Consider the following 249,925-nt stretch of genomic DNA (forward strand, 5'->3'; position numbering starts at 1 on the left):
CGTCCGCCAGTCCTGCTGGAGAGGGAGCAACTCGGAGCGATTACTCTGAGCAGCATACGTGGGAATGAATTACAATGTGATATATTTCACTGGTCTGAAAAAGTCACAAAATTTGTTGCTTTTTAGAAAAGAGTCGCCTGAAAACACGCGAGACAGTCGCTAAATTGGCAACAATCAGGAAGTGAACACAGCTGCGTTAATTGCTGTTTTAAACGTGTTAAATATTATAATCGCAAAATATAATGCATCAATTTTGACAACACAAATACATTTAAAGGTTTTAACAGACTTTGTGTTGTCGAGGACGTGACACAGACAAAATAATTTGGCTGTGAAAGGAGCAGTGGATTTCTTGCCAAGGACACTTAAATGGCCAGAGATGGCTCACACACACACACACACACACACGCACACACAAACATTTGGAAAATACATTCATTGAACACACGTGCCTCCCGAGCAGCATTGCTCTCTCAGCGGCATTAATGCATAGAGAAGTGAGCCCTGCAACATGGGAATACAGTGACACACACACACACACACACACGCACACTGTACACTGATGTGGATGGATCACCTGCTTCAGATGAGATTGTTTGCTACATGCTTCTATTCCATTCATGCTCCAGCGCTCATCTTGCCACTATCTCACGTTGATATATGTGTGTGTGTGTGTGTGAATGTGTGTGTGCTTAAGACTGCATGTGTTTGTGTGTATACCTGTGTGTGTGTCCGGCGTCTCACCACAGCGCACTGCTCAACGTGGGACCTTTTAATTAAAGGAGAAGTTTCATTATCAGCTCCATTAGTCAATGCCTTGCTGGTGTCAACACACACACGTACACACATACGCTGAAGGAGTACTGTTAGCTGGGCTGGTATAATATTTAACCTGATGTTCTGTTTCAGGATGAGAGTGTAATTTATTATCCGTCGTAATGGGAAGTGACCCCATTTCCAGTCAAATGAGAGAGGCGGGGGTGAGCTGTTATTATGTGTCGTCATGTCGTCATTTTCATTGTAATGCATGTCACAGGCCACACTGCACTGCTCTAATGCACACAAAGAAACACTCCCTGTGCAGTGGAGGATAATGTCCCTGTCATATAATCTTCTATTAAACAATTTATAATGATTTTCAGGGAGCAATGACCCCTTTAAATATCATCATGAAGCAGGGAAAGTGCTTAGATCCTATAAAAGATCAATAATACACTGTAAAAAATTGTCTGTTATGCAATGTTGCTTTGAAATGATCTAATCGGGAACATTTACTCGTAGTGGTAGAAGTATCATGCAGAAACATGTTTATATAATATATTTATTATTATGACAGAAGCTTTAAAGCAAAAGCAAGTTTTTACAGTTGAAGTTGAGGCGGAGTTGTTAAATTCGGAAAATCAGTGACACCTTAACCATGCTTGTTTTTTCCGACCAATAGTACACACCTAAAAAGTATTCAAAATAAACTGAAGATACTGAAATATTTCAAAATAAAAGCCGAAAATAATTAAATAATCAAATGTTTTTGCATTAAAAACTACTTTAATTCGTCATGAATTGATTTTGATCTTGAGCTTATTTAAGTTTATGATTTAATTTAATTTTATATAGGGTCTTTGTATGTTTTGGTTAGGGATGCTCCAAAACCGGGCGGTATCGGAGCATAAGTATTCAAACTTGTACTCGTAAAACTATGACGAGTACCGCACCTGAATACCACTTCACGGCTTGATGTTAGCCTCCTGTTAGTTAAGCAGGTTGAGTGTTAAAATGTCAGCAACAGTTGCAGTTGCGTCATTATGTCTATTAACCTTGTTACAGTCAGAAAGTTAAAAACATCTGATGAAAATTAAACATGTTTTTAAAGTTATTATGAGAACTGTAATACTATTGTTAAGTACTCATGTTGGTTCTCGGTATCGGCAAGTACCCAAATGTAAGTACTTGTACTACCTGGTATTGGTGCATCCCTAGTTTGGTATTGAAAAACCTTAATTTGTTAAGTTACTTAAGCTGTAAGATAATTGCAATTGAGGTACAAAATGCAGTATTTCCATCTGAAATGTATCAAGGTAGAAGTAGAAAGTAGGTTAGCAATATATGGTTCAAATAAAGTACCTTTAATTTGAAAGTTCACCACCGTACTTTAATAGTTACATTCCACCACTATGATTCAGTATCTCAGTGAATCTGTCATTGTTGAAGTTCCACTTAAATGTTGGGACACAAGGCCTCCACTTTTTGCTCTGCTTAAAAAAACTGCAACCTTGTGCATTTTAAATCATTTTGATAAATCTGTGAAAGTCCATGAAAGCTCTGAAAGCTGTGTCTCTTTGTTATTCACATAGTTGACACTTCAGATAAAAGCTAGCGGAGAACGAGGATGCTTGTACTTCCACAAGGTAGCTTGTGTTAGCGTTAGCATAACTTGCTATATTGTTTATTTTACTGAACATCATGCTGTTTTGAAGAAGACTTGATGCTAGCAAATGAGACCTTAATCTCAGTAGGAAAATGTTAAGTCAAACTGTTAAGGCTAATTTTCTCATTGACTTCTAGTTTGAAGTCTAATTTCCCCCTGCTGGCTGAAAAAAGACAGTTTAAGACACATTAGCACTGCCTTAACTTCATATACAAAGAGGCTCTGTCCACTTTTCATACAATCTTTGCACCTGGCAGAGGTAATTTAGAGAGTGGAGTTTGTGATTGATTGGCTTTTCTCTGGCAGAAAGTTTCTTGTACGAATTGTACAAACTTTAAAATAACCTATTAGATAATTCTGCACTGCAGTGAATACTTCACAGAATGGATTTCAGTCCAATACGAGACTTGAATACCAAGTAATAACACCTACTCTCGCTAAATGATTGACAGAGCGAAATTAAAACAGATTCCGGAACACAAGAGACGACTCAACTTCTGTGTCGATGACTCACTCTTTAACGCAGGATACACTTTATCTCCTCTGTACGATGGTAATGACGCCTTTTTTCTTTCTGTTGACAACAGCATCTGGTTTATGTTGATGGGTAACAGCAACACAATGACAAAGATCACAGTCGTGAATCTGGAATAATGGAGAGGGGGTTGTTCTAGAGGGCAACAAGTGGGAGCTCTCTCCAGTTTGGCGACTGGGCGGTGAAGCCCTGTAAGTGGCACGCTGATTGATATGATGAGGATGCAATTAGCCCAAAGCAGCATTAGAGGAGCCTCTTATCATGCTAAGCACCACTTGCAGTTGGTGTGTGTGTTTGAGAGAGAGAAGCCTGTATGAAAGAGTCGTGTATAGACTAGGTTTTGATATTTGATAAATCAATCATAAAGATTGAACCCTGGGATGTTCTGATGTGTGTGTACGTGTGTGTCAGATACCCTCAAACACACAAATATTTATTCACACACACGGATGTGAACACCTTCTGTTTCCTGACAGTGTTTGTGCTTTCTTCTTCCCCCCAGATGAAAGAGAAGACGTTCAGAAGAAGACTTTCACAAAATGGGTAAACTCACAGTTGGCTAAGGTAAGACAGCTTCCTGCTTCCTCACCATCATCCACTTTATCCTCTATTCCCTGCACTTCCTACAGCGTCTACCTGAACTTTTCCACTTCTTTTATATGCTGTATATTTGGTAGTATATTTACGATCACTACACATTTTGTGAACAGGGATAAAAAAGACATCTCTTGAATAGGGCATATACCATGTCTATGTCCACTTACAGGGGGTTTAGGGATAGGTTTAGGGTAAGGGCTATTCCATTTGTTGTCCTACCATACCTGCTCTTGCAATTGAATTGCCGCTAGATCAGGATTTTGTTTTCATATTGAATAAGACAACACTGACTACAAGCGCAACACTTACTTATCCAAAGTGCTTTTATTGCCGAAAACCTAATGGTCTCAACCTAAAGTCCTGCGCTTTGTATGTCCACCATGCCACCTAAATCCTACCCCAAACCCATCTACCACCCTATATCCTCCCCGCTTTATATCCCTTGATTCTGCATCAATTTTGAATCTGAAAGCTATTACAAATTCCAGGATCTGAAAATTCAGGCTTGAGAAGTTGCAACAACTCATCTCATTTCTTTCCAATTCATTCCCTATCTCCAGTAACTCAATTCTGTAAACGTGTGGAGAAGGAGCCAAGAGATCAGATCAAAATGCTATAACGATAAAGCATAGAGGAAAGACAAACGGATGTTCAAACAGGACATAGTGTTGGAGTGAAAGTATGGCGATCAAACCAAACCAAAGGTTGTCCTGGTCTCGTCATGCTCCACCCTTCCACCATGTAAATTATGCCAGTAGTGTTTCAGTAATCGTTCACATCCAGAGAAAAAGCACAGAGAACATTACGTCCTTGGTACCAACTTCCAGCTTTTGATGTTACTTTATGCAGATGAAATTCTTGTATATTTTCGAGAATATTAGAATTTTCCTGACAAGCAAGCTAAACAAATTCTGTAGAAGCTTAAATAGTTTGCATCTTTGCTGTGTTTCATGTGGGTTTCAATTGAATCTCACTTTCCAACTGCCAACTTTTGATGTTACTTTATGCAGACAATATTCTTGTATTTTTTCAAGAATATTTTCTCCAACTATACCAAGCAAAATGAAACAAAATCTGTTGGAGCTTAATGGTCTGTGTCCACTAACGGCACTTTTTGCTCTGGCAGCACCGACAGCCTCAATCTCAGAGTGCTTCTCTCCTGCGCGTACTGTTGCTAGGTTACGAAAGTTGTCTGGCGGCACTTCCGCTTCCCTTGGCTGTGGCCGTTAAGTCTGTTTTAATTGCTCCACTCCAGCACCACTGGACCTGGAAATTGTACCCTCGAAAAAACGAAAGGATTAGCTTCTCCTCCGCCATTGTTGACAAAGTTGAGATCAGAAGTCCCGCCCCTTCTTGATTTTTATTTTGGTCTTTAAGGGAGAAGTGACATTGATGAGCGTGGCGGTGTTCCAAATGTTGAACTATTCTGTTAACTATTCATCTTAGAGCACTGTGAGTGCTGTGCAAAAAACGCAGTTAGTGGACACAGGCCCTTAAATATTTTGCTTTCTTGGAGACTCACCTCTTCTCTGTGTGTTGGTTTAAATGGCGGAGGCCTCCTTTCTTTGAAAATGCCGTCTTAATGGAAAAGTAATCCAGGAAGAGGGGTCTGTTTTGAGATGCTGTTTTCCCTCCTCTGCCTTTCATGCACAGAGACTGAAAGTTTGAGCCTCTTCTGTCCACTTTAGTTTCTCTCTCTGTCCGAATGGTCCTCCCCTCCCCTCCATTCTCGTGTCATTTATTTCCCAAAAAAATTGCGAACAGGAAGAAAGGATTTGTTGTTGTTATTTCTTAAACGCTGCCAGCATCTCCCACCTCCTTTCATCTCGGGCTGTTTTCTCTTCGTCTCTCCGAGTCACGGACAATTTTTTCGAGGCATTTCCTTTTTTTTACGGCTGTGATTCAGACACGCACAAACAAACAAAGGTTATTCCCGCCACGTCTTTTCTCTCAGGAGAGTCGCTTCAGTAAAGCTCGGATGAAGAAAAACCCAGAGGCGGGAGAGTGTTTCACATTTTACAGGTTTTCTCTTGTGATCGTACACGTTGCTTTTGGGAATATTTGAAGAGCACATGGGCTGTATTTTCCTTAAAAGCACTTTGTTATTTCTCTTTCATGCAGCCGGATTGTTGTCTGCTGCACTTTGTTGTCCCCTGATTCAGTTATTCGCCTCCCCACGGGGACTGAATCACTTGTTTAGAATTTATTTCTAATTACACATCAGTTTGTGTGTGTTTGTTTGTGCGCTGTGTGTATTTTGCGCATGCCAACACATCACTTCTATTCCCATTTTCAAAGTTGATTACAAGGGCAATAGAGGTGTGCCGTTGCCATGGCAATCGAGACTTAGGTGAGCGTGTGTGTGTGCATACAGTGTGTGTGCGCAGGTCGTTGCTCATTTGTGTGTGTAGAGCTATTGAAACAGAGTCTGATCCGAGCCAGGTGAATAAAGTCAGACTGGATGGAGAGATCATTTATTCTCTCCTTCCCTTCTCCTTTCCTCTCCTCTCTGACCTCTACTTTTCTTCTTTTCCTCCTCGTTCTCTCTCACCTCCTCTCCTATTTCCTGTCCTCTCTTCCCTTCATGTCTCTATCCTTTCCCTTCCCTTTTCCTCCTTTTCTTTCCTATTCTTCTGCTTCCCTCTTGTTTCGTCTCCCATTTTCTCTCCTCTCTTTTCTTCATGTTTCTTTCCTTTCTAGTCCTCTCCTTTCCTCTCCTCTCCTTTCTTTTTCTGTTTTCCTCTCCTGTCTCTACCTTTCTCTCTTATCTGTCATCTCCTGTCCTCTCACGTCCTATTCTGTCCTTCCCTCTCTCCTTACGTCCTTTTCTTAACCGTCCTGTCCTTTCCTGTCCTCATCTGCCCTTTCCTTTTCTCTTCTTTTACGTCCTTGTCTGTCCTTTCCTTTCATCTTCTGCCCTTTCCTTACTTTCCTTTTCTCTCCAGTCCTTTCCTTTTCTGTCCTCTCCCGTCCTCTCATCTTCTTTACTTTCCTCATGTCCTTTTCCATCCTCTCCTGCCATACCTTTCTCTCTCCTCTGTCCTCCTCTGTCCTCTTACATCCTATTCTGTCCTTCCCTGTCTCCTCACATCCTTTTCTAAATTCTACTGTCCTCTCCTCCTCATCTGCCCTCTTCTTTACTTTCCTTTTCTCTTCTGTCCTTTCTTTTTCTGTCCTGTCTCCTCCTGTCCTTTCTCTTTGTCTCCCCTGCCTCCACGTCCTTTTCCCTCTCTCCTGTCCTCTCCTGCCCTCGTCTACCCTTTTCTTTCCTTTTCTTTTCTCTCCCGTCCTCTCATCATCATCCTTTCTTGTCCTGTTCCATCCCCTATTTTCTACCTCTCTCTCTCCCCTGTCCTATCCTGTCCTCATCTGCCCTTTCCTTTGGTCTCCTGTCCTTTCTTTTTCTCTCCCGTCCTTTAACGTGTTCTGCACCTTCCTTTTCCTCTCCTGTCCTTTCCCATCCACTCCTGCTTTCTCCCTTTCTCCCTTTCTCCCTCCCCTGTCCTCCCCTGTCCTTTCTTGTCTTCCCACATTCTCCTTTGTCCTCTCCTGTCTCCTCACGTTCTTTTATTAACATCTCCCCACTTCTATCCTTCCATGCCCTTTCCTGTCCTGTCCTATCCTTTATTTGTCTTTCCTGCCTTTTTCTGTCCTTTCCCATCCTCTCTTCTTTTTTCCTTTCCTGTCCTTTCCAGTCCTCTCCTTTTTTACTTTTCTCTCTCCGTCCTCTAGCATCCTATTTTGTCCTTTCCTTTCTCCTCACGTCTTCTCTTCTGTCCTTCCCTGTTTTCTGCTTTCCTTTCCTTTCCTTTCCTTTCCTATCCTCCCTTGTCCTTTCCTCCTCCGTTTCCTGTCAGGTCCTTTCCTCCCCTCTTCCCTCCTGTCCACCCACCCTGCCTGATCCCCTCTAACCATGACTAAGAGAGGAAAGAAGAAGGGAGAAAATTTTGAGCTTGTAGGCGAGGAGATAGATAGGAGTAGGGGATGGAGATAGGCAGGAGAGGAAGAGAGAGAGATCCCCTCATCCATCCAGACTCACCGAAGCATAATGAATACCCCATCCTAGATAGATGAGTCTCTCCCACACACATACACGCACACAGGCCTCGGGAGAGTCACAGATAGTGAGACAGCAGATGGGGGGGAAAGTAAGATTATAGGAGTGCAGAAAATGAAAGGCGATAGGGAAGGAGACAAGGATTCGGAGGATGACAAAGGGAGGAAATGAGTGAGAGGAAAACAAAAGTTCAGACAGGGACGGGAGGGGAGCGCGCCCGGGTTACGGCAGGAGATGGACGGTTTGGTTAACGGCAGGCGCGAGAAATATGGAGAAAAAAGCCGGCAGCGAGGCAGCTTCGTGTCTGATTTTAGTGTGATTTGCTACTCAGCAAACCATAAAAAGAGGCACTTCAGGAATATATGAGGGTCTGTCACCAGGGAAGGAAATTTCTTTTTCTTGTTTACCGACCACAGCTGGTACTTCATTCAAGGGTATAAGCAGCCGATACCAATCCTGTGCGACACACACTTCAGCTGTAATTTACTTTTCTGCCGCTTTGATTTTTATCAATCCTGTCGTATCCATTTACATTTAAGTAAGATGATTCCTACATTTCCCAGAATACCATTGAAGAAACCCCCGTGTTCGGGTTGCTGCCCGTAAGCCAGCTATCTTCGGGCTTTGTTGTCCCAAGAAGTTAGCCATTCACCATATCCACACGGCGGCCATTTTCCTCTGATGTCATGCTTAAGCTGAAGCGCTGAAATAATGCATTATGAAGAAATCTATCATAGCTACCATTAGCAAACGACGCTACAGCTAAAATAACCGTTACATGAGACATTCCAAGTAACCATAATGTTAGCTAGCTTATTGTAATGTTAGGTATGTTAGCTAGCTTAATATGGGCATCAAGCCGTATTCGTAGTTATAAACAACATATAGATGACCCATTAGCTACTGTTCGACAACAGCTAGCATTAGCATTCAACCACTTCCTAGTTACCAATTGCAAAGTGTTACCTAGCTAACAGTGATGTTAGCCAGATAAAAGATATGTAACTAGCTAAAGGTGATGCTAGCTAGAAGGTGGTGTAATGCTAACATTGGCTGTTAGCACCTAGCTGCCCACAAATGGGTCGTTTCGACTTAAAATATGGACCAGATATCCCCTCCATTTTCCCCCACTGAGTTTTTTTAATTGCTGATTGTAAACTTAGCTTAACGCCCTAAGCGTGAGTAGCAATCAAAATGGCTGCTGTGTGAATATTATGAATGGTACTTTTTTAAGGTACTTTTTTTGGCCTTTGCTTTTATTTGATAGGACAGTGGATAGAGTCTTAGCTTAACTAGCTTAACTGCTAAGCTAAACCGGCACCCCATAAATAGTACATTTCAGCTAACCTGTTCACCTTTCAGGACACTAGAACACATATACTACTAATGAGTCCACAGTTGGTTTAAAACAAGACTTTTAACAAACAAATACATTATACGTCTTGTAAATGGGGATCTTCATCAGGAAGTTTGTCTGTTGTGTTGTCTCTTAAAATCAGGTGTTGCTGGCCCTTTCACAAGGTTGCATGACATGCTTACAGGATTGAGTGAGAGCATAGCTCAAAGCTAAATTCTATAAATCACGACTTGTTTTACCCATGTGGACAAGGACATCTCCTATCAGCAGGAGTCATGTGCACAAAATCAGATGTCAATGCACACAGCTAATTTAGGCCTAGAGGGGAACTACTGAATGGAACACAATCTAATTTTATACCATAGTACCTACTTACCGAATGGGTCTGTTAATATATCATGTGGTTGGTTCTCTGGGTTTATTTAAGCCCTTGGTCTATTGGAAGATTTTGTAATTCTGCGTTTCTGTGTGTTATATTTCACTTTTTGGTGCCAATTGGTAAAAAGAAAGTCCTTTTCTAAAATAAACATTTGGTGAATGATTATTTATTTTCCCCCCAAAAGGTTTAAAATGGACAAATGATACGCCTCAGACGGCCCGAAATGGGGGGAAATAGAAGCCAAAGAAAAGGGAGGACCGCATTCGTCCAGTGCCTGGTGTTAATTTCACACCCTGGCTGTCACTGTTTGCTCAGGTCCTCGAAAACAGCAGAATAACTTTGATAGTCGAGGAGAGAAGAGAGAGCAGGAGAGGACAATGAAGGGAAGGAAAGAAAAAGAAAGGAGGAGTGAAATGAGATGAGGAGAGAATGAGCGCAGAGTTCTCAGAGGTGAGGAGGGCATCAATTTCTTGTTTTAGTATTCAGGGATGCCTCGTTATGCTGATGATAACACCATAATTCTGTTGAATAATTCTCCCCATAGCTGTAATGATAGAGAGAGATAATGAAATAGCACTTTCAGAAAATGTTTTAGAGCAGAACTAATTGCACAGTCCCTCTTATGGTTGTGAGGATCATGAGTCATTATCTACATTTAGTAGTGAGCCTGCACTGCATTGCTGTTGTTTTGGCATCAGCTGTGTTAGTTTTGGGCCTTTTAAGAAGCATAAACACTTGTGCTGATGGGCTACATGAATATTTGTGTTGGTTGCAAGATTGAGCTCTTTATGTGCGTGTCATCACACTTTAATCATGACAAAAAAGGGGTCAGAGACGTCAAATCCATACAGTTAACTTATATATTTGACTTGAAATATGCCTTTTAAAGATATACTATCCACATAATGTTAAAGGATTACTTTTACATTTATTGGCTTTCCTGCCTGGAATTTGATTTACAGATTGATACCTATCTTTAGCTAGCGGCGGGTAGCGGTTAGCTTAGCTTAGCATAAAGTCTAGCTTAGCATAAAGACTTCCAACGAGCAAAACTTGCAAGTGTTATCCAATTAGAGACAGAATTGAATCAGGACAAAAGAATAACGGGTGCAGCCAACAAAGATTTTAATTATCGACTACTTTACTGATAGTTTTCTTATTCTTACTATTTATTCTATTAAATGTCTATAAAAATGTGAATTTTTTTGGAGGCTGGAAGCGGCAAATGTTTGACATTTTTGCTTGAAATTTGATGGCATAGTTAGCAATAACTCTTCTTTCCATTGGCTAATTGATAAATGGACAAATCACTGCTTGTTTATCAGTTAGTTGTATGGATATACATCAAATATATGAGAACAACCCATCTGGGTACTCTGCCCAAAAGTCACAGCCCCGCCCCTTTTGGTTGAAAGCAGTCCCTCTAAGTGTGCGTTCACACCGAACGTGAATAGACGCGAATCTGCGGCGAGATTCCATACAAAGTCAATGCAATGGCGCGAGTAGACGCAAATTCATGTGAATTCACGCAAGTTGAAAAAATTGAACTTCCTCGGCGAATTCGCGTCACGTGGTGTAGCAAAAGCCTATCAACATTGAGATTCTCCTGACGACGTTGGTAACCATGGAGATAAGCCCTGCTTCCTCTCCTCCATTCCGGAAGCGAATATAAGAATACAGTAAAGTTTTTAATGTTATTAATCCAATGACCAGTCAAGCAAACTATTCCGATCAACCATCAGCACCGTGACATTAAAAATATCTAAAGTTATAGGTGTACATGAGTGTCTGCCTTCAACAAACTTGATGAACATCCCCATCGTGTGACTGGAGGTGTCATAAACTGATATCACCTTAACTGTGTATATTTAAACCCTGTTACCTGTTTAATATGTGCAAGCTAATGTATGTGAATGCCTTAAGAATCTGGTTACAGAGGCAGACTACAGCTCTGCTGTTGATAACCGAGTGATCGCTGGTTTAGGGATACCAGTTAATTTGAAAACCAGTAGGGAGTACAACACCAGGCCCCACAGTGTACCACTTTCATGCTCTTTCATATAAAAAGGTCCAAGTTAGATTCAGCATGCATACAATAGAGCTAAGGATCCTGTATGCAAGAGAGAGCGGTAGAGTTGTCAGGTTGTAGGAGAGTTTCTTTTAGGGTTCTGAACAAGTCTAAATTAAGCTGTGCAGATTATAAACTGTCACTGAGGTACAGCAGCTGAGTGACCCTTTTCTAAGTCAAAACTAATCTACACCTGCTTGCTGAGCTTAGTCTGTCTGCTCAAAGGTGCATATTTGCGACGTAGTGTGTATTTAAAGATCATTGTTAGGATTTTAGAATCAGCCGAGCTCGCTGTATTAACTTTAAAAAGGTGTTTTTTGGTGTGTCTGATTGGCTCATGTAGCAACCTTTTAATGCTGTCTCCCCGCACACTGTGTTTCTGATCGGCTTTTGCCAAACTGCTGTGCAGAACAAAAAAGCAGCATTTACTTCACAATCAAACGTGCTCTGTAGTTTAAATCACGCACCTGTGCTCGGCTTTGTTTCCACTTTTCTCCCGGTCACGCATGGGAAGGTTCAATTTATGCAAACGCCACAAACAACAGCCAGGTTTATTAAGTTGTTGACTTCATTTCGTCAGCGGCGGTGTTTGTGTTGGTTCATGCTTTTTAAAGTGGAACCTGGTTGATTAAATGCAGCATTTAGTCTGTAAAAAGGAAAACAACAGTTAGCTAACATGCTTGTTTCGCACATCAGAAGGTGAAAGCTTTTCTCATTCTGCTTCTGAGCGATTGAGTCCTCTATGAACACATGTGAAAGATCTCTAATATCCAACTTTGGCTGCTAAATACAGAGGGTTAGCTGCTCCGGAGAGTTTCATTATCATCAAGGGAAAGTGCGGTCCAGAATAGGAACGAGGCACCAGGGTGGTATTACAGTCAACTACACTAACATAAGTGTTATTCTCGTCAGACCTGTGATCACTGTAGAAAAGAGCTCAGTCACAGTCACTGCTACACTTTGATCTTAACATCTGAACATGATCACACGGCATGTAAACCCATATTTGAATACACACGAGTGAGAATCATATCATGTAGAAGTTGTTCTCTTGGTCAAATCACCTGTGCTGAAGAATGCAGACCCATCACATCATCATTTGCTCTGTTGGTCCATGTGAACACTTGTGATGCAGCCTACGAGTGTTAACTCAAACAGGAACTCTAAATCTAAATGCTAATGTAAGCTGCACTGTAGGGAATGTGTGGAGCTTAAAAGTCAATGTAGCAATAGAAATCTTCTGATGTTGTCAGTCATCACTTTGTAGCTGTGTCTCAATTCAGGGGCTACATCCATTCGAAGGACGTGGTCTACGTAGGATGCGTCCTTTGTTGACCACGTCCTTTGAAGACCGCCAAGGCTGAACTGAAATGAGACGGTCTGGTCTACGGAGCATTTCCTGTTTGCATCACCAGCCTTAACCTTGCATCACGAAGCGTCGCTCCAGTCGCCTAGCAACAGGTAGCTAGCTGGCTAACTAGCTATCATAACTTAGCCTTTTGAAGATAATTTAAAGTATCAAGGCCCCATTCGTGACTTAACGTTAGAATCACTAGCTATTTGATTGAGCTGAAACCAAAAGCTTTTACATTTAGAAGTGTATGCCTGTGCCATCTCTTTTGAATTAGTGCAAAATCCTTAGTGGCTGGGGAAAACAGGGATGCATTTGTTGGCTAGGATTTGCTAATTTGCACCAAACACAAGCTGTGTCCCAATCCAGGGGCTGCCTCCTCTGAAGGGTGTATTTAAAGGCCGATTGCCTCACAGCAGCGCTTCGACGGCTGTCCCATTCCGAAGGTTCATTCAGATGTGGCCAACAAATGTGTCCTCCTTTTCCCGGGCCACGAAGGATCCATTGGATGCATCCTTTGTGGCCCAACGTATATACTGCGCTTTTTTACGCGCCAATTCAAACGAGACGGCGGACTCTCAAGCGGCTGAGGAATAAAGTTTAAATGTAAATGTTTTTGGTTGCAACTTAAACAAATGCTAGCGATACAAATAATAAAACACAAAAAGGGCCATGATAATTTATATTATCTTTAAAATATAGGTTAAGTTACGTGACGTTACTTATCCTAGCTAGTTAGCCTGCTAGCTACCTGTTGCTAGTCGTCTGAAGCAACGCTTTGTGATGCAAGGGTAAGGGCGCATGACGTTAACAGGAAATACTCCATAGACTAGACTGTCTCATTTCAGTTCGGCCTTGGTGGCACATCCTTCCTAGACCGCATCCTTTGAAGGATGCAGCCCCTGAATTGAGACAAAGCTTACATGTCCAACTGTCCTTGGGACATAGGATCCCCAAATTGCTCCCGAAGCCATAGCCATTGGTGTGTGACTGAGGTAAATGGTTAGCTGATTGGAGATTGGCACTCACACTGGCATAGCAGCCTCTGTCACCAGTGCGTGAATGTGTGTATGAAAGGGTGAATGGGACATGTAAAGCGCTTTGAGGGATCCCACAAGGCTGTTGTCGACCATCAGACAGCAACTTTTAAAGCTTTTCTTACTGACTAATTTTTGAGCCAGGAAACATCTAGAAAAACAAGACACCAGCTTAAACTTCCTTGCTTCTTGAGGTCCATATATACTGTATGATAATATAAACATTTCACCTCGAGGTGTTTGTGTTGGACAGCAGAGCACAGGACTGTTTGTTTCTCTCCTTGCAAACAGCTTTTCAAATCAATTAGCCTCTCTGCGCTCGCATAAACAAAAACCTTCTATTTGTTTTAATCGGCTCAGAAATGAAGAGAATAAGACCCCCTGAGGGTACAATTTTGAGCTTTTTGTATTGGATGACATTTTCTTTTTAGCAGGAAATCTGCGTGAAATCTTGTGATTTGGTCATGAGTCACCTAATCTAGAGAAAAACGTACAGAGTGGCGACGAGGGCGTCTGAATCTGTTGCATTCTCTTGTAAAGGAGACACACTAGACACCATATTATATGTGTCAGCTTAAAGTGATGCAGAATCTGTCTGGAAAGGAGAATAAGCAGCATCCTTGACTGGAAAATCACTGTTTATGTGTGTTTTTTTGGTGTAGCTCATAGAGAGAGACTCTGAGATATGAATTAAATAGATACATTTCACAGCTTCCTGTCTGTGAAATTGCTGATAGCAGTGAGCAGTGCAGCTCGGCTCTGTAGAGCATCTCAGTTTACATGTTGCCAGAAGAAACTTTAAGCCGTCTTCTTTGTTTTCTTTGTCTTATTATGCCCGGATGGTTGTTCTGTATAGACGCATTATGTAAGATTAGATAAACATGCCTGTTTGTATGTAGATAAATGCTGCTGATGGTTTAAATTAGTAGGGACATAATAAGCAAACAGAGCATCATTTAGGCTGGAGAGAGTCATTATGATTGCTGCAAATGAGCTGAGGACCATTCACTTTAATTGTGTTGCCATCTACTTGGAGCTTCACAGAGCGACATGGTTCTTTCTGCAGGGAGATCAGGGGGCTGGATGGGTCAAAAACAGAGGAGTATCTCTTTATGTATGTCTCATAATGGATGTTTAGTTTGCAAAAGTTGTATGTTTATTATTACCAACTTGATCATTTTATTTTGAAAGTCTATCCAGATGCTACATATTTATTATTACCAACTTGATCACTTTATTTTGAAAGTCTATCCAGCTGTTACGTATTTATTATTACCAACTTGATCACTTTATTTTGAAAGTCTATCCAGATGTTACGTATTTATTATTACCAACTTGATCACTTTATTTTGAAAGTCTATCCAGATGTTACGTATTTATTATTGCCAACTTGATCACTTTATTTTGAAAGTCTATCCAGATGCTACATATTTATTATTACCAACTTGATCACTTTATTTTGAAAGTCTATCCAGCTGTTACGTATTTATTATTGCCAACTTGATCACTTTATTTTGAAAGTCTATCCAGATTTTACGTATTTATTATTACCAACTTGATCACTTTATTCTGAAAGTCCATCCAGATGTTACATATTTATTATTGCCAACTTGATCACTTTATTTTGAAAGTCCATCCAGATGTTACATATTTATTATTGCCAACTTTATTTTGAAAGTATATCCAGATGTTACATATTTATTATTTCCAACTTGATCACTTTATTTTGAAAGTCTATCCAGATGTTACGTATTTATTATTACCAACTTGATCACTTTATTTTGATAGTCTAACCAGATTTTACGTATTTTTTATTGCTAACTAGATCCCTTTATTTTGAAAGTCTGACTGGACTGGCATATTTATAAATGCTACATTGACCTCTTTGTTTTGAAAGTTAACTGTTAGTTGCACATTTTTTATTGAGAACTTAACCACTTTATTTTGAAAGTCCAACCAGATGTAACAGAACTATTATTGCCATCTTGATCGCTTTATTTTGAAAGTCTAACCGGACTGACATACAGTATTTATTAATGCTACACTGACCTCCGTATTTTAAAAGTTAACTGGTAGTTGCACATTTATTATTGCTAACTTGACCACTTTATTTTGATAGTCTAAGTGAGTATTCCATATTTATTATTTCTCAGCTTTTATTTGAAACTTTAAGCGGCCATTGCAGATTTGTGTTTGCTATCTTGACAGCATTATTTTGAAAGTCTATGAGGCTATTGTATATTCAGTGTCGCTACCTTGATCGCTTTATTTTGAAAGTCTAACCAGATGTTGTACCTTTTAAATTGCCAACTTGACCGCTTTATTTTGACTAACCAGATGTTACACATGTATTATTGCCAACTTAACTGCTTTATTTTGAAAGTCTAACTGGACATTTCACATTTATTCATGCTACCATTGACCTCTATATTTTGAGAGTAAACTGGTAGTTGCACATTTGTTATTGTTAACTGACCCGTTTTATTTTGAAAGTCTTTGCTGACAGTGTATTTTCATTATTGCTACATTGACCGCTATATTTTGAAAGGCTAACTTGACCCACTTCACTTTGAAAGTTTAAGTGGATGCTACGCTAACGTGAAGCTTTACTTTGAAAGTCTAAGCTGACAGAGCGGTTCCTACTGAGTCATATTTAGAAGCGAAGGGACACTGATGAAGCTTTGACTCGTTTTTACCTCAGAGACAAACCATTTTAAACACTCCTAGCTTCAGGCTGGCTGTTGTGTGTTAGCTTGTGACAGCTTAATTAAACATGACGTTGGATTCATTATAAATGGACTTAAAGGGCCGAAGAATTCGGACTAAAACTTCCCATTATTCTGTAATTTATTCCGATGATGCCAACATGATGAGTCAGTCCAGTCAGAAAACATAGCTGCTACTCTGAGCAGCCATCCATCTGCCAGCTCCTGCCAGGAAAAAACCAAGACGTTACCATCAAACGTGTCACGTCGACAGCTCTCTTCAGTCTGGGTATCGCTGAGATAAGTGGTCTGTAGGCGGAGGGAACAAAATTTGCACAGAGTGATCCTTTTCAGGCGGCTGTTTACCCAATCTCGAAAATGCAAGGTTGTCCTCCCGTCCTCGGATCAGATTGTGCGCGTTCTGTACCATCTTTTGTGTCATCTGACCTGTTAGAAAATTCAATTACAGAAGCTGACACCTTTAAAACAAGCCCGCTTTTGATTTGTTTTCATAGCTGATGGAGGGTTTGTGGGTGACGCGGGGGGGTGGAGGGCGAATGCGAGATGAAGGCAGGGTGTCGGATCAGGACAGTTTTCTTATTTAGCTGGTGTCTAAACAGTCGGGATGAGATGATGGGTGTGTATGATACATGTGTGTTTGATTTAACTAAAATTTCCCCCTTGGCAACCAGCTTTTATTTTGAAATTTAGTCTTTTTTCCCTTTTTCTGAGGCTTATTTTGTGAGCATCTAATCTTACACACAGACAAAAGGAAGATCTTTAACAACTTCCTGTTTGTATCTGCCTGTACCCACTTCCTGTATGACTCTAAATCCTCATATTGTGAGGTAAACCGATCCAGATAGAAGCTCTGAACACATTTGTGTGCAGGAGTTTGCCGGGCTCCCGCCGAGTGTGGGTGATGACTGTCAGGACTCCGCAAAAAGCAGCTGTACTTACCGGGGCCTAAGCTGTAATCTACAGTCGAGCTGATAATCACGCGTCCTCGCCTACAGCAGCACTAGAAATAAACCGCGACAGACAACTTTACACTTTGCCCTGCGAGTGCAAAAGACGCGGGGGAACAAAGTTGATCCGGTTTTCACACAGACTTTAAATTAACAGCTCACCTGGTAGCATCGCCTGATTCAGACTTTAGCTCAGTAATGAGCGACGTTCACCTTTAAAAGGGGAGGAAAGTGTTCCAAGTTTGGAGGATACAGAGTGAATCACCTTTGTATGTCCATGATGTATTTGTGTGAAATCCAACCCTGGTTTGTGTCTGAAGGAGATTAAAAGATGCACAAGGCTGTGACTTCACACTTATTTGTGTGCAGATGTAAAGAACCGGCTGCCCCCACGTTACCCCCCAAAAACTACAGGATCAGTGTTTTGTTACATCAAGACGGATTTATTTCATCTTTTCTTATTATGTTTGATTTATTTTCTTTAAATCACAGCGGCAAGTTGTATAGTGAGCCAGTGTTGTACTCGACTTGGACTCGAGCATTGACTGTATTCATACTCGGAAGATGGAGAGGAGGACTCTGGCTTATTTATCGATAAGGATTGTTTTAATGCGCGTTCACATCCCGTCTCGTTCAGCGACACTTCCTGCCAGGATGCCTGAAGAGGCGCTGCAAAATGTGCGTTTGGCTTTCAAAGATTTTACAGCAAACGCAACCAAGTGCAGTGCAACATGTCTGATACGCAAAAGAAGCATCAAATAGAAGACTGTGCTAAAGTGGAGAACTGAAGCCTATCTCAGACTCGTCCTTGAGGACTCTGACTTGTACTTGGACTCAGGTAGTAGGGACTCCACTTGGACTTCGATTCGAGGCTCGACTCAGACTAAGGTTCGGTGACTTGACTACAACACCGTGTTGAGCTATAGTACACATTTAACAACTGCACAACTAGATTATTTGGCTAGTTAAACATCAACTTTGTGTCCTGCTTTAAATTAAGCAGTGTGCTATACCAGTTAGCATTCAAGAGAGGATGTTTTTTTACTCTTGTACCTGGAGGGAATTATTATTAACTGAGATTAACTCCTTTTTTTTTGCATGTTGGAACACTGGTGTCCGTCAAGACCAGCCTGAAAATACCACAGTTTTGGTATGCATGCTGCTTTTTCAAAGTGTAATTAATTTTGTCATTTTGCTCGTAAGAACCGCAAAATAAAGTCACAGTTTGAATGTTGGGTATGTTTTTTTTTAAAGAGCAAAAACTCCTAATTTAGAGAGTGTGACATGTTTTAATGTTTACTCCAGCAGCAGTCTTTTGTTCTGAACAAAGACAAGAACAGCTTGGTGGGAATCACTCAACAGCCTCAAGTGTACAACCTAAGGAACATAAACAATTTCGACTGAGGATCCAAAGAAATATGTCGCATAGCAAAAAGGGTTGTAGTGAATATGAATACATTTTTCCTTTTAAGGAATGAGTAAACATTCTGTGGTTTTGTTGTCGCTTATGTTAGAACTGTCTGTGCAGTGTGATCAGGAGTTGTCAATTATGAAAGCAGCATGACTTTCATTTAGACTTGTTGGGCCATGCAGGACAAAGAAAGGAAACCGAAGACTTACAGTTAGAGACCATCTTAAAAGTGCATTCCTCACACTGTCACCTGACCACTTCCTTTTTCATTGTCATAATTATTATGCCCACTAGAGGGCTTTGATACTTTGACACACATAAACAAATTGTTTCGGGGCAGTTACTTCCAGAAAACCTTTCCCAATAAGACCTCCTTTCCTATTTCTACAATTAATTTTTACCCGGTCCCTAAAAAGGAGCACCATTTTTGGACTGAATAAAAGGTGCTACGATGTTGCTATTAAATATAATTCGTCAGAAGATATTATAAGTATGAGGAAGCAAACAGTTTAAGAAAAACAAACAATACAGTCTATCCATCCATCCATTATCTATACTGCTTATCCTGTTCAGGGTCGCGGGGCCTGGTGCCTATCCCAACTGTCATTGGACGAGAGGCGGGGTACACCCTGATCGCCGATCAATCACAGGGCTGACGCAGAGAGACAGACAACCTTTCACGCTCACATTCACACCCACAGGCAATTTAGAGTCACCACTGAAGCTAACGAGCATGTCTTTAGACTGTGGGAGGAAGCTGGAGTACCCGGAGAACATGCAAACTCCACACAGAAAGGCCCACAACGTCCGAACCGGGGCTCGAACTAGGAACCTTCTAGCTGTGAGGCAACAGCGCTAACCACTGCACCACCATGTACCATGAAATTGTTGCATGGTGGGTCATTTTAGTGAGGGATTTGGGGCCGATGATTATAATTTCAGATTTGTCACCATCGAGTCGGAGGAAGTTGGCTTGCATCCATGTTTTTGTTTGAGTGAGGCAGTTGGTCAGAGTGGAGCGGGTTGCTGTGGTGATGGAGATTTGGACGTCGGCGGCGTAGCCGTGGAAATGGAGACCATGTTTGCGTATGATGTTACCGAGGGTGAGGATGTAGAGGATGAACAGGAGAGGACCAAGCATCGAACCCTGGGGGACGCCTTGCGACAGAGGATCGATGGAGGAGGTGGAGGAGAGGAGGGGTTGTTGGTGACTTTGAGGAGGGCTGTTTCTGTGCTAATCATGTAGTAGCCTCGTGTTTTACAGTGGTGAGACTTCAGATGCCCAAGATAATTTTGTTTTCATTCTCTGTCGGGCGAGGTCAGAGGTCAGGGGCGTTCATTGCAACTGTTCCTTTAGATCCTCTTGTTATGTGATGCCTGATAAAACATGCTGCCATCTGCTTCGTTCAGGCAACCAAACAGCCACAAAAACATCAATAATAAAAGATCCTACTCAGTCTAGATTTGCTGCAGAATCCATTAAACATACACGTTTGCCACCTCGCCTCTGTGCGTACACTCTCGATGATTCCTCACTTATGAGCACCAGTTCCTCAGGTTGAAGTAGTCCCTCTGAGAGCCGTAATTACAGGAGCATCAATTCAGAACACCTGAAGAACTGTTTCATTGTTAGAGAGTGCCGGAAAGATGAATAAATGGACAAGAGAGAGAGTTTTAATGGGTGTGAGTGGGCAGAAGGAGTGTGTTCTTCTTTGTGTGTTTTCTCCTTCTCACTTGTAGTAATTGTAAAAGTGCGTATACTTATTTTTTGTGCCTTTGTTTCCCCCCCGTTATTTTATCTGTCTATATCTGTGGTTTCTTCACTTATCACCTACACCCACTCGCTCTCCACACGCCATTCAAATAATGCATCTACTCCCAACACACACACACACGCTGCCCGGGTGTGGAAAATGACTCAATAACGGCGAGTCTCGGGACAATGCCGAGAGGCGTAGGTCGAGAGCAGAGAGGGACGGAAAGAGAGAAAGATGAGCAGAGGGAGGACAATAAGAAGAGAATGAGATGTGAGAGGGAGACACTGAGTGTAAAATATAAGACATGGAGAGAGCTGAAAATGAGAGAAAATGAGACACTGATAGGAACAGGTTGTGTCCCACAAGATTGATAACGGAATTTCTTTATTATAGCAAAGTGATTTTTTCCCTTTTCCCACTTTTATTCTGATATTGTTCCGTTTTTTCTGCACAGTTCTGGGTCATTTCTACTTTCTTTTCTGTCTCGCTGCCTGTGCTAATACATTTTAGATGCAGAGACAGGGGCTTCTACATGGCAGCCGTTGGTGTAATAATGCATGATGGATGCGATAATAATGCAGGAAAGGTTCATGACGTCGCTGATGGTGAAGCATGAAAAAATAACGCGTTTTTCTGTCTTACTTACCGTCTGTGTCCTTGCCCCGTACCTGTCTTCACCCATTCCTCCTGCGCTTTCTCATAATTACTCACCTCAGTGGGCATTTTCTCCAATTTCAAATAATATCATCGCACCGCTTAGCATGCTAAATCAAGTGTTGCCGAAAAAATTAGTCCAGATTAGCTGATCTTAAATCTGTTATGACACCCCTAATAAACCGTGAGCATGTGAAGGTCATTCCTAATATCCAAGTTAAATCGGAGTAATTGACCAGTTTGGAGTTAAGAGCTGTACCTGAGGAGGCTGCTAAGGTAGAAAGGTGTGAAAAATAATTGGAAAAATGTTGCACAAATGAGAAGTATATTTCTACAGAGATGTTTGGTTAAATCAGTCATGCAGGGCAGTGATTCAAAACAAGGTTACTTAAAACGCAGTGTTGCCTAAATGGACAGTTTATGCTACCTGTAATATTTTTATTTTGAGTTAATCTGATGATAATTGAGCAGTATCATTGGACTTTTTCTTGTCACTGCAATCTGGCATAACTGCTTGTACTTCTGAAATTGCTAACGGGTATGTGGAAAAATTGTGGAGTACAAAAAGTATCAATTTAGATATCATAGATATCTTAACATCACGTGTTACAACTAAGAGTGTGTGAAAAGTAGTTAACAAGGGAGCTGAGAAGTTGAAACTTAAAGGAAGCTAATAGTTAGCTAAAAGTAACAAAGATAAAGTCTAAATAGTTTGCTGAAATGAGTGAATACACACTCCAAATAGTTAGATAAAAGTAATGTTAGAATAGTTCAAATGGTTAGCTTAAACAAATAAAAAGTCATTTAGCTTAAAGATAGTGGATACACAGTCCGAATACTTGGCTAAAAGTAACGAATAAACACTCCAAATAGTTAGCTTAACAGTCCAAATAGTTAGCTTAAGATAGTGAATAAACGGTCCAAATAGTTAGCTAAAGTAACGAATGAACAGTCCGAATAGTTAGCTAAAGTAACAAATGAACAGTCCGAATTGTTAGCTAAAGTAAAGAATAAACACTCCAAATAGTTAGCTTAAGATAGTAAATAAACAGTCCAAATAGTTAGCTAAAAGTAACAAATGAACAGTCCAAATAGTTAGCTTAAGATAGTAAATAAACAGTCCAAATAGTTAGCTTAAGATAGCAAATAAACAGTCCAAATAGTTAGCTAAAAGTAACAAATGAACAGTCCAAATAGTTAGCTAAAGTAACGAATAAACTCTCTAAATAGTTAGCTTAAGATAGTAAATAAACAGTCCAAATAGTTAGCTAAAGTAACGAATAAACAGTCCAAATAGTTAGCTAAAAGTAACAAATGAACAGTCGGAATCGTTAGCCAAAGTAACGAACAAACACTCCAAATATTTGGAGTGTTTATTCACAATCTTAAGCTAACTATTTATTTTGTGTTTCTGTTTTTGAGTAAATCTTCATGAACTTGTAATATTTACTTGTAATTAATTGAAATTAAGAGGATTGATTTGTTTTATCTTCTGGAAGCAAAGTTTACTGCAGCTGCTGCAGCTGTCAAATCCTTTTTTTATGTACTGTAGTAGCACCTCAACTCGTTATTTTCCCAGCCTGCAGCTTTTTCCAACATGAAGCAACTGCTAGCTTGTAATCCTTGACTTATCAGCACTGATAAAGGACGACCTCCTGGGTATTAACTGCTATCTTCACATTTAACGCAGGGATGGGTTTTGATTACTCAAGAGATGTCTCCCTACACTTCCAGCAGCTCTAATGTTGTTTGGGCCAATGAAGAGCAGAGTCTCTGTGATGGGGGCTGAGCTTTTGACCTTTACATGGAGCAAGTAAATTAACCTAGTATCACTTCCTGGAGTTGTTGTCAGTATAGCGCTGCAGCGAGATGCCTATACGTGGTATAAACCGGGAATTTTAAGCATTAATGAACAATATATTTCATGTTATTAATAATTGTATGTGTCTCTGTGTTTTAGACAAGGAAACCACCCGTGGATGATCTGTTCTCCGACCTGTGCGATGGTCGACGCCTGCTGGAGCTGCTGGAGGGGCTGTCGGGACATGAGCTGGTATGATCACACACACACACACACACACACACATAAATAAAATCTGTGAAACAAGACAGATGCCACACTAATGCCAGAGTCAGCAGAAGAGGAGAGTGTGAAGAAAAGGATCCAGTGCAGATGGCTGACACATTTCCATGTGCTTGTAAGGGAAACAGGTCTGCAGCAGTCCGTAGGCACGGTTAGGCCTGATTGTGACGCGATATAATCCTATTATTTGTATTCTGCACTTGCACATATGGAGCTGTTATTTTTCTGAGCTGATCTAAATCATGAAAATCTCCTAAACCAACACTGCGAAATTAATTTACAGCCATGCAACATGTGTTTCTTGGCTGCACCATGTATGTTTCCAGCATTTGTTAGTGGGAGTTAAAATTCACAGGAAAGCTTTTCTTCTCCTTATCTCTTATAGTCCTTATGTATTTGCACAAATAACAAGGACATGCAGCAGACGAGTTATAGTGAAGCATATGTACACGAAGTGTAGACACTGCTGTTTGCAAGCCAAATTGCCCCTCAGGGACATAAAAGCTTTACTTTTCTCTCAACAAGGCATACACGGACAACAGACGAGCATAAACAGAAGAGGGTAGGGAGATGGGAACACATGAAAAGAAAATGCCATAGTCGTGTCCCTAAAGGGTACAGTACCAGAGAGAGAAATTGTAAAATGTGTACAACCCTATATTTGAAATAGCACGGTCTTGGTCTTTAGGTAGAATATAATAAAATATCCAACTGTAAAGCAGGAAATTAAGATCAAGTCACAGTCTTCAACCTTTTATCAAAACTAAAGCATGCATACAAATAGTTTTTGAGGCATTCCCACATGCATTGTAACATACAGAACACTCCCATTCGTTAGATATGTTAAAGTACAACTTAGTTTTTAGTCCCACATGTTGAATTTGTTGTAAAATCTAAGCGCCATGTGTTGCAAGAGTGTGTAAAGGCAGTTACAGTTTGCTAAAACTTTTGAATTAAAAGCTTTTTAAACACTTTCTTATTAGCTAAGGGTCACAGACTTTCTCCTCTCGCCGATCGTCCTCTACTCTGCTAATCTGGAACAGATCGGCTGCAGGAGCCGTATTCGGCAACAGAGCTGCCAACAAATAACAAACACTTGGATGTAAATCAGCATCATAAGAACTAACTATAATGACAGAAATGTGTTTGAGAAAAATGTATTTGCCGTGTATTTTGTTATTTTAGTTTAACTCATGTCCCATCTGTTAACATGGAGGAGGCGGTCTTAAGCTAAAAGTAATGAACAGTTGACACTGTTAGCTAAAAGTAATAAACAGCTGAAACTGTTATCTAAAAGTAATGTTAAACAGTTGAAATAGCTAGCTAAAAATAAATATTATGCTAACAGATAAACTTGATATAGTTAGCTCACAGTCAATAGTTAGCTTAAAATAAGGTAAAAGATAAACAATTGCGATAGTTAGCTATAGCAAGTAGTTAGCTTAAAATAGGCTTAAATATTACGAGTTAAGATAGTTAGCTAAAATTAATGAACAGTGGAAACTGTTAGCTAAAAGTACTAAACCATTGCAATTGTTAGCTTAAAGTAATGGATTAACCAATTAAATTGTTAGCTAAAAGTAATGAACAGTTGAAACTGTTTGCTACAGGTACTGGATTAACAAATGAAACGGCTATCTATAAATAATGTTTATACAGTTGAAATAGCTAGCTAAAAGTAATTAGTATGCTAACAGACAAACTTGATATAGTTGGCTCACAGTCAATAGTTAGATAAAGTAATAGATAAACAATTAAAAGTTAGCCATAGCAAGTAGTTAGCTTAAAGTAGGCTAATATATTATCTGTTAAACTAGTTGGCTAAACATAATGGCTAAAAAATTGAAATTGTTCGTGGCATAGAGTATAACGGATAAATGGTGAAATGCTAAATGCACTGGATAAAAAATAAAGTAAACAAACTACAAAACAACAAAATAGTAGCTAATGAATAAGCTGTTGAAAATGTTCATGATAAGCTTCTGCTACTCCAGGCGGTGGTAATAGCTATTCAATCTTAACTCGTCTGTAGGGGTGTATGGGGTCACATCAGGCATAACAGGTTGGAAACTAATCATATGTACTGTTTATAATGTTATTTGTCCGCACCACCAGCTCTGCTGCTCATCTCAACGGCAGATAACAGTTTATCTAGCGTGTTAATTGCACTCCTCATTAGTAAAACTAGCCATTGCCATTTGGAGTCTGTCCACTTGACTGATCCTGCCGAGTTGTTACCATGCAAAACTTCCCTGGCATCTCTCCCACATCCCACATGGCTTGAACGCAGCATTAACCTCAGCTTAACCCGGAACTAATCATATTCCTGACCTTAACGCTAAATATCATCATTTAAAGAGATGAAAACTGGGGGAAAAAATGCCAAGTGCTAAGATTAAAAAGAGCAGGAACACACACTCGCACACACACACACACCAGCTCACAGTCTTAATCAAACTTCTGCTTCCACCTTGTTTTTCTTCTCCCCTCCAGCTCTCTTCACATCCTCCACCTCCTCTGTTTGATGGGATCCCTCCCTCTTTTCCTTTCTTTTCTATTTATCTGTTTTTCTCTATTATTCTTCCCTTCAATCTCGCCACCACCTTTCCTCCCTCCCCGTCTCTCCCCTCTTCAATCTGATGGAGACATTATCATCCTTGTCCTTTGTTTGATACTATCTCCTTATTATAATGGCATGCACACACACAAACAACTTTTATTGTAATGTGGCTGTTTGTAGCGCTCATGGATGCCCCTGAGCAAGGTCTGTTTATGCCTCAATAATCTCGTCTGTCTGGCGTTTGTGTGTGTGTTTGTGTTTGTGTGTGTGTTTAGGTGAGGTTGGAGAGAGGATTCACGCGCGTTCACTCGCTCAACAATGTCAACCGTGCGCTTCAGATCCTGCAGAAGAACAATGTAAGTACACTTTACCTGAACACAAACCTTTACCAAGATGTGATTAGAGTTAAATATAATGTGGATTCATTTATATACAATTTGAAAATCAGAGATTAGACTCAGGAAACAGTGACCTGCATACATTAAATAATTGTCTTTATCTCCTCTCTAACTTTGTTTCCGTATGTGTTTAACCTTGTCTATTTAAGGACCCATTATTTTCCTGTTGAAGAAAAACATATAACCATTTTTTACATATCCCCTCTTTTGTGCGTCTGTCTCTTTTTTGTGTACGTATCTTAAGCCAATTTTTCTCTTTCTCCTCTTCAGTACAGTTGTCCTTCCTTCTATACATACAAAGCGGATATTTAAGTCAAGATGTCGGCGTATACATTTGGTTTTTACTTGATAAAAAGCGTTTTAAAACACCTTTGCAGAGAGGACTTTGAAAAGTTTTTCTCACATAAGGTGAGGGAAGTAAAAGCTAGAGCAGTGACCTGGGGGCGGGGCTAAATCTGAGGGGTCTCAAGAAGAAGTCAGAAATAGACATTATGATAATGACAAAAATATATCTGCTTCTTATTTCCTTAATTCATACTAGTTAAGTACTAGTTTCTACTTCTGGTGCTAAGCCAGTTAGCCAGGCGTGCTAACTTTTGCAGCTTGCTTTACCGGACAACACAGTTAAATTAATTCCCCCCATTTTTATGCGCGTTTGGTTAAAACACACCGCCTTCAAAGTCTTAAAGGCCCCCCCCATGTGCTACAAGACATATCAGGGACAACATAAGCAGTCATCTCCATGGTTGGGCCTGTCTGCTTTTCAACTGCAGTGTACCAGGGACAGGCTGAACAACACGTTTTCAGATTGGCAGGGTTTGTGATGTCACAAACCTAAGGAGCCAATCACGTTAATGGACGCGCTGGCGCTCGCATATCATATGTGTAACCGATCGCTACTGAGTACTAACGTTAACGTCACTACTACTAATTACTACATTTCAAGCGAGCTAAGTTTCAACAAGTTGCCACTAAACGATGGCAGAGACGTGTTTTGTTTTCACGACGGAGGGGGTGGTTAGAAATTTGCACAGTGGGCGGGGCCTATGCAGATTTAGGAATGTTTAATGAGGGAGGAGGAGGAGATGCCTTAGGAGGATTTTTACAAGATAATTAAACGTATTTGCGTGAAAAAACATATCAGACGCAATTTATTATTTCAAGCAGAGCTTTTTATATGTCTTAAAACATGACTGCAGCCGGCCTTTAAACTACAGGAGACACGATGAGGCCGATGATCACTCCTTTTTCTGTGAGCGTGTACAGAGCCTGAAGCAGAAAGCCTGGGTTAACAGAGAAGGTTCACAATCACCTTCATGACACCTGTTATCACCGACCGAGTTACCTAGCTACAGGAATGAATTGCTTGTATTTTGAGACAGATTAGACGCACAATTGACTAACCATGACAGGCCTGCCGTGCCACGGTGCGGCAACTAATGGCCTTGTTCAGTCAACAAGTGATCCCTTCAAATAAATTGCTGTGTTTAAAAGCCACTGATTCTGTAACCCGTGAGGTATAAATGCATTCTGTAAAATACACCAATAATGGGATCTGTGTGCCTGTGTGTGTCCCTCCTCCAGGTTGAATTGGTGAATATCGGAGCGGCAGACATCGTTGATGGCAATCACAAACTGATTCTCGGGCTCATCTGGAGCATCATTCTCCACTGGCAGGTGTGTGCTGGATGCGAATGCCTGTGTGAGTGTGTGAGGAGGCTCTGTGCGGCTACTCTGGAGGCAATACGAGTTTCGATACCACAGCGATACCTCTGATATTGAATTTTTTTCTTGGATATCAAAAAGCTTTTCATTTACTCTGCTTTGTAATTACATTTCACTCAATCGAGCCCAGTCAGAGTGCAACACAAAGTTTTACAGTGGAGATAAACAAACTATAATCAATAACAGTACAGCGCTCATACTGGTGAGGGGATCACAAATCCAGCGTTCACACCAGGAAGCATCACTTTAATGCCTCTTCTCTGCGACGCACAAACTGAATCAGCTTCGCCGCTGACAGCTCATATACATTGCTGCGGCCTTTTTCTTCCAGAAGTGTCCACTCAGAGCTGCAATGATCCATTTAGCTGCGCAATAAAAGAACAAAAATGCCGCCTTCTGTGTTTCTATTAGAGATATTTGGAGCGTACACTGCTTGCTGGATCGTAGCTGTGAAGGTGAAGGTCGCCGTCACGTTGCAGGAGTCCAGACAACTATAATGATAGAGGGAAATTAAAGGCGGAGGTAAACATCGATGCCTCAAAGCTTAAAGCTCTACTTCATACTGGACTCTGTTCAGAACATGTAAAGTCAGTTGTTTCAATAGATTACAATACATTTTAATTGCATTTCATTCCTCATTAAGTCGCGTAGAAGCTAATGTCTCAATCACGCTAGTTTTGGCATAGGCTTAATGACGCGATTAATGGCAAAACACACGACTATAATGAGGTGTGCGCGCCTGTCACAGGCAGCAACGCCCTTGAGGTTACGGTCTGCTTGTGTGTGGGCACGTATGCCAGCCTGCGAATGTGTGTGGCGCTCGATCAGTGCGTAGGTGTGTGTGTGTCATTGTGAGTAGTCTTTGTCAAAGCGGCCCTCCAATTAAAGTGGAAATGCATGCAGTGACCTACTCCCAAATGAGTCCCTTTTTCACCCGGCAGGCCACATTCAACCAGGAATCGCTAACAAACCCGCGCGCGTGTGTTTGAGTCCTCCTTGCTGGGAATTCACCCCCGACGCCAAATTACACCGAACTCTATTAATAGGTTTAGTCGCACAGTGTGTGTCTGTGACTCTTTCATACTCTTGTCTGTTTGTCGGCTTAAAGTGTCGTTTTTTGTGTGTGTGTGTGTGATTCTGTCCACTCGCCGCTGAGAGCTCTGCTAACACTCGTCGCCTCGCTGCACGAGTGCAGAAAGCGTGGAGAGCGAGTCAAAGGAGGAGAGTCAAGTGGTGTAGGAAAGTAGGAGCAGACAGAAGGGGGGAAAGAGGAGTTGAGGGAAACAAAAAACACCTTTTTTTTTAAATGTATGTTTCTGTGAGTGCGTATGTGCGAGGGTAAGATATGCATAAGTAATGCGCAACCGGGCAGTGAAAAGTATAATGTCTCTTCCTCTCTCCGTCTCTCTCTTCCCCCTGAGCCTTGTACAAGTGCTCCAAAACTGTCACTCAAACCTGCCAAAAACTCAGCCTGTGAGGATGCAACCGCATCCACACGCAGGCGCGCGCACGGACACGCGTGTGTGCGCACAAGTGTCCTTTGACCGAGCGCTTCCTGCCGCGTGGAGCTACCTGTTGTGTGTGTGTGAAAATGCAAAGTATCCACTGACAGGCCGTGTCAAATTTTTTTTTTGCTAGAAAGCAGGCAGACATTTTAAAAATGTCTCTTTATGGTAATGCTACATCGCCAGGAATCATATTAGCATGGATTTCAATATCTGTCCACCATGGGAGTTCTTTAAAAAGCGTCCTGTGTGTGTATGAGTTTAAGAGCGAGAGAGAGAGAGAGAGTGGTTATGGGTGTGTTTGATGGTAACTGCTAACCGTAGCTAACTGTGCTTGTCTCTTCTCTCTGGGTTGATATTGGCTTTAAACAGGCACTTTTATGTGTGTTTTGCAGCCTATTCTATTTCAAAAGACTATAAGGCCTCTGTGCTGAAGCTTCTAAGAGCTGGATTTACCTCACATGGAAATTTTGCACGTTTGCGCTAAACAAAATGCATCCCAGGCTGTCGGCGATGTCTGTTGGACAAATAAATAAAGCCCCGATGAAGGTGTGAGATAAAACATTGGAGGAGCAACACAGTTAATGGGTAACACGAATGTTCTTGCCAATCTTTTCCACAGTTGTTGAAACATTTCACTTTGTAATCTATGAAAAAGACCAGCATGTTGGTATTTCACTGGAAAAGTACAAACTTTCCCCTGATGTTGAACCCTTTCTAATTGGACCGTTAATGTTTCCTGTCAACTGTCAACTTAAACACAGAACAAAAAGCTCCAGATTTCCATGTGATTTTATGGTGTATATTCATGCTCTTCAGAAGATGACCCTATAACCCGGAGACACACCTTGAACGGAACAGAGGATGGACCCTTTTCATTTAAAAGATGAATGTACACAACGCTTCCTTCTGTTGTTTTAACCCCAGCTATACTCTGTATTTCCGTGTGCAGGTAAAGGATGTGATGAAGGATGTGATGGCGGGCCTACAGCAGACCAACAGCGAGAAGATTCTGCTGAGTTGGGTTCGTCAGAACACGCGCCAGTATCCTCAGGTCTGTTCTTTTACTCCACACTCACTCTTATCCACAATCCTCGGGCGTTCACACTGCTGCACTGTTTGTTTTCTCTACAGCAGGCTCTCTTATGTGTTCAGAAAACTCCATAAACAATGTTTGTCTCATAAATTGACCTTGTTAATGCAGAGCCACTGTGGCTCCATTTAAAAATTATAGCTTCAAGTCTAATGAGTGAAATCTGAAGTGACATCCCCGGTATGGATTGTTTATAAATCTGTCAAAGACCGTATGTTTATTGGATAGTTGTCTGTCAATCTGCCTGACTGAATATCTCAAACCGCTAATGAACAGATTTTCATGAAATTTGGTGGACGGATCGGCTTTGAGCCAGCGAATAATGGATTGGGTATTGGTGGCAATCCAGATCTGGGATTAGTGCCATGAGATGATTATCATTTTATAGCCTAAGAATGAAACAAAGAGACAGAGAGACTTGAGCCTTCGTCCAAAAAATATGTTTTCACAGGGAAAAAGGAATCTAATTAACTTTCAAATTTTATTTGAGGTGAGGTTTTGTAGTATTTGTGGAGGTTTGTGCCATCTAGTTTTTCTCAAGAACACTCAAAACTCATATATGCCATTTTTTTTGTAAAGCATATGGCTTTGAATGGTTTATTTATTGCATTTTTTCCCGCCCAAATTGTGTAATTGTTATTAAAACCTGATTGTATTGTCTTATAACCACTGATAACTGACCCTGAATTACGTTCGTTATGTGTGTGTAACATTGACTTGTTGGTGGTGGTTCAAACATTGTGTCTGCTTTAATGTATCTTCAAATATTAGCATGTCCAGCTAACTTGCCTTATAAATGACAGTAACATGGGGTTACTTCCACGGCCAAGGAGCATCTTATTACCTAAATAGAGATAGAATTATTCTGAAAGTTTGGTATATCCACTGTAAGGCAGTGTTGGGTAAGGAGGGGTAGCATTTTAACTTTAAGTTAAGGACCTTTAAGTGGTCATATTGTACTGAATTTAAAATATTCATGATAAATAAGTTACTTAAATTGAGCTCTCTAAAGAAAAAACTGACTGCACTATGCTACAATTTGGAGGGAACTTTTATTCTGGCTAGCCAAACCAATTTGAGACACAAGGGGTGGACAAAATGTCAAAAAACAATGTTCAATTAAAATTGTAGAGACATTTTATCATAGTTTAACATCTAATAGGGAAGAAAAGAGTGTTTATTTGAAATAAGCTTATAAAATAACTGAAATATACAGTAAAAAACAGAAAATACTCCGCCCAACACCCCTTGCTTTGGCAGGCATTTGGTTCATTCCAGGGTGGTGGAGCCATTTAACACTAATTATTGCATCAGCCAAACCTTTAGCCAAATGAAGGCCAGACTTCATCCAGACCTGCAGCAAGGTAAAGGTTTAACTTATGCAACATAAAGACAGCAGAACTTTAGCATTGACAGACAAATTGATCTAAATGTGGACTTCTTTATCCAGCAATCATTTATGCCCAAAAAATGGCTAATATGCTTAATGCACGATGTATTTTGTTTGTTCTTGAAGTATTTGAGTAGCCTGTCACTGAATGTAAACCTATATGAGTGAAAAAGTCAAATTAAACTAAATTAAGAAGGTTGGAGAGGACTTAGCTTGGCTATGTTTAAGCTAACTTGAAAGCTAAAGCTAGCAGCTCTGTCCTATTGGATTTAGTAACTCATAGTTAATCGTCTGTAATCCTTTTCCCTTCATGGTAAACTGAAATTAAGAACTATAAAGCATGTATGTATCATTATCATATGTAGGACATTTTTCAGGGTTCTTTTAAAGAAGTTTTCAGTGAGTTTTCAACCACAGTCTCTGGCTAATGTTAGCTAGCTACAGCAATTAAACCTGATTAGCCAAAGTGTTAATTTCAGCTCTAAAAGTCAACAGTTATGCCTAACAAAGGGTCTATTTTATTCAGTTGTGTGTGACAAAGAAGGCTTGGAAATTCTGTCAAATTTTGGAGATAAAATGTTTTCATTAAAACTGCTTAGCTGCCATGCTAGCTTGAAAGCAACAGCAGCTAAAGGGAACAGGGCTAGGTGAAGTAGCTCTCGGTACTTTCTGAGCTCAAGGCCGCCTTGTATTACATTTTCAGCCATATTAGTCCGTCGCTCCATGTATTAAAAGCTCAGACTTACAGTTTTAGAAGAAAAAGATGTCTACAATCTAATATATGTGTATGAAAATGGAGGCTACTGTTGGGGTGATAGTGTTTCAACAGTTGGTGTCACACTGCATTCACAGGTCAGTACTTTAATATCCATTATCTCTGTCCTCAGGTCAATGTGGTTAACTTCTCCAGTAGCTGGAATGATGGATTGGCCTTCAATGCCCTCATCCACAGCCACAGGTACTGTGAAACTGATATTGTGTGTGTGTGTGGTAGCCGAGAGAAAAATAGTAAGAAATGAAGCATTAAGCACAGAGGAAGAGTGGATAGACAAGGGAAAGTCAAGGAGGAACAGATGGAGACTCTGTGCCAGATTTATTTAGCTGCCAAAAATGTGGTCTTGTTAACACATTTTATTTAATAGATATACCTGGAGGTGGAAATTGCCCACATTAGAAATGAAAAGGAATAAAAGGAAATGGACTGAATATATCAGGTAGTGCCAGCCAGCTATTAGTCATTTCACTGCAACAGAAAGTCAAGTAGGGGAAGAACGTTGGAATATTACAGATATGATAATAAAAGCTGTTGTCACTGCTGTGACTCACTTCCAAAACACTTCTTCTTCTCGCTAGGACACTAGTGCACTCTGGGTCACCTTTCTTTCTACGCAGTCACACATGCAAACCATTGGGGCTGGTAGCTGGAGAGGTGCCGTGTGATTTCATGGGCACCGTCAAGCACTGTTCTACTTCTTCTTCTACGACTACTTCATCTTCTACTACTTCCTCTACTTCTACTTTTGCCACTTCTTCCTCCACTACTACTTCTTCTACTTCTATTTCTTCTTCTTCTTCTTCCACTACTTCCACTTCTACTACTCCTTCTTCTACTTCTTCTACTTCTTCTACTTCTACTACTTCTTCTACTTCGTCCACTTCTACTTCTACTACTTCTTCTACTACTTCTACTTCTTCTTCTTCTACTTCTACAACTTCTTCTACTTCTTCTTCTTCTTCTACTTCTACTACTTCTTCTTCTTCTTCTACTACTTCTACTACTTCTTCTACTACTTCTACTTCTTCTTCTTTTACTTCTACTTCTTCTTCTTTTACTTCTACTACTTCTTCTTCTATTACTTCTTCTACTACTTCTTCTTCTATTACGTCTTCTACTTCTTCTTCTTCTTCTACTACTTCTACTACTTCTACTACTTCTACTACTACTTCTTCTACTACTATTACTTCTTCTTCTACTTCTACTACTTCTACTACTTCTTCTACTACTATTACTACTTCTACTTCTACTTCTACTACTTCTTCTACTTCTACTACTTCTACTACTACTTCTTCTACTACTTCTTCTACTTCTTCTACTACTTCTACTACTTCTACTACTTTTACTACTTCTTCTACTACTTCTACTACTTTTACTACTTCTTCTTCTACTTCTACTGCTACTACTACTTCTTCTACTTCTACTACTACTTCTTCTACTTCTACTGCTTCTTCTTCTACTTCTTCTTCTACTACTTCTACTACTTCCTTTTCTACTTATTCTACTTCTACTACTTCTATTACTTCTTCTTCTACTTCTACTTCCACTTCTACTACTACTTCCTCTACTTCTACTTCTACTACTTCTACTACTTCTTCTTCTACTTTTACTACTTCTTCTTCTACTTCTACTACTTCTTTTACACTTCTATTACTTCTTCCACTACTTCATCTACTTCTACTTCTACATCTTCTACTTGTACTTGTACTTCTACTACTTCCTCTACTTCTACTTCTACTACTACTTTTTCTACTTCTACTACTTCTTCTTCATCTACTTCTTCTACTACTACTAGTAGCATCATTTCATACCCAGTGCAGCGAATTAGAAATATTATACAGAAAAGCTGTCTTAAATGAAAACATTAACAAATGAATGAAAGAATAAATAAGTAAAAGCTGGATAAATAGCTGGACGAACGACTAACCTGCCTCAGTGCCTGCCCTGCACAGTTTGGATCTCAGACCTGAAATCCTCCAAATTAAAACATGGTTAGCCATCATGAACATCTGTTAGCAGGGTCCTTACAGGAATACAGAGCGGGAGATCAGACGCACCAAAGCCATCACCCTGCAGATCATTCGCTCTGCTGGTCCATGCCAACAATGTCATGTGTGCTGACCTGCAGATGTCACAGAGCAAATGTTTAAGTCGACTAACATACAACATCTGATGCTGTTTTGTTTGGTCTACTTTCCCTGTTTACTGAGGAGGGAGTTGTTGTTTGAGTAGAGTGTGTGCAGGGCAGCTGAGGGCATGGTTGCTGACATAAAGGAGTTCCATAAATATATCTGAGTGCATCAGCTGAAGTGAGTTAATTGCAGCGTATTTCATTTTTAAGAAAATTAATTTATAGGATTTATATTAAAAGCATTAAACTTTTTTATTGCTACACTGTCAGCTCTTTCACTTTGGGGGATTCTCTTTGTCGCCTTTTCCTTAATATGCAGATTTGCATTGAGCAGCTCAACCAGACAGTTAATCTGTTAATACTTGGGGTGTTTCCTATATTTGGGTAATTAAAATACAGAAACAGTGGGGACGTGATCCCTGCCAATTTCTCGTTTGCCTCTGCAGGCCTGAGCTTTTTGATTGGAGCTCGGTGGAGAAGAAGACGTCTGCGATCGACAGACTGGAACACGCCTTTAATAAGGCAGAGCAACACCTGGGGATAGAGAGACTGCTGGACCCTGAGGGTAACTAACACGCACACGCACACACACACCGGTAATTGCAGAGAAGAATATTCGAGGTGAGTTACAGCTCCCATCGTATTTCACGCCTTCCAATCATGCGCCCTAATTGGCACAGTTGAAGATGATGTGTCACGCTGTGATTGGGTGTTGCCGCGGTGATAAGCGTGGTCACCTTGACTTGATCAGGGATGCAAAAAACGCCCCAAAAAAATGTATATTCACCAAGAATTCGTCGACAAGTTTGGCATCCATCACTGCCAGCGTTGCTGCTGACCTCAGACCAGTTTACAGACTCTTAATCAAAGCTGTCAGGCAGGGAAAAAAGGCAGACCTGGGTCAGAGTTTAGAACAACACTGCCTTTGGTGGGTTGCGCTCTGTGATAAATGGTGTTTTTTTTTGCAAAGGCTTGATTTACTACAAATATCAGAGAACTGCCAGAGACATTGCCTCTTTGAAAATAGCTGGAGAGATCAATAGAGAGATGTGTGTTGGTAAAGTGGGAGATCGATGGAAGAGAAGGGGCCACAGTCCTCAAAGTTTTCAATCCAAACTTACTTGATGTTTTATTTATAGTGCGATTGTCATACATCGTGTCATACATAGAAATATAGACATTTCAACCACCTGCTATCCCACACCCGCTCTCTCAAACATCGACAACAGAGCCGTCTCACATTTATTTCTTCAATTCTTTTCTTTAAGAGTTTGAATCTCTAGCACATGGGCGCCTTTCAGAGTGGGGGTGCAGACTAAGAAAGATACATGAGTGGTCAGGGGTCTGGGGGTACCTCACCTAACCTCTTGGATTAAGTCAACAGCTACCTGCGCTATTCTAGATTAGTTAGATAATGTGCTAGAGATGCACCATATTGGATGTTTTGCCAATATCTGATATGCCGATATTTTCCTCACCTTTTTGCTGATTGCCGATTTCAATACCGATATATTAGGCACATGTTTTTTTCCACCACATTGCAGGGAACATCACGTCTCCACTGTAGTGGGATTGATATCATGCCATATCAACTGCCATACTGCAAACATCCCTGCTTCACGCTTGATGGAAGAGGCGTGGTGCAGGTAGTGCGCACGCATATCGCACCGAGTTAATGTCGTAGCATTACATCAAGCTTTTATAGGGAATCATCGAGTATTTAGTCAGAATTAAAGCTTTGTTTTATTGGCGGAAAATATCGGCAGAAAATATCGGCAGAAAAATGACATATCTGTCGATGCCTTTATCTGCAGATGCCGATAATATCGTGCATCCCTATTATATGCGTTTACTCTCCTCCACAACATCCCAAATAACACAATCAACAGGGCTATAATGCCAAATATTAATAGCCACCTTACACTTGGCAGAGCTGACTCTTAATTCGGCTTCTTCGTCCCATCTCCACAGCCGAGAGCAGCAGAGAAACCTCGCCCCCCACAGTTCTAGATGAGCAGACCCAGCAGTGTTTGAGCGGTGGCTGTTTGGCTGTGGAGGTCCATTATATTGGACCAGCAAGCTAATGTGACGTGGCCGGGCTGGCTGACGTTGTTGACTATATCTGTGAAGGTTCTCAGGTCAGGGTAATTCTAAGCTTAATCCAAAAGGCAACTGGGCTACACATCTATTAGCTAATGCTAATGCTAATCACCTACAGAGGCTTATATTTCTAGCTCAGTCAGTTTAATACTTCAGTTCAGAATTTCGGCAACAATAAAATCTTACTTTTAGCTAATTTAGAGTCAGTGGGCCGAGCAGGTTCATTCGACATACGCCACCCTGTTCTGCTTTCAGTCCACTATGGCAGTGAAGCTAACCGTTGTCAGTCAAGACTCCTGTGCAGATCGACGGACTGTGATTGACAGCTCAAGCACGTCGAGGCAAACGATTGGCTAAGTTCATTTTCAAGAAGACGAAAAGTGGGGCGACAAACCCAGACCTTTGCCCCCCCTCTAAATGAATAATGTGGATGCGTTTGCTCCACTTGCTCCATTGCTCTGTCGCCTATAGATGCTGCTATTACCAGGGAGTTGACTTGGGTTGTTCTACTACAATTTGTCCAGTGCTTACCCATCCACGGCAGCAGAGGAACCCCCCCCCCCCGCCTCCTGTTGCGCGTGATGCGTTCAGGCTTTAAGTCAGCACGATAGGGTAATCCCGTTCAGCCCTCTTGAGCCTTAAAACACATCACGGCAGATAAACTCTTATTGATCCAACAATAAACAATCACCAGTTCGCAGCAAGTGGGGGTGAATATTTCTCATTGTTATGCTGTGCGTCAAGATACTATTAGCCCCCCACCTGGGAGTTTCCTACATTTCTAAGGGCTGTGAAAGGACGTGTTAGAAGACGAGCTGTAATATATGGATCGGGGCGTTGGATACTTTAATGTGCACTCCCTGTGATGTGAGCAGCAGTTTGACGCTAGGCGCCAAACCACGACGGATTGGACCAATCATGGACTTAAAGCACGCTTCTTTTTTCTTTTATGTCACTCTCTTTCTTCCTTTAGTGTCGTTACTTCCTAGGGTGTTTAGAAGAGCTGTAAACAAATTGTCGGGTTTTTTTTGCTTCCAAACAAGCTCAAGTTTTTTCTTTTGAGTCCCCTTTTGTCTTTCTCCACTCCACTTTCTCCTCCTTGCTTTGTTCCTCTGCGCTCCAGCCTAGCCAGGAATCAAACCGTCTCAAACTCTATCTCTTGGAAGCCGTATTCTTCACGTAGCCTTTGAAGGCATCGGCACATGGCGGAATATTAGTCAGACATGTTCCCTGCCGCCGAGCTGCGACCGCACGGTTTTATCCGACCTACCGGGGGTCGCAGTAACTCGGAGAAGTCATGAACGGAATAATAGAGTTTGTTTTTGTCTGAAGGTAAATATCACTTTGAAAACAAAATATTTTCTCGGGAACAATTTGAGAAGCCATTTCAATCCAGACTAATGACATTTCCAGAGTGTGTTTACAGAAGCAGGTGTAATCACTGCGAGACAGGGACACACACACAAGCAGAGGCGTTCGGGTGTTCAGCAAGCAACAGGCAAGCAAATACAAAGACACTAAACACACTGTAGCATTCTTGTATATGAAGTACATTGAAGTCTGCAAACATTTGAGAGTGTACAGGCATTGATTCCCCGGTTACCAGGGAGGACAGACTCAAGAGGCAGCCGCAGGGTTCTCAGTCTCCCCGCTTGTGCCCACCTATGGCTGTCTAAATCCCCCGAGAGCCCCTGTTTCAAGGTAAATGTAAGGGTCATCCTCTTTACAGCCCTCCTAGGTGTAGTACAAATCTGTCACACTGATATGAATCAACTAGGCGGCAGTATTGAGATCGGTTTGTTTGCCAGCATTTGGGTCAAACTCAGCCAGCCGAATCAGCACGTACAGGGGGAGGGTGGAGGAGTTCCAGAGCTTGCAACTTGTTCCCGAGCTGCTTGGCCTCGCCGTTTGAGAACAGTTGGTGGCGTTTGGTTTGGGGCTTACAGCTCTTAACCAGGACCCAAGGCTCTGGGAGGGATGGAGTCGAGCAAACTTGGATGTAGGGTTTTTGCTCCGAGGCCGAGCCGCACTTCTTCCCCCAAAGTAGAAAGGCCTGCAGAGGGAATGATCGCACCTCCGGAATCACGGAATGGTGGCGTTGTCGCCATGGGATACGGCTGAATAACCTGAAGGGCAGGGCCTCTGTTGTCCATGAGGGAGAGTTGTTTTCACTGTGCTCTGGCTACAGTTAATTCCATGATTTAAGTCGTAATCTCGATGATCTGAGTTATGTTCTCTTTGGCGGCACCTATGGCGATAAACGGTTATTGCGGGAGCACACTTCCCAGATATTCTACTTGTTCACAGGCCAGTGTCTTTGCCACTTGGTTATGTCCTTGTTTACCCTGGTTAAAGTCTTGTAGCCAACCTGCTAGCCTACGACACGGTTCACAGACAACCCCGTTAAGCTAGCAGGAATCAAGGAGGTAGGAGGTAGAGGGGAAAATCATGTTGTTACGAGAATGCCTGGGTGTTTGTCTCCTGGCGTGTCCAGGGCAAGTCCATTCTCTAACACACATAGAAAAGAATAGGCTGGCTGGCTGGCAGTGGGTGGTGTGGGGCTTACCTCCGGTCAGCAACAGGGGCTCAAACCGAGAGCTCCCCACGAGCGGCCAGCCCAGGCGGCATCAGTAGGCGTCGGGTCTCAATCCTTATCGTGCTTCAACGCGATACCCAGCAAACTTAGTGCACCTGAGCAGCTGGGTTAATTGATAAGCCCCGCCCACTACCAGCCAGCAAGGGGTTTAAGTCAAGATTAAATATACTCGATGATTTTCAGTGAAGGGACAGCGAAATTGTAGGCTTAACGATGAGGCCTATCAGAGTCAGAGGAAGAATGTGTTAGCCCTGTTCCTGTGCGTTACGCTCGGTACGAGAGCTGCTGTCCTTTCTCCTTTAGTTGTTCCCATCACGTTATCGTCCATGTGTTTCTGTTATCGCTTTGCTATCTTTGCCTGTACACTCTTTTGGCTTTTAAATGCGCTTTTTTGAATATATTAAAATTGAAATGGTTTGGAAAGTCTGTTTCTTTTCTCCCTTGGAGCGCCCGTGACCTTGACCTCTGCGTGAGGGTTTGTTCTGCTGCAGCTCTCTGGTCACATACGCTTGCCAACAACACACGAGCTCAGAAGCCAGAACAGCTCGAGGAAAGCGAGAGAGGAGACTCTCAAATGTTGACTCTAAATTCGCTTGACTTCAGTATGCCTCCATACGCACACAATCGCATGAACATACATTACACTAAAACGCACAGAGCCTCATTAGCATGCACACGCGTGTCGCCGTGGTGGAGTGATTGAAATGGAGATCGTGGGATGAGAACAAGCGGGTGGACTAAACAAGCGCGGGTTGTGTACACACACACACACGCCCAGACGCACACTTGCAGATGGTGCCATTATTTATGGAGCTGTTTGTCTTCCTCAGACAAACAATAACATCCTCCGATTTCTCTGTGATGCTGATAAATCAGTATTCCTCAGCCAAAAATATGACTCCGGCTTCATCTCTCTCTCTCTCTCTCTCTCTCTCTCTCTCTCGCACATTTCTTTTACTTTGTGTCTGGATACTTTTCGATTGTCATCTCTTCCTCCGCCTCCTGTTCATTATTCCTGCACTCTAACGTTACCGCAACCACCAGTTCATTAGCTCTCCCTGCGTCTGCCTCCCTTTCCTCCCCCCTCTCTCTATCTGCGTCTCAGTCTCTTATAGTGTTCATTTATCTGCGCCGTCTCGGCCCCGCTGTGATCCGTCTCTATTAGTTTTGCCCCGGGCTGACTGGCCGGGGCCACAGGCTCTCTTGGCCGCCCATTCCTGGAATCGCCGCTCTCTCTCTCTCCTCCACCTGCAGGAAAAGTTTGCTCTGACTTAATTTAGCTGGAAGATTCGGCGCAGACAGGCAGGCTGACACACACTGATGCTATGGGAAATAAAAGGCAGCCTGAACAGTGGCCTACAGTTATTCATGAGCACAAAGAAAAATGAGTCAAATCTGTTTTTGCAGATGAAAGCAGTCGACTGCATCACCCTGCAGCCTCTGGGATGCTTCACGTAGCTGGATTCATGTAAAGCTCCAACTCATTAAATTCACTTCCTCAAGTTTTCATTTGTTAGGGTTTTAACTTTTCATTATTTACACTGCTGATTATTTGGGCAATTATTTTTTTAATTAAGCTAATAATCTCGCAGATTTTCATTTAAAGGGCCAGCTCGCTCTGTGCCGATCCGCTTCTCCAATGGGCATGGAAATCATCCGCCAGACTATGTAGGAGGCCAGGGAGCTCGCTAAACTGCACTTCCTCAATCTAGGACACCCGCCTCTTATGTCATGTCTCGTTCAGAATCGTCAGGTTTGAAATGCAGCGCAATGCACGCTGGGTGTTGTAGGAATGTAGAATGGGTGAAACCACGAGCTGTTTGTACAACTTTCTCCACAGCTATGGCGCGGATTTCAAATATTATTGCTTCTTTTGATTACAGAGAACACCAGCTTTGACTGACAGCGGCTTTTTCCAGGGGTGAACTGCTCCTTTAAATCACTATCTATCGCCGAATGAGGTAACACAATGGCGATTGAGCCTATGGCCCACTGATGAAAGCCTTTGCATTTACAGAATAACAGACTCTGGCTGTGTTCGAAATGCCGTACTATACACTATATACTGCACCCTGCATTTGGCAATAGTATGTATAATGGATTCATTTTCCCCTTCTGCTGGAACGCTGCTGCTGTCCGTCATTTCAACTGCTGTTGTGACGTTCCATCGCTTTGCATTGTGGGATACAGCAGGCGAGGTAGACTGGTCCGATGCATACTAGAGACTACATACTACATTTTGGCCAAATAAGTATGTACTGCTAGTGTGGTATGGCGCCCAGTTAGTGACGTGTTTTCCATCAGCCAGCAGTGGTTGGTCTGCCAGAGAGGGTCGGCGGAGCTAAGCGGCTGCTTTTCCGCTCTCTGCAAGTGTTGCGAGTAAACAGTAATCTACTATGGCTGAACAAACAAAGAAAAGATGGATGACTACAGATACAACTTCAACAAGAAGTGAAAATCCAAAGAAAAAGAAACAAACTCGACGCTCAGATGAAGCAAACAGTCTAAAAAGGAAAGCGACCGTCAGAGAGGAAAATAAAGAGTTACAACCGGAGCCAACCGTGGACGTCACACATGCAACACTGTCTGGATATCTGGGAAGTGTGCTCTCGCAATTACCGTTCATCACCACAGGTGCCGCCAAAGAACAAAACTGAAATATTTGAGATTACCTCTTTAAACAACTTTTAATTCAATATAACTTGTCAAAAAATACTGAAAATTTCCCCTAAAAATGTTCTGAAGTAGGATTCAACGTCTTCAGATATCTTGTTTTGTTCAGTTCTTATAAAGTTCAGGACTTTTCATGTATTCATCCCCCTCACTGTTTCTCCCCAGATGTGGCCGTGCCTCACCCGGACAAGAAGAGCGTCATCATGTATGTGACGTCGCTCTTCCAGGTGCTGCCCCAGAGTGTTTCCATGGAAGCCATCCAGGAGGTGGAGACGCTGCCGCGGTCGGCCGCCGCCGCCGCCAGCATGGCGAGGGTGACGACCGAGGAGCACTACCAGATCCAGACCCAGCAGCGCTTCTCCCAACAGGTCAGACACACACAAGCGTCGTAACACGCCTCCCGCCTGTGTCAGATGGTGACATCTTATTTTACTGCTATCATGAAGCCTAAGTGGTGTAATGATGCAGTAAGATTTCCCATGAGCCTTTGCTGTGCATGCATTGTGTCCAGCGCTCAGCTATGTACACTCACTTGGTCTTTCCAGCTACTTTTCCACACTCACTATTCATTGCTTTGTTGTCGAGGCAGCGCCCACACTAAACAATAACCCTCAAGTAGACTCTATAGTATTACATATTATACATCTAAATGACTGCAGCTGTTCGCTCCCTGCATATTATCAGCTCCAGAACAGGATTATCTATCCCAGTTACAAAATGAGATCGTCCTTAGCGTCCTGCCAACCTGCCACTTTAGCAAGATTGCTAAGTGGGCTTGTGAAAGTCCCAGCAGGACCCTCCCTCTCTCTGCCGAAGCCTTTTAGCGGAACTAAAGGGGGGATGGAAGGAAGCGAAGGGGATGATCTGCGCTCGCAAATGACCTCCGAGTCGACTCAAATCAGCGCAGTATGCCTGCAACATCAAGATCAATCACAGAACATCTTCAGAGGTTTGAGAGCTGATTTGATAACGAAGGGTCGGGCAGCAGCACTTAATTTCCACATCCAAAAGATCTAACTTTAGTTCTGCAAAATATTAAGACGCTAACCAGCAGCCACAAAAGCACTGTTTGACTTTAACACAGCTGTTTACTTTTTAATGATAAATAGCGCAATTAGCAGTTTGAGAGCACATTTACTTCTCAGTGGTACACAAAGTAAAGAGGTGTCCTGGAGGAAGCAGCGGTGAGCAGATTATCACAACTACTTTAATTACACGGCGTGATTAAGAGGAGGAACCGCAGCGAATTCAAGGCGGAGAAATATGATTATTAGCTTCGGCTCAGAGAGCTGAAAATGAGGATGCTTACGCCAACAGACGATAACCTCTCAGCTTTACAGCCCCTGAGTTTGTATCAGACGGGAAATATATCAGAGCAATCTTCTGCTGTTGTCGTTAAAACCTTTCTCCTTGTAATTGACACAAAAGTTTGATATGTTTTTGTAATAATAGATTTGGGAAATGACACTGACACATTAAAAGAGCTGTGACCTTTAACCTGTTCAAGTTTTAAAACTGGGAAACGGACAGATTAACTTTAATGTGTCATACTATCCATCCGTTATCTATCAGTTTCCTGTTTTGCAAAGCGGAAGTAAACAATAGCTCACCAATCGCAAAAAGCTGCTTCTTTAGCCATTTCAACTGCCGCGGTGACGTTCCACCGCTTTGCATTGTGGGATACAGTAGGCAAGGTAGCCTGTCCTATGCACACTGGAGATTCTTTCCGAATCAGTACGACATCCGGGTGTATTTGACTGCACATTTTGTCTGCATACTACACTTTGGCCAAATCAGTACGTACTGCTAGTACAGTCTGGCATTTCGAACACAGCGAAAGAGACTGACAACCTTTCACGCTCACACCTACGGGCAATTTTAGAGTCACCAATGAAGCGAGCACGTCTTTGGACTGTGGGAGGAAGCCGGAGTATCGGGAGGCACTTGGAGAACATGCAACTGGGGTTCGAACTAGGGACAGACCAATTATTATTATTTTTTTAATTTTAATCTTTTTATTTAATTTAATTTATTTTTTTAATCCGACGGCCGATAAGAGATCAATTTAAATCTGGGTTATTTTGGCTCTGATGCATATGCTTAAAGGCATTTAAACAAAGTTAAGTGTTGGAGTTTGTATTATTCAAAATTTTGACGCCAATATTTTCACTTTTACTGCAAATGAATATCGGCTCCAAATATCGGTTATCAGCCTTCTTGACTACTAATAATCGGTATCAGTATCGGCCCTGAAAAAACCATATCGGTCTATCTCTAGTTCGAACTAGGGACCCTCTAGCTGTGAGGCGACAGCGCTAACCACTGCAGCCCTGTATTATACTAGTCCAAACAAAAAAAAATATAATATAATATAAATATTTACATATGTGATTTAAAGGTAGCGTAATGTAGTTAATAGAATATTGTTAGAAGTATAAGTTTATGAATCATGCAGGCGGTGAATTAACAGTTTAAAGCTAACAATGCTAACGTAGCCACCATATGCAACTGTGCTGCTTCAGCTGAAATAAAGTATAAACATAGAATATCGTCATTAAAATACATTTTGCTGTACGGTAATATTTGCATATGTTTATTTCCTCTCTTACTTATTTTGCTTGTTCCAAGGCATGCTGGGAGATGAAGTCTCTTATCTCGTTCTCTCAGTCCTCAGCTGAAATTTATGAGCGTCGGAATGAAAATCGAGCGCTAAATTGAGACAGAAATTCTGAATGAAAGAGCCGTAAAAAAAAAAGAGTCTGAGAGCACAAATGAGATCTAGCAGCGCTGACCTTTAGAGCCGAGTTAAGCTGAGGTCAGTGTCATGCTATCGCGCCAAATCGCAGCAGGATGGAGAGAGCTTCCTGGAGTAATGGCTGGTAATATTATTATCTCACTCAGTTTAATGGCCACATCAACCCCTCCCTCCATCAGCGCTCTGTCTGAGAGCGGAGAGAAACTGCCGGCCTTCGTCTACTGGGAATCAGACCGACTGAAAGAGAGAGGCAGAAGTGGAAAATAAAGGTGTGTAAAAGATAAGAGGGCAAGGAGAGGAAGTGAAAGGAGGTGTGAGGATGTATGAAGATGTACAGGAAAGGTGGAGAGGACGGGAATGAAGAGTGAGACGGAGCAGACAAATAGGGAGTGCGAGGAACGAGTCAGATGGCAATAAAACGAGAGACGGGAGGAGGAAAAAAGAGTAACTGACAGCGGCTATTATCTACCTCCTCCCTCATCTGTCATCATCAGAGCCGGGCTGTCACCACCTCCTTACATCAACACCATACCAACACCACCTGGGACCCACGGAGGGAGACGCTTTGAGGGGAAAAAAGCAGGAAACGGCAAAGTTTAAGACAAAGTTTTACTGTAACATCTGTGTGTCTTGTCGCCCGGCGCTCGGAGAAGGTGAAAACAAAACGCTAAGAACCATTTGATTCAAGGGTTCTGACTGCCTGCTCTTTACAGCGAGGAAAATCCTCCTCGACAGACAGAAAGGGGCAAACAGCGAGGGGTAAAACACAAGCAGAGGACAGGCACTGACAGGTGAGAGGAGGAAGGAGAAGAAAAGAGAGGCGAAGAGGGGAAATTGATGGCTGGGGAGAAAGAGCAGAGACGGGGAGAGATTAAACTTTTACGATGTCTGTGGTGGAATGGTCGACTTGGTTTTAGCGATGCGGAGGCGGTCGGGAAAGGCAGCTTGGGAATGTCAAACAAGCAGGAGGATCAGTCGTCAATTAAAAGTTATTTGGCCTTCCAAAATAAGAGCTCTGCTTTTGAAATGTGGCACCTGTACAGCTCAAGTGCTGGTATTTTAAAGGTGTTCTAGTTTTGCTTTTGCGAGAGGACAGTCAAAATATTACAAGCAAAATTAAAGGAGCAGTTCACCCCCCGGAAAAAGCCGCTGTCAGTCAAAGCTGGTGTTCTCTGTAATCCATAGAAGCAATAATATTTGAAATTGGCGCCATAGTTGTACAAACAGCTCGTGGTTTCGCCCATTCTACATTCCTACAACACCCAGCATGCATTGTGCTCCTCCCTCTGAAAGGAAAGCGGTACAGAATCCGAAACACGACGAGAATATACCGGTGGATCGTCTAAAAAATCTTCAGGTCTGCAGTCTACATTTCAAACCTGACGATTTTGAACGAGACATGACATCAGAAGCGGGTGTCCTAGATTGAGGAAGTGTAGTTTAGTGAGCTCCCTGGCCTAACCCTGGCCAGACTAACGCGCCATCTGGCGGAGGTTATCCAGGGCCCATTAGAGAAGCAGATATGGTCCTCAAAGTCCACTTTTTTTCTACCATAACGGCATTAGCTCCCCATAATAGCATGATGGGACTAAGGTTGAAAATAAGCGAACTGGCCCTTTAAGTGCGCGTGATGGTCTGTATTTGCGGCGGGGTTTCGGCTGCTGTAATAGCCTCAGATTTCTTTAGAAACCTTCAGCACTCACAACAGTGTCGTTCCACCATAGGCCGCTTCCTGTTTCAGCACGACGCTGACAAAGTTTGATTTGGCTTCATCACGCACGGGCAGTTTTTCAATGAGCGAACCAATTGAGTCATTAAAGTAAAAACATGTTTAATACATGTGGAAAATAATGGCTGTGCTCCGACTTGCACTTTAGCTTCTACTTTCTGTTGTTGGTGACTCATCCTCAGACTAATGAAGTATTTATGTAATTGTCTTTGAGTAGACCACGTTAAGTGTTAATGCACACGAGGAAGCAGCGCTGAGAGGCAGAAGCACACTCCGTTTGTGGATTCCGAACCACGCCGTCGCTGCACAGCCGACTGTGAACCGTATCCACCAGGCTTCATTTAAAACTGTGTGTTTGCCGCAAACTTAATGATTCATTAGCGACTCATTGCCGTTTTTAATAAGCCAGCTTTTTAAGATTTCATCATGCATGTTAAACATTTGGAAAGGTTGAAGATTATCACTCCATTATGAATGATGAATAATGTATTACTCGTAGCAGTGAGGGAGTGTGTCGGTGCGCAGCACACCTTCACTTTTTTTATACTTTCTCACTGCTGCTTAAAAGCTGCAGCTCTGTACCCTCAAGTGACCCCAGACCAAATGTGAACGTGAACTTAAAGTTAAATATACTTAAGTTTGTTAGCTTAGCTTAGCATAAAGAAAGGATACAGAGAAACGGATAGCATGGCTCTGTTCAGCTCTTTTATAGCTCACAAATCAACACATATCTCGTATGTTTAATCTAAACATAAATGTAATAAACAAGTCAATTACAACACATTGGTTTCACAGGAAGCCCATATAAGGAGAGGAAGTCATTGCTTAACACAATGAGATACAACTTATTATACAACAGGTAGCTCCGACCAAGTGATTTGATTGGACAAGAGGCATTCCATGAGTGCTGATATAGAGTTCAACATCAGGGGGACTTTTCACTCTGTGTATCACTCCGCCTCAGCCAGGTGTTCTGAATACTGTATACTGTATACTACAGACTTCATACTGCGTTTGGCGTTAGTCTGTAATATAGAGTTCAAATTTATTTTACGTTACGGCAGGCGCCAGTTTCCGGTTTTGGAATTCGGAAGTAAACAACAGCCCGTCGACCGCAAACAGCTGCTTCTTAAGCTATAGCGCCCCCTTCTGCTCTTCGGGAACGCTGCAACCGTCTGCCATTTCAACTGCCGCTGTGACGTTCCAGCGCTTTGCATTGTGGGATACAGCAGGAGAGGCAAACTGGTACCTCTGAATCACACAGTAGACTCTTATTTCACTGGTTGATGATAAATTAAAACAGATAAATGTACACGATAAAAACAACCGATCTGTTGTAACCTGTAGACACAGAGTGCAGCGGAATGTTTGGGTTGCTTGGCAACAGCAGTCTAGTTTCAGTTAAGATGTTGAACTAGTTGAGTTGGTGGAGCAAAAAAACTAATCTGTTGTTGATTATTACTGTTTACTCCTATTTGTCGCTTGTATAACTTGTATAAAGGCACTCGAGGCCGTGCTGTTATACTGAATATCAGCACGGCTGTGATCACAGCCGTGCTGATATTCAGTATAACCTCCCTCTCATGTGATATTGCTTAAATAACCTTTTAAAACTGTTGGTAGACATTTTTAACCTTTGTTCACAGCCTGTCTTGCTGTGTTCAAGCTAAGCTAAGCTAATCACCTCCCAGCTCTAGCTCCATAGTTATCATACAGCATTTTAGTCCTCTTATCTAAGTCTGTTTCCCAGTATGTTGAATCCTTAGTTTAAGACTTATTTTTTCATCAAGGTAGCCAGAAAATGTGCTTGATTTAGTAGCTGTTTAAAAGTCCAACTACTTTCTCATTTTTGACAATAATCTGAAGAATAAAATGCTCTGTATATTTCTGTCAGTGTTCTTATTTTAAACCCCTCATGACATCGAAGGGAACCAAAGACCAGGCCGTCGTTTACTCGCCAATAAACGACACACGACGGTCGATCGCTGAGCTCTGCAGCCTCACAGAGCCGCTACTCGTCTGGCATCAGCATTCGGCTTCACCCTCGCTCACATTTTTCTTCCAAACAGGCCCAGCGATCTCTTTGCCTGGGGAGAAAACAACGAGTAAGACTGGTGACTTTGAATCACCAGCAGGGCAGAGAGAGGAGCTGTTGGGTGTGGATGATGTGGAGCCGCTCAGCTTTGATTCAGCGCTTCTGTCTTCTGCATAACACGTCTACCTCTGTCTCTCTCTCTCTCATGTCGGCTTTATGTGTCGCAGAGTTTCCATCCAACTTGATGATATCTATATTAGTGTATTATAGCACCGTAATGCTTAAATTATAGCATTTCTATGACTTTAAACTCAAAACCTTGATGTTCTGTGTCACCACGACCTTCCTAACCTGCATTAGAAGCCTCGTAACATTTAGCTTATTTTCAGCGTCTCTTCTTTTATCTTCAGAGAGCATTAAACAAGGCAACACTTGTAACATTTGCCGAAATGAAAGTAAATTACTACTCGCCCTAAAATACATTTCCGAGACTCTCCATTTGTCTCGTGAATGTGTTTTTCGACACTCTGGTAATGGAAATGCGGCTAATCTGTATTTCTAAAGTTCAACTAAAATTAGCTTGACATTTGGATGGAAACAGAGCTTTATGTGTGATTATTCATGTTTCTTTTTTCCCTCTTCTTCTCTCTCCCTGTGCTCCTTCTCTCGCTTCCTCTTCCTCTGCACGGCTCTCGCTCTATCGCCCCCTCTCTTTCCTGTCTTCTCCTCCCAACACATGTCTCCCCTCCCTCTCTCTCTCTATCTCTATCTTCCTCTGTCCCGCCCTGTCTCTCCATCTCTCTCTCAGATCACAGTGAGTGTGGCTCAGGGCCGAGTGCGGAGCCCCTCCCCTCAGCCTCGCTATAAAAGCTATGCCTACACCCAGGCTGCATATGTCAAGTCGCCCGAGCAAAAGAGGAGGCGTTTTACTGATCAGGTCCGTGTCTCGCAAAGCTAACGCTCCACGCAGACTGTCCGTGTGTCGGTGCATGTGTTGGCTGCCCGTGTTTGTCTGTCAGCGGGGAAAACTGTCCGTCATACCAAGTCTTCAAAAGAATACAAGAAGCGTGTTCGCTGATTGAAAAGTGAACTTGTTAAGTCGGACATTTCTTCCATTGTGTGTTGATTTTATTCATGGTTTGAAACGTGTTGTATTGTGCTTTTCATGTGTCATATTCATGTGAATAATTCATGCTTCAGAGGTGAGACTAACTTTGCTAATGGGGTCTTTTTTCCAGCAGTGATACAGACAGGAATCAGACTGCACAGCTACACCCCAGACTCAGTTGGCCTAGCTTAGCATAAACACAGTTTCTGCAAATCAATGACTGTATAAAAAGATGGACGACGCGTCTACGAAATTGAAGCCACAATACTCCCCGTGATAGGCGCTGTCATCTTGCGATGGTGACGTCATTCGGAGCCCGAGCTGCGCTGTAGAGATCGGCGGGCGGAGCCACGTGTTGGTCGGAAGTTAACGTTCACACATATGGAAACTTCAGTGACTGTGGTGATTGTTTGAGGGCACTTTCACAAGCACAGCATTTAATTGAACTCAACCCCTAGTGTGGTTTGGTTGGGCGGTTGTGAAAGTAATCAGATTCTGGTGGGGGCCAAAACAAAGCAGAGCGAGAACATAATCCGACCCAGTTGCAGGAAGTGAACCAAAACGCAGCGGATTAAAAGCGGCCTGCGCCGGGCGTTTGTTGAGATGTACACAGATAAGCGACAGGTGTAACATGAGTCGAGGAGGACTGACTTGGATGAAGTGTTTTCAAACTCCAGGTGTGTCGATTTCCGTGTTTACATTCTCCAATGCCATATGTCCGACCAATGAAAGACTTCTGCGAATACAGTTCTGCTCCTTCATACAGGCCCCTCAGCAAATTCATTTTGTTATTTGTTCCGCCTTAATTTGTGCACTGTGAACCAGACTAATTGGAAAACGAGCCAAAGGTTTTCACTCTGATTCGGACGAGCCAAACGGACTATAGTTGTGAAATCGCCCTCGGTTACGTCTCCTCTCGCCGCTCCTCCTCTACTCTGCTAATCCGGAACAGATCGGCTGCAGGAGCCGGATTGGTCAACAGAGCTGTCAATCATCCTTTTTACAGCATCAAATAGCTAATTAAAAATGAACACTTGGATGTAAATCAGCATGATAAGAATGATGTTTTTATAGTTTGACTCATGTCCCATCTGTTAACATGGAGGAGGCGCGCTTTATGAGCTATACTGCAGCCAGTCAGCAGGGGGCGATAGAGAGGGTCTGGCTTCACTTTTAAGGGTGTCCATCTTTTAATACAGTCGATTCTCAAATACCACGACAATCACTAAAGCTTATTTAAAATGAGCTTTACACTGTTTGTATCTCATTGTTCTTGTTAGCTAAATCAGTGCTACCGCTAGCGAGCTAATCTCTAACATGTTTACTACTATTACTTATTTACTTGTTACAATGTTTGCATTCAAGGTTGATTATTGAGACTTTTATTTTGGTCTTTAATATCTGATATTTCTCTCTATATCAGAGCCTCATATTTAGCATACAGACATGAGATGGTATCAGTCTGACTAAACTAAACAGCAGCACCCAGGTTCCCCCCCGTCTCGCACCTTTTTTGATGTGTCCTTTCTCTTCCAAAACACGACATTTCCAAACGTTCAGATGCGTTTTCAAAGCCGTCACCGGCGCTGCGCGACTTAAATCTGCCCCCTAATTTGCTCCGACTCCGATGGAAAAGTATTCAGAGACTGTGTCAAATATTAAACGTATCAGCGGGGTTGCTCGTCTCGACTTGGCTGGCACCTAAAAGGGCCCCCGCAAGAAGAGAAGATCATTTGTCAGATAAGCTTTAGTGGAGCACACGCACGGGATGTAAAGCAGATCCTAGCATGAAGAACAAAGTTTCCCTCTCCAGGAAATGAGATTGTCTTCAGATTGCATCAGAAAAGCATGTTGTATGGCTCATAAAGGTTTTTAGTTTTAAATATAGAACAAAAAGACTTAATTCTGAGTCTCCACCGAACACGTTTGTGAAACAAAACAGGCATAAAGAGAGAGCAGCGCTGACTGAGGCTGGACGGTTATCAGCGCCGCGGAAAGGGCCCTGTGTATCTTTTCAGGACCTTATTACCGGGGAGAAGAATAGCGAGAGGAGGAGCGTGGAGCAGAGATAAAAAGAGAGAAGTTGTTAGTGTCTAGATCAGTAGCGGGCGCACAAAGAGAGATACGGCGAGAGAGAGGAAGAGAGAGACAGAGGACAAGTTGTTAAGGTTGGACAAAGGCCAGAGCTGCTTGTCGGTGGCGGTAATGGCAAACACTAACAGGCCGCTCCTCGTCTCTCTCTGTCTCCTGTCTCCCACCTCTCTCTCGCGCTGCCGGCTTTTATTCCCCACTCACCTCCTCAAACTTCCCCCGCTCCTTTCTCCGTGTCTCCCTTCTACTTCACCTCACCCGTTCCTTCCCCCTAATCTCCTCCCGTCATCTCCCATCCATCCCTTCCCTCTACAGTTCCTAACTCCCGGACAGGAGGAGCTGCAGCGGGGCCTCAGTCCTCTGCCTCCAGGCTCCACCAGCCTTGAGAGCTACCAGGCTGCGCTGGAAGAGGTACGGCAACGTGTTGCTTTTAAAGACGTGTCATATTACGTGTACTTTTGAGTCTTCTTCTATTAAAGCTCCTGGTAGTAGTCTGTATTTCCCCTAACACATCCCATCCTTCTAATAAGTATTGTGTGAATCCAAGGAGCTGAAAATCGTCCCTAACAAATGTACTATTTCTTCTTGTTCAACTAATGTGTGATAAAAACTGCTGTGGACAGTCGCTTAAGGAATTACTGCGCCTCGACTTTAATCACACTCTTTGAATCTAAAGGTGTTGACATGGTTGCTGTCGGCTGAAGACGGACTCCAGGGCCAGCCACCAATCTCCGACAACGTGGAGGAGGTGAAGGAGCAGTTCCACACACATGAGGTAAGATAATAAAGTCCTCGTTTAACAACGGGCACGATACAGCCTCTGGGGACAACGGTGAACACGACGGGCGTGTCCGGGTTAGCCAGCAGTTAACGATAAACGACTGAGTCCAGTTAGCCCCATGTCAGCAAAATAAACGGCGCCATTTCTTGGTTCTTTAAATCCCCCCGAGGAGCGCCCGTTCATCTGTTTCTGGTGAGTTCAGTTTCACTGTAAAGAGTAAGTTAAGCCGCTTTCCTACTGGTCAAAAAACCCGCTAACACACGGCTTTTTTGCTTAGTGGGAAAGGCTACAATCAGTATTCAGACCCGGGTCAAATGACTCTGCAATAGACCCGTGTTATTATCGCCTCAGCTCTGATCGACACGCTAATCTCCGCCCCTTTCCGGCACGATGCTCCGTCGGTAACTTCTGCGACTCCTCGTCATCTTAGGTACAAATTCCGCCCGTCTCCGTCCGAGCGGCGCTCAAACATCGTTCCAAATTTGTCGCGCTGAGTTTGCTAAACAGACTGAATGAGTAATAGATACAATAAAGACCTAAACCACCGTAACATCTTCACTGTTTAATAACCCTGTTTCAGACACGTTTGTGACGTCAGACGTTGACGCAGCAGAAAAGCGACCGACAGGAGTATACTTCACTGGCAATGGGAAACGAGACAATCGGCATTTATTAGCGGGTCTTTCCGGGTTGGAACAACCTGCGTCAACGCACAAATTTTGGTGGGAAAGGGGTATAAATAGTCAATTACACAGAGGCTGCACTCTGGCTAACTACTGCGGGACGAACCCGGAAAAAGAAACCGTTGTTCTTTTGATTTACTTTATTTCAGTTTGCTGAAATTTCAACATCATGATGCAGATTTGTAAAAAGTCAAAATGAAGCTTTGTCAGGTCTGTCCTCAAGAGGAGGAGAAGAAAACGACTTTAAAACGCTCGTTTGTTGAATGGAGGTCGGATCGGTTGTTTGTGATGCATTCGAGGAAGTCGGGGAATCTAAACCCTGAACGGCTTTCATGACACAGCGTCAAGTTGTATGTTTGATCTAGAGCAGATTGTTAGCTGTTAGCATGCAGATGACGATTTTTCCTGCATACACCGCAGCCTGCTGATACGTGATTGGCCAATATACCCGCCTACAGTTTCGACATTTCTATGTAGAACATGTAGATAGAGATTAAACGAGGGTTCGCAAACAGAGAATCAGTTTCATCCGACACTTAAACGTCTGCTGTGTCTTTAAAATCACGTCCTGCCAACAAATAAACAATGAGTGTTCATGTTGGTGAGACACATTTGAGATTGCTGCCAAAGCACGAACACCTCTGTAATATAAAGAGGGCTATAATAAGTAACACTATTAGAAGAATTCATTTTATATATATTTTTTCCATAACAGAGCATCATGTTAGGCAGCATCGCCACAGGAACGAGACTATAATGAGGTGTTAAATGAAGCTATATAATGAGATGTTAAATATTTTGAGCAGTCATAACACAACAGCAATAACGTTCCCCTGCCAGTAGCTGTAAACAAAAAGTAGAGCAAATGTTCCCCCCCCCTCTTCAACTCGGGTCTGCAGAGACAAAACCGAGCCCAGAAAACAACAAAGAATTTATAGCAATTGCAGCCATTACTCCACAACAACGCACCATCTCCAGTAACGAGGAGAGCCGCGCAGTTAGAGACAAGAATGAGCCTCTTTCAGCTGCGGCGAGGGCCGGGGCCGGGGACGGCTGCGGTAATGAGAGTAAAGAGGCCCATCATCAAAAAACTATCTGCGCTGTTTGTTGGTAAAAGGCAGCAAACATTTAAAAGAATAAAGCAACAACAATTTATAATCTGAAATAGTTAGACGAGGCTCTTTCAAGCGCTGAGTTTAGCTGCTGCAGCACTGAGCAGCTGTGTTTTAAAGCTACTGTAAGTGTTGAATTAACCCTGATGGATGAAGACTTACAGGACCACCGGCTCACAATCGACTTTTATGCTCGCGAAATTAAATTAACCCCGACCATTCTGCTGCGCGAGACCCCGAGAAGGATCATACAAGTGCTCGAGGGAAAACGGATTAGGAACTAAAGCTCGAGGTGGGAATGTGTTTGGAGAAGCATTTAAAGCGAATGGCGGCGGGGTGAGGGGCAATTAGGCAGAATGAGTTTTGAAATGTTTCTGCCTCTCTGCAGGGGTACATGGTGGAGCTGACCACCCACCAGGGCAGCGTGGGGCGGGTCCTCCGGGCCGGCGCCGCCCTGCTGGGGGAGGCGAACCTGAGCGAGGATGAAGACTCGGAGGTCCGGGAGCAGATGAACCTCCTGAACTCTCGATGGGAGCACCTGAGAGTGGCGAGCATGGAGAGGCAGAGCAGGTAGATACTCTTTGTCTTGGTCGCTCTGCGCCTTTGATGCTGAAATGTCTCGGGATCAGAGCTTTGGTGAAATGCAAAACTAATGACATGCCAACTTGCCCTCAGCTGTACTTTGTCTTTATTTCTAGCATGCTAACACACTCAACTGTTATATAATCATTTAACTCGCTAAACATTAGCATTTCCGCATTGTAACTGCTAGGATGTAGCCTCCGCGGTGTTAGCATGTAAATCAATCCAGATAGAATAATCCCATGTACAAAAGTGTGTCTATGTCCAGAGTGTGGCAGCCCTTATAATACTTCACCGCAGTTACCATGGTAACTTATTTTCACTCGAATCGAATACATGTATTTGAAGCGTAATTTTTGACACACGTGTGCCGCTCCAGTGTTATTCAATGCTGCAAACACCACCAGCTGCGTCGGCTGCGCGGGCGTGATACGCGAGTGATTTCCTGCTGCGCCGTTCCTTGCACGCCACAAGTCTATTTTTCCCCGTTGCTGCGCGTCAGTGAAGCGTAGAAAGACATTGACTGCTCTGTAGGTACATGCCACCCACACCCACAGAATCCATGTGATGTCTTCATTTTGCCCAACTTCGACTTCAGTTTCCTTTTTGAAGTTAGACACGCACGTTCGTCTGACGCCACAGTGTCGGTGTAGATTCCCCGTAACTTTCGCGGTGCTGTTAGCTTTTTGCCACGAGGCTCATTTGCATAGAAAGTGGCTCAAATGTTTGCATATAGTGTAATATGTTTGCTCTGCAGCTCAGTTTGGGGTGCATTTAACCCTCTGCGTGTGCTTCGAAAAATTGGGCGGAATCTTTTTTGTCGTATTTATTTATATTTTTAATGTTTAAGGTTTCAAAGGCTGATGCAAACACACAGAAACAAAGACAGTTATAAAAATGAGGAGGCGTACCATACTTCCACTTTTGATGTCTGGATCATAGACTGTATAAAAAGATGGACGACATGTCACCTCCCTAAAAGTGAAGCCAACATGCAGTCATCGGTCTGCATATAGACGAGGACAGCATACTCATCATAAATTCTTCTTTGGTGGTCAAACAGTGATGGAGAAACCTCCCCTCAGATCTTACTTGTTGCCTACTCCTGGAATTGAAGGTGATACCATAGCTAAGTGACGGCATGGTTTAGCTTGAGCCCTCCTCCGCATATGAAGTGATGTTTGCCCTTCCAAATATATGAACATGTAAAGATTGAAAGGGCTCACTAAAAGAGTTTGACAGACCGCATTCTTCCAATGAGAGATGCAGAAACACTAAATCACATCTAATAAACTTTACAGAAAAGCGGAGGCCAAGATGATTTCACATGCTTTTTTCTATCATAATTTAAGCCCGTGAACAAAGTTTCATCTCTTTCAAACAATGAATGAAGGTCCCCACAGTAGCCAACATTCATGGATACAAAGAACCGAGGCCTTTCTAATTACAGTGAATCCGATGATAACTGACACCGAGCCAAATTTAATTAACTGTTCAGCTATCTCCTTTGATAATCTTGTGATTCAGGCACAAAGCTCTGCACGCATGGCCTCGACTACCAAATACCACTTAGACCAGACAGCGAGGGTCTGCTGTAGTGCAGGGGTGAGTGTGAGAGCAGGACGGGTGGCTTTTAGCATTTCTACCAATTAGATCAGCAGCAGTCGGCGCTCGGGGCAGCGGCGTGTTTAACCAGACCTTCTGCTCTCTGAACTGTTCTTCGGCGAGGCTCGGGTTTTGATCATGGCTAACCCCCGCAGCATCGTCATGCGCTGACAGCTCATTGAACTCTCCCTCGCTTGCAGACTCCACGAGGTCTTGATGGACCTGCAGCACCAGCAGCTGCAGCAGCTCACGAACTGGCTGGACGCGACGGAGGCGCGGATCAAGAGGATGGGGGCTCAGCCGCTGGGTCCCGACCTGGAGGACGTCAAGCACCAAGTGGAAGAGCACAAGGTGGGCATGGGCCCTGTCTTTCTAACTTATTTAAACTCATCCAGATTAACATGATGTCGAAAGAGAAGCATCATTTATTCAGGTGACAACAATGCTATTTAAACACAATAGTGTGTGAAAAAATCCCACCAAGGAAATGTTATGAAAAATGTGCAATTTGTTTGAGGTGAGAATGCATAATCACACCAGTGACAGGAAGCTGATACAGCCTCCTGTTATTACTGCACCTCATGTGTTCTGTTTGATTTCATGCAGGTAGGAGAAGCCTGAGACAGTGTGGCAATATTCATTTATTTTAAAGAGGGGGTATTATGTTGTTTCACATTTAAGGACATATTTATAACGTTACAATGTTGGATGTCCAGACTCAACGTGGGTGAAGTTTCAAATCTGTAGGTAAAAGTATGTTGGAGTAATCCCCTGCTAAAACAGTCTCAGGCTGCTGTGAACACTAGGTTTCAGACAGACTCCTCCAGACGCTTCACTTTGTGATGTCACAAAGTGGAGGAACTCCACAAAGCAGAACTTCCTGCCCCACATCAGCGTTTACTTTTCCAAACGACAAGAGCTCCAGACATTCATTTCAAATCCAAAAAGTGGAGACCATTTGTAACACAGGCACAGTGTTCAGAGTTCTGCCCCTCGGCGGGCTTCAGAGAGCCGGCCAATCAGAAGAAAGCGGGCTTGTCGGGTCGGGGTTTCTTAAAGGGCCAGAGCTGACTGAGTCGTTTCAGGCAAAGGCTGAATGAGGGCCTGCACAGAGCACCAGTGTGAGAAATGAGTGTGAGTTTTTTTTAACTGTGATACCTGTGGAGTACCTTGGCATAATTTACAGATTGAAATATGAAGCTTGAAATAAGAATAATACCCCACCTTAAAACACTCTAAACTCAAACCACAGAAAATTATGGTGTATGTTCTGCACTTTGATTGTGCTTATTTACCTCTACAGAAAAAGCGCTTGCCTCCAGGTCCCCCTTTCCAAGAGTCACAGGAAGGTCGCCAGTCGGGAGCAATTTAGGCATCAATATCAGAGGTTTTTTAAACTGTAAATTATGCTAGGCTACTCCACAGGTATCACAGAGTGAAATATGAAGCTTGAAATTAGCATAATACCCGCCCCTTTAAGGTATATATTAGGTAATCCAACTCCATGATTTCTTCCTGGTATTAAGACTAGCTCACACTTCCCTGATGCCAAACCTCTCTAAAGCTCTATCCAACAAGTTAGCGCGCTAATTTAATAGCTCTGTATGTTTTTAAGGAAGGTACTTTGCTCACGCATCAGCTGCTACCACTTGGGTTATAGATGTTTTACCTTAAAGGGGGGGTATTATGCTAATTTCAAGCTTCATATTTCAGCCTGTGATACCTGTAGAGTAGCTTAGCATAATAAAAAAAACAGCTAATTTCTCTCACACTGGTGCTCTGTGCAAGCCTGAAACAACTCAGTCAGCTCTGCCCCTTAAAGAAACCCCGCCCCTACAAGCCCACGTTCTTCTGATTGGCCAGCTCTGTGACATCACAAAGTGCAGCGTGTAGAAAAAACTGTGTGAAATCTAGCCTCCACAGCAGCCTGCAGGGAATACTCCAACATACTTTTATTGAAACTTCACCCACGTTTAGTCTGGACGTCCAACATTTGTCTTATAATGTGAAACAGCGTGATACCCCCTCTTTTAAATAACTTTCAATCTCAACTGAAGCCCAGTTGTTGTGAAAAATGAATTACCTCTCTCAACAGAGATATCATGGTCTCCGGTGTGCTCAGGTTTAAGCTCCACTCTGCTGCCAATTTGACTCCATCTGTTCATTTGGCAGTTTTAAAGATGCCTGACAATGAAGATCAACCGAACTGTTGTCTCAGGTTTCACTTCCTGCTCACATTAGGAGGCTCTGTTTGACAGGATTCAACAAGAGGAGGAGAAACAATTAGCCAGCGTCACTTAAAAAGTTCACGGAGCGCCGATGATGAGATGTGTTGACGGAAGGTTCGGTCGTGTTTTCTGCCGCATCAAAGATGGGAACCGAACGGTCGGCCAAATTACGCCAATCACAAAGCTGCGTCATTTTACCTCGAACACAGCGTGCTGTCAATCATCTCAAATCACAGCTCTAACAAAGAGAGAAACAGTACGCTCTGGTACAATTTGTTGTTCTTGCAGCCGGTTCCCCTGATGCACTCGACGATCTAATTTTGGCTGTGATTGCAGCCAGGGTAGAAATTATTTTAAAAAAGTGCAAGCTCACAGAGAAGCTTTGGAAATCCTGTTTCCAGCAGGTACGACCAGATTTTACACACTTTCTTCAGTCCTTATCGATGCAGACTGAAGTAGAAAAACCTCTGTAGCGATTTCGACGTCCTCGTGGGTTTGATATAAATGTACAGCCATGAGCTGAAACCTGTGAGTAAGCATATATTCCTCCCACTCCTCTTAGTGTTATCTTGAAATACGGTTTACATCGCTGATAGCAACGAGGGTTTGATGGGCGGTGAGAGCTAGCATAGAGGGGCGCGGCTCTGTGACGCCAGCGCTAACTGTCGAGCCTCCCCGAGGTGTCGTCGACCTGACGAAACGCTAATGAAGGGCAAACAGTGTGCTAGCTAAAATAGTGTAAATTCTCCCTCTCAAAGACGGGGCCAGAGGGGGTGTACCGCCCACCTCTGATTGACAGGCGTTAACGTTCTTTTTTTTATACATTTCATTACGTAGCTTCGTCTCAAACGGTCGCCTCTACGTCGCTATCGGCTGGCACAGTCCAGGGCTGATTTAAAACCATGGATGCCGTGTTTGAGCCATTTTCCAACCCTGAAATTCCGCTCTTTTTACAGCTCAAAAAACATGTTTAAGTGTGCAGGTTCTATGTGAAAGGATAAATGAGTGTCGAGGGGTTGGAGAGAATTAAAAAGGCTGACGTTTTAATGTTTAAATTACGTTCCTGTAAGAAAAGTACCCCATCAAATGTGTCCAGAGAAAGTAGGAAGTTATAAACGACTGGAGCAAGGAAGTAACTTCCTGTGTATCTCTAAAGTGTTCCTGCTGTGCCTTGTTTATATGTGTCTGTTTGTGTGTTGCAGCTCCTGCAGGAGGACCTGGAGCTGGAGCAGGTGAGGGTGAACTCTCTCACCCACATGGTGGTGGTGGTGGACGAGAGCAGCGGGGACAGCGCCACCGCCGCTTTGGAGAGCAAACTGCAGGTACGGACACGCACAACTTCCTCCAGACGTTCCATCAGTCGGCTTCTTTCTCACTCTAAAATCGCTGATCACACCGAGCTCCTTGTGGGTTAATTCACTTCCCCTCCCCCTCCTCCTCTCCCTCTCCCTCCCTCTCTCTGTGTGAGTGGACTCGGCACACTCCGGTTGTTTCCCCGGGAAAATAGATTGAACTGGAGATAGTTCTGTCTTTGCTGTTGTGCAGTAATTAGACCTTGCCAGCGAGATGTGCTTGTGCTTGTGCGTGCGCTGCAGCTTTCCGCTGATTTTGTTTACTCTACAAGTTATCATCGCACACGCTCTGCTTCCTGTTTGTACGCTTAATTCTCCACGCTTGTCTTAATCCCTGATGTATGGGTCTTAGTTCCTCTTGTTAACTCCCGAAGAATATTCTATCTAATACGCCGGCCTTAATTGCAGCTCGCTGCCCCGCGTCCTTATCGCACTATCACCGTCTTACGTTGCGGGAGGGTATCTCACTCTGTAATTGATTAGGATGCCTGATAAAGACGTCGGCCAGCACCTGAACCACCATGAAGCCTCCTCACGCTGCCTCTCCGAGCTTCTTACAACCGTCAGGTTTCTAAATAGTCTGTGATTTATGAAGATAAACAGTAGGAAGCTCTGATTCTTCAGGCTGGTGTAGATAATCTAATGCAGGAGAGGAGGGTGATGGAAACGAGATGATTTGTCTATAAATGTTGCGCACCGCCATCTGTGTTCATTGCATTGTTTTTAATGTAGCAGCGAACTACGCAAGTCTTTATTTCCTGGTTTGTGTACAAGGGACTCCCATGCCCACACACATCTGCGACAGCGAAGACCCGCCTTGATGAGAGGACTGACAGACTGCATTTAAACACATAATATAAACACAACAGACTGGGAGCGCTGTGAGGCAGGGCAAGGGCATTTTTTGTCATTGTTAAAATTGAGAGGGACACTTATTGCGCGGCTGTACGGTGGTGCAGTGGTTAGCGCTGTTGCCTCACAGCTAGAGGGTCACCGGTTCAATCCCCAGTTTGGGCAAGGTGGGCCTTTCTGTGCGGAGTTTGCATGTTCTCCTCGTGCATGCGTGGGTTTCCTCCAGGGTCTTCCTCCCACAGTCCAAAGATATGCTTGTTAGGTTAATTGGTGTGAGTGCCAGTCCAGGGTGTACCCCGCCCTTCGCCCAATGACAGCTGGGATAGGCTCCAGCCCCCCGCGACTCTGAACAGGATAAGCGGTGTAGATAATGGATGGATGGACTAGTTGATTTGCTTTGGCGTTACAGAGCGCCTCACGTTTTTGAGGAAACGCCCCGAGCGCCTCGAGTTGAAAAAACTTCAACTCAAAGCAGAAATGAGTCCGACGTCATGGGCCTTTTTTCTCATCGTCCAATCGGATGAAAGGAGAGGCGGGCCTTCTGTCAGTTTACATTATAACGGTTAGGTTAATGACAGCTAATGATTCGGTGGTTGCCTTAACAACAGTAGAAAAAGCTGCTCTTTTTTTTACTCAAAAGACATTTTAATTTTGACATCACCACAGAACACCCGCACACGTATGTGAACATGCTAATTGTGTTTTTGCATTTGTACTATAATTTGTAGTCAAATAACACAGACAGCACATATGTTGAAAATGATTAAGTTCACATTATCATTTGAATGAAGCCCCCTGTATGCTTCTGGAGATTTCTCCACCTCAATTGATTTATAAATTTTAATTTTCAAATGTTTCTGATTTAATATATTACAGCCCGAGGCCCCGTTAACACACAAGGAGCCTCATTTACCTTCATTAGACTTTAAAAAACACGATTTAATAAAACCTGTGATGCAGACTCGCAGCGCTGAGAGGGGGCGAGCACGAGCACAGAGGGAGGGAGGGAGCGGGTGGTCACGGATTTGCATGATCATGAAGCCTGATGCTCCTCTACAAATGACTGGAGTCTGCTAACAGACAGACAGAAAGATCTGTGTGATTAAACGTCTGTGTCCTCCCGCTGCGTTATTATAAACTATGACTATCCTGCTCGTGTCGTTCACATGTGGAGACGTACTTTATACTTTTAAGTAACTGTGTGTGGAAATACGGACAGATCGCGCCCTTATTGAGCCGGGTACATGAGAAACACACAGATCTGTGTCACATCTGCTCTGAGGATTTTATTAAATTACTAGTGCTAAAGGAGCGATTCTCCACCCCTCCTCTCCACAGTTTAGCAGTGCATAGTTTGCAGTCGGCCCTCCTTTTATTTTCATTGTTTACTCTGAAATATCTCCAAACTCTGCCTACCTGCTCAGCTAACGTGATGCTAACGCCAAGCCGCAAAGTGGTATTGGGCGCAGCTGTATCGCCGTAGTTTTACGAGTACGAGTATCCGCCCCGATATCCGATACCCGATTAAATTGAGTTTATTTTAAGCGTGTGCAAACTACCAACAAAGACAGTGAGTTCTTCATTCAAAAATATGTCTTTTAATAAACTTTGCAGCTGATTTGGATACAAAAGATGAGTAAAAAAAATAAGTGTTTGTCCAATTTAAAACCAGCAGACAGATAAACTGCTGATTTTTAAATGCATCAAATCAAGTCCAGCGCGCCCTCTCTTCAAATGCTCGCTCATTACCGACCTGTGATAAGCAAAGTCCTCTTTACAAATCCTGCAGGCGATCCTTTTCGTTGCAGCGCTGAGGGTGAAAAGTTTCAGGACGCGATGGCGTCGCTTCGGTGCCGCTATGTTTTGTTTAGCCCAGTGGTTCTCAACTGGTGGGTCGGGACCCAAAAGTGGGTCGCGGAACTGCTTTCAGTGGGTCGCGGATGTGTGATTGGAAAAATAAAAAGTTGTGGCAAAAAGTCGATGCTGCGCTTTTATTTTGAAGGACTTAGGTTTCCTATGGCGTGTGTGCAGTAGTAGCCTAGTTTAGTCACACTTCATGTATTCACTGATTGGGTAAACCCAGCTATAGTCACATTCCTGAAACTTGTTGAGCCCGACAGTGGTTGCATTTATGTGGCAGTTTTTAGCATATTTCTGTAGAGGGAATATTTATGCCACCTCTTATGCACTGCGACCGTTTTGGTTGACTATTATACTGTTGTGTTTTGTGAAGTTGACATACTGATGTTGCGTTGGTCTCAGGTAAAACGGCACCATTTTTCTGTAAATAAATGTAAGCGGTTGAAAAAAATCGACCCAACTTTTTTGGGTCGCCATTTATCACTAAGAAGGTGGTGGTGGGTCCTGAGGCGAGACCAGTTGAGAACCACTGGTGTAGCCTACCTGTCGCTTCCCGGTCGCTTGTAAGCATGCGCAGATCTCAGCAGAGATAGTAAGGATGCGAGATGCCTCACTCCTCGGCAAACTCGGCTGCAGGAAACGATGTTATGTCTGCAAACACGCGCAATGACGTAACCCGCTAATTATCGACAATTAAATCCGTCGGGAACTAATTATGTCACAGATACAATGCTAGCTGCACTCAATCTTTCTTTCATGGAGGAGGGTAAAAGGACTCTGTTCACTCGGGACTCGGCCTCCATGTATATTAAATGTAATGTGTGTAGATTCCATTTCCAAGCATGTACGTTGCTATGTGTCCGGCTTCAGGGTCCGCGATCCCCGTAATCCCTCCATGCATGAGCAGAACACCAAACAGAAGATATCACCGTCAGGCTGCAGCCCGGGTTACAGATGAAGCTCCCACACGCCGAGCTGCATATGATACGGTGGAGAGATGGTGTCTGACGCTAGGAGAAAAAAGTCGGGACTATTTTATCTCCAAGTTCAATCTGTTGACTTCGGGGAGAGCGCGAGTGAACATGTTGAGGTAGATGTGGATAGAGCCGGTGATGCACGAGGAGAGGAAATGAAGGAATTTAAGATAATTGGATGCGACTGAAACTCCTCCTTGGGGAGAAAAGGTTTGAGGAGCTGTGGATAAAAGTAAGCTGCTCTGTACTGGAAGCAGATTAGCCCAAAATGAGAATCTCTCCTCCCCAACTCTTCCAAAAGAAAAGAACTTGCATGAATATATTAATGCAGCTCTGTCATATTAAGCAATTCCAATGCAGACCATGCAAAGCGTAATCTCACTTAACATCATTAGAAGCCGAATGCAGCTGTGTTTTTCGGGCTTGTGCTGGCGCCGCGTCCTGCAGTGCAGCTTATTGCGAAATAAAAGTTAAGAGAGATAAATAGATGAGAGGGAACATCGTGTGCAGGAATGTAAGAATGCAAATAGAAGGTGCCGTCCCCGGTTTCTCCCCGCTGTTCAACTGTCGCTTGATTAATTACAGGCCATTCATCTTAAGATTAACCTGCTGAGACTCCCTCTCCTCGTCCGTCTCTCTCTCCCTCTCTTTTTTCCCCCCGCATCTCATTGTCTTTTCATTTCCTCTCAGCCCTCCCTCCGTCTCTCTGATGACTCTGTTCAGTGGACACACTGAGGGTTTTTGTCTTTGCCGGTTAAATGAAACGGAAGAGTGTCTCTCCCATTTTGCTCGGCTAACAGCCGGCTGCCAATACGCCGATAGAATGGAGACAAGAAAAATCAAGTTTTACAGCTCACAGACTCTTTATGTGTCGGCGCTCGCAAGTGAGAGAACTGTAATGACAAACCAAATATGGACAGGAGAGAGAGTCATGGAGACTGGCTGCTATCTGCAGCTGAATATCAATATATGAAATACATGTTTTAGAAGCTGGAGCGGTGGTTCAATCCCTGCCTCATCCAATAAGATACTGATCCCTAAATTGCTCCCAGTTGGCGACCTTCCACGGGTCAATTGCAGGTAGATAAGCGCCATTAAAGTGCAGGACATACACCATCATTTTCTGTGGTTTCAACGCCCTTGAAATGCCCCTCAGGTACTTTAGCGTGCTTAAAGGGCGGGTATGATGCTCATTTCAAGCTTCATATTTCACTCTGTGACACCTGTGTGAGTAGCTTAGCATAATTTACGGTTAACAACTCTCCTCATTTTTCTCACACCGGTGCTCTGCGCTTGCCCTCACACAGCCTCTGCCTGAAATGACTCAGTCGGCTCTGTCCCTTTAAGAAGCCCCGCCCCTACAAGCCCGCTTTCTTCTGAGAATGGTGTTCTTATGTTGTACAGGAAAAGCTGACACATTAACAGTGATCTGAGATTGAAGCATCAATGACACAAGGTTCGGTAATAAGTCTAACTGGACTACGTCCACAACTTAACTGAAACTGGACTGTCGTTGCCAAGCAACCCAAACATTCCGCCTGCACTCTGTAACTGTGTCCCATCCACAGGCTGCAGCCTTCGAAGGAGGCGGTCCACGGAGGATGCTCCATTCATAGCCTGAGTAGACCGTTAGAGCCGAACTGAAATGACACGGTCTGGTCTTCCAAACACCGCTCCTGTCGCCTAGCAACAGGTAGCTAGCAGGCTAACTAGCTAGCATAACTAACGTTGATTAAGTTATTATCTTAAAGAGAATTTGTTTCAAGGGCCCTTTTCGTTTTCTTAAACATGTGTAACACTGGTTTCAGCTCAGTCGAATAGCCAAACATTTTAACATTTTAAAGAATAATTTTAATTAATGAATTTGCGCTCAATGCATCTTGTTGGACCTGGGAAATGGAGGACGCATTTGTCGGCCGCATCTGAAGGAGCCTTCGCATTGGGACAGCCTTCGAAGCGCTTCTGTGGCGCAATCGGCCTTCAAATACGGCCTTCGAAAGCTGCAGCCCCTGGATTGGGACACAGCTTGTGTCTACAGGTTAATACGGATCAGCTGTTTTTTATCATGTAGATTTGTTTTAATTTCTCATCAACCAGTGGAATAAGAGTCCCTTAAGCCCTTAAGGTCCGGGTCATTGTCCTTATTAGACTTGTGCAGTCAGAGGACTTCATTCACTTGGACTGAAAATAGAGATATTTAGTTCCTGTCATCACCGGATTTCATGGCCGTCAACAATCATGATCAGGCCCGTCCCTCTGGGAGAGACGGCACCACGAATCAAACTGCATTTTTGGCAGCTTAAAAAATTTCAAGTGGCAAGTGAAGACGTGAAACCATCAGGCTCTGAGGCGACGTGATGAAGATGTTCCAGTGACTCAAGAGGAAATAATTCATAAAGAATATTTTGTGCTAATGTATGATTTATATATGTGTGTGTGTGTGTGCAGGTGCTCGGTGACCGCTGGGCAGCCATTTGTCGATGGACGGAGGAGCGCTGGATTCTGCTTCAGGAGATTTTACTGAAATGGCAGCACTTCACTAATGAACAGGTATGTGCAGCTGCGTGGAGCCGAGGCAGGATCGCAGCTGTATTTGCTGCAGCTATAATGACATTAGATCATCCAGATGTGTCTTCTCCCACATTGTGAAAGCTTAAATTTTACGCTGAGAGAGACTAAAAAATTCGTGGAAGAAAGGTCACAGCAAGAGGTGATTTGGTGCTAAACTGTTTGAAACTTGATTTAAGTTGCAGAGTGCTAAAGCTGAATATTAGCTTCTGTTAAATTCTGTTCCAAAGGGGGACTGTAAGGTGTGCCATCATCAGGGTGAAGTATTTAGTCCTCTAATACAACTCAAATACCTGCAAAACTACAGACATACCCATCAGCCTCAGCTGTGCTTATTGTTCAGCAAATGTTAGCATGCTATCAAGCTACACGGCGATGTTTTTAAAGCTAGCTAGAGTAGCTAGCATGAATGGAGAGTCTTAATCCACATTTCCTGTGAAGTGAAGCTGAACAAGACATTTTTCATTTATAGTTGTAGCGACTTGAAAGTCGCGAGTAGCCCCGCCCCTAAATCCTCCCTTGCTGTACGGTCTATCTGACTCTAAATGAGAGCATAATTCTCTAAATGTACATCATGCTGTGTGGAAGAAGACTTGAAACTAGAGATTAAGACCATAAACTCGTTGGGAAAATGTTTACTGAGGGAATAAATCAGGAGAGAAGTAGGACTTCCCTTTGCAACCAGTGGAGTCGCCCCCTGCTGGACATTAGACAGAATGCAGGTATAAGGCAGTTTTGTGTCAGTTCAGCTTCTCAGACACTGAGGCTTCTTCTGCTCCTCTGCTGTTAATGATAGCTCATGCTAACTTGATCTTGAATGCATTATGGGAAAACACAGCATCATCAGTGTTGGCTACTGAGCTGGTTAGTATGTAGTTAGTTTTGCAGGTAAATAAAGTGTATTGCACAAATATGTTTAGCCTGATGATGGTGATGGATGGAAAGTCAGACGTAGGCTGATTGTAAACACCTGTTAAGTCACGATCTATCGCCGTATGAGGTAACACCATGGCGACTGAGCCTATGGCCCACTGATGAAAGCCTTTGCATTTGCAGTATTACAGAGTCACAAGCGGTGCCCAGTTAGTGACACGTTTTCCAGCAGTGGTTGGTCTGCCAGAGAGGGTAGGCGGAGCTAAGCGGCTGTTTCTCCTCTCTCTGCAAGTGTTGCGAGTAAACAGTAATCTACTATGGCTGAACAAACAAAGAAAAGATTCATGACGACAGATACAACTTCAAAAATAAGTGGAAATACAAAGAAAAAGAAACAAACTCGACGCTCAGATGAAGCAAACAGTCTAAAAAGGAAAGCGACCGTCAGCGAGGAAAATCAAGAGTTACAACCGGAGCCAACCGTGGACGTCACACATGCGACACTGTCTGGATATCTGAGTAGTGTGCTCCCACAATTACCGTTTATCGCCACAGGTGCCGCCAAAGACAACAAACTGAAATCTTTGATATTATAACTTTAAAACTAATCCTATATTTATGTCTTGTGTTTAATTTAAACAGAGAAAGCAGCATTGAATAATTGTGTAAACCAGCTGCGACAACATACATATATTTGAGCTATTAATTAGACCCTCCTTTTGATGACTTTAATATTAGAAATGACTCATATTTTCTCCGTCCTTTTATCAGCGTGTTTGCAGGTGATATGTTCAGCCGCAGCAAACTTTGTAAAGGAAATTAAAAGAAGGAAATTAAAGGGAAATGTCAGGATTTGCTCGTGTTCTGCCGTTTAATAACCGAGGACAGTGAAATCACAACATGAGATTATACACGATTAACTGATCAGTCTTCATCAAAAACTCCAAACTGGATATTTATATTTAGATTATAACTGAGCTAAATGTGCCCAAAATGCTGACTGTAAGGTTCAGCAGGGTCCATCTGATGAATTGTGATTACTCAGCAGCCCTCGTAAGTACAGACTCATCATGAAGTAATCTCTCCACTGTCTCTTATAACGAGGAATCATCGGCTGCGATGGCTTCCAGACATCCATAAGAACCAAATTTAATTTGATTAATTATTCAAAACATCAGGAAACGCATTGGATTCAATTCTGCCCGTTCTCTGGCTAAATGCTCGCTCAAGCAGCGCCGCGGGCTCTGGATGTAAATGAAGCGTCCGCGCGCTGATAGCAGCCGTGTTCCCGCTGTAATCCCGAGCGGAGCGAGAGATGCTGTCACAGACAATAGAGCTGAGGAGGAAGCTGCAGTCAGGAGCTGTCTGTCGCAGCAGGAGGCCGCGGCTCCAAGTGCACCTCCTTCCACATGATGAGATCGCTCTCTCATCTCCTCTCTCCTCATTTCCCCTCGTCTTCTCTTTTCTCTCCCGTCTTTCACTTTCCTCCTTTACCCCTTTCCTTGTCCCCTTATCCTTTACTCTCTCCTCCTTTCCTCCCTTATCCTGTTTACTTTTCTTTTCTTGTCTTTCCTTCTTATTTCCTTTTTTATTTCCCTCCTCTTTCCTTTTCTCTTCCACTCCCCCTTTCCTTCTTTCCTTGTCTCCTCTCCTTTATCCTCCTTTTTTGAACTCTTCCCCTCTCCTCTTCTCCCCCTCTCCTTCTCTTTTCTCTCCTATCTTTCACTTTCCTCCTGTACCCCACTCATTGTCCCCTATCCTTAACTCTCTCCTCCTTTCCTTCCTTATCTCCTCCTCCCTTTTCTTTTCTTTTCTTGTCTTTCCTTTACTCTTATTTCCTTTTTTATTTTCCTTTTCTTTTCCACCCCCCCTTTCCTTCTTTCCTTCAATAATCTGTTCTTGTCTCCTTTCCTTTATCCTCTTCTTTCTTTTCTCATTCCCTTTCTCTCTCTTTTTTGTGCTTCTTTATCCTTTTCCTCCTTAAATTTTCTTGATATATGTCTCCTCTTAACCCCTCTCCTTGTCCCCTATCTTCTCCTCTTCCATCCTTCCCTCCCTTATCTCCTCCTCCCTTTTGTTGTCTTTCCTTTCCTCTCATTTAATTGATCTTTTCCTCCTCTTTCCCTTTCTTTTCCACTCCCCATTTCCATATTTCCTCTCAACTTCTGTCCCTCCTTTCTCCTCCTCCTTTTCTTTATACTTCTTTGTCCTTTTCCTTCTTTCATTTTCTTCCTCCTCCTTTTCTTTCCCATCCTCTCCTTCTGTCCTCATTCAATTCTCTCCTTTCCTCATTTCCTTCCCTTCCCTCTGCTCTTATCTCTTCTCTTCCTCACCTTTTCCTTTCATACTCTCCCTGCTATTTCTTCTTGTTTCTGTGCTTCCTTATCCTCTTCTTTCCCTTCCTTCTCTTCTCCTCCTTTTCCTCTTTCCCTTATCTCCTAACCTTTTCCTCTCTCTCCTTGTTTCCTCTCCTCTCTTCAGTGTTTATTTGACTCCTGGCTGACTCAGAAGGAGGAGCTGGTTCGCTCCATCAAGACCTCCAACCTGAAGGACCAGGCAGAGATGGTGGCCTGCCTGCGCCGTCTCGCTGTGAGTTCCCCTGCAACACATCTACACTCCTCTCCTTTTTAACTCAGCAGGAATAAACTGACTTGTTTGTTCCTCCAGACGGTGAAGGCCGACCTGGAGGTGAAGCGTCCCACCATGGACAAGCTGTGCTCCATGAGTCAGGACCTGCTGTCCAGCGTTAAGAACAAAGAGGTGGCCAGCAAACTGGAGGCCAGACTGGACAGCTTCGCCCAGCGCTGGGACCGACTGATCCAGAGTCTGGAGATGAGCAGCTCCCAGGTACACGACCGCACACTCTCTGTTCTGCTTTATACACTACACCAGGTAACTGTATTTGTTATACGTACAGTGTTATATGCACTTATAGGAAAAACAAGCAGTCATAACCGTGGCTGCTTTTAAACTGCAGAGTACCACGGACAGGCTGAACAACACGTTTTCAGATTGTCAGGGTTTGTGATGTCACAAACTTAAGGAGCCAATCCCGTTAATGGACGGGGTGACACTATGCATATCATTATGTGCAACCTATGGCAACTCACTACTGACTACTAACGTTAACGCTACTGCTACTAATTACTGAATATTAAGCTAGCCAAGTTTCAATAAGTTGCCACTAAACGATGGCAGAGACGTGTTTTGTTTTCAGCTTTTACAAAAGGAGAAATGTTTTTAAAAAAGGGGGCAGGGCATATGTAGAATCAGGAATTTGAGGGAGAAGGAGGCGGTGCCTTATTTTGCAGAAAAAACATATCAGACACAGTTTATTATTTCACGCAGAGCTTTTTATGTCTTAAAACATGACTGGTCTTTAAAGGCCGGCGTATCCCATATTGTGTTCGTCGGTTTCATGTTTACTTCACGTGCCAGTTTTTGTGTTTCTCTCCGCTGTTTTCGTCTCTTTTCTCTTCCCCCTCTGTAAACAGAGTCACGGCGGATTGATACGATTACAGTTAGTCCTCCAGGTTGTGCGATTAGAGCCAAATCCCTAGCAACAGTCTGTTCTTCATAGCAACGGTCTTATCGAGAAATAGCAGACCTCGGAATGTCGTAATTAACCAATCAGAATCAAGTGTTTAACACAGCTGTGTATTAAATTAAGCTAATAGAAACCAGAATCAAACCAAAGCAAATACATAGAGATGTTTATCCATTTTCACACATTATATTCCCAGACAACAAAAGGTTTATGTTCCAACAGTGGAACTGAACTTGTAGTAGGAAAGGGTAAAGTTCAGCTCGTCCAAAAATACCTGCTTTTAGCCTTTAGCTTTCGATCTGGCCACGTCAGAGTCTGTCAGCTTCGGTCCGCTGAGCTGAGAGTCACGGTTGTTTCTCAGTCCTGGCAGCCAGCTGATTGCTCTTCATTTCACTCGCTCAGTGTCCCGGCTCTTAATCAGTTTGTGATTAGGTGGCAGAATGAAAACCAGCAGGAAGTTGCAACTCGGGGACCAAGATTAAACAAGAAACCGCTGATTTAAGAATAGAAGCAGAACGTTTGGATTAAAGTCAAAAGCTCTCGTGAATGAGTCTTTTCTCGTCTTCTTCTTCTCCTAAATAAACCCGTCTGTTTGCTCCTCGCTGGTTTACAAACCTGGATTTGACAGCTCCACAAACAACTCAGGTTTTTCTGTCAAAATGAAATTCTTGGACGATCCTGAGGTCATATTTCTGCTTCTGTAAAAACGTCGGTGTGATGAAACCGAGCCCTGGTAGCTGCAAGCGTTTGGCCTGAGGGACGGAGGAAACGCACGGATCGGCTGGGCGACAGAGGTCGTTGAACAGAGAGGTTTATGTCGCACAGAAATGGAGAATATTGAAGAAGGAGGGATGGAATTAGAGCAGAAATGTGTTGCCTTCATGCACCGTCCTGTGCAAACAGAAAGGAGGTGCTTTCAATCAGCAGCGGCGTACAATTATCGCTCCTCATGATCAAATGTTGGATTGTTAAATTGTCACTTTCCCCCGCTGTTCTCTCATCTCCTTGTGTAACTACTCAGTCAAATCCGCTCCCTCTTTATCTCTGCGTTTCAAAAGTGCTTTTAAAAAGTGACGCGCTAACTGACAAGTGATAAGATAAAGATAAAAGGCTTATGCGGTTTCTGAATTTCCCTGATAAAGATTCTGCACTGTCATGTTGCCTTTATTCTTTAAGCCCTCTGGAGAGCCTCGAACTGATCGTTGAGTAAATTACTAGAATTATTTATATTGTAGGTTTGGAAGGAAACATCAATGCCCTGAAGTGTTCCTTCTCAGGCTGCTCTTTCTGTACTCAAAAGCTCAAAGGCTGCAACTTAAATACATGGTGCTAACTTTTGGGAGATTATTTCCTTTCTTAATATAGATGTTTATTCCTAAAACCTATTGTTAAAAGTGTCAAACCTTTCCTTTTATAATGCCTCAGAGGCCAAGAGCATCAAAAATGGAATAACGTGCTGTTGATAAACAACTTTTCTTCAGTTTTAATGACTTTTGTTAAAACTAGTGACAGACAATTTTAGAAAATCACCAAAGACTTTGTAGTTAAATATTTTGAGGTGCTATTAATAGATTTATGTCTTCTTTAGGAGCAAATGGGAGAGCTGTTTTTGGTTCTTCAATTGTGATATCTAGAAAATAAGAGAATGTAGGCGTTAAACAATGTTTTGACAGCTCTGATAGACAAGACAAGAGTCCTGCTCTCTGTCGGGGGTTCCATTCTGCGATAACCTGCTTACTATACATTATCTCGCTTATTACACGGGTATTTACTTATGAAATCAATTATTTGACACTATATATTGATTTGGAAATTATTTTATTAATTTAAAAATAATTATTTACCATTTTACGTTTAGAAATAGTCCACTCACAGTGACAGCTGCGTCCATAGCAACTTTGTAGCCTTCTTAAAATGAGCTAACTTAGTTAATTTTACTCACATTAAAGTGAGCTAAGCTAGCTGTTTTTACTCACATTAAAATGAGCTAAGCTAGCTGTTATTACTCACATTAAAATGAGCTAAGCTAGCTGTTATTACTCACATTAAAATGAGCTAAGCTAGCTGTTATTACTCACATTAAAATGAGCTAAGCTAGCTGTTATTACTCAAATTAAATGAAAACCTTTCTACTGATGGTTAAGCACGCTGCTGTATCCTGTACTGTGTGCCGTCTTCAGTCTTGCAGTTCTCTCTTTCATAGCCTTCCGTTTCTGCATCGTTCATCCTTAATTGCTTTCTGTCCGCTCTTTTTTTCTTTTCTTTTTCCGTCTTTAACAGACCGACGTCAAATTTACCGGAGTCCTTTCAGAGGATTGATATGATTACAGTTAGTCCTCCGGATTGTGTGTTTAGAGCCGCATTCCTAGCAACGGTCTGTTCTTCATAGCAACAGTCTGTTATCGAGACATAGCAGACCTCAGAATGCCGTAATTAGCCAATCAGAATCAACTGTTTAACATATACAGCAGACGAATGTTCATTAGTTTGAAACCATCCGTTATAGTGATGTTTCAGGAAAATTCAGGAAACAAAAAAAATCAACTTGATGTCACTTTTAATTTGATGCAATGGCTGGTGATTACTTATATTCTTTATATTAATCCAATGCTCAGAGGCATCTTTGTCTCTGTCTGCCCTTTCAGTATAGTTCAACCACTGAACAGCATTTTGTTCTCTGTGCAAAACATTTTTAGGACTTTATTTCCGCTAACCCTTCATACAGAATAACCTCTATTTTTAAAGGAGACTAAAAGCATGAAAGGCCATTCAAAAGTGCAGAGTGGTCGTTCCAGCCATTAGATTGTAGTGAATACAGCTGTTGTGGCGGCCTAAAGTTTTTAACAGTAGTGTGTACTTATACTGCAAGTACGAGGTGCGCGTTGGACTCCTGTTAGACCAAGTTAACCCAACTTTCTTGTTCACACACAAAAATGAAGTCGCCTGTCTCAGAGGCAGGAAAACACAGAATTTTTACCTGTACTGACGCTCTTTAAAACAGCATAAAAGAGCATATGACAAATTAAAGCAGGGCAAGGTAAGGTGAAGTTCACACAACAAATAAACTACAAAGATGTGCTTCAGCGGCTCTTGCATCATCTTTCTCTCACTCCGCCCGTCCCTCTCTCTCAATTACTTGTCCATTATAATCAGTCGGATAATTAGCAGATTGACCTCCGCAGGCACTCTCCACCACTTCAGCTGTACACACACACACACGCAGGTTTCCATGGCAGCACGGCTCTTCCAGTTGCTGTACTCGCCGCTCAACCGTCATTAGGCTCTCGCACACACAAACACACTTTTACGACAACAAAACTGCGAATAATGCTCAGAATTAAAATAACCACATGCCCTCGTATAAACCTGCGCGTAAAGGTGTCATTTTTCTCCCGCCCGCTCTCTCGTTTGTGAAGTTACAACCTGTCAGAGTCCCAGAAATCCCACACCGCTACTTAGCACACACACACACAGCTGGAGTCGACACCTTACACTCGCCCTGTGTCATATTTTTGTTGCGATAATGTGTGATTGATGCGACTGATCTTTGACTCACCGCTTCTCAAGGACACTGCTGCACTCTTGAGTGTGTGTGTGTGTGTGTTTGAGCCGGCACTCAGACAGATGTGAGAGTGTGTTAAGTGGTGATTTGGGATCTGTATGATTTTGACAGATCCTTGTAAACGGATACAAACACCTGCTGTCGCACGCAGCTCGTTTGAATGTATTTGTGTGTGTGTGTGTGCAGCTCTCGTCGGCCGTCAGCCTGGCCCAGCAGTCCGAGCTGACCCACTCTGTCACTACGACCGTTACCAAGGTGACGACGAGGGAGAAGGTGTCGGCCCTGCGCCAGACCCGCGAGTCGCCGCCGCCGCAGAAGAAGAGACAAGTCGTGGTGGATTCTGAACTCAGGAAAAGGTGCGTGTGTTACTTTGAATTATAATCCGTGTTACAACATCAAAACCGAATGTTCTAACTTGTGTGAAATGTTCAGTTACATGCACCCTTTTCTGCTGTCTTATCTCAGCAGGTAGGTGATGAAACGGAGTCTGATAATTAGCGTCTGTGGTGTGATAACAGAAGAGGCCTGAAATTAAGCCTTTGATAGGAGTGAAGTAGGAGTTTCTGAAAGTCCTGTCGCAACTCGTAGCGAGTGATGAAACCTTAGAAGATCCGTTCATGCAGTCGTGGAAAGTCACTACTTCAGTACTTCTGTGGCTTCCTCCCACAGTCCAGAGACGTGCGAGTTAGCTTAACTTGTCACTCTTTAATTGCCGTCTCTGCGCACGCCGAGAGAAAAAGTGGTAAAGGCGATGGATGGATGTTTCCAGCACATTTTATTTGTTTTAATTCAGTCTCTTAAAAGCCCCCTGACTTAATCAAGTGTAGCATTAAGTATTAGGAGTAAGTGCTTTTCCACCACTGCTGTTATGCTAGTTTTAAGCGATTACATAGATGACTTTAGAAGTGTTTTTTAGCCGACTTCAAAGTTCTTTCACTGTTCAGTACAATATTTCACGTAATGTGATTCATATGTAGATTTAGTTTGTGTGTCATTATTATGATGCTGTGTGTGTGCAGGTATGTTTCATTTTAATTGCTGGACAACATCTGGCACAATATACATGGGATATAAACGTCTATGAGATCAACTGATGTTGCTATAAGACAGCCACAGACTGTATAAAAAGATGGCCGGCGTGACAGCTCCCTAAAAGTGAAGCCAAACCCTCTCTATCGCCCCCTGCTGACTGGCTGCAGTATAGGTCATAAAGCCCGCCTCCTCCATGTTAACAGATGGGATATGAGTCAAACCATAAAATCAAAATACACGTCAAATAAATGTTTCTCAAACATGGTTTCTGTCATTATAGCTAGTTGTTATCATGCTGATTTACGTCCAATTTTTCTGACAGGTTTATGTTTAATTAATTACTTGATGGTGTAAAAAGGATGATTGACAGCTCTGTTGACAAATATGGCTCCTGCAGCCGATCTGTTCCTGATTAGCAGAGTAGAGGAGGAACCGCGAGAGGAGTCGTAACTAAAACAATCAGTCATTGAAGTTTCTGTGAACGTCTGCTTCAGACCAACACAAGAAGCTGTTCTGATGTCAAACACGCTGACGTGCGGGACCTTTGCTGTGTTTTTTTGTGGTAATTTAAGTGTGTTTTGGTTAGCGGAAGTGGCTACGGCGGCTCCACCCGCCGATCTCTACTGCGCAGTTCTGGCTACAAATGACGTCATCATCGCATGATGGCAGCGGCCGTCACGGGGGCTATTTTGCCTTCAATTTAATACAATGAGAGCAGATGGTGGCGCGTCGTCCATCTGTATATACAGTCATTGCTTTAGACAAAGGAAATAAAGCAATTAATAATTAAGTTTAATAGATGGTAAATGGACTGTACTTTAATATTCCAGTTTTCTTGTCTTCCAACCACTCAAAGTGCTCTTCCATTCACACACTGATTGCAGAGGCTGCTATGCCAATCTCCAATCAGGATCACCTTCATAGAAAGCAATAGGGATCAATTTGGGGTTCAGTATCCTGCCCAAGGACGCTTTGACATGTGACATTAGCAGTCAGGGATCGAACCCTCAACTTTCCCATTGAGAGACGACCGACCTTGCCACAGCTGCCCGAAGATATGAAAGCAACTCCTCACGGTTCTAGACCCTGATTGGCTGACAGCCTGGCTAATGTGAGATAACGAGGCGACTTTCCGTATGTGCCTGATTGGAGGTCATTACTGTAAGAAGGGAGCCAATCAAGTCCAGTTATGTCGACTGCAATTAATCACAGACGTCATTTGCAACAAATTAAAAAAATCTTTTGAGCTGAAAAACATCAGAAGAAAAAGTCGTTAAAATTGTGTGTGTGTCGGCAGATTCGACGTGGACTTCACGGAGGTCCACAGCTACATGACCCGCGGCGAGGCCATCCTTCAAAGCCCCGAGTTCTCCGTGTCACGGAAGGAGGGCAGCATCCAGGAGCTGCATGACAAAGTGCAGGTGAAAACACTATCTCTGTGTGTGTGTGTGTGTGTGTGTGTGTGTGTGTGAGGCGCCCCGCTGAGCTTAATCTGCTGAGGCCCGTGATGCTGAAATAACAAGGTTCCAGCACACAGTCGGGTTAGAAATGAATTTTACCTTCCATGTAGCAATCATACCTGAGAGCACATCCTGAGCTGTGATTATGCCGACAGGACGACACTGATGTGGACGACGTGCGGCAAAGTGTCCATAATGGAGCGTCCCAACTTTAATGCAGCAGCTCCCTGTGCATGCTAACAGACTGAATGCGTCCTCTGCAGGAGGCATCGTACAAGGAGGAGGAAGCTAACTGATGTAGCAGCTTCTGAAGCAAATATATGGCAACAACTAAAGGACAAATTAATACGCCCGCCAGGGTTCCCGTCGTGTCCTTGAAACTTCCAAAGTTCCGGACACATGGGTGAAATTACGGTCAAATATTTGTATTTATTTAGCTTAAAAACAATTGATAGGCAGGCTCTATCAAGGGCGTAGAGTTGGGTAATGTTGCACGTTCAACCTGCGGAGGAGTCGAGCATGAGACAGCGATCACTCTGGAGTCCTTGTTTACAGAAAGAGACAGTCTACAGTTCAGTTCAAACTCTCTCTCTCTCCCCCTGAGGGAGTGCAGTTCGTTATACTAATATTAATTAATATATATGAATCAGGATGTATTTCACTGTAATCCCTGATGAGAAATTCAGGCCTCTATGGCTGCGGAGCGCTGTCATCACAGCACTTGTGGCATCAATGAGAGCGGCTGCTCACTCGTCCTCGCCGGATATTGTTTGGCCAAAATGTATTGGCTCAGCAGTTAAATCGGTGACCGTATACAGAGGCCTCGATGCGGCGGCCCCGGCTTCAACTCCCGCGCCCTCGACCCTTTGCCGCGTGCAGGCTTAAACCTGCCAAAGATAATGCCGACATTTTCTAAGAACAAAAGTTCAGCATTAAAAACCATTTTAGACTTTTCACTTAGTCCTTGTTCCTCACACAGACGACTGCTACTCGCTGCAGCTTTAAATTAGAGGCAGCAAACAATTTACAAACCGCACACCCACTCATTGAGTTAGACGCACTTCTGAATAGATAATACATAAAGAGCTCGCTATGCACCGAGGTATGGGTGCTCATAACAAACAATTTAAGCTGTAGATAATAAGCCCAACACATACTGGTTACAAATGTACAAACAAATGATTAAATATAAAGTTAAAGCTCTGCAACGCCATAAACGATGCATCGGGCTTTTAAGCAGTTTGTGAACAAGATCTGAAACTCACAAGTGATGTGTGCACAAACTGATGAGTCTCTAAATCGTCTCTGATCTTTGTCGCCTCCTCGAGCTTTGCCGTCAGTCGGCCTCTCTGCAGCAGTTTATATAAGAAGCAGCATTAAAGGCTTCCAGACGACACATTAGAGAGCTCAGGCGAAAGGTGTTGGAGGATATTTAACTCCTAATTGATTCGCTAAGACTAACTGATACTTTTGGATTAGTGCAGGGTGGAAAGTGGTTGTATTAAAGGAGCAGTTCGCCCCTGGAAAAAGCAGCTGTCAGTCAAAGCTGGTGTTCTCTGTAATCCATAGAATATTTGAAATTGGCGCCATAGCTGTGGATAAAGTCGTATAAACAGCTTGTGGTTTCGACCATTCTACATTCCTACAACACCCAGCATGCATTGCGCCCCTCCCTCACCGTTGCTCTGCAGGCAACGGCTCAGAGCGGGACAGAATCCGAAACACAACGAGAATATACAGGTGGATCGTCTAACAAATCTTCAGGGGCGTTAGCTCCCCATAATAGCATGATAGGACTGAGGTTGAAAATCGGCGAGCTGGCCCTTTAAGTCGCTTGATTATTCATCGGTGTGTTTTGGGTGCAACTTGAAACCAAGCAGAGCGTCATCTCTCATTCCCCTTTAAAGCCAGGTGTGCCTTCACCAGGTAGCAGACTGGTGTCAGAAAGGCCGCGAAGTTGCTTACCTAGCCTTTATTGGCTTAAGGCCTCTTTTTTTATTGGTGCTCAATCTGTCCCTGACTATGATTTAGCTGGCCAATCAGAAGAAAGTGGGCTTCTAGGGGGCGGGGTTTCTTAAAGGGACAGAGCTGACTGAGGCGTTTCCGGGTTCCGAGCTCCAGTGTGAGAAATATGATGAGTTTTTGGAAATGTTTTAACCTGTGGAGTAGCTTAGCATAAGTTACAGAGTGAAACATAAAGCTTGAAATTAGCATAATACCCCCCCTTTAATGATATAAACTTTTAAATGAGAAATAACCTTTCCCTTTGACACAGCATAAACCGTTTGCTGCTGTAAACATCCCAAAATCTAAAAGCATCAGTGACCCATCTGGCTCCCTGAAACCTCTCCGGTGTCGGCCCGGACCCGCTCGGGTCGTCCTAAATGTCGCCGCAGAATGAGATCAGAGGTGGATGAAAGCTACACGACTTCTGATTCCGTCTGAGTAATACTTGCTGGAATTGGACATTGATTTTTAGGGTTTTTAATCTTTCTTTGCAATAAATAATAATTCTCCTGCTGTCTGCCTGTCGCTCTTTATGTCTTTGTGCTTCTCCTCGTCTGTCTCTTGTCCTTAAACTTCCTATCTCTCACTCTGCCCGCTCTCTCTCTCTCTCTCTCTCTCTCTCTCTCTCTCTGCTGTAGGCGATAGAACGAGAGCGACCAGAGAAGTACCGGAAGCTTCAGGAGGCAACGCGCACGGCGCAGACCCTGGTCGAGCAGGGTAACACACACGCGCGCTCACACACACACACACACACACACGTTCATTCACATGCATACAAACACATGCACGCACACCCTGTCTGTCCCCATGGCAACGCCTCCACCTGTCCCACCCTCTCTCCCTGTCTCCATAGAAACACTGTGTGAGAGAGGAAGAGACAGAAAGAGAGATGTTTCTCTTGTCTGTCCTCTCCTCTGTCCTTGTGCGATTGTTGGTCTGAAAGCAGAGAAACACTCCATTTATACTTTGTTCCTCGCTGCTGCTGCCCCGACCGCAAAGCACACACGCCGGAACATCGCTGAACTCTCTCAACAGGGCTCTGTGTGTGTGTGCAGTGAAGGAGAGAAGAAACTGTGGCTTTTGTGTCAAATAACCCAACAAACGCACGTTTCCTCTTGAGTATATTTTAATGTTACTTTAAAAGACACCTTAATTTTGTGAAATAATGCGGTTAAACCTGGAAGAATCTTTATACAACTTGTATAGCTGCAAAAACTTCATCAAAAGTGCCTTTAAAAGGAATATTTAAACATGTCAGAAATACGCTCTTTTAGATCAGAGGAACGAGACAACCCTTCAGATGGGACCATTAAAGGGGCTATATGTCACTTTCAGAAAATCCTCATTCCTAGCGACACAGTTGAGGGAACAGCAGTCAACCTCCTTGTATGCGCTCGCATGGGCACTTGCACAAGCACTCGCACGGGCACTCGCACGCATGAACGAGCATCCGGGGAACTCATCAACTCTTTTTATTTTCACTGATGAGACGAAGTTAATGTCATGTTAGCTGGTGAAGTTATTTGTCAAGCTAGACTGACATACACACTCAGATAGTATTTTGGTTGTCATAACATTAGCAAGCATGCTAAGGTTAGCCAACTAGCTCTAAAATAAATACACTGCATGACTCCGGCGTTGTGCTTCGTAACCAAACGGCAAATTACGTCGGCGAACCAGCAAAGCATCACAAGCATTAGCTAACATTATCCAGGCAGAGCAGGGCGGTTGGAGAGAGCTGGGGTGAAGCGCTTTTGCTGTGAGAGAAAATGCTGCACACAGGTTTTGTTCCTATGACAACAGTAAGTCGTGGGTCCGTTTGGACCCCCAAAAGCAGTCGAAGGTCTCCATGATTCGCATGCCCTGCCGATGTTGACTCTAGTTCCCCTCCGACGTCGGTCACTTCCTGTTTGGTCAGACGGGCTTCACTCGATAAAACTTTTTAAAGTTTTTTTATTCTTGTTCCCTTCACACATATAAAAAATGATATTGGATTGATGAATACATGCAAAATCTGACATTTAGCCCCTTTAAATTTGAAGCCAAAGATAACTGCTGGCTAGGTTAGCGTAACATAAACCCTGCAAAAATGGGAAAACAGCTAGCCTTGCTTTGTCCACCACATAACCACCTGTAAAACAGAGACCTTGTGCCTTTGGACGGAGCCAGGCAGACCTTTTCACCATGCTTCCACCCATTATGCTAAGCTAATTAGCTGCTTACTGACATGGCAGTCTGTATTTCTACTGCAGCTAAGGCTAACCTCCTGTCTCTTGTGCAGAGCTAGCTTTAACCAGTAAGACAGCAAACAAGTATCCTTATGAGATGCCTCTAACAGCATTAAGCTAGTGCGATTGTATTCTCTGCTAACTGTAATGGAAAACAGCACGAGCCACATTCTTGACGTGTAAATGTAAATGGGACATAATTGAGCTGCGATTACAGGAAGGAAGAATCAATCTTGAGCCTGTTTGCATCCAAAATGAGATGCGGGAGCCGGGATCGCTGACTTTTCCAGGTCCAATTATCGTCCAGCCAATGGGGTTGCAGGAGCATGAATCCATCTCTGTACAACTTTAGCATTGATTTCTATCTCCTGGAAGCTCGTGCAGGTTTTCATTTCCCGGGCATTGGACTCTTACGTGCACTTTGAATCGGCCATTTGCATCAAAAATCACGTCAGTTAGCTGAGTGTGAATGCACAGTGTGTGTGTGTTATATGTGCAGAATACTGATGGCTCGCCTCACCTCTCCTACAGACGACATTCACCCGGCTTTCTTTTCAGTATTTATGCCCGTCCCCTACAGAGAGACGAGTCTCGCCCGTGTGAACTGTGATGCATGTATCACTGCTGATATGTGTGTGTGTGACAGCCCCCTCTCTCTCTGTCTGTCTGCCCCCCTCCTGCAGAGGGGAGTCGTGCTGATGACATTGCCCAGGCGGCGGAGCAGCTGAACCAGCGCTGGGTGGGATTCTGCGCCCTGTTGGCGGAGAGGCTGGCGTGGCTGGCGTACCAGGCGAAGGTACAAAATCATTTTTGTTTTTGCCACAGTGCAGATCGCCGTCAATGCAGCAGCAGTAAGACGCATTAAAAACAAAGGAGTAACAACGAGGCAGGAGGGAACATGTGCAATAATAAGGTCCGAGTAGGTAGTTATGAGGGGCATTTAGGTGGGGAAAGGCCCTGTCTCTCATGCCCGATGGAAGGAGCTCAAGGTCAGCTGTGATACCACACGGAGACACATTAACAGTGTCCCAGTCCAGGGGCTGCATCCTTCGAAGGATGTATTTCAATCGGCGCGTCTCGTTGGTCTTTGAGGTGTTGAGATGCAGTTTATTGGCAGAGATCACAGTCGCATCATCTGCAAAATTTCACCATGGTGTTGGAAGTGCATGAAGGGACACAGTCGTGTGTGAAGAGAGAGTAGAGGAGGGCACTCAACACGCAACCTTGTGGTGCGGCAGTACTATGTGGAATGAGCCATATTGCATAACTGCTACTTTTATATAGGTTCTTTAGGTTGTTTAAGCGTTTTTCTACACTTTCCTTCATGTATTAAAGGAGCAGTTCGCCCCTGGAAAAAGCAGCTGTCAGTCAAAGCTGCTGTTCTCTGTAATCCATAGAAGTGGTAACATTTGAAATTGGCGCCATAGCGCTGGAGAAAGTTGCACAAAAAACTTGTGGTTTCTCCCATTCTACATTCCTACAACACCCAGCATGCATTGCGCCCCTCCCTCTGAAAAGAACGACCCATTTTTTGTCTACTTTTATGGCATTAGCTCCTTATAACAGCATGATAGAGGTTGAATATCAGTGAACTGGCCCTTTAAACATCATTATGTAAAATTGTTCATATTTCATGCCTAGTTTGGCTCGTATAACCATGTTGTTGTTTCATTCTGTACTTGAACCATATGGTGCACCATGCTGCCTCTGAAGGGGCCCGGGGGATCGTACAAACCAGCTCTTTTAAAATGTATAGACAACAAACAAACAAAATTGCAATCCAGGTACAGAGTGAGAATTTCAATGTGATGTGACTCACTCTCTGGTACCGGTTTGGTCATCCTGCAATTTAGGCAAGAGTTTGCGAAACAACACAGATGCTGCGTGGGCGTTTGCTCGTCTCTTGGTAGGACTTGAACAGAAGCCTTTTTTTCATCACCTTTACTCAATGTGTGTGTTTGTGTGTGTGTGTGCCCTGCAGGTCTTGGCTTTCTACAGCTTGTACGAGCAGTGCGAGCTGGCCGTGGACACCAGCGAGAACTGGCTCAAAGTCCAGGCACCTCCGGCGTCCGAACCAGAACCGCTCAAAGTGCAACTTGACCGATGCCGGGTAAGCGGGGATGCATTTTTTATGTGTCCAAGCTTTCACCGGGGCGATGTGACGTTCACTGCTCGTGTTTGTGGAAATCCTTCTGCTGCTTTGTTTCATTTTCAGTCATAATTTTGTCTTTAAAGTGTTTATGTGGCTTGTTGTGTCTCTTTTCATGCATCATGTGTGTCACAGCTCTGTTCTGTAAGTATTCTTCTGCTACTTATTCATTCATTCCCAAACACACTCAATTATACCCAAGCTTTCACAACACATTCCCACTCACTACACCCTCTTCCTACACATTTACACTCGCGTGGAGGCTCCGTCACATCGAGTGCCGTCACAAACCCTACATAGAAATGTAGAATCTGTAGGCTGGGACGTGGATCTTCTGGTTTCCGTTTGAACTACGCTTATAGTCCAAGTAATATTGACCAATCACATATCAGCAGGCTGCGGCGTATGCAGGACAAACAGTCCGTGTGGAGAGCAAAAGCAAAAGGCTGAACTTAATGACATCCCGGCTCCCATCAGCGTCATCTGACAACGACTTAGCTCTTAATAATCTCCATAAACAGACATCTGCATGCTAACAGCTAACAATCTGTTCTCGATAAAAAATTAAACTTGAGATACATTCCCTTGACGCTGTGTCACGAAACACGCTCAGCGTTCAGATTTCCCAACTTTCTTGAATGCATCAGAAACGATAAACGGTAAACAATGCAGCACGCGGAAAAGGAAGTCGTTTATCGCTAACCGCCCGCTACATGCCCGGGCATGTTCACCGCTGTCCCCCAGAGGCTATATCGTCATCGGACTGTAGCCGATGGGATCCGAGATTGGTATTAGTATGACATGAAACCATGGTTACACACGTGTCATTTCTCTGCCAGAGAGAGGGGAGTTCGTCTCAAAGCTCGGCGCTGTATGTAATCCCTTCAGTGTGACGTCAAACAACGGAGTGCGAGTGGGAAGGGTCCGGTTTGAAGCAGGCCCTCGGACCAACTCTTAACAAAATTATGCTACCATTGACGTGTTAAATTAGCAAGTAGCTTAGCAGAAGCATGGATGGAAGCTAGCCTGGCTCCATCCAGATTTGTCGTTGGTGTACATCACATTTTAGAAAGTTTGGAAGGAACCAGACTGGCTGTTTTCCCTTGTTTCCAGTTGTCGTGCTCAGCTAGGCTAAGCTAATCCGTTCCTGGGACTAGCTTCTAACAGACCTAAGGTATCAATCTGTTTCTATTGCTAAGAGAGTGGTTAGAAAGTGATTAATAGGGATGGTAGCATAGAGGGAGAGACTCGTGCGTTATTGTCAGATATTGTGCTGCCTTTGTAGCCATAACCGCTGATGCACAACACCATCAAATAAACACTCCTTAGCACTCATTAACCTGCCGGAAAATCAGCATGTTTGTCAGCAGGTTTAGTGTGAAAGTAATCCAAAGTGACTTGTTGGGTGCGCTGCAAAAAGGAGCCGCTAAAAAGGTAATTGAGAAAACTTTTAACAGTGGCAATTTGGCAATTTGTGGGGAGGGGAGAAGGTGTGCCCGCCGTGTCAGACATCGAAAAACCCCCTGCTACAAACCAAATGTGCCTTTTTAGATGAGTGGGCGGCTTAAAGAGCCGGAGTATCAAACAGCAGAAAAACACACACAGGTTGGCTTTGATAGCATCTAAAGAACCGGAGAGGAGAAGTGACGGGCGGCTCGGGATAAACAAACTCCTGAACGGCGAGATGAGAAAACGAGGGGTATAATTAAAGTGAAAGTAAGGACAGGAGACGGAGAGGAAGGGAGAGAGACGAGAAATGCCGCAGACATGGAGGGATGAGGAAATGGCAGCTTTTAATATAACAAAGAAATCAGAAATTAGATTTTTATTCTGCTGCACACAAACAAGACATTAATGGAAAACACACACTTTCAATCTTTACATTAAACAGGAAGAGAAAATAAAACTTTTAACGCGACCTTCCCAGCGGCTAATCATCCCGCCAACTGTTACTTTATGAAAATATATTCTGTCTCACTTCTAAACGCTTGTGTTTGCTCACATTACTCATGAATAAGGAGCGTGTCTCTGCGCTTCAGGCTGCGGCGTCAACTCACGCTCTGTTGCAGGCGGATAAGGCAGTCACAGCTGTGACCCCGGGACAGTTCAGGGAATATTAACCTGCTCTATCCTGGACTGAATGATGTATGAGGTTTAACACGGATCACTTGTGGGATAAGTCTGGTGACATTTTTTTTTTATTGCTAATTAATCTCATAAAAAGACCAAAACCAACATGATTTAATATTCTTCAGTCTCACAAACGTCCTGCTGCCAGAGATGCTAAACACATCCGCTGCTATATATAGTCCCAAATAAATGCATAGCCACATTTAAAGACATATTATAAGACGACCCCCCCTTTTAAGACATATTAAAGTTGTAATCTTGAGATCTCAGTTTTGTGCTCTTTGGCGACACCTGTGGCGATAAACTGTAATTGCGGGGGCACACTTCCTTTTTAGACTGTTTGCTTCATCTGAGCGTCGAGTTTGTTTCCTTTTCTTTGGATTTTCACTTCTTGTTGAAGTTGTATCTGTAGTCATCCATCTTTTCTTTGTTTGTTCAGCCATAGTAGATTACTGTTTACTCAGAGCGCTCGCAGAGAGCGGAAAAGCAGCCGCTTAGCTCCGCCTACCCTCTCTGGCAGACCAACCACTGCTGGCTGATGGAAAACGTGTCACTAACTGGGCGCTGCTTGTGATTTTTTTCCGTGAATGTCACAGACAATCCATAAAAATACTTTATACTGCAAATGCAAAGGCTAACAGACATTTATTTAAATGAAAATCTTCTAGATTATTACTTTAAATTTAATAAAATTCCTTAAGAAATTTTAATAAATCATTAACCATCAAAGTGAAGTGAGGTCTGTTTATGGAGCAGTCTTGAAACAGCTGGATGACAGCTCTGGTAATGGGCACACCATCGTTCCGTCTTCTGTCAATCTCTTAAAAGCTGTCGCGCTGATTTTCTCTGTTAGCATCCGTTAGCATTTTTAATACCAGCAGTACAGCAACCTGTTTTTCCAGGCTGGGGAGGGCAGCTTCTTAACCAAGGTGCGAGGGCCGGGCTAAGCACGGTGCTAGCACAGGAGGACGGCCCGCTATGGTGGCCCGTGTTCTTTTTGGGCTTGACATTTTTGGACATTACACTCTGACAACAATTCTCTTACAATTTACATCACAACTCCACCTCAGATGTTAACTTGGCCTATTTTTAATCCATTTCTTCCAGACGATCACCGTGTCTTCCCATCTTTCATCCCCCTAGCACTCAGTGTTTGAACTAGTTGGCGCTTTATATTTAACATAAAGATGAGAAAAGCATTGGGACAGAACAAAATGCTACACGCGTATAGAAGATAGACTTTCCCCTTATAATTAGGCTCCATGTTCAGGCAATCATGAGTTGTTTTGTCTGTAAGCTGATGGACCTCAAAGGTGAACTGAAAGTTGATTGATCTGTAATAACATCTGTTTAGCTCTGATGAAGCTACACGATATCGCTTGTTTACATGGCTCGCATCCAGACGACCCATGCAGCTTACTCGTTTTAATCAGGCCCGCTCTCCCAGTCTCTCACTGTCAGTCGTACCTCCACTCTGCGTCGACGTTATCTGCGCCTACAGCTGCTTGATTTGTGTGGATTAAGTCGCTTTAAATCGCACACGTCAGTCTTTGATTAACCTCTAGAGCGCTACCTTTGTCGTCAAACAGCTCGGTTCACACGACGTTCTGTGGAGGTTGACAGAACCAAAAGAGGCCTATATATAGCATCCACTTAGAGAGTGACTTGCAGGTTGGAGACCCCAGTCAATCAATGTTGTCAATCAACGAAATTCTTATGCATCCGACGGACCACACGCTTATAATTATGAGCCTGTTAGGCATCAAAGAGAGCAGGATCAGGCCAGGGTGAGGAGATAACAGCCACAGGAGAGACATTGAGCTGTAGTGCGACGAGAACCAGTGGAGAACTGTGATGTGTGACAGGCGTTATCGAGCGATGTCTAACGCTGTGCTCACATCACAACATTGTAAAGTTTTAGGCGATGGAAAGTGGTGGGAAAGGTTAAAGGTCAAATGACCCTGCAGTAGACCCGGGTAATTATCGCCTCGGCTCCGATCCGCTATGATGGGAACACAAAACCTGCGTCGACATGCTAATCTCCGCCCCCTTTCCAGGGCGATGCTATGGCACCCCTCCTTGTCATCTGAGCTACAAATTCTGCCCCGTCTCCGTCCGAGCAGCCCTCGAACATCGTTCCAAATTTGTCGCATCAGAGTTTGATAAACAGACTGAATGAGAAATGGATACATTAAAGACCAACCACTGTAACATCCTCACTGTTTACTAACTCTGTCTCTGGTGCACGTCAGACGGTGACGCAGCAGAAAAAAGAACAAAAGGAATATACTCCACTGGCAATATACGCACCATTTGATTGGTTTAAATCCTCTCTCTGGCCGCACTCAGTTCATCCAACTCAAAACTTCCAAATCCCAGTCATTTCCAGTCACTACCGGTGTTCCCCAGGGTTCTGTCCTGGGGCCCTTCTGTTAATCATCTATCTACAGTGTAAATTTGTGTTAATTTTATCATTTTTGCCTTGTAAGGTGACTTTGAGTCTTTTGAAAAGTGCCTTTAAATACAATGCATTATTATTTTTAATGGGGAAAGAGACGATTAGCATTTATTAGCGTGTCTTCCCAGGTCTGAAAAACACGCGTCAATGCACACATTTTTGAGGGAAAGGGGTAAGAGAGGGAGAGAGAGCGGTGACAGTTGAAGCTAGACTTGCCGCAAGAATTGAAGAAAAAAAAAAAGAACTGGTGAAATGCAATGTTACACTACTGAAATAATATCTACACAATACAGTACGACCGCTTAGACTCACTACCGCCTACTTCTGCATGTTGAGCTAAGGCAGAGTCAGACACTGCGAGTCCCTCTTGTTTCATAACATGACGCCATGTTGGAAAACAAGCCACTGCAACCTGCAAGTTGCTTTTTAAGACTGCAACCAAGCACCTCAGCATTTATCTGTCCGGACATTGTAACACAAGTTGCTTGGTCAACTGGCTTGACATCAACAGACTACTTTTGGTTTGGAACATTATTGAACCAAATGTTTGAGATTGCAGAAACATTTATTGTGCTGCACACTCTTCCTCTCTCCTCTTCCTCTGCTCATGAAGCAGTGATTTTTCTCCGCTCTCTCTCTGTACAGTCGCAACTTCAGGAAGAAGTAGTTTCAGTTTTGCTGAGCTAGTCCAATTTCCTGCTTGGCTTCCTATTCATTAACAGTTGGAGTGTATTTAAACATTTCTGTAAAATAGAACTGAATAAGCATCTGGCGAATGGAGTGATTAACACACCATTCTTTTACACGCATCACTTTTTACTGAACTCGTCTGGACATATGGAATAGTGTTCTCCCCGCCCCCCCTACAAAATCTCTGTGTGACCCTTTCTCCCCCTCCGTGTCCCTGCAGGAGGAGGTGGCTCGCCTGGCCGCCCTGCAGCCTCAGGTGGACCTCCTGGAGAAGCGCTTGGAGGCGCTGAAGGAGGAGAAGGAAGGGGAGGAGGACCCATCGGCCTTCCTGGACGCCGACATCAGCGCCTTCAAAGAGCACTACAACCAGGTCCTGGAGGATCTGAGGGCGAGAGAGCGGCAGCTCCAACTGGGTGAGAGAGCAGAGATGCTGATTCACTGCAGAGGGTTTGACCTCTTGCTCTGCACCTTGTGACACCTGCCTTTGTTTAGGTGCCCTCAATTTCACTAGCTGATGTGTGAGGCTTAAAAGAGCAAACTCTGCATTTCTGCATAAATATTTTGTGGAGAGTTTTCGAAACATGGAGGTTATATTCAGCGATTTTGACATTCTAAATATTTATGACACTGCACCAGCTCGACTTTTTAAGTTGAGATAAAATAAGGCTTCGGTGAGGTCCATCTGCAAGTCAATAAAACATGAACTCCAGCGTTTTGAACGACCAACTTTCACAGCCAAATTAATTGATTTCAGAGGCATCACGATGTCAAAGCTTTCATGTTGAGCTCAGCTTTCGTGAAGAGGAAATCTCCCTGACGGTGCTGAACTTTGAGCAAACCTGAAAGATGTACAAAATACCAAAGAAAAAAACACATCTTATTAGCTGTGAGGAACTAGCTTGTGTTATTCAGACTGCTCAGTAATCAAGTTTTTGCTGACAGTGCTAAAAAAGGTACAAATGGGAATAAATGCCAGTTAGCATGCTCACTAGCTTAGAGAGCTATTGTTACCAGTATTTTTACTAGCCGTGTTAGCTAGCAAGCTTGTGTTTAGCTTGACTGCCATGTTAGTTTGCTAACTAACCGTATGAGAAATCACAATGAGATCAAACACCACCTGTTTATTTAGGACACACACATTCATTCTGGTGTGACCAAGCTTTCAAGCTCTCTCGGATTACATGCTACCCGACGTCTCATTACTGCCCCCATTGGAGTCTTCATTTTTCAGGGTTGACTACTCCACAGCGTTGCTTATATTGATACAAAAAGGGGAACAAATATGTCTCTTGATTGATTAAGTCATTGTTTTGTTGGCGAACAACCTTTTTATCTCTCTGAACGCCAGTTAGCTGACACGTAATAGTCAGTTAGCATGCTCACTAGCTTGGAGAGCTACTGTTACCAGGATTTTTGCTAGCCAGCGTTAGCCTTGTAAGTTTGTGTTTAGCTTGACTGCCGTGTTAGTTTGCTAACGAGCCTTTTGTGAAAACACAATGAGATTATTTAGGACACACACATACATTTTACTGTCACCTTCTGGTGTGACCAGGCCTTTAACTTCTCTCTGATTACATGCTATCCGACGTATCGTTACTGCCCCATTGGAGTCTTTATTTGTTAGGGTTGAAAACTCAGTTAGTATGCTCACTAGCTTCAGAAAACTTTAGTTACCATGATTTTTGCTGATCAACGTTTGACTAGCCTTATGAGAAATCACAATGAGATCAATCACTTGTCTCTTTAGGACACAAATTAATTTCACTGAATCACTTTTGTTCACAAAACCGATGCAGTTCAGTGTTTTCAACATTTAGCGTCCTCAGCGTCTCAGCTCTCAGTTGAAAAAAGTTCAACTTTAGGAACACCACCACGCTCATCAATGTCATTTTCCCTCACCGACCAATCAAAACCAAGAAGGGGCGGGACTTCTGATATCAACTTTGTCAACAACAATGGCGGAGGAGGAGCTAATCCCCTCACTTTTTTGCGGGTACAATTTCCAGGTGTAGAGATGCTGCTAATGCCAGGACACGACTCCTTTCAATCGTGTTTGTGTTTTCTTAATAATAAATAAGCAAATATGAAGCATACAGAGCGATTTAAAACAGACTTCAGTGCCGCCAGACAACTTTGTTGCCTAGCAACAGTGAGCGCCGGTGAGAAGGGCTCTCAAATTGCAAAAAAAGCCGTTAGTGGACACAGACCCTAAGCCGTTCGCTTTAACAGCAACAGTAGTTTACCAACTAGCTGTGAGCGGTTGCAACATCACCAAGCACTTCTTGTTTTGCTCGGCCGCATGCATAAATCTCTATGAGTCATTCTCTCACAAACCATGTTAGCAGACTTAGCACACTAAGACCATCTTTGTCACTGTCTTTGTGCTCCACGTGACAATCACCAACAGAAAACCTTCTTTCTGCTTGCTTCCATTAGCCTGCTAGATGATTATCAACTAGACAGCGAGCAAAAGTTCCACCTATAATACAGCATTCTTCAAAACAACAATGGCGTCATGATCCATCAGTGAGGACACACTCCATTCAAGGCCGTTTTAGGTCACTTCAGCACAGGTTACTTGAGGAATATCAGTCTGACTGAGACATGAAGTTTAATACCAAGTGTTTTTCCTTTGTTGGCACGTCCTTGAATCTTTGAGTGACAAAGACTGCAGACTAACAGACACTGGAGATGTTCAACTATGAGCATGTTGACTTTTATGACCTTCATTCCAATCCGAACTCAAGCATTTCTGTTAGGCGTAGCAACGGTAACCAAGGGGGGGCGGGGCGTAGCGAAGGGTCATGTAAGGATACCGTAGTCGTAGGTTTCTGCTCCTCACTTTAAGTCCCGTCATTTGTATTCATAGTGAGCTCCTTGTTTTGATTATGAATCCTGCAGGACTCGTACTTTATGTTCATGTCATGAGATTGCTGTCAAGTTTCTTTTCCTCACATTTTCAAAACAAAGAAATAAGCTCATCAATTTCCCAGCGCTCTTAATCCCGCTCTTAGGAGGATTTAAGTGCTCTGACAGCCGGCTGAAGCCCACACACTGCATCTTACAAACGTGCACACGCACATGTGTGTTGTGGTTGTCTATCTATCCACATCACGCAAACACATCTGCAGCCTCGAGTGTCGTCTCTTTGTGGCGGTAATTGGCGTGCAGAGGAAGCGGTACTGTACTCATCGATGCATCTACCCACACTGAGCATGTGTGTGTTTGATACGGCGCTGCGTCGTACTGGAGAATGTCGCTTAATAAATCACCCTGGCAGAAAACAACACTTATCACGCAGCGCTGCCGATATCATAGATGTAACTTTACGCGCTGAAACACTCAGTGTCTGCAGTAGCGCTAATTGACAGCAGGTCGCACGGCCAGTCCTTTAAATGGAGGACCTGCTGCAGCAAACATCCACCTTGTTAACGCATCCTTGGGGCGAGAGACTGAACGTCTGCCAGCCCCGCTTCTGAATTAATGCCTGCACGGTGTTTAGAGAGGGCGAGAGACGGGAGGATTTCCATATATGGAGATCAGTGAGGAAGTATTAGATTACATTTAACGCATACACATACTTGAGGGTGGGGCCGAAGTCCTGATGTACCTGGCATATTATGTGCATTTTCATGAAGCTTAGTGGAGTGGCGCAACACAAAGCACAGTGTCAGCATTAGTGGATGGGAAACGGCTAGCTGAGTGCTGCTTATTAATGTGTTCCCTTAAAAGAAATGGAAACTAGTGAGGAGCTCGTAGGTCATGTGCTTTATTGAATTTGATTGGATGCAAAAGTAGGAACTCTAAAATATAGTCCTGAATACCTGCAAGGTATGGGCAGGTGCTATTGCTGTCACTTAGCACTACACATGTCACAAAATAAATTACATTCACTTTCTTTGAAACATTAACAAATATATATTTGTTTGTGGCTTGAATACAAATGATACAAAGCGTAGATAATGTTGAATCTTATCGTTCTATAAAGGTCTAAAGGGATCAGATTTCTGACGTCACACAACAATGGCCGCACTCATAGAGAGGCACGTCGTTAATGGTGAACTATCAACTGAAAAGCAACATAATATATATTTGCCTGCATGTAATTGAAATAACAACAACTATCATATAGCAACACATGTTCTGACATTTTTTTATAAGAAATGTCACCAGTGTGATAAGGTAGCTGGTTACTGTAAATAATCTCTGACAGTTATCTTCTCTCCACAAAAGATAATTTTTTGGGCATTTTGCCTTTATCATACAGGACAGCTGAAGAGAGACAGGAAATGAGGGGGAGGACAGAGTAGGGGAAGACGTGCACCAAATGCATCGTCAGACCGGGAGTCGAACCCGCAATCAGTGCGTCGAGGACTGTAGCCTCTGCAGCCTTTGTGAGCTATACTGCAGCCAGGCAGCAGGGGGCGATAGAGAGGGTCTGGCTTCACTTTTAGGGAGCCGTCATGTCATCCATCTTTTTATACAGTCTGTGGCTCAGACGCTTCCCCTGGGATACAAAATAATTGCAGTTACAAAACTCTCCTATAAAAGAAATCAAGGATGATGTCATTGAGCGGCTCCATAAGAGCTGTGAGTTTCCTCCTTTGAATAACAGCGCTAACATTACACGTCACTGAGCCAATTCTGTATCTGGTTTACAAGTCGAGTGACTCAGACTCTTGTGTGAACAAACACTCAGCATGCACCCATGTGGTTACACCTTTCCACCTGTCTTCATGGTGAGCAGCCGGCAAGAGTGTCAGTGAGTCACTTAGTCCCATTTGTAGCGCCACTCTCACCGCGTGCATGCGCGCGCGTGAAGACGCTCTCAGCGGCTTTCTCAGCGAAAACGACAATGAAACTTAATGAGATTGAAAAGGAAGCAGAAAGCTGCAGCCATCAAGAGGAGAGAAACTAAACTCAGACAGACGCTGTGACAAAACAAGAGCAGATAGCTATTTATATCAATGAGGGAGAGAGTGATGGAAGGAAATGAGGAAACAAAAAAAATGTAGCCAGTGAGAAAATGACCCGGGGGGGGGGTGAAAGACTTCTCGAGAGTGGGAAGAGAAGGAAGGAAAGACAGCCGAACAGACAAACTTCTTCACTCACTCAGACAGCTTCTCCCCTCGTGCCACACACCGCGCTTTTCTCACCCACGCCACACACACATTCAGCTACTCGCTCCACATGTGGGTAAAGGCGGATTCCTGTGCCTCATTCAAGTACAGCTGAGAGGCACATGGAAAAGAATTTCCCTGAAAGAAACGCAGCACTTATTTAAATGCTGCTTTCTTCCTTTTTCTGCCTCTGCATTCATCTCAGGTCAGGTCAGGAGATTCCATTTAGTCACTTCAGTTCAAGTCAGGTTGGGTGTATTAGCTTTAATGGAAGAGAGTCTAGTATGAGTCTAGGAATTTAATATATCATAGAAATATAAAAGTCATAAGTTGCGTTAAATACAAGAGTATTTGACACGGATAAAACTTCTTGAAAAATATCTGATATAGAATATAATATATGCTGTTCATGTTATATCAAACAAACTAAACTTACAAAGTACATCACGACGTCAAACAGCAACATGCAAAAAACAATATTGCAATGCTAGCAGCTGTGTAAGCCTGTACTTCAGGGTACTAACACAATGCAAGCTTGTTAACATTTAGCGTGTTTAATGTTTACCATGATAACCAGCTTATTTTAGTCAGTATTTAGTGTGTTGTTCTGCAGGTTTTCATTCTTAAACAAATGATGTGGAACTTTAACATTTGGACCCGATTTTGGAACCTTGTAACATATATTAAATTGGTGGATCAACCATCATTGCAATCACTAGAGCTATGCTGCTAGCTTGGCTAAAATAGGAATAGAACAAGATGGGTTTAAAACATGGCGGTTAGAAATGACCCGATAAATTAAGAGAGAGCAAAATTAGCAAAACTGATGTAAAGGTGCACTTAAGCTAACGTCAGCGTACTCACAAGCTAATAGCGACAATGCAAGCGTGTTTATGTTTAACCAGCTTATTTAAGTGTGTAATATACCAACATTTTCTCTGTATCACTTAACACAAACTACATAGGCTTGAGTGTTGTTAGTTTTGAAGGTATTTGTTCACACAACCATCATCGCCACAACCATAGCTTTGGTAAAACAGGGGAAAAAAACATGGCGGCAGTTACAGGGAGCCAAATAAGCAAAAATCTGATCCAGTTGTGCGATGGAAGTTTGATTTGAGAAGTTGTATCAAAGAGACTGAACTTAAAGAAAGCCCAAGAGCCACCACTTTTGAATCAAAGAGGCTAAAACAGCTCTATATAGTGCTTTAATTTAGCCATATATAAAAGTCTCACCGCTGAGGTAGCCTGTCTAAAGCTATTGATTTAGCCAGGTTAATGCATTACTATAATGTAGGTAGGTATAATAGGTAGGTAATATAAGGTGAACAAACCATATCTGTATGCACCTGTTCAGAAACATATGAAGGACACTCACAACAAAATGTGTATCGTCTGAGTTGGCTGCTTTGACAGAATATTGTGCGGCATAACAAGGTCATTGGGCTTTATTGGAAGGTACAACTGTGTGTTGTCAGCCCAAAAATTTAACTAGGTGCTTTGAAGGTGAAAAATATTACACAGAGTAAGCACGTATAGGGAAAATAAAAGGACCCAGAATTGAGCCTTGAGGCACTCCAAACCGATAATAGTACAAACAGAAGGTGGAAAACAGAATACATTTCAGCTAAAGAGGGCTTTTATTCCTCGATAGATTTCTTTTGAATTGGACATAAAGTTAGAAAAAATACAGACAGGCAGATAATAAAACAATAAAATAACATTAAAGACAAACTTACTCGCAAATGTTTCAGCAGATCTCCTCCCAATGGAAGAAAGATCTATATTTATGAAAATAGATGTACAGGATGGTATTTATCTTTATGTTCGGAAAGTTTAAGTGTAATTCAGAGTTTTAAGTCTTTGCTCTTTGTAGTGCTACAACAGAATTGATCCCCTGACAGCCTCTCTGACACCTCTATCTGTCTCTCCCTTTCCGTCTCCAGTTTTGGAGAGCCTGCCCCCGGCTCGTTACAAGGAAACCATATCAACTCTGTTGGCATGGTTACAACAGTGCGAGGCCAAGCTGGCCATCCCATCCACGGCCGTCACAGAGTATCCTATTATGGAACAGAGGCTGAAGGACGTTCAGGTAAACACACACCTCCACAGTATAGTCTGCAGATGACTGATATATTCCTGGTTTAATATCTGGGGTTTGTGCGTGTTCAGAAGTAATAAAAGTTGAGGTTATGGGCTGTCAGAGCCACATAAATATTTGAAAAATCTTTATGCTTTTGATACGAGATGCGATTAGAATCTGGCTTCCTGCTCACACAGAATGAAGGGGTTGTAAAAGTAATGTACGACCGGCTATTGAGCGTGTCAAACGTACATGTTTACACTTATCCCCATTGAGGTTTGAGGGTTTATATTGTGTGGCAGCTGAATTACAACCTCATTCATAACATGTATCAAAGTGATTGTTTTTGATACTGAAACCAAACAGAATAGGAGCTTTGAGAGTGACTCACACCAGTGCTGTGGTTAGTGGCTCTCTTAATTAGTTGGAGCATTAATCATCAGTTATTGCTCTGAACCACAGACTCTGGAAATAGCTACGAGCCCACTTCTTCCTGTTGCGGTTGCCAACCATCTCTATGATGTTAAGCTAAAGTTAGCTTACGGTAGCATCCACTGGTAAAAAGCCAGCATTTAGGATGTCAATCTTTTTTCTCCATCTGTGATAACAGACACGTCAGGGACACGTTAGGAACACATGGAGATCATTAAAAGACAACTGAGGCTATTTTAGACAGGGTTCCCACGCGTCCTGGAAAACCTGGAAAACCTGGAAAATGATTGACCAATTTTCCAGTCATGGAAAACATATGGAAAATAAGAAAATAAAAGGTCAAATGTCCTGGAAACGGTTACGTTTTCCATGAAAATTATTAATCCTGCCCCTGCCCTGTGAGCGAATGCAAACAGGTTAAAAGTTACGCGCATGCATGTCTGTTGTCACCTTTTTCTGGGCAACATTAGGGCACAGCGCTTCTCTGCTTCTAGCCGGCGCAGCGCCCAACGTGACGCTACCAGCCAATCAAATTTGCATTTCCGCTTAGAGCAGTTTTGCAACCCAGTGCTTCCAATTGACTTGAATAGAATCAGACCCCGTTAAGGACTTAGCGTCTAGAGACAAAACTAGCGACTGTATGTTGAAAAGTGTCGCTAGTATTGGTCCGCGAGTGTGAGGTTTTTCTCTCCCGCGGCCACAGGCTCCTCTCTGTCCTCCGTCGAGTGACAGGCAGAGGAGCCGAGGAGGGTTATAGTGGGCGTGTCGTTCAGAACACTTCCAAAGAATAAGGGGGACAGGGGAATGTATTAGTGTATGACGTGATAACTTGTCTCTGTAGCGGCTGAAAATGTCCTGGAAGAGTCCTGGAAAATAATTTCAGGGAAAGAGTGGGAACCCTGTTTAGAGACTGACCAACAGAGACGTGTCTTCGGTCTTTCAGCCTAGGTCCCGCCCACGAGATTCAGCTAAATCGCAAGCAAGACTTTTGGGTGCGCCGCATTTGGCTCCGATATGCCACTAAAATACAACAGAAGAAAACCAGTCAAATCAAAGGCTAATGTAGCTAGCTTCGGCGTGCTAGTAGCTAGCTTCGGAAGCTACTGACCAGCCTAGTCAGTGGCTGATCCAATGGGTTGCGATGTTAGACGCATGACTTGCCGCTGGCTCATCATTGGCCAGATCAGTAGCTGGCTTCGGCGAGGATATAGCCCCCGTCTGCCTCGCATATGCTTCCAATAATTACACTTTAATTGATACTTTACCGCTCTTATATTTTAATCTTCACCTGCTTTCATCACCCCTCTCTGATTTTAACGCTTCAACTGATTTCAGCACTTAAACTGATACTTTAATCTCTTTCAGTCCCCAAGTGCATCCTCCTCCAACGCAGATGAAGCAACAGTTGACATTGTTTAAAAGCCTTATCTGAAGACTATCTGAGCTTACCAGTTAACTCATCGGGGCTTTGTAGGGTGGGTTAGAGGTGTGTGTAAAGGCGGCTCACGATGTGGTATGAATCACAGGTAATTATGCTGTAATGTGGGTATACTAAAATCCCATCATCCACTTGGAGGCTCCGGTGATTCAGCTGATAGTTGGAATAGCTCTGTATCCCTGTGTACGCTCTTGACACTAACACTGCTGCTCACATCTATTTACAAATTCCCATAAAAAGCCAAAATGGATGTGGCTCTACAATCCTGCGGGGCCGTGTAACACTGTAATCAGTTTTTACTACGAGTAGTAAACTTATATCGCCACCGGCGATGCCAAACTGCCAAAGCAGCACTCTTTTTAAAGGCTGCTCTTTCCGCCGCTCTCCGAGGTAGCAGACAGAGGATAAAGACGGGAGAGAAAACAGATGACATGCCCCATTAAGCAGGAGTCTGATTCATACACACAACCTACTGAGGAAATTGCGTGAATGTGATACACAAGGAGATCCCCAAATCACCGCTGTAAACATAGAGTCCCTGTAGAACGAGTCAGCAAGGCAGAAAGAGAAGAGGTCCTTTTAAAGCAGGTTTGCGTGAGACGGTTAATAGAAACTCAGAGAGGTAATACATGTAATTAAATCCTTTTTAAATGTGACTTTAAAACAGAAAGCATCAATAAATACGCATAGTACATAATTATAGGTTATGGGCAGCCAGGGACGGCTCGAGGCAGAGGCGAAAAAGGCGGTCGCCTAGGGCAACAGGTTTTGAATGTAGCTTCAGGTACAATGTAAGATATAAGCTCCAGATCCTTCACTCTAAAACTTTCTCTCTGCTCTACTTGATGTACATATGTTGTCCGTTCTGTTTTATTAGCTCGCCCTGCTCGTCTAATCCCTCAGCGTTTTGTGTGATGCAGACAGAGGGCAGCATCGTGAAATGGAGGGAATGAGAGACGAGAGATGATGAGAGGTGCAGCACAACATTTGTTTTGTGGGCAATAAAAGTAGGCAATATTTAAAAAAGTATGTTATGCTATTTGAAGCGTGGGACGTCAAATCCCCCCAAAAAAGGCACAGTTAGGCTGGAGATATACTCGCTTTTTAACCTCACGTACACAACAGTCTGCGTCATGAACGTAATTCTTCACACGCTTGTCTGTGCAGCACGCGTGTTACTGGAGGAGACCTCTAGAGGGCACAGCAGAGCACTCAGGCCGTATGCAACTACCGTATGTGCGGGATGTAAACGACAGACATGGCGACACTCGAGGTTACTGTTGTGAACCGCCCCCACTCTGTTTATCCGACATGTTCCTCCGTGCACAGACGCGACAGTCCCGGGCTTTTGCAGGTTTCCACGTCGACTTCTTAAATGCAACTGTCGCAGCTGTTTTGACGGCCATGTTTGTCCCTGCGCAGTGACAACGACACATCGTACAGATGTGGATAATTGTTGACTTCTTTTATCAGCTTGTCTTCAGAACTTTCTGCCATCGTTGTCCCTGCTGCTGTGTCGACCCCGTCACATCCCCCTCTGCCTCCACACTGCCCCTACTGGTCATGTGCACCCCGTGATCATGCACACACAAACGTGGCGTTAAAAGCAAGTACATCTCCGGCCTTACCTGTCTCTCTAAACAGTAATTCTTATCATATGTCCAGGGAGGTTGACAGTAGGAGGCATTGTGTAGCAGTTAGGGGCCTTGACAAAAGATACAAGCTGAGCGCATTTCAATTTCAGTGGAATCGGCCGACTTGGTGACGCCCGACTCGCATCTGCTTAACATGCAGAGAGCGGGCCGGAGCTGGTCTGCTGTCGGCGTGCGTCTGCGTGCGCGTTTGTTTGTCCTCAGCTCTGCAATTATGAGGGGCGGGTGAGCCGAATCCCAGTGGAGCGAATCAGTGTCTCTGTTTATCACAATATCTACCTGCGGGTGCACGCGCTCAGAAAAAAGTGTGTCTGTTAGGTGAACACGAACACACACACACTCGTCTTTTTTAGTGTCAGTTTGAATCTGTCGTCAAACGACTACAAGGTCTTTTGTTCTTTTTTGTTGTTTTAGAAAGGTTGATTTTTATCTTGAACTTAAGTCAAGGTCACACCACAGAGGAACGTGTGTGTGTGCGTGCGTGTGTGTGTGTGTGTGTGTGTGTGTGTGGTGGAACTTGATAATGGTCTCGCAGCATCGCAGGGAGATCAAGCCTTGTAGCCCGAGATTAATTAAAGTCGATTGTAGATAATAATTAGGAATTCTTTCTGCATACTGATAAGCCGTCATTAATTTTGTTTCCCCTCCTGTCGCCAACGGAGACGTCCATGCGTGTGCGTGAGTACACGTGTGTGTGTGAAGATGACTGTATCGCCTCTCTCTCTGCTTACTTTCCTCATCAGAGTAACGAGCGCTCCTGTCAGGTGGGAAGTTTGAATCCTGAAGCCGAGATCAGAAACGGCCCCGATTGGTTCAGATCGCTGACAGCTCGCAGAGACATTTATATCATCATCAGCTGCTGGTAGAAGTTATTAAAGACGTGATTGCAGGATTCAATCACCAACCTTAATTTGGGTGTCATTACATCTTGTGATTAATTTGTGGTTTTGTGATAGAGATGTCGCGGGAAATGAGCGGGGGTGGGCTGCGGAGAGAGTAGAGTGAGGATTGTAATTAACTTCTCAAAGACCAAGACGTTTTTATTGTAGAGAAAAGCCAAAAAATCAGTTTAAATCACAATTAAAGGGCCAGTTTGGCAATTTTCAACCTCAGTCCTATCATGCTATTACGGGGAGCTATCTGCTTCTCCAACGGGCCCTGGAAAACCTCCACCAGACTACGTAAAACGCGTCATCTGACGGAGGCCAGGGAGCTCGCTAAATTACACTTCCTCAATCTAGGACGCCCGCCTCCGATGTCATGTCTCGTTCCAAATCGTCAGGTTTGAAATGTAGACTGCAGACCTGAAGATTTTTTAGACCATCCACCGTTAAATTCTCGTCGTGTTTCGGATTCTGTCCCGCTCTGAGACATTGCCTGCAGCAAAAACGGTACTATTTCACTCCAGCGTCTCTCGCTGGGCCCTTCCTTTCAGAGGGAGGGGAGCAATGCACCCTGGGTGTTGTAGGAATGTAGAATGGGCGAAACCACGAGCTGTTCGTACAACTTTCTCCACAGCTATGGCGCCGATTTCAACAGCCGAGGTAGCATTCACACCTAAAGTCCGTTAGTTTGATCTGAATCAAAGACCAAATTGTTGTGATGCGCGGGGAAACTGCTCTCTGATTGGTCAGAATTTCCACGTGGTAAAACTCCCTGAAGTGACCAAAGCGAGAGAGCACGCTGATCAATCACACTCAACATGATGTTGGAGTTTTTCCTTTTAAACGACATCGCTCCACAGGTCGATCACTTCCATCTCCTTTAGTTTTTCACTGAACAGTTTGAATACCTCCGTGTTCTTGTGCTCGTTTGGTCAGCCCATATTACTATATCCTCCCCCACGTCTGTCCTCTGCTCATTTCGCTGCGTGTCTCTGCACATGTCAGCACCCGTAAACATCCTACAATGCACAGTTTGATGGTTTGTTTCCTGTATTTGGTCCTGCTTTAAGTCCGTTTACCTTCTCACCTGAATCAAACCAAGCCGTGGTTCGTTTGGAAACGGACCGAGACCCGTCTTTTCTAGCGGACCATGGTCTGGTTGTTTGGTCCGCACCAGAGTTTGATTAACACTGAGGGGACAAAGGGTTCGGTTCAGTCAGACTAAAAAAGGCAGGTGTTTATCCGCCCTTAGAGTGGCTTCTTCCAGGGGCGAACTGCTCCTTTAAGAAGCTAAAAACACTGAATGCTTCTGACTTATGCAAGAAAAAAAAGACCCTAAGATGTTAATTGTTTAACAGGATCGCTGCCTTTTAATTTCCTGCCGATTGACAAGTTATATAGATTACTGAAATCACTATCTGCTGAAATTAAAAGGATCAAAATCCAATCATGTCTGCTGTTTCGGTTTGCTGTGAGTGTAGCAGTGCTGCCCCTTTACCTCAGCCTGTTAGAAGATGCTTCCAGTGAAACGTTAGCTGTATAGATATTCAAACAAGTTACATATGTAACTTAGGTTCTATGAATTCTTGATGACCATCAGATGCTGTATTTAACAGTAAAACAGAGCAATCAGTGAAAGTCCGTTGGAAAGACAGAGGAACTTGAATTGACTGTCTTTACTTAACTATAAAAAATATTTTTTAAACATATATTTCAATCTTTTTTTAGAGGCCATTTGTAACAGTTAGAAAGTGAGAATTGATGACATTGTCCTGTCGATGTGGGCCCAAGATTTTAAAGTAACGGCGCTCACTTCTCTCAGACTGGTGAAACTGGTTCGACTCTGGATAAAATCATTTGACAGAAGGACGGAGGAAATAACCTCAACTCTGATCAAAAAGAGCCCCTAATGCCTCCCTGCTCGGGATTCACTGTTGCAGCAGAGGGATTGTGGGTAATCCACGGTAACTGACGGATGTCCTGTCCGGGGGCCGTGCTTGAACTAAGCTAAGCTAAGCCTCTGAGCTACCTGGGTGTGAACGAGGCTTTCTTCTCCCCCCACCTAAAGTTCAGCAGGGACTCTCTCACCTCCCCGCTTGTGATTCATCCTGTGCAGCCGAATCAAACGGCGCGAGGAGCAGTCATAACCTCACCAGCTCGATACTGCGTTAAACAACACAATGAACCACACGTCTCTTTCCCTCTCTCCGCCCTGCAGGCCCTCCAGGTGGCTCTGGATGAACATCAGGGAGAGGTGGACTACCTGACCTCGACTGTGGAGCAGGTCTTCCAGAAAGCCCCGCCAGACATCAGCCAGAAGTAAGACGTGAGAATTATTAAGTTAAAGCAAAACAATGAGACAAGAAGGTGGTTTGATGGCGATCCCAGCATGTGGTTCCAAACTGGTACCGGGAATCAACTGGGAACTGGGAATCATTGCAATGAATGCACAGAAAGTGGTCTAAACAGGAAGTCTGCAGTGCTACTGCATCACTGATCCATAGGCGCGCAGCCAGAATTTAGAACAGGAAGTGTTCTGGTTTCCCTTTGTAGCACGTTTGTAGTCTGAGTAGTTCTGACCAATCACGTGTCAGCAGGCTGTGACATGTAGTCCGTGTGGAGAGCAACGTAATGCATCCCAGCTCCTATTAGCGCCATCTGACGACGATTTCCCTTCCTGTTAATCTCTATAAACCGACATCTGCACGCTAACAGCTAACAAGCTGTTCTAGATCTAAAATTCAACTTGAGACAAATTTGCTTGACACTGTGTCAGGGAAGGCGTTCAGTGCTTAGACTCAATCTCGGATCGGCTATAGTCTGAAGACGCTGCAGCCTCTGGGGACAGCGGTGAACATGCCGAGGTGTGTAGCCAGCGGTTAGCAACAAACGACTTCCAGTGCACTTACAGAAAAAGAACCCGTTTTTCTTGTGATTTACTTTAATTAACGGGTCTAAAATTTGCAGAAATTTCAACATCATGATCACATTAGTAAAAAGTCCAAATGAAGCTTTGTCAGGTCTGTCCTCGAGAGGAGAAAACTACGTTTAAAACGCTCGTTTGTTGAACGGAGGTTGGATCGATCGTTTCTGATGCATTCGAGGAAGTCGGGAAATCTGAACGCTGAAGGGCTTCGGTGACACAGCGTCAAAGGAATTTAACTCAAGTTGAATTTTTGATGTAGAGGGGATTGTTAGCTGTTAGCGTTCAGATGTCGAAGCGAAATTGTCGTCAGATAGCCGCTGATGGAGCCGGGACGTCATTACGGTGGATTACGTTCCGCCTGCTTTTGCTCTCCTCACGGACTGTTTTTCCGACACAACTCGAGGGTCGAATTTCGTTTCACTTTTGATCTAAACACGCGGTCGCTTCTCAACTTGTTAACTGGACTGTAAACAAAGTGGCTGCGCATCTTGTGTCGAAGTCATGTATCGCTAACCGCTAGCTAAACCGGAATGTTCCCCGTTATCCCCGTTAAGGAATCATGTGATGTCACGTATTGAGTTCCTGTGATTTGTTGAAGGTATCGCGCTGAGATGGACGCCATCATGGCTCGTTGGAGACGAATCGGCACCACCCTGACAGACAACGCTCAGAGAATCCAGGAGCTCATGGCCAAGCTGCTGCAGTTTGAGGTGAGACTCAACACTATATGTCTATTTGAGCGTCAAAGTAATAAAAGATTTTACTTTCAACACCTGCTCTCGTCTCTCTGCCAGAATGATGTGAAGACTTTAAAGAAGTGGATGGCAGACGTGGACGTGTTCCTGAACGAGGAGTGGCCGGCGCTGGGAGACTCTGAAGCGCTGGAGAAACAGCTGGAGCAGTGCACGGTGAGGAAAGCACACACCCTGAGTGTTTACACTGAGGGTGCGTTATGTCTTTGTATTTACATCCATCCTGCTCTCTGATTGGCCAGGCTCTGGTGAACGACATCCACACCATCCAGCCCAGCGTCAACGGCATCAACGAAGTGGGCCTGTACCTGAAGAAAGAGGCCGAGCCGCCGTTTGCCGTCTACATCCAGAAGGAGCTGGACGAGCTCAACGGCCAATGGGAGATGGTCTGCAAACAGGTGCGTAACCTTCATTCCTCCATGAGTCTGCGTAACGCTTGGTGCCGTTGGTTTACGTCCGACTCTCCTCCGTCCAGGCCTACGCCAAGAAGTCGGCTCTGAAAGGCGGCCTGGATAAAACCATGGCTCTGAGGAAGGAGATGCAGGAGATGCAGGAGTGGATCAACCAGGCCGAGGAAGACTACCTGGAGAGAGACTTCACGTACAAGACGCCTGAAGAGCTGCGCAAGGCCGTGGAGGAGCTCAAGGTGAGTGTAGAGCAGGCGTGTGTGCGATCTGTTAACATGGAGGAGGCGGGCTTTATGAGCTGTACTGCAGCCAGGCAGCAGGGGGCGATAGAGAGGGTTTGGCTTCAGAGATAAATAGAAACCTGTGCTTGTCTTTCCTCCTGAATATGAAGCCTTGTGGAGCTCTGTTCGGTTTCCCTCACATCTGGATGATCACGATCTCAGCCCTCTCTGTATTCATGACCCAGTCTGTGCAGCCGCTGCAGATGTTCTTCCTCTTTTCTCCGTCACCGGTTTTGATCCCGGTTAATTCCAGGTCGATAACGCCCCCGTCTGCCCGCCCGACTCTCCTTTCATTGTCGGAGTTTAACTGAATGCGCTCTCTTCCCTTTCATTCGTCTTTATCTTCTTTCCTCGCTCGCAGCTTTGTGTGTCTTCTTCTTCAAACCAGCCCTCCACTCTCATCCTCAATTTTCTATCAAACCCGCATCGATCCCCCTTCTCACCGCTGCACTTTTCATAACTTTAATGTGATGTGTTTGTGATGTAAATTTATGGCATCATTTGCTCTCCGTATAAACCCAAAAGCCTTGGCAGCACCTCTCCCCTCCTCCCCGTGGAGAAAAGTTTACTCGAGAGTCAAGTTGAAAATTAAAAATTGATTTCACTCTGCTTGCTCTTGCTAATCCCCCTCCTACTCTTCCTCCCTCCTTTCACCTCCTCTTCCTCTCCTCCACTCTTCCTCTTTCTGCTCCCAGCTTAAAGGGAACTCCATTCAGGAAGCGGTTCACTCGTTTATTCTCCTAATCCCTCCCTCCCTCCCTCTGTCGTTTGGGAAAGTATTAGCTACACTCCTTCATTCATTGATTCGCTGGCTTACTTGTTCGCTCCGTCTCTCTGTCTCTTCACACTCGGTGGCTTTGTCAACAGAAGATACATTGATTCATTTGTTCGGGCATCCATCCCTCCATCCATTAAGCCCCCTCTCTCTCTCTCTCTCTCTCCCTCTCTCCCTTCCTTCTCTCCCTGCTCTTTATCGTTCACCGTCTTTTCTCTCGCTGTTCTGACGACTTACATTTATTGATATGTCAAGGCCTGTTGATGCACAGAAAGTAGATCCACTGCACTTGAAGACCTTAACGCACAGTTTGTATTGACAACTGTTTTCAGCTGTTCTTCGGCATCAACATATAAACGGCATGGAACAGGCATGTCATACACCAACAGGGTCTTCATTCAATCCACACAATCACACCCCTTCTCCTTTTCCAAATTACTTCCACTCTGTGATACCTGTGGAGTAGCTGCTAGTTAGTAACAAACTAACTAGTAGTAACTTAGCATCTTGTGTCGACATGAATATATTTGGCCATATCAGAGCTGAAAATAACACCCTGTTGCTCGCTTACAAAACAGCAACAAAGAACAGCAACCTGAACGCCCTCATCCAGGTCTGCACTCCCCCCCGCCCACGACGCTCTGCCAGCAGTGGCGGCTGGCCAATAGAGGGCGCTAGGGCGCCGCCCTCCTTAGTGGAGAGTGTGTTTTTATTTTTATTTATTTTATTTTAAAAAACTAATATTAACAAAATTACTTATTTAAATATATAATATATATATTTATATATACAAAAAAATATACATTAATTAATGTTCATTGGAAATGTGGGAAACAAGCATTAGCCTAGAGAGTCTAGCAGAGATGAGTAGCCAATCAGGGACTGTTGCTTATTCACCTGTGTCTGATCGCACTTGAAGCTGTTGTGTTGGCTCTTCCTGACTTCGTTCCCTCACTGTCTTGGTCGTTGCTTGTGTTGCACTGACTCTCAGATGTACGTCACTTTGGACAAGCTTTACATTTGTTGTTTAGCACACTTCACTTCCTAGTAATCCGAGCAGAGTCGAGCTTCACAGAGCTGCTTGCGTGGATGTAGTTCGAGCCTCACATCATTACCATTAAACTGACCGCTGGACAAACTGTGTTCTGGAGCGGCTACACAGAAACAGCCGTAAGCTAGCGCTCTGTAGAAATGTTTGTTTGTATGAGTCAGCTGAACTCCTTTCTCCTCTCGTCCCTGCATGTTTATGAGGCAGTCTCAGAAGCCCAGGATAATTGACGCTCCTTCACTCGAGTTGAAGTATTTTCAACAGGCGTCTTCGAGGCAGTTCTTTCTGCCCGGGGCAAATTTAATCGCAGCTTTCCGTTTACATAGTTTGCTGCTTCTTAACTTTGTTTAACGCGACAAACATCACTCTTTAACATCTCTCCTTCTCCATCAGAGGGCGCAGGAGGAAGTCCACTCCAAGGAGCTAAAGGTCAAACTCCTGACTGACAGCGTCAACAGCTTCATCGCCAAGGCGCCGCCGACCGCCCATGATGCCCTGCGCTCCGAACTGGACGTGCTGACGGCCAACTACCAGCGCCTGTGCAGCCGGCTGGATGGGAAGTGTAAAACTCTGGAGGTACAAACTTTCTCTTCACTAAAGCCGAGGCTGCTGCACTCGCATACATCAGCTCTGGAGGGCACTTCTTTGCTGTGTGTGTGGGTAAAGATGAGTGTGTGAGAGGCTGTGTATTATAGATGAGCTGAGGTGAAGCGAGGTTAGCCGAGCAGAAGCGTTTCAGGCTCTTTTTTCGCACGTTAGATGTTCACTCGTTAGATTGTTTGCTCTATAAGAACAAGTTAATGAAGACTGATTCCTGTAGAGCAGCGAAGTTCAGGGTCCCAAATCTGCTTTGAGCTCGTCTCATGAAAAGCTGCTGAGCTTCCTGTCCGTGTGTAACGATCTGTGCAGCAACTTCTAGGACAATAAAACGTGTTATTTACTTCAGAGAAGCTGAAGCCACGACTGCAAATATTGTGAGACTAAACTTGTTAAAATAAACTTTACAGGAGAGAGAGAGAAACTGACTCTCCTGAAGAGAAAAATCAACTGACAGCGCTGTCGGCTCGGGACTCACCCTGAGAGAGGCTGCAGGGTTCCAAATGTTTTCACTGGATGAATCTGAGTTACGTTTCAGGCTCATTCAGCAGTAAATCACGTCACTGTGTCAATCGCTGTCCAATCAAAATCAAGCAGGGGCGGGACTTCAACTCAACTTTGTCAACAACAATGGCCGAGGAGAAGCTAATCCTCTCGTTTTTTCGAGGGTACACTTTCCAGGTGTAGAGCTGCTGCTAACGCCAGGACATGTTTTCTTTGTAAGATTTCCATGAACAAAAGCAAACATTAAGCATACAGAGCGGTTTAAAACACTCCCGAAGGACCGCCAGATAACTTTCGTAACCTAGCAACAGGTAGCGCCGGTGAGAAGCGCTCTGAAATTGAGGCTGTGGGCACTGCCAGCGCAAAAAGCACAATAGTCGACACACAGGCTCATTAGAGGACAACGTCACTTGGACTTTTCACTCTGTGTATCACTCCGCCTCAGCCACATAAATAACATTACAATCAATCAACTACAATTAAGCAGACTCAGCTGATCCGTGGTGACATGTAGACACACGCTGTGTCCTTACCAGGGGCTGCAGCCTTCGGAGGCCGTATTTGAACGCTGATTGTTTCACAGCAGCACGTCGAAGGTTGTCCCAATTCGAAGGCTCCTTCAGATGCAGCCGACAAATGCATCCTCCATTTCCCGGGCCGCGAAGGATCCGTCGGGTGCATCCTTAGCGGCCCACCGTATCCCAAGATGCATTGCGCGGCAATTCAAACGAAGTGGCGGACTTTTAAACGGCCGAGGAATACATTAAAATTAAAATGTAAACGTTTTTGGTTTCAACTCAGTCGAACAGCTAGAGTTACACACGTTCAAGAAAACGAAAGGGCCCTTGAAACAAATTATTTTTAAATTAATTGGCTTATGCGACGTTAGTTATGCTAGCTAGTTAGCCCGCTAGCTACCTGTTGCTAGGCGTCAGGAGCCACATTTGGGGACGCAAGGGTTAATCAGACCGTCTCATTTCAGTTCGGCTCTAACGGTCTACGCAGGCTTTGAATGGAGCATCCTGCGTGGACCGCCTCCTTCGAAGGCTGCAGCCCCTGGATTGTGACAGTTACAGAGTGCAGGCGGAATGTTTGGGTTGCTTGGCAACGACAGTCCAGTTTCAGTTAAGTTGCGGAAGTAGTCGAGTTAGAGGAGCAAAGATTAATCTGTTGTTGATTGTTACTGTTTACAACAATTGCTTGTTGAACTGTTGTATAAAATCACACTGGAGGTCGTGCTGTTATCCTGAATATCAGCACGGCTGTGATTTGCTTGTAGGGACTTGGCAACCCGCCTGCCTTAATAGAGGGTGTTATAAGTAGTTTGCTTGGACACTTGATTTCATCTCATCTACAGTCTGCTTTCAGCCTCATTAAAAGGGCTCAGTCGAGTGTAATACAACTTTCTTCTCCGGCCATTCAGTCCGTAATAGAGGTGGAGAGATCTGTGTGTTCTCCTCCAGCATCTCACACACACACACAAACTGCAGCTTTTGTGCCCTCTGTGATGTTTATTGACCAGCGTCTGAGCTGAAACGCTGTCTGACATTCAGACTCGGCCCTGTGTGCAGAAGGAGCAGATATAGCCTTAACTTCACTTTTTTATCGAGGAGTTATTTTCGCCTCGTCGGGACATATTTGGGCAGCAACAGGGAAAGAAAGGGAAGCAGCGTTTGGCATTTTGAAAAGTTGTTTTTGCAAAATGCTCTACGCTATAAACGACATGCTGCAGCCAATTTATTGCCTCCTGATGCATCTGTGCGTACATGTGTGTGTTTTTGCAGGAGGTGTGGGCGTGCTGGTGCGAGCTGCTCTCCTACCTGGAGCAGGAGAACGCCTTCCTGGACCAGCTGGAGCAGAAACTGGACGAGACGGACAGCCTGCAAGGAGGAGCGGAGGAGCTGCAGGAGGCGCTGGATGTGAGTATTTTGTCCTCTCTAGATAGTTAGGAGTTGGCAGACTGTTATTGTGTGCAGAAAGATCAGGTTTCTGCACATGCTCAGTTTAGCTTTCTTGGCAGCTCAATGGACGCCGTGTCCAGCTTGAGCTGATCTGAACACCTGCTGGAGACCGCAGAGGAAGCTGTGTACAAAAACCCAGACTGACTGGAGTTAAGTCTCCTCTTGTGTCCGGGTTCCGCTTTCAGATATCAGCCGTCTGTGACTGTTTACCGATCGTACTGGAGCTGTGTTGAGTCACCGAAACCTGTCCTGCTGCTTCACGTAAAAACCTTTCCACAGCCAAGATTAGAGGAGGCTTTTATTGTGAAGGGAAATGTAATGATTAGCTGTGTCCCAATCCAGGCGCTGCATCCTTCAGAGGACGTATTTGAAGGCTGATTGGGTCACAGAGGCACGTGTCCCATTTCAAAGACTCCTTCGGGTGCGGCCAACAAATGTGTCCTCCTTTTCCCGGGCCACGGAGGATGCACTCGATGGATCCTTTGTGGCCCGAGAAAAAAACGTACATTTGGTTTCAACTGAATGGAAAAGCTAGCGGTACAAGGTTAAGTTACGTGACGTTAGTTATGCTAGCTAGTTAGCCTGCTAGCTACCTGTTGCTAGGCGACAGGAGCCACCTTTGCTGACGCAAGGTTTTGGATCAAACTACACACAAGGATATGCACATTAAAATGTAAACCCTTACAGTGAGTGACAAACCCACACGGAAAACTAACGGCGGGATCAGCTGGTGACGCAAACAGGAAGTCCTCCTTTGAAGGCTGCAGCCCCTGAACGGAGCCACTTTTGTAACAAGACGTTTCAAAACATTTTTACATTTACCCTGAGAGACACAGTGATACCAGACGTGATTGACTTACGCTGTCAAAATAAAATATCAGTGATTATAAAAAGGAGAATAAAAAATGGCACCAAATGAGTCGGAGAATTGCAAAAAATGGGGGAAATTACAGCCAAGGAAAGAAGTTATTTTAGGTTTGATTTTAGAGGAGTGGAGACGGATTATCCAGAGGATCTGATGAAGGAAATAATCACTTTATTTATGCAGCACCTTTAAAAACAGATGTTTCCCAGGGGCTTTGACAGGCGAAGCAAAGGCAGGAACGATCGGTCGGGAAGATCGCGGATTACAGATCATTGAACAGAGAGAAGTCTACAAAAGAGAAGAACAAAATGTCAACAAGAATAAATGCAAATAAAAGTGATAAAACGCCTCGAGCGGCAGTTAAAGCAATCATCAGAGGGAAGAAAAACAGATATTTGGCAGTAAGACGAATAAAAGATGCATAAATAAGGCGTTCTCTGAGGATGCTGATGTCATGCATGAAAGGCCTCACACACATAAGAAAATTAGAGACGTCACGAGGAAGTAGAGGGAAGGCTTAAACCTCATTAGATGTTCCATGCAGGGACTTGTTGTGATTAAGCCACACAGAAAGCTTTAAGCCTCCACAGCAGCATACAGTCTGTTTATGTTGGTTTAGGATGACACAAAAAAAGTGCCCACTTATCTGAGTTTCACTACGTGGACGCTCCGCCGACGCAGCCGCACGGACCTTTCCAGAATGTGCGAAAAGCCGCTGAGCACCGAGCTAAGACAAACGAGGGCTAATTGACCCCTTTTAGCCTTTACGTGTCATCACTTAGCGCACTAATGCTGCATAATTTTCAATTTGCGTCTCCCACTTCAAAATGAGTCAGTTTGTTTGCCCCAAAAAAAAAAAGAAACCACCACGAGGCGTGTTTTGAAGCTGGAACGTGTCGTGTGTGTTTTGCGGACAGGGTCTTGAGGTTCTCCTGCGGCACCCAGAGGACAACAGGAACCAGATCCGGGAGCTGGCGCAGACGCTGATGGACGGAGGCGTCCTGGATGAGCTGATACAGCAGAAGCTGGACGCCTTCAACACGAGATGGGATGAGCTGATGGCGAGGGTAAGACACCTCCACACTCCCTTTAAAATCAGGATATCTGAGCCCTGTGATTGACGACGATTTTTAGCACCTTTCTGCTGCTTGCATTTCTTTACATATACATGATTACAACAGTCTGACAAGTCAAACGCAGTGTTGGTCAAACTGTATTCGCTTGTATAATCTCAGTTTTGTCCTCTAAACGTCAGCTTAATTGTAGGATGGTAACAGAAAAGCGCTACATGTGAGAGACATGTCAGTTTCAGGGTCGCCATGGCAGCAAGCTACCCCAGACGTCCCTCTCCTCAGCAACACTTTCCAGCTCGTCCTGGAGGATCCCGAGGCGTTCCCAGGCCAGACGGGATAAACAGTATAATCCCTCTAGCGAGCTCTGGGTCTGCCCCCGGGGTTTCCTTTCAGATGGAACGTGCCCGGAAAACCTCGCCCAGGAGGCATACTAATGAGATGCCTGAACCACCTCAACTGGCTCCTTTCAATGCGAAGGAGTGGCGGCTCTACTCCGAGCTCCCTCTGAGCTCCTTATCATATCTCTAATGCTGCGTTCACATCGATTCAGGCAGACGGACAACACCTATTGCAAAAAAGCATCAGGCTGAGCCCAGCCAGCCTGCGGGGGTAACTCATTTAGACAGTAGCTCAGGGGGGTAGACGGTAGCTCGGTCTGTAGGGACTTGGCTTGGGATCACCGGTTCAAGTCCAGGTATGGACAAAGTGTGGGATTGCGCTGGTGGCTGGAGAGGAGCCAGCTCCTTTCCTGGGCTCCGACGAGGCGTCCCTGAGCAAGGCACCGAATCCCCCACCGCTCAGGGCGCATGTCCATGTGCAGCCACCTCACTCTGACAACTCTCCATTAGTGCATGTCCATGGAGTTCTGCTTTTGCCTGTGTGTATTACAGGCCTGTGTGTGGAGCATGATGAATTTCCCCTCTGGAATGATAAAATTTCGCTTTTTTCTTCTTCTATTTCTTCTTCTACTTGTATTTCTACTACATCTTCTTCTTCTTCTTCTTCTACTTCTACTTCTACTTCTACTACAACTTCCTCTACTACTACTTTTTCTTCTTCTTCTACTTCTTCTACTACTTGTACTTCTACTACGTGTACTTGTACTTATTCTTCTCCTACTACTACTACTACTACTTCTTCTACTACTACTACTACTACTTCTTCTTCTACTACTACTACTACTACTACTTGTACTTCTACTACTACTACTTCTTCTTCTACTACTTGTACTTCTACTACTACTTCTTCTTTTTCTACTACTTGTACTTCTACTACTTCTTCTACTACTACTACTACTACTACTACTTCTTCTACTACTTGTACTTCTACTACTTCTTCTTCTACTACTACTACTACTTGTACTTCTACTACTACTACTTCTTCTTCTACTACTTGTACTTCTACTACTTCTTCTTCTACTACTACTACTACTACTACTTGTACTTCTACTACTACTACTTCTTCTTCTACTACTTGTACTTCTACTACTTCTTCTTCTACTACTACTACTACTTCTTCTTCTACTACTTGTACTTCTACTACTTCTTCTACTACTACTACTACTACTACTACTACTACTACTACTACTACTTCTTCTTCTTCTTCTTCTTCTTCTACTACTTCTTCCTCTAGTCCAGTACAATGCCCGCAATACTGCTGACGCTGCACCGACCTGTCTGTCAGTCTCATGTACTTTACCCTCACTCATGAACAAGACCCCGAGCTACATCAGCTCCGTCTCTCGTATACTGCGTCTATTCAATATTGCATTCTGCTGTATTGGTTTCAGAAGTTGTAGCAGAGGTCACAATGTGTGACTTTGGTCCTAAATTTCTGGCACCAAACAGTTCAGCGTGCTGTTTTGATTGGCATGCAATATTTTTATCATATTTCTGCACACAGCATGAGTGCTGGCAACTGCAAGATAAACACACAGAGTCGCTGAGCCACAAACACTTCTTTCCCTGGGTTAGATTTGATCATGTTTCTGTCATGAGTTTTGTTCGGGTCAGGTTAACAAGCGTTTTCCGTCTCCATTCTCTGCACCCAGCCCGATGATCGACGACCGGCCCGAGCACTGCAGAGCAGGAAATCTCAATCCAAACTCCTCGTCTGTCACTCTGCCCGGCAGCTTTGTTCAGCACACCCCGTATCTGCTTCCAAAAACAGCTTGAAGTCCCATCACTTCTGAGAGTCGCTCATTACCCAACATGCTCTCTGTCTCTCTCTCTTCTAAAGTCCTGTCTGTGTGCACCTGCAGACTCGATGGACTTTGAATCTGCTCTTTTATTTTGAAGGCTGGACCGTAAGGAAATGCAGCCTTCCTTTAATCCTCCCTTCCTCGTCTCTCCTTCCTCCCTTCCTTCCTCCATTTCACACCTTTCCTTTCCTCCTATTTCATCTTCCTTTCCACCCTCTCCTCAATTTCATCCTCCTAATCGTCCCATTTTCCCCGTCTTTCTTCCTCTCCGTCCCCTGCTTCTTCTGCCTTTTCATCTTCAATGTCCCCCTCCCTCTCCTCCACCCCTGTGCTCTCTTGTCCTCCCTTTGGCCCTCGTCTTCTCCCCCCCCCCCCCCTCCTCCCTCTCCTCTTCCACTCCAAATATCTTCCTTCCCTCGCTCCTGGCCATCATCAGCCACCGTCAACGGCGATGCATCCTCTCGTGGTGATCCTCGGTGACAGATTACAGTAGACACACTTTCGCTCGTGCACGCACTCGGAGACGCGCGCGCGCTGCCTGCTGGGTTGATCCTCCCTCACAATGGAACCAGATTAATGTTCTCCTTGCAGCCTGATAAGCCTCCTTTTGTTTGTCTACCCATCAGAGACAGTGTGTGTGTGTGCGTCTTCTCAGAAAGCATCACAGAAGCTGCTGTCCTTTCTTTCTGCGTGTATGCCAGCATGTACGCATGTGGGGTGAGGCCGGGCGGCTCCGAGCCCCGTTTGTTTGTCATCCATTAAAAGGGACGAGGAGCTCGCTGACAGGACGCGGCTGTGTGTGAGCGTCTCAGGGAAGACAGATGGAGCAGCAGCAGCACACAGACCAAAGTGTTGCCTTAATGTTTCTCCCTCTTCTGACCCGAGGGGAATCCTTTTTTCTTTTTTAAATAGTCTTTTTCTGACTTGATCAGTGCTGCTTGAAGAACACCGTCAAATCTCAAGGATGGCCACTTTTACAGGCGGCCATTTTTCAGCCTTCTGGGGACTTTAGAGGAAAACCAGATGTTCAGTTTAAAGGATCAGTCTGCCAGCTGATTGGTTGGCCTTATAAGGCTTTAAATAAGTTGTATTAAAACACAAGGTTTTGAAGAAATTAGCTAGAAGGTTCGAAAGAAGCGGGCCTTCCTGTGTGGAGTCTGCACGCTCTCCCCGTGCACATGTGGGTTTCCTACAGGTGCTTCAGCTTCCTCCCGCCGTCCAAAGACATGCTCGTCAGGCTCATCGAAACGCCCGTAGGTGTGAGTGTGAGCGTGAAAGTCTGTCTGACTCTGTAGCCGCTTTCCCACTGGTCAAAAAACCTGCTAACACTCGGCTTTTTTGCTTAGTGGGAAAGGCTACAAGCAGCATTCAGACTCGGGTAATTATCGCCTCGGCTCCGATCAGCAAAGATGCAAACACGCTAATCTCCACCCCCTCTCCGGTGTGATAGAGTTTGATAAACAGACTGACTGAGTAATAGATGCAATAAAAACCTAACCTCTGCAATATCTTCACTGTTTACTAACCATGTTTAGGCACGTTTTTAAGACGGTGACGCAGCAGAAAAGGGACACAACAGGAGGATACTTCACTGGCAATGGGAAACGAGACAATCGGCATTTATTAGCGAGTCTTCCCGGGTCTGAAAAACACGCGTCAACTCGTTAATTTTAGGTGGGAAAGGAGTAAAAGTGTCAGCCCTGTGATTAAGTGACGATCAGTCCGGGGTGTAACCCCGCCTCTCGCCCAGCCCTGAACAATATAAGCGATACAGATAATGATGGGTGGGTGACTTTCAATAGGCACACATTCGGCTACTTTCAAATAGCTTGAGGTTCGACGCGCTGCTGCTCATGCTGCAGACAGTGCTGAGAGTATTGTGAACAAGAGCGCTGGCGCTCGCTCCTCTGGTCAAACTACAGGATGACATGTTTTTGAAATCGCCTCACGACATTTGTTTAAAGAGCTTTTATCTGTTTATGAAACGCACTGAAATAAATACTAAGCCCTCTACATGAGCCATATCAGCCTTTTTTTTTTTTACTTTTAACGGCAAAGATTCACAGCGAGCGATGTTTAAAGGAAGCAGGATGAGATTTATTTTCTTAAATAACACAGACACATAAAGGCAAAGAGATGAGGTACCACTTTGTCCACAGGGGGCGCCAAAATCACCACAAACGGAAACAAACAGTAGCTTTAAGTTTCTCTCTGTCCTCTGCTTCTGCTTCTGTCCAGGGCTCTGATATAAGACAAGTTAAAAGGACCAATAAGCAGCAGTAACACTAAGTCACTATCTACCGCAATAACTTTTCTTTACCACTAGGTGGCGCCAAAGAGAGCGAAACTGAGAACTTTCACATCAAAGTTTGCACTTTTTAAAAGTTTGTCTCATCTTTTATTTCATGCATAAAAAGTTTCCACTAGTTTAAAAGCAAAACCCAACCTCAGGAATAACAACGATAACACTGCTGTCTCTGTGCACACGGCCCTGCAGCTGAATGGAATGCAGCCATTAATAGTAAAATGAATAGTGCTGCTATTTTTCCTCTGAAATATGGAAACGTCTGGCACCACATTTGTTAGACCTCGAGGAATTTAGCTTGTTTACAAAAACCCTCCGCAGGGTACCTTTTCCGAAAAGGTCAGCATCATCAAATTAACATACGAGTGTGCAAACTCTGCTGCTGCTATTTACAGCCTGAGCGAGCAGCAGACGATCTTCTCTAACTTATATATTCAAGACTGAGAAAAAACAAATCTTATCTGCGTCCTTCTTATCCGCGGAAGAGTATTAAAAGTGCATGAGCCGCACAGCAGATAGTTAACTTCCCGAGCCGAGTTCTGACGAGTGCAGGGGTCCCCGGCAAAAGTCTGTAATCTCGTTATATCGATGTCCCCACTTTGAAACTCGTGTGCAGATAAAGCCGAGGCGTGCAAGAAAAAAGGAAGAGCTGCCTCCCTGCGCTCCGCCCGACGGCGTCTCCCACACGAGGCGGCGACGGCCTATCTCTCTCGTTCACAACCGCTGCGTGCCGGAGCGCGCGTCTGCGTGTGTGTGTGTGTGAGAGAAATAAGTAATAAGGGGAAACTGAGTGTTTAATAAGAATATGTATTCATGAGGCGACAATTGCCGGGGAAATGGATTACATCGCCGCGGGGAAGGTTGTTATCAATGTTTGTCTAAATATTTAATCCCACTCAACTTCTCGTTTCATACATTATCAAGGAAGACACAGAAATGCGCTGATAACACGCGGAGCATTACCGCATGTGTGTGTGTGAGACGAGGGTTAGGCAGGCTCAGGGCTATACTTAGAGACATTATCCGTCTGTATGGGATTAGCATGCTCACCTGTAACCACATCTACACTCTTGCTCTCTCTCACACACACACGAGCTCACACAGGCCTGTGATGTAACTAATTGGTGTGTTTGTTAGTTAATCTCGGGGAGGGGGGAGAGAGAGGGAACACTTCAGTCGCTGCCAGGCGCTTTCACTCACAAGATCGGCGAGCGGTGCTGATGCGGCCGGTCGCTCCGAGACGACATGAGGGAGAAACCACGGAGTCCGGCCTTCACGAGGGTACAGGGAGAGTGTGTGTGTGTGTGTGTGTGTGTGTGCGGGGGGGTGTTGTGTTTTGTGTATGACCTCATGCTTCATTGTAGCAACGTATAGCAAATGAACAGCTCTTATTTTTGCAGCATAATCGATTGTGATGTCCAACTCTCACGCTGACCTGCAGCAAGACGGCTTGACGGTGCTTTTTAAGGAACAAGGGGTCAAAGAGTTCAAACTGGAAGGAGCTCTTGTAACTCTGTTTCAACATTTACCTTAATTTAAAGGAGCAGCTCGCCCCTTGAGAAAGCTACCGTCAGTCAAAGCTGGTGTTCTCTGTAATCGATAGAAGCAAAAATATTTGAAGTTGGCGCCATAGCTGTGGAGAAAGTCGTACAAACAGCTCGTGGTTTCGCCCGTTCTACATTCCTACAACACCCAGCGTGCATTGCGGCCCTCCCTCTGAAAGGAACGGCACGAACGGAGAGCAAAAGCAGGCATCATCTGGCAACGATTTAGCTTCTTATTGATCTCTATAAACAGACATCTGCATGCTAAAAGCTAACAATCTCAAGAGACAAATTCCCTTGATGCTGTTTCACGAAAGCAGCTCAGCGTTTGGATTTCCCCGACTTTCTCGAATGCAGCAGAAACGATTGACCCGACCTCGGTTCAACAAACGAGTAGTTTTTCATCTCCTCTTGAGGACAGACCTGACAAAGCTTCATTTTTACTTTTGATGTTGAATTTGCGGCAAAGGCAAGACGCCTTAATTAAAGTAAATCACAGGAAAATGTTTCTTCTTCGGGTTCATGCAGCAGTTGTTAGTCAGTGAAACTGAGACTCATCAGAAACAGATGAACGGGCGCTCCTTCGGGGGATTTAATGAACCAAGAAATGACGGAGTTTATTTTGCTGACTCATCTGAACACGCCGTCACTTCCCAAGCTGGTGACTGGACTGGATGTCAGGAAATCTGTGAACTTTGACCCTCTAAAATCTGCATCAAACACGTCATACCAGGTGCTCTAAGTTGCTTCTTTTGAGTACAATGTGTGAACCTTTAGTCCTCTTAGCTAACTCGCTAACAAGCTCTTAACCTCTTCAATCTATTCAAATATAAGCTCGCTCGTCTTTGATTTCCCTCCTCTTTCTGCGGCCTTCAGTTCCTCCGGAGGACATTAAAAAAAAAACCTCACAAATATCTCGTTTCATCTTTTAAAAGCCTCATGAGTATTTACGGCAGCAGGCAGCGTACGAGGGGAGAAAAAGGCTCTCACCACCTGACTGTTGCTGGATTTCTGCATGAGTCAGAGTCCCATTTTTGACTCATCTTTTGGCGTAATTTCAGCCTCTGAAGTGTATTAGGCTGTGTGTGTAGAGGTGGCGATGTAATTCAGCCGAGGCTTTTTATACTCTGGCTGCAAAGTCTCCGAGTAAACAAGATAACGGGTGTAAATATGTGAATGAAATATCCCGAGCTCCCCCGAGGACTCTTTACACTCACATCTTATCTGGATCTCACGGGTGCCTTATCCGGAGATTATTCAAGTTATTGTTTATGGGATGTTGCTTTTATATACCTGGATGCATGTAAGCATCCACTCCCGCGTTTATACTCTGCTTTATGTGCTTTTTGACGAGGTGTGTTTCCTGCTTCCTCAGGCGGCGCTCAGGCAGAAGGAGCTGGAGAAGAGCGTCCAGTGGGCGCAGGAGAATGACAAGAGTCTGCGGCAGATCCAGGACTCGCTCGCCAACACCGACCGCCACCTCACCGCCTACCTGGCCGACCACATCGACGCCCAGCAGATCCCGCAGGAGGCTCAGGTAATGAGTAGTGTTTTTAAAGGGGGCGTTTTATGCTAATTTCAAGCTTCATATTTCACTCTGTGATACCTGTGGAGTAGCTTAGCATCATTTACAGTTAAAAAACACCAGACTTTTCTCACACTGGTGCTCTGTGCAGGCCCTCATACAGCCTCTGCCTCCGCCCCTGGAAAAAGCCGCTGTCAGTCAAAGTTGGTGTTCTTTGTAATCGATAGAAGCAATAATATTTGAAATTGGCACCATAGCTGTGGAGAAAGTTGTAAACACAGCTCGTGGTTTCGCCCATTCTACATTCCTACAACACCCAGCATGCATTGCTCCCCTCCATCTGAAAGGAACAGCCCAGCGAGAGACGCTGGAGTGAAATACTACTACAGAATCCGAAATACGACGACAATACAGCAGTGGATCGTCTAAAAAAGCTTCAGGTCTGCAGTCGACATTTCAAACCTAACGATTTTGAATGAGACATGACATCGGAGGCGGGCGTCCTAGATTGAGGAAGTGTCGTTTAGCAATCTCCCTGGCCCCTCCCGGGCCCATTGGAGAAGTGGATAGCATCCTCCATAATACTATTAGCTCCCCATAATAGCATGATAGGACTGAGGTTGAAAATCGGCAAACTGGTCCCTTAAGAAACCACGCCCCTGCAAGCCTGCTTTCTTCTGATTGGCCAGCTCTCTGTGACATCACAAAGTGCAGCGTGTAGAAAAAACTGTGTGAAACCTGGCGTTCAAAGCAGCCTGAGCTGAGAAGCCTGGGGATTTCTCCAACATACTTTTACCTACAGATTTGAAACTTCACCCACGTTTTGTCTGGACATCCAACATTGTAACATTATGTCTTAAAATGTGAAACAGCATAATACCCTCTCTTTAAGGAATGACAGAATCAGACGTGGGCCTTGAACTAAACTTTTCCCATTGTCATATTAAGCTAATTTATCGGATGATAAATTATTCCACTGAGACCTTTTCAGCTCTGAAATACACTCATAATCCCAAACAAGTAGAAAACTAATGGGTTTATTTGTGCATTTCTTTGCTTCACAACAAAAACAATTATTTTATATTCGCTAATCCTCCTTTTACAGAGAAACTGAACTTTAAACATTCCTGGAGATTTGTCTCAGTTATGGTGGATAAATGAAATATTAAATCAACAAAAGGTCAAAAGAAAATAACAAACAGTTCTATTAGAAGTAGAGAAATAGGTTAGACCTGTTAATGTGGGGTTTCTGCAACTACAGCTGATGGGTGGAAGTAACAAATTACAAATACTTTTTGAGTATTTACTTAATTTAAGTCAGTAATTTTAATAAATGAAGGAAGTAGTTTGCTACATTTGTACATCCATCCGTTACGGAGTAAAAAATGTATCTACGGAAATTGCGAGCTAGAAAGAAAAACTGACTCGGACTAGACAGACACAAACAGCAGTGCTGGTTGATTTTCACTGAGTTCACAGTGAAGAAGGAGGGCTGAGCTGCATAACGTCAGTGAGCCATGAACAGGACAGAAGACAGTTCAGAGGAAGCACCACCTTTGACACAGACTGAAGGAAGTTTGTTTAACCAGAAGCAGCCGTTAGATCGCTCTCTTAAAAGTCACCAGACTCCATTAACAACAACGGTAATTTTACCTCACAGAAAACGGGACTTGCTGGTCTACCGCTGCCTCGTTACACGTCCTTACACACGTTAGTTCAGAACCGAACGAACCCTTTAAAACACCACACAATAACACAAACAAATAGAGGTAGCAGTAGACCATCAGCAACTTCCCGTGTTCTGCGAGGTAAAATCGCTGATTTTGTCAATGGAGTCTGGTGGCTGCGAAGAGAGCTGCTGTCTCATAGTTTAATTTTGACACCAAAACATGTAAACATAGGGCCAAGGTTTGAAAATAACAAAGTTTCATTTTAGTTCACTTGCATAGGATGCATGTCTAAGGTAACCATGGCAACATGTCTTTATCATAAAAATCAGTGGGGTGGGAAAGTAACTAAGTAACTTTAACTTTGAGTACTTAATTGTCAGGTGTCTCTAAATTCATCTGTCATCACATGGTGTTCCACCCAGGTTTATGTAGCAACTTCCACATTCAGTGCTGAGCCGACACAGGTGCACTGATGTTAAAGAGAGAACACATAACTGCTTGATGTAATGCGCCATAAGCACAAGGTTATATAGGAAGAGGTGTTTGTACAGCGTGTTTATAGCTGTTCTGAGCAGCCACGCTGGAAGGCCGGCAGTCATTCAGCGTGATTTAATATAAATACACAGATAACTGCACATGCTCAGATCTGCTCCCTGAAGACATTCAAAGTGTTGCAGACCCAGCTTACTTTCTGCACACAGCTGGAGAGTGGCGGTTGGAAGAGAAGGTCACAGGTCACGCAGACGGATGACAAATGTGTGTCATGTTTAAAGCAGCATTCACGTTTTGTTGCATCGAGCATAATAAAGATAACTTTGTCCTTTTGAACAATGATGACTCTTTGCCACGGCTGCTAACGTTAGCATTTCTAGTTGGCTATCATCCGTGTTGTCCGAGCCTGACCTGTGATCTGACCTTTGACCTCCTGAGCAAACGCAGCTGGAGCACTCGCTCAGCCTTTCTCTTCCATCATGACCAGCGCTTTCTAATCACAGGCGGGTTTTCCGTATGACACATGATGTTGAACCCACATAAAACGTGCACCCGAACCCGTCCGGGTTTCAGGGTTCCGGTGGACCCGTGAAGACCTCCAATCTGGGGCTATAGCCTTTTCCCACTGGTCAAAAAAACAGCTAACAGTCGCTAACACACGGCTTTTTTGCTTCGTGGGCATTCAGACCCAGGTCTAGACCCGGGTTATTATCACTTTGGCTCCGATCGGCATTGATGGGAACACAAAACCCATGTCGACACGCTAATCCCCGCCCCCTTTCCGGCGCGATGCTATGCTCCGTCGGTAACATCTGCGACTCCTCGTCATCTCAGTTACAAATTCCGCCCGTCGCCGTCCGAGCAGCGCTCGAAAATCGTTCAAAATCTGTCTGCGGCGACTTTGATGAACGAGTAATAGATACAATAAAGATCGTAACACTGTTTACTAACCCTGTCTCCGGCACGTTTGTGACGTCAGACGGTGACAGAAAAGAGACCGACAGGAGTATACTTCACTGGCAATGGGGAAAGAGACAACCGGCGTCTGAAAAACCGGCGTCAACACGCTAATTTCATTAGGAAAGAGGTGTATTTGTCCACCTGATAAGCAGCTTTTATGGAGTAAACTGACGCCTTACACCGGTGTAACAAGACTCTGATTGAACAATTTGACTTCAGCTGGATCCGGTTGGTTCTGACCTGGCCTGACTAACATTTGGGAACAAACCCACCATCACCTGAGTAAGACTGACTACACCCCATAATGATCACACTGTGTCAGGCTGCATTAACATGCTTTAAACTCTTTCTATTTTTAGGTCAGATTTGTGTTAAATTAAAAGCAAAGCACCGGCTTTTCAAAATAAAAGTTCCAGCTAAGCAGCTGTAATTGCAGGTTTTTAGTCGACTCATGAAATCCTGTCGAGCCGTCGGCCTCGTCAGATTGACTTATTAACGGAGACAGCTGCTTTGACAGGTAGAGAGAGAAGAGAGCGACAGGAGAGGGGAAGTACACTTCAGAATGTGTGTGTGCGTTTGTGTGTGTGAAGAGAGAGAGAGAGAGAGAGAGAGAGAGAGAGAGGAGAGGGGGGCGCATGCTCTTCTTCTCTCTGTGGTCCTAATTAAGCCTGGAGCAGCTTTGGACACCATCGGCAGTCGCACACACACACATGCTGCGTCTGTCTTTTCTTCCTCTGACGTCTAATTCCCTCACACATCCTCGTCCCTTTTTCTTCTTCTCTGACACACACACACACACACACACACACCTTCCATACTAAACTATAAGTAATTAAATCACGGCTCATAATGACGTGAGCGAGAGTGCGTGTGTGTGATTGAGGGAGAGAGAGAGAAACGTCATCCTTTGCGCTGGTGGTCGTCGGCACACGTGAAGGTAATCTCTCCACTCGACACACACACACACGCAGGATGATGAGCGAATGATTGGATTAGAGTGGTGTGGATGAGCATGTGTGATTACAGGCCACTTGGTATTTAAAAAGAGAGAGGGGTCACAGAGACCAAGTGTGTGAGAGAGGTGGAGACGCCTTCTCCTCTCTCCTTAACGCCTCCTGCCCCCTTGTGGTCAGCAGGAGCAGGTACACTATACATTTAATGGCTCTAGTTTTACTCATCCACATTTATACTTACAGATAGTTTTTGGCGTTTTGTTTGTCTTACAGAAAATCCAGACGGAGCTGAGCGGCCATGAGGCCACGCTGGAGGACATGAGGAAGAAGAACCAGGACAAAGACCCGTCCAACAGGGTCATGGGACAGATTGACGTCACACAGGTGCGCTCTCACACCTGCACGTTACAAACACAGACAGACCACTTGAAAAAGTTGTAGAAGGAGCTGTGAGATTTTAGCTCTGCAGCCCGCTCCTCATTTCTCCTCCAGGCTACAAGCTCCAGGCTACATTAGCAGCTACTAGCATGACACACCGGACCCTCCCAGCTGAGCCGTCCTGTGCTGCAGTTTAGACTCGTGCAAATTATAAATACAGACCAACGCACAGAAAGATGACTTTAAAATTTTGCAAGTTAATGTGTAGAGAAGATTTGATATAGGACTCCACTGTGAGTGTGATCTCCTGCCAACGAGCCGATCCGAGCAGGTGGATGCGCCTCTGCAGGCTGCACTTAAGACTTTGTTGTTGTTTCTGTCTTGTTTATTTACATCACTTCCTCACTCTTCCAGCAGCCGTGATGTGTGTGTGCTATAGCTGGATTCAGGGGCTGCATCCTTCGAAGGACGCGCTCTACGGAGGATGCATCATTCGTAGCCTGTTTGGACGCTAAGGCCGAACTGAAATGAGTCCGCTTATCCGTGGCAGCAGGCTCAGCAAGGTGACCCAAGTGTCCCTCTCCCAGCTCCTCCTGGGGGATCCCGAGGCGTTCCCCAGGCCAGACTCGATATATAATCCCTCCAGCGAGCTCTGGGGCTAACCCGGGGTCTCCTCTCAGTTGGACATGCCCGGAATACCTCCAAAGAGAGGCGCGCAGGATGCATCGTAATCAGATGCCCGAACCGCCTCAGCTGGCTTCTCCCCATCCGCCCTTAACCTTGCATCACCAAATGCAGTTCCTCTTGCCTAGCAACAGGTAGCTGGCAGGCTAACTAGCTTACATAGCCCCTTTTTGTTTAGCTACTCGACTGAGTTGAAACCAAAAACTTTTTCATTCCTCGACCGTTTAGGAGGCCGCCGTCTTGTTTGAAGTGCCGCGCGATAAATCTCAGGGAGGCCTTTTCCCGGGCCGGGAAGGATCCGTTGGGCGCTTCCTTCGCGGCTCGGGAAAAGGAGGACGCATTTGGTGGCCACTTCTGAAGAAGCCTCTGCAATGGGACAGCTTTCGACATGCCAATTGGCCTTCAAATACGCCCGTTGAACCGGGACACGGCTGATGTTTGTGCCTCTCTCACAGAAAATGCTGACGGACGTGTGGACAAAGTTCCGCCTCTTCCAGAAGCCGGTGAACTTCGACGCTCGGCTGGCCGAGTGCGAGCGCATCCTCGCTGGGGTCAAAAACCAGGTGGGGCTGCTGGACATCGGCAGCGTGGAGCAGGACGTGGTGCAGTCGCAGCTGGAGCAGTGCATGGTGGGTAATTGCGCCACGGCGGGCGGATCCAGATGGATTGATCGGATGTTAAGCCACCCCGCTGTGTGTGTGTGTGTGTCTAACAGAAGCTGTACAAGGTGCTGAGTGAGGTGAAAGGCGAGGTGGAGACGGTGATAAAGACAGGCAGACAGATCGTTCAGAAGCAGCAGACGGAGCAGCCCAAAGAGCTGGACGACAGAGTGACCGCGCTCAAGCTGCTCTACAACCAGCTGGGATCACAGGTCAGAGCACACTCACACAGGTACACACACATGATCATCAAAGTCAGATCTAGACGCAGGTTTGTCCCTTTGTTTGAAGGTAACTGAGAGTAAACTGGAGCTGGAGAAGAGTCTGAAGTTGTCCAGGAAGCTGCGGAAGGAGCTGAACGGGCTGACGGAGTGGCTCGCTGCAACCGACGCAGAGCTGACCAGGCGCTCTGCCGTGGACGGGATGCCCAGCGACCTTGAGGCAGAGGTGGCGTGGGCACAGGTAATGACACACACACACATTGGAACACGAACACATAAAGCAGAACACAATCATTAACGATCATTTGTACCCGGCAGTCCATCCACGCAGAGACGGAGAAGCGCCAGCCGCAGCTGCAGGCCGTGGTGGACCTCGCCGAGGCCCTGAAGGCGGTGCTGCGGGGCCACGGCGGCCTGGTGGACGACAAAGTCAGCCTGCTGCGCTGCAACTGGATCGCAGTCACATCCAGAGCGGAAGAATGGCTCAACCTGCTGCTGGTCAGACGGAGAAGCAGAATTTCAAACACCTCACGATGCTCATCTGTCTTATTAGTTCTAAATTTACACCAAACTCCCTAAAAATAGCTGATTAGTGTCGCTGTTTGCTGAACGTCTTCCTCTTCCTCTCTCAGGACTACCAGCGGCAGATGCAGAAGTTGGACGGAGAGATAGAGGAAGTGAACGGATGGATCGACGGAGCGGAGAAAAAGATGGACGAGATAGACAGCCAGGGACCCAACGACACTGAGCTTAAGGTTGTTATGCTTGTCTTTATGTATGTTGTGTTTCAGCCGATCTAATCTGTTTGTAGATGAGGTAAGAGGGAGGTCGAATGTGCTGTTAGAGCTGTCCTGTTGTTCGCTGTGAGACAGAGTGACACGCTTATCTTTTGTTAGTGACCTCTGTGGGGCAGTGAGTGTTCTTCTACACTGTTTTTAAATACAGCGACAAACATTTATATTAAGTTGCATAAATTAAATGCAAAATATTAACTTTTCCTACACAAAACATTTTTTATGCAGTCTTTCTTTTATAAGAACACTAACTGAGTTGAGATAAGATTAAAGTATCTTTTGTTACATTTTCTTTTTTTTTTAAAGCAGCTGTGAGAAACTTTTGGTTTGTTGATTTTGGCGCCCCCTGTGGACAAATCTGTACCTCTTATCTCTTTGCTAATTTTATCCTGTACGTGCTTAAAGGAGCAGTTCGCCCATGGAAAAAGCCTCTGTCAGTCAAAGCTCGTGTTCTCTGTAATCAATAGAAGCAATAATATTCAAAATTGGTGCCATAGCTGTGGAGAAAGTTGTACAAACAGCTCATGGTTTCGCCCATTCTACATTCCTACAACACCCAGCGTGCATTGCGCCCCTCCCTCTGAAAGGAACGGCCCAGAGAGAGACACTGGAGTGTAGTTTAGCGAGCTCCCCGCCATATGACGCTTTTGCGTAGTCTGGTGGAGGTTTTCCAGGGCCCACTGGAGAAGCAGATAGGCACAGAGCGAAATCGCATTTTTTCCCCAACATAATGGCGTTAGTTCCTCATCATAGCATGGCAGGACTGAGGTTGAAAATCGGCGAACTGGCCCTTTAAGTGGTGGTTTTTATATCTCATCCTCCTTCCTTTAACAGTCATACGAATCACTCACTTTAAATTTTAACCCTGGAAAATGTAAACAAAGGCAGTGTGCAGTTAATTGCTTCATCTGACACCTACACCCCCGCTTTCAACATTAATCAGTCTTGTCGCTGATGGTCTGGTTTGCTTTTGTAGCTCATATAGAGTCATCAGAATTAATTTCAGTCTGTTTCATAACCAGCGAAAAACTCCTCACAGGAGCTTTAATTAAACTTTAAATCAATTTTCCTCATATATAAACACATGAATACTGATTTGTAAGCTAGGGGAAGACCACAATAGTTTATTTATCATATATAATATATATCTTATGGTGAGATTTTTATTTAAATACAGATTTATAGTAATAAAAAAACAAAAAAGATAAAGCAACATGAGCAACTGGAATGCAGCTCTTTTTTTTAATCTATAAAAACTTCTTAAATTGGCCTCTGACTTTGTTACGCCTAAAAAAACAAATGACTCCGAGGTGTTACCTCTTGAAAATACACCAAAAAATCTTAATACTGGAAAAAGTTTTCAATTTTAATTTGTCAATTGACAAAATGTAGTGGTATATTACATTTACGATATTCAGTTGATTTTAGGTGCAAATCATCATGACCTCCTTCTGCCGTCATTCACTCATTACTGTGAATTTTGTTCAGCAATATGAAAAATTATTTGTTTGCAATGTTTTACCTCCTCTTCTATAATTTTTTAATTTTACCCGAAACACATTCATGATTTATTTTTCTCCTCGCTCTGCCCAGAATTTCAAAGCAGCATCTCACAAACCCAGAATGAACTTCAATCAATCTTAAAGAAGCTTTTTAAATCTGATGCAACTTCCATGCCTTAGGAAATTCACCTGACTTACTGTGTGCCTGCATGTGTGTGTGTGTGTGTGTGTCCTGCAGGTGTTGCGCGCGGAGCTGGAGCTGACGCGGGGTAAGGTGGAGGAGGTGCGAGCTCTGGCTCAGGAGCTCATGTCCACCAGGGGGGAGAACTGCCAGGCGCAGGTGGGACCCAAAGTGGAGCAGCTCAACCAGAGATTTGACACCATCGCTCAGCGCATCACCTCCGGACTGGTAGGACAAATATACTCTCTGATTACGCCCCAACAGCCTGATAAGATTTATGAATATTTCAGTGGTTGTTTATTTTAAGTAGAATATTCTTTCGTCTATCTCGCTAAATACTTTAATCTAACTTTCCACATAAATATTCCTCAAGAACTCCCTAAATGTTCTTCAAACTCTCACTAAATAGACTCCAAACTCTCCTAAATTTACTTCAAAGTCGGACTAAATCAACCTCAAACTCGCTCGCTAAGTGTACTTTAAACCCTCATTTAGCAGACTTCAAACTCTCACACTAAATTACCCTCAAACTCACTAAATCTGCGCCTACCTCTCTGGCTAAATTTGCTTTCTCTTGCCCACTAATGATCCTCCTGTCCTCCTGTCCTGTGTGTCTGGTAGACGGCAGCGTCAGCAAAGGAGCTGGAGCAGTACCACAGCGAAGCGCAGATCTGGCTGGAGCTCCTGGAGGAGGAAGTGAAGCAGGGGGAGAACCTGAAAGAGGAGGACTTCCAGGAGGACAAGGTCTAACACACACACACATACAAGGATAGTGACAGCTTTCATTCATATTCTATATGCACATGTAAACATTGTGTGTGTTGCGCAGGACTGTGAAGAAGGTGCAGTGAAGGAGTTACTGTTGAAAGGAGAGAATCTACAGAAGAGGGCGCCGGATCAGAACAAGAGGGAGCAGATCAGAGTGAAACACAACCAGCTCAACAGCAAGTACAACACCGTCAAGGTAACACACACACACACATTATAGGAATGAAACCAGAATGAATTTAAATCCTCAGCAGCCTGCCAAAGCATGAATAAAGTGCAGCTTTAATGTCCCAATATATTCAACATAATTGATGTCACTATGATATCATCAGAAATCCCACAACCAACCAACCAGCCCTTCCTGAAGTGTTCCATATTTTCATTGCGGCTTACTCCCTGAATGGCTTTTCTTGCAAATAAGCTAGATGTTAAATTTGATACCACTCGGAATCAGTTGGTTAGCTTAGCTTAGCATACATACTTGGAGCAGGGAGAAACAGCTAGCTTGCCTCTGTCCAAAGCTCCTTGAAAGCTCCCTGATGTCGTCAAAAGTCCCACAACCAAACAACCAGCCCTTCCTGAACTGTTCCATATTTTGATTGCGGCTTACTCCCTGAATGGCTTTTCTTGCAAATAAGCTAGATGTTAAATTTGATACCACTCGGAATCAGTTGGTTAGCTTAGCTTAGCTTAAATGCTTGGAGCAGGGGGAAACAGCTAGCTTGCTTAATTTACCCTGGGTGGCCAGTGGGAAGGTAGGTCATCAGTGTAAACGTGTGTGTTTACCCTGGTAATAGCGGCAAAATCCGTGTCGTGGCAGAATGGTACACCGGTGTCGGTATTGAAACCGGCATACCGCCCACCTCTACTACTTCCCCCTTTGTCCATTCTTAATGCTAAGCTAACCAGCTTCTTGCTTTAGCTTTGTATTTAATAGACAAATAGGAGTGGCATCTCTATGTCCAAGACAAACCCGTCTGTGTGTGTGCAGGACCTGCGCGTGCTGAGGAACAGGAAGGCGTTGGCCATCGCTCCCCAGTGGTACCAGTACAGGAGGAAGTCACATGACCTGCTGGCCTGGCTGGACGACATCCAACGCAGCGTGGACCAACTGCCCGACCCGCCTGAAGGAGAGAGGGTCAAGGTGACAACACACACACTCACAAAAAAAACACAGGCATCTATTCATACACACATAATCCTTTTTTTCCTCCTTTGTTCAGGAATGTGTCTCTCTCTTCCTCATCATCAAGCTCTTCATGTTTTTTTCTCATTCTTCTTTTTCCTGGTGCATCACATCAGCGGAAAAATCTTTCCTTATCTTTTCTCCCGCTTTTGGACAAAGGGTTTGGTGTCGAGGCTTTTGCAGAGAACACAATAGTTCCAGGAAATCATCTTCATATCTATTTAAAGAAATAATCGCAGATCAATTCTTGTCTCCAGGAGAAGACTTCAGCTACTCTTAAAAAAAAGTTCGACTCGGAGTAAGACTGGGCTGTGTGCAGCATCAATTAATCCATTACAGGTTATTTTTGAGACTCAACTATAATAATTATATTTTTATAGCCTATAAAAACTGATACCTTCTGAATCTGCACACTGTAGTTTAATGTATGCTCCACTGAGTTTTATCACTTTACAATACAACAGCTAAAACATGATTTGTTTATACATTTAAGTAATTTATTAACGTTTTAGGGCCATTGGAAAAATGACCGGAGAAGAGTAATATTCCCAGAAAAAAAAACTCAAATTCCGAGATTAAAGTGGTAAATTTGCCAGAAAAAAAAATCGCACATTTTTGAGAAAATAACGTACGCAAACACAAATTTACGATAAATAAATAAATAATAAAGTCGTAAATTTGCACGGATAAACTGATGAATCCCCTCTGGACACCCACCCAAGCGCGTAATGCACTTCGTCAGCTACAATCTTGGGGTCGTCGTTTCTTGTATACGCGTCCATCCATACAACAAAATGACTGAAACCACTGATTTAAAGTAGTTTTGTGTATTATAACGCAAGGTTTGTTTACTTTTAGTATCCGTCATGAGCGCGTAGGGTAACTTTAATGTGTGACCTTAACCCCCGGGGGCAAACGGGGAGCATAGAACTGGTGCTTTTGCAGCAAAGGGTCGCTCAATCTTTCTCTGCTATGAAGTCTGCGTCTTGCGTGCAGATAAAAGAGGCTATAGACGTTATAATGTCGTAAATTTGCTCCTTATTTTCTGGCAAATTTACCACTTTTTCTTGGAATATTTCTCTTCTCCTCCGGCTCCTTTTTTTTTTTTTTTTTTTTTTTTTTTTTTACAATGGCCCAAATACGCCCTTGTAATCATCACATATTAACATTACAAAGGAAATTAACCAACACAGTGCCCTTTAAATTCTCAGAGAAAATAAAATAACACTAATAATTATGAGAGACAAACAAGAAAGGGTTCTTAACTTTGACAAAAACAAAAATCTGCTTGTATACATGCTAACAGGTGCAGCACCTTTGAATGTGAAAAGGTTTGACGGTGAAACCCTGGACTCCACCTGTTGTTCTGCCCCCACCCTGACTCTCCATGTGTGTCTTTCACTTTCAGATGATCACTATGACATTTCGCTAAGCGGACGCCTCAGACTCGCCTGTCATTGCCGCAGCTGAGATTCCTCACTGCCTGTCTGTCTGCTCATCTGTCTGCCCTTCTGTCTCTGCTTCTTTTTTCACCCTTACTACCCACTTCAAACATTCACTCCTCTGTACTTCTTTAAAAGACTGTACTTTGTCTCAATGTAAATAAAGTCTCAAGGCAGCGTGCGCCTCCTAATTAAAGCACCGCTCTCTTATTTTATAGAATACAATCTGAATACTTTGTGTATGTTTGACTTTGACAAACATGAGGCCGTGTCCTGACTGTGTTGTGTTTATGTTGGAGTGTGTGCGATTGTTTTTATTATGTAATAATTGTCCCTGTGTGAATGTGTATTATTCAAGTACATCCACATGCCTCTCTGTGCTTACCCCATCCCTGGGCTTAGCCAATAGCAAGTGACTTCCTGGTTGATTTCGTCCAATAGGAAATTGGCTCAGAGTTCGACAAGAAGAAGGAGGAGCTTAAGGAGGTGCAGGGCTTAGCCAATCAGCTCTCAGAAGCTGGAGCCGCCAGTCTAGTGGAGCCGCGCCAACTCCATCTCAACAAGCGCTGGGTTGAGGTGGAGGGCAAGTTCATGCCCTTCAAAAGACAATGTGTGAGTTTCAGTAGGCACGACTTCTATATCTACAGTACTAACAGAATACTATACTAATACCTCTACGCACTAATACTGTCTAAACCACAAAAAAACCAGTGTGTGTGACTTTCTAAGTAGGTATAACAATTATTTTTTACTAACTTTTAGCATGAATTTGTATAAATTGGGGTTAAAAATATCAGACAAATTAAACAAAAATAAAGTCAGGTTTCAATTACCAACACACCTATTTGGTCTCTTTGCCGAGTTGGATGAGAACATTGATACCACTGTCATGTCTGAGCGTTAAATATAAAGCCTAGAGCAAGCAGACAGTTTAGCTTAGCTTAGCTTAGCATAGAGACTGAAAGCAGGGGAAAAAGGAATGAAAAATACATCCACTAGTCTTCTGCTAGCAAAATAGTTAACTTACTCTACAAAATAGTTATCTAACTCCACACTTTACAAATAGTTAGCAAACTCTACACGCTACAAAATTGTTAGCTAACGCTATACAAAATAGTTGGCTAACTCTACACTCTACAGAATAGTTAGCTAACTCTACACTCTACATTATAGTTAGCTAACTCTACACTCTAGAAAATAGTTAGCTAACTCTACACTCGACAGAATAGTTAGCTAACTTTACACTCCACAGAATAGTTAGCTAACTCTGCTCTACAGAATTGTTATCTAACTCTACTCTATACAAAATTGTTAGCTAACTCTTCACTCTACAGAATTGTTAGCTAGCTCTACACTCTACAAAATAGTTAGGTAACGCTAATGCTAATTCTGAATCAAACTGCTAGAGTCAACATCTTGTTGGTGAATATTCAGACTTTGGATGGTGCTAATTTGAGCCATAGTTAGCATACAGACATCAGATTGGAGTTAATCTTCTCGTCTAAATTCTGGCAAGAAAGCAAATAAGAAAAATGTTGTTAAATACACTGAAATTAAGTCAGTTATAGAAGACAATTCTCTATATTTAGCCATTACAGTAATTGTCTTGCATGTAAGTAAGTCTTATTGTCAAGAAATCCCATGAAAAGAACAAAACTGAAACTATGTTCATGTTTTAATAGCCTGGCCTGTTTGTGGCTCTTAGCTCAATATCCCATTGGTTCCTAGAATATATGTATGATACAGTTCATTCTCCTAAAACAGTTGATCACTGTAGATCTGACCCACACGCTACTAGAACAGTAGGAAAAAAGGGCATTTATTGGGGACCATTTTCAGCTGTGGATTAATCCGCATTTGCTGCTCTAGTATTTTGGATTTGTTGACAATAAGAGATCCTTAAATACAATAAAGCTTTAGTGTTATGTAAAGGCTTCTTAGTGTAGTTTCAGGAAGAATAAGATCCCACTGAGAATACTCTGAAGGCTTTTTTTGTGTTTCTTTGCTGCATTCTCATCCTCATGTCTTATGTGTACATGTGATGAAAGCTCACATGTTCGAATCTCATTGGTTGCTCTGTCTGGCTCTGTGTCACCGCATGCCACCCCTGCCAAACAATCACATTACACACTTGCAGTTCCCTGACCTGCCAGCCACTGAAGATGTATGTACCCTTTCCACCAATCACATGAGCCCCCCCCTCCTCTTGCACTCACACCACATGGTATCAACTGCAGAACTTGGACAAATACACATCTGAACTGTCAGATTTCAAACTCCAAGTAATGCATTTCTTCAGGCGCGATGAGAAATAATTTAGCAACATTTTCCTCTCAACCAAACACTCGCTCTGCTTCATTGTGGTACAGTAAACCTGGGAGCTGCCCAGGCCTCCGAGCTGCTCCACTCAAGCTGTTTGGGCACTTCAGTGCATTGCTCAAGGACTCTTAAGCAGTAATTGGTGCACTTGATTTCCCATACTCTCCACACTGGCGAGGGTCTGTAATCACAGATGTGGTACAACTTTATAACACAGCACCAAAACTTAAGCAACTTGCATTCTCTTATTATATTATTCTGTATAATATCAGGTAATCGTTTATGTAAGGGATAATGTATAGTGAGCAGGTTGTTATTGCAGCATGGAACGCTGACCGGGTTCATAGAGGGGTCTTGTCTCACCCTGAAGGGGTAACAACCTGCTCACTGCACATTATCCAGCTTACTACATGGCTACATATGAAATCAATTATTTGACACAATATATTGATTTGGAAATGATTTTATTGATTTAAAAATAATTATCTTTATTGTTTTCTGTTTAAAAATAGTCTCACAGTGAGAGCTGCATCCAGAGCAGCTGTTAACTATGTAGCCTTCTTGCAATGATCTATCCTAGCTGTTTTTACTCACATTCAAAGGAGCTAAGCTAGCTGTTTTTACTCAAATTAAAATGAGCTAAGCTAGCTGTTATTACACACATTCAAAAGAGCTAAGCTTGCTGTTTTTACTCACATTCAAATGAGCTAAGCTAGCTGTTTTTACTCACATTCAAAAGAGCTAAGCTAGCTGTTTTTACTCACATTCAAAAGAGCTAAGCTTGCTGTTTTTACTCACATTCAAAAGAGCTAAGCTTGCTGTTTTTACTCACATTCAAATGAGCTAAGCTAGCTGTTTTTACTCAAATTAAAATGAGCTAAGCTAGCTGTTTTTACTCTTATTCAAAAGAGCTAACCTAGCTGTTTTTACTCGCATTCAAATGAGCTAAGCTAGCTTTTTTACTCTTAATCAAATGAGCTGAGCTAGCTGTTTTTACTCAAATTAAAATGAGCTAACCTAGCTTTTATTACTCATATTCAAATGAGCTAAGCTAGCTGTTTTTACTCGCATTCAAATGAGCTAAGCTAGCTGTTTTTACTCGCATTCAAATGAGCTAAGCTAGCTCACTTTAAAATCAGCTAAGCTAGCTGTTTTTACTTTACTTTACTAAATTTTCTTTTCCATTCACCGCCCTTCAACTTCAACCTTCTTTTTCTCCCACTGTAAACAAGACTTCTTTTGGCGGATTGATATGATTACAGTTAACCCTCCGGAATGGTGATTAGAGCCGCATCCCTACGGTCTGTTCTTCTTAACAACGGTCTGTTATTGAGAAATAATAGACCTCGGAATGCCGTAATAACCAATCAGAGTCAGTAGTAGAAGAACTAAAACAGCAAGTTACTTTTGCTATTAAGATTGGAGTGCACAGCTGGATTGGCAACAGGAAAGCAGGAAAACTCCACTTTGCCACACCTCGCTGAACGCGAGCATCGAAATAGAGCCATTACTCATTCCCATCTCCTCTCAGTGCCTGAGCAGCAGTGCGTCATTGAGAAATTACTGCTACTTTAATATCAATAATTTCTATATAAAGCCGATACAGTACAGATGTGTATTCAGTCCAAGGTGGAGAAGAGTGGAGCAGATCGTGAGAGTGGGAGACACAAGCCGTTCTCTATTCCTTCCTGGTTTGGATTTATTTGGTCTGCAGTCATAAATCTATTTTAAAAAGTTCTGTATCTGTAAGAGTGACGACATTCGTATCCTCCCAAAGAAGTCCACCTACACTCACTCAGTTTTAAGATGCTGAGGAAGAGTGTGTGTTTCCTGGCAGGAGCTGCACGTTAGTCAGTCTAGACAAAGACGAGAATAGATGTTCAGACCAAACTTCCTGTTGAAGGTCTAAACCTGGGAGCTAAGTCCAAAATTTAACACCGTACCAGGCTGTGTTATTTTGTCACTGCCAAGTTGGTGCTTTTTCTTAGCTGCCTCCGTCTCTCATCACCGAGATCTGCTCTACTCCTCAAATCACAAACACATGCACACAATGACAACAGGCTCCAAACGTAAAAGACAATGTGTGAGAAGGTCGAACTATGTGTGTGTGTGTGTACACTAAAAGCTGGTATTAAATGCGGCCTCTGATATTTATGCGATTTATCAAGTGAGAGATAATAACGCGTGGGTCTGTCACACTGGGTTGTGAGCGCATTAAGTCCCAAATCATTCATCCCCGTGCAACCGTGACTCTAAATCATTTAAACCATGAGCACAATCTTTCCCAAACTTTCAACTTGACCTTAAAGTTCACATATTTATTTAAAGAAACAGTATTCACTCAATTCACACACTCTAAATATAAAGTATGTATGTCACTGTTGAGTCGTGTCAAAAAGTGTCACTTTGAATACAAGTAATGGTCATAGAAAAGGTTCATTTAATAAGGTTTAAAGAGTATAATCAGCCAAAAGTTCTTTAAAGCTACTGTGTGGAACTTGTGTTGATTTTGGCGCCCCCTGTGGACAAAGCCGAACCTTTGATCTCCTTGCTGATTTTAACCTGTACATGCTTAAGTGGTGGTTTTTAACAAACAATACAGTCATATGTATCACTCACTTTACATTTCTGCCTTGGAAAATGTAAACAAAGGCATCGTCTGACACCTACCTCCCACCAGCAGTTTCAGGCATTAAAAATAACTATATATAAATAATCAATCTTGTTGCTGATGGTCTGGTTTGCTTGTGTAGGTCATATAGAGTCATCAGAATTAATTTCAGTCTGTTTCATAACCAGAGAAAATTTCCACACAGGAGCTTTAAAGTATGAAAAGTACTAATTCTGCAGCAGAGCTGCAGTGGATCATTATTATTGATGCATTTACCTGTAGACAGAACTTTACTGTTGCAGTCTGCAGCTTGAGGTGGAAGTAAATTTAACTTCTCTGCCTTGTGCTGAATAATTATCATGGATCATATTTTAAGAACTAATTGTAAAGTCTTCATTAGCAAGTAATCAGCCAGTAACTAGCACTTCAAATTAACCTCATTTGTTTTACCAAAACAGGCTTTGCCTATTTATAAGTGTGATAATACTGTATATAGGCAGAGACACGGTTGCCTGGTGAGAGTGTGTACATATGTGTATATTTCTCATTCTAAATGACAGCAAAAATGGTGTTTACCCCATTAAAACCCAGCGTGACAGACCTCTCTGTCTTAATGGTCATTGCTAATAGTAAACAGAGACTGGGGCATTAAAACTTCTGCCCCTTCGTTTCACTTCATAACAAACTTCCTGTCATGAATGTACTGCAGTGCAAAATACAGTTAAACAGGCCGTGCGCAGAATTTACACACCAGTTTGCTCCTCGTGATCGTTGCTATCGGGAACACAACCTTGATGATGTCATAGTGATGTCATACAGGTTGTCTTAGCTTAGGGATAGAGATTACAAATTTAAGAAGCCCCTGCTTTACCAACTCGGGATTGAGTTTGAAAGATGAGGATGTTAAACAGACAGGGATGGCTTAACTAATTTGATGCATTATGGGAAATGTAGGTTTTAGATGCCTTACTCACACTAGTTACCATAAATGAGGAAATCTTGGTCACTGCTGCTTTAATTTTGACTATTAATTTTTTCTGGGGTTTGAGTTTGAAAGATGAGGGAGTTAAACAGACATGGATGGTTTAACTAGATTGATGCATTATGGGAAATGTAGGCTTTAAAAGCCTTACTCACACTAGTGACCATAAATGAGGAAATCTTGGTCTCTCTTGCTTTAAATTTCACCATTCATTTTTTCTGGGGTTTGAGTTTGAAAGATAAGGGTGCTAAACAGACATGGATAGCTTAACTAAATAAATGCATTATGGGAAATGTAGGTTCTAGATGCATTACACATGCTAGGACTCAAAAGTAAGAAATTCTTCATATTTGTTGCTTTAAATTTGATCGTTCTTTTTCAAAATATCCCCCAATACATTTATGGAAGTGTAGTACTAAATCACATGTGTATACTTTAATGCTTCATAAATAGCTAATGCATGTAGGCATTCACCAGGCCGAGCAGTTGCATCCCTGCAAAGGCTTTCCAGTCATCAGCTCGCGAGTGAGTCAGCTCGTGCACCCCATCCCACCCCGGTTACAAACATTATTCCTGACACACCAGGCCAACTCGGAGCTGACTTGTTAGCTTAAGGCCAGCAGCAATCATTAACTTCCCGCAAGGCTGCGAATAATGCTAATGCGTGCCATTTATTTCAACTTAATTAAAAAGTGTCATTGAACGGGTTGACGCGACGACCGCGCAGGTGACAGGAGCATAGCAATGAGGTGAAGCGAACGGTGCTAATATCCCAGCATCTCTGCTCGAGCGGTAGAGGCGGCTTCGTTTCGCCGTGCTGAGTCGGCGTATTGTGTGTGTGTGTATCGTGGTCAGGGGACATGCAAAATTCATCTCATTTTTAAGAGCGGAGTCGAAATTCAAGGCTGAAATAAATTAAAAGTGAAGCTTGAATATGATCACGGTTTGCAGGAGGGATTAATTATGTATCTGGACTCAGTTAGAGATGAAGCATCCTTGAAACAATCTGGGGCTTCATTTATCAAAGCATTAAATATACAACATATAGGTGTTTTTTTCTACATTGCTTTGGTTCAGGCATATCTATAGAACTGATGTGGAGTCTCAGATTGGTCAGCTTCCCCTTAAACAGAGCCCAGACGACTTAACAAGCATGATATAACACACTGTTTTCCATGTCATGTCACGTAATCTCTGCTTATATCTGATCTAAACTCCTTCTTTGTGAACATATATGTGTGTCCAGGACTACCTTACAGAGCTGCAGGCGCTGCTGCGCTCAGTGTCAGAGACGGACTTCAAGCTGAACTCTCCTGAATACTGGCCCGCAGCGTTTTATAACCTGCCTCAGCAAGAGCACTGCCTGAAGGTCAGCACTGCCGGAGAGTTTATTGAGCAAAAGCAAAAGAAAGTTTCAGCGCTAAAGTTTTTTTTTTTTGCTCCTCTCTTGCACACGCAGGAGGTGAAGGCGAGCATCGAGCAGCTCCGAGGCCCAGTGGAGGGAGCGTTGGCCCGCAGAGAGGAGATGGTGTCCGGGGCTCGGCCTGTGGAGGCTCAGAGGATCCAGGAGACGGCCGCGCTCCTCGGCACCAACTGGGACAAGCTGAACAAACTCCACCAGGACAGACTGAAGTAAGACGGAGGTGGAGGGAGAGCGTCCCCATATATAATCTATCTATATGTGTACAGGAGGCATTGATATTGAGTCACCGTGTTGCACGCAGTTGAATGAAAATCCGTGTTTGTGTGCACATCAAGGCGCTGGCAGGACTGCAACTCCAAGTGGCAGAAGTTTGTCTCGGATCAGAAGGAGCTGGAGGAGTGGCTGACTGACGCCGAGAGCAGTTTGAAACTGGCCGAGAGTGAGCCAGCAGCACACAGACAGCACCTCAGGGTAACTCACACACACACACACCAGAGACACACATATAAAAACAGGTTTGCACGCACAAAAGCTGCTGAGTGTATTCCAGCTCCGGATGAGTCAAACCGCATCCCCAGTGTCCGCTAACTCCGCTGAAGTGCCCCTGAGCAAGTCCAAACTGCTTCTGTTGTCTAACTTGGATTCCTGTTTATGTTTCAGCCTTACATAAAAAGGCAGATTCCTCGTCACAGTCTGATGACGTGACCTTAAAAAGATGTGACATGTTATGGCCCGAGACCTCAGATCAAGACGGAATCTGGCATTCGTGACATCAATTTGTGCCATCATGATTAATTTATGCTCTGTTTGATGTGAGACATCAAATTATCGTCTCCTGGTGAGCTTATTAGCTAAATACATATAAAGGTGGGATCATAAAGTATTAAGTATATGAAGTCTAGTTGTCTCCTCTGCTATAGTAATGTAAGACGTCCTTTCATTCATTAGACAATTATTAATTTAACAGAATCAATTTGATTATCAGTTCCTCGTGTACGTCACCGAAACAAGACAGTACAAGTGTACAGGCCATGGTAGCAGCTGTATGAGGCTGCACAGAGACACAGAGGTGCTTCTGATAAATTCAAATTCAAATTCAAAATGTTTAATCGTGTGAAATTCTTTAGCTTGGATGCTCAATTTAAAAGGGTAATACATATAAAAGACATATAAATTTATAACAAAATAAAAGAAGCAGTACTAAAAAATAAAAATGCACATGTAGAGCTAAATATTTACATCTTAGACATAATATATACAAGGCAGAAATATAAAAATAAAAAGGAGGAAATTGCACAAGGAGGTTTGATTAATGCTCAACGTACGTGCAAGCTAACATGCTCAATATGCATGCTAACATGCTCAATATACATGCATGCTAACATGTTGAACATACATGCATGCTAACATGCTCAATATACATGCATGCTAACATGTTGAACATACATGCATGCTAACATGTTGAACATACACGCATGCTAACATGCTCAACATACACGCATGCTAACATGCTCAACATACATGCATGCTAACATGCTCAATATACATGCATGCTAACATGGTCAACATATATGCATGCTAACATGCTCAATATACATGCATGCTAACATGTTGAACATACATGCATGCTAACATGCTCAATGTACATGCGTGCTAACATGTTTAACATACATGCATGCTAACATGCTCAATATACATGCATGCTAACATGGTCAACATATATGCATGCTAACATGGTCAACATACATGCATGCTAACATGCTCAATATACATGCATGCTAACATGTTGAACATACATGCATGCTAACATGCTCAATATACATGCATGCTAACATGTTGAACATACATGCATGCTAACATGCTCAATATACATGCATGCTAACATGCTCAACATACATGCATGCTAACATGCTCAATATACATGCATGCTAACATGTTGAACATACATGCATGCTAACATGTTCTATATACACGCATGCTAACATGCTCAATATACATGCATGCTAACATGCTCAATGTACATGCATGCTAACACGTTCAATATACACACATGCTAACATGCTCAATATACACGCTTGCTAACATGCTCAATATACATACATGCTCAATATACAGTACATGCATGCTTACATGCTCAATGTACATGCATGCTAGCATGCTCAACATATATGCACGCTAACATGCTCAGCATATATGCATGCTAACATGCTCAATATACATGCTAGTATATCAAGCATGTAATCATACTATTTTTGCACAGTACACAGTGTAAAGCTGCAGCTAATGGGACTGTCAGTATGAGGATTTAGTGCTTTTATTTGTCTTGGATATTTTGGGCTTTTGCACTGTTGGTCAGGCAAAGTAAGGAATGAGTAGCCGTCACCGTATGTTCTGATATTCTTCATGCCATATAATAAATCAAGATCCTAACCTGTGCAGAAATCGATAATGAGTTGCATCCCTCGTGGTTTTATACTTTGATTCCACCACTAAACTGTTTCTGGGATTATATCAGTCTGTTATCTAACACGTAACAAGCTCAACTACACATTAAAAGCTGACATTAATGAAAGTACACTTTACATACAAATAACTATGTATGAGATCTTGAGTGGGTTCCCTCTGGGTACTCTGGCTTCCTCCCACAGCCCAAAGACATGCTCGTTAGGTTCAGTGGTGACTCCAAATTCCCCGTAGGTGTGAGCGTGAAAGGTTGTCTGTGTGTACGTGTCAGCCCTGTGATTGACTGGCAATCAGCCCAGGGTGTACCCGGCCTCTCGCCCAATGATAGATAATGGAAAATCACCTGATATATCTTTACATGACATCCTGGTATGACCTCACATGAGTTACATGAGCTTCATCTGAAACCAACACACACGCTGGCACACAGATGGCAGCCGTCAAGAGGGAAACTCTGACAGAGCAGCCTCGATACAAACAGAACTCTTTCCTTTTTTAGCTCTTATGTAAGATTATTATGTCACCAATTTTGACATTTCGATGTTACATCAACCCCAAAATCTGAAAGGGAGGGATTATTAGAAAGTGTAGCACAATGGGCGTTTACTTCACTCAGATTACGGCGAACAGCGTTCGAGGAATCACTCCTTACAGTATCAATGTTCCAACAGATGTTTGACTGAGTCGACTCTTAGCTCCGGTTGCTGTGGTTAAACTGATTCACTCAGCCTTGCATGTGAAGCACTCTTATGTGTGTGGGTAAGTGTGTGTGTGTGTTTGCATCACCAGACATGCCCGGTCCACTTTGAGCTGCTGTGATCAGCTTTCAGTGTCCACCTGCACAGACAGGGGAGCAGTGTCCAAGTGCCACTCAAGTGTGTGTGTTTGTGCGTGGGTTTGTATGAAACCATGAGGACCATCTGCTACCTCCGATCACAAGCTGCCACCTGAACCGCGCCCAATCTTTGGCCACAGCGTACACACACACAGGCACTCAGACATATTGGCTTGAGTGGTATTAAAGCACTTGTGGGGACGCTGCTTTGACCTACATTAACTTTCTGTTGACTTGCCGCAACCCTGAATGCTCGTGTATCCCTTTAAATCAACTTTTGCCTCCTCAAACTAACTGATTAAACAAGCTAATCCCCCCACCTTTGTGTGTGTGTGCGCAGGACCTGACGGAGGCCATACCTCTGGAGGAGGTGGTGATGGGCCGAGTGAATTCTGCAGGAGAGGACATCAGCCAGCTGAGCACGCCAGACGACGCCTTGCGGCTCCGAACGCAGCTCAAATTACTCAACACTCGCTGGGCGAACGTCTGCCAGCAGCTCAACGAGCGCAAGAGGAGGTGTGTGTGTGATAGACGGATAATCCATGTTTGTCTTTCTTTCAAATGCCCCTGAACGCCAGAGGTGGGAGTAATGAGTTACAAGTGCTCACGTCGCTTTTTCGTGTAAGACAGGAATTTAACTTTTTACGTAAGTATGTTTAAAATGAAGTAAAGTGATTCGCTACATTTGTACATCCATCCATTACTGAGTAAAATATTTATAAACGGATACTGCGAGCTAGAAAGGAAAACTGACTTTGACCAGACGCCAATCAAATGCATCGCGTCAAAAACAGGCCAATCAGATCGAATCGAATTATTACCGAGTCCGAAGCGAAGGAGAGCTGGGCTGCATTACGTGAGTGAGCCATGAACGGGACAGAAGAGAGTTCAGAGGAAACGCCACCTTTGACACAGACTGAAAGAAGTTGTTTGTTTCACCAGAAGCAGCCGTTGGATCGCTCTCTTTAAAGCCACCAGACTCCATTTGCAAAAAAAGTCATTTTACCTCACAGAACATGGGACTCGCTCGTCTACCTCTGCCTCGTTACACGTCGTAACACACGTTAGTTCAGAACCGAACGAACCCTTTAAAACACGACACAATAACACAAACAAATAGAGGCAGCGGTAGACCATCAGCAGCTCCCGTGTTCTGCGAAGTAAAATCGCTGTTTTTGTCAATGGAGTCTGGTGGCTGTGAAGAGAGCTGCTGGTTCTGGTTAAACACATTTTGACAGCAAAACATGTAAACACAGGGCCCAGGTTTGAAAGCAACAAAGATTCATTTTATGTCATTTGCATATGCATGTGTAAGGTAACCATGGCAACATGTGTTTCTTATAAAGATCAGCGGGGAGGGAAAGTAACTAAGTAACTTTTACTATGAGTACTTTTTAAGTGAGCTACATGCACATTTTCACTGAACACTTTCTTAATCCACGGCTCATTCTCTCGCTCCAGTGCTCTCAGGTGTCACAATTAGAGTTCGGACTTCCTCCTTTATTGAATCGTATGTTTGAATATATTTGGTGTCTAATCCAAGATACCATCCCCCCCTCCTCTTGCAGGTCGTCAGAGGCGCGTACAGCGGCCGCCGCTCTGCAGGAGGACATGGGCTCCATGCTGGGCTGGCTGGACAGAGCGGAGGGCGTCCTGGCCATCCCCCTGCAGCCTGCAGAGCCGCAGCACATCAGAGACACTCTGGGCAAAGTCCAGGTAGCATCAAGTCTGAACGCAGCCGTTGCAATGCTGTGTGCGTGCGTGTGTTTGTGTACCTGTGTGGGCGTGTAATTACATTTAGCTGCGATCAGTGTAAATGAGATCCAGTTCTTTATGATTACACTCAGCTTTGAAACAACATTTGCATGTGATTACATGCGAGTGTGTGGGTTTGTTTAATTTAGTTTAGAGAGTATTATGGGCTTGAATGAGATGCTATAATGTTTCATTCTGAAATTCAACCTTGAACACACTCTATTGTTTGTGTCCTACATAGAGCTGCTTCAGTGATCTCTTATTAAATCCACCCTGCATGCATGTGTGTATCTCAGGCACGTGTGGAGGAGCTTCCTGCCAAGAGGGCGGCGATGGATGATCTGAACTCCAGACAAAAACAGACAACGCTTCCCGCCGACAGACAAAAAGACATCAGGATCATCAACGCTCGCTGGGCTCAGGTCAGCGGCTACCACTGTGAGCGCTCGAGCTAACAGTACGCCGGCGTTTTGTAAACAGGCGTTCACGGTCACTCATCCAAACAAAGCTACACCGGGCTATGAAATCAGGCCGTCTACAACCTGATGTTTTGTGCTGATGGGGGTAAACAGCAGTCATGACTGGCGGTGGGGCTCCAGGCAGACAAAGGAGAGTGCAGAGAGGATAAAAATAGAGCTCTGTCTGTTTTTAGTCAAGTAATTACAGTATTATCCCACTGATATAAACATAGCAGCTATCACAAAACCATTACAATGTGTATACATAAGCTTGCATCTTCCCAGTGGGACTGTTCAGCAACATTTACCTTTCGCCTTTTGATGAAAGCCTTTGCATTTGCAGTCTCACAGGCTGGCTGTCTGGTGCGTCTTTCAAGTAACAAATCCCAAGCAGCGCCCAGTTAGTGACGCGTTTTCCATCAGCCAGCAGTGGTTGGTCTGCCAGAGAGGGTAGGCGGAGCTAAGCGGCTGCTTTTCCACTCTCTGCATGCGTTGCGAATAAACAGTAATCTACTATGGCTGAACAAACAAACAAAAAGATCGATGACGACAGATACGACTTCAAAAATAAGTGAAAATCTAAAGAAAAAGAAACAAACTCGACGCTCAGATGAAGACAAACGAGGAAGCGAGGAAAATCAAGAGTTACAACCGTGGACCACACTGTCTGGATATCTGGGATGTGTGCTCCTGCAGTTACCGTTTATCGCCATAGGTGCCGCCAAAGAGAACAAACTGAGATCTGCCACTTTAAACCTGAAAGATTCAAGCCATTGAGAGTCCTCCCTGTGAGCACCCACCGGGATTTCAACGTTGAAATTTGGTTGAACACAGGTCTAAGACCTCATTTCAACCTTTTTTATTTATAATTATCTTTAATATATACATTTATTATAGCAATGTAAGGGTGACGCAACATTTTGCAGCGGCGGGTTAAATCCCGGTCGACACAAAGACGTAATTTCTCCAGCAGTGCTTTATTGGCTGTGTGATGTTAACGAGGAGGTTTGGCTGTGCGGCTCTGACGACAAAGGCAGAACGACTCCTGAATGCTGATGTGGTTCATTCATACCTGATGGAAAATCACACCCTTAGGAGACTTAGGTATTCCATGGTGATGAGTGCTGGGATTGAATGTTATCTACCCATGCAGGCAAAAACACATTTTGTTGATGCACTGCTCACTTATCCAATCATTTTAGCCGCTATGTGACTTGAAAATTGCCAATGTCAATGTGCGATGAATATTAAGTATAAACGTTTCATCAACGTCTTCAAACAGTCGGTGTAAAAACTCTAAAAACTTTAAAGTGTTCCTGAATAAATCCCATCCCTTTGTTTTGTTTAGGTGTCCAGGGATCTGCCCGAGCGTCAGCTGGAGATCGAGGGTCTCCTGAGGGAGCTGGAGAAGCTTCAGGGTCAGCTGGACGGCCTGTCAGGCTGGGCGGTGAACACCAGAGCCAAGCTGGAGCAGAGCCCCGAAGAGCCTCCACCCAGGGTAAGACACACACAGACACCCGTACATAAATACCTGTACCATGTAGAAGCGTTTATGCTGCATGTGTTTGTTTCTCCAGCTCATTGAGGAAGTGCAAGCGAAGCAGCCAGAGGTGGAGTTTGTTTTGGAGCGAGCAGATCAGCTGTACAAGGAGAGTCCGCCCAGCCAGCCTGACAAAGTGAGGAAACCTTATTTAATGATTTACTAACACAAAGGAAGCAACAGCATTGTTGCAGCAACTGTTGTTTCATTAAGCATCTTGTTGCTTGTTTCTTCACACTCCTAAATCAATTTGATCAACTGCTCAAATGTCTTTTTGTAATTAAAAAGGGATGATATGTTTTCAGTGTTAATTAGGCTCCAGTGATGTATGTGCGTATTTCCTCTTTCATCTCACCCACAAGTTCAAACATCTCATAACATCCACATTATGTGCTTCATCGATAAACGTCAGATCAAACACGACGAAGCCGGTTCTACTGAGATTTCCGGGATCCCCACTTGCCGTGTCAAAATAAAAACACTGCCTCACGCTGTGTGTGTGTGTGTGACAGGTGAAATACGTCAAGCTGAGAGAAGACTGGATTGTGATCCTGGAGCTGGTGCGGCAGCATAAGGAGAGGATGGCTGCTCTGCTAGTGGCCAAGAAAGCCAGTAAGTATTCATTTAATTCAGACTGTGTTTAAATATTTTCTTTAAACAATCCATATTTTATTCATTAGTTTAAGTGATATTAAGAAAATAACACATTTTCTACCAGTTAAAGAGGGGGTAGCATGCTGTTTCACATTTTAAGACATATATATAATGTTACAATGTTGGATGTCCAGACTAAACGTGGGTGTTTCAAATCTGTAGGTGAAAGTATGTTGGAGTAATCCCCAGGCTGCTGTGAACAGCAGGTTTTACACAGTTTTTTCTACACACTGCACTTTGTGACATCACCAGGCTTTAAAGAGCTGGCCAATCAGAAGAAAGTGGGCTTGTAGGGGCGGGGTTTCTTAAAGGGACAGAGCTGACAGAGTCCTTTCAGGCAGAGGCTGAATGAGGGCCTGCAATGAGGAGTATTTTTAGCTGTAAATTATGCTAAGCTACTCCACAGGTATCACAGAGGGAAATATGAAGCTTTAAATTAGCATAATACCCCCCCTTTAAAGTTACAAAATCCCTCATTTGTAACAGGTTATTTATAATTCTAGATGTTTTTTTCTGGCGTCATCACAATACTCACTCACTGGAAAGTATCTCGACACTTTAGAGCTGAGTTGAAGACAGATTTCCCCTTTATGGACGACACAGGACATGTAACAGAGGGTTGAAAACTTAAGGCCACAATGTCATGATAGCTAATGAATAGACAATGTGACTATTACGCCTTAAAGGGGGGTATTATGCAAGCTTCATATTTCACTCTGTGATACCTGTGGAGTAGCTTAGCATAATTTACAGTTAAAAAAGCTAATTTTTCTCATTCAGCTCTGTCTCTTTAAGAAGCCCCGCCCCTACAAGCCTGCTTCTTCTGAGCTGAGAAGCCTGGGGATTACTCCAACATACTTTTACCTACAGATTTGAAACTTCACATTTAGTCTGAACATCAAACATTGTAACATTATATATATGTCTTAAAATGTGAAACAGCGTAATACCCCCTCTTTAAAGAGACCTGTTGAACTGGTAAAATAACTGTATAGAGGTAAATAATTTTGTCACAATCATCCTCACATTTCCAAAATGTTAACAACTACAAGCCACACTTACATAGTCTTCTGTCAGCTCCAGTTTGCTAATAATCATTAGCTAGTAGCATTGATAACGCTAACTGAGCTTATACAAAGATAGCTCTTTCTGGAAGCCTTCCCTTTCAAAGGCTACAAGCATTGAAGAAGCTAGCATGAAAGTTAGCATTTATGACAGTTCCTTGCTTTGCCTACTGCATTAGTGAAGAGTGCAGAATCACTCTGGATATTAATAAAGTCAGAATATATGAAAACCCTGCTGTCTGCCATCAAATTATAGCAGACACTAAATATATGCCAGGTGTCTAATGTTAGTGCAGAGACTCATTATATTAAATGCCTGCAGGCTACTCGCAAAACTTCTCTCATAAAAAACGTCAATATAGGATTTAATAATGAATAAGTTTAACTTATGAGCTTCAGGGATCATAAAGATAAACTCTGCAGACCTATTTGTGACTTTTACTTTGAAATATTAAAAGCATGAAAACGTGATGCATTTTTATAAACACTTTATGAGCATCTCGTCCTGGAAGATGAAGTTAGACATGGACTTGCAGATCATGTTTTGTTCGGGGTTGAATTCTCCGAGCACACAAGTATCAACAATGGAGAGGCACGGTCTATAACTGGACACAATTAAGTGGTTCAAACATTTTGTGTTTGTGTGTCCCAGATGAAACCCTGACAGGAAGTTCCCAGCCTGAATCCGCAGCGCTGGCCCAGTTCAACAAGTCCTGGGCCGAGCTCACCGACTGGCTGACCATGCTGGATAACATGGTGCAGAACAAGCACGTGGTGGTGGCCGACCTGGAGGACATCAATGAAAACATCGGCATTTTGAAGGTCAGGACCTAGAACTAGATTTACAGCACCACAAACAAACTGTTACGAGCACTTAATTTATTCGTGTGTTTGTTTTTCAGGCGTCTCTGCAGGAGCTGGACCAGAGGCGCCCCCTCCTGGAGAGACAGGTCACAGCAGCGCAGAACCTGAAGAACAAAACCAGCAACCAGGACACCCGCAATGCAATCACTGAGCGCAGTATGTTACACCCTCACATACACACAGATTAACCGCAATAATGCCATGTGAACAATGGTAAAAGACTGGCAGGGTTTGTGATGTCACAAACCTAAGGAGCCAATCCCGTTAATGGACGGGGTGACGCTATGCATATCATTATGTGCAACCACTTTGGCAATGTGCGAGCCAGCTGTAACCGTCATCGTAATTTTTGCAAACTCACTACTGACTGCTAACGTTAACGTGCTACTACTAATTACAACATTTTTAGCTAGCAATACATTACTAGCTGACTGATAATGTAGTCGCACCATTGCGTTTCTAACGGTAACGTTGTGACAAGTTAGAGAGCGCTACATAAAATACATTCTGATTCGACCACTTGTATGCGACCCTGTCCTATCGGTTTGAACATGTATGGCTGTATTACCCCTATAGTATTACCACTTGCAATCGTGTAGCGTACAGAAGCTAACGTAGCAAAATAGAAACATTAAAACAAGCATTCAGCTCTCTGAGTTCGATGGGCGGAGTCAAAGACAAGTAGGCGGGGACTATGCAGATTTGGGAATTTTTCATGAGGGGGAAGGAGGAGATGCCTCGGGAGGGTTTTTACAAGGTGGTTAAACATATCAGACACAATGTATTATTTCAAGCAGAGCATTTTATATGTTAATGCTCTCTGCAGCAATAAGACAAATCTACCCACAAATGATCAGTCAAACAAGGTGCCACTAAATGCGACCTGTAGTACACCAGCCCTTACCTGCATTCTATTTACATATGTCAGATGGCAGCTCTTGCCCTACTTAAAGGGTGCAGCAAAATATGCATAGCCTACATACAATGCAGCACAGGTGGAAGCAGGTTGAAACTAACAGGTTAACTGAGCAAGTTGTTGCTGCTTTGTCTTGTTTTATGCTGAGTGAATAGCTTCAGTAAAAGATCTTTTTAGCCTAATGCGTCTTTTTAATTATTAATCTTAAGTACAAAAGAAGTTGTCACTCTCTGGCTCCCCCCCCCCCGTGTGTGTGTGTGTGTTGCTGATTTCTTTTTCCCAGGTGTTACATTTTCCTCTGTCGCAGTTTGTATCATTCTGTTCTTCCCTTATTCTTTACAGATCTATATGTCTTTATTTTTCTTCTCGTTAACAAATCCCTCACGTGTAGCCAAACGAACAGTGAATGCATCGTACTAACAGGCATTGTGAGTGTCTCAGAGCCTTATTTATCTTCTTCCTCTGTGCCATAGAGCTCTATTGTTGTCCAAAAACTATTAAAAACACATTAATGAGTCAGGCTGTTGCACAGGGGACACGTTCCTTTATTACCATCAACACCCACATACACACACATGTCCTGCCGCTGGAAATAAACCCCCAGAAATACCTTTGTTGAAACACAAAAAAGAGACACATGCAGTTTTGTTGTGTTTTTCTTTCTGTCTTCGTAGTCGACCGGCTTCAGACTCACTGGGAAGACTCTCAGACCAAACTCTCCGACAGGACGAAGCAGCTCCACAACATGCTGCAGGACTCCATTGATTGGCTGGACGCCAGGAAGGGAGTGGATCACCTCATCAAGCAGGCCAGTGAGAGGTTGGAGTCCTGGCAGGAGATCACGTACACCGTCGAAGCTCTGAAGAGGCAAAACGCTGAACTGAAGGTTGGGCTGGACGTCCACCAACTGGCTGCATGAATATCCCCGTGTATAAATTAGCTCTTGCATTACTTATAGTTTAACACACACATCATTGTATCATGCAGCATGTGAGATTCATAAACAGATGGGTAAAAATATGACATTTTTTCTACTGGTGATGAGTCAAACGACATTTAGACTGAGAGTGAATCATCCCATTTTACAATCGCTTCAACGCCTATCAACGTCCTTTCTTTTCTCCTGCTTTCCCTCCTCAGCTCTTTTTAAGGGAGCTCCAGCAGTGGCAGGGCCAGGTGGACCAAACCAACGCACTGGCCGACAAACTGCTCACGCTGTACGCCAACGACGATACGCACAAGGTCAGCCAGGTCAACAACAACATGGTGGCCACCTGGACACACATCAGCAAGCGGTAATTACACGATTCTACAACCTCTTTGAGCACAAGAGAAAAACACTTTCACACTGTTCTTCGTGCCCATCTGAAGCACTGATTGCTTATGAATGGAGTGTGTGGAACTCAGTGAAGGAGCTCAGTTCATAATGCATTATTGGACTGAATGGAGTGCCCCAAGGTTCTTAACTCGGCCCACTTTTTTTTTCTCTTTACATGAACTATCTAGCCTCAAATAGAACTTACACTCATTATTATGCGGATGATGTTCTTTTATATATCTTTAAACACAATTAGTAACAGTCTGTCTTTAAGATTTTGAAGTCTTAGCTTATCCAACCCAATCATTGTGTCATTTGTTTGCCATAGAAATGAACAACAATTAAGACAACAGATGTTGTTTTTCGTCATTATCCATCCGTCCCTTAATTATCTATACCACCTATCCTGTTCAGGGTCGCATGGGAGGCTGGAGCCTATCCCAGCTATCATTGGGTGAGAGGCGGGGATACACCCTGGACTGGTCGCCAGTCAATCACAGGGCTGATACATTCACACCTACAGGCAATTTAGAGTGCCAATGAACCTAATGAGCATGTCTCTGGACTGTGGGAGGAAGCCGGAGTACCAGGAGGGAACTGCATGTACAGGGAGAACATGCAAACTCCACAGAGGAAGGCCTAATTATGCCAAACCGGGATTCGAAATAGGAAGCTTCAAGCTGTGAGGCAACAGCGCTAACCACTGCACTACCAGCCACAAGTTATTATCCTTAACATTTTAGTCCTAGTTTATTTAAAGACACCCATAGTAACTATAGTAACAGCCAATTAATATTTAATACTACCGGTTCCAAAATTCTAACAGAAGAGCAGCTGGCGAAATCTGTGGTGACGATGCATTAGATTTTCTGTCACCCCCGTTTTTTTAGTGAAATTGATGAATGTTATAAACCAAGTAACCTCCACATAACAGCCTTTTTTCTGTGGTGACATATATCTTGTATTTGGCTGCAGCGTTTCAGACAGAGAGGCGGCTCTGGAGGCGGCCATGAAGCTGCTTCAGCAGTTCTACCTCGACCTGGAGAAGTTCCTCAACTGGCTGACGGAGGCCGAGACCACGTGCAACGTTCTGATCGACGCCACCAACAAGGAGCGACTGCAGGAGCAGCCGGCAGCCAGGAACCTGCTCGCGCAGTGGAAGGTAGGATACGTACACGGTCACGGAGGTTATGATGGAGATTTGGAGGTGGTGGTGAAGTAGTAGAAAACCCCTGTAGGCTCCTTTCCTCTTTTATGTCTGACCTATTAAAGAGGCATTTCCTCGTACTGTGTGTGTGTGTTTTACCATTATTCTTAGAGTTGTAGCTCCACAGCTACTGGTTTTACAACTCTTTATTAGCTATTTCCATCCATGCCTTACAGTTTTTACACCTGATGCTATTTTGATCTTTAATGGAGCAAAGCGAGGGATCCATTTCTGTTTTTATGTGGCTGCTTGTAAGGATTTCTTCAGACCTGAAGGAAGGTCAGCTGAGGAAAGAGGAAAGAAACCTCACCGTCAGAACAAGCTGTCAAAGTCCCGCCCACTCTGTTTGATTGACAAGTGACAGAAGAGAGCTCGAGATCACACGTCCAGTACCCGACCCAGACATTAAGACACTCTTCCCTGACTCTCTGCCCCGGCTGGTATGACAGGAATGCTGACACGGCAGCATCGAGAGATTTCATTGGCCCGCCGGTGCCTGGCAGACAAATGCAAAAAAACTAAAATCCCCCCTACTGCATTGTGGGTGTTGAAGGGAAGGCACTGTTCTGCGAGAGAACATATTTTGACCCTCGGCCGTCACCCTGCTCCCACACACAGATTCGGGTGGAACGGCGTGTGCACACTCACTCACACACACACATACATGCATACTACAAAGGAAGTACACATGCAGCATTTTGGATATGAATCCTCACACACACACTGTTACAAATTCATACACTTCCTTTCCACACACACGGCACAACAGCAGCACTGTATGCAGAGCTGTGATAGTCTTCTGTGTCCAATTATAATGGCGGACAGCGACGCGGCGTAGCATCCAGAGAGCGCACACACACGGCGCGGCACGCAGATAACGATTAATTGGAAAATAAGCGCGCTCATCGTTTTATGCGCCCTTTCAAGTCCTCTCTCCCTCTTCTCCTCTTTCTCACCCCCTCTGAGTTTCCAACTCGCTGTGACTCACACTCCTCTCTTTATGGGTAACAAACTCTCCCTCCGTCCCTCCCTCTTCCTCTTCCTCTTCATCTCTAAATCTCCCACTTTGTCACACATTTAAACTGAGAGCGCTCTTATGCACTCACATTGGGAGTTAATCTCAAGGGAATAGAAGAAGGGGAAGATGCTTCTTCTTCTGCATGACGTCTAGTTTTGGGGATTCCAGAGGAAAGTTTTGAGGATGCTGCGCAGGAAGGTCTACCATGTTCAGGTTGTGCTGTTCTTTTACAACTAAGCATTGTAATCCTAATTATTGAGTTTCAATGTTAAAGATGCTAACAATTGAAGGTGCAAACTTGTGTTTTTTAAATTCAATTTATTTAAATCTACTCTTTGTGCACAAAAAGGGGTATTTTGTTGATTTTAAACAAAGCTGGTTTCACACTCTTAAGTCCTGCCCCAAAGGATTATTGGCAACATCGACACTCGACTCAATTCCTACAATTTAGAGCCTTTGACACACCTGAAAACACAATGGGCAGAAGAATTAGACTGAGCATGTGTGGCAATCCACGTTAGATAAGATACACTCCTCTTTGATTTGCTTAAAGCATCGCTTTAAGATCGTGCATTGATTGCATTGGTCTAAAGCGAGGCTGGCCAAATTTACACCAGCTGCCGATCCTTACATTTTATTTTTTTGGGGGCAAACTATATTTACATTTTTCTCTGGCGTGCGAGAAATATACATAGAACCTCTTGCCAGTATAGCAATATTTGTTGCGGTACCACAGGATCGTCAGCTAGCCTTTGCCAAGCTCCTGGCTCGGACTACTTACCGTATTATCTGGAATATAAGACGCAGTTTGTTTTAAGGGCTATCCCAGAGGGAAAACAGTTTTCTACAGCTATTTATTAATAAAAATGTGTATACAAGTTACACTATTTCAATTAATTTTAATTTGAAACACATTAAACACACACAAACTTAAAGCCTATCATCTGTTTTCGCCATGTCAAGTTTGCAATCCCGCTAGCTACCGGTGAGCTGGTTGAGCTCAGCCTACGGTAACGTTTGTTGTTGTGAGGATGTCCAGAGTCCTAGCAAATATTTGTAAAACACTAAAATGTCACGGTTTTCAACATTCACGACCAAATTGTCCCGGTTTTCACCACAATTAAAATACTTGTTTTCAGCGCTTACGTAGGCGTTTATCATGTTCTGTCCCACTTATTATTACCTAACCCCTTAATCCCACGTCTGAATTCAAAACGGATTTGTCTGTATGTCGAGTGTGAGATGTGCGTGACAGTCTGTGCATACAGTTGATCGGGCAGCGAAAGTGTGCACAGGTTAGGCTATTTGTCAGGTGATTTCAACTGTTTACAAGAGCACAGAGTTTTGCTCGTAAAGCGCACCAGATTGATGCATTTGACGCAGCACCCCCTCCCAGAAAATAGTTCCAACGTCCAGAGGATAGGGGCTACACTGGCGGTCATGACGATGTCCAGGACGACGCGTTAGTTAGCTTACCTCTTTCTGCATTTTATACTGGTGTATTGGTCGGAGCGGTATCATGGACACAGCCCACTTTTAAGATGAAAAAAAACGTGTCTCATATACTGAATTTTACGGTAATGGAAAGACAGGCTCCCTCCAACTTTCAATCTATAGATTAGAGATCTCATGCGTCATCTGACCCTAGAAAAAATTCAGTATGCTGCGAAAGGCTGTGCCCTCAAGTTTTACACCGTTTGGCAACCAGCTCTGAATCAGGTGGAAAAGATGGATGCCTGGGACATCTCAAATGCAGAGATATAACCCCTCCTCCTTTATTTAATTTTTCATATTTATTTAATCTCTAAGTTTAATCTGCAATCTATCAAACTGTATTTCAAACTGTCTTTTGAAAACTTCAGAAACCGATTAAATTAAAGCTGATTCCGCTCCTCAAGTGGCACTCGAGGTCAGCTAAAGGACAAATACAGTATATTCACCAAAGTGCGATAAAAGTAAAGCAAGAAACCATCAATTTTAAAATGAAGACATCAAAGTTTGAGTCCGTGCGGAGATACAGAGCTGGGACTGATTCGCAGCGCTCAAAGGGAGCAGAGAACATTTAGATCACAGGAAAAACTGCGGGGAACTTTGGAGAACTACGTTTAATACAAGAGACAGTCGAACACTCCACCTCCACTGTTCTTTCTATTTGTTCTATTCCTGTGTCTGCAATGACCCATTTTCCCCTCAGGTATCATTAAAATTTCATGTCGTCTAATTTATCTTGAGTGTAACGGCTGTTTTTTTTTTTCTCTCTTCAAGGACATTTTGAGAATTTTTAAAGCTTCAGTCAAACATGATGCTGTTTAAAGGCCAAAACATGAAACTCAGTCTGATATCACACAACAGGTTGTTTCATGGATCATAGTGAACTTACAAACGTGAGATGACGGGAGCTGAGAATGGTGAAATATTAGTAAGGGATCGTGTAAAGTGAGTAGGTTGTTCTCCCAGAATGGAACCCCCAACGGCTGAGCAGGACCCTAACCCCTGAGCTCACCCTGACTACACATTACCTCACTTATTACACAGCTTTTTAATTATGAAATCAATTATTTGACACAATATATGGATTTGGAAATGATTTTATTAATTTAAAAATGATTATCTTTCCATTTTCCGTTTAAAAATAGTCCGTTACACTCACAGTGAGAGCTGCGTCCATAGCAACGGTTTACTCTGTAGCATTCTTAAAATGAGCTAATCTAGCTGTTATTATTCACATTAAAATAAGCTAACCCAGCTAATTTTACTCACATTAAAATGAGCTAAGCTAGCTGTTATTACTCACATTAAAATGAGCTAACCCAGCTAATTTTACTCACATTAAAATGAGCTAAGCTAGCTGTTATTACTCACATTAAAATGAGCTAAGCTAGCTGTTATTATTCACATTAAAATAAGCTAACCTAGCTGTTATTTCTCACATTGAAATTTGCTAACCCAGCTAATTTTACTCACATTAAAATGAGCTAAGCTAGCTGTTATTTCTCACATTAAAATGAGCATACCTAGCTAATTTTACTCACATTAAAATTAGCTAACCTAGCTGTTTTACTCACATTACAATAAGCTAACCTAGCTGTTATTTCTCACATTAAAATTAGCTAACCCAGCTGTTATTACTCACATTAAAATTAGCTAACCTAGCTAATTTTACTCACATTACAATAAGCTAACCTAGCTGTTTTTCCCCTTTTTTCCATAAAATTTACTTTACTTCTTTTGACGGTTTGACATGATCAAAGTTAGTCCTCCGTATTGTGTGATTAGAGCCACATCCCTAGCAACGGTCTGTTCTTCTTAACAACGGTCTGTTTTCGAGAAATAACAGACCTCGGAATGCCCTAATTAAGCAATCAGAATCAAGTATTTCACACGTCTCGTGTAATAATGTGTTTTAGTGTTAGCTTCTAGCTTACTTAAGTGAAATGTTAAGGAAACAGGTTTCCTTACTGAGGTATTATTCCACCATATGTAGGACACTTTGGCTTTTAATGAACTTACAGATGCAGCAGTGATCGATGACACATTGGTGTTCTTTTGCGCCATTCCCAAACAGGAAGTGCTTCTTCCCTTTTCACATTACAAGATTGTTATTTTTAAATACTTTGTTCCTTTCAGGAACACTAAGTTGTGGATTTAAGTGATTGTTTTTCTGTTGGAAATATGTAAACATGTGGGACCACCGCTGTCAAAGTAACCAGTTGATTCCGGTCTGAATAGCACATTTTGACATTTCAATTCCACAAAAGGTTCCATCAGCGATACATTAAGGCCTGCATTATGGCTCAATCCTGCTGCTTTCTGCTTTTAGAGAGTAAATCACTCGCTCACATCCTGATCCCATTACTGAGCACTCGAGCAATGAAAAAAGTGAATTCCTGAAAGATGGCTGCTATTACCCAGAAAATGAAGTGTGTGCTCCGACAGACTTTACTGCTCCTGCTTTTTTCCCACTGACTCTTTCCGTGTGCGATTGTGTTTGTTTGTGTGCCTCCAGGACCTCCAGGCGGAGATTGACAACCACACAGAGCTGTATCACTCCCTGGATGAGAACGGCCAGAGGATTGTGACCTCGCTCGGGGACTCTGAGGATGGCGCGCTGCTCCAGAGGCGCCTGGACAACATGAGCCAGCGCTGGAACGACCTGCGCAACAAGACCATGAGCATGAGGTGAGAAGAGAGGAGGATACCTGTCTTTGTTCAAGGATACAACCGAGTTTGCATTCAGTAAAGGAAACAAAAAATGGCTGTGTTCAAAGGGCCCACCTGGACTCGGAGATGGCCCCGTGGAAGAGGCTCCACATGTCGCTGCAGGAGCTGCTGAACTGGCTGAGAATCAAAAGACAACAGCTGGAGCAGGAGCCGCCTGTAGGGGGCGACGTCCCCGCCGTGCAGACGCAGCTGGACACACACCGGGTAGGAGGAAACAGTCACACAATATGTGGGACACAGACAGACACACTGCTTGTCTCTGCAGCATTTTTGTGGAGAATTTCACCATTCCACTGATTCTGGAGCCGTCAAAGATGTTTGTGTCCAAGCTATGTGGCTATTATTGTTTCCTTAGCTTAAGCAGAAGCATAATTTTAGCCCCCATAATTTCTCTTATAATCACAGACATGAACTGGTTGAACTGCGTTGCTATTCATCCTGCCTGAAAGGTCAGAGTAGCTGAGAGTCACACTAAAAGCGAACACTTTTACCTTCGGCTCAATGCCACAGCAATAAGCAACCAATAAAAAGAGCCGCTTTGACACTTTCACATTAAAAGTTTGGTGGTTTCATAGACGCAGCAGCCATTTATGTGTGAGGCAGACTTCCTGTCTCTCCCGCTCTAACATTATGCAAATCAAAGGCTCCGAATAAATGGAAAGCATGGTCGCACAGGTTAAATGAAAAGCCCATTATGTGCGCCGTTTTATGCAAAAAAGACGAGACGATTGCTTCGGCTGATTTGGTCATTTCATGTCTAAAACTACAATGATTGTGCAAAGTGGTGAGTTCCTGCAGATATTCATTAGGAGAGGCTTTTAGTCAAATCATTTCACAATGAATATAGGCATGTTTTAATAGCCTCTCTGAGGCACAGACATGTGGCTGTCGCAGAGGCAGTGTGTTATTATACACATGCAGGAAATACAAGTCATAGAGAGGAGGGATAACAGTGTCTTTGTTGTTTTAAACTGCAAACTTTAAACTTGCTTTTGCTTTAAAAGTAACACTCCCGTGTCCGTTACCAATGGTGACCACTGGTAGTCAACAGCAACAGCATTCTGCTTCTTGTGAATGAGTTTTACTGAGCTCACAGTGACGATGAGTTTCATAGCCACACATGCAGGTGGCTTCTGTGAATGGTACTATTTTTCTTATTATCAATTTCCTCACTCCTCAAGAACATTTTCGTGTCAAATAAAGAATGAATTGTTGTTAAAGGGGGGTATTATGCAAATTTCAAACTTCATATTTCACTCTGTGATACCTGTATAGTAGCTTAGCATAATTTACAGTTAAAAACTGAAACGACTCAGTCAGCTCAGTCCATTTAAGAAACCCCGCCCCTACAAGCCTGCTTTCTTCTGATTGGCCAGCTCTCTGTGATGTCACAAAGTGCAGCGTGTAGAAAAACTGTATGAAACCTATAGACTGTATAAAAAGATGGCCGACATGATAGCCCCCTTGAAGTGAAGCCAAACCCTCTCTATCGCCCCCTGCTGACTGGCTGCAGTATAGCTCAGTAAGCCCGCCTCCTCCATGTTAACAGATGGGACATGAGTCAAACTATAAAATCAAAAAACACACGCCAAATAAATGTTTCTCAAACATGGTTTCTGTCATTATAGTTAGTTCTTAGCCTGCTGATTTATGTCCAAGTGTTAATTTTTCTGACAATTTTATTTTTAATTAGTTATTTGATGCTGTCAAAAGGATGATTGACAGCTCTGTTGACAAATCTATATCTGTGAATGTTAACCTCAGACCAACACAAGAAGCTGTTCTGCTGTCATCCATCTATATATACAGTCATTGGTGAAACCTGGCATTCGCAGCTGCCTGCAGACTGAGCTGAGACGCCTGGGGATTACTCTAACATACTTTTACCTACAGATTTGAAACTTCACCAACGTTTAGTCTGGACATCCAACACTGTAACATTATATATAAGTCCTAAAATGTGAAACAGCATAATACCCCCTCTTTAAACGGAGATAAAAGTCAAGAGTCACTGTAGCCCAGAGCCATCTTATAACAAGATGAATCCAGACATGTAGCAGGATGTTAATATTGCTATAAGCTGCTTTACAGGCTGTGAGGCATATGACAATGGGAATATAGATGCACACAAATAAGCATCCAATACAACAGCTTCTCTCGTCCTGAGCATGAAACAAAACTGTCACTCTAAGTGTTTTTTACAGCCAATGAAGGCCCCAACGTCTCTTTACACACTGACCGGATCTGGACCGGCAGGAATGAGAGCAACTGAAACAAATATTGTGGTAACAGAATCAAAGTGATTAAAGCCGGTGCTTTTAAGCGTTCCTGTTTGCGCGTGTGTTCACAGGGCTTCAAGAGGGACCTGAGAGCTAAAGAGCCGGTTGTGACCAAGGCTCTGGACGATGTGGGAGTGTTCCTGTCGGAGCTGCCCAGAGAAACTCCATCACCTGAGCACAGAGGTAATTCTTCATACAGGCTCTCCTCCGAGGGGACGGACATGGTCAGGATTGTACGCATTTTGTGGCTCTTTCAGGTTAGGTTGCTATAACAACACACCTTGCACTTTTCTTTTAAATGCAGAAAGCTGAATGTAAATGCAGGAAATAGCTCATTAATTAGCAACATTCTCTGCTACAACAGCGCTGTGATCCGGCCAAACACTTGAAGTCCCTCGTTAAAGTGAAATATGAACCGAATTAAACAAACCAGTCGCCTGTTTGGACTGTTTGTCTCTGACTCACACATTCGGACCCCTAGTAACAGCCTGGTAACAACCACACATGGAGGTGCACGCACCCTCCTGCAGCACCTCCTGCACCATGGCAGCAGCCCGGTTACCAAGCTCATAGAAAGCAGCTGAACTTAAACTGTGGCCCATTAAAACCCATTCAGCCGCCAACTCAAACGCGCTCGGGGAACCGCCGAAATAAAGGGTGAACTCCAGCTGCTAATCACTGCCGCACCGAAGGAAACGAGCACTTACTTCCTCTCCGAGAGTAATTCCGTCTCAGCGATAACACGCTCCTCTCGGGAGCGGCTGAGGACGTCTTGAAAAAGCCGAATTGACGGGTTGCTTTTTTGAGTGTGTGACATTTTGTTTGTTTCAAATTCAGCTGGCTTCCCCGCAAACAGCCTGAGTGGTTTGACATATAAGTGAAACAGTCTCTCAGGAGCTGCTCTTCATTGTTGAAGTTATTGCTTCGGCTTTTTGTTTTCTTTATGAGAGGAAACAGGCTTTTAAACTCAAACGGCCTTGTCTTGAAATGAGCAATTAAAGTTGTTCATTTCATATAAGCTCATCCCTAAAGATCTGTTTTAGTGATTCATATGATCACACGTCATAAGAAAAAATAAGTAAATTAACATACATATGTCTGGCCATGTCTTAATGATTAGTTGTAGTCGCCACTTGAACAGTTTAAAACAAAATGTTATGACTATAACTGCTGTTCCCTGAAGTAGAGGAACGGGGTACAACACATTTAGTACAGGATATCACGCTTTACTATAGCTGTGTCCCAATCCACGGGCTGCAGCCTTCGAAGGAGGCGGTCCACGCAGGATGCTCCATTCATGAAACGAGACGGTCTGGTCTGCGGAGCATTTCCTGTTTGCGTCACCAGCTGTTCCCGCCCTTACCCTTGCGTCACCAAATGCCGCTCCTGTCGCCTAGCAACAGGTAGCTAGCAGGCTAACTCGCTAGCAAAACTAATGTTGAGTAAGTTAACCAATTATTTGTTTCAAGGCCCTTTCGTTTTTATAAACATGTGTAACGCTAGCTATTCGACTGAGTTGAAACCTTAAACGTTTATTCCTCGGCCGCGCAAGAGTCCCAAATTGCGTTTGAATTGGCGTGCAATGCATCTCGAGATACGTTGGGCTGCGAAGGATGCACCCGATGGATCTTCGTGGCCCAGGAAACAGAGGACGCATTTGTCGGCCGCATCTGAAGGAGGCTTCGAATTGGGACAGCCTTCGACGCGCAAATGGCTTTTAAATATGGCCGTCGAAGGCTGCAGCCCCTGGATTGGGACACAGCTTATGTGTTCGACTGAAAGGGAACAAAATGTTATGAATGTAACTTCTGTTCCCTGAAGGAGAGGAACGAGGTACTATCAATCAGGCTCGCAAACCGACTGAATCGACTGAAAGGGAACAGTATCATCTGCAAAAAGACTGATTTCACCATCATACATAGAATCGCATTTATATAATCTGTGAACAGGACAAGGTCCCTAGTTTAACATATAGTCTTTCCATCACCCTCAGACATCAGCCCCGAGGAGCGAGCCCAGAACGTCGGGCGAGTCCTGCGCAAAGAAGCCGATGACGTGATAACCAAGTGGGACCAGCTCAACGCCGACTCGGCCGCCTGGCAGAAGAGGCTAGAGCTGGCTCTAGATCGGCTGATGGAGCTCCAGGAGGCGGAGGACCTGCTGGACGGGCAGCTGAGGCAGGCCGAGATGGTGAAGGACGCGTGGGAACCCGTTGGGGACCTGCTGAACGACTCGCTGCCGGAGCACATCGAAAGAGTCAAGGTCAGACTTTAAATGTAGCACGTCAATATACTTAAGTATTGTAGCCTTAAAGTTACACTGGTTCAGATGGTGGAGAAGACGGTCCCTCATGTTGGATGTATCCTACTTAAGCCTGTCACTGTTTTAGATCCACCAGCAGGCATTAAACAAGCAGGAAAAGTAGGTTTACATGATGGATGCATCTGTTTCTCACTGTTAGAACAGTTGAGGTGAGACACATGACTGAACCGAGGGCTAACAACAGCCTGTCTGTGTTTCCCATCTGTGTCCGCACCGCTCTAAACAATGCAGCATAACAAACAACCTGTGTGTGTGTGTGTGGTGCAGGAGTTCCAGGACGAGATCGCTCCAATTAAGGATGACGTAACACACATGAACCAGTTGGCGTCCACTTTCGGCCCACCCGACATCCAGCTGTCACCTAACAACCTGGAACGAATCGAGGATCTCAACACGCGCTGGAGGCTGCTGCAGGTACTCGTGCACACACACACTTATTCAGGTTTGGAAATATATGTGCAGAAGCTGAATCTAAAAGATGCACATAAACTCATTCGCACACCACAAACAGATACATCAATGTACTGATTTTGGCGACACTTTAAATGGCAGGCTGGTGGAGAAAAATCTGTGCGCATGAACCTACAAAAGGTTGTGTGTCTGTGTGTCGCTGTGAGTCTTTTGAAAGCTGTAATAAGGGACAGAAAACACACAAATACATGCACAGGCGCACACACAAACACACCCCATGTGTGGGTGATCAGAGGCAGCACAGGGTGTGCCTCTATCAGTCTCAATAAGCCCAGTGGCAGCCATGCTGGAAGTCAGACAGTGATTGTTACCGGGGGTGACAGATATAGCCAATCAGCTGCCAGAGAGATGCGGCTTACACCGAGGAGTCCCGGGCGGAGACGGGCGCCGCTGTGACACCACGGTGACGGGACCAGACGGCCAGTCTCTCTGAAGTTAGCACCTGACCAGATGCTTACACAGCCAACGCAAACACACACATACACGCACCTTTGTGTTGTGGTGAAGGTGAGGGCAGCGGAGGGAGAAAGAAAGATGAGATTTGTCGTTATATAAGAGACGAAAACTTAAATTGGCCCTTATTTATCAAACTTTTGCACTTGACCTATAAGGCTCTAAAAATAGAGGATTCTGTGAGCAATACGAGTCATTTATCAAGTAAATTACACTCACTGACAGTGAAGTGTGAAGCCTGATATATACTTGCATTGAGTCTACTCTGTAGGTATTGCATAGCCACAGACTCTACACCTGAAAGCCTGTAAATGTAACTTCACAGGCTTTGATTGGTTCTGTTGGTAATTTCATGCAGACACTGTGGAGAACATTTTCGACAGCAGGAACTAGGAACCTTTTGAGGAACTGTGCGTTTCGATCGTCTAAATTCATTTCCGAGGTAATTGATTTAACCCCTGAAAAGTCCCTGCTCGGGGGGGTAGTACTTTCCAAAGGTCTGAGAACTTTCAGGGCGGGGCCTGCAGTGCTGATTGTTTCTGATTGGTCGAGTACTCGCAGCGTTTTATTTCACCCGCCATGTTTAAAAGACTGTTAAAAACTTTCAGTGAATCAATTTGCAATGCAATAAAGCACGATCAAAAACAGCACACGCTGAATATCCTCCATGCTAACAGGCTAACTGTAGTGTCACACAAATGATGATACCAGCCTGTTCGTCAAGTTTTATGGCGTCATCTTTGTTGAATGGCCTTCATCTTCTTCTACTGCCACCTACTGGACTGGCGTTGTAGTGCAGTTACTTTTATTGCTTCATACAGCATTGGCCTGATTAGCATAATCTTCCCGGGACTTTAGGCCGACAACAATGGGCCACAGGAACCATTTAGATCCTTGAAGAGATGTTCCTGGAACTAAAAGTTCCTGCTACCTTTGGTCGAAAAGCACCTCATGTTGCAGTCATTTTGGTATAAGTAGTTGTTCAGATGTATTAACTCCAACTCCAGCATAAGTCAGTCTCAGTTGCCATCGTTTAAATTGGAAAAAATTGGATTGCCAGGGTGAAGGTGTAACTGCAGGACGGTGCAGACATACAGTTCAAATGCCCTTTGCCCTTATTGATCGGACAGATTAAAGGGGGGGTATTATGCTAATTTCAAGCTTCCATATTTCGCTCTGTGATACCTGTTGAGTAGCTTAGCATAATTTACAGTTTAAAAACCTCCTCTTTTTTCTCACACTGGTGCTCTGTGCGGGCCCTCGTACAGCCTCTGCCCGAAACGACTCAGTTGCGCTCTGTCCGCTCTGACGTCACAAAGTGCAACGTGTAGAAAAACAGTCTGAAACCTGGCGTTCACAGCAGCCTGGGGATTACTCCAACATACTTTTACCTACAGATTTGAAGCATCACCCACGCTTGGCCTGGACGTCCAACATTGTAACATTATATATGTTTTTAACAGCATAATACCCCCTCTTTAAGAGAGACAGGATCTATCGGGAGGAGTGAGTAGGGATGGCATGCACCAAAGGGCTCAGGGCTGACTTTGACTCTGTCTATGGGACACCTGCTCCAGCGACGAGCTAAACCCAGCGTCCCTATGCCTTTCTGTTTACACTGATATGCCTGAGCTGACATACAACGGTAAGCAGAGAATCGAGCGTTTCATTTGGACGGAAACGAGGATTCAACTGCCAGTTTTTTTAAAAGTCACTCTCCGTTGCAGGTGGTTCATTGGGAGCAGAATGTTTGCCCGGGAATTTTGGCAACGCTTTAAATGGCAGGCTGGCGGAGAGAAATCTGTGTGTGTGCGTCCAACGTGTGCTTTCATGTTTTCTGCTTTACTTAATGTGGCTTAAATTTGAGGTGAGTGTTTGGGAATTAGTTTTATGTGTGTGCGTGTGTGTGTGTTACCTGCAGGTCATTTTTGTAGCTCCGCAGTGTTTTTTCAGGGGACTAAAAGGTCGAAGCTGATTGGTCGGCGCGGGCGCATAGTGCACTCTGAGTAATTGCGACAAATTCCTCCTCAACAATCCCGCTCCTCTCGTTTGTTGTAATTGTGATTAGGTTACCGTGGCTACAGGGAAGAGCAACTCGGGCAGAAACGGATTGGGTGAGGTGCATTCGAAGGTAATTCCATCGTTTGGTTTCATGTCACATCGAAGCCACACAAAAAAGATGGTCCCCACTTTGACTGTCATACCTTCATCTTCATCTGTTCTCCATCTCACACCATGACGCACACTCCCCTGACAGTGTGTCATCAGAGGCCCTTTCCTTTAGGACGGTAATCAGCCAATCTGTCCACTCAGACTGGATAATAACCCATCTCAGTCCCTCAGCTTCGAGATCAAACAAAAGTTGAGGCTCCTTTAAGCCTCCAGTGATTCACTTTTTAACTTCCTGGAACAAAAATCTGTCACTAATCAGCGTCTGCCAAAGCTCCGCATGCCGGCCGGAGCTGCATGCGTTGCCTGGGAACATTGGATCGTCGGGCATCGCGTCAGGAAGCATCCGCGCTTCTAGACGCACAGCGGCTCCTCCGGGGACGCTCGGGGTGCAGCTAGCTGGCATGACTGAAATCATGCCTGTGACTGCGTCAGCTGGCTTTTTTATGTGATTTAAACATCAGAGGGTTTTAAGGAAGAGTCCTCAATAATGCTGTCAAGTGTTCACCCTAGCTTAGGCTGCAGAATTCAAGCAGCAGCTGTGTGATAAACAGAGCTAGAGATGCATTTATCCGATAAATAATGGATGTGGGCTCACTGAGCAGCAGCCCAGAAGTGATTTGGGGCATTCTGACCTTTATTTGCCATCCTTCAAAGGGTGTGTGAGCATCCAATCGAGTGCTGACAAATAGCAGTTTTCATCTTCAAATGGCATTAATTTAACTAAGCTCAAACCAACATGAGTGATGGTGTGCCCGCCCATTCTTATCCCGGAGATTTCTTGTAGTTGTTTGAAGGCTAGTTAACCACATCTGATGGAAATAGACGCGCGCAGCCCTCTCGTCGAGCTCTAAAGGAAGGACTCTCTGTCAGTATACATGTCCTTCACTTTCCTTGAGACTTCTTGGCGGAGGATCCAAGGCGCTGAGTGTGAAGTCAATCAGACGAGCAGTTCTCGCCAACGCTGCAAGCCGAACTTCTGGGGGCCAAGCAATGACACGTTCTCCAAAAACTGGCTCGCACCCAGGCAACAATGCAAGCAGCAACACCGGCCCAAAGTGACTGCAGTGTTGAGTCTGATGAGCGGTTCACGACAATGCTGCAAAGAGAGAGCACTCGTTTTTCTTTAATGAAGGTAGTCCAGCAGTGCATGAGGGTCATCACGTGGGGCTCAAGAAAAACAATGATTTTTTGGGGGGGGCTTTTTGGCTTTATTATTTAGGACAGCTGAAGAAAGGGACAGGGAATGTGGGGAGTAGAGAGTGGGGGATGACATGCACGCTGTCTGATAAGTCTTTTAAGCACATAAAGGCCTGTGTCCACTAACAGCAATTTTTGCACTGGCAGCGCCCACAACCTCCAAGTTCAGAGCGTTCTCACCGGTGCTTACTGTTGCTAGGTTACTAAAGTTGTCTAGCGGCCCTTCCGCTTCCCTCGGTAGTGACCGTTAAGTCTGTTTTAAATCACTCAGTATGCTTAATGTTTACTTTTATTAGAGGAAACTTTGCCAAGCGAACATAAAAACTATGGAAAGGAATCATGTCCTGGCGTTAGCAGCAGCTCTACACCTGGAAATTGTGCCCTCGAAAAAATGAAAGGATTCCACTCCGCCATTGTTGTTGACATCAGAAGTCCCGCCCCTTCTTGATTTTGATTGGCCGTTGAGAGAGAAGTGACATTGACGAGTGTAGCTGTTTTCAAAAGTTGAACTATTTTCAACTGAGAGCGCAGTGACAAAAAACAGCTGACGCCGAGGACGTTTTTGCGCTACAAACGCTGAACTGCGTTGGTTTTGTTTGGAAAATAGGCGCTGACAGTGCAAAACAAAACGCCGTTAGTGGACACAGGCCCTTAACCTGTAACTCAAACTGGACTCTCTGGATAGTACATCATCTAACTGGCACCTGCGCTAACCCAGAACAGTTCAGAGTCTTCCTCAAGGGACTTTGATGTGTGAAAGGAGCCATGAATCCAACTTTACAATTATTGGAGAATGCATTCGATCATCTGAGCTTTATATTTGACAAGTGTATATTTGATTAGTTGCTACCCTGGTTTCTAAGTGTTTTATTGACTGGTTATTGTCCAGTTTTCTATATGTAGCCTGCTGTATTTGCAGGTTTGTTTTCATGACAAGTTACTTTGAGTCTCTTTTGTATTTTGATCCGTCCTTCAAATAAAGTCAAAACATCAAAGTTAAATATAGAATTTAAAGCCACTTACATTAACATAAAGTGTATGCTATAGTAAAATCCGAGCCAACAACAACCAGCCAAGAAAGCAGGTGTTTAAATTTGGATCAATGACAAGCTAAGTGTTTGCAGTTTAGATGGGAATCTGTGAGGCGGGAGACAAGTGTGTATTACCCCGCTGGGCTTAGCTCCACCTCCCGTGTGTGTACCTACAGGGCCGCGCTGATTTGGCACAATTATCTCGACTCCATCTAGATCGACAGCTCATTCAGAGCTGAAGGAGACTCGCAGGAGACTGCATCCTCTCTAATTCCTCCACTACAAATTCAATTATCGCTCCCATGCTTGTCTGTGTGCCTCTCCCCTCCCTTTCCTTTCTCCCTTCTTCTGCCCATTCTCACTGCAATTTCTTTGCAACAGAACATTATGTGACACATACACCCTCAAAAAATCACCCCATCTTCCTATCATCACGTTATAAAGCTATTCATTTTTTCTTTGAGGAAGTATTAGAGCTGAAAATGTTCTCTTGGCCTTAAAAGTATTGATTTCTGTGAGCAACTTACTCGGCAATCTGTCATTTAATTTAATAATCATTAAAGCTCCTGTGAGGAACTTTCAGTTTGTGTTGATTTTGGCGCCCCCTGTGGTGGTGTGATTTTGTCCTGTACGTGCTTAAGCGGTGGTTTTAAACAAAAAATCTCACCGTGCTTTCTTTAACAGTCATGTATATCACTCACTCTAAATTGTTGCCCTGGAAAATGTAAACAAAGGCAGCATGCAGTTAATCGCTTTGTCTGACACCTACCCCCCCGTTTCAGGCATTAAAAATAACTATAAAGAAATAATCAATCTTGTCGCTGATGGTCTGGTTTGCTTTTGTAGCTCATATAGAGTCATCAGAATAAATTTCAGTCCGTTTTATAACCAGTGAAAAACTCCTCACAGGAGCTTTAAAGTGCTGCCCTTCAATTCCAAACTACATGTTCTTAAATTGAGTTTAAGACCAGAAATTGACCTTTTGGTATATGTTTAATCATACGATAAATATTATAATAATATTCTAAAAAATTTAGGTAAATTGCATTTAACTGCAGTCTGTGCCAGAAAGAAATAGCCAACTTAACAGCTAAAGCAAGGCAGCTAATAGTGATCGCTAGCTAGTAAGATAGCCATGGTCAGCCTTAGCTAAAGCTACAATTAAATATACTCCTTTATTTTCCTGCAATTTTTTTATTAGCGGTTATTTGGAGTTGAATAATATGCATTTTGATAAACAGACATATTGGGAATTCATTTTGAGGCGGTAGCTGAATACACTCAGAGGTAAAACATCTAAAGGCTAACTAGCTATAATAAATATTATGGCAAAAAATACATAAATAAATAACAAAATTATAACTTCAATTAAAACAGCCAGTTTTTTATTAGCACTAAGTTGCCAAAAAGAAGCAGCCAACGTAGCAGCCAAAGCAAGACAGCTAATAGTGATAGCTAGCTAGTAAGATAGCCACTATAACCTTTAGCTAAAGCTACAGTTAAATACACTCCATTATTTTCCCGCTATTTTTTATTAGCAGTTATTTGTAACTGAAAAACATCCGTTTTGATAAACCGACATCTTGATAATTAATTTGCAGACAGTAGCTAAATACAGTCAACAGCTAAAGGCTAACTAGCTAACCGTAGCTTTAGCTCACTTAGTGCCATCTTAGCCTTTGACTCCAGTGGAATTCAGGCAATTTGGTGAAGTTAAGCTGCCTTTAAATCACATATTAAATTGTATATTCTTTTTTGTAATGATTTCAATATAAACGTCATGTTATTTATTAAGCTGAACAGAGATACGTTGATTTTCTAAGGCTATCAATATACAAAATCAAAGTGAAGACTGTTTTTATCAACAAGAGGGCTGAAAGAAATCTCTCTCTATCTCTCTATCTGTATCTGTCTGTATCCCTATCTTAATGCATTGTTTTCCTTCCTCCTCCATCAGATCTCCGTCACAGAGCATCTCAAGCAGCTGACAGACGCTCACAGGGACTTTGTCCTCCTGCACGGTGAGTCAAACAGATACAAATGTGCGCCGCATGCATCAGACTGTTGACAGTTGACAAGATACTCAAGAGGTTGAGTGCGTGCGAGAAAGAGATAAGACAAAATGTGTTAGACAAAATGAGGCGCCCACCTCCTGACAGCATCTCACTCAGCCGCCGCTCGATAAGTGACGTGTTAGCGAGGGAGAGAGTGACACGGCGCTCGGCTGTCAACGGGTCACTGAATAAGCGAGCAGTAAGACTGTCACTCATTTGGCTGCTCGATGAGCCCACGACGGTGTATCGATCTGTTTATGTAACTTGTTTTTCTAGTTTTATCACTGAATTCCAATATGACCAACGCTTAACTCAATACTGAGGCGCTCGACCATATCACATATGGATTTAAAGCCCCGCATCGATGGTTGCATTCAATGACTTAGCTTTGCTCAGGATGGTTGCTCAAGCTACTTAAGTATCAGAATCTAGCTTAAAAATCAATTCAATTGCTGTTTAAAGACATGATGATTATTTTATGATACAGCAATCGTAGCTTAGCAACTAATTTGACAGACATAAAAAGCTGTGTCCCAATTCAGGGGCTGCATCCTTCAAAGGACGTATTTCAAGGCCGATTGCATCACAGCGGCGGAAACTTCAAATTATCTTTAAAAAATAAGGTCAACTTATGTTGGCTAGTTAGCCAGCTAGCTACCTGTTGCTAGGCGACAGTAGCAGCATTTCAGTTCCGCTCTAAGCAGGCTGCATCCTTAGTAGCCTGCGTCCTTCGAAGGATGTAGACCCTGAATTGAGACACAGCAGTCCACACTGCAGCCGCCAAATTTACACTTCCATTACGTCACGTAAACAAACCATATTGGAGACCGGAGGGGCGTACTATGAAGGACGATTGGAGGGTACTTTCAAGGTTACTGATTTTTCCTGAATGTCAGTGAATGTGTCAGATGGCAGCAAAGTTATGTAAGATGCTTCACTTTGTTAAGAAAGCTAACAAGCTCTGTTGAGCAGGGAAAGAATACCAAGAAACATTTTCTCACCGGACGCTCCGAGCTCCTTGGCAATCTTCCTCCAGCCAGCTGCCACTTTATTCAGATTTTTGTAGTGAAATGAGGAGGTATCGTACAGGTAACTACTCATTTGAACTTCATGAATTAGCTGCTCCTCCTTCTCGTCCATGCGAGTGACAGGACTAAAAATAGAAACAGGGCGTCAGCCGCGTCGATCATAGCCTCGCAGCCTGATTTTGACGCTCACTCGCGTCCGATCAGTGAGGAGACGGCGTAAAAGGCGTTACACTGTACTTATATGTACTTACCATCATTGTGGGCTTGGTGCCTTGTCTTAAAAGGTCGTTTGTCGGCCACATTTAGATGTTTTTATTGCTAATAATTGTACAATTCAATCTGATAATTATTCATATGTTTAGTTGGAGTTTGCCGACAAAGTTCTTTTAGCAAAGCAGCTTTCAGAAGCAGTTCCTAACGCTCCTCTTTCTTAAATTATTTTCACTTATATTTAAGAATCACAAATGTTACAGCAGACTGTAAAATGCAGTAAAAGTGTTGTTTCTAAGAAGTGCAGAATGCATTAAACATTCCCGATGAATTATGTATAACAGCGAAACACTATGAAGATGATTTTTGTCATTAAAGTACGTCCACCTGGAGCCACTCATCAAACTGCGAGCTGCTTTTTCCTCATCAATTCTCTTTAGCTTAATTACAGCTCATCTGCAGAGTAATTAAAAGAGCACAGATAACAAAAGATCACAACATCGCTCGCGCGCTCACGCTGGTGATTAAAATTGAAAGACCCACAGGGGGGTTGTGAGAACAAACTGAGGGAAGAAGGAAACAAAAAGTGAAAGTGACACTTGGGAGGCAAATGAACGAATGTTAAACGGCAGCGAAAGTCGAACAGAATCTACAGAATCGTACCCCTCGTAGGTGAGAGACGACACTATTCACTCATATGTAATTGTTCCATCCAGCGTGATAATGGAGCTCTCATCAAGCGGGCAGGACACACAGAGATGGTGTTCTAATAAAGACGATGATGATGTTTGATAATGAGAGCACGCTTTTTATATCCTACTACGCTGATGTACGCCGCGTGTGCCCTGGCAGCCGTCCCACGATGCATCGCTCTGTTTTCTAACTGCGGCAAATTTCACCCGCGGGGCACAATAACGCTTATACAGCGTGTAGCTCCAGCCAAGCCGCCTGATTGGTCGGAGGCGCATTCCAACTGTGCTGACAATTCCCACGAAAGCACAGGCCCCGCTTTAATGGTTTGCGTGCCAACTCTTGTGGGCATAATAAGCGAGATAATTAGCAATATTTCTCCTTTTTCTGCTGTTTTTCATTATATTAGTTTGAAGAGAGCTTTTTATTACACGTGAGGTTTTAGTTACTGCTGCGTGCTTGTGTTGGACTTACAGGATCCTGCAGTAAAATGTGTGTGTGAAAAGTTAAACAGCCTGCAGACAGTTTGAACTGTTGTGACCCTTGTTTCTCTGTCTCAGCAGGATCTGTAGAGAGCCCCTTCGAGCAGGGCATCTCCCCAAACAACGTGCCCTACTACATAAAGTAAGTACTGACCTCTGAGCCGCGCGCAGCACATCTCCGCTCTGCTGTTTGCATAACAGGTCGTCTAGACTTAACACCGGCTGACTGTCTGGTTGATTTGTCATTTGAGTGTACTAACCTTGTAACAAAAAAAGTGGAGTGTGCCGTGCATCAACACTAAAGCTACTAAAGCTTAAAAAGTGCAGACAAAAAGTCGCCTTGATAACCCTCCAGCAGTCAGGATTCCTCCTGCGCTGAGCATGAAACATTTACCGGCTCTAAGATGCAGCGCTTGGAGCTCTGTTACAGCCGTGACCTACATCGTGGTGTCAAAATTAAAACCACGACACAACCCATTAGTTACTCGTGTTTTCAGCTTTATCGCCTTCATCTGGGAGGTTCTGTTCCCCGACGTGCTTTGTATATAAGGAGGCAGATATTTGGGTTAACCACAGTCAACAGTTGCGCCCTTCAACAGATGAAGATGAATGTGGAGGTTATTCAGAGCCAAACCCCATAGACTGTATAAAAAGATGGACGACATGACAGCTCCCTAAAAGTGAAGCCAAACCCTCTCTATCGCCCCCTGCTGACTGGCTGCAGTGTAGCTCAGAAAGCCCGCCTCCTCCATGTTAACAGATGGGACATGAGTCAAACTATAAAATTAAAATACACACCAAATAAATGTTTCTCAAACATGGTTTCTGTCAATATAGTTAGTTCTTATCATGCTGATTTACGTCCAAGTTATCTGATGCTGTAAAAAGGATGATTGACAGCTCTGTTGACAAATACAGCTCCTCCAGCCGATCTGTTCCCGATTAGCAGAATAGAGGAGGAACAGCGAAAGGTGACGTAACTAAAACAATCACAACAGTCATTGAAGTTTACATATCTGTGAACGTCAGAAAAGAATGTTCAGAAAAGAACATCAATGTACTGCTTCTGTCCAGCCTCCTCAGTCTGGATGTAATGACTAGCGATATGCAGGTGGCCCTTCTTACAATTGGCCCAGTTTAGGCAGACGGCATTACAACCACTAGAAATGTTTGCTGTATTAAGAATGTGGTTGTTTTGTTTACTTAGCATGCAGCGCAATCCAAGTGCATGAAGACGGGATAGCTGAAACATTTGGTGCATAAAGCCGGGTCTTCAGGAGATGCTAATTTAAAGTGTCATATTTCACTCTGTGATACCTGTGGAGTAGCTTAGCATAATTTAAAGTACACTGGTGCTCTGTGCAGGCCTTCATACAGCCTCTGCCTGAAATGACTCTACAAACCCACCTTCTTCTGATTGGCCAGCTCTCTGTGACCTCACAAAGTGAAGCGTCTAGAAAAAACTGCCTGAAACCTGGCGTTCACAGCAGAATGCAGACTGAGCTGAGACGCCTGGGGATTACTCCAACATACTTTTACCTACAGATTTGAAACTACCCACGTTTAGTCTGGACATCCAACATTGTAACATGATATATATGTCTTAAAATGTGAAACAGCATAAAACCCACTCTTTAAGCTTCCACTGATGCTGCGTGTGCACTCTCTCTGTTAGAAAGCAGATTCCCAGAGAGGCCTGTGTTAGAGCATGCAAAATACGCCTACAGGTGAAAAGTTTGATTTATTGAAGAAAGTCAGATCCAACTTTTACTCAGCTGCTAACACACAAACTGGAACACCTGAACCACTAGGAATTTATTGACCAAAATTCCAATAGTGTAAGTCGCTCTAAAAAGTATGATAGGGACCTTTTTCCTGAACTCATCATATAGCAGTTGGTGTACTTAGACAAGTAAGAATGTTCTGTCTGAACCCGTCCAAACATCCTGTTTCAGAAGGGTCACATTGTGTGAGTTAGCTGCAGCTAAAATAATGTTTCATCCTGATTCATACAATGTGTTCACCTGTCTGTTAGCTTTGTTGTTCGGCTAGCTATGAGCTAATACTCATCCATGTAGTCGACCACCTGTAGTTAGTAAGTTTTCATTGGTCGTCTGCTTCTGTTAAACATATCCGTGGTGTTACCAGCTGAGCCTAACTTCTTAAAGGAGCAAATCACCCCCTGGAAAAAGCCACAACGCTGGTGTTCTCTGTAATTGATAGAGGAAATAATATTTGAAATTGGCGCCATAGCTCTGTAGAAAGTTGACATTCCTACAACACCCAGCGTGCATTGCGCCCCTCCCTCTGAAAGGAACGGCCCAGCGAGAGACGCTGGAGTGAAATACTACAAAAGAATCCGAAATACGTCGAATATACCGGAGGATCGTCTAAATAATCTTCAGGTCTTCAGTCTACATTTCAAACCTGACGATTTTGAACGACATCGGAGGCGGGCGTCCTACATTGAGGAAGTGTAGTTTAGCGAGCTCCCTGGCCTCGACCCTGAATCGTGTTACGTAGTCTGGCGGAGGTTTTCCATGGCCCATTGGAGAAGCGGATAGCGTCCTCCAAAGGCACAGAGCTACCATAATGGCATTAGCTCCCCATAATAGCATGATAGCACTGAGGTTGAAAATCGGCAAACTGGCCCTTTAATAAAGGTGGCCTTGTGGGTTATGTAGTGTTTGTGATGGAGATGGACTGTTTCCATTGAGTAGTGGGTCTATTCTGTGTATTAAATAATGTTTTCCATTGGTTAAGTTACAGTCGGCAGAAAAGCTCAGGGTCAAGTATGTCAGTTTTATAAAGGGCAGAGTAAGGAGTGAAAAAAGAACCTCTTTTTATGCAACGTTATTACAACCACGGTCTCATGACCGTTTCTCTAAAGAAACCAGCAGCCTCCAAAGTTCAGGGGACAAAAGCCGGAGAGGGAGGCTGTTATATGTTCTGATTTTGCTCATTTGTTCTAATGGCAAAAAAATATCTGCCTAGACAATTTAATTTATATAAATATGTGACAATTTATGTTTTGAACAAAGGACTAGCAGCCGTTTAGGAACATTTTTAGTCAGGCGCAGCCCTGTAGTCTTTAGTGTAACATGTAATACATCATCCTTTATTTATCTGCCATTGAGCCAACCATCCTTTCATTCTTAGAGTATGTTAAACGTGACGATGGGACAGTTTCACTTTCAGACCCAGAACAGTGTCGACCAGCAGGCCAGCTTTACGTTTAAATGACCCTGAATCAGACCGGGACGTACCTCAGTGTAAGCAGCAGAATTCATCGTCACACTTTATGTTCTGTATTTCTGCAAGCCAGTTGAAATTATGATGCGTTAGTTACCCCCGTGTGTTCGAGATTAGTTCTTTCACTTTAGTCTCTGCCTTTTCCCCACTGCTGACGACGACACAAACGATCTTCACGAGGCAAAAAAAACAGATTAAAACTTGTATAACGATATTTCTCCAAACTGCCAGCTATCCCAGATGTTTAATAAGCCCTTTGTTGTGTGCTGTTTCCAAAAGGCTGCACGCTTAGACAAAAATGAAGACATTACTTACTCGTGTCTGGAAACGTGCTTGTCGAGCAGTTGAGTCCCTGGTCAGGCCGCAGTGTTTACTACTCATCAGCACATAGCAGAAGTTTCGGAGGTGGAGTGTGTTAGCGGCACAGTAGTAAGCACAGTCTTGCGACTTCTGCCTCGGCACTGCAGGGAGCGCAAACAGTCGTCTGACTGTTGGTGAGTCGGTACAGCAAAGGAAGTCAATATGAGACAGTTAGGTACACTTAAGATTTTTGGATCCACATGAAACTATCCTTCTTATCTGCCTACATTTTATGTTTTTGGGAGCTGTAAGACGGTGTGATAAATCTTTCGCCCCCTTCAACCCTGGCTACAACTTCCTTATGCGTTCGTGCTGAAGCAAAGAGATGCAAAGTGTCATACAATGTAGAGGAAATAAAGCCAGACAATGTCTCTCTTACATATAATAAAGTTGAACTCGTTAGCAAAAAAACGCACCCTTGCTCACTCCAATACACTCAGCGGTTCTGCTGCTACGGCTTAAGTTGTTCAAGTAGCATACAACAGCTAATGTTAGCTAGCTTTAGCAATTTTGGTTAGATGTTCTCTCTGTAATTGTGACAGAGCTGACACAGTTCACTAAATCTTCTCTACTTGGACTTATGTTACATTACAAATAAGTATTAGCATTAAGGCTAACTCGCACCAGCATATAAAGTATTTTAAATTGTAGCTAACAGAGGTAGCTAGCTAGCTAGCTTGGCGAGATTGTTCCCTTCTTTAATAACTACCTATCAGAAATGAAGTCAGGGAAGTAAATGGCAGCATATAAATATAAGACACCCAGAGAGCTACTGGTTCCAACGCATTAGCATGTTTCTAGTGTGTTAGCTGTTAGCTTAGCAGCTACAGTAGTTCTTGAACGAGCCATGTGAGCAGTGAAACATGTCCATGTGCCCTGGCCTCAATCCTGTGGTTGCTACATTGTTACTGTAGCCACAACAACAGCTGTACAGCAAAGTTACATAGGCTTAGCTCTTTATCTCACATTCCACACTCATTGGTCAGAATAGCCCCGCAGACTGCGATTGGTCGGCCTTACTTCCTGCTTCTTGTACAGAGAGCTCATACAGTAGGTTGAAGCGGCTTGGTAATCAGCAACTAGCAGTGTGGTGTGTTTGAGTTAACTCTTAATGACAGAGTGGGAGTGAGAATGCATGTAACCGGCGCTACATGCTTGTTTGCTCTCAAGAGATTTTGAGTCGTTTGCTGTGGAACTAACTGTGAATGAGAGCAACCCATTCATCTGAGAGAAAGAGAGAGGAGGAGAGGAGGAGGGAGGGAAAGAGAAGTGACAGATTCTCCTCTCCACATGCAGAGATAAAGCTGGACCTGACCTGATGACCGAGACCCTGTGAGTGCCAGCTGACCACACACACACAAACTCACTCACACAACTGTACACAGCATGCACACATAGTGGATTTGTGTGGAACTTGGTAGAGGAACACACACAAACAAATTTACATGATGTGGCCAATAGTATGTGGACACCCAAGCTTTACACTCTGACTGTTTAGACGTGTAATTCCAAAGTTAACAGCTTCTACTGTCCATCTGTAATAATCGCATGCTGGCTACTTTGTACTTTTTTCCATTTTCTTCCGATTATTCGGGGTCGGGTCGCCATGGCAGCAGGCGAAGCAAAGTCACCCAAATGTCCCTCTCCACAGCAATGTTCCTCCTGGGGGATCCCGAGGCGTTCCCTCTGGGTCTACCCTGGGGTCCCTCACAGTTGTATGTTCCCTCCACATGGAGGCGCCCAGGAGGCATCCTAATCAGTTCTCTGAACCACCCCAACTGGCTTCTGTCGATGCGAAGAAGTAGGAGCTCTACTCTGAGCTTCCTCAGATCTCTGAGCTAAGCCTTTTGGAGGCTGCTTGTATCCGCGACCTCATTATTTCAGTCACTACCCGAAGCTCATGATCGTAGGTGAGGGTTGGAACGTAGATCGACTGGTCAATGGAAATCTTTGCCTTCAGGCTCTACTCCCTCTGTTACAACACCAGCATTACTGCTGATGCTGCACCAACCTGCCTGTCAATCTCGCAATCCATTTTACCCTCCCTGGTGGATAACACCCCAGGATACTTGAGGCAGAGACTCAACCCACCATTTTCCGGCAGAGACACATTGCCTCCTCATCCCAACTGCTTCACACTGGGCTGCAAACTCGCCCAATGCCTGCTGGAGGTCCCAGCTTAGCATGTAGCACTTTTGTACTCCATCGATCAATGTCACACATACTGTAAAGGTCAATTAACCCTGATGATGTCATCAGGATATCCAAATTTGGTCTTGGAGATTTAAACGAGAAAAACGTGTTTAATCTGGAGGTGAGGAGTTCGAAGGATGAGGCTAAGAAATATGTTTGAGTTGCGTTATGGGAAATGTAGGAGCTACCGAGTTTGATATGTACTCGGGACTGAAATCCGAGATATCTCAGCCTTTGTTGCGTAAACTTTGACCATACCTTATTTCATCTTGTCTTGCGAGTCTCCAGGCTTTATGGCCTCAGGCTTCCACCACTGCCTGGCAGACTCCAGAGCATGGCTCGCAGGCTTTTTTCTCATTGGTCCCAATGGTGTTTTACTGGGTAGAGGTCCGGGCTTTCACTCTTCCAAACCGTACTGTTGGTGAATTGATAAGATAGACTCTGTAGTTGTGAATTTATTGGACGTAAGGGGCCCAAATGATGGACAAAAGGCTCCAAACCCAATGTTTGGTGTCCGCATACTTTAGGCCAGATGGTTCACACACTGCCGCAACCCAGTGTACAACACACCCACTACACTCACCAAACAACACACCCACACTGTGTCTCATGCATACAAACACGCTATCAAACACATTCAGGGCACAGCGCGACAACATATGGCCGGCCAACTGCTTCTTGTGCGTGTAAACTTTGTTTCTCCAGAGATGATTTCCTCCAACCTGCATCATCCGCTTTGTTTCCCCGAACAAACCCCCCCCCCCAACCCTGCGAGGGTGTGTTTGATTTGCCTCACTACAAGCGAGCCCCCCCTCCCCACGGGTGGTGTCCTCAGTTTAAATCCATAACCACCTACACAAACACAGTCAGCCGCAACAAAAAAAAGACGTCTGACAGCTTAAAATCAGTAATCGGGAATTGTTTGATGTGTTGAATCCAGCGCTCTCCGTCCTCTTCCTTGGCCTCAATCTCTCATTGTCTATGAGCTACAAACACACACACCTACACACACTCAGGTATAAAGGCACACTGTTGTGGTGGGATAAAATAACAGTTGAGACTTGCCTATAAATTACAGGCTGTTCTCCTCTCTTTGCTGGTGCAACATAGCCTACATTTCTCAAGCCTTGAACACTGATTCCCAAAGCAAAGAGACCCCCCTCCTCCTCCTCCTCCTCCTCCTCTTCCTCCCCTCTCTCTCTTTCTTCCTGTCTCTCCTGTGGGCCTTGTAAAAGAAATAAGCACCTTTTTCTCTCTCCTTCTCCACCTCCTTTCCCCTTTTTGTCTCTCCCTATTTTCCTGTCTTTCTTCCTTTCTGTCCCCTCCTTCTCATCCATGGCCTTGAATGTGGGAGACTGTCTTGAAAAGCAAAAGAGCCCATCTCCCCCTCTCTCTCTCTCGCTCTAACTCTCCCTCTCTCTCTCGTCAGGGAGGTGAAAAACCTCCTCGGATGGTGTCGAGGCTCCTTTGCTTTAGAAACAGCGGGATGGGGGGAAGGGAGGCAGAGGCAGGGAGCCTGAGCTCCGCCTCGTCTAGCTGAGTTTCATCAAGTTTCCCAGAAACAGACGGTACTAGACAGGAAATACTCTTTCAAAATAAAAGCGTTAATTATTTTGGTTTATTCCGTTTTTTGTTCGTTTTTTATTTAAAAAACATGTTTAGTCATATAACGTGTCATTTAATTGACATAATAAGTTAGTAGAGCATATTCATTAATAAATATAGTACAAATCAAACTGTCACACTTGGCGAACCTAAAGTTTTTTTAGGGCTTCTCCTTGTTGTTGTTGATAATCCAACCTTGATGTCAGTTTATGTTTTAAATTAACTTTGACAAAGGGGTAAACACACCTGCTTTATGAAGGATATATGTTGGTTTATTCGTGGCTGTTAATAAAGCATTTTCTTTTGGCTATATGGCAAGAAGTATATGCTGTAAAACAACATGCTAGGTGAACGCAAACAATACATTGTTGTTGAATAGAAATAGTATTCCTGCCGTTATAATACTATGGCAGTGTAGAGAGGCAGGCTACACGTATACCCCATTCCTGCAGGTTTTTCAGACCCGGGAAGACCCGCTAATAAATTGTCTCGTTTCCCATTGCCAGTGAAGTATACTCCTGTCTGTCTCTTTTCTGCTGCGTCACCATCTGATGTCACAAACGCCCCGTAAACAGTGAAGGTGTTACGGTGGTTAGGTCTGTATTGTATCTATTACTCATTCAGTCTGTTTATCAAACTCGACGGCAACAAAATTTGGAACGATGTTCGAGCGCTGCTCGGATGGAGACGGGTGGAATTTGCGACGGAAAGGGGGCGGAGATTAGCGTGTCGACACGGGTTTTGTGTTCCCATCATTGCCGAGCCGAGGCAATAATTACCCGGGTCTACTGCAGAGTCATTTGACCCGGGTCTGAATGCCTATTATAACCTTCCCCACTAAGCAAAAAAGCCGGGTGTTAGCGGGTGTTAGTGGGGTTTTTTGACCAGTGGGTAAGGGGCTTTAGAGAAAGAGGGTTAATAGTTAAAAACATACTGATATAACGAATAAAGCCCATGTTAATGTTGTAAATTAAACCTGTGCTTTTCCCGCTAGGAAATTTCCTGAAAAGAGTCTTTGAAAAACTTGTTGTTGTTATTTTTGATTGACTGTAAAATGATGCAAGTAGCCTACTGTTGTCATTTAATTCAAGGCAGTCCTTTTTTCCCCTGCCAATTCCTAGAAAGATGCTAAGCTAAGCAGGTGTAGAGTTAACAGTATTGTTAGTGCTGCTAAACAGGTTTATCTAAATCAGGCTAAACTACTAAAGTAAAATTCAGCTAGTGAGCTAGCTAAACACGCGCAAAGAAACGAGTTAGCGTATGTTCCCAGTATTTGTAGTTTATGAGCTTTTTATTCCTTGAAGAAAGACAAATATATTTTTGTGTAGTGCTGCTGAGATAATGCTGAATTCAGCCACATTTTATCATTCACAGTCTTATTTTCCTAAAGCACTGCAGCTTTCGTCCTGAAGCTTTTATTTTGAAGCAATAAGCGGAAGTCACATGTGTCGTATTCCGGTGCGTTTTACACTCGTGTCTTGCTGGCCAGTCAGCCCCTGCAACCCACCGCTGCCGCTTACAGAGGAACACACACCGACACACACATACGCACACACACGTAGGCAGCACACGGTAATCTCGGACGCCTCTCTCCCGTGGTAGAGAACGCTTGGACGGACCGCGGAGGGGGTCGGGATATCGCCTCGGTTCAGCCCGGGAATCGGTTCATTTCTACCGGACGCGGAGCGCTCTTGATCGTCCGGCGATGCGGGAGCAGCTTCGGAAGTGAGTGTTGGGCTGGGGAGCGTTTACGGTGGTGATAAATAATGGTGATGGTAATTGTGCTGGTCGTAATGCAGTAAACCTGTTCACACAGACAACACATCGGCTGTGGGGTTTCATGGAGAGCTGGGGCAGAGATCCCCCACACTCAGCAGAAAAGACATTTTTCACATGTAGACCTGAATATGCGCAGAAATGGGCTTAAAAACTGGACAAAGATGCATTCAAATCTGATTGTGTACATAGGAGAATAGATGTTCTCCCCTCTTGTGTGCTGTTAACCCACATCTACATGTCCACCAACTTACATTTCGAATGAATGTCACCAGCATGTTCAAATTGATTTGGTGGCTAATTTCAGCAGGAAACACTATTAGTAAAAAATGTCTTTTGTGCATGACAGTGGGTAAGGGACGTTGATTTTTTTTTCAGGAAAAAGCAGGAAAACCGTGCTGTTTGGTAGCCATTAAACCCACCAGCCCTTTCCCTCGCAGCGGCTGTTGGTCGCGGTTGTTGCCGGGGAACCAGGCGAGGTGTGCGGCCAGTTAGGCTCTCCTACCCGCTGTCCCCTCCGGATACCCGAACCGTGCAGCTCCTAATCCTAAACCCTGTTTCACTGCCATGTTTCTATAAAAAAGATTGCTTCAAAGCAAACTGACTGCTCCGTGCTGCCCTGCGTTTATTTGCCCGTATGTGTTTGAATTTGGCCCGACGGGGATTTGTGTTAATGTATGCGTGTGCGTGCATGTGTGTGTGTGTGTGGGGTGCGTTGGCTGAGCTCCTGCACGAGAAAAGAGCCCCACCGAGCAGAGCAGCACTGTATCACTGTGTTGCATTCCTTCACAGTCTCTAAAGCGCACACGGAGGTGCAAACACAATCACCTCCGTGCCAGCTAAGCAGCTCGTGTCTGGTCTCTGTGTGTTTTTTTATTTGCACCGTATCTGTGTGTATGTGCGCGTGTGTGTGTGTGGAGGTGTGCGCACCGTGAACGGCGATTTTGATGCGCTGCGTTGGTCTATTTTCGTCTGGGAAATAACGCCAGGCCTCATTTTTCAGCGTAAAATACATGGTTTTAGGTGCATATATGGGCTGTCCATGCGCGGTCTAATCCTCTGCTGGTTATTTTTATAGCAGTAAAGTAGGATGTGGTTGTCCTGCACTGATACTACATGCGTTTATGTGCAGGAGTGTGTGTGCACTTCAGGAGTTGGTAAAATGAGAGCAGAGGATGCGGGCTTGCTGGTGCAGATTTTTGGCACCAATGTGATTGCAGGTGTGTGTGTGCACTGATTAAATACAGCTGATGGATAAAACCCCTAACACACACACACACAGATTCAACCCTAGTAGCTGGATAGTGGTGCTGACATGCTCAGGCACGACTGTTATGGCTTGTGTGTGCTGTCTTTGTGTTCGGCGGAGATGATTATCAGGCAGTAATCGGCTGTGTTTGGGGCTGAATTTTCTGCATTCAGAGATGGTGATGGAAAGAAACTTTCCCACCCTCAAGCTGCAGGCCTTTTTCTCTTCAGGTGTCATCTTTGAAATATATCGGAGGATAATTGCAGCATTAGTTGTCTTCAAATGGGAGCAGTCTTCAGAAAGACGCTCCGGCCTGCAGCTGTCAGAGAAGTTTTAAGATGCTGCTTAATAACAAATCTTCCTCAGTCCTCTGGGGATAATTAATCAGGCAAATCCTGCAACGTGTAAAACATGATGTCCGCCACTACAATACGAGACTTCTGTTTTCTGTGCTTCAGACGTGCGAGCGAGCGAGCCAGAGCCAGCTTTACTGCGGGGAAAATTAATCCCATATTTCATTTATGAAAGTAGCTTCAGTGCAGACTAGTAATCAGTTATTAGTCTGATTTCTTATCCAAAGTCATTTTCTCCATCTCATAGAGCCTCGGGCCTCATTCTACAGAGATTAAACATTATTTGTTGCGCCTAAAGACGCAGATTATGTTGGATGTAAAAGAATTGAAGAAGTGTTCCATAAGGGAGCAGCGTTATCCGAAAGTATCAAATGATTCCCCCCTCTCTCCTTTCATGCATATTCACGATGATTATTACAGCGAGTCAAAGCTGTGAAAACAAAACATTCGCCAAAGGTCACAAAGCAAAATGTGTGAGGAATGAATTAGTTCCATTCGGGTTCAATCGTCTCTTTGTTGAATGTTTAAAACCACTGCAGCGTGAGGAGTGTATGTGTCTCTCATTGCATAATGTTTACCTTCCTGTGCACGCCGCCCGTAATATTTAGTGACACGTGCGACTTAGTCATCATTTACACCGGTGCGCCTTTAATGCATGCAGCAGGTAGAGCTCAGCTGATGCAGCAGCGGGCTGAAGCTACTGACTGTTCGCTGTTGATCAATATGTTTAAAGGGGGTGTATTGTGCTAATCTCAAGCTTCATATTTCACTCTGTGGTACCTGTGGAGTAGCTTAGCATAATTTAAAGTAAAAAAACCTCCTAATTTTTGTGCAGGCCCTCGAACAGCCTGAAACGACCCAAGTCAGCTCCGTCCCTTTAAGAAACCCCGCCCCTACGAGCCCGCTTTGTGACGTCACAAAGTGCAGCATGTAGAAAAAACTGTCTGAAACCTGGCGTTCACAACAACCTACAGATTTGAAACTTCACCTACATTTAGTTTGGACATCCAACATTGTAACATTATATATATATGTCTTAAAATTGTGAAACAGCATAATACCCCATCTCTTTAATCTATAACATTAGGGTGGAAACGCCCAAACTAATGTAATCAAAAAGTTTTCAGTGCTAAAAAGTGACCTGGAAGATATTCATGTTGGAATGATCCAGGCGTGTTTGCCCTGCAGGTGCATCCATGTGTTAGACTCACATTTTAAGGTGCACACTTACGAACATACTGCATCATTCTGAGAACAAGAAGCAGAGCACATTATCAACTGAAGGGGAACTTAACTCAGCATGTCAGCAAATGATTTCATTCATTCATAATGCAAAAGTTCCCAAACAGCCGCGGTTCGTCTTCTCGCACGTTGGCAGAAACACGGCGACACCCTCTTGAAACTGTCACGGACGTCTATCACTTTTTATAAGATTTTATACCGGCCAACTGATTCGAGGAGTAATGGAGAAATAATTGGCAGATTAATCACAATAAAGCCGTAGAGCTGCATATCGTTCCAACTGAGGAAGTGACTTCAGTGATGATGCAGTTTAACTGTCTGTTTCAAAAAACCCCAACTGCTTCACATCTAGATGCTTATATGACTAAACAAGTGACGTAAACAAATTAGCTAGACATCGTATCTCTCTGTCCCATTGAGCTCCATCAACAACACCAATGAGACACATTGTAGTTTTTATTTTTACTCACTCCCCCGTACGCCGTCCTGCAGCCCAAATACTCACTGGAGAACCAAATGTGGATTCCTCCACTGCTGAAAATAGTCCCTAACAAATGCGGTATTTACTCCTGTTTGAACAGCACGTGCTAACAAACAGCTGGTAGAAAATGACAGAGCACTTTTATATAAATACAGTATATACATCTAACCATGTCTGTATATATATAAGGTGGTGTTATAGACGCATATCATCAGTAGGAATCAATGGGGCAAAGAAACACGTGGAGTTGAGGAAGTAACACATTGTTTTAACTCCATTCATTGTGATGATCCATGACAAGTAAAGTAATTACAGTTATCTTTGCGCTCTGCATTATCCCCCCGGTTTCGTCGGCACTTTTAGCTTCTCTTTCACAAACAGCTTCCTCTCATGAATATGGCTTTCGTGCTTTTTAGGTCCCCTTTCTCTCTTATGCACATTACACCCCTGAAGGCCATTGTCTGAGCTCATTCAGACGCCTGGTGTGCAGGAAACATTCTGTCGGGGCTCACTCTCACTGATAGGCAGAGGAAGACATCCCCGTAGCCCATAAACCACCTTTAATCATTCATCCAAGAGCCGTAATTGACTGCAGCGAGAAGTGACACTCGTGTCTCTGCGCGGATCCATTATTTAAAACGCCTATCTGTCACTGCCGCAATAAGCTATTCAGCTGCCTGTTAACTGCAATATGTAGCATTGTGCGTTCGCACGTGTGTGGGAGTTTGTGTTATTGTGTGAACGCACGTGTATGTGTGTGATATCGCTGTCAAAGGATGACTGTGGTTCAATCCAACTTTAAATTATGCTCCACGGTGGAACTTCTTTTATTCCTGGGTGGAAAGAAACTGAGAAACAGAGTGAACAGGAACTTCTTTGCAGCCAAAGCAGGAAGACTTTATAATGCAGATTAGATTAGATGAACCTGTTGAATAATTGTTGCAGCTCTTCACAAGGTTGTAGATGGTTTTCGGTTTGATATTCAAACATTCAGCGAGGTTCATCCTCAATGACTTAGCTGTTTTGTCGGGCAGGAAAAGGCATGTTTGATTTGACTATTAGCTACATTTTGGGACCATCTTGCAAAATAGCCTAAGAGGACATTTAAGTGTTTTCCAATAGTGTAGGAGTCAATCAGTCCACCACTTTGGTCCAGACTGAAACAACATGATACAAACATGATAGGATGGATTGACATTAGGGGCGGGACAAAATACCGATACGGCAATGTGTCGTTGTCCTAACCGTTGCAGTACAATTATCAATAGGCTGGTGCCAAATATCGATATTTTAATTTACAAATATATGCCACTCTCTAAACAGATTTCCCTGTGATTCTGACTCAGAGTCACGACTTCATGACATCTCACGGTGACTCTTATGACATGAATGAGGGTAACGTGAACGGGAACAAATTGGCCGAGGAAGAAGTTGATCAGATATCGTGATGTATTGTTATACGATTGTCTTACATTATTTTAATTATCGCACTTTGCTGTATCGTGATACTATCGTTATCGTATCGTGTATGGTATTGTATCGCGTATTGTATCGTATCGTGTATCGTATCGCGAATCGTAAAGCGTATCGTGTCGCGTATTGTAGCATGTATGGTAAATGGACTGTACTTACATAGCGCTTTTCTAGTCTTTGCGACCAGTCACTTTTACACTACATATCACATTCACCCATTCACCCATTCACACACTGTTGGCAGAGGCTGCTACGTAAAGTGCCCAACTGTCAATCAGATATCACATTCATACCCGTTGGCTATGCCACCGGGAGCAATTTGGGGTCCAGTGTCTTGCCCAAGGACACTTCGACATGTAGCCTGAGGGAGCTGGGGATCGAACCTCCGACCTTCGGATCGAAAGACGACCGACTCTACCACTGAGCCACAGCCGCCCATTATGTATCATATTGTATCGCATCACGTATTGCATCGCATCACGTATCTTATTGTATCATGTCGTGAGTTACCCTGTGATTTCCACCCCCAATTGACAGGAAATGGAAGTTTTGACGTTCATGTTCCCCTACCGCCACGATGTCATAGTTTCTCCTCAGGTGCCGCCAAGAGCTCAATATTTTTAGCTTTTATTAAAATGGCTCAACAACTTTTGGATGGATAGTCACGGAATTCTGTTCCGATGTTTATGTTCCTACTGACAGTCCCCCATAACGTTCTTATTTTTAGCTTTTATGAAACAGCTCAACTACTGTTGGATGGATTGTTCTGAAATTTGGTGCAGATATTAATTGGCCCTTCAGGATTCACTGTTACCATTTTGGAGATCCTCTGACTCAACATCTTTGGGTCAAAGCTTTTTGTATGCGACTTATTAGCAGCGTTGGCGTATTAGCAGAACACAAAATGACGCATAGTTATTTCAAGTTTATTATAGGTGTTTGGTCAGCCTTCTTCAGCCCACTCATCTCAACAAGTTAGATTAAACTGCTATCGTCTCTTCTTGTAATGAAATCGTGGGTGGGGGATGTAAATGCCGAAACGCTCTCCCCTTCCTCGTTAGCTTCAATCAGATCGCCCTCGAGCAAGGCAGCGAATCCCCGACTGCGGTGCCAGAGTCTCTCTGTGTGCTGTACTTTATCTTTTGACAGTTTACGATGCATTATCAACACTTTGGTTTGTCCCGGGGCCGTGATACATTTTCTGAGGAGACGGAGTCAGCTTTCAAAGAGCATAAAAAAAGAGTCAAAAGTGGAGATGCTTGATTGCTGCAGGCCACCGTTGATGTATGGTGGTTCTGTTGTGTTTTCTGCTCATTAATCCCGACGGGACATCTGGTGGGAAGCCGGTCGGACTGCAGTTGTGGATTTTGTTGACGTATTGGAACAATGTGTGTTCGTCAGGTGTTTCGGTGTGTGTGCTGCCTCCTCTTCCAAACAATAGCTGGTCCTATAGGAGGCTGAAGCTGCAGTGCGTGGTGGAGACAGATAAGGTGTTGAGGACAGGTGGGCGGTGTGGCAGAGATAGGGGCGGTTAATTTGAGGTTTGGAGCTAATGCAATAGTGAAATGTAATGCAGGACTTTATTGATCCCTTCAGGGGAATTCTCTTTCAGACAGTCTCCACATCAAAGAATGTAGACTCGGAGACAGCCGAGGAGCTGAGGAGCGAGTTTGTTGTCAGTGTCCTGCTCAAGGACACGTAGGCAGGGAGGAGCTCAGGCCTCAATGAATCAAGTAAAAAGGCATCTATCCATCCATCCATCATCTTCCCCTTATCCGGGCCGGGTCGCGGTGGCAAAACGCTAGACGTCCCTCTCCCCAGCAATATTTTCCAGTTCCTCTTGGGGGATCCCGAGGCGTTCCCAAGCCAGACATGATATATAATCCCTCCAGCGGGCTCTTGGTCTACCCCGGGGTCTCCTCTTAGTTAGATGTGCCTGGAAAACCTCCAAAGGGAGGCACCAGGAGGCATCCTAACCAGATGCCCGAACTACCTCAACTGGCTCCTTTCGATGCGAAGGAGTAGCAGCTCTACTCCGAGGTCCCTCCGGATGTCGGAGCTGCTTACCCGAATCTCTAGGGCTGAGCCCAGGCACCCTCCGGAGAAAAGTCATTTCGGCAGCTTGTATCTGCGATCTCATTCTTTCGGTTACTACCCAAAGTGACCCAAATAAGAAGGTATCATGTAGCCGTATTTTGAAAACCCTTAGAAGTGAAGGAAGCTAGCTTTAATCTCTTTACCATCAACTTGTGACCGTTTGAGGTACATCAATGACCTGGATCTGGTTTTAAGATACACCCCAAGCAGTATTGGAATTTCTGTAGACGTGTTTACATTTTGGCCTTTGTGCCACTTCAGAGTATATTGGGACTTCAAAGGAATTTAGATCATTACAAAGCATACAAAGCAAATACAGTATCTATTGTTTTCTTGTCCAGTGGGACCCTGGGCTCAATAAATCAGCCCCTGCTTTCTCAGGAAGACGTATTGTTCTGTGACTCATCGATTGGTTCTTGATCCCCGGGTTGAGACTCGGGGACTGAGTTCACCTCGGCTATAAGTGAAAAAAGAAGTGCATCTTATTACTGTTTGCTTCTGAGCAGCTGATGTAAACAGCTGCAAGTTACCTGCCTTGCTGAAGGACATCGGGGAGCTGAAGTAGAACACTTCTCGGTCTGAAGCCCCGCATCTCTGAGCCTCTGCAGCGCTCCGGATGAAAGCAGCTGCGTGTTTCATGCTGCACGGTTATTAGAAGCATTTGTCCGAGTGGCTCGGAGCAGCACGCCGATGCCGAGCTGAGTGACTGAGCTACTGTTTGCACAGAGTCTGAGCTTAGAGGATTTTTAAGTAGCTCTTCACCATGGGACCCCTCTCCTCATTATCTGGAGTGGGAGTGTGGGAGAGAGGCAGGAGAGAGAAAAACAAGGGCAATGCAGGGGAAAAAAACAGCATATGGATTATTATTTGTCTGCCTTTCAGACAAAGGTTAACTGCAGGTGCGCTTGTGTGTGACCAACTCGACATGTGTGCTTTTAACAAGCTGGGCAGAGTTGCATTTGTGCACCAACACGCCTCTGGCTGGAATTATAAAACAGACGAGAGCGCTTTGTCTGTGAAGGGCCGCTCAGCAGCGCTGTATTTTAAACAGCTCTGCTATTTTTTTTAGCAGGTTTGTTTTGTTCCCTGTAAAGTTACCGCTTTATTTTCACACATCCACGACACCCACTGTGTTTAGTAGTCGCCTACTTTATACGCCGACGATTCACATGTGTATAAGCCTGATCGTACACACCTGTGCTGCAGAAATGGGAATGTATGTGGATAATATCTTGACTTTCAGCTGAAGTATTCCTGCAGCTCATTCCCACCATTACATCAATGACAAAACGCCTCTTATATTTCATTCTGACCGGCTCTGAATAGCCATTAAACTCTCCTATATTTAACTTAATGACGAACGCGTCACAGACACGCTGATTGGCACCCACTCTTAAATAAGAAGCCTCTCTCATTTCCACGACTGCAGCGAGTCAAATTCCTACTTCCCATCCGACACCATTTCTTCACTTTCCACTGTCTCCTGTGAAGGACTTCTCAAATACTTGATGTGCTCGGAACAAAAAAATCCTAATTGCCTCGCTGGTAAGACATGTGGCTTCCATTAGCTTTATGCAAACAGGCAGCTGGCACATTACCATCACATTTACAGTAGCGTCTCTGTGACAGCACTTATTATTGTGACCAATTCCGATGCACTTTGTTGTAGATTATTAGAAATTAGCCGTCCAGATTCTCTTATCATGTCCGCACAATAATTATTACAACAGCAGCTAAGTTGAACTAATGACGAGGAGAATCCGCGCTGTGCTTTACAGTAACATAATTAGTTTTTGCAGCCGTTTAAGGAGAGTTTGAATGTTTTCTAGATGGCATGAGTGGGTGTTTTAAAGATGGCACGAAAATGCAAATTGGAGCTCAGATCACGACACTTGGCTGGGATTAAAGAGGAAATGTTCGGATGGCATATGGAGAAAGTTGGCTTTTGTGCAACTGCAGCAAATAGTGATACCATATTTAAGGGAAAAAACAAGCAGCATTGAAATATTATCTCATTTAAACGGCTTCTAACTCATGATAAGAACACAATATCAGAACATAAAGCCTCCCACTCTTATTGTTCTTGTATGCCAAAGTAGTAAAATGAATTGTAACGAGATATCACAGAGAAATAATCAAAAGTAGCAGCCGTGCTGACGAAGTATGGAAGCCAGAAGAGGAAACAAGAATCTGAATCTTAACTTTCACTTCCTAATTTTGATACTTAATGAGGTTCTGTTCAGTTCTGCTTTGTGGTGTTGCTTTTTGTAGTCAGGCTGGCAGAACATTACCTGATGCTTTTGATCTTAATAGAAAATAAGATCTGATTTCAGACAACGCCCACTATTGCTGCTAACTGCTGCTAGCATGTTCCCAAGTGGATTAGGGGTGGGACAAAATCAGCAATTTATCGTCCTCCTGACGCGTGCGATACCATTATAGACAGGCTGGCGCCAAATGTTGATATTTTAATTTACAAATGTTTGGCACTCTAAACAGATTTCCCTGCAGTTTTGACTCACCGTGTCACTACTTCAAGACTCTTAATTGGCCGGAAAGTTAAGCAGATATTGTGATGTATCATTACACGATTGTATTGCAATATGTCAATTATCGCAAAATTGCTGTATCGTGATATTATCGTGGGCCATGTACCGTATTGTATCGTATCGTACGGTCTGGTATGGAATGGTATCGTACTGTGCCCTACTGTATCATACCCCGTCCTACTGTACCGTATGGTATCGTATTGTATCGTACCATACCATATCCTACTGTATCATATCATAACCTACCGTACCGTACCGCACCCTATCAAATGGTATGGTATTGTATCGTACCATACCGTACCCTACTGTATCATATCGTATCGTATCGTACCATATCCTACAGTATCTTACGGTACCCTATCGTGTTGTATCATATCGTATCATACCGTATCGTATCGTACCGTACCCTACTGTATCATACGGTACCCTATCTTGTATCGTATCATACCTTACCCTACTGTATCTTACGGTACCCTACTTTATCATACCGTACCCTATCGTATTGTATTGTATCGTATCTTATGGTATCGTACCATACCGTATCCTACTGTATCATATCGTATCCTACCGTACCTTACTGTACCCTAACGTACCCTACCGTATGGTATCGTACCCTAGGTAGGAGAGTGTGTCAATTTGTGGTGTAGGTTTCAAAGACACCATAGTTTACTAACTGCCCTGTGAGAAGTCACCAAGTTTCCAGTCCCAACCATTTGACTAGTAACTTCTGTGTTTCATTTTGGTGTGTGACTGAGGCTTAAAAGGCTCTTTTAAGGTCTTTCATAAAACTTAAAAATGGACCAGTGTCGATCTAGTTTACAGCACCATCATTTAAATTACATTTCCGTGTATATGCTTCATATTCCTATTGAGTATTTTGTGGAGTATGACACAGCACATCTGGGGCTGGGTAATATTCCAGCAAACTGTACACAACGAGACAGGAGAGAGTGGAAGGCTGACATAGGCCAAGCTGCTTTCGGTCTGTTTCATTTACTCTGACGACCTCATTGTTCTGCGCGTCCTCTTTCAAAAGTCACATTGTTGTCAGAAGTGCTTTATTTCACTGACAGCGACGCTCACGAGGAAGTCAGCTCGGTTAATTAGCTCTGACCCGAGAGTGGACCACGAACAGGCGCGTGTAGGACCAAACGCAGTGGGAGCGTGAATAATAAGTATGGTTCAAGACCTCCACAAAGAAGCACGATGCTTTAAATATCATCGTTATTGTGATAGTTGTAAATAGACATTCGTCATTGCAGCTGTGAAGGTTTAAATCACTCGCAAACTGCCTTTTCAGTCGATCTGTTTGCCTCCGACTCACACAAACACACAGGCGAGGCTCCTGTGAGTGGCGAGCAGCAGTCACGAGGAGAAGAATGTGTGAGGGGAGAATGACACAGCAACCATCCATCTCTCCTTCTCCCTCTGCCTCCTTTTTTTTCTCTTTATTCCTTGCCGCCGCTGTGATGCAGCGAGGATGGGAGTCCGTGCGGTTTTGTGTTTTTTTGTCTGAGATTATGAGATGGAGAGGAGAAGCGCACGAGCAACAGGATTAATGTCATAGTGTGGGATTTTGGGGAAGCTGATCTAATTCAGGAGGGACTGAGATTCATTTCAGTGTTACCCAAAAGGACTTTCTTTCTTATTCCGGTTATTTATGCGGGCGAAAGCGCTGGAATGAAGAGGCAGTTTGAAGGGCGTGTCTCAATGTTTACCTTGTTGTTTTGCATTAAAACATCTACAGGGTTCTTGCCCTGTGTGCCCCAACATTAACAAGAACATTGATTTGAGGGTATTCTACATAATACACGATTGATAAATATTGTCCTACATAAACTTTAGCTTGAGTTGTAATAACTTGTGTATCTCTTAACTCTTCAGCCAGCTGCCTATGATACCTTTTAAATGCCATCAGCCTCCTGTTCCTTGTTTTCATTGCTAATTAGCATACCAACGTTCTGAGCCAGCAAAACATCAACAAGTTAGCATTGTGAACATGCACGTGTTAGCATTAGCTTTTATCCAGAGTTACCATTAAGAAAAATCTGTGCCGGTCCTCGTGTCCCGGAAGCTTTCCGGACACATGGGTGAAATTACGGTCAAATATTATCTGCATTTATTTTTCTTAAAAACAGTTGATAGGTAGGCTGTGTCAAGTGCGTAGAATTGGGTAATGTTGCGCTTTCAACCTGCGGAGGAGTGTTATACATACTAATATTAATGAATATATATGACTCCATAGGCAGAGGGGACGGAGTTATAATGAATCAGTGAGACTGTTTTGTTGAAAATATGTTTTGTTCACCGACATTATGACCGGGGGATTTTAATGTCGGACTTTTAACCGAAAAATACGGCAATTACCGGACAGCCTTTATCTCCTAGTGCTGCTGTGTCTCAGTACAATGAGCTCGGATAAACTAAATGTTCAAATGAAAAGTTTAACTGGTATATGATCATGATGAACTCAGCAACTGACCATTCTGTCTCTTTTTGTCCCTTTCCAGCCACCAGACCCAGACAACATGCTGGGACCATCCCAAGATGGCCGAGCTCTACCAGTCTCTGGGTAAGACGCTCGTTCTCACACTCACACACCTGCCTCTGTGTCAGTTTAACTTAAACCCACACCTTCTCATGAAGCCATAAATTATCACTTGTTGTTACACGGCTACGTTAAATACTTGATTCTGATTGGTTGATTACGGCATTCCGAGGTCTGTTACTTCTCGATAACAGACCGTTGCTAAGAAGAACAGACCGTTGCTAGGGATTCGGCTCAAATCACAGAATCTGTTATATCAATCCGATCCAATCAGCCAAAATTAGTGAAGTAATTTTGTAAGTAGGTAGCTGCATAATAAGCGTATCATATTACATGACACAGCTGGATGAAGTCTGAAGAGATATTAACCTGCCCTCTCTCATCTTTTCATCGCTTCTCCAGCCGACCTGAACAATGTTCGATTCTCGGCGTACCGAACAGCCATGAAGCTCCGGCGCCTGCAGAAGGCTCTCTGCTGTAAGTACTCTCTGCCTTTAGTTTACATGCACTTTATTAAACACATGCATGCGTGTAACATGGGAGAACTCATGCTTCAAGTGCACTCGCCTCTTATCAGGAGTGTTCCTCTCATTGTGCTCAGCCCTCCTACGCTCCACCTTTGCCGTCTTCTTCTTGAATTGTCTCACCCTCACTTCCTTTGTGTCTTACTTTTCCCCTCCTCCTTTTCTTCTTCTTCCTTCTAGCATGTTTGCTTTTCTTTCTTCTTCTGCGTGCGTGCGTGCGTGTGTGTTTACTCGCTCCTTTCTCGTCTCTGGCTGCTGGATCTGTAGAGTGCGATCCGCCTACGAGCTGTTATATGTGTGATATGTTTAAAGGCGTATAGCTGACTGTAAACGCACAAGAGCGCTATTTATGTTATGGAAGCTTTCTAAAAATACAAACGAACAGGGTTTTTTTTGTTCACCCTGGCCAACGCTGGTTGTTGAATTTTCCATTTTTTCCCTTTAACCCTTTGCTCACATTATTCCCAACAGTAAACGTGCAGTGCAATTCTTTCTTTCTGTTATTATTCCCAGTTTCTTTTCGCTATTGATCGTGTTACTTCAGCCGCTTCTTTTATTCTTTTTCCTTTACCAGGTCAACCTTTAAATGGCCTACTTAACACAGACGAGAACAAGGCGTGACCTGTTGACTTAGAGTTAATATAATTACAGGTTTTCTGACTTGTAAACAGCCTAACATAATCAAACTTTTATTTTCAGGAAGCTCCTTTATATGTGTCTTTGCATGGTTGTTCCCTCCAGGATTCCACCGGCATTTCCCGTGATTGTTGCAGCCAAAATGCCTGAATTCGCGGAAGCTTTTAAAAAGAGTTGCAATACAAAAAAGGCTCTTCTTTCTGTTTGACACATTACACTATTGGCTGAGCGAGCCGCTTGTCTTCTGACATCACTTCTGCGCAATTTCAGTGTCAAGATTCCAAATAAATGTGTAAAAACTTAAAGGGAGGTATTATGCTGTTTCGTATTTTAAGACATATATATAATGTTACAGTGTTGGATGTTCAGACTAAACGTGGGTGAAGTTTCAAATCTGTAGGTAAAAGTATGTTGGAGTAATCCCCTGTTAAAACAGTCTCAGTCTGCAGGCTGCTGTGAATGCCAGGTTTCCTCCACTTTGTGACATCACAAAGTGGAGGAACTCTATATTTGGGCATCTGCCCGAGATACAGCAGAACTTCCTGCCCCTGGCACAGTTCTAGGACACGCCCACCTGCTAAACGACTCTGCTTGAAAGTGTTTTTTTGGCTTTGAAGGACAGACATCAGTGTTTACTTTTCCAAAGGACAAGAGCAGCAGACGTTCATTTTTAATCTAAAAAGTGTTTACTCTTCGCCGACAACTCTGTAACACGGCCACAGGGTACAAGGGGCGCCTCAAACACTGAGTTCTGCCCCTTGGCAGGCTTCGGAGAGCTGGCCAATCAGAAGAAAGCGGGCTTGTAGGGGCGGGGTTTCTTAAAGGGACAGAACTGACTGAGTCGTTTCAGGCAGAGGATGTATGAGGGCCTGCACAGAGCACCAGTGTCCCTTCAAAATTGAGTTTTTTTAACTGAAAATTATGCTAAGCTACTTCACATGTATAACAGAGTGTAAATATAAGGCTTGAAATTAGCATGATACCCCCCTTTAATGAAGTCAAAAGCCATGAAAGGCTCATTTTGCACTGTTTGTGCACATTCAATGCTATCCATATTCACGTCGTTCTCTTTATTTCGGCTGTTGCGGCAGCATTAAGCAATTGATAAGAGACAGTACAAACAGTATTTGAAATCAGCACTGACAAAAAACATGAGTAACAATTACTATTACAGTAAAAGATGCCCTCGGGCATGAATTGCCGGGAAAGCAACTTCCGCAGATACTTCCTGGAGGGACTGTTTTATGTTTGCTCTTCTCCTGCTCTCCTGCAAGACAGCTTTTAAGATGAACTCCTCCAAGATCCTACTCAAACCTCATGCAAACAACTTTCTATATATTTTAAGTCAAAGAAATGTTCGGTTTGCATTCGTCTTAATAATTCAATAATAATAATTCAAGTCCTGGTTAGAAAGTCTTCTCACTTTAGTTTTCCCTTCAGTTGACTTTTTGACCATTTCAGGATCGTTTTGGACGTTTCTCACCATTACCACGCCTCTCACCTCGAGTCCCCCCGCCCTTTAGTGGACTCAATGAATAATAAAGATGAATAATGTGATTCTTTATTGATCCCCGGAGTGAAGTCGCCTTCTCACTTCCGCCCTTGAGCAGTGCTGAGCTCAAGGACACTGGAGGGTTTGAACCCAGCTTGAAGGACAGCGTGAGCTCAGCAGCAGGACACACTGCCGCCTCCGCTGTGCGAACTAACCATCCCTCTCTCTCTCTGTTTCCGTGTCGACAGTGGACCTGCTGAGCATGCCGATGGCGTGCGAGGTGTTCGAGCAGCACGGTCTGAAGCAGAACGAGCAGCTGCTGGACATCTCCCAGCTGGTCACCTGTCTGACCAGCCTGTACCAGCGGCTGGAGCAGAGCCACTCGCACCTGGTCAACGTCCCGCTGTGTGTGGACATGTGCCTCAACTGGCTGCTCAACGTCTACGACACGTACGTGCAGCATGCTGTCCGCACACGCTGAAGATCTCACCGTTCTAATGAAGCCCCGCTAACAGCTTGTTTTCTTGGGTTGCAGTGGTCGAACCGGAAAGATCCGGACTCTGTCATTTAAAACTGGAATCATCTCGCTCTGCAAGGCTCACCTGGAGGATAAATACAGATGTAAGTTGCATACCTGCTGTTTGTGTATGAGCATGAAAACAGCTCTTCTACGAGGTCGTATTGTTGTCTGCGTTTTGCACGACGTGAACACAAACAGATGGTGCGAGAGTGCTTCAACACTTAATTAGCACAAAACAAATAATAGAAGCGATAATGTTTTGTTGAAGCCGCATAAATTAAACTTCTCTCCAGTCGCCATGCAGCTGTTTCGCACTTAATTAATGTTAGCATCGTGCGCTAACTGTTCGCGTTTGCACCATAAAACATTTGGAGAGTAAAACTTGAAAGAAAAGTTGGAAAAATAAGTAAAGCACTGGATTAATGAGTCATATAATCCTGCAAAATACTGGGTTATAACAGCATATCACTGCTGCTCAGAGTTCACGCTAGACTTTTTTTTTTGTGGCCAATTTATGCGTTAATATTCCAGAATTCCGGCCGTATAGAAACACTATCGGACATACACTTTGAATAGCATTATATGCCTAATTAATTAATGAATACGACATTCATGAATTCATTAGGCATCATCCTAAATGTGAGTCATTGCATGTCATTAACATTTAATAAAATACATTTAAAATAAACTCCATGAAGGAGCCACTGTAGGTCCAAAGAAAAGGGGGAAAAAATGGCACATATGCCACAGAGGGCTCTTTTTTGAGGTGGTGCACTTCTCCCCTCTAGAGTTCCCTGAAGAGCACTTCAGTGTGGTGGAGGACCGTGGTGGTCCCTTTCAGTTCGAGCCGTTGGTTCCAGCCCTACTAATTGCCTGAAGCTTTCAGAGCTGAGGCAATGCAAGTGCGCATGCGCCGACTGCGCGTGCAGCCTGTTACAGTTATTTCTGATTCTGAAGAGAGAATGGAATAGAATATTAACGCCAACATTGATGTGTTTCATCACAGTGCAGCAATGTAATTTAGATTACAGCTCAAAAAACATGTTTAAGTGTGCAATTACTCTTTAAACTTTTAGCTTAGCTCCGCCTACCCTCTCTGGCAGACCAACCACTGCTAGCTGATGGGAAACGCGTCACTAACTGGGCGCCGCTTGTGATTTTTTCTTCTAAAGTCGCACTAGACACCCAGTCTGTAATACTGCAAATCCAAAGGCTTTCATCAGTGGGCCATAGGCTCAATCACCATTGTGTTAACTCATTCGGCGATAGATAGTGACATTTATTTAAATGAAAATAGGCCTGCTGCTGCTGCCGTCAGATCAGATATATTTTTAGATATTATTTGGGAAAGAGAGAGGAAAGAATCATCGCCGGCGTCTTCACCACCATGCTGAACTTTGAAGCTTTATTTAATTTCTTCTGAGACCCAGTTTCCTCCGAAACACCAGCAGCTCGCTTTGCATGAATCCACACAAACATCTTCAAGGTCGTGAAAATAGAAACCTCCCTGTTCACCCCCGTCCATCAACCTCTCCATACACTGTCTGATTATTCTCTCCTGTCCCCTCTCCTTCCCTCCCCGTCCTCCAGTTTTGTTCAGACAGGTTGCCAGCGCGACGGGCTTCTGCGACCAGCGCCGCCTGGGCCTCCTCCTCCACGACTCCATCCAGATCCCCCGGCAGCTCGGCGAGGTCGCCTCCTTCGGCGGCTCCAACATCGAGCCCTCCGTCCGCAGCTGCTTCCAGTTTGTACGTGACACGCCCTCACACACGACACGTCCCCTCCGAGTGTCTGCTTGTTTACATCAGTTTAAAGCATGTTTTCTTTATGGGAAGAATCGGGATTGTTTGTGAGAGCTTTGCAGGAGATAAAGGGCAGAACATCCAGGGATAATAACACCAAGTGCATCACAGACTCAAACAGGAGGAGTGTGTGTGTGTGAACTTAAGCGTCAGGCAGGAGAAGCGAGTGAATGACAGCCTGCAGCGGATCAAACAAATGATCTCTGACAGCTGCTGAGATGTTGCTGGAATGGAAACACGGACGTTTTTACAGACAAATCTCAAACAAATAGGACAGAATGAACGGCGTGCATCCACCTGCACACGGGCGTGGGGATGATTAAGTGTGCGACAGCTCGGGGAAGGTGGGGGAAAGGAAAGTCGCCGTAAATCAGCATTCCCTTTTCTTTCCCCGTGCATTTCTTTATGTTCGGGAGCAGGCAGCGCGAGCCACAAAACAAGCTGCAAATCCAGCATCCACAGGAGGATTCCAGTAATTGCGGTCTGACTGGATTATCCCTGATCTCCAGAAGATGATCCAGTATTTTCATGTTTAAAGTCCCCGCTTTGGCCGCAGGATTCGGCTCTTTTCCTTGGATGTGTTCTGAAAGTAAAACCATTGTCATGTGCTCAACAAAGGGAATGCTGTGGGAATTGACAGATTGCTGAACCCCCCCCCTCTCCCCGAACAGCAATTACCCAATCAGAGCTTAGCCACGGTAGCAGCAGGCCTGTCCTGCTTCGGATACATGTTTGAAGCTGTGCATGGTGGTGTAGCTGCATGTTTAAGAGCCTTTATTTCTTCGTGTTTAAGCACAGACACGCTGAAACTCTGAAAATATTTTTGACAGCCTGTCGCTCCACTGCTCACATCCCTCCACTAGCTGGCTGGTCAAATTCACCTACCTGCCTGAACGACGCTCTGCCAATGAAAGGCGCAGTGTCCCTTTAAAAAGAAGCTAAAGCCCCAGCTCTTTATGAACACCTCTGACCTTAGTGATGTTGAAGCTAGTGATGATGACATTGAGGATGTTGATTAGGATTTTCTTGATGATGACGACTATGTTGATGCTGCTGCTGCTGCTGCTGATGGCACCAGCGTCCGATCACACTTGACGCTGTTTGTTGGCTCTTCCTGTCTTGATCGTCGCGTGTGTCGCATTAACTCTCAGGCGTACGTCGCTTTGGACTAAAGCTGAATGAAACTGTGACGTTGAACATTTGTAGAACATATTGTCATCCCCAGTATATGTAATGCAGCCAATACAATCCCAATTAAAACCATGCTCACCTTAATGCTGAGATGAAGCGTTCTTCATGTTATATATATGCCGCCTGCCCGCTCATCTCCGCTCCGGCGTCTTCGTATCGATTTCCGGTTGTTGCGTGCTCCGAGTCTTCACTTCAACGCTTTGTTTCTGTCCATCTGCTTTGCGACTTTGCTCGATAAGAAATAGTTCCATTTTAATCGTCCGTGTAACACAGCTAGCTAGCATGCGACGATGAAGTAGCCAGATTGGTGACAGTTTCCACCTTGTTGTAGCAACTTAAAGGTGGCCACACCAGCCCCCTGTTTATTTCCGTGTCCTACATTGCTGTCACCAAAACTGGTCTTAGCACTGCCATTTAGTTTAAAGAAAGCGCAGCTGTTCGTAGCACTTTAATGACTTATCAGTATTGGCTGCATTATCATAGCTTTTATTTTACCTGCCATGTGAGCCACCAATTGAGGCTTTGCGAGCCGCATGAGGCTGTGGGATATTAGTTTGAGTTCTCAAACTGGGGATGTACTTTTACATCATTCCTGACTTGAAGATACCTGGGAAATGTAGGCGAATCGTATCTCTGTTGAGGCTGATTAAAGGATGCAAATGTTCCAACTAAATTAGCAGATCTTTCCTCACGTTGAAGGTCCAAACTGGAGGCTTTGCTGCTTAACATTCAAACTAAGCCTTGTCCATCACATGGAGCTAACGGTTAGCTTAATTGGCTATCCATCTCCAGCAGATAAAATCTGCATTGACAGCTGTCATCTCTGCCGTCAGAGTAAACAGTCGTGAGCCAGAATGGAGGAGCTATTTTTGCCGAGTGGTAAATCTGCCAGCGTTCTCATCGTTAACTGCATGTGTGGCGTGTGAGCGCCGAGAGCCTGACAGGTGCAGCAGGCATCAAATTGTGCTTTCTGGAGATAATCACAGTCCCCTGGGAGTCAGAATCAGCATGTGTCAGCTCCTGCCTACCTTTGTTTTTGATTGTGTTGAAGACATTTGTGCGCACACACTGATTGACAGAGCCGCTAATACGCACCCTGATAAATGCGAGCTGTCAACATCACTTTTCCTGTTTGTCTGATTCGGTGATTATTTCTACCTTGAAGCATCGCAAACCTTTTCAGATGGGAGGCGAACGCCGAGGAATGTTTACAGACTGTGTAAATATAGATAATATGTGTAAATTATGTCCCAGACACCAGCGTCTGTCACCAATCATTCCAGCCGGCTCGAGCAAACTTTTGTCTTGCTTTTGATTGTTTGAGTACGTCGGCAGAAAAGCGCACAGAAGCCCGCAGACGGCCTGCCCCGAGGCGCGCACGCCAGGTGGACTATTTAATCTCATGTAGCCCCAAAACTGCAGATAGCTTCGCTTCATTCCAGCTGCTTCCTCCGAGGAGTCTGCAGGCATGTGGGTGTGAGACAGGGAGAAAGAGAGAGGGAGACGTGGGGGTCAATTCCATGGAAACTCCAAATCCCCCGAGGACTCGAGAGTCCCCGCTGATGGGAAAGTGATGGATGTAGCCAATATGTTGTTTCTGATTATGTTTTTCCCAGTCTGTCCGACTCTTTCATTTATAGCAGGGGGGGGCTCAGTAATTTCCCGAAACAGCTGGGCACTGTAGTTTTTATGAACCGTTCCTCAAATAAGAGGAGGTAATGCATTTGTTGGGACTATTTTCTGCTGCAAACTTAATAGATTCTGTTCTTGAATGAAGCTCTGTGCTTCAGAGGAATAAGATCTACCAAAATGTAGTGTTCATTTTGTTAGCTAAAAAGCTAAAAATAGATCGTTGATAATAAAAACTCTGACCGCACGTATGTTTTTGTTTCATTACGGAGACGAGACGGGACTAACATGTTCGTGTTGGGCTCTCAGACATTCAAAATCCATGATATTTCCCCCACTGTGCGTCTGATCTGCCTGTCAAAATACAAGCACTCCTGTAACTGGTATGTGCAGATCCCAGCCATACAGGTGAGGATGTCCCAAAGCGGCAGCTTGACAACAACATGACGGCATCCCCCGCAAAACGGAGGGCTGAAGCCCGGAGCGAGTTCAACAAACCCAGGCTTTATTAAAGATCTCAGTTTTGTGGTATTTGGCGCCACCGTATGGCGATAAAAGGCAATTGCAGGCGCATACGTCCCACATAACCAGACGTCGACGGTTGGCTCCACAAGATCACGGGAGAACTACAGTATGGCATGGGAAATGCGAAATCACGCGATAACATAAATGCTAAAACCTCCGAGCTCGATTATCTGCTCGTTTGGTTATCAATCCGTCAGTTTTGTGCTTCTACCATGAGTGAGTAAACTACTTAATTAAACACTAGTTAAAAACGGGAGTCTGTACCGGTCTGTACTTTAGTTTAGTTTTCGTGTCTGACTTCCTGTTTGGAACGACGTGGTCCGTTCAGCTTGACGTGCTTGAAGCGGCCTCCGTCAAAAATAGACTCGACGCGTATTGTTAGCGGAGCAGAGCGGAGAGCCGCGTCGGAGACGGAACGCGGCATGTGCTGCAGAGACACGAGCGTTGACTAGAGTGGGCGGGATGAACTCCGGAGGGATGCGGCGGAGTAGAGCAGTAAGACGCAGACTAAATCTAAAATAGCTGCCAAAAGTGTAAATGAAAGTCCTTGTGCTGGAGTCTTTGTAAAGTTTGGCGTTTTTATGACTGAACTGTTTTTTCCCAACAAAACAGTCAAGGTCAAAAACATCAAAACACATTCACTGAATCTCTCTGAAACGTGAGGCCTTTTTTTAGTCTCACTAAACACACAATAAACACAAAAGCTGCATCTCCTGGAAGACGAGAAAAATATTTTAAAGCTGCTTTCTTTCATCTTCCTCCCAGGCCAACAACAAACCCGAGCTGGAAGCCGCCATGTTCCTGGACTGGATGCGCCTGGAGCCTCAGTCCATGGTGTGGCTGCCCGTCCTGCACCGCGTGGCCGCCGCCGAGACCGCCAAACACCAGGCCAAGTGTAACATCTGCAAAGAGTGTCCCATCATCGGATTCAGGTCAGCGGAGCCTTGTACAAACGTCCCTTAAAGAATGCACTCTTTTTGTCTGCTTTCGAGGTGAATCCTCCGCACATAATCCACCCTGTGAGCAGCACGTCTTCAATGTCTAATCAGGAGAAATGAGCAGAATTGAGAGAGTATTATATTCTTCATCTCATTACATGGAGGGCAATAAAACACCAAATTAATTAGATTTCAATTAAGCCCAAATGAGAGACTGCTCGGTGAGATCTTGGGCTCTGTGGCTCTGTGGAATAAAAGCATATATCATTAGATCCTGTTCTGTTACATCTTTATATGTCATCATTGTTGGTTTTTCCAGTCGTAGCTTTTTTTTTTGTAATATTGAGATAACACGGAGGAGCTTTTATTTGATACCTCTCCCCGCGGTGTTCGTCTTTTATTTAAACAGTAGAAGAAGAGAAGCGGGAGGATTTCATCGTCCGTTTCATGTGTTGCACACACGCAGGAACAAATGGAAAAAAAAGAAGCAAAGGCTCACTGGGTGGCTCCACAAAAGCTATTCCCTTCATCCCGCCACCCAGCGAGGTGTTTCATAAGCAGCTGTTTGAAAGGAGGAGCTGCAGCGTATGTTTAAAGAAGCTGTATTGATAATTACCACATTGATGCGCTACAAGAGGGCGAGGTTTATATTTAATAGCATGATTTCTGCTCGTGTCGGGCGTCCTAAAGGAAGTGATGTGCAACAAGTTTGTGCAGTTAGGAGAGCTTTGGAGCTGTTGTTATTACACATTAGCTTCAGCCCAATCTCAGAACCCATCGGCTGTAGTCTGATGACGATATAGCCTCTCGGGGTGATGGTGAATTCAGCGGGCGTGTCCGGTGATAAACGACTTCCTGTCACGACTTCCTCCTCGTGCCCCGCTTTGTTTACAGTCCAGTGAGCATCTTGAGAAGCGACTTAGTGTTTAGATAAAAAGAGAAGAAAATGTCGCCCCTCCTGGATATGTCAGCCCTTGGTCAAATCACTCTGCAGTAAACCCGGGATAATTATCGCCTCGGCTCCGATCGGCATTGATGGGAACAAAAAACCCGTGTCGACGCGCTAATCCCCGCCCTCTTTCCGGCGCGATGCTATGCTCCATCGGTAACTTCTGCGACTCCTTGTCATCCCAGCTACAAGTTCCGCCCGTCATCGTCCCGAGCAGCGCTCGAACATCGTTCCAAATTTGTCGCGCACAGACTGAATGAGTAATAGATACAATAAAGACCTAACCACTCTAACACCCTGTTTCGGTATTTGTGATGTCAGACGGTGGCGCAGCAGAAAAGCGACCGACAGGAGTATACTTCACTGGCAATGGGAAAACAGATAATCGGCATTTATTAGCAGGTCTTCCCGGGTTTGAAAAACCTGCGTCAACACGCTAATGTTGGTGGGAAAGAGGTATCGCAGTTTCACTGTAAATAGTAGGTTTCATTGAGGCTTCACTCTGGCTTCCTTCAGCTGTATGAACCCCGAAAAAGAACCCGTTTTTCTTGTGATTAACTTTAATTAACGGGTCTTAAGTTTGCTGAACTAACAACGTCATGATGCTGATTGGTAAAAAGTCAAGCTTTGTCAGAGGAGAGGAGAAGAAAACTACTTTTTTGAGGTCGGATCGATTGTTTCTGATGCTTTCGAGGAAGTCGGAAAATCTAAACGCTGAACGGCTTTCATGACACAGCGTCAAGTTGAATGTTTGATCGAGAGCAGATCGTTAGCTGTTAGCATGCAGATCTCTGTTAAGCTAAATCGTCATCAGATGAGGCTGATGGGAGTCGGGATGTCATTACGGTGCATTAAGCTCCGCCTGCTTTTGCTCTCCACACGGACTGTTTGTCCTTTATACGCCGCAGCCTGCTGATACGTGATTGGTCAATGCTACTCAGACTACAAGCAGAAACAGACACTTATTATGACAGAGCTGTTCTCTTATTTGTAACCTCACCACTTAAAAAATACTAGTGAAGCACAGGAGGCCGGTTGGGACCCAAACACGGGGTGTGTCTGCTCTGTTGTAGGCGGGCCCCTTCGTGACGAGAGCGGTGCTAAACTTTAATGAAGAGTCTCGGGGCCAGAGAATAAATTTCTCATTTAGGAACTGGGCTGGAAGAATTTTAACTACTCCCCCCCTGGAGAAAACAGAGCCGTAAATCCCCCCTTTTATCGACTCTCCCTTTCTTCATCTGTCGTCTCCCACCTCTCTTTCGCCTTTTGTTGTCTCCCTTTGCTGACCTCCCTCTCCTCCCCTTTCTCTCTCTCTCTCTCTCCCTGCAGATATCGGAGTCTGAAACATTTCAACTATGACATTTGCCAAAGCTGCTTCTTCTCCGGTCGCGTCGCCAAGGGACACAAGATGCAGTACCCGATGGTGGAGTACTGCACGCCGGTATGAATAAATCTCTCTCTTCCTGCTCTGCACAGAGTAAATGGCATGGAGATGCAAACAGTGAAGATGGGGATTTTTTAAGGTGGCAGACTCGCTGTCTAATAATTCAGAAGTGAAAAGCATCCACACGCTGAGATCTGAGAGCTCGTCTCAGTATATTAACACAGCAGAGTGAGAGGGCGGGGGGAAGAGTTTCCAACCATTACTAGTTTGATCTTCACTCCTGCTCCGTGAACAAGCCTGAGCAGTGATCTGAAGTCTTGAACACTAAAGGTCAAATAACCAATAACCTGACGACCACCCACATTGAAGTCTTTGGTATGTAAATGTCAGAAACGCCCGTCACAGTTTCCGGTTAATATCTGGTTTGTTTCCTCAAACCACAAAAAGCGTAGAAAGGCTTCAAACAGAAGCCAATCAAGATTTGGACTTGGAAAACTTGGATTAATATTAACATTTATTTGATGCCAATAAGTAGTCGGAGTAATGGTTTCTACTACCAAAATTAAAGCCCCTTTGCGACTCGTTACACATGTCGGTTGACAGGAAGTATTGTATTGTAAATGTATTGACTCTACCATCGTTGTGTAGCCTAGTTTATGGTGCATAATCTGTCGCCCTTTTTACACTGCGGTTCTGCCTCAGCGGCGAAACAAAGCTCTGCAACCCTGCAGCCTTTGCCATTTAACATTGGACCTAGGGATGCACGATATTGGATTTTTTGCCGATATCTGATATGCCGATATTTTACAACTCATTTAGCCGATACCACTACTACCATACATTGGTAGCTGCGTTTTTTCCCCAGTAACAGATGACCTTTTATGAAAAAGCAACTCAATAACAGATTACATGACTAGCAGATCTAATGCGTTAGCATACTGATAAACAAGCAACATAACCTTACAGTTCTGCAGATGCTGAGCCACATTAAAAACCTTATATTAATTTAGCATTCCTAAAACACGCCATGCCATTAAAGGGGGTATTGTGCTAATTTCAAGCTTCATATTTCACTCTGTGATACCTGTGGAGTAGCTTAGCATAATTTACAGTTATCATTTTTCTTACACTGGTGCTCTGTGCAGGCCCTCATACAGCCTCTGCCTGAAACGACTCAAGTCAGCTCCGTCCCTTTAAGAAACCCCGCCCCTACAAGCCCGCTTTCTTCTGATTGGCCAGCTCTCCGACGCCTGCTGTGACGTCACAAAGTGCAGACTGAGCTGAGAAGCCTGGGGATTACTCCAGCATACTTTCACCTACAGATTTGAAATTTCACCCAAGTTTAGTCTGAACATCCAACATTATAAATATGTCTTAAAATGTGAAATATATACCGCCTCTTTAAGGAATATTATCACACACTAGACAGCAGCCTATTGTAGCTTAGGGGTTTTTTACCAGCACATTAGATACAGAAACTTTGCAAGGTTATATATAATATGTCAATGTTGTGTTTGCAGCTTGTCCTGCCAAAGAGGGTCAAACCCAGTTCAAACGTCAGACCTGCCGCACCCAAAAGAGAATAACATTTTTCATAGTACAACACGACGTCATGGAAACAGCAGTGAGTTTAACAGCTGGGCCGCAGTGGAAACTTCAGCTTTAGAGGACATGGAATAACTTTTTTCTGGGTGTAAAAGTCAAAACAAACCGAAGCAATAAACCTAAAGCTGTGTAGACGTTTTCCAACATGTCGTGTATACAAAGGGTTAAACTGTGATCTCCTCAGCTCGGGCCCCGGGCTGAAATCAAATCCCTGAAGCCCTGGCTGAGAATCATAAATCTGTTTCCTCCTTCTTGTTACTGTAATGACACACTCAGACCTGACAATGAGGGCATTAACTTCACCCACTATAGACGTGTGAATAAAGCCCAAAAGGGCTCGCGATCAATGAGTGTGTGTTTGCGCCCCACTCCCATGGAGTGAACAAAGCCACCTTTGTGCCCTGTCTCTCTCTCCAGACGACATCAGGGGAGGACGTCAGGGACTTTGCCAAGGTGCTGAAGAACAAGTTCAGGACCAAGCGCTACTTTGCCAAACACCCACGCATGGGATACCTGCCTGTCCAGACCATCCTGGAGGGGGACAACATGGAGACGTGAGCACAAACACACCACACACTCGAGCTTAGTTGACTTGAATTAGAGGGCACACTCTGAAGCATGTTGGGAAGCACTCTTTTTCACTTTCTTGCCCAGAATGAGGCAAGAACACCAATTTCATATCTGTCGGTTCAGTATCAGATTTGGGCTAGCATCTGTTAGCTTAGCCTAGCACACAGACTGGAAGCAGGGGGAAACGGCTAGCCTGGCTCTGCTCCATGGCAACAAAATGCTCCTACTAGCTCCTCTTAAGCTCACTTATTATACGCAGAGGAGTAAAGAGGAGTGAAGTAAAAGTAAAAAGTAGCTCACTTAAAAAGTACTTAAAGTAAAAGTTACTTTCTCTCACCTCTGATTCTTATAAACAAATGTTGCCATGGTTACCTTACACATACATCCTATGCAAATGTAATTTTACTTCGCAGAACACGGAAGTTGCTGATGGTCTACCGCTGCCTCTATTTGTTGGCGTTATTGTGTGGTGTTTTAAAGGGTTAGTTCGGTTCCGAACTAACGTGTGTCACAATGTGTAACGAGGCAGAGGTAGACCAGCAAGTCCCGTGTCCTGTGAGGTAAAATGACTGTTTTTGTTAATGGAGTCTGGTGGCTTTGAAGAGAGCGATCTAACAGCTTACTCTGAACGCTCTTCTGTCCTGTTCATGGCTCACTCACGTCATGCGTCGGGTTAGTAGTTGCAGCTCCTCTTCTTCGCTTCATTGAAAATCGACCGCTGTTTTGTCGCGATGCATGACACTTTGATCTGATTGGCCTGTCTTTGACGCGATGCATTTGATTGGTGTCTGGTCCGAGTCAGTTTTTCTTTCTAGCTCGCAATATCCAGAGATCAACATTTACTCAGTAACGGATGTATAAATGTAGCGAATTATTTTACTCCATTTAAAACGGATTTAAAGGGCCAGTTCGCTGATTTTCAACCTCAGTCCTATCATGCTGTTATGAGGAGCTTATGCTATAATAGTAGAAAAAAATGCCATTTGGCTCTCTGCCTTTGGAGGACGCTAGCCGCTTCTCCAATGGGCCCTAGGTTTTCCAGGGAGCTCGCTAAACTACACTTCCCCAATCACTAGGACGCCCGCCTCCGATGTCATGTCTCGTTCAAAATTGTCAGGTTTGAAATGTAGACTGCAGACCTGAAGCTTTTTTAGACGATCCACCGGTACATTCTCGTCGTGTTTCGGATTCTGTAGTAGTATTTCACTCCAGCGTCTCTCGCTGGGCCGTTCCTTTCAGATGGAGGAGCGCAATGCACTCTGGGTGTTGTAGGAATTTAGAATGGGCGAAACCACGAGCTGTTTGAACTTTCTCCACAGCTATGGCGCCAATTTCAAATATCATTGCTTCTATGGATTACAGAGAACACCAGCTTTGACTGACAGCGGCTTTTCCCTTTAAATACGCACTCTCTGCAGACATACTGTATGGCCTGAGCCTTGTATCTATGATAAGCTATAATCTGCTGATAATCGCAGCCTTGCTGATGCTTCAGTCTGCCCGGATCCTAAATATTGATGAAAATCCAAACAGCCTGTAATACTAATATTGGCTCAGTCAATAATAGTGGAGGTGCTGGCACTCACGCATGAATGATGAATGACTCAGTGTTATCCATTCAAGGCCGCGCGCTGTGAGCTGTGACGCTGGTGTGGATATCTGCATAAAGAAAACTCTCATATAAAGACAGAAAGAAGAATGTTACACCATCTTTTAAAGGCTCTTACAGTTTTTTTTCACACTAATGGAGAAAGAGATGACAGGTTTGAAGGTTGCAGCTAATGTGAGAGTGTTAAAACACACACACACACTCTTCGCAGTGTGTGTTCCTGAGTGTGTTATTGATGGTCCTGCTTGTGCGATCAATGGAAATGTAAGTGTGTTATCGAAGCAGGCGGGTCGATCAATTATGAACTCCTTATCAATAAGTGTTTGTGTGTGTGTACCTGTGCGCTCATATGTTCGTGTGAGTCTAGTGTCCCTCTGTGCTGCCTTCCATACTACAGCTCCCATCATGCCTTGCTGTGCAGTTGTCCTCCCACTTCCTGTGTCATCATCTCACGTTTTTTTGTCTTGCAGTCCTGTCACTCTGATCAACTTCTGGCCCGTAGACCATGCGTGAGTACCTGGCTCACACACACACACACACACACACACACACACACACTGAACATGTATGAGTTTTCTGATTCCTACTCTTACACACACACTTCACCCATTTCACACTCATTGTGTAGCGCCATTTACATCTCACAGTTCCTCCGCTGCTGCTGCTGCTGCTTGACCCCACGTCACCCTGCAGATCTGTGATTCAGGATGAGTCACTCCTCTGATTGTTGCTGTAACCAGTGAAACACCACCTTATCTGAATAGTTTCTTTAAAGGCTTTTGTATCAGGACTCTCGTCGCTTCTTAAACACCCCCTCCAGTGGAAAACATCTCCATGTGCTACAAGACATATCAGGGACATCATCAGCAGTCATCTCCACGGCTGGGTCTGTCTGCTTTTAAACTGCAGTGTACCAAGGACAGGCTGAACAACACGCTTTCAGATTGGCAGGGTTTGTGATGTCACAAACCTAAGATGCCAATGCCGTTAATGCATATCATTATGTGCAACCACTTCAGAGATGCACGAGCCAGCTGTAACCGTAATTTTTGCAAACTCGCTACTAATGTTACTACGACTAATTCCTACATTTCACGCTAGCTAAGTTTCAACAAGCTTCCGCTTAACGACGGCAGAGACGTGTTTGTTCTTGTGACGGAGGGGGCTGTTGGAAATCTGCATAGTGGGCGGGGACTAACTGACATTGCGATATTGTTTTGTTCTGCGATATTTATTGAGATTTAGAAATATACAGGGAATTATATTTGATAAACGCAGGGTGTTTAATGTCCATATAAACAACTTTTTGGGACTATTTTGGGTCTATTTTCTTCGATCAAAACTAACGCCTCTCCTGCTTTTGTCACTCGAGGTTCATCGACTCTGAAACCCGTTTCAAAAAGTAGAGAGAGCTCAGGAGGAGCGACACGTTCCTTTATAAAATAAATATAAGCAGACTTGTGGGATTTCTAACAATGTTCAAATGTTTGTGTAATTAGCGTGATCAGCTCGGTGACAGCAACAAAAGCTCACCGTCTCTTACTTCCTGTCGGCACACGCAACCTCACCATGGGTGTACGCTGAATGTAAACACTCCGCAGCACTGGAGCGTCTGCCTCGATCATCCAGGCGACGTTATCTGTGACGGCAGCAGTGACGCGTGCGTGTTTACAGTTTACAGGCTGGTGACACACTCTCTGCAGCTCAGCGTCAGTTCCCTGTTTGGAACTCGAGAAGACACCAGCGTACACTACAGTGTGACATCTGTGTGTCTGTGACAGTGTTACCTGCCAGGGAGGTACGACTGGCACCTCGGTAGTTTACTACAGCGAGCGTCTGTGTTTGCTTGTGGTTGTATCTGCCAGAGGAGCGTGAGTGACAAGCTGTTCATGAGACTGCAGAGATAACAGCACGTACCAAAAGCCTTAGAGAAAACATGCTCATTTCATATGTTTTGAAACATTATAACACTTTCCGCCACAGTTACTTTGCGGTTCTTTCATGAGTAAAACTTCCCAGCGTGAAGGTGCCCTTGTAAAGGGAAGTTTTCTGGATGTTAAAGAGTCGAACCTGTAATTTCTCAAGGACTAAAACACAGCAGAAGAAGTCGTGAGACTCCTCAGAGACTCCCGGTTAATGATGTCAAAATACTGATCTTTCCCTCGGCAGACGAGGTGTGACGTCTCAGATCCGACGCCTCCTTTTGAAGTTCAGGCGAATGTATGCCAAGCCGGGAGTGCAGGATACAAGCGGGGGCGCTTATTTACAGAGCGTTTCGCACCGCCATACATCTGTCGCTTCAGTCATCGCTCTCCTGTGGATTCATGCAGCTTGTGCATGTGTGCGTGTGCGCAGGGATTAATGAGTCCCTCCTGGTTGCATTTACCAATATCTCTCTCTCTCTCTCTGTGTGTGTTGCAGGCCTGGATCGTCCCCTCAGCTCTCACATGACGACACACACACCCGGATCGAGCACTACGCCAACCGGTAACACTCTATCAGCACTCAGCAGCAGCGTAGACTCACAGAGTTGCGAACAGGACGCCGTCCTCCTGCTCCACTTTCTTTGCATTCCCCGCCGCTCCGCTCGGCCCTACGAGCGCTGCAGATAATGGCTCCTCCTGAGAGCTCTCGCAGACACCAGCAAACATTCTGATTGATGTGAATTGGAATAATGAATTTGGAGAACATGCTAAAAGCGCAGCACGCCTCCTGCAGCGGGACGCCTGTCTTTTCCCCCCACTGCGCTCACGCAGCCGGTAACTCACAGGGGATCGGTTGCCCTAATTCTTTGCTGACGCAGTTCCGGGGAACTTTCGGTCAACGTCCTCATGTTCACTCCTCTCGATAAATCTGAGAGTCGATCATTAATTTTGTGTTAGTCACAAATTAGAGTTTCTTTTCACCTTAGAAGACCTGATTACGCTCATCAAGTCAGAGCACAGGAGTGGAATGAAACTCAAGCAGGAACTAATGACACATGCACTTGAAGCGACTGTTCGCAACCCACTGAGTCTACTTTAGTGATGTAGTCGTTTTTATAAATGCTAACAATGAATATGTGAACTTAGCTTTCATGCACCTGCCATATACAGTCGGTTTTTGTCTAACATAGAGGCCAATTTATGCGTTGTATCTTCAACTACACTCTATAGACAAGTCTAATCCAACAGTTCAAACTGTTCACACATCAGAGAGCTGATGTGTTCCCTATTTCAAACCGTTTCCATTTGACAGAACACAAGCACAGGTTAGCTTAAAGAGGGGGTATCATGCTGTTTTGTATTTTAAGGCATATATATAATGTTACAATGTTGGATGTCCAGACTAAACGTGGGTGAAGCCTCAGATTTGTAGGGTTAGGTTTTTTTCTACAGCAGGCTTCAGAGAGCTGGCCAATCAGAAGAAAGCAGGCAATTTGTGATGTCACGATGTTGAGGAAGTCTATATTTGGGCATCTGCTCAAGACACTTTTTTTCCACTCCACCACCCTGCTAAATGGCACTGCTCGGCAAGTCAGTTCAGAGAGCTGGCCAATCATAAGAAAGAGGGCGTGTAGGGGCGGGGTTTCTTAAAGAGACAGAGCTGACTTGAGTCGTTTCAGGCAGAGGCTGTATGAGGGCCTGCACAGAGCACCAGTGTGAGAAAGAGGAGTTTTTTTAACTGTAAATTATGCTAAGCTACTCCACAGGAATCACAGAGGGAAATATGAAGCTTGAAATTAGCATAATTCCTGCCCTTTAATTAAAGATTTTACTGTATATAGGGAGTAATGACAAGGCTAACTACTGTAGCTGGCTAACTTCTATTTAAATGCTAGCAAGCTGGAAACAGGATAGTGCTAGTCAGTAACAATAGCCCGCTTAGCTTCTCTGTTTTCTTTGTACAATAACTTCCTCTTGGTGTTCTTTGAACGCGGAAGAAAGATAAACCTCCAAGCTAGCTGGCTAGCTAACTGACGTTTAGTTAGCTTAGTAGCTAGTAAGAGAATACCTTTCTTACAGCAGGTTATACTAAGAGAGGATAAAAAGAGGGTGAAACAACGGCTTGATGTTGGTTAAAAAAGCTAATTTACAGCTTAAAGCTCCTGTGAGGAACTTTTACTTTGTGTTGATTTTAGCGCAACCTGTGGACAAAAAAGTACCCATCATCTCTCGAACACTGGCTCCAGAGAGCTGGCCAATCAGAAGGGACAGAGCTGACTTGAGTTGTTTCAGGCAGAGGCTGTATGAGGGCCTGCACAGAGCACCAGTGTGAGAAAAAGGAGGATTTTTTTATAACTGTAAATTATGCTAAGCTACACCACAGGTATTATAGTGTGAAATATGAAGCTTGAAATTAGCATCATACCCCACCTTTAAAATAATCTGTTAAAACACTATGATGATGCACATGTTGGCACTCTCTTTAGTTGCCTGTACCTTTAAGACCGTAAAACAACCGTCTGTATGTGTCAGTGCTTTGAAAGCATTTATGCACGAGTGTTTTTTATTAAGAGATGGAGACGGGATACCTTGACAAGATACGTTTGAGTGTCTTTCATTAAACATTTTATCACCGCAGGGGTTTGTTTAAAAGCTGAATGTGCTAAAAGGTGATAATTATGATGACAAATAGAATCAAGCTGAACTAAAATGTCAAGATATCCCTTTGCATACAGCAGAAACTCAATCTACTCATGATAAAGTGATGCATTGACTTTTTGGTGAATAAGCGCTCTGCAGTGACAGACCAGTATATACATATGCTAATGCATCGGACGTGTTGCCTGCACCATCCAGTGCGCCAGCATGTGCGCTCGAAAAGCCTCATCAATACTGGACTCTGTGGACAGAAACGCCGTCGATATTGTTGTGGCGCCACGCTGAGTCTCCAGAGCTTATTCACCAAAACATTTCAGTGATCTTTCCTGAGTTTGCAGTGATCCTAACCGCTCCCAGAATGACCCACCGCTGAGGGACAAGAAGCAGTCAAATCAATCAAACAATGAGTCAGTCGATCAATCGGTCATTGGATCAGTCAGACGGGCACTGTTGGCACCCCTCAGCGGAGTCAGTGTGAGGTCTGAGCCACAGGCCGAGGCTTTGATCCCAGCCAGAGAGTGTTTGACACCACTCACTGTTGCCTCAGGCGAACACACAGCAGCGCACACTGCCGGACGCACACGCTGAGTCATGCTCCCCCTCCTGGCCCTGTCACGCCTAAATGTGGCGGATTCCAGATAGCATCCAGCAGATTAAAGTAAGGTGGTAGGGCGAAGAAGTAACATAATTAAGCCTGAGTGAGCTGCGAGGTTATCTCTTGTTTCTGTTGCGTGCATCAGCTTACGAGCACAAACACACCGACCTGGGCAGATGCCAGTCTGTCACAGTCCATCTGCTTAATCGCTCACTGCCAAGCACCGAGCTTTATGTTTTTTTATTTGAGCGCTGATAAAGCCCCAGAATCTCTTTGCTTTTTTTGGGCAAACACTCCAACCGCCAGGAAACTGATCTAGTGGAGATAGCGACGGGGCAATTTAAATCTTTGGCTCCTCACTCACAGCTATTTTATCATGATGGATCTGTTGGAGCGCACAGCCGGGAGGTTTGTTTACAAGAGCCGTCTTAATGGCCAAACAAGGGTGTCTTTAAAGATAATACCAGGGTTCTCTTTCTTTTAAGGATCAGTTCAACCGTTTTACACAAACATATTTCCTCACTTTTTAGTAATAGTTGGGAACTAGACATGTTTGCTTTCTCTGAGGGAATGAGGTGAGGAAAACGATGCCATCTTTGTTGTAAGATCCCGTCGTCTGTTTCAATTTCACACCACGAAAAACTGGAAAATGCTAACCGATGCTACTACTAGCCGTGACCAAGCTAGTAAGAAGCTACCAACATGCTGAGGAGGAAGAAGTCAAAAGCAATTTGCTGTGTGCTTTAAGAGTGAAAGTAAGGATGCTAGGCTAGGCTAAACAGCTCTGGGCTTGAGCTCCACAGATAATGTATGCAAGTGGTATCAATCCTACTCATTAAACTCTCTACAGGAACATTTTAAGACATTTATATAATGTTAAAATGTTGTCCAGACTTAATGTGGGTGAAGTTTCAGATCTGTAGGTAAAAGTATGTTGGACTTACTGCTGTGAACGCTTGCTTTCAGACAGACTTCTCCAGCCGCTTCACTTTGTGATGTTACAAAGTTGAGGACGTCTATATTTGGGCATCTGCCCGAGACACAGCAGAACTTCCCGCCCCTGGCACAGTTCAAGGACACGCCCAACCAGCAGCTCAGTCTACCTTGGAACTCAAACACTGAGTTCAGAGAGATGGCCAATCAGAAGAAAGCAGGCTTGTAGGGGCGGGGTTTCTTAAAGGGACAGAGCTGACTCAGTCGTTTCAGGCTGTATGAGGGCCTGCACAGAGCGCCAGTGTGAGAAAAATGTACGCTAAATTATGCTAAACTACTCCACAGGTATCACAGAGTGAATATATGAAGCTTGAAATTAGCATGATACCCCCCCTTTAAAAAAATGTCCACACATTCAAACTGTTTCTGCTTTGGCTTTTTTACGTCTTTGCTAATGCAGCTTTGTGTTCAGCGTTTACACTCCTCCTCCTCCCACTTTCCTTATTCTTTAGCGTTATTGAAGTGTTTGTGACTAATGCACCAGAAATTCGATTACTGTAAATCTCAGTTATAAAGGCCGTTACACAAGCGAGCCGTATAAAAAACTGAAAACCAAATAGCAGCGTTATGTGTTAAAGCCTGCCAACCGCCACTTTTATAAGGCAGCCTTTCAAGGCAACGCAAGCCAAACACAAAGAGGCCTGATGCTGAAGGTTCAGCCGGAGTTTGTAGAGCATAAGTTGTAAATGCTGTGAAGTTAAAGTGTCAAGGCAGCACAGTGTGGGTGTCAAACATTTCATCTGGTGAGGGTGAAATGATAACATGTGCGGAGGGATTCCAACAGTGTCAACAGCAAAAACACGATTTTGTGCTTCACCAAATCCTCCAATATCCCTGCTACTGTTTAAGTCAGACACCGAGCGTCTTTTCCCACCTTCAGGACTTTTACTATTAATTCTGCAAAACCAGCTTCCACACAGTTGGATTTTAGATGACCCATCTCATGACTCGTGAAGCCCACAGTTGTTGCACTGATTACACAAGCATCTGAGCTCTGTTTTAGAGGTGGATTTCCCCCCTACAATCTGCTAACTGCTCGGCCTTTTGGTTGTGGGACTGACTGCTCTGTTTCTTCCCCCTCCGCAGGTTAGCAGAAATGGAGAATCGTAATGGCTCTTATCTGAATGACAGTATCTCACCCAATGAGAGCATGTGAGAACCGCTTTTTGTTTGTTTGTTTTGTTTTTTTCCGCCAACCCTCCGCACTCACCGATTGGCTCGCTGTGTGTGACCTGGCTCTGTCTTTCTTTGTTCCCATTGGCTGGTTGTGATATGTATAAGTGACTTTGTTTCCATGAGTTGGGTTTTATTCTTGTTTGCATCATCATATCTTTCCCATATAAATCACTATATCCCTGATATTACCAGGTAATATCAGTACAACTCCATATTGTATTTATGTTATGTTATAATCGGGATATAAAGTTAACATGAAGCTCTTTATTAAGTAATGAGAGTGTAAGGGCTGATGTAAACATGTAAGAGAGCGAGCATACGTCTCCAAACCATCACTGTAACTCTGCTTTTGCTTTCTCAAAACTGTTGTATTTCCAGTTAAACAAAGAAATATATGCTCATGTTAAACAGGAAGTTTTACTGGGACAGAGAGAGGAACAGAAAACATAGCGACCGTCTTTTCCTTCCAGAGCGTTAAAGGCACCAGAAAGTGCTAACGTGAATCTCCTCAGGGTGCGTTAATGAAAGATTCAACTGTATATAGTGAATAATGACGGGGCTTAAGTACTGGAGCTGCCTAACATCCATTAATATGCTAGCAAGCTGGAAACAGGATAGTGCTAGTCAGTCTCAAAAGCCCGCTTCGCTTCTCTGTTTCTTTGAGAGAGACATCTCTAAGCTAGCTTGCTAACTGACAGTTAGCTAGCTAGTAAGAGAAGACGTTTAGTAACTCCACATAGTTCATTTAAAAGATATGTGAGGACAGAGAGAGGATAAAAGCTGATGAAACAACAGCTAAAAACATTGACAGCTCACACATAGTGACTGTTTTTAGGCTAGCTACTGGAGCTGGCTAATTTCCATTAACATGCTAGCAAACTAGAAACAGGAGAGTGTTAGTCTGGGTCAAAAGCCCACTTAGCTTCTCTGTTTTATTTGTACAATACTGTTAACTCCCTCTTGACTCTTTTCTTAGAATTGAATGTGAGTTACTGAATTGTAAGAAAGATGGAAAGGGAAATCTCCAAGCTAGCTTGCTAACTGACATTTAGTTAGCTAGCTAGTAAGAGAAGACGTTTAGTAACTCCACATAGTTCATTTAAAAGACATGTGAGGACAGAGAGAGGCTAAAAGATGATGAAACAACAGTTAAAACATTGACAGCTTACACATAGTGACTGTTTTATCCTTCCTTCACCAGGACAGAACAAGGCTAGCTACTGGAGCTGGCTAATTTCCATTAACATGCTAGCAAGCTGGAAACAGGAGCGTGTTAGTCTGGCTCAAAAGCCTGCTTAGCTTCTCTGTTTTATTTGTACAATACTGTTAACTCCCTCTTGATGTTCTTTTCTTAGAATTGAATGTGAGTTACTGAATGTGGAAGAAAGATGGAAAGGGAAATCTCCAAGCTAGCTAGCTAACTGACATTTAGTTAGCTTAAGAGCTAATGGAAGGATACATTTAATAACTCTGCATAGTTTATTCAAAAGACATGTTTGTTATAGCAGATTATGCTACAAGAGAGGATAAAAAGAAGAAGAAACAACAGTTAAAAAGATTGACAGCTTGATGTTGGTTAAAAATGCTAATTTAAAGTTTTACTTCGGCAAAGTTTGCATCTATTTTTCCGGAGAGCTAATCCACAAACAGCAAACTTTGCGATTTTTAATGCTGGTTCTTTACTCTCCCCCCTTTGTATTATATGCACCAACAAAGAACTGGTTCTGATAAAAAACAATAGTATATAGTTTGGAGCATAAAAACACAGCAACACACAGATATCCAATAAATCATACAAAGGAGCTTAAGCATAAAATCGGCTCTAAGATTATAAATAAATCTGTGTCTGTTGTGTGTTTGCACGACAAGCTCAAAGTGTGTGGAGTGTAATAGCAGCACATGGCACTTCACCTGCAAACACAAGTCAAAGGAAGGCTCCAGTGTATCATGTCAACATGACTTTCAAAACGCAGCGTGGTTGATGAAGCGCTAATGACGATCAGAAAGCATCTAGAGGCTATTTTAAACCGAACAGAGAAATCCACACGTGCTACTCTCGTAATGAGTTTTACTTTCAGGCCGGCAGTCGTCTTAAAGGGGATGTTTTCAAACGGCTCATATCTGCAGCTCTGTTAGTGTTCAGGAGGAAAGATGTGCAGTGAACGCACCACTAAGCAAATACCTGGCCTAATTAAAATCCGCACGGGTGATCGGTCAGAGCTCGGCCAATCGAATCGCGCTACAAAATTAAGCAGGAAAGACACGTGTTGCTCTGGCCCTCTCTCTGTCCCAGCTTGTGTTTTAGACTCTTCTTCTGTGGTGCTCTCCTGTTCCCCTGCTGCTGTTTCATTCACTTGCTGATTTTTTCTTTTTCTTCATTCCTCTCATGTGTCCGCCCATCGTTGGCGGGTGTGTTTGGCGTGCGCGCGTGCATCTGTTTGTGTGCGTCCGCAGCGATGACGAGCACATGTTGATCCAGCACTACTGCCAGTCTCTGAACCAAGGCTCTCCCCTCAGCCAGCCCCGCAGCCCCGCCCAGATCCTCATCTCCATGGAAACGGAGGAGAAGGGAGAGCTGGAGAGGGTCCTCAACGACCTGGAGCAGGAGAACAGGTCAGTCAACAGATCATCAGTGCATCTATTCTTTACTTTAAACTCTAACTAGATCAAATTGTGCTAACAGTAGCTAGCATTAGCCACCGTATGATACTGGTCATACCAGCCCAGCTTTTAGACGGGACGAAGAAATGACGAAGATGCCAGGGTCATGAAACCAACAAGTTTAACCATTGATCCTTTTCCAACACAAAATCACGTCTGTATGAACCTGAATATACCGATGCTGAACTTCTTCGATTGGACAGAGGACGGGCAGAGAGAGAGAAGCAGAGCCAGCCAATGCCCACAGAGTTGTAGAGCATCTGCTGTCGGGAATGGGAGCTGGTCATGCCATAGTTGCAAGATCTCTCGATCTCAGAGGAAGCCAGCGCATCTGCTTTGGTCTGCGTCTTTGGTGAAGTGAGCACTGCAAACACAAAGTGTTTTTTGGTAGCTATGCTCAAACCGACTGCAACAAGCCAAAGTTCTCTGAGGGCACGATCCGTTTCAGGAAAACGATGACTTGCGTGCGGTGGAATATTTTTATTACTACATCATTCTGACACATATTTTCCTCTGTGACAACAAACGTCGTCTCCCAAGTTCCAGCGTTTCTCTTTTACCCCTTTCCCACCAAAATAAGCACATTGATGCAGGTTTTTCAGACCTGCTGATAGATGCCGATTGTCTCTTTTCCCACTGCCAGTGAAGTATACTCCTTTTGTCTCTTTTTTGCTGCGTCACCGCCTGACGTCGCAAACGTGCCGGAGACAGGGTTAGTAAACAGTGAAGATGTTACGGTGGTTACGTCTTTATTGAATCTATTACTCATTCAGTCTGTTCATTAAACTTGGCGCCGAGACGGGCGGAACGTGTACCTGAGATGACAAGGAGTCTCAGAAGTAACCGACGGAGCGTAGCATCGCGCCGGAAAGGGGGCGGAGATTAGCGACACAGGTTTTGTGTTCTCATCAATGCAGATCGGAGCAGAAGCAATAAAAACCGAGTGCTAGCAGGCTTTTTGACCAGCGGGAAAGCAGCTTTACAAACCGCTGATGGATCACGTCACCTGAGAAACCAGCCTGCTGCAGGCGTAGTGATACTGGATTTGTCAAGAGAGAAAATAGTGCCAAAAAAAGGCGCAGCATATGAAATACCTAGGATGATGATTTCGTGTTGGAAATGTCTCACTGCGTGACAACCTGGGTGTTGTTTTTGTAGGGTCAAATTTTTAGTTTCATGACCCTGGCATCTTGCCGGAACTACTTTTTCGGTATTCTGAAGCAGCCAGAACTCCGACCACAGGATCCACTACATCCGCTACACTACTTTCATACAACATGATGACCAAAAATCAGAACTACGGGCCTTTAAAATGTCTTAAGGCTCTTCAGCCCGTGTTCTTTTTGAAAGGGCGGCCATGTTGTAGTGTCGTCCTCTTGTCCTCATATTTCATCAGTCGTAGAATAAAAATGTTGTAAAATATAAATAAGTAAAAGCTGAAACATGTGACATCTTTAACAAACACAGTCCATCTTTGGGGAACTGTTTTGGGACTTGTGGAGAAGATGAATCAGTGACCGCCTCATGCAAAGAGGGCTGACTGTAACTGATGGATGTTTACTGTCATGTTTTATTTTTATCTCACGCCATGTTGCTGCAGTGACCCAGCTTCCCCTCCATAATTAATAAAACAGAAGGTCACCCTCTCCGCTAAGCAGCGGCTGTTTGATGTTTTGCATCAGAGCCAGCAGCGCGCTGATTCCTCTGCCGTCCCTCCCGCAGGAAGCTGCAGTCCGAGTACGACCGTCTGAAGAAGGCCCACGACAGGAAGGGCCTGTCCCCGCTGCCGTCGCCCCCGGAGATGCTGCCGGTGTCGCCGCAGAGCGCGCGCGACGCCGAGCTCATCGCGGAGGCCAAACTGCTCCGGCAGCACAAAGGGCGGCTGGAGGCGCGCATGCAGATACTGGAGGACCACAACAAACAGCTGGAGTCCCAACTGCACAGGCTGAGGCAGCTGCTGGAGCAGGTACACACCAACAGGAACACGCTGACTGTAGCCATTTCAACTGATATCGCCCACCCATGCTTATTTACCACATCTCTAATAGAAAATGAGACCTCCTTCTGTAGATGCAGTTGACCTATATTTTATACTCAGAGCAGATTAAAGAGGTCACGGGCCTCGAGGCTAACATGTCTGTGAGGTCTGCTGCCACTGCATGTTACAACACTGAGAGAACTGGGCGGCTCAGTGACATGTTTAAGGCAACCTCATGGAAATATACTGTATGACACAAGTGATCCGTCACGCTCGTCGCTGTCTCGTGAAGGAAATAGTTGCAAGACGTTGGGATGCAGGAAGCACACTTTCAGAACAATGTTTGCACACTGCTTCCCTTTGTAACGCACCAGATGTTAGTGTTTTAGGCACTGGTGTTGTCACGATACCAGAATATTAAACTTATATATGATACTAGTAAAAAAAAAAAAAAGATACCCGATACTGCTTCGTTACCACGGCAACAAAAAAAACAACTGTCAGGTACCAAGACTTGAGTAATCTTCTTTTTGATTTTTTGCTGCACACAGCGCTGGTACAGAAAAAGTCACCGAACACATACCAGCTCATTTGACAAACTGTTTTAATGTTTATTATTAATATAATTTGATAACCGTTGCATCTTTATTAGACGGCAACAGGACGTTACAAAGCGTCGGTATTTGCCGACCTTTGAGCGTGATGGAGGGCGGAGCAGACAGACGCGCAGTCGGCAGGATGAAGCTGCGACTTCAGCTGCAGACAAACAAAACCCCGTACCTTCCTGCGAGGTTGTGCAGAGGTGTGAGTAAATTAGTTTACCAATCAGAAATTACGTCTTATTATCCGTTTCACTGCCTTGTGCTATTGACGGCGCTCGCTCTCTTCCCTTTCTGTGAGTAGCCCTTTTTACACTGCGGCTCCGCTTCAGCGCCGCAACGAAGCTCCGCCGTCATGCAGCATTTGTCATTCTACATTAGACCACGCAGCGCAGGCGTAAAGCGTAGAGTCACTCGACCACCTCTCTCTCTCTCTCGTTCGAGGCAGATTCGGGGTGAAAACTGACCCTAAGTATGTTTTTTTCAAAGCTTTGGTACCTTTCGGTGGTATTGGACGCAACTATAACAGAGATTGTATCGTTTTAAACAGTCCATCTGTTAAAATCACACTCGAGTAAGGCAGTCAAACCCTCACGCGCTGTAGTGAGCGTCAGCAGGGCCCCCAGTCTGACTCCGGGCCGAGTAAAACAAAGTTCTCACCGACTGGAGCAGCTTCCTCCACACCGTCTGACTGCCAGAGCAGCTGACACACAGGAGAGGGCCAACTCCTCGCTCTCACACACACACACACACACACACACACACACACTTCACTTCCCTTCTGACTCCTCTAATTAAGCTGTGCGGCGCGGCTGCCAATTTATTGTGTATCTAATTTGTGTGTGTGTGTGTGTGTGTGTGTCAGACGGATTCCAAGGTGAACGGCACAGCTCTGTCCTCTCCCTCCACCTCCTCTCAGCGCTCCGACTCCTCCCTCCCTCTGCTCCGCGTGGCCGCCAGCCAGACTACTGATACAATGGGTAAGAACACACACACACACACACACACACTCCCACTTATATCCTTTAATTTGCATCCACCCTGTTAAAGCAGCGAGGGTATAAATAGAGATGTAAGCAGAGAGGTGTAATTTCACAGCATGTAGAGACGACAAAGTGTGTGTGTGTGTTTGTGGTGGAAAAACGTCCTCTACTTCCTGTTTCAGGTGACGACGAGCTGTCCAGCCCTTCCCAAGATGCATCTGGGCTGGAGGAAGTGATGGAGCAGCTCAACAATTCCTTCCCTCACAGCCAGGGTACGACACACACACACACACACACGCCGTCCACTCTTTAAAAGCGACGATGTTCGATCGGATGGGGAACAAAAACTCTCCGGAGGTGGAGCTGATGCGATACCAGATATAAGCCGATAATTGCCGTCGTGTTTTCCCCTGAAAGGATTAAAACTTGTTGTTGAGTGAATCCTTTCAGCCGAAGCTTTCCTGAAGGCGGAAACACAAAAACGTGGCTTTGACCTCATTAAAAGTGTAACTCAGCTCATTAGCAGAAAGATACAGATTAGCAGGTAACTGTAGCCTGAAGAATAGAAAGCAGCTCCGCTCCAGCTGTGATGTCTACTTGTGTTATTATATAAAGAACACGTGCAGTATGTATTCAGTCACATAAAGGAAAGAAAGTATATGTTACAATGATTCATCAATAATTCTTTGGGCTGCTGAACATCAGAGGGGTGTACGAGGAAGCTAGATCACCATGGTAACCTCCTCTGCAAAGCTAACCCAGTCGGGACCAGGTTATGTTCAGAGTCTCAGGTCATACGACCCTCAGCGGAGGTTATGTGTGTAAGGAAACATGGCATCACGGAGCCTATGCATTCAGTTAGTTATTAATATAATATGACGCTCCCCTCCAGTCTCCGTCTTCTCGTTCTCACCTGTTTGCTTCAGGTGAAATTAACACTTTAAATTCCAGCAGATCATCCAAACAGTAACAGGACGACGAGGACGCAGCATCTAAGCTTCACACGGCTGGTTTTGCCGCTAAAACACAGATAAAAAAAGTCTTTAAGTATTTATCACAGATTAAATCATTATCCTGCCTCCGTCAAAAATAGACTCGCCGTATTTTTAGCGGTCGACTCTTCCGGGACGCGTCGGAGACGGACCGCGGCGCGTGCTGCTAAAATGCGAACATGGACTAGAGTGGGTGCGATAAACTCCGCGGAGAATACTGATCCCGGGTTGTACTATGTGTAGTTGTTACATTAGAAATAAACACAATGCACTGAGAGCGTTTCGTGTACATACATTTACGTAGCATTCCTCTTTTCTTATTTACTGCAGCAGTTTTTGCTTTTTACTTATCACTTCTCATTAAAACACATTTTAAACTGAAGCAGACTGCCGGTGATCGCTCCTTTTTGTGCTGAAGAAGCGTCAAATGAGTGCGCACAAAACCTGAAGCAGAAAGTTAACAGAGAGAAAGTTCATAACCACCTTCATGATACCTGTTATCTCTAACTGGTGCTTCAGGCTTTGTTGAGCCAGCTTACGTAAAGAAGCCTTGGTATGTTGAACTTCCATCGTAGTCGACCCCCCAGGACAATTCTTCTCAAAGATACTCAATTTTTCACCAAAGTAAACACGAAGAAAAGCAGTTAATTTTTACCATTAAACAGCTGGAATTACAACATTTATTTTGCTTGACAAACACTTAAAAAATACCTCAACTATCAAAGTAAACAGGACGGTAGAAAATCTCAGACGTAAACCTGAGTCACTCCCAGTAGAGTCACGTGTCAAAGTCACTTTATATTTATGGTGTCACCGCCTTCTGTTCTGGGAAACTGTTGATGAAGAACAACTTCAGTAACAATACAGAAACTCTGACAGTTGCCCTGGAGCCAATCCCAGCTGTCATTGGACGAGAGGCGTGGTACGCCCTGGACTGATTGCCAGTCAATCACAGGGCTGACACAGAGAGACAGACAACCTTGCACGCTTACAATTAAGGGCAATTTAGAGTCGCCAATGAAGCTAAGGTGCATGTCTTTGGACTGTGGGAGGAAGCCGGAGTACCCGGACAGAACCCACGCATGCACGGGGAGAACATGCACCTGTTAGAGTCCTAAAGAGGACAAAAAGGCCCGAGATTACAGCAGTGATCCTTTAAACAGAAGTGGGCTAAGAATGGAGCCTTGTGGGACACCTGTACAGCAGGTCGAGGCTTTTTAAACAGAAATGAACAAGAGATTCAAACGAGGAACTTTCTCGCTGCTCTGTTACATTTAACAACAGTAAATAAAGCAAAACATAGCTCTAACTCAAACCACTAAACTAACTGTGAAGGAAGCAGAGAGGGCAGCGTGACAGCAGGCAGAGTGAGTCAGGGCAGCGTGACTCCCGTCTGTCAGCTGCTCGGCTGATGACTGTCCGTGAAGTCAGCTAAACCGAAGCAGACGGTGACGAGTTTACAAACCTCCACTGGGAGCGATGCTTCAGCTGACAGCGCTGTCAGCAGCACGGCAGGAGGGACGCCCGGCGATGCGCTGGGATTTTATGACTGTATATGAGCATTTTTTAGTTCTTAAGTAAAGCGTCACGATTCCTTCTTTTCTTTCTCTCTATGACGAAAATGAGGCTGATTGTTTTCCCCTCTTTCTTCCTCTCTTCTCTTTCCTGTCTTTCCTCTTTGTCTCCGTGAGCCAGGAGGGAGAAGGGGACACCCATGAGAGGTTAGTGCCTCAACTTTCTCTCCCCAAAAACCTCATCTTCCGCTGCATGCTGGTGCCATTGACCCTAACACAACACGGCTTTTATAACAATCTAATAATAGGTTTAATAATGAGGCTGTTTTATCAAGTACAACTGATGCGGCACGGAGACATTTAGCAGAGTGGAAGCGTCGCGGTGCATCGATGCAGTGAGAAAACAGCTAATATCTGTCCTCCCCCTTCCTTTCACTGCCTTTAATTTCCTTTCCCTCTTCTGTCCTCTCACTCCGCTCGTCTGTGAGTCCCAATAGGGAGTCGAGTTTGTGTCCTCACTGTGCAGCCTGTGCACGTCTCTGCATGCAGGTTGTGTGTTTACAATGCCCAGAGTGAGATTTAAACTCCCTTTAATGTGATAAAAGTTGGCAAGAAAGTTCGGTCCAGTCCGAGTTGAACGGGGAATTTTATGTCTCATATTCCGGACGTTTCATTGTGTTTTAATTTTGGCCACTAGGGGAGCTACTGTAACGTAATAACCAGACTTTTCACTTCATTGATTCTTTTCATTTGCTTGAATATTAAGAGATTTATAGATCTGGAAGCTGCTTTTATTGAAAACATTAATTAAAAACTAAGCGAAATTTAGTTTGAAAGTTTGCTTGACACTTTTAATTCATTTAGGGTCAATCAAAATGTAATATTTGAACAGATTTAAAACAGTCGTTGGTGGAGGAGGACAAGCCAGTCCTCCAGTGTACTCACATGGCAAACTCCTCCCACTTGGCTGCAGCAGAAAGTGTCTTGGTCGTCATAGATTGCATGTTAGAAGTGGCCTCTTGCCTCTTGGTTTCTGGAGTGAAGTCAATGCAAAAGTGCCTTAAATCTGCATTCCTTCTAAAGGCCAGCAGGGGGCGAATTCACTGGTTGCAAAAGAAGTCTGATTTATTTTAAAGGGGGGTATTATGCTAATTTCAAGCTTCATATTTCACTCTGTGATACCTGTGGAGTAGCTTAGCATAATTTAAAGTAAAAAAAAGTTTTTAAAAAAGTCGCCTCTGCCTGAAACGACTCTGTCCCTTTAAGAAACCCCGCCCCTACAAGCCCACTTTCTTCTGATTGGCCAACTCTCCTAAGCCTGCTGAGGCTGCACTTTGTGACGTCACAAAGTGCGGCGTTTTGTTACCTCTGGACAGAGCAAGGCTAGCCGTTTACCCCGATTTCCAATTTTTATGCTAAGCTTAGCTATCAGCATCCTCTTGTGAGCTGCCGTTGGTACATATAGTGTACAAAAATCCTGTCATTAGCTTCAAAAAGCCATTATATTATGTTAAAGGGGGGTGTTATGCTAATTTTAAGCGTCAAAATTCATACCTGTGGAGTAGCTAAGCATAATTTACAGTTAAAAAACTTTGTCACACTGGTGCTCTGTGCAGGCCCTCATACAGCCTCTGCCTGAAACGACTCAGTTCAGCCCTGTCCCTTAAAGAAACCACGCCCCTACAAGCCTACTTTATTCTGATTGGCCAGCTCTCAAAGGCCTGCTGAGGCTGTGTTGAAAAAACTGTGTGAAACATGGCGTTCAAGGCAGCCTGCAGACTGAGACTACTTTACTAGGAGATTATTCCAACATACTTTTACCTACAGATTTGAAACTTCACCCACGTTTAGTCTGAAAATCCAACATTGTAACATTATATATACGTCTTAAAATGTGAAACAGCATGATACCCCCTCTTTAAAGTCCTCTATAACATAGGATGATGTTCATTTTGTTAATAATGATCTCATTTAGAGTGAACTAGACAATAAAGAAGGGTATGCTTTGGGGTGTGGCTACCCGTGATTGACAGGTCGCTATCACATTGCCCTCTCAACCAGGATAGAGATGAAACGACGCAGACCTGCTTAGCTTATGACGTCTCACCTCCCTCAGCTGTACTTGTTTTTTGTGCTAATAGCAAAAGTTAGCATGCTAAGACGGTAAACATTACACCTGCAGCATGCTAGCATTGTTATTGTAAGCATGTTGCCATGCATTAGCAGTTAGCTCGAGGTACTTGCAGAGCTGCTAGCATGGCTGCAGACTCTCTGTGTTTGTAGCTAGCCCATCCTTACTATCATGTGTTAGTGAGATTTGACTAACAGATGTTTATTCCCCCTCTCTCTCTCTCTCTGTCTCTCTCTCTCTCTCTCCAGGTCCCAGTATCGGCAGTTTGTTCCACATGGCCGACGATCTGGGCCGCGCCATGGAGTCACTGGTCAGCGTGATGACAGACGAGCAGAGCGCCGAACAGCACGAGGCCCTGCCCTTCTGATCCCACCTCCCCTTCCTCTCCCCCTCCCTCCCTCCCTCCCTACCTGTCGCATGCTTTTCTAGTCAAAACAACTGGATCGGAAACACAGTTTACAAAGAGAATATATAACGTCTATTTTTGTGAAGGATTGCGGTTCCAGCAACGACGCGTAAAAAAACAACAAAAGAAAAACATTATAACTTGTAGATTTCAGTAGTTTCTTAAAACGTCCTGAAGTTGTTTTATTATTAACAGAGGCTGGTTTTTAAACTTCTATGCAATTGTATAAAACAGAGTGGGGCGGGAGGGGGGGGGCAAAGAGATACGAGAAACAAACGAGTGTGTTCAGTGTGGTCGGATATTTGCCATCTCTTTGTTACCGGGGAAACAGCAAAAGCATTTCAGACATTTGTATCAAAAAAAAAGAATGATTGTAATCATAAGGGTGCTTTCTAAGAGGAAAATGTCTTTCTATAACAGCGTACACTACTGTCAAGGTAATGCAGGCATCCTGGATCTTTACAGTACGTTGTCTGTGAGATTGTGAGTTTGTGTGTGTGTGTGTGTGTGTGTGTGTGTGGTGGTGCCTAATATCCACGTTACATCGCAGCTTTTATTTTTTTTGGCTCAGGCCGAAATTTTAATTCTCCATGTGTCCACTCATCCGTCCATCAATTCGTTCATCCATCCTCCCTGTTATTAACATCTCGATGGCAACTGTGTTTGTTTTCGGCACAGCGCACTGTGAGCACAAACAGACGCTCTAATAGGCCCGCTGCAGAACTGAGAGTCAACGAGGTCGTTTCGAAACAAACGCACATAATGGGAAATAATTAGACATGATTTAGCATTTTATGTTTATAAACTGTGGTTATCAAGTGATTAAATGAATCTATAATTATCTTTCAACCCAATTTAAATGTGATTTTATCCAAACAAAAGGGAGACAAAGCTGCAGATTGAGTCTGATTGTTGAAATAATCAAAATAAAAGCAGCAGAGACAGAAAAACACGGACTTTTTTTCTCTGGTGTGCGTACTACATTTCCCACAATGCCGCTATAAAGCATCTTTCAAACTTTCAACCCTTGCTTCCTGGTAAATGTGCAATACACTAGCTGTGTCCCAATTAAGGTGCTGCATCCTTCGGAGGCCAAATGTACGTGCCGATTTTATCGAAGGCTGTCCAATTTCGAAGACTCCTTCAGATGCGGCCGACAAATGCGTCCTCGTTTTCCCGGGCCACGAAGGATCCAACGTATTCCCATATTTGTGCATGCCAATCCAAACGAGATGGCGGACTCTTAAACCGCCGAGGAATACATTTTAAAATGTGGAAGTTTTTAGTTTCAACGCAATCAAAAAGCTAGCGTTACACGTTTAAAAAAAACCCAACCTAAAATAATAGGTTACATGACGTTAGTTATGCTAGCTAGTTAGCCCGCTAGCTACCTGTTGCTAGGCAACCGTAGCGATGTTTGATGACGCAAGGGTAATGGTGTGGACACACTGAGCGCAGCTGAAAATTCGGCCCCATTCATTGTTTACAGCAAGCGGCCAATTCGTGCTCAGAGCATGCTGGGAAACCTTGCGTTGCGCACCAGGCTAGCTGCGCCACTTTCTGACAACTTTTTCTCCCTCATTATGTCGTGTTCATGCAACCTTGTGGGGAGCTGCTTGGATTGAAAACACTCCTCAATTCACACCAACAAGTGACCAGCGAGGCAGGGCGGACGCCAGTGTAGGCGAATTGGTCGCGTGCAGTGTGCCCCTTTTTGGCTTCTAGTCAATCGAATAGCTAGCGTTAAAAATGTTAAAAATAACATAACAAATTATCTTTAAAATAATAGATTAAGTTCCGTGACGTTAGTTTTGCTAGCTACGTAGCTGCCCCTGAACTGACATGTGCAGGCTTTCTTTTAAACATTTAGCGTCCCCTAGCTCAAAGTGAGATAACCCTGATGACGTCACTGTGACATCATCAGGGTTATATCCAAGCTGCTGATTTCCAGTCTTTTTAAGCTTCGTTCATTCATCAGTTCTGCATCAGGCCTCAACAGAGAGAGAAACACGTCCTGATTATTGCACTGGTACATCTTAACGATCATGTTTCTATCAGTTAAATCTTTCTTTGTGTCTCTGTGAGGGCCTGTTGACACAGTACACTGTGCTGACTTCTGGTTTTAAGTCTTTCTCCACATTACTGTAAGAGGAATGTGATTTAAACCTGAGCACGACGGTGTTACGCGGCTGCTAGCTGAGATTATTTTTGATGCATTCTTCTGATTTTTAACAGAGAAATATTTGAGTTTTAGGAAGCCCAGTAACGTAAGCTCTACCTCGTTGTCAAAGTCCGGTCCGGAGACGGTTTCTCTACTGAACTCAACCCCACACCTTTATCAGATTGTCGATGGATTCACGTCAGATGCAGACACTGTAGGAGCCTCTGATCCGAATGTTCCGATGCATTCACTGAAAAAACTACAAATCAAACGACTCTGTGTGCACTACTGTCATACCTGGGACTTACTAGATTATGTTTTCTGTGTGGAGGATGTTTATTCTAGCAGAGTGTTACATTTGTCTTTGGTTTAAAGGCTTTTTTTTTGTTGTTCTGTGTGAGGTGTTACAATATTAGCATGTGTGACTAAATGAACTCCATCTTTATTTAATGTGGAACCACTCGGAGACGTCCGCGGTGAGCGTCGCAGCGTGTGTGTTTTTTGGCTTCATATTCTCTCAGCATGAGCCAGAAGTTTGTTTTGATCCAGACACTGAATTAGATTTTTTTTTTTTTTTTCATTTCTAACGTTTGTTTCATTCTCACATCATGTTTCCAATAACGCGTCAATACTTCACAACATATCAGATTCCACCAAATATATGCCTTACTACTGTATTATAAAATGCTTTACTGTATATCAATAAAGCACGCAGTTATGTTGACTTGACTCGCCTGTTTGATTAGCTGTTTGTTTTGTAACCAGGAGTATAATTAACGCAGGGCATGATTAGCGCAGTAAAAACACCTGGCTGCAGCGAGGCGGAGGGTGAGGAAGACGTCGCGAGAGATGAGGACGGTGGACACCAGCGGCGCCGGAAGTGGAGATACAGTAGCTGGAGGGACAGTAAGGCATTAAAAACATGGTTGCTTGAAAGAAAGATGACGGCCAATTCCTACTAACTGAAGGTAAACACCTACTGTTTATTAAAACTGACACATAGCTCTTACTAGCAACCGTAGAAAAAGTACACACAATATAGTCCGTACCCCGCCTCCCCTCTGATAATTCCCATACAGTCCCTTAGCGATTAAAACAACAGAAATTTGCCTCTACCTGCACAAGTGTTGTTTTTGGTGGATACAATACTTCAGAATTGGCTTGTGATGTGTACTCACCTGCGTTATAAGTTATGGGTGCTGTCCTCACACAGTTCGGTGGGTCCAGCTCTTAAACTATGTGAGGTTAATGGAGGACAGGCTCGTGAAGAACACACCGAGAGGTGACGTGAAAGAGGCTGGAGGAGCATCAACTGCTACACGTATTCCCTCCATGCACCTCTCGCCTTCTTTTCCTCTCTTTCTTGCGTATAAAAAGACATCTTTTTGGAATTGTTATGATAATGTTCATTAAAGTCACATGCAGGAAAATTACATGAATGTAGTGGTACAGATGTAATTGCAAGGGAAACCAGTTAATTGTGAACAATAGATACAATTTATACTATACATACTATGCTATAGATGTGTAACAATGCATCGTTAGCTATAAACGTATAGCTATAAGCTATATATATATGTAGATATGTGTGTGTTTTATTTTAGTTTTAGTTTTATTCATACTTTTATTTATTCATACTTTTAAACATAAAATAGAAATACTCAAAAAACACTATAAAAAATCTGTATAGTCCTTGATTGAAGAACTGACGTGCTGAAGTACAGTACATTTAATTTAAAGTGTTGATACATAATTATAATTACTTTATGTTCTTGTCAATAATACATATATAATATAATAAACAAATGCATTGTTGTACAATTTATCCTTTTTTCTATCTTAATAACATTTAACATACTGTATTATTTATGCTCTATTTAAACGACAACGTAAAAGACAAGTGGTGTAATTACTGTCTGTGGACACTAGATGTCGCCCAAACACTTTTTTTTAGTGTGTTTTTTTTGCGATGAAGCCAAACCGGAAGTTGTGGCAGGTCACGTGATTGCCGTTCAACATGCCGGCAAGTGGCGTTTATTTAGAAAGTAGCAGTCCCTAATGAGGATGTTTTCTTCCTCTTATCACTTTTTATTCTGCTACTGCTGTAACGAGATGATAGTTTGATAGTTTGTCCCGTTCGTCAGCTTCAGCCGGAGACACAAAGTAAGAAAGATGTCTGCTTTCAGCGCCGAGCTCATAGACTACCTGGAGGGGAGGATCACTTTTGAGGAGTTTGACAAGCGGAGAGATGAGCGGAAACCAAAGGTAAGTCACTTATTATGGTGAAATTGATACCTGGAAGTGAGTTAGCTTGACCAGGTAAAGCCCCACAGCTAAAATGCTGAGCTAAGTTAGCTAGCGAGCTAGCTAGCTGAGGCAGCATCACCTGTTTACTACCACTGTATCGTCAGCTACAATTAAGTTTTAGGCAGCTCTGGAATATGCGTAGTTTTCTTGAAGTTGCATGAAACTGACGTGTTCTTTCCTCTCTCAGGATTCAGGGGAATTAGCTGAAGATGCAGAGGATGATGCTCAGCCCTCCACCTCTGCACAGATCCCGGGGAGCAGGGGTAACACTGCCCGTCTCTCTTGTCCATGGCACTAACATAACTAACTAATTGTAGTGCACTATATTACAACTCTCTTCTCCTTTCAGAAGAGGGAGTCAGCGCCGGTGTCCAGCTGGCGTTTGCCTCCATGCTGGGCGAAACGCCACAACCACCATCCTCAGAGGAAGAGGACGAAGAAGAGGAGGAGGAGGATGAGGAAGAAGAGGAGGACACCTTGAGCTATGTTGATGATGAAGATGATGAGGATTACAAGGTGGAGGAAGAGGGGGCGAAGGTGGAGGTGGAGGAGGTGGTGGTTGAGGAGACGGAGAAGAGGCGTAGGCGACGGGGGAAGGGAGGGAGAGGGCGCAGGAAGAGGAGACAGGCTTTTGAGGAGGACGATGAGGATATGACGGTGGGCGACGTGTTCGCGCTGGAGATGGAGCTGAACCGAGAAAACAAGAAGATGATGAAGGTGAGGAGGAGAGTGTGCGTGTATTTTCCCAGCTCGTAATGTGCGTTAACTTTTTCTTTGTGTGTGTTCAGGAGCGGCGTCACCGCAGCAAGCTGCCCCGAGCTCTGAGAGGCCTGATGGGAGAGGCGAACATCCGCTACGCCCGAGGAGAGAAAGAGGACGCCATCCTGATGTGCATGGAGATCATACGACAGGCCCCTCTGGCCTTTGAGCCTTTCTCCACGTTGGCGATGATCTACGAGGACGAAGACGACATGGAGAAGGCGCTGCAGTTCGGTCTGATCGCCGCCCACCTGAACCCGTCAGACTGCGAGGAGTGGATCCGACTGGCTGAAATGTCTCTGGAGCAGGAGAACACCCGACAGGCGATCGTCTGCTACACGAAGGGTCAGTCAGACACTGCTGATACACAATTGAGTAACTTCTAACAATCAATACTGACGTATGTCGCTGTTTCGCCAGCCATCAAGTACGACCCCACCAACGTGCGCTACCTGTGGGAGCGCTCCAGCCTGCAGATGCGCCTGGGCGAGCACAAACACTGCATGGACGGTTACCGCAGGATCCTGGCGCTGCTGCCGATGGAGGAGGGCGAGCACTTCATGCAGCTCTCTAAGGATATGGCCAAGTACGGGACGCACGTTTCCTGACTGAAGGTGGCCTGAAAGCACCTTTATTCATCATGTGTGTGTGTACATCTGTGTTGTGTAGGAGCTACTATGAGAGCAATGACCTGCCCTCAGCTCTGGGTGTCATTGAGGACGCTCTTGCGCGGCACCCCAGCCTGGTGAGCGACGACTTCATCAACATGGCAGCTGAGCTCTACATCGCCAGCCGTCAGCACAAAAAGGCCTTGGAGGTACACGCTTCATTCAGCGACGTATATTCTGTCTTAATGAATGAATACACTTACGTTGTGCGTGTGTGTGTGTGTTTTCTAGGTCTTGGTCCAGTTTGCAGGCGTGGTTTTGGTGAGGGATGAACTCAAACCCGACGTAGCGGCGCCGACGCAAGAAGAGGAAGTGGCGGAGAAGACGACGGAGGAGCAGGAGAAGGGGAACGAGGAGGACGTGAAGACAAACACTGTTGCAGCGGAGGAGGAAGGTGGGTTTGCGGACATTAGCGTTAAAATTAGGGCTAAGCATCTTTAACCGTAAGTTTTAATATATTTATGTTGATGTTGCCTTCTCTTTAGGGGCCGAAAACACTCTCACGTATAATAACTTTAACATTTTTATTGCCATTAGGACGAACTTAGAAGAGAAGAGATTTGCCTTACAAAGCTCTCACACTGAAACACTGCTGCTCGTTCTTTGTCTGACTGATGAGATAATTGCTCACCCCGGGAGGAGGACAAGCTGACATTTCTGAGTCGGCAGTAGAAAGAAGGTTTTTTGTATTGTCGAGCTGTCATGTCATGTGTCGGCATCAATTAACCCATTCAGATGTATTTTACACCCACTGCACAGATTGCATAAAAGTTATTATTACCGGTTTATTCCGAAGCGGATCCTTTGTGATCTTTATTAAAGAGACTAAATTAGCTCTCAGTGGAAGAGGCAGCTTCCTCTTCCTGTACTTTAACGCAGATTGAGCTCAGAAAATAGTTCCTTTACAATCACGTTGTTCCAACTTGTAATTTTATTTTTTGTAACCATAGAAACAAATACAGTTTATTATTGTTATTTTCAACAGGTTATTCACAGGTAACAAACACAGTTCGCCGGTGCTATTACGGGGAGCTTTTACGTAGTCTGGTGGAGGCCAGGGAGCTCGCTAAACTACACTTCCTCAATCTAGGATGCCCGTCTCCGATGTCATGTCTCGTTCAAAATTGTCAGGTTTGAAATGTAGACTGCAGACCTGAAGATTTTATAGACGATCCACCGGTATATTCTCGTTGTGTTTCGGATTCTGTAGTAGTATTTTACTCCAGCGTCTCTCGCTGGGCCGTTCCTTTCAGAGGGAGGGGCGCAATGCATGCTGGGTGTTGTAGGAATGTAGAATGGGCGAAACCACGAGCTGTTTGTACGACTTTCTCCACAGCTATGGCGCCAATTTCAAATATTATTGCTCCTGAGACTTAACAGATTTATCATTCTAATACATCGACTTAAAGTGTATGTTCTTGCAACTTACAGGCTCAGATTGTTTTTGTTTCTGTCTGACAACATTATAGAAACAATCCCGACAGAGACGCCCTCATACTTCACCTCTTCTGAGATTTCAGAGCGAGACTTTCCTTTGAGCCAGACTTTTTTCTGGTCGACAAAAAGTATTGTTCTCTTGAACAAAAAGGTCTTTTTCTGTTGGGATTCTTTCTCTTATGTCGCCAAAAACATGCACTTCTAGTGGACAAAGCAAACTTCCATACATCCATCATCTATACCGCTGATCCTGTCCAGGGTCGGGTGGGGCTGGAGCTTATCCCAGCTGTCAAAGTTTGAGATTAAAGTCTCCTCCCTGATTTGATCCGTTATTAAAATAGAGCGTGCTGGCAATCTTCAGGCCTTAGCCGAGCTTTTTCTCACACCCACCACCAGAGGAACTTTTAGCTTTAGTTTTAGAACATAGTCATGCTGATTGATGATCTGCGTGTGTGTCCAGGTGAAATTAAGGATGTGCAGGTACCCGACAGCGTCCCAGTGGACCTGAGGGCCAAGCTGATGGTCTGCCTCATACACCTGCACGTCTACACCCCCCTGGAGGTAAAGAAGATTTTCAAAGTGATTTATAGCATTTAAATGAAAATGGACAAATAAATGTCTGCATGTCTCTGTATCCACCCCTTCTCAGGGCCTGGTGTCATCACTGATGGAGCAGAGCCCAGAGGAGATCGGCGACTTGTACCTGGACGTGGGTGAAGCGTACCTGGAGGTGGGCGAGTACATGTCTGCTCTGCCTCTGCTGTCTGCCCTCGTCATATCGGAAAAGTACAACCTGGCTGTCGTCTGGCTGCGACACGCAGGTGAGACCAACAGACTGTTTCTTTAAGAAGCGCTCCAATTTTGCATTTTGAGTCTGTATTTCAATTAAAAATGAAAGTTAGCTAGTTAAGCTAACTAGCTTAAAATCAGATCTACGTAGCCTATGTAAAAGTGCAAGACAGGATATAACCTGATTCGTCACATCAACGGCTTCATCACTTCTCCATCACAGAGTGTTTGAAGGCGCTGGGTCACATGGAGGTGGCAGCAGAAAGCTACACGAAGGTGGTGGACATGGCCCCCCAGCACCTGGAGGCCCGGCTCTCCCTGGCCACCCTGCAGCAGCAGCTGGGCCGGCCCGAGTGCGCCCTGAAGGCGCTGGAGTCCATGTACGACAGCGACACGCTGGCGCAGGACTCGTCAGCTGCACAGAAAGTAAGTGTTTAGTTTTCTTAGAGGCCCTAAATGCTGCATGTGATTAGTTTAACTCAGTTGCTTCTGGTTATTGAAATTATTTTATTTATTTTCCAGCTGCTATCGTTGAACGATTACACTTTTTAAGCCTTTTTAAGTCAAGAAAAGTTAGAAAAAAAATCATGAAAACTTTGCCATAATGACAATAGAGAATCCCCATGTTAAACCCAGCAATTGAAATGGTTTACTAAATCTATTAACTAAAAACATGTCATAAAACGTTTGACTTTTAATGATGCGCAACTTTTAGGGATGCACGATATTATCGGCACGTTATCGGTATCGGCCGATATTGGCTTAAAAATGAACTATCAGATATCGGCCAACACGCCGATATCCGCCGATATAATTAACCGATAAAATAATGGGCTGCTGCATACTTGATTAAATGCCCGACCTCGGCGCAATGTTCCCGGCGCGAAGAAGACCTGCGCGGCGCAGAGTGATGACGTCACGTGTGTCTACCTGCAGCATGAGAGAGTTAGAAGCCAAAATGTCCGCGGTGTGGAAGTCTTTCAAAGTGTCCGAAATAGAAAGCAAAGCTGCTATTTGCAATGACTGCTCAGCTTCGGTGATGCGAGGAGGAGCCAAGGCAAAGTCTTTCAACACTACAAACTTGATTAACCATCTCAAGACCCGTCACCCCGACCGCTGTAACACATGTGATAAGAGTATCACCATTATACTGTACGCTAATTCCAATACAGAAGAGAGTTGATGATCTCTGCAATTAGGTGTGCGGGAAAAAATATCGGTATCGGCTAAATGAGTTGCAAAATATATCGGCACATCGGATATCGGCAAAAAACCTAATATCGTGCATCCCTCGTAACTTTACCTCATGTTTTTTGTCCTGGCTGCATTGGGCTTCTGTACATACTTAATAAATACACAGTTTGAACTGTTTAAATCCTGAGTCGAGCTTTAAGCGCCTGGTTTTAAAAAAAAAGGAAGCATCATTTCTTCTGTTTGTGATGCTAATATATTAACATATGTTGTGTTTGTAGGAGTTAAAGCTGCTGCTGCATCGCTCCACGCTGCTGAAGACTCAGGGACAGACAGAGGGCTACCTGGATGCTATGATCAGTATGATCTCCATGCTGCTGAAGGTAACGCACACACATGATTTTTTACATGCATACAATCTCTGCTTTGTTTTACAAATGAGTCATTCATGTGTGTGTTTGTCCCAGGTGGCCATGCAGCGTGCCAAGGTGTGTGTGCGTTCTGTCATCGTGTCGGGCGAGAGCCACCTGAGGCTGGTGAAGGTTAAAGACATCGTGCCGGAGATCGACGACCACGAAGCTGCTTATCTGGATAACACTGGTATAAATATACATGTGTGTGTGTGTGTGTGTGTGTGTGTGTGCTCTAAGTCTTCATACCTGGTGGCCTGGCTGATGTACAGAGCCTGCAGTTGGCAGGAGCGGAGCACTTGGCCCGACATCGTCCTCAGTCAGCACTTATAAACAGATGCCATGTGTGGAGTAAAGCTGTTTATTGCTCTCTTAAAGGAACATTCTGGAAACTCAAACGCTTAAACGCTACAAATACCCGCACTGATATGGAGATACCGATCTTAAACAATATCTACTACAATTATTCCTCACCACACTCCGCTCCCTGCGCTCAGGTAAAACCAACGTCCTGTCCAAGGAGGACTGGTGGCAGCTGCTGGTGAGCTGCGTGCTGACGCTGTGCGAGGTGAAGCGCTTCGAGGAGGCCGACCTGCTGGTGGAGTCGGCCATGGAGTTCTTCTCCTTCTACGACAACAAGCCCAAGAGGAAGGAGATGGAGTTCTTCGGACTGTCCGCCACCATCCTCGACCACAACTACTACAAGGCTTACAACTACATCAGGTAGGCTCGCGTGTGCAGCGAGCAAGATGTGCTATATCTGAGTGTGAATTACCTTCTGTCTGTCTCATTAGATTGATGCTGATGGAAAATGTGGATCTGCCTCAGCTGTGGAATATTTTCAACCAGGTTTGTCTCCCTCTCTGTCTTTCACACTCTTCTTGTGTTTGTTCACTTGCACTTAAACGTGTGTATGTCTGTCCTCCCCTCAGCTGACGATAACCTCCCAGCACCAGCGCCACCATCGCTTCTGTCTGCGCCTCCTGCTGAAGCATCCCGACAACCACGCCCTGTGCGTCCTCTGCGGACACAACGCCATGGTGTCGGGGAGCTTCAAACACGCTCTGGGTACAAAACTGACTGCACTGCTTGTTCTGCTCGTTTTAGCTGATGGAGTACAAACTGGTTTGAAAGCTCCCCGAGCTGCAGAATCCTCCCCATGCAGCTCGGGGCTGCTCGCTGTCTTCTTGTTGCTCTGACAACACAATAAAGCTGTGACTTAAAAGCACTGACTTAAACATGTTGTGCGTCTTTAGGTCAGTACATTCAGGCCTTCCAGACTCACCCAAACAACCCGCTCTACAGCCTGTGCGTGGGGCTCACCTTCTTCCACATGGCGTCTCAGAAGTATGTCGGCAAACGGCACACGCTGGTGCTGCAGGTACAGTGTTTGTTCTTTTAGCTGTACATCTACACACACTAGTGTGTTCTGTTTTTAGATAAACAGGTGTGTGTTTCAGGGCTTCTCCTTCCTGTGGCGGTACGTGGAGCTGCGCGGAGAGTGCCAGGAGAGCATGTACAACCTGGGCAGGGCGCTGCACCAGATGGGGCTCACACATCTGGCCATTCACTACTACCAGAAGGCACTTACACTTCCCGCTCAGACACTGGAGGTGAAACATCTCCCTCACTTTTATTCAGGATATTGCTAAACAGACCTACATGCACAACCGTTTGATGCCACTCTCCTCTCGTCCTCCCTGCAGGGTATCCCGGACGATCAGCTGGACCTGAGCAGGGAGATCGCCTTCAACCTGTCGCTCATCTACCAGGCCAGCGGGAACATGGAGATGGCCCGGCAGCTCATCAGCACACACTGCATTATTTGAGAAACACCTCACCGTCTGTGTCTTTGCAAGTGCTACCTTGTGTTTATATATGGAGGACAAAAAAAGACTTTTTTATTCATTGAAAAATTCAGCAGTAAATACAAAAAAAAAACCACCTGAAACCTGAAATTGATACAAAAATAATGTTTAAAAATAAATAAAAATTGAATATATATTTTTAATGTATTTTCTACATAAATAGAGTAAAAATATTTTAATAAAAAAAATAGAAAAATATAAATAAACATTAGTTTATTTTTTCTGGTATCCATTTATTTTTATTTATTGATCTGATTTTGTATTTATGGATTTATGAATAAGCCATTTTTGTCCTCCATATAAAATAAGTCCTCTCGTACAAACATGGACAATTATGCTGTCAGTTCAGCTGTGATGTTTACATATATATAAGGCTCTGTGATCTACTGTTTTTGTACTATTTATATTTTTCCAGTTTTAGAGGCACTGCTGCTAAATTATCGCCCAGATCAGTTTTTGATACTTCAACAAAAACACCTTCATAAATCTACAACTGAAACATTATGAGTCTAATGTGTTTATGTGTTTCTAAAGCTGAAAAATAAGTGTTATTTTGCATCAGGTCTTATTTATTTTAGAGTAATGTGAGAAAAAGATGCATGGACAGACTTTCTTTTGTTGTTGCAGGGATTATGGTGGTGGGATTATTTGCCAAATCCCACCCTCTCTCCTACCCCAACCGTCTGCTTTCATCATGCGTCTTCCCCCGGGTAACTACACTCCATCTAGGGCAGCACCAGGAGCAGACAGCAAGGCCTACTAGTGGAGGGGAGGGGTGAACCTTCTACAAGTTACTGCCCAATTTTTTTAAATTATTATTTAGGCTCAAAAAATTCAAAGAAATTACCAAACGTCTCTAAAAGATCTTTTCTTTCCATTTTTGCAGACGTTTAGACCTTGCAGACGGCTGCACAGTTTAGCCAGCTGCCCCCTCCTATAGGAGAGATTTTATCCTTAGATGACTTTATTTAACGGCATCACCGTCTACTTCTAAATTCATAATAACAAAAGAATTTAAAATGTAAATAATTAATAGTTTAAAGGGGCCATATCTTTTAAAGGGGTATTCTCATATTTTGCATGGGTTTCATGTTGTTGGGTGTTTATTGTTCACAGCGAAAAAGTGAAAACTGCATAATTCCGTTTTTCCAGAATTTACAAAGGTCGCCTCTGAAATGGGCCGTTCAGAACAGCTGCAGGTTTCTACGTAGAACCTTGCTTTCGCTGAAATCGACCAATCGTCATTCACCTCAGGCTGCCTTCTTGCACTAGCTTGTAGTCAAGTCAAGATTTCAACGTCCCATCCCTATACCTCCTGGTGATTCTGGCTCGTACATATAAGGCCGAATAATCGATCCTAGAGCGGCCATGTTTTCTACAACTTTTTAGTGACAGCGCAGTGCCACTCCCACACGTGGGATTGCACACGTATGGGAAGGGGCTACGCGGTCACTCCAAATACTGTCAGCCAATCATGGCTAAGGTCTAACCAAATGACTGTATATAAAGATGGACGATACGTCTCCATCTGCTGTGGCGTGAGTGTTCTGCCATCTTGCGATAGTGAAGTAACTTGGAGCCAGAGTCGCACAGGAGAGATCGGCAGGTGGAGCCGCTGTTAGCCACTTCTGCTAACCAAAACACACACTTAACTTACTGAAAAAACAACAAGGATCCCTTATGACCTATACTGCAGCCAGTCAGCAGGGGGCGCTCAAAATGTTTTGGCTTCACTTTCAGGGAGCTGTCGTGTCGTCCATCTTTTTAAACAGTCTATGGGCAAAACGGCTTGTTTGTTTCAGGAGGAAGAGGCTCCGAAAAATAAACATTTAAATAATAAAAAATGTATTGCATAGCTAAAATATGTCACCTTTAATTAATGACTGTCTTCTTCCCGCGCGGAACTTCCTGCGACCTCATCTAGGTCCGCGAGCTTCAGATTGAGCACCTGTGATCCTCAAAGGGGGGGTTAGTGGGAGGTGTTTAATCAGTTATTTTGATGCCGAGCTCGGGCAGTATGGACTCCGACAACAAGGCCTGGCTTTGAAAACAAAGTTCCCCACCAGCACTTTAAAGGAGAATCTGCGGTTACAATCAGACTGCGGTTGTTTTTATTCCCCCAGCATGGCTGCGCGCGCGGACAGCGGGCATCAAGCGCGTGAAGCGGCGGAAACGGGGCGGCGGATGTGAAGCGGTCCAGCCAAATAAATAAGATATGAACGCGTCTTTCTTTCTACCCAGCCTGGCAACATCACGAAGAAGTAAACGACGCTGCTGAGAGATAACGAGGTGGCGACCATGATTTAGAATAAGGATTAATCAAACATTTTCAAAGGGAGGTTTCGTCTTGACCGCAGGTCGGGACTACCGAGAGGCAGCAGCGCAGCGCCCGGGCTCTGGTGCGCCGAATCCCGCTTGGAAGCAGATGAAGGGTCGGTGGTGCCCGGGCCGTGTGGAGGTCCGTCGTCCATGATTGAGCGACTTCTTCTGGGATATTTTTAGCATGCAGAAGAGGTTGCACACGACGTTTAAATCACCGTAGCAAAGGTAAGCGAGGTGTCACTTGTATTAATATTAATAGATATATTGGTGCACTATAGGGGGTTGCTTTGATGTTGATCTTGCAGCCTGATTTATCACCATCACGCCATTAATTGACGTTTTCTACAAATGCATTGCATCACACAGCCTATTTTTTGCTCTCATCAATCTGTTTGCTGCTCTGTAAAGGGCTGCCACCGACTGGGCTGGTATTGTGAGCAGATGAAGTCATGCTTTCATGTGCTTCGCTGGCAGCAACAGTGACTAATAAAGGCCTTACAGAAACAACAACAAAGCCAGAACACAATCTCTGTCCTGCAGCATCATGTGTGGCTGTCAGAATAAAAAGAGCTTTAAGGCAAAAAGAAGCAAGTCGGCAGTGATTTGAACCTGCTCACACACGCATACTGTAAATCAGATCACAGCTGTTGTGTGCTCACACAATTAGATCAATCCCGGCATAACAGGGCTGCTCATCTCCTATTTCCTCCCTAATAGCTTCACATGGGGTCTGACCCTGATTGTAATCCGTATATAATAAAGTACAGTGTAGGCTGAGGTCATATTTATCAGGGAATTAATTTGTGTTTGCTTGAGATGATCTGCATCAACAATGAGGATGCGTCCCTATTTAGCATCATGTTAGGTAGAATTCATGCAGACGGGAAATGATTGTATATCCCCCCAGTAACTTTGTAACCGTTAAGGTTTCAGTGTCTTGCTCAAGGACACTTCAGATGATCAGGTCCTTTGCTCCAATGGATGTAGGATCTATATCCACCACCACTCTGCTCCATCTTGGCATTGCCCTCCAATGCAAGGGAGATTCTCAAGTGTGTTGAGCCTACGAGGCCTATTGACCCGATATTTGAGACCACTTTCATCATCAGTGCATCCTGCCTGCTGCTTTTGCTTGAATAAACCCCCACAATCTACATCAGAAAAGTCCATTTCGAATTTGCTCTTGGGTAATACTTGCAGCCGTGTTGTGTAACTAACAAAATTCCCCCATAAGCAACTTTAGCAGGAGGCCAAAGCTTTAATCGGGCACTGATTTGCCAATATGCTGTTACTGTTAAAGCTGAGAAATATGTAAATCACAGAACAAACAACGGAGAAGATTAGCCATTCCTGATCCAAGATCTGTTCCTTATGCTCCCTTGTGCCGTAATGCCAGGGGCAGACTTTGTCCTGCCCACAGGAAGTGACCAATCAAAATATGTACGGGTACTTCTGTGTTATAACAGAGCACTTCAGTAGAGGTCGAGGACTCATATCAGACTGAATTATCCCGACAGAGGCTGAGATATCCTGACTTTTTGTCAAACCATAATGCAAATTTCTTGCATTGCTATCAGTTCAGAACAAGGGCCTATACTGGATTTGCTAGTTGTGAATGCTAACAAAGTATGAACTGTTCCTTGGCTTTGGAAGTACAGTAATATTTCGTTAGGTTGCTTCTGTTGGTGGTAAGCTAGCTTGACATGCTAATGTTAGCAGCTTATATTGGAGAGCATAAATCTAAACTTTTTCTAACTTGGACTATCATATCAATAAAGCTCGTGGACTCATATCAGACTGAATTATCTTAACAGAGGCTGAGATATCCTGACTTTTAGTCAAAACACGCATTCCTACATTTCCCATAATGCATATTTCCTGTATCGCCTTCAGTTTAGAACAAGGGCCTTCTACTTGGTGGATGTGCTAGTTGTGAATGCTAATTACGTAATTACTTTTCCTTGGAGTTGGAATTACAGTAAGATTTAGCTAGGTTGCTTCTGTTGGTTGTAACCTAGTTAGCTTGACATGCTAGTGTTAGCAGCTGATTTTGGAGCGGGTAAATCTAAATTTTCTTCCAACTTGGACTATCATTTAGGGGAAGGGGATAAGCACAAAGTCGTCCTTTTTATTCTTTCTTGTCCCTTTTGTGTCCTTCGGCGTCGCAAGCTAGCAGAACAGGAAGTTGTAACCTTTGCTGTTTTCTGATGTCATGTTTCTTTAAATGTTGCTGCCATTTGGAGACTTTAAAGCAGCAGCTTTACATTTTGGGAAATATGAGTTTTTCTTTCTACTCGAAGATGGATACCACTCTTAAATTTGCCTGTTAAATATGAAGCTAATGCCAGTAGCTGATTAGCTCGGCTTAGATTAGCATAAAGACTGGAAAAGGGGGAAACAGGAAGGCCATTTCTCTCTCAATGGGGGGAAAAAATCAGCCAACAAGTGGCTCATAAAGTCACATGATGTTGTTTGTTTAGTCATTACATAATTAGAATTTTATGGGTGGTTTACAAGCTTGACTATTTCTTTCCTAGTAGCAGTGACTTCTTGGAGTCTTCACGGGGCTAACCAGGCGCTAGCAGTAGCTTATTTCCCTTAACTATTTCCCAAACCAGTACTTTTTCTTTGGGCACACAGTGGATTAAATGTCTTAAGTTGGTGTAGCACGCTCATGTCTGTCACGTTGGATTGGTCACTGTAGTCTGCACGGGGTCAGAAGGACAAGAGTGCACTGAAACACAAACTGGCACAGAGGAATGTGATGGGTGTGTTGGGGACAGGAAGCTGTCGCCTCTAACGGGACCTCCTCATTGTTCTCCAATCACGCTACAGCTATTTCAGGACTCTGTGTTTGCGTATGTGTGTGTGTGATCGCGGTCCGATCTCAGAAGTCTGACGAACCTATTCCAGATTTCTGCGAGTAAATTTAACTTTAACAGACCTCCAGCTGAAGATCCAGTGAGCTAACAGAGAACTCAGTTAATGGGACGGTTTATATTCGCCCTCCTGTCTGCGAGAGTCTCTCCCTGTAGGCAGAGAAGTGTACCGCTCTAACACCACAGCGCTATTTGGGCAAATAGGACACATTTCTGGCATCTCTTCAGGGACTGGGTCAGTCTTTTCAAAGTGGCTCCACTTGTGATTTAATTAGGGCTGCATTTTTTTTTTTCATCCTTACATCTAAATCTTTCCTGGTGCAGCTTTTAAGCTCCGACACTTGCATTATTCAGTGATGTAGCCCTGTCTGTGCATGCACAGAGCCCTCGCTCTGCCCCACCTAGAAGGATATCAGCAGTGTTATGAGTTTAAGAGTCAGAGGGATGCGACGCACTTCCTGTCCGGCCCACAAATATCCACTTTTTATCGGAAACACTTGTGAATGTGAAAGCGCCTATGCCCACTATTCCTTTGTCTTAGCGTGGGATGAAAGTAGTACCAAATCAAAGCCAGGTTTTGGGCGTATAAACATACAGACGTGTGTGTGTGTGTGTGTGTGTGTTGCACCATCACCACCGGCTGGCAGTGTATTGATGTCAGTGCCTGGGTCTGTTTTCGCCGGGTTGTGTGTATATTTAGTCTCACCATTTTAAAAATAACCTGCAGACTTGAGGCTGCCGCTCGAGGGCAGATTGCATCTCACTGGTGGTAGTCGTGCGTTTCGCGTACGGTGGCCCACGTGGACAAACTGGCAGGATGATGAATCAGTTTGTTTTAAATCCTTTTGATTGTAGATAAAATACTCAGAGGTTTTATTAACCTTCAGGCATGTGCTCCTAATAAGGATGTTAAGGATGTCCCTGTTCCTCCTTCATTGTCACATTCCCACTTACGCAGCTCCCCTGCCATTCTCCTCTTCTCCACCAGATGCCCGAAGACTTTCCCTCCTCTCACACCTGTTCCCTGCTCTAATCAGTGTCCTTGTCCCGCCCCCTTGCCCACCTGTCTCCAATTCACTAATCAGTCTGACGAACGTCTGGCCTCTAGTCCTTTGTTAAAGGGCCAGTATGCCGATTTTCAACCTCAGTCCTATCATGCTATTACGGGGAGCTAACGCCATTATGGTAGAAAAGAAATGTGCCTTTGGAGGACGCTATCCGCTTCTCCGATGGGCCCTGGAAGGACTACATAACAAGCGTCATCTGGCGGAGGCCAGGGAGCTCGCTGAACTACACTTCCTCAATTTAGGTTTCCCGCCTCTGATGTCACGTCTCGTTCAAAATCGTCAGGTTTGAAATGTAGACTGCAGACCTGAAGAGTTTTTAGAACGATCCACCGGTATATTCTCATCGTATTTCGCGGTCGTATTTCACTCCAGCGTCTCTCGCTTGGCCGCTCCTTTCAGAGGGCGGGGCGCAATGCACGCTGGGTGTTGTAGGAATGTAGAATGGCCGAAACCACATGCTGTTTCGACAACTTTCTTCACAGCTATGGTGCCAATTTCAAATATTATTGCTTCTATGGATTACAGAGAACACCAGCTTTGACTGACAGCGGCTTTTTCCAGGGTTGAACTGCTCCTCATCCTCATTTGTGTTTTTGCCTTCTTGGATATTTTCTACTCTTATCCTGGACTCGCCTTCTTGCCTGTGTCTTCCTGCTTGCCTCTCTGCACGTACCTGCAATACATACGTCCATGTGTGATCACCTGCGCCTGGGTTCTTCCTCCCCGCCTGCACTACATGTAGTAGAACTTTTAGCGGTGTAAATGTGATATTTGTCTCAGGTGGAGACCAAAAACAGAGCCAGAAAAGAGAGGATTTTAGACAAACATGAATCTAATCAATGCTAATGTTGCTATGTGTCTCTTGGATGTACAATGGGCAGTATAGATATATGCTAACATGAATGCCGCAGTTCATTGTATTACTCTTGGTCGGACCTAGACACAGTCGACGGTGAGCCTCTGGGACGGTTTGGGATTTAAGACACCTGCATCAGGGAGTGTACCTTTAAGCTAATGGGGCAGCCCTTTAACTGCAGCAGCTATGATCTCACACACCTCCACCCTGCTCAGATGACCACTTACACACACAGTCTTCGAGGCGTCAGGGCAGTAGGGCAGAGATGAGTCAGCTCTACGATCCAGTCTACGCACTCCCATCAATCCGCTCGCTGTCTCCTCCGTCTGCTCATGTTAGGGAGAGTATAAACGGGTACCTGTGTGTGTGCTGAGAGCGTGGCGCCACTGGCCTCCTGCAGCTTCAGTGTCCTAAAGCAGAGATGTATGCATTAGGGAAGATGAGTGTGGAAACTTGTGCAATGTTTGGCAGATGTTCACAGCTCTGTGGTAAACAGTGAAGTATGCTGATCTATCATGATCCTATCATGGTTCTAACGCCTCTGATAACCACACACATCCTTCCTTCCTTCCCTCCATGATGCCATCGCTGTTATGTAATTAAAATTAAAGACTGCAGCAGTGCAATTGCATTAGGAGTATTTAACACTAATGTGGAACAGAAATGTCAAACTTATTAAGAGATTCATATTTAGTCAGTGTCAATTCTACATGAAAAAAAATGTTTTGTATTATAATAAATTCATTATAGATTAATCGTTTTTGATTTATTGAGCAATCATTTAGTTTAAGAAATCTATCACAACATGTCAAGCTGCTTAGCGCTTAGATTTCCCGACTTCCTCGAATGCATCGGAAACGATCCCTCCAACCTCCGTTCAACAAACGAGCATTTTAAAAGTCGTTTTCTTCTCCTCTTGAGGACAGACCTGACAGAGCTTCATCTGCATCATGATGTTGTTAGTGCGGCAAAAGTAAGAGCCAATAATTGGAAGGAAATCACGAGAAAAACAGGTTCTTTTTTGGGTTCATACCGCAGCAGTGCAGCCTCCTTTCCCACCAAAATTTACGCGTTGACGTGTATTTTTCAGACCCGGGAAGCTCCGCTGTAACGAAGAGCCCATCGTTACTGGTGACTGACGGCTTGGTTGCCATGTAAATATTGCACACTGAGTTTGGTTCGATGCACAACCTAAATTATTAATGGCACTTTGATAGCGGTATTTGCACTTTATTAGCGATCTTTGCACAGTACATTTATCACATTGCATATTTGCACATTTTGGATTCAGCATTATTTATTGATTATGTACAAACAGGATTTATTCACGTTTTAAGCCCATGATTGATGTGGTCTTCCGGCGGGTGCTGGCTTGAGAGCGCTGCTCCGCCTAAAAGAGAGGGGAGTAAGAAAGCCACGAGGATGCCGTTTGTTTACGTGGATTAATAATTAACAAACGGTGACATGTGTTCCGTTTAGGGTGTGCAGTATTTTGTATGTGTTGATCGTGAAAACAAGTGTGTGCTAGAGCCTTAAATGTAGATTGATGTATAAGTTGTGTGATCAATCACCTGTCTGGTCCTGTGTCCGCTCCAGAGTGTTCGGGCCAAAAGATTCCCCCGGGGGACGCCCAGATAAACGTTCCGGGAGGGACCAAGGGATAAGATAGGCAGAGGGGAGGTAAAATAGTGGGGTGTGTATATACATATGTTCTAAGCTCATTTTGTTAGTGCATAATATTTTGGAGAGCACCTCATAATAGGTCAGCCCAATATGAGTCTACCGATGGCACAGGATAAAAGGCGCCATGTATCATCTGTCTGTGGTGCTGGTCAGAGCTATGTTGGACGTCAACAAGTTTTTAAGTGCTGCGCCTGAATAAACCATGACTTTTGGTACACCTTACCACCGACTTGGCATCATTTTCCCCCCTGAACACGGCATCATCCAGCCGCTGAACGGGTCTTTCTAACACCCGCTAATAAATGATGTCTCTTTTCCCATTGCCCGTGGAGTATCCTCCTTTCGGGCTCGTTTCTGCTGCGTCACCGCCTGACGTCACAAACGCGCCAGAGACGGGGTTAGTAAACAATAGTACGAACAAAGACGTTACATTATACTCTTTGTTAAGCAGCATGGAGGCCAGTGAAGATGGTTAGGTCTTTATTGTATCTATCACTCATTCAGTCTGTTTATCAAACTTGGTGGTGACAAATTTGGAACGATGTTCGAGCGCTGCTCGGACGGAGACGGGCGGAAAACAGCCAGAAAGGGGGCTGAGGTTAGCGTGTCGACCCGGGTTTTGTGTTCCCATCAATGCCGATTGGAGCCGAGGCGATAATTAGCGTGATTACTGCAGAGTCATTTGACCCGGGTCTGAATGCCGGTTGTGACCTTTCACACTAAGCGATAAAGCTGGGTGTTAGCGGGTGTTTTATGCTACAGTTTCGCTTCACTTTTTTTCTTAACTTACTGTCATGTCTCAAGTTGCTAACTGGACTGTAAACAACACAGCGCATGAGGAGGAAGATGTGTCTAAAATAAGCACCAACTAGCAGCAGTGTTGTTTCTAATCATTTACCTCTCGTGCTAACGTGGGCGGTTTAGTTTGACTTGAGGCTGCGTCTGGGAGCGAACGTGGTGCTCGGCACGACCCGACACCTAAAGAAGTTTAAGTTTTATGTGCAAAGCTAATGTGGAATGTTCAGCTAGGAGACTCAAAGGTCAAAGGTCATCTATTGAGTGCGTGTGAGATGGGGAGGGGAGAGGAGGACAGAGGGGGGGGCGTGGGGGAGGAGATGTGATAAGTTATATATTAATAGCTCAACATTTAAGTGAGTCCTTGAATGCCACACGGCATGTAAATTAAATTAGAGTGGGTGGCAAGTCTTCTATTATTGCACAGATATTATAACTGATGCTACACAGGCCGGTGGAGTCGAGCGGGGACGGTCTTAAAACACAGACTGTGTTTCCTTCTGTATGTTTTCCTCTTGACAGACCTCTCGTCTAATTCCTTCTCTCGGCACTTGGTTGAGTTTAAATTCGTTGGACAGCTGGATGGACGCGTAGCGGCGGCCCGGGCGGCCGGGGCTCCAGCTGCAGATTGAAGCAGCGTGTTAATGCGGCGGATTAGAGAAGGCATTCTGTCAACGGCAAATCCTCCCATTCTCCGTTTAATCCGACTGCTGGATGAAGGACACGTACCTCCTGAGAGTTTCACGCGCGCGGCTGTGTGTGTGTGCGCATTTGTGAACAGTTTTATTAAGAGTGTGTAGGGTTTTAGTTCGTCACACTCGTCGCACTCCACCCTGAGTGTGACACAGAGTTTAATTTGCGAGTTTGAGGCATGCAGACGTGCATCAGCTCGCGTGTGTGTGGCGGCTTTTTTGGACTCAAGTGGCTTTAAACTCTGGCAGCAGCGCCGTGCTCAGCGCCGGCCTCTGCCCCGAGCTATTTATAAACCTCTGTCCAGATGTGTGGGCGTGAGTGTGTGTGTGTGTGTGTGTGTGTGTCTGCTCGGGCCTGATTTATAATTCATTATCTCTGACATCACTGTGGGTAAAAACAGGATCATTTCCGAGGCTGCAGAAAGCGTCCCGACATGTGGCTCATTCAACTCCTACTGTGTTTCTGTTCCTACGTCAGTCACGTCTCGAGTCTCGTCGCAGAGTTTCCTGTGGTGTGTTTCACTTCCTGTGATGAAGAGTTTCCATCGTGTTGTTCACTATATATTTTCCGTGGGAAGAGGAGTCAGTCTGGAAATGTGTTGACAGGATTTGCTCTCTGTTCGTGAACAATGTGTGGATGTTCAGGTGCAGTTTTTCCCCGATAGCATCATTTCAGATTGAAAAGGTCCACCTGTGATAAGAAGCTGAGATGGAGGCAAACTTACAGAAGGTATATTGTTGTATTATTTAGTATAAAATATCTATTTGGCTGATTTTAAAACACTTACATAGTGCTGTATTTATATTGTTACATTTAGAAACCCTGCATAAGCACTAGAAGTAAAAGAGACAAACACAATAGAGCAATTAGCAGGTGTGGGAGGAGACCAAATCAGAGCTTAAAGGAGCAAGCCGCCGTCAGTCAAAGCTGGTGTTCTCAATAGAAGCAATAATATTTGAAATTGGCGCCATAGCTGTGGAGAAAGTCGTACAAACAGCTTGTGGTTTCACCCGTTCCACATTCCTACAACACCCAGCATGCATTGCGCCCCTCCCTCTGAAAGGAACGGCCCAGCGAGAGACGCTGGAGTGAAATACTACCGTTTCGCTGCAGGCAACGACTCAGAGTGGTACAGAATCTGAAACAAGACGAGAATATACCGGTGGATCGTCTAAAACATCTTCCGCTCTGCAGTCTACATGTCAAACCTGACGATTTTGAACGAGACATGACGGAGGCGGGCGTCCTAGATTGAGGAAGTGTAGTTTAGCAAGCTCCCTGGCGGAGGTTTTCCAGGGCCCATTGGAGAAGCGGATAGCGTCCTCCAAAGGCGCAGAGCGAAATCGCTTTTTTTTCCTACCATAACGGCATTAGCTCCCTTTAATAGCATGATAGGACTGTGGTTGAAAATGAGCAAATTGGCCCTTTAAAGAGAGTGAACACACACCAATCAGCCATAACATTATGACCACTGACAGGAAGTGAATAACATTGATTAATTATCTTGTTACAATGGCATCCGTCAGTGCTGCATGTGTTAGGCAGCAAGTGAACGTTTTGTTGACGTGTTGGAAGCAGGAAAAATGCGCAAACGTACAGCGAGTTCAAGGTGTTGACTCGGCCTCCAGATTCCCCAGATCCACCTCGCTGCTTACAGGACTTAAAGGAGCTGCTGCTGATGAGGGCTGGTGGAGTCCACGCTTACGGGTCAGGGCTCATTTGGCGGCAAAAGGATGGTCATAATGTCATGGCTGATATATATATCACTAATCAGTTGGATGTAAATACTATTCAGAA

At 44.1% G+C, this 249,925-nt stretch overlaps 2 protein-coding genes across 6 annotated transcripts; both read left to right on the forward strand.

The window, feature by feature from the left end:
• The first annotated feature begins 30,524 nt into the window (after nucleotides 1-30,524).
• On the forward strand, nucleotides 30,525-226,469 carry dmd (dystrophin). 5 transcript variants are annotated; one of them, XM_069675656.1, is made up of 79 exons: nucleotides 30,525-30,626; nucleotides 32,943-33,013; nucleotides 35,408-35,526; nucleotides 42,496-42,698; nucleotides 49,658-49,786; nucleotides 52,364-52,459; nucleotides 52,725-52,823; nucleotides 55,013-55,194; nucleotides 57,012-57,162; nucleotides 60,242-60,361; nucleotides 66,526-66,627; nucleotides 70,000-70,107; nucleotides 70,186-70,365; nucleotides 74,814-74,983; nucleotides 76,957-77,080; nucleotides 79,765-79,843; nucleotides 82,038-82,150; nucleotides 83,336-83,464; nucleotides 89,002-89,194; nucleotides 95,848-95,993; nucleotides 102,609-102,709; nucleotides 103,915-104,026; nucleotides 104,111-104,224; nucleotides 104,311-104,466; nucleotides 104,544-104,714; nucleotides 106,973-107,155; nucleotides 109,465-109,599; nucleotides 111,424-111,573; nucleotides 119,004-119,165; nucleotides 123,502-123,612; nucleotides 124,746-124,919; nucleotides 125,006-125,161; nucleotides 125,241-125,411; nucleotides 125,489-125,668; nucleotides 125,803-125,925; nucleotides 127,705-127,875; nucleotides 128,269-128,391; nucleotides 128,477-128,611; nucleotides 129,407-129,559; nucleotides 131,485-131,655; nucleotides 138,202-138,324; nucleotides 138,415-138,587; nucleotides 138,714-138,849; nucleotides 142,017-142,192; nucleotides 143,245-143,392; nucleotides 143,728-143,853; nucleotides 145,238-145,387; nucleotides 145,467-145,565; nucleotides 145,942-146,041; nucleotides 147,800-147,969; nucleotides 148,050-148,167; nucleotides 149,602-149,813; nucleotides 150,068-150,222; nucleotides 151,221-151,407; nucleotides 156,477-156,649; nucleotides 156,739-156,895; nucleotides 159,042-159,153; nucleotides 160,964-161,232; nucleotides 161,560-161,706; nucleotides 164,285-164,347; nucleotides 168,574-168,637; nucleotides 171,159-171,222; nucleotides 175,989-176,024; nucleotides 192,221-192,282; nucleotides 192,661-192,735; nucleotides 195,159-195,360; nucleotides 195,446-195,531; nucleotides 197,021-197,178; nucleotides 201,343-201,509; nucleotides 203,794-203,905; nucleotides 205,871-206,007; nucleotides 208,103-208,141; nucleotides 210,054-210,119; nucleotides 214,890-214,955; nucleotides 217,434-217,592; nucleotides 219,363-219,606; nucleotides 221,083-221,197; nucleotides 221,383-221,472; nucleotides 226,086-226,469. In XM_069675656.1, exons 1-79 carry the CDS (start codon nucleotides 30,537-30,539, stop codon nucleotides 226,202-226,204), a joined length of 10,611 nt encoding a protein of 3,536 aa, XP_069531757.1. In that variant the 5' UTR covers nucleotides 30,525-30,536; the 3' UTR covers nucleotides 226,205-226,469. The 5 variants fall into 5 exon arrangements, with proteins under 5 accessions (XP_069531757.1, XP_069531756.1, XP_069531758.1 ...); XM_069675655.1 differs by having other exon boundaries at nucleotides 171,162-171,222; XM_069675657.1 differs by lacking the exon at nucleotides 175,989-176,024 and having other exon boundaries at nucleotides 171,162-171,222.
• Nucleotides 226,470-230,441: 3,972 nt separating this feature from the next.
• On the forward strand, nucleotides 230,442-238,133 carry gtf3c3 (general transcription factor IIIC, polypeptide 3). The gene is made up of 18 exons (XM_069675418.1): nucleotides 230,442-230,669; nucleotides 230,899-230,974; nucleotides 231,061-231,428; nucleotides 231,500-231,815; nucleotides 231,891-232,056; nucleotides 232,140-232,287; nucleotides 232,370-232,532; nucleotides 234,036-234,136; nucleotides 234,225-234,396; nucleotides 234,588-234,790; nucleotides 235,837-235,938; nucleotides 236,023-236,155; nucleotides 236,463-236,688; nucleotides 236,760-236,814; nucleotides 236,898-237,033; nucleotides 237,222-237,346; nucleotides 237,426-237,578; nucleotides 237,672-238,133. The coding sequence occupies exons 1-18, from the start codon at nucleotides 230,577-230,579 to the stop codon at nucleotides 237,792-237,794; spliced, it is 2,859 nt and encodes a 952-aa protein (XP_069531519.1). The 5' UTR covers nucleotides 230,442-230,576; the 3' UTR covers nucleotides 237,795-238,133.
• The last annotated feature ends 11,792 nt before the right edge of the window (nucleotides 238,134-249,925 follow it).

Source organism: Semicossyphus pulcher, unplaced genomic scaffold (assembly GCF_022749685.1).
Source record: "Semicossyphus pulcher isolate SPU_LCO1_2020_fin unplaced genomic scaffold, fSemPul1.0.p SCAF_24, whole genome shotgun sequence".
Classification (NCBI taxonomy): domain Eukaryota; kingdom Metazoa; phylum Chordata; class Actinopteri; order Labriformes; family Labridae; genus Semicossyphus; species Semicossyphus pulcher.

What these genes read in the sequence shown, in the direction of transcription:
- dmd (XM_069675656.1), top strand. Translation starts at nt 30,537, where the DNA reads ATGAAGGATGTGATGGCGGGCCTACAGCAGACCAACAGCGAGAAGATT. An exon ending in AGGCCGTGGAGGAGCTCAAG is followed by an intron (nt 104,715 to 106,972) that starts GTGAGTGTAGAG and finishes CTTCTCCATCAG; the next exon opens with AGGGCGCAGGAGGAAGTCCA. An exon ending in CGCCCAGCCAGCCTGACAAA is followed by an intron (nt 145,566 to 145,941) that starts GTGAGGAAACCT and finishes TGTGTGTGACAG; the next exon opens with GTGAAATACGTCAAGCTGAG.
- gtf3c3 (XM_069675418.1), top strand. Translation starts at nt 230,577, where the DNA reads ATGTCTGCTTTCAGCGCCGAGCTCATAGACTACCTGGAGGGGAGGATC. An exon ending in ACGTCTACACCCCCCTGGAG is followed by an intron (nt 234,137 to 234,224) that starts GTAAAGAAGATT and finishes ACCCCTTCTCAG; the next exon opens with GGCCTGGTGTCATCACTGAT. An exon ending in AAGGCTTACAACTACATCAG is followed by an intron (nt 236,689 to 236,759) that starts GTAGGCTCGCGT and finishes CTGTCTCATTAG; the next exon opens with ATTGATGCTGATGGAAAATG.